At 40.3% G+C, this 275,492-nt stretch overlaps 5 protein-coding genes and 2 long non-coding RNA genes across 18 annotated transcripts; 3 read left to right on the top strand and 4 right to left on the bottom strand.

Annotated features, from left to right (window-relative positions):
• Positions 1 to 32,760: 32,760 nt before the first annotated feature.
• LRRC8C (leucine rich repeat containing 8 VRAC subunit C) lies at positions 32,761 to 56,216 on the bottom strand. Of its 2 annotated transcripts, XM_074876456.1 has the most exons (4): positions 56,119 to 56,214; positions 52,579 to 52,789; positions 41,064 to 41,205; positions 32,761 to 38,908 (listed from the first exon to the last, which is right to left on the bottom strand). In XM_074876456.1, the coding sequence occupies exons 3-4, from the start codon at positions 41,199 to 41,201 to the stop codon at positions 36,638 to 36,640; spliced, it is 2,409 nt and encodes an 802-aa protein (XP_074732557.1). In that variant the 5' UTR covers positions 41,202 to 41,205; positions 52,579 to 52,789; positions 56,119 to 56,214; the 3' UTR covers positions 32,761 to 36,637. The 2 variants fall into 2 exon arrangements, with proteins under 2 accessions (XP_074732557.1, XP_074732556.1); XM_074876455.1 differs by lacking the exon at positions 52,579 to 52,789 and having other exon boundaries at positions 56,119 to 56,216.
• Positions 56,217 to 73,859: 17,643 nt separating this feature from the next.
• LRRC8B (leucine rich repeat containing 8 VRAC subunit B) lies at positions 73,860 to 98,109 on the bottom strand. Of its 2 annotated transcripts, XM_074876453.1 has the most exons (6): positions 97,962 to 98,108; positions 88,484 to 88,603; positions 82,276 to 82,327; positions 80,824 to 80,923; positions 77,975 to 80,136; positions 73,860 to 76,959 (listed from the first exon to the last, which is right to left on the bottom strand). In XM_074876453.1, the coding sequence occupies exons 5-6, from the start codon at positions 80,108 to 80,110 to the stop codon at positions 76,687 to 76,689; spliced, it is 2,409 nt and encodes an 802-aa protein (XP_074732554.1). In that variant the 5' UTR covers positions 80,111 to 80,136; positions 80,824 to 80,923; positions 82,276 to 82,327; positions 88,484 to 88,603; positions 97,962 to 98,108; the 3' UTR covers positions 73,860 to 76,686. The 2 variants fall into 2 exon arrangements, with proteins under 2 accessions (XP_074732554.1, XP_074732555.1); XM_074876454.1 differs by lacking the exon at positions 88,484 to 88,603 and having other exon boundaries at positions 97,962 to 98,109.
• A 473-nt stretch (positions 98,110 to 98,582) lies between these two features.
• Positions 98,583 to 107,604, bottom strand: LOC141946833 (uncharacterized). The gene is made up of 2 exons (XR_012629946.1): positions 107,569 to 107,604; positions 98,583 to 98,958 (listed from the first exon to the last, which is right to left on the bottom strand). It is a non-coding gene; the product is annotated as an uncharacterized LOC141946833 (long non-coding RNA).
• Positions 107,605 to 110,317: 2,713 nt separating this feature from the next.
• KYAT3 (kynurenine aminotransferase 3) lies at positions 110,318 to 136,351 on the top strand. Of its 7 annotated transcripts, none has more exons than XM_074876450.1 (15): positions 110,318 to 110,672; positions 113,161 to 113,205; positions 115,154 to 115,272; positions 118,445 to 118,503; positions 119,744 to 119,888; positions 122,943 to 123,092; positions 123,843 to 123,929; positions 125,322 to 125,444; positions 125,531 to 125,651; positions 129,584 to 129,660; positions 130,550 to 130,639; positions 131,276 to 131,462; positions 132,470 to 132,543; positions 132,990 to 133,073; positions 134,474 to 136,351. In XM_074876450.1, the coding sequence occupies exons 3-15, from the start codon at positions 115,174 to 115,176 to the stop codon at positions 134,534 to 134,536; spliced, it is 1,359 nt and encodes a 452-aa protein (XP_074732551.1). In that variant the 5' UTR covers positions 110,318 to 110,672; positions 113,161 to 113,205; positions 115,154 to 115,173; the 3' UTR covers positions 134,537 to 136,351. The 7 variants fall into 7 exon arrangements, with proteins under 7 accessions (XP_074732551.1, XP_074732547.1, XP_074732548.1 ...); XM_074876446.1 differs by having other exon boundaries at positions 110,321 to 110,672; positions 132,987 to 133,073; XM_074876447.1 differs by lacking the exon at positions 113,161 to 113,205 and having other exon boundaries at positions 110,321 to 110,672; positions 132,987 to 133,073.
• A 3,901-nt stretch (positions 136,352 to 140,252) lies between these two features.
• On the top strand, positions 140,253 to 163,951 carry GTF2B (general transcription factor IIB). The gene is made up of 7 exons (XM_074876445.1): positions 140,253 to 140,312; positions 142,852 to 142,958; positions 153,043 to 153,176; positions 160,556 to 160,702; positions 160,839 to 160,968; positions 161,584 to 161,865; positions 163,446 to 163,951. The coding sequence occupies exons 1-7, from the start codon at positions 140,296 to 140,298 to the stop codon at positions 163,577 to 163,579; spliced, it is 951 nt and encodes a 316-aa protein (XP_074732546.1). The 5' UTR covers positions 140,253 to 140,295; the 3' UTR covers positions 163,580 to 163,951.
• Positions 163,952 to 165,121: 1,170 nt separating this feature from the next.
• Positions 165,122 to 223,204, bottom strand: PKN2 (protein kinase N2). Of its 4 annotated transcripts, XR_012629858.1 has the most exons (23): positions 222,850 to 223,204; positions 198,485 to 198,785; positions 190,247 to 190,398; positions 185,545 to 185,662; positions 183,808 to 183,953; positions 183,506 to 183,719; positions 180,044 to 180,229; positions 179,652 to 179,761; positions 177,681 to 177,824; positions 177,465 to 177,540; positions 176,963 to 177,137; positions 176,560 to 176,689; positions 175,970 to 176,106; positions 175,808 to 175,883; positions 175,629 to 175,720; positions 174,417 to 174,593; positions 173,781 to 173,843; positions 173,602 to 173,678; positions 172,013 to 172,155; positions 170,599 to 170,706; positions 169,079 to 169,159; positions 168,437 to 168,998; positions 165,122 to 166,513 (listed from the first exon to the last, which is right to left on the bottom strand). XR_012629858.1 is itself a non-coding variant. In XM_074876442.1 (22 exons), the coding sequence occupies exons 1-22, from the start codon at positions 222,895 to 222,897 to the stop codon at positions 168,795 to 168,797; spliced, it is 2,958 nt and encodes a 985-aa protein (XP_074732543.1). In that variant the 5' UTR covers positions 222,898 to 223,204; the 3' UTR covers positions 166,573 to 168,794. The 4 variants fall into 4 exon arrangements, 3 of the variants coding, with proteins under 3 accessions (XP_074732543.1, XP_074732545.1, XP_074732544.1); XM_074876442.1 differs by lacking the exon at positions 165,122 to 166,513 and having other exon boundaries at positions 166,573 to 168,998; XM_074876443.1 differs by lacking the exons at positions 165,122 to 166,513; positions 168,437 to 168,998 and having other exon boundaries at positions 169,100 to 169,198.
• A 424-nt stretch (positions 223,205 to 223,628) lies between these two features.
• LOC141946830 (uncharacterized) lies at positions 223,629 to 262,430 on the top strand. The gene is made up of 3 exons (XR_012629944.1): positions 223,629 to 223,796; positions 260,851 to 260,927; positions 262,399 to 262,430. It is a non-coding gene; the product is annotated as an uncharacterized LOC141946830 (long non-coding RNA).
• The last annotated feature ends 13,062 nt before the right edge of the window (positions 262,431 to 275,492 follow it).

Below are 275,492 nucleotides of genomic sequence, written 5' to 3'. Positions count from 1 at the left end.
AGAGGAGCAGCCATGATGGTGTGCATGGTAAGCAGCGTGTGTTGTCACACTTCACCTCAGCAAAGTTTTTCCAGTGATGGCAGGGACAACATAACAACTTATCCTGGCTGCTTCTGATTACACAGAAGCTCTAGTTTTCATGAGTCTTCACTTTTCATCCAGTGGATATACCAACAGATGGCCAATCTGTTTCATGCTGTAGTTACCAATAAAGGACTATAAATTCACAAAACACACAGCAGCATCTGAGATGGAAGGGAGGCATGGCAGGAAGGCAGGAAGCTGTGCTGCTTGCAAACACCATTGTCTGCCTTCACACTGGCTGCTCACCTGAGCAGGGCTTTAATTTGACAGAATCAGGAATAAGGCTGTGCGTTGTATGGTCAACCGGAGATAGAGCCTGTACCAGTCAAATGTAGTGCCTGGTAACATGGCATCTTCATACTCAGATCCCAGCTCAGCAGCACGCCAGGCACCACCATTGGGGTGTTGAGTACATTCAGACCTTTAGAGCCAGAGGGCTGGGAGGGGGGGTTAGTCTGTGACTGAATTAGTCCATTTCATCTACTTAGCTCTGCCTGTTTTCTTAATTTGGCACTTCTCTACTTCTATGATCTCTACCTCTTCTGTTCACCCTGGTTTTCACAAATACTAAATGCTAAACATGGAGACTGAATAGGAAATTAAAATCCTGTCATAACCAGAATTAGCAGGGTAAGACCAAAAGAAGCTTTCAGCTGTCATGGCTTGTCCAGCCCAGCTTGCTGGAACGATTTCCCTGCCTCGCCCTGGGACATTTCAGGCTGTTATTTCTTTCTTCAAATCATGCCTGAAAACCCTTCTTCTCTCTTCAGATCTCGATTGGTTTTCTCAGTGAAACGGCTGTGATTCTGTGTGCAAATGGCGTGACACAAAACCTAAGTGCCCTACCTGGATATAGGAAAATGGCGGTCTTTAAAGAAATAGCAAGCCAGTTATCTTCAGAGTGCTTAGCTCTACCAGTACTAGCACTTAACCTGTACTTCCCCAATCCCACAGTTACAATAGTTAGAACTTGTTGATTTTGTTATTCCTTTAGAAAAAGTTTTCTTAAAATAGCCTAGCCACAAGGGCATAATGAGGTGCACAGCTGGGCAGAACTTTCTGAGCAGCCAGAGGAAAAAGAAAGAACATATGTGGGACCAAAATGCTCAGAGCCTGATCCCTAGTCATTCAAATGGCTGAAGATTAAGGACTCACCCAGCTGGACCACTAAAAAAAAAAAAAAAGTTGAGGAAGACCAGGCAAAAACAGCAGGAAAAAAGGGGAAAGGGAATAATATATAATTTATTTCTTACATGCTGCATCTTCTCTCTTTCTGTTTTCCCAGAGCAAAGAAACCACCAGTTATTCTGCAGAGGAGAGTAGAGAAAGCTTATTTAAAAATGAGGATCCTTAATCAGGGACCTAGAAGGACTTGGAGCTCTTTTCCCACCTCCACAATTGCGACCCGGCTGCTGTGTTTGTGTCCAGGAGCCTACAGAACCCAGGCTTGCCAACACAGCACTAAGAGAAGCTGATTTTGCTTGAAATGCCTAGATTAATCTTTTCACTTTAAGTGCAGCAGCTTCTGCTAGTTACATGTACATATTATAGATCAAACAAAATCAATCACTCCATTCTAGAGACTCTACCCAAGGGAAAACAGCAACAACATGATATAACTCCACCTCTGAAATCCTCTTCCCAATACTTTATCAAACACAATGATAATAAACCAAAGTATCCCAGTCCCTAAAGCTTCTATGATTAGACATTCACTGTCAGTTTAGCATCACACTATCCACTCTACTTTAACATGACACACCTTAAAGATCCCAAGTATTCATGTGATTCCTATTCACAGCCTCCATGGCTGTCGGCACAGTCATTTAAAACCTGCTTCATCTCCTGCTCCAAACACATATACAAGGGAAGAGTATTGCACATATGTGCAGTGGCAGGAAAGCAGGTTACTGTAAGTTCCAAATCATTCTGTCTTCTCTGTGTTTACCTTGAATGTAAATTAATTGGAGAAAGCACTGGCGATACTTTTATGTATTACACAGCAGCGAATTCATTGCCAACACTGTATAGCTACCACAAAACAACTAAATATATACCTCCCCCAGCCCAAACACCTCAAATTTATTTTATCACCATACAGAAAAAGGTAGCGGGAGAAGGGAGGTCTGATCACGCCTTAACCCAGAATAACATTTTGCTTTGTCAGGTTAATTATATGTTCTGACATCAGAAACTGAAATTAGCAGGTGGTTTTCCCTTGGGTTGCCCAGAGACTGTAGAATGAATCACGCCTGCTCTTGTGCTGCACCCGGAACCATGGGGAACGAGGGATGGAAAGACTGGGATATTTGTTTTCCTGCTCAGATCTCTGTGGCTAGAGTCATATCCACACTCTGGCTTTGTCGGCGCTGTGATGTGGCTGGTTGGTATTGCTGTCATCCCACGTGTAGCAGAAATGGCCATCATCTTCCAATGGATGCATTTACACAGCCACAAAGGCATATTCACCACTTTGCTTTGATCCTGGTGTGAATTCATGGCACTAGAGTTTCTCAAAATGTTACTGAAACTTTCTGAAATTAATTTGACTTGAGAACACTGCTCAACACTGAGCATTCTCCTCAGAGAAAAAAAAAAAAAAATGTAGCCAGACCTTTTTAACATTTAAATACACAGAAAACACCCCCCGACTAACTAAGATACCCTCCTCCCTCTTAGAGCTATTTAGCACCAGACACCCTGATGTTAGCCTAAGTCTTAAATCTTACAAGAGAAAGAGCACCCAGACAGTTCTTTGGCTTGCCTCTTTCGTGTCTTTTTATACCTAAAGTTCTTCTGGCATTTCGTTTCCATGGTGGTTGGCTTTTCAACCACTTCTTCCTCTTTCAGGCCCCTTTTTTCTTCATCCCTTTATGCTGTTTAAAAGCTCCCTACCTGGTGCTGCAGAGCTGCCTGCAGTTACCTCTGCCAACCCCCTGCCCGCCTCACTCCTTCCCCGGGGCTGCTCCTGACAGGCTGCGTCTGCTCCTCTTCGTCTCCCAGAGCTCCCTCTGCTGTTCGATGCAGCTGCACTTCGGACACGGCTGTAAACCAGCCGAAACCCCAAAGCATTGCTTTGGAGGGCTAATGCAACTCATGAAGGAGCAAGGCTGCCCTGGGGTGGTGGGGAGCAGCCAGGACATGGCCTGGCAGGATTGGCCTCCTCCTGCCAGCTGTGTCCTCTGCCAGGGCGCCTCTTGAAGGCAAAAGGAGCAGCATCCTTGCTCAGCATCCCGCAGGGATGGCCTTTCTGTTGGGAGCGTCAGTGCTTTAGGAAACACTGCTTCTAGGGACAGAAAAATTGGCCTTTCTGCTCTGTCTCCAGCTGTTTAGCATAGGACATTAACATAACGCTGCAGAGTAGCTTCACACCCATAGCGCTGGCTAATTACAGGAGATAGAACAGGAGAGGAAGGGAAAATTCTGCCAAAAATTACTGAGGAGTGAAGAATAAGGCCTCAGCCTGTGAAAAACATGCTATTTCTGTCTGCTGTAAGCAGACTGGCCCGGTGCTATGACAGCCTCATTGGAAGGGAACTACGCACTGTAAATGCCTGGAGGGATGTGCCAGCTGCAGCAGGCCAGGCTGAGCCAGGGCACTGGAGATTTAAGCCCCCAGCCCTGCGGTGCATGGACATAAGGGAGGGGAGGGAGGGATGCTCGCTCTCCCATCGCCCCCTCCGGAGGCTGTGCACCGTGGAGCTGCCTCCTCATCATGCAGCACACATGCACCTTGCTGCTGACAAGATGCTCAGCAGCTCTTGTTCTGCTGGGCTTTGGGATGCCTAGGATCAAGGAGAAAGACCACAAGAAATCCCTTTCTCAGCAGTGAGAGGGCCCAGCCTCAAAATGTGCCAGTAACTTGTGCCGGTTTCTGCAGGGGCAGTATCCTGCAGCCCTGGTACCCAGGGATGGTGCATGGCTCTGCTCCCACTCTGGGGAGCGTGACATGGAAACATGCCAAGCTGTCCCCTGCTAACGCTGCCATGATTGCACACTTGTTGCATTCGCCTGCGTACGTTGCCATAGGAACTGCAGCCCCAGCATCTGCTGCCTGCTGCTCCCCACCATGCTGCCTCTGCGCCCAGGCTGGCTCGGCCCACCTCTGCTCCTCTGCCTGCCTGCTCTGCTGGCCTGATCATGCCTCCCCCTCACTCATGAACTCCCTGCCTCGTCCTCTTTTTTTCACTGCTGTAGCAGCTAATTATTGCATTAGTTATAATTTGCCTATTCATTTGTCTCTCCCCCTCCCTCCCACCTTGGAACATTTCCATTTCTCCATCCTTTCCGCCTTCACACTAGCTCTGCTCTCTGACTCCCATCCTCTCTTCTCTTGCACTTCTCAGCCACACAAAACCTTGTTTCACTGCTGTACCCTTTCCTTCCTCTTCACCTCCCTACTAGGCACATATTCTGTGCTCTTCCTAGCGTCTCTTGCTCTATCCTCTCTCCCAGTCCTTCTCCAGTTTCCTTCCTCTTAGACCCCCTGCCCGGCACCTCAGACTGCTCCTTCACACAGACCTTCTCTTTCTTCTACCCCTGTGCAGGGCACTTACAGCTTCTCCAAGGTCTGCACCAGGCTTGCTCCTCTCCTGCGTTCTTCCTGGCTCTATACAGTCAACAGCATTTCTCATTCTCTGCTCTTGTCTATCCAAATACCCCAGAAACTGCATCTCCCTCCACCTCCTAATAGCTTGTACTTCTAGCCTTACTCCATCCTTTACCTCTCTGAATCCTCACTTTCCTCCAGGCTCCTTCATCAAGCCATCCAAGACAAGCACATTATAGTCTCTCACTGTCCCCATATCCCATCCTGACCCATCTTTCTTCTTCCTTGTGCTCTGAATGGGGAATTCCAGCCAGCACCATAGCCAACGACACCATCAGCCTAACCACCCTGATCTATACCTTTATTCCAGTGCATGCACCATCATGTTTCACAGCCTCTCCCTCCTCCATCCCCATCCCCTTGGCTGTCTTGCTGCTTTTGATACCATTGACTGCAAATTCCCTTTGAAGTCATATTCCCTTCTCTCTCTTGGAATCACTTTTCCTCTCAGCCACCTTCTCCCTTTCCATACAGCACACTGGACCAGGACACCAGTGTCCTCCTTCCATCCCCACCCCAGGCACACTACTCATTCTTCCTTGATACCATCTGTGCTTCTCCTTTTCCTTCACCGTCTCCAGCACCTCTGCTCTCTCCTTCCTCCCATGTGAAGGACACAAATGTGTCCCAGGGCACCTTCTAAAGACCATCTCCTCTGCCTAGAGGGTTTCAGCTAGAACCTACAGCTGTGCGAGCCCCCACTCTTGTGGGTGTCTCTCCATCTTGCATCTCAGCCAACCTCTACCCTCAGAGAAACTGAGTGCTGCTACCACCACCTTCACTGATCCCCTTGCTTTTCCTTGCAAGTCCCTTGCATTTCCACACTCTGTTTTTCCTACTGGGAACATCACTCTGTCTTGCTAGATTTATTCTGCTTCCATTTCTCCAGCCTTGTCTCACCACCTCAAAACCACTGGTGGTCATGAAGTTGTTACATTTGGACTGTTACTGCAGGACATGCAGAAGGTGTGCTATGTGAGAGCATGTAAGGATGCTGTAAAGTTAGACAAGAAATTTTCCACTTGTATTATATTTTCATATATACTTCAGACCATCTGTGGAAAGCTGTCAAATGACTAGTTGGAAACATATTATAAAATCTTGTTATTTTACTTAAAACACTAATTTAGCAGGCTCAGATCTGAGAACTCAGCAAAATGTTAACAGTTTTCTTGTGCTTCTCAATTTTGCTCATCTTTTTACAACAAGAAGGTCTCATAGCTTATTGTGACCTGAAACCTTCCTGCACCCCCTGCAACTTTTGAGCCCACATTTGCCTGCTAGCTTGGCATGTGCTATGCATTGCTGCAGTCCCTGGCTTACATGTGCTTGTTAATAGAGCCCACAGTAACTTGCATGTGTGTTCTTGAGTCAGCAAAAGTATGACAGCACTTCATTATTTCATAGCGACACCACCAGACCCCAAGATCAGCACATTACCACATCTTTTTTAAGTTTGTTTGCAGTGTTCTTTTAGGTGCTTTTTGCACACCGTGTTGTCCAACAGGACAATATACTATATATTTGCACTCCGAATTTCCACCTCTGTATTACCACTGTCCATGTGAACAGCATCCTGGATACATTTGAAATTAGCTTTGTGACCATCTCTTTCCTGGCTCCCAGTATTTGAGAAAGCTTCTGGTATCTGTCTAGATTCCAAATGCCATTTTGTGGTGATGCTGGCCTGGAGGAGACTGACAGCTCTATATCCATGCGCATTCCTATAGCAAATTTATCTCCTTTAGTTTCAAATCTCTGGGAAAAAATCTCTCTCTTTCTGTGATGTTACTCTCAACTCCATTTTTTTCTTAGATTTTCCCTATATAGAACAGCTTGTCTTACCTGTGCTTACTGCAGAATTTCTTCTTCACATCTGAATATCTGTTGTAGAGCCCATCTTAAATTCTTCTTAGGTACCCTTTCTAGTGTGTTTGCGCCTTTGTCCTTGTGTTATCAACAAGTTCTTCTCTCTTTCCTCTTCAAAAACAGCCATGCAGACCTTTTCTGTATGTGCTCCTCTGCAAAACAAATTCAAGTTAGTGCGAGAGAGTAAGAGACAAGTACCCACACCTCCAAATTACGTCACCCTGTGCGTGGTGCTTCTGTGACATGAGATCTGCTGGTGCTCACATACATTGTCCTCCTGATCTGCAGTTGCTTCCATTGTAAACCCATTTGCTTGGATGACTAATCAGTAAATCTGAATATACATAGAACAACAACAAAATGTTACTAAATCTACAGTAAATCCACTGAAGACAGTCTGACTTTTCCAATTTACGCCTGCTCACCATGCAGTGTTCTGGAGGTTTCCTGCGCTGGCAGTGGTCCATCACAGTAGTTCCCAGAGATGCAACCTTCACACACGCTGAGTCGCAACACATTAGTTGTAGTGGGAGGAGCTGGCTCCAGCAGGCAACATTTCCCACTCGGAGCTTGTTTGCAGAACCAGAAATTAATCTCCCAGGGTTTAACACAGTCCCACAGCTTCATCCCCAACCCCAGGGAATCCACATTTTTCTCTTCTTTTATAACTAGGTTTCCTTTCACACATAGACAGGGTCTCCTTTGATATGAAAGGATCTGACACGATAAGAAGCAGTAGCTACACAGAACAATCACAGCTTCTGTCTGAACTAGGGTGTTTCTGGGGCAAGAGGGAAGAGCCAAAACACACCAAAGGAAGAACTCCAGGAAGGATTGGGATTGGGCAGTTGCTCTCTTGGGCTGAAGTTGTACTCCAAGACTAGTCAGATGGGAACGGCTGTCCCTTTTTGGAAATCTGGATGACATGATGGGATTTGGAATAGAAAACAAGGAATGATTTGGGGAGCTGCTGTGACTAGTACCCTGCCCTACCTGAGCCCAAAAGCCTTTCAGCTTTAGGGGCTGGAGTTTGCTGAGGAAGGCTGATTCCAGATAGAATTGGAGCATGCATCAGGAAGCAGATAGGTCCTTATAAGCACAGGTCTTATCCCTGCAATTTTCCCATGAAATTTTCCATCATAAGCCCAATATTTTCATGTGCACTGGCCAGCCCTTTGCGGTAACATCAGACATCAGGCAAATGTTTCCTTCTATTGTCTTTGCGTCTCCCAAAGGACCTTTGGCTTGAGTGTCTTTGCCAACAAATAGGAAGCAGCAAAAGCAGTTGACAGATCAAGATCAGTGATGATGGTAGAAACAAGCTGTCCATGATGCTGGTTGCTGTTTATTCTTCTGAACAAAGTACAACCAGTTTGCCCAGGGCTGCATGAACAGGAAGGAAGACATGATCTCTACTATCCCTGGCTAAGCATGCAAGGATCTGGGATGAAGTCCTTCAGAAACTGGGGCTGGGGGGAAGCTGTAGATCTCTTAAATTCAGCCCTGTTGCACTCTTTTTGTATTATCTATTCCCATGTGGAGTTCCTAAATCTGGGTGAGCAGAATTGTGTCTCAGAAATACTGGGTGGTTTGCTGGGCTTGAGGAGGGGAAAGAATAAGGTGAGTCCTACAGCACTGGCACCAGAACTATGGGAGACACAAGGAAGAGAGGGTGCTCTCCTCCACTTTCCATTTGCCTTCACACAGGGGGTGGTCTGTGCTCTCAACTCCTCCTTTGGGGCTTGGAGAGAACAGGAGGAGCAGAAGCAGAGGGGAGATGGTCTTTCCACTCAACTCAATAAGCAGAGCCATAAAGTACCAGAAAATCCCCAAATCATGCCAATGCAAGAGCCTTAGGGGCTTTTTTTCCCCAGAGTGGGATCATTTGGAAAAGAGCTGGAAGTCACCATACACATAAACAAGCTCCTTGTGTTCTCAGAAGCAAGTCCATGGCCAGATTATAGTTTGCAGTTTGTTGCTGGAGTGCAGTGAGTGTCCCAGTGGAGTGGTACCTGGAGCTCTGGGATGCCAACCTGCCAGACCTCACCTGGTTTGGACACCACAGCTGTGTCTTTGCTTGATGTGGTGCAAACATTTTTAGAACTACTCCAAGATGGTGTCAGTAGTATGTGGAAAAGGCAGAGTGGATTAGATGCACACATTCGCTGGATCTCCTCTTTGCTCTTTCAAGATTTTTTCCCCAGTCCATTCACTTCAGTTTTACGGATGTATTCTTCCTGTTCTGATCAAGTGTGTAAAGGCTTGAAAAATGGTGGTGCGTGACTTCGAAAACCATGAATGCAGCCAATGGAGAGGACTGAGCTCTCCCATCAGGACAGGCAGGTTTGTGTGTTGACACTCACAGACCAAAGCCTATGAATTTGTTTTCTGTATTTAGGAATTTTAGGGTAAGATGAAGCATTTTACTGCACCTTTAATAAATCAGTACCTGGCACAACTTTACAAAGGTCATGGGCCAACGGCCAGAAGGACCATGGAAAACCTCTCTTCTGCTGGAATAGCACCTGGAGAAGAAGCAGGATATTAAGTCAACAGCAAGACTTCCAGGATCTCTGTGGAAGTGGAGCAGACCTTGAGTTGCTTTGAAATGTCCCATGACATTTAGTTTATGAACTGCACTTGCAGAAGATCTACCTTTAAGAAACACAGCATTACTTTTGTTACTAACCTGGAAAACCCCATGCTTTGCAAGAATGGCTCCTTTTATGTCAAAAAAGCAGGGAGACTCTTACTTTGCTCAGTGGGCAGCTGTAGGCAGAAAAAACACAGAAAACTGCATGGGTACATGATCAGTGTGCAGGGTTGACCCAGGCTGAATACCAGGTGCCCACCAAAGCTGCTCTATCACTCCCCTCCTCAGCTGGACAGGAGAAAGAAAATATCATAAAAAGGTTCGTGGATCAAGATAAGGACCGGGAGATCACTCAGCAATTACTGTCACAGGCAAAACAGATTCAATTTGGGGAAAAATTTATTGCCAATCAAATCAAAGTAGGGTAATGAGAAAATAAAAACAAATCTTAAAACACCTTCCCCCACCCCTCCCTTCTTCCCAAGCTCAGCTTTGCTCCCAATTTCTCTACCTCCTCCCCAGCAGCAGTGCAGGTGGATGGGGAATGGGGGTTGTGGTCAGTTCATCACACATTGTCTCTGCTGCTCCTTCCTTCTCAGGGGGAGGACTCCTCACACTGTTCCCTTGCTCCATCATGGAGCCCCTCCCATGGGAGACAGTTCTCCACAAAATTCTCCAACGTGAGTCCTTCCTGTGGGCTGCAGTTCTTCAGGAACTGCTCCAGCATGGGTCCCCCACGAGGTCACAAGTCCTGCCAGCAAACCTGCTCCAGCATGGGCTCCTCTCTCCATGGGGCCACAGGTCCTGCCAGGAGCCTGCCCCAGCACGGGCTTCCCACAGGGTCAAAACCTCCTTCGGGTGCATCCACCTGCTCCAGCATGGGCTCCTCCCCGGGCTGCAGGTGGAGAACTGCTCCTCCATGAACCTCCATGGGTGCAGGACACAGCTGCCTCACCGTGGGCTGCAGGGGAATCTCTGCTCTGGCACCTGAAGCACCTCCTCCCTCTCCTTCTGCACTGACCTTGGGGTCTGTAGAGTTGTTTCTCTCACAAATTCTCACTCGTCTCTCCAGCTAAAAATTGTTGTTGTGCAGCAACTTTTTCCCCTTCTTAAATATATTATCACAAAGTTGCTACCACCATTGCTGATGGGCTCAGCCTTGGCCAGCAGCAGGTCTGTTGGAGCCGGCTGGCATTGGCTCTGTCAGACATAGGGGAAGCTTCTAGCAGCTTCTCACAGAAGCCACCCCTGTAGCCACCCTGCTACCAAAACCTTGCTATGCAAACCCAATACATTTCACCCCTCGCCTCTGTGAATTATCATTAAAATGAACATTCATCACAGTATCTTCACAAACTTCACTCACATCAACAAAAAAGAATTCCCCACACCAAAATCAAAATCACATCATCACAGCACCAAAGTGGACAATTTACACACAATCCACCTCTCGTTCCTTCACAATTACAACAACCTAAATTCCCCACCATTATTCCACTCTCTAACATTGTTCAGTCCATGTTTTTCTGTTATCTCTCCCAATTACTATCCTTATCTCAAATTCCTCATGCCCCATGTTGGGGGCCAAAAATGACTGTGGTGGGTTGACTTTGGCTGGATGCCAGGTGCCCACCAAGCTGCTCTATTAGTCCCCTCCTCAGCAGGATGGGGAGGGGCAGAAGAAAATAAGATGGAAAAAACTCATGGGTCAAGATAAAAGCAGTTTAATAAAAGCAAAAGCAAAGGCTGTGCACGGAAGCGAAGGAAAACAAAAGATTTATTTTCTACTTCCAGGTGATGTCCAGCCACTTCCCAGGAAGTAGGGATTCAGTATGCATAGAGATTGCTCTGGAAGACCAAATGTCATAATAAGGAATGCCCCTCCCCTTTCTTAGCTCTTATTGGTGAGCAGATGTCATATGGTATGGAAGACCCCTTTGGTCAGTTTGGGTCAGCTGTCCTGGCTATGTCCAATCTTGCCCACCCCCAGCCTACTGGTGAGGGATGAATGTTGGAGAGACAGCCTTGATGCTGTGAGCGCTGCTCAGCGGTAGCCAAAACACTGGTGTGTTACCAACATCTTTCTAGCTACCAATACAAAGCACAGCACTATGAGGGCTCCTATGGGGGAAATTAACTCCATCTCAGCCAGACCCAATACATCCAGATAGATCACATGGGGAGCACTGAAGGGAAATGTAGGCCTCTCTTTCTTCCCATCATTGTGTTTGGAATATGTTTCCAATTGCACTAGTCACAAAGCAATCAAAGAAACTTGTCTACAGTGGCAAATTGAAGATGTCCTATCAGGCCACATTATAATGAGCTACACGCTATTGAATCCTTAGCTACATCAGAAAAACCAACATCCACATGGCTTCAGGACACAGTGCAGTCGATTTCCATATGCCTTGACAGAAAAGAGAGAACAGATCTGGAAAGCAAATGAAATCTGTCTTTGGGAGATGCCCGCTAACATGTTCTTTCCCACCCTTCCATCCCTACCCAGCGTCCCACCCTTCCTTGCAGGAGGTGGGGAAGGAGGGAGGCTCCCCCCCTGCAGCGTTCAGCACTGGGAGGCAGTGAGCTCATCCAGCCAGGGGCCCTCAGCCCTTCCCAGGCTCCCCAGCAAGCTCCAGGCCGTGCACCCCCTCCTCTCCATCCACTGCCTCTGCTAGCGGGCTGTTCCCAGGGTGCAAGACTAAGCAAGTGCTCGTTTTGTTGAGTGTGTCACATTTAGTATTTCCAGTCTTGTTCTACTCACCTGACACCGTCTGCTGGTTTTAACAGCCCTGCAAAGGAAAACAAAAGCAAAATTATCAAACAACCCAGTCATGGCCGCATAGTAATATAACAGCTGGGGTTGGCCACTGTCAGGGGGAGCAGGGACCCTGAACTGGCACAGGACCTGCCGTGCGTGGTGGGGGCCCTGGTTATAACTAACTTACTGTTTCCCTTTGTTCTTCCAGATAACAGCCTTTCTGTTGTGCTCCAAAATGGATCAGAGATGACTGCAGCCTTTGACTGGTATCTTCCAGTAATTGTTATAAAATGACTGCTTTATTCTAGCCCTAAGAAAACATTCTTTTTGCATGAGGCCACTCTTGCAGCACAACTGGAATAAGTAAAATTGCAAAGGAGAAATATTTACTTTATCTATTACTGCAAAGATACTTTAAAGATGATCAGGCTTTGGAAGTAAACACTTCTCAAGCTACAACTGTTCTCTGATCTGGGTCAGGGCTCCACGCAAATCATCCAAATGATGCATAGCTGTCCACTGACCCTGTGTGGGAAGGTATTTCTGCAGTCATCTGACCCTTCAATTAATGAGTCAGATTCTCAGGCCAGCAAAACTCCCACTGAAACGAAGGAATTAGGTTCGCAATCCAGCCTAAATCCTACCAACATTTGCTGGGTCGAGCGAAATAAACCGTCCCCGGTGGCTGGCAAACGGAGGAAAAATAACCCGGGTGCCTGTAGCGCAGCGGGGCGGCACCGCCCGGCCCCGACAGCAGGTGCCGCTGCGGGCCGCGGCTGGGCCCCGGCGGGGCTCGGGCTGGGCGGCGCCGGCTGGGCCCGGCTGGGCGGCCCCGGCCCGCCTCGCCCCGCCGCGGCGGGAGAGGGGTTGTGGGGGGACGCCTCGACGGGCCCCAGGCCGGGCCGGGGTGGGCGCTGAGCGGGCTGCCCGGAGCCGGGGTGCCGGGAGGCCACGGCCACCCGCTCCCGCGTGGGGGTGTCCCCCACGGCAGCGGTGGCCGAAGGCGGGGTGCGGAGCCGCCCATCGGTAGGGACACCGCGGCGCTGTGCGAGGTGAACGTCCCGGGGGAAGGGCCAGTGCTGCCCCCACACTCGGCCAAGTCCCCCCCCGCGTATTTGCAAAACTCGCCGCGGCCGGAGCCTGCGCTGCTGCAGAGGCCCCCCGCGGCTGCCCTGGCGTGAGTAACGGCGTCAGAGCACACCAAGGGGCTGTGCTCTAACCTGGTGGCAGGGCAGCACCTAGGAAACCCGAGTTTAGGCCTTGTCTGGGGGCTAGTCCCGGCTGTTGCCGCAGGTACCAGTCAGAGTGCAGCCCCCTTTCATCGCGGGCAGGCAAGGCTTTAGACCTTTGGAGATCACCTTGGCACTGCACTTCCAGGACCATCATTGTCACTCTAAGGATCCGTGATAATGCTCTGGAAAAAGGCAATATTTTCCTGTTTCCATTACCGGTAAGAGAGGCAGCCACAGGAGACAATCTGCTTTGTTGTTAAAATTGGGTCTGGTTTATACCCACACCATGATGCACTTCAGAGTGACATCAGGTTTTTAACTTATGTTTTCTTTCTGATTGACCTTTGTGGTCAGGAAAGCATGACACACCTGGATATTTAAAGAGACTGGCAGGTAGAGGAGGGAGAAGGAAAGGCACGGGAAAAAACCCAAAGCTGCATGGAGTTAATGGCTTATCCTAAAATTAAGGATGAAGGAAGTTGCAAGGACTTAGCTCATGGAATTCCTTCCCTCCACTGGACCTATCCCATTTAGACCCCAGTCCTCACTCACCTGGGGGGCTGGATAACCAGTGGGAGCAAAGAAGAGACACCATGTCCTACTCTTACCTGCCAGTTCGTGCTGGACAGCTGAATCCACAAACAGATGAAATCCTTTCTCCTATGAACACACTTTTCTTGTTGATCGTTTTCCTTCCAGCTCTTTCCTTTCAAGGAGAGGGAGGAGATGCTCTCTTAGTGTCACAGCAAGCTATGCAGTGCTCAGACCCAGCATCATCAGCCCTCTGCTCTTGTTTCACTGCTGTGGTAGCTGTGGCTTTAGCATGGACAATGCCAGCAGCCTCAACTAGCAAAACGCTTGAGATTTTGGAGATCATTTGCAACTTCTTGGTATGCCACTGAGGCCTGGATGGAAGGGCCCATGGGAATGCAGGAAGGGCTGACAGTATGGCTGCAAATAAGCAGGGCACAATTTGCCTACCCACCACTTTAGACACCCGAAGGTTTCTGAGACTGCACAGAGCTGCCAGACACAGGACAGGGCCTCAGGAGACTGGTCCATGCAGGAGCAGCAGCTGGAGAGCAGAGAGGGCACCTAAGGATGTACTGGAGACCTGCAGTCCTAGAGATGAGAGTGGAAAACAAGAGATGGTTAATTCAGAGAGCCAGCAGGAAGGAGAGTAAAAAAGCGAGCAAGTGCTGTGATTCTCTCCTAGTGAGCTACAGCTCCTAGATCCTCTCTTCTCTCTTTAGGATCTCCATACTGATGCCTTCCAAAGCGACAGGTGAAAACTGGGTGTTACTCCATGCTATCAAAGGCAAGTTTGCTGTGACTGAACCGAGCAGCATTGCACCCTCTGGTGCTGCATGAGGTATCTGAGAGACAGCACTCACCTGCTTAGCCAGAGCATTACATGATGAAGTGCTATCTACCTGCAGCTTCCTACTATGGTGGTTTATTAATAGCATTCTCCGCTGCTGGCCAGGTCTCCCCAAGTGCATTACTCTGCCTGTGCCAGTCACCCACCTCAGCTATGTCTGTCTCATGATGACAGCTGGTGGATCACTCAGTATTTCTGGACATCTTCCTTGGGGTTGCACAAGGCTCCAGCTTCAGTATCTCCAGGTGCTCTCTATAAAGGGAACAGCACAACACTAGACACACATAACCAGGAGACCTTCCCCCAGCACTGCCACCTGCTACTCTGGCACCCAGCCTGGGGAAATGAACCCCAGATCCCCCCAAACTCCTATCAGCTTGTCAGCTGTGCATAGGCAGGTGTGGAAGGAACCACGCTGAGCAGGGATGGGGCAGGAAGGTGACCACCATGCACAGTGGGTGCCAGGCAGGCTGCAGTGGTTTGAAAGCACAGCCTGCCCTGGGCAGAGGACCTGGTAACAGGAGTTACCTCCCTGCAAGAAATGGGGGTGGTACAAAGAAGGCAGCTTGCAGGTTAACACACCAAGGGGCCAGTGGCAACACAGCTACATCAAAGGGCACATCCTGCTAGCAGGAGAGGCAAGAAATCTGTCCTTAAGGTACTGCTTCAAACCAGCTGATTCTGTACTTGATGTGTATTGCTTCCAGATAATATTAACTGGGTTTAACTTGCTCTTTACATCCATGAAGACAAGCTAAACTGCTGGAAATTTCCTTAGTCAATCCAAGTGCAGGGTTTACACCAGTCAACTGTAGAGATCTGAAGGTGTGCTGCAGCGTGAGCCTCTCCTGTGGACCTTCCAGTCATTCAGTTGCTTTGTCTCAAGGCCTTTCTGGATGTCATGAACATACACACTCTCCAGAGCAGGAAGGTTTTTTGTTTGTAGAGTTCTATTCAGATTTCTGTGTGTTGCTGCTAGAAATCCATACATCTCCCCTGTATTAATGGCTTCATCTCACTCTACTTCCTTTTTAGCAGCAATGAAAATCAATAGAAGATGCCCATATGATATGATTACATGTAATAATGATATATAATTCCTGAATGACCTAGTTGCCACTTACTGAAGCTGCACAGCCTTAGTAATGTAGGAAGAGTGTCCAAAGAGTTAGGGGACAATTGCTTTGTCCCTTGTATTTCCAGGGCAGTGTAACTGTCTCCGCCTGCCTTGGCCATGTGTTGAGGTTTGCCTCCTGGATCTGCTCTTTTATATTGTCCAGCTGAGAAACTTTCTGCTGGTTCAAGTAGATTCCTTTCCCAGTGCTTTGGAAAGCCTCTGCTGTTGTCCAGCTTGACCTCAAAGTTGTTTTCTCAGACAATGCCATCTTTTTCTCCTTCCAGAAAGCTTTGCTGCTGGGTGAAGGACTTCCAGTTTCTCATCAGGCTCTGATCGGAGTTGCTACTGTTTTTTCTTTGCTGACTGCTCAATTAGACTCCAAGTCTTCCTGCAATTCAGTGATCTGAGAATCCAGGTCACCATTTCCGTCAGAGCTGCTTCCTCCTCCACCTTCGCTGAGCTGCTCGCAGCTCTTCTTCCTTCCTGGGCAGACCTCCGTGCTCCTTGGGCTGTGCCTGCAGATGTGGTACCTCCCTCCTGCTCTGTACACCCTGTCTCCAGCTCCCGTCATGGTTTTCCTCCCTGAATTACAGACAACAGTCATGCTCTGAGGTTCAGTCATACAATTCCTGCCAGAAATTTTTCTTTGCTTCCCGCAGTTCATGAGACAATAGTCCATGTTTCCCTGGCTCTCCAGGTCACTGGGGCCAGGGGCTGCCTGGGAGGTGGGAGCCATGGGGGCTCCCTGGGGCGGCAGGGCAGGACCCAGCAAGCAGAACCTGTCCCACTATCCCAGCCAGGGAGCAGGGCAGGCCAGGAGGCACCGGGGGCAGCCCCAGCCCCAGGCACCTTCTTGGGGATGGGGCTGGGCCAGGACATCAGCCCGCACATGGGCTATCACTGCGACCATAAGTGGAGGCTTTGTAGCCCAGTGGGACCACCCCCCATCCTGCATCCTCCACCATGGCAGGAGATCTTCAGGAACCTCGACACCCTTCCTGGGTCCCTAAAGTAACAACAGTTGCTGACAAGCTCTGTCTACCTATGGATGGGAAAACCATCCAACACATCTAATTCATTCACGCACATTCTACACAACAGACCAAGACTTTACATCCTCCCTCCTGATGACTGTGATACCTTGCTGTCCCACTGCCCTCCCCAAGACCTGCGCCCCTGCCTGTGGCCCAGCAGCTCCATTTTGGGGAGCCCCCAGGTCTGGCATGACCCTGCTGCAGGTGGGAGTGCGTCCAGGCTTGTCCCCCACCAGTCCCAGCTCGCTGACCTGGAGCAAGGGTGGACAGAGCCTACTGCTGCCACCAGCCCTGCCCGCTGCCAACCTGGCTGTACACTGCCAGTGTCATGGCACCCACAGCCCTGCTTGCCCCACTGCCTGTGGCTCCCCAGCTGCTCGCAAGGCCCACATCTTTCAGCCCCATAGGCCTCCCCCACTCCACAGCTGTGACAGCCCATCCTGGCGCATCCTTTCTCCAGCTACAGGCAGGAAGTAGCCCGGGTGTGTGACAGGGGAGGGCTGCCTGCTACCAGACCGGCAGCTTTTGGGTGCTTTGCCGGACCCCAACACACCATTCCTCAGGGTCAGGTGCCCCCCACCCCACAACAGCTTCAAGTATTTCCACCAGTCCTCCTTTTGGTGGTGCCCATGGGAGAGCCTTGAAAGCCACTGCTGCTGCAAGCACAGCAGCAGTGTCCCATCATAGCATCTGCACTGCACTGGGGCAGCTGCTGGCTCTTACAGACGAGCCTTCACATTTTTAACCTCCACACATTTCCAAGGGAAGGAAGAACCTTACTTCTTGCAATTCATCTATTGACTGCTGTGTGATAAAAGCTGATTCCTAGAGGAGTCTGCTCTACTCGCCTATCCACGTTGACAATCCCATTAATAATTACTCAGCCTGTCAGTCAGGTTTGTGGGGTTTTTTTACCTACAGGATGTTTCTGTGTCTTTCTTACTTTTCTGTGTTTTTAACGTGATAGCACACACAGGGTGTGCTGTGAACAAGCAAAACTACATGTTCAAACTTCGATAGAAACCACTGACAGGCTCTATATTTTATGATTCAAAGGTATTTATAATTCAGCAGGAGGCTTTCAAAGTGCATATATATGTACATACATTCTCCTTTTTCTTTGATTTAATATTTTGCTTGCTTTTCAGAGGAAGTAGCTGCTCATCACACACCTGAACCATCATAATTTTTAAAGAACTGGAAACCTTGAAATATTTGCATTTCTGTTTCCTTTTTTCCTACTTGCCTGTTTTTCAAGTTACATTCCAAGGAGTCTGTTTTAAATTCCTTTTTGTATTCTTTAAAGAGTCCTGGACATCTCTCTCTTGCTCCTGCTGCGTTATCTGTATCCCCTTATTGATGCCTGGAGTTGAAGTCTCTCTCTCTCTGGATAGTCCAAAGTCTCTGTAAAACAGGTCTGACCTCTCTTCTTTAATCACATTAAAGGTATTTGACCTTTTTTAACAGATGTAGATAACTATATAGTGCTGATGATCCTAGCAATCCCTTTTTCCTATACTTTGTCTACTAAGTATTTGCAGTAGTGCACCTGAAAAAGAACACTCTCCACTAGACCTCATTTCCTGGCATTTACAGACAATTCCTATTAGCCTCTTTTTTTCCCCCCTCTTACATAAGAGCATGCTTCTGCTTGGTCATTTTCTGCAAGCAAAAGTAAATAAATTTTTTAGTATCCTGGAAAATTTAATTATAAGGACTTCTCTGTGCTTGCTCTCCTTACAGCAGGGCATCTCAACAGGTCTGAAGAAAGTAATTCTCAGAGGCAATGTCCAACAGCAACAGGGCAAAGGAAAAAAAAAACCAAACCCACATTTGACATTCATAAAGCAAAACAAACCCATAAATGGAGCAACTCACTGAAATAACTTGAGCTGGCCCCTGCCACCAAACCTATTTCACTCCTGCCTGCAGGAGTCCAGCCCCCTGAGCCGGGTCATTCCTGATGATCTTTACTTCCCAGTGGTTGCCCAAAGCCCATGATGTCCTGTGACTTCCTCATTCCAAATGCTCCTTCCCAGAGCCCAGGAAGGGGCCAGCCTGTTGCTTTGGAGTTGCACGTTGTCCCTGAGCAGCCCTAAGCCAACCCTGATGATAACAGCACCCAGTCACCACAGGGCTGTGGCAAGGGGGGTCCTGGGCACCCTTCACTGCACCATCAGCAAAACCAGTACACAGGGTGACGAGAAGGGTGAGGATGGCCATGTAGGTCTAAAAATCTCTGCAGCTTCCTTTATTCTGGTTCTCAGTGTGAGACAGAGCAGCTGGTATGGTCTGGGAATGCCTGGGACACTTGGGTCAATAAAGCAGCCCCTGGCTGAGCCCTGGCTGCCTCCATGCTTGCCATCATCCCAAGGCACTCGCCACGAATCTGCAGCAAGAGGAGAGAACTGCAGGGCTGCCCTGGACCACACTTACACCCGGGTATACCCTGTGGGGCTGGTGGCTTTACACCCCAGCTCTGGAGGTCAGCTGATTTTCAGGAGCTGTAATCCTCAAGCCATGGTAGCTTCCATATCAGGACACCTGTTTCAGTAAGTCAGTCAGGAAGGGTTGCTCAGGAAAGAGGCTTCCCCGTGCTCAGCCCTCACTGTCTCGCCTCCCGGCAAGTCTAACACGTAGTACTCGAGGTCATCACACTGAGCCTCATCAGCTGAGCTGGCCAAGTGCCCCGGGAAAAGGGACCAGAAGGAAAACAGGAGAGATTTCATGTTGTGGCCAAGGACATCCACTTACCTCCACAGTGCCTGCAGAGCGCTGGTCCATCGGGGTTTTTTCTAAGAAAAAAATCCAAACACAACACACCAAGAAAAACTTTGCTGTTGCTTTTATAATCAGCAAGATAAAAAGAACAATTCGCAATGGCATTACAGTGCAGGGCTACTGTAAGAATTGCCGATCCAGGACTACTCTTCAGCCAAATTATTTAAAGAATCTCTTTACCTCACACTGCCAGTGCTTTGTACAGTGGTGCTGGGCAGCTTAACCATATCCGATAGCCTGCAGGTACCTGGTGCTTCCATTTTGGCCAAACACAAATCTCAGCTGAGGAGAGCAGCATTTCTCCTGGCTGAAGCACTGTCCCCATTTTGTGCAGAGCTGCAGCACCGGTGTAGCCTTGAGCAGCCTGATAAAGCTGCAGGCTTTCTGTGTGCTGGCAGTTGTCACTGGGGCTATGCCTGGCATCCCCCCTCCCTAGCACCCCTCTGTGGGATGTCCCCAGTCCATCCCCTGGCTTGAGGACAGCCCGGGGCATCCCAGCTGGTAGAACCAGCTACCAGCAAGAGGTCTGTGTAAGCACAGCTCTCTTGGGAAACTGCCCTAAGCATTCAGGTAAGAGATGTCTAGTCTTAAAAAACAGATGTGGCTCCCCAGTGTGAGGGAATATTTATATCACTTGTTTCAAAAAAAAAAAAAAAAAAAAAAGAAGAAAGGCAGTGGGAACCCTCAGCTTCAACACAATGTGCAGTGCCCCCAACACCCTGGTGCTCCAGGGCTGGGGTGGACTCTTACAAATTGTGGGAGGCATCACAGCCACCTCAGATCTTCCAGGGGAAGAGGCTATGGTTTTAATCCTGACATCAACCACCCAAATCTGCAATTAGGCAGAGTGCTCTTTTGGAACTCTCTCTATATCTGTAGTAAGGCTGCTCAAAGTATGTAATTACTTGGACCCAACTGTCCCACGGGAGCCAAGCAGAGGATGGCCGTGGCAAGCTCCTCACAGCTGCTGATATCCCTGCTCCACAGCACAGGCAGGTTGGTCCTGGGGAGTGCAGGCACCTGGGATGCAGCCCCAGGTGCTCCCAGAGATCGGGAACATTGCTGGCACCATGGCCTGGGTCCTGGTGGCAACTCCCATGCTACCATGAATGAATTCGATGTGCTTTGCCATTGCATTGCTGAGTATTGCAACCACTGTGTCTTCCTGCCAGTGCCTTACTCTGCTCTGAATCTATCTACATCCTTGAGATGAGCAAGGAAAATGCCACTTGACTGTCAGATATTTTTCTCCCGACTTCTTTCCAGTTTCTTGGATCCTCTCTCTGTTTTCAGACTCACATGTGCTGAAATAATTTGCAGTCATGTCTAGGTTTTGCATTGCCACTATCTCCATTAGTTCATGGATTTCTTCTCCCATGGAGTTCCTGCAGCTGCTGCTGTCTTGCCAGTTAATTTCTCATATATTTCCTTTCAAATCTGAATTGAATTAGTGAGCATACGTAATGAGGCACAGTAGGAAGAAAAAAGGCAGATAAAAGCTGACACAGACCAGATGCCTCTTTCAGCCACCGCAACACCAATAGAGAGTGTGGGTAAATGTTAGGTGAATGAGAGAAACCAGGACATAGATAAACAACTTGCCAGGATTTGATCATCAGCTTCTTACACAGGGGTTTTGAAAATGCCCTGCCCTCAGGGCATCAACATTTCTCTGAGCTTCCCAAGTATTATGCAGTTCAAGGAAGACATTGAGAAGGAGCTCATTTGCATTAGAAAAGCGTTGAGTAGTGTGGGAACTAATGGTTGAGGGAAGACCAACAGAAAAGACCATACTAAGGGAGCACAACACATGAACAACAACAACAAAACAACCAAAAAACCTCACACACGCAATCAGTCTCCCTTCACCTCCTCAGTAGGATACTCTGCCCATCTTTGAGGCTGCTCATTCTCAGTTATATGCACCTTCATTAATGAGTGTCTATCAGTGCTGCAACACACACACACACAAAGCATTCAGTGCTCAGGAAGCATTAACTCTCCCCATCAACAGCACCACAAGCTTATAACTGTATCCTCCATTTTCTGCTCTAGCTTCCCATAGAAAATCAAATGAAGATTAAAGCTCTTATATTCAAGGCAGCCAGTGGCAGGGACTCAGGAGCTGCAGGGAGCAATGCAAGGCTGTGGCAAGGAGCCTGTGACTGGGAGGTGGGACCCACAGATGGAGGAAGAGAGTGTCCAGCAGCAGGGATATGGGACACCCTACTCCAGAGCAGGATAGAGATGCAGAGCTCATCCTGAGGCCACAGCTACTTTCTCCACAAAAACACTCACCAGGCACAAAGGGTTCCATTTGCATGGGCCACACTGTGCCATGCAGGACAGAGAGCTGGTACCCAGCTGTAGTGAAGCCATTTGAGCACAGCACTGATCCTAGGCCAATGCCCTACACCTGCCACTTTGACTTCCTGATTTAACCTGCACCAACACAGCTGGTCCTACAATTCGCTACAGTGCAGAGTAAGCAATACCATGGCCATCAGCACTATTGGTGCAAAGTCCCTTGTTCTTTATAAGCCTTATTGTAGAGCGTATGGGAAGGAATTTCTGTGCACAACTCATGTGTGTGGTAGAAACACAGCTCTTCAAATTCTTCTCATCTTCTTTCTTGCTTCTAAGACTTGAAGTCCTGCATACATTTCAAATATATGTAAATATGCAAATAAATAAATGCATGTCTTTTTCTCCCAGGTCCCATTTTCCCTGAGCTATGTGCTGCAGCAAGCACTTGGGTGGGCACATCTCCCTTAGTGCTGCCCTTGTGCTGCCTGGAGGGGGACCTGGGGCTGCCGAAGGACAAGCTATCCCACTGTCTGCCCACTGCCTGCAAACCAAGCCCCTGTCCTTTGGGTCTTGTACTGCCAGGCCACTAGCCTGACTGGATATCTCAGATACCTTCAACTGCATTTTTAAATTATTATGAAGCCCTTGGACAATAAATGTCAAGAGGAACATACCAGCCCTCATTCTCTGCATCCAGCCTTGTTCAAAGACACTATGAAATGGTTCATAGGTTTCTGTGAATGTAGATGTTCATCGAAAATGTCTCCTTCCCCAAACAGGGTTTCAGTTTATTTCAGGGCTTCCTCACAGAAATTCCCCCCAGTGAATATCTCTGCTGGCAACAGCTCAGCTGACTGAAGTGGAAGAGGATTTGCACTTTTTAAAGACCTCTCCCTTTCCTTACTTCTTTGAATCTTTGTTAAAGTGATATGAAATTATCTTGGAAGAACTAGGGGTATTGCCTTTTAATGACAAGAAATAAGGCATGAAAGATTTGTTCACAGAGTTTTTGTTTGTCTGTTTATTTTTCAACTCCCCAAATTTCCAGTCTTCCTTAATCCTCTCCCAGGGTGAGTGGAGCCTACAGTTAAAGGCTTGTTGAAGAAGTGAAAACACAAAATTTTTTAACATAAGTGGTTTTATCACTTCTGTTTGCCAGATATTTTATTAAGTGTTAGGAAAATAAGCAAATTAAACCTCCCACTGGTTTTGTTATAAATAGATCAGGCACTTGAAGCCTCCAGTTATTTGCAATTTGTTTCATGAAAAATAAACTGCCTTTCAATTCTGATGTTCTTCCTGCATAGTAAAGCAGGAGGAAGGTACAACCCTTTAGTCCTGATTTGTAGTTTGCTTTTTAGATCCACCTTCTTCCTTCTACGTGAGTCACTTCTGGCAGCTGATAGAGATTTCTTCCTCTCTGTGCATGAGGGGGGAGAGTTGCATGAGATGTCTCCAGCATCTTTTGGAGGAGAAGCTGTTCCCCTGGCCAACCCCTCCTCCGGCACTCACCTCCTCCAGCAGCCACCTGTGTCCCTTGTCCCTCTGCATCATTTCATCACTGTGCTATCCCTGGCCTCATCTGAGCTGAGTTTCCTACAAGCACTGTGTCCTGTGGGCTTTGCATGAGTTTTTCCTTTTTAGCTCAACAGTGGAGGAAAGATGATGCTGTCAATCCCCTTTGCCCGCAGGCTCTCTCATAGTCCCAGAGGGAGGTAAAAGGAAGCGATTGTTTATTAACAGAGGATCCAAATGCGAGAGAGCTACAGAAGGCAAATGAGAGTGAGGCATTCACCGAATGAGCCATGATAATCCTGCCTAAAAAACTGGTTCTGCAGGAAAAAGAAGCCAAAAGCGGGAAAAAGAACCATGTGGGCAAGCACTGAGAAACAGTCAGAGAAATACAGTATTTCCTTATCTGACCTGATAGTTGCTCATTTTTATGTTATTAGCCTGTGAATTCAGCACACCCATTAAGGTGATGTGATTTGGGGGTGCTTTTATGGCATAGTTTTTTAGGTACTCCGATTTGGTGAGCATTTGAGCTACTGCTTACGTACCCTGCTTATACAAGAATTTCCTAGCTAGCTGAGGTACTTCCTTTGCTTTTTAACAACATCAGAAATATCCCTTTCCCCATTCCCTGGGGGAAATACCTTGACCAGTTGAGGAGGTAGCGAGATGAGTGTGTCCTGGGAGGGTCCTGGTGAGCCCCCCCTCTACACCCCTCTGGCTTCGCCTGTGAACACAACCAAGCCCGGAGGTGGGTGGCAGAAGACACTAGGCATTGAAGGAGCCAGAAATAAAGTTAGGGAGAGGAAGTTCAAAAATAGCCGAGCTTTTCCTGTAAGTCTGGGTTATTTATTTAATTCGTTGTTGTTGTTTTTGGTTTAGGGACTTTTTTTTCCCCTCAATGATAGGACAACAAGAAAAGGGAGAAGCTTTGGGAAACAGGCAAGGGAATAAAAAAACCTTTTAAAGCAAGCAGAGGCAAAAAAGAGAAGGATTTAAGAGGAATTATATCAAGAATAAGAGCGTCCCCTAGATACTTAAAAGATTTTAGTTGTGAAGAAAGAACAGAAACTGAGAACAGCAGGAAAAACCTCCTTCCTCTTCTACCCAGGCTTTCAGCACTGCCATTTGCAGCTGGGTGCCTGTGCCCTCCCTGGCACACACCCCGGGGCTGGGGTTGCTGTGCTCCCCGCAGCCAGGCAGGGACACCCTAAGGGGTGAGAGTCTGGGCTCCCTGCCCCCAGAAAACCACACAGCCCTGCCACCTCAGAACCCGTTCAACGCCCTGCTCTGATTTCTGTGACCCCACTGGCTGCTGCCCTCCCACCCCATGGGACCTGGCCACAAACCCACAGCTCTGTGGGCCAGTGCAGAGCTGGGCACAGCGAGTCCAGGGCATGGACACAGCCAGCATTTCAACAGCAGTAACTGAGGGAAGAGGAGGTGAAGCCAAAATCGAGTAAACTGAGCTGGTGAGTTGCTGACACAAGGTACATCTACGCTGCCAAGGGCTCCTGCAGTGCTGTGTCACCTATGGGCTTTACTCAGCCTCTGCCAGCCCCTTTGCAGCCTGGCTGCTTGGGAACTTCACTCAGCTGCAAAACCTCCGGAGGGACTTGACAGGTGAGCCCAGCCCCTGCCCAGCCCCTGCCCAGCCTGGGGAGCTGGGGGGAGCCTGTCTCACGTCACTAAGATAGTGTGGACACATCTGGGGATGTGTGCTGGTGGTAATGTATAAAGCAGTAGAGAAGGACCAGAGGTTATCTTTACACCAGGGATGGAACTACATTTCCTACCATGGCATGTCAGATCAATTACTATCTTGTGTATATGCAGCTGTCACCTGGATCAAATCAGGATCTGTTACACATGGAAAGTGGAAAGACCCCCTTACCAACAATGCATATGCCCCTGCATTACTGCACATGGAGTTGTAAGAGAGATTTTCAGGGAAGTCTGCTGACACGCAAAGCTATAACAGGTTATTTTATCAGTGGATTTTACCTGAGGATCTTGGAGTATTTTACATCACCTCTTGTCAGTTTGGCAAACTACTTTAAATGCTCCCCCATGCCAAAGGTGGGGATGGAGATGGCAGAGAGTCACAGGGTGGCTGTTTGCAGGGCAGTGAGTGAGATGCTGGGTACCAGGCTCTGACTTCCCTGTGTAGCTCGAGTCCTGGCAGGGGATGTCCTAGGGAGCCCTCCCGGTACAGGTCTCCCACGTGTGGGACCAGACACACCTCCCCTCCCAGGCCAATGGCCAGCATCATGCTCGGTGTGTGCCCAGTGAATTAATCAGAAAGGAAAGGAGAGAGGATTCTCCAACCCTGCCCCCAGCATCTTTAGTGAATTCTGTTTTTTTCACCCCAGAAGGGGACATAATCCGGAGAGGGACCATGACCTGTCCCCTGCTCAGCAGCACTGCTCAGCATGCTCCTCACCTCAGCCCCTGCCCTTTACCCTTATAAGATGTTGCTTGGTGTGTCCCTGGTTTCCCCCAACCTCCATAATATCTGCTGCCCATCAGTGACACTGTGGAAGAGGCCCACACCCTGAGGTCTCACCTCTCTTTTCCACAGCCATAAAAAGGAAAGCAGAATGTTTAAAATTGAATGCTTTGAAGTTTTGCAGAATAAACAAACTTCTTCATGTGGACTGCAATAGGGAAAAAATTCACAGAATCTCCATAAGGTGTAATAAATCTGGCATCTATTGCCTTATCTGTGCACCCATGGCAAATAATACATTAAAGACATGAAAACAAAGTGCTCAGGGACATCATGTTATTAAAAAACAGGGAATCAGTCTTGCTATCTTGGAAGACAACCAAAGCGTCCAAGGCACATGTAATAATGGGATCAAAACCCAGTGAGAGAGCTCCAAGACTAGTAGAAGCACAACATTAATGGAATTCACTTTAAAAGCTCCTAAAACTGGAAACATTTCTTATATAATGAGAGATGGTTTAATGCAGGATGTCCTTGGAGGCCTGAAGCAACTGTAAACATGTACTTACAGAGTGTTATGAGCCTTCTACAGTGTAGAGAAAAAGGGTGTGAAAAATGGAAATATGCTTGGGGTGGAGGCAGATTTGGGCCATTTGTTTGTACTCTGAATTCCTTGCTGGCTTTGTTTCTAAATCATCATTATCACAGATCCCCAACAGCTGAGTGATCGCCAATGGAAAAATGTCAAGGCAGGCAATGTGTAAGGAAAATACGCTCATACATTAGGCAGATCTCTCGGGCATAACTTCTTCTAAACAAGTACTGGATGAAATTACAGCTCAAATGGATGGATTTCAATGCAGTTTCCAGTCACTTTTTAAAACTTTCTTGGAAAGCTGGTTAAATGAGATTTAGATAAGCCTAAGGCTCGACTGTGCTGTTGTCAAGGGAGAACACACACTTTATTAACAATTGACTTGGGGGGACATTGCTCACTTTTGTTTGGATAGTTTCTCAGTCCATAACAAAATCCTGGCTACAATTTTTCAACTGGCCTGTGCTGTATAGACGGTTACACCCAACTGCTGGGATCAAGCACCCTTGAACACCTAGAAGAAGCCGTATCCAATTCTAAGTCATTTAGGTAGGGATCTTCCCACCTCTTTTTGGCTGCTTGGGATTGAGCATCACATCGTTGTTACTCTTCACCTTCCACCTTCAGCCAAAGGAGGCAGAAAGGAGCTGAAGGAAGAGGAAGCAGCCTGTGCCACATGAGGGCTCTGAGGCAGAGGGACCTAACTGTACCACTGAACATCCTATCCCTGGAGCCTACCAATTAGTTCAGTTGGCAATTATTCTTCATGCTCTAATCCCTGTTTAAAATATCCTGAGCCAAAGACTAAGACTGTCAGGGTTGGTTCCTGGCAGGACTGAGCACACCTGAAGCGGTGGAGCGGAGAGCTATCAGTGACACTGGGAGCACATCAGCTGTCCTCCCCTGTCCTCTGCCACAGGGCCCTTTATCCTGGTGTTTTAAGGCTTTTTGCCCTCTGGTGAGATGATGCATGGAGATCCTTGTTGCCCTGTGATCCAGCCTTGGGGTGTCAGGAGCACAAGGGGAAGACCGGCTTTGGGAAACTCACCACTTCAGTCATCCACTGGCTCTCTAAAGGAACCTGATTTTTTTCTGAAATAAATAAATCAATAAATAAATAAAATCAAGAAACACTTTGCAAGACCTGGGACACAGAAACAAACAGGTCTGAAATCTGCAAGTTTTGGGCAGCCACATTTTTCACATTTAGGTGTAACTTCCCTCAGAGAGCATGACTTAGCCGCCTCCTGTGCCCTTATGAATGAGGATTCTTGAAGCCTACTGAATGGGAATCAGAGCTGCAAAGTTGGAAAAAAAAAAAAAAGTTTAAGTAAACACAGGCTTTTTCCTTTTTTTTTTTTTTTTGATGAAAGGTCCAAGTGTCCTAGTGGCAAGTCTGATGCTGGGGGGCAGTAGTGGGAGCCCCGTACTGCAGTCTGGCCATTGGTATGGGTGCTGTAGTCACCCCGTCTCACCACCTTGCCCAGGGTGGGTGGTGCCTGCTTGGCCATGGGTGGCTGTGGGCCTTCCAGGACACCTGGGGCAGAGAGTCCCTGTTGCTGGCTCTCAGCGAGAGCTGAAAAGCAGCAGAAAAGGTGGCTTGTGCCAGTGGTGGCTGCTCCCTGCATCGCCATGGCAACACATCTGCTTCCTCCATTTCCCTGCTCCCTGCCAAGGGAGAGCTCCAGCCCTGCCGGCGTCAATATGAGCCCAGAAGAAGTCCAAGTTCCAACAAAACACCTTTTCACTGGTCCCTTGCTTCCCAGACCTCAGCCCTCTCTTCCATGACTGCAGAAACCTTTACTGTCCCACAGAGTTTGCCTTGCTGCTGCTGCCCTGTTCATGAAAAAGCCACATAACCCCCAAGCACTCAGGTGCCCTTGCAGTATCGGGGACAAGCAGCACTCTTCCCTGCACAGGTATCATCACACCCCACAGGATACAGCAGCCCCCTGCCTCATCACCTTACTTTTTCCCAGTCTTGCAAGCTTATATTTGCTCCCTTCAGAGGCTTGATGAGCTCTGAGTTTTCCTTTCAGGCCCTTTTCACAGGTTTCCCATGAAAGGTCTTTTGCTTTGGGAGTTTTATGGCAAAACTCCACTGATGAGTAGATGCAAGCTCAAGCTCCTATTGATGCACCAGTTGCTCACTCACCAAGTTCCAGCCTCACTTCCCTAAAGAAAACACCCATAAATCCTTGGGTGTTCGCAGGAGAGTGTGGATTATGGTGCTAAGAAAGGGGTCCCACACCTCTGGAGGAGTTGTGAACAGCTCAGCTCCTGCAGCAGAGCTGGACCATTGATCCCCAAGGTGCCTGGATGCTGGCTCTGGCTGGGCCAAGCCCCTTGTGCAGTGGTTTCTGACGTTGGGCACAATCAGCAGTGTGGAAGCAGATCCTCTCCACTTTCACAACTTCTGCAGAAATAACTGCTGGCGAAGGCAAAATGTGTGCTCGGCAGTTCCTCCAGCAGTTTATCAGGGCATCCATGCCAAGCTCCTGGGAAGGGCTGCTTGGGCAGGAGGAGCCGGCACAGCCTGCTCAGCCAATCCAGCCCTGGCCCGACAGGTTGTTCTTCCACTGGGCAAGTTCCAGGCTTTGCAAAGCCTTTTCCACCATCTAAGAAAGTTACTTTTCTCTTCTATCCAACCAATTCATGCCCCTAATAAGCTGTCAAGTTTGAAAAAAATGCCCAAGTCCTTGGCTTCATAGAAGCTTTTCAGCTCATTGAAGCAAGGGGGGAAAATTCCCCCAGGGTTAGGCTGTGTTTTTAAGGGGCATTGTAGCCACCAGCTGGGAGCACAGCTGTAATGGTATTTATTTACCATGTCTTACTCTGCTCAGAGTCCACATATGGGTTCTGATGTGCTGGTGGCGACAGTAAGAAGGGTCAGTGTTCCCAAAATGCCACAGGTTGCACACTGAGACCTTGCAGTGAGGATGTAGCAATGGTTTTCTTATATTTAAAGAAAATAATAAATTCTGTCCCTTTGAGCCTGGCAGTTACCTACTCAGCAGACCCAGAGCAGAGATGCTGCAGTCAAGTGGGCAAAGAAACTGCCTCATGGGTAGCATCACCTTCAAAACACAGGTGAGAGGTGCAGCTCTGTCCCTCTCACTCCTGCACTGCAGAGCATCACGTGCCTCGGAAGAGGGACATACAGGGGTAAATGAGGTTGCAGATCACTTCAGCTTCCTAAAGTTACTCTTTGCTGATGGGATTATTTCGTTTTGTGGTTTAGTTTGCAACTTGTTCTGGATTTATAAAAATCTCATTTAGCTTGTTCCTAAGGGTAACCTTGCGACTGTACTGAAGTTCTGTGCTTCTTTAACTACTTTCTTCTCTCTGCTTACAGCAAGGAAACAGGATGCCACAGCTTTGCCAAAATATTTTACTAAATAAATAGAACTGCAGGCAGTCTCCACAAGCCAGTCTAACAGTGCCTCATGACCCCAGCTGGCAAGAGACAAGGGTTACATTTAAATTCAATTTTAATTCAGCAAAACATCAACACTTATTTACCACAGTCCATAAAATTCATGTGACAAAATACCTCCGACAGACAGCTTCGTAGCCCTCTTACTCTAGCCATGTGAAAGCACAACAAATCAAGTCAGCACATGTTCTGCAGTATCACAGCAGACTGGCAGCAACACAGGCACTAGCAAGTGACTCCTTGCCGAAATCTCTGAGTGCTCTGGGGCTCTCAGTGCATCTGGCAGTCCTAAATTCATTTGCCACCTTCTCTCTTGTTCCTGGGGGACCTTCCAGTTGTCTGAAGTAGCTAAGGATCCACCTTTAGTATAACCTATACATTGCAGCTTTGTAAAGGGACATGGTCACACATGTCTCATTTGGCCCGTTGACATTGGTTTTGAAGGAAGCACCATCTTGCCATTACTGTTTTCAACACCCATGCTACTGCCACCTTGCCACATCAAGGATGCTGCTGGATGTGCTACCCAGACCCCACAGTTTAGGTGCAACTTCATAAGCCTTGGCAGCAGAGGAGAGGATGGGCTGATAAAACCATGCTTGATAGCAGAATGGTTCAAGCTTGCCTGCAATATAGGTGTTTTACTTCACACCCTGGGATTGCACACCTTGCCAGTGCTGCCCATGGTAGTACTGGGGAATCTGGCCCTGGCCAAAAGCCATTAAACCCCACTGGCCATGATGGTTGCACTCCTTGAGGTGATTGTATTTGTTTTCTCATTGGAAGCAAAACCTCTGGGCACACTTAGTCCCTCCCTGGCCTGGGACAGGTGGAGGAAGCCCTGCTCAGAGGCCCAGCTCCATTTCGGGCCTGGTCACCTGCAGACAGCCCACATGTAAGGACACAGCATGGCCCTGCCAACCACCACAAGCAGCCTCAGTTTACTTGTCAGAGCCAAAGCTGTCAGTCACAGCCCAGTCACAACACGGCCTATTTCCTATCGAGACAGCAATAAAAACACAACTTCTCTGCCAGTACAACCTCCTTCAGACGTGTGCCTGGAGCTAGAGGACTGGAGTGAGGTCCTCATGCTGGTCTGGTCTTCCTTATGTGGAACCTCTAGGGCCACTGCCATCCATCTCACGTCTGCCAAACCTCACATCCCCCTGCGGCACGCCAGCCCTCTCTGATGACAGTGGGGACGATGCACGTCCAGCCCAGATTTCTCCGTCAGGTCCTCTGCACCCAGCGCTACAGACAAGAGCATGATGAAGGGCAGGACATGTGATGGGAAACTGGGAGCTGAGCCTGAGGTGTGCAAGCGCCCATGGGTGGAGGTGGATCTGCAGAGACCTGCCATGCCGAGCCGCCCCGCCGGCGGGACACTGCCTGCCCGGCCCTGCCCTGGCTCTGCCCCAGTGCGGAGGAGGCCGAGGTGCTCGTCCTTGCCCTCCCTGCAGACCTGCTCCTGCCTCCACGCTCCTGCAGCAGCCCCGGCCTTCACCCGTGGGCCACTGGTCCCATGCACCCACTGCTCACGGGGACAGAGGCGGCAGTGTGAAAGACCTGCACCCTTGGCATGAGGGGTATTCCTGAGGCAGTCACAGAAAAAAAAAAGAGAGAAACAGAAACTGCTTCTTCTTCATCTGAATCTTCAGGGCTTCATGTACACTCCAAAGCAGAAGAGAGGACAGACATGCAGTTTTCTTACCACTGCCCACACTATTGAATGCAGTATATGAAGACATACAAGCAAACCATCATGGTTATTGGGAATTCCCAGTAGCTATTTGGTGTGAAGTGAAGGACAAACTGGCCCTAGTGTTGCTGCTTGCTGGCGAGCAGATGACATAGCCACTGGTAGGATTGTGCCCTGGGAGCCCCCCAGGCTGTGGGGTGGGGGTTTCTCAGGGCAGAGTTTATGCTCCGGTTAACTCCTGCTCCCCAGGAAAACAGAAGAGGTTTGTTGGGGCTCAGCTAACTTGGGCCGTGAACTTCTCCTGCCACCAGCACACTTAATAAAGAGGGTGACATCTGCTCCAGCAGCGTGATCTCATTGCCCCAGGGATCCCCGCATTGGTTTCGCCTGTTGTTCCCATCCCGCTGGGTGCGGCCTCGAGATGGTATCTCCTGTGGGGCTGGTGGGAAGGAGCAGGGCAGCGAGGAGCAGACCAGCTCTCCCAGCCCTCCGCATCTTTGCAGGGAACAGCCCAGAGCTTAAAAGCAGGCACCGTCAGCAAGGCTTCCTCTACTCCTCCGCAAGGCCTGCCATGCCCCAGGGGCAGTGTGTCCCCAGTGCCAGATCCCTGACAGGGCTTATCGAGAGGCAAAGCTGATTCGGGCTGCTGTGCTTGTCACTCCCCTCCTCTCCCTGGGACCACAAGAACCAGAGAGGAGCATTTCTTGCTCCATCTTGGCAGGCCAACATTGTCTTGGTATAAAAAAACCAAAACTGAAACACGTCATTGCTTCCAACTTAAAGATACAGAGAAAGGAGGAAAATGTCCCATGCCAAACACAGGCAGCATGAGCCCATCGCCTTTGGTCAGGAGATTTATAGGGAGTTACGTCAGATGCAAGGGCGAACAGCATCATTTCCCTTAGCAGTGCAGGCACGCGACCGGGGGAGGCAGGAGCCCTCACGGCCCTGGCTGCCGGCTGCGCGGGGCCAGTGCAGGAGCCTGGGCTGGCAGCGCCCCGGCATCCCCCACGAGCCCTGGCAGAGCACAGGGATCGGAGTGGGGGAGATGCTCCTGCAGGGACGGTTCCTCTGCCGGCTGGCCATTGAGCTGGCTGACAGGGTGAAGGGATGGAAGGAGGTGCACAGGAAGCGAGACCATGTAGCTATAAATCCTGTCAAGTCTAATGATGTTTTTTCAAGCATATTTTCCTGACTTCCCTCCCAAGGGATCAAACCCAAAAGATGGTTATGTTTGATCTTTAGGTAACCCAGAAACAAAATGTTTTCCAAACAAATAATTACATTGCAGTCTGACAATGTTCATTCTTACAAAAGAGCATTTTATTTCCATTTTTTCTGGGTGTACTATATTGCAACGTAACACTACGCAGGTCTATTATCATATTAAGATTCTTGCTACAGAATTAAGAAGTTTGTCCATTTGGTCAAATTTCAAAGTTTTTCCTTGGCATTCTTACAGGACTCGTCAACACTTAAGCACATGAATTATTGGCAGTGCCAGAGATGTGGTATGAGACTTGGAGCAGGCGCTTTCCAACCAGAATTTGCAAAAGTTGTTGGGTGGGCTAGATGCAAGAGGTCAGCACAAAAACCCATCCTAATTGTGACAAAGGGGGAGATGCACATCTCCAGATTTTGATCCCAAAGTAGATTTGCTTTTCAGGCTTAATGTACTATTAAGGTTGTCTTCTTATTTTTGCTGCACTCTTTGTCATCTCTGCTTCTGTTACCAAGGAAGATTTGTATTATTTTTGAGCAGTAATGTAAAATGCCTTGCTTATATTCTGGAATTGTCATACTTGTTAGGCACCTGATTAATCTAAGTAGTTACATAAACTCTTTGTATATATACAAACCAGGCCTAAAGTATTATCCACAAAATGTCCATCCATTCTAAGTCAAATACTATAGGTCACAGAAAAGTCTAGTATGCATTGCATGTGAATATACATATGAGCAGTACATGAATCACTGAGTAAATATGGCACTTTTACATATTTTCCTGGATGTTGTACAGAATTAGGAAACAATCTTCTCTTAGCTGACGCATTTCTAAAATACTGTAATATGGTTTTGGAAAATACACCCCACAGACTACACAGTAAGAAGTTTAGAAAAGTCAACAGTGCAGCTACCTGAGTTTGTTTCATTAAGATTAAGCAATTAACAGTAATGTGATGTTTTATCATTCACTGAGAGCCTGAGGGTTGTCTACCCACAAAAGCCATGCCGCCTAACCCTGCTATAGATAAAACAGCACAGCTCTCCAAGCACATGGCTTGGCAAGATGGTGAACTGACCTAGCAGCTCAGCAGCTCCAAAGTGACTTGTCCCACCTTCTCCTTGCCCAGACTCTGGCTGCAGAATCCTGTTTCCTTGTTACTCCCACCCTAGTGTTCATCCTATCCTTTGGAGAGCTGATGCAGCAGAAAATGAGTCCCTTTTTTTAACTGGCTTAGTTTTCTGCTGGCTTAAAAAGGTTGATTTGTCCTGTGGAGGGATCAGACCAGCACCAGACCAGTAAAGGTACAAGAGAAGCAGCTGGAACGTGTCGGCAGGAATAGGGAGCATGGGAGGAGGAGGGAACTGCCCCGTTTTGGTGGCAGTGAGCTGTTGACTAAGCTGTCTCAGCAGACCAAACCCTTGGAGAAGATACAGTTATTAGCGTGAAAGTGCTTAGACTGGTATAGTTTATTCCTATCAATGTAATAAAGATATGCCAGCACAAGGCACTTTATACTCATGTAACTGTGTCCACATGAGGGGTTGCACTGGTATAAGTACAATCCGTAACAAACAAAACCCCCACATCCCCTTAAGTGATGTATTTACAAAAATGGCATAGAACAAGTCTCCAACCTTCAGTTATGAGGTGTGCATAACTTCTGTTCAGAAAACAGCCACAAACTACACATGAAACAACATTAGACACAAAATAAATTAGGGATGTAAAATGCTACATCTAGGAATATAAAGATTCTTTTAAAAAACTTTAAATGTAATCCCATATTTCAAATCTAAGTAAGAGAACTATACAGCTCCACCAATTACTTGGACACTTTAAACAGTTTACATTCATCAGGGACAACAGCACTTTGGTTTACATAATTAGGTTAATATAAGAAATGAAACATTCCTCTCCCTCACATTACATCAAAGTGAAACACATTTAGAATATATATACTGCCAAGCTGTTCCAATAAGTGCATTCCATACACGAGTAAGAGTAGCTCTCACAATAGCTACATCAGTTATAGGTCTTTAATAGAACTAAATCAAACCCCTTTAAAAAAGCTTGCTTTGATTCCTTCATGCCTGACCCATTTTTGATTAATCACATGGATCTTCTCCAGAACATAGCCAAGCGCAAAAAATAAGTCTGACTTGGTACTGTGGCAAGCCCACATACCAGATTGCATAGCACACCCTGGATTAATGAGGAAATTCTCATCTTAGTTTGTCTCCCCACCTTCATAAGTCAGACTCTTAAAACAACAGTATGCTTTTGTACCAAGCTCAAGAACTCAGATTAACTGTAGCTCCAGACAAGCAACATTTAAGAGCAACCAACCTGACAATCATCAAACAATTATTTTACATAATTTTAAACAGTCAGCAACTCAACCTCTGCAATTTATGAACAGCGTTGCCTCCTAGAGAGAGAAATACTTATTCCTAGATATTCTAGCGAAGCATTTATCCAGTGCCTGCATCTGACTCAAATATGTGTTGTTGGGTAGGATGATCTCCTCGCAGCAAAATATTTTACTATCATATGGTTATTTTTGATTAGCTTAAATTAGCTTTTGAGCAGCACATGAGTTATCATATACCTGCCAAACTTGCCTAAAAGAAAGCAAATGGCTGGATTAAATAAACAACTGAACATGTCTTCAGAGTATAAAGGTCCCAACTTGATGCATAATCATTACAGATTGTTACACTATTTTAAAAAGCAGACTTCCAACTGTACGATTTCTGATTTAATTACTAGCTGGGAGATGAAAACATAGCCTTCATCACCGTACTCTGGTACGTTGAGACTTTTGAGAAGTTAATATATTCATTTAATCTCATTTTTGCAAATCTGCAAATGTTCGTGTACTGAGCTTGGTTATATGATACCCAAGCTCAATTAAGGAGCATATTTGATGCTATTTCCTTGTCAGAAGCTTTACAAACTAAACATGATTGCACTTTTTCTGGGTCCCATTTCTGCAAGGTGCCAAGCATCCCAGTGGGGAAGTGAACTGACTGGGGCAGAGAGCACTTCTTCCCTTGCAGGAAGGGGTGTTTAGTGGAGGATGGGGATTTTTCAAGATAGTGTTTCATCTCACTGGGTTGACGTTTCCAACACAGTGAGTTCATTGCACCCCTTCCATTCAAGTTAGCAGGAAATGGGCAGCCACATCCCTTTGCACTGTTTGGAAAATCTTCACCATGAGTCACTTTGATCCTGACTCCTCTGTGAACTGACCCTACACTTCCTGCACTAGAGAGGAAATGGCAGTCAGTGCCTCTTGCCTGGCATGGACAGCTAGACTGAACTTGCCAGAAGGCCCTGAAGGAGTTCTGCATGCTTCCTTAGACCCGTTAAAATACATAAAGAACCTTTTCTACTTGCTTTGACCATCTGAGAAAACCATGTCATAAATAAAAAAGGATGGTCAACCCAGATCTGATCTTGTTAGATATTGAATGCCTTCTACTGCCACTGAAGAAAAGAGGAAACAAGGCATTCAACACTTGCAGCACCACCTGTTGAAGACCATGTCCTAAGGGATTAACAATAACCAGGAAGACAATATAATCATCTATTACAAATATGCAACCCAAAGCATACAGCTTAAACACAGTTCCCCTGTTGGAATTAGGCAAAGGGAAAAAGAAAAAAATCAGCAGATAAAACCATTTACTTTCACCAGTAAAAATTAAGTTACAGACACCCTTGTCCACAGGGCAAAACAAACTTAAAAAATATCTTAAAACAGTGAAAAAATACGAGAAAATTTTATTTAAAAATATATGTACTCCTTACTCCAAATTTGTTTGTACAGAAAGGATTTGTTTGAAAAAGAAAAAAATAATCACAAATCAAATGCATATTCGGAGTATGCACTTTCTACAGCATATTTGGTAGAAGCGTTATTTCTGTAAAACTGAGTGAGAAGTTAGTTATTCAGCTTTCATTTGTTCCCTGACATCAGAAGGCAACGTTTCAAACAAGGTGTCCTCTACAGTGAAGCCAGTCCGCTTCAGAGCTCTACATTCACCGAGCTCAGGTGGAAGGATTTCAAAGTGATTGCCTTTAATATCCAAGTAGGAGAGGAATACCAAATTACCAATTTTAGGTGAAAGGACTGACAAGTTATTTTTCCCAATTTTCAGAGTCTTGAGCTTTTTGCAAAAGTATAGTTCATCTGGCACGCTCTCCACTTTGTTGCAAGTAATGGAAAAGTATTGTAAACTCTGGAGAACTCCTATTTCAGGTGGGATAAAGCGAATGTCATTGTAAGACAAATCCAAATATCTGATTTTGTTGCATAGGAATAGGTGGGATGGAAGAACCTCTATTTTGTTATGGCTGAAGGAAAGCCGCTCGAGACTAGTGAGTTTCTTTATATGCTCTGGGATGTACGTTATACTGTTGTACCATAGCTTTAGGATTGTCAGTTTTCGCAGGTGTTGAAAACTTACTATTTCTTCAATGGATTTGAGGTTGTTTTCCTTTAGATCCAATTCCTGAAGACTGAGAAGGCTGAAGACTGCATGAGGTATGCGCTCCAAATCACAATGAACCAATTCCAGCTGTGTCAGGTTGACCATCTTCTTCAGGTTGTTGAGCATCACTAACTTAGTGCCATCATTATGGATGCACAATTTTTGCAGGTGACTTGAAACATCGACTGCAGATTGTGGGATTTTGGACAAATTACTTTTTATGTAAAGAACTTTAAGGCTTTTAAGTTCCCGAAAAGACTCCAGTGTAATGTTTTTGGAAATATCATGACTGAGGGAGCCAATTAAATAGAGCTCTTCCAAATTTCTGAGGCCATACATCCAGTGTGGAAGTTCTCTGATGTCATCAAACTTGACACTCAAGATCTTGAGATTCTCCTTCAGAAACGCCAAGGCGGCGCTGTGGATCTTCACAGAGCACTGGTGCAATGAGAGCTCCTGGAGATTGTCCAACTGTGCAATGGTTGCTGGTATCATTACGTTATTAATTATTTCAAGTTTTAATGACTGCAGCTCAGTAATTTCAAAAACTGTGTCTGGTAACCCAGAGAGCATGAAAAGCTGTAGCTCCAGATGGCTATGGGAGTTCGTCTGTAGCCTCTGTCGCAGTTTATCTGCAGTCCACTCATTGTTTAGGTTCAGCTGTTTCAGCTTATTTTCACTGACTTCAGACAGGAAGACAGCAAACCGCTTGGAATAGAGAGGATCATACTGATCAATCATATGAAGCATAAAAGCAAAGTCATTCTTGACATCTGGAATATCATCAATTCCTGTCTCTTGCCGAACATATTCAAAAGAATATTCTTTCAGTGAACGGTAGAACAACCAGTATAGTGTATAAAGGCATGTGAGGCCATAGATGCTTACAAAGCACAGGTAGCAGTAAGAAAGTTTAGAGAACAGATGTGCCATCGTGTGATTACAGCAAAAATTCTTATATCCTGTCATGTCTTCAATATCAACGTTACAGACAACTGTAAAATTAACTTCTGAGACAAGTGCTGTGTTGTAAGCAATAATAATAAGGAATTTAATTACCTTAAGTACAGTCTGGCGAACGTACATGACATAGAGTATATCACCCTCCTCAACATGCAATCTAAATTTCTTCACCTTTTCAAACAGTGCTTTGGCCTGTTCACCTTCTTTCTTATCTAATGCCCCAGGTGTTCCCTTATCCACAACTAACTTCTCAGGGATTGATTTTAAAGACTGTGTCTTGACCAAAGTGCCTTCAGTGCTTGGCTGGATAGTATTAGACTTGTTTATGTTGTTCTTCCTGTTATCTTTCTCTTCAGAGTCTTCCCCTGACACTTCGGATAAGGCTCTTGTTGTCCAGGGAGAATCAAAACACTTCCCAAGTATTGAAATGAAGTGTTCAATTTTGGAGCTTGATCCAGGGAATTTGAACCAAAAGTTGCTACACAGCATGAAGACCAGTGTGTGTATAAGGACAAGGTATGGGAAATACTTGGCATACCAGTGCAGAGCACGTTCATAGCACACCTGATTTATAAAGCTGTATTGCTGAAGGTCCAAATCAGTCTTCAGTCCTTTCATTTCAACTGTAGCTGGAGGGGTAGATGGCTTGGGTGGAGGAAGGGGGGTTGTATCTGGGATTGTGTTAAACACATTTGAACTATTAGATTGGTTCTGGCAAGGCTGTACACGCTTTGGAAGGCATATTATCTTGTCTTGCATGACCTGAAACACACAAAAAGATATCTTTTAAACTGATGTACAAACAATGGAGGCAGTACCAATGGGTAGCTGCCCTTGGAGTTCCTCCAGCTGCCAGGCATTCCTCCCCACAACCTGGCACTTGGCCCCACAGGCTGTGCTATTATTATTATTATTCCCAACAAGACACTTGTTCTATATGCCAAGAACTAGGTCACCCCGTTTGATCTATGGTTAGCTTTCCATAATTTGAGTAAGAGGAAAAGTGTGGGTAATGCTTCCAGAAAAGACCAGGGATCTCCTGCATTGCTCTCCCCAGAGACAGACTCTTCTTGTCAGGTGTATTCACCTTGGCTAGACGATGTTCAGAGATAGCTAAGGGTTGAAAGCAGCATAACTGCATTGATGTGGATGTACGTTTACACTGTGATGTCTTATCACACTGAAAATGGCTGACAAAGGCCTAACGTGGGCATATCTATGCCAGGACATTATTAATCTTCAGTCTTAATAAAGACAGATAGGAATAATACAGAATGGATGGCATTTATGTGCATGTGCACAGGGACATAGTTTTTATTCAGTTTCTCATACATATGCGTAGAGTCCTTATACCATACACCTGGGGGAAAGAACTAGCTCTGTCTTTCTGTCCTTGAGTCTGTCTATAATGCAAAAAAAAGCAACTTTCTTAATTTGGGCTGACCATCCATGTTGACAAACTGAGGTCAGAGCACCTTTAGGGACCAATCACCTTTGGTTTAACTTGGGATAGCAGTTTGAGTTCGGAGCAAGGCTCCCTATAGGTCTGAATTTAAAATGCTAATCCATGTGATAAACCAAGGAGCTCTTATTATTTGCCCTGAACAACTAACTGCAATTAGCTCAAACTAAGAATGTGTCTGTAGTGTAGATGTATTCTTTGACATCATGGTTGTTGAAAGCACTAAATATAGGGTCTACAACAAGAACTACCAAAATCAGATCCTCCTTGATGATCCACCCTGGTGCAGGGAGATGCTGACATGAGACCACATGTGTTTTGAAAATATCAGTGCCATAACTGTTGACACGTCAAAAACTCCTGCAGTTAATCTTTGTCTGTTCTGATATACACTCTTACTTACACCCTGGATTCATGCCTCTGGTAATAAGTTGGAATTAAAAAAAGTCATCTATTTTTTGCAGTGTTTCCACATATTGTCTTCCAGTGTGCTTCATCCAATCAAGCAGGTAAAAATAACAGATGTTCTACTTCGTGTGCTTAAGCAAACACTTAGTTACTAATGAAAAATTCAACTCTATATGAAGATATTTTTAAACATGGACATAATTTCTTTTCAACTAAAAATACTTGAAAACAGAGAATACAGGCAAAACTACAGTTGATTTCATGTGAAAATCGGGGCACAGTATGTGAAAATCTTGGGCCATGTGAGTGAGCAAATTCCCCTGAAATATGAGCTCTGTCAATGTGTCTCTTTAGCTACATTTCTAAGTCATGCCAAGAAACATGAGATCCATGTTTGAACTAGTACTTTAACTTTCTATTTTTGTGGAGTCCATCCCAAACAGTACTTCCCATTTCCTTTCAGATTTTGGCTCTTTAGCAAAATGTAACTTACAGTGATTGACAGTAATGTCAATTGTTTATGTGTAAGCATCCTCAGAGATGTTTTGGAATGGAAGAGGCATAATATCAGTTGTGGGTGGTGTTAATAAAATAAGCACATTCATTTCAAATCTGTTTGAAGCATAATGACAGAAAGAATATTAACATTTGCCAAAGAAAACCATAAATTACAAAATTACATTTTTCAAACTTTTAAACAGAAAAATAGTAACAAATAACTTAAGTTGAAGTTTTGTTATGCCAAACTGTGGTGAAAACAGGCATTCAGGCACAAGCCAAACCAACAGCTCTTATCTTAGCTGGCACTGCCCCATCGACTCTAGCGCAACTCTGCTGATTTACAGCTGCTCTAAGTCTGGTCTGTGTTATTTGATGTTGCTACCTAAACAGTTATAATCCTGGCACCAGAAAATTTTTGCTTGGTTCATGGTGAACCCAAGAGATAAAACAAGACATGACACCATCCTTCCAAGGACCTTCCTCATTTGTGGTGTTTTTTCAGCACCCCTGAGAGCACCTGCCTCCCTTCTGTCCCATTTGATTTACCTGTAATGTGCACCCAAACACACCAATCATCAGCATGGCGACGGAAAGATAGTCCGTGAACACATCCCACCATGGCTTCAGCACCCTGAATGCCGGCTGCTGCTCCGAAAACTGGCGAAACTCAGTCACGGGAATCATCGTCCTGCAAAAGAGCAAGGCCAGCGCTCAGTCTCCTGCAGCACATATCCATCCGTCTGTGCGAGCAAGTACTTCTGTGAGGTTTGAAAAAAACTGCTCTGGAAATGAAACTCCCAGAATGTAGCATAAAAGTTCCCAGCTACCACCCAAGCAGTCTCTCTGGCACCCCACCACACAAAAGGGATGCTCATGCTGCCCCCCTGCAGCTCCTGTGAGGAAGGGAAAGCAGGACCAGGGTCCTGTCAATGCAGGCAGGCAAATCCCTCTCTGCACTGACTCCAGCCGTATCTGATGGGTCAACAAGGCCTTCTGAATCCCTGAAAATCACCCCGTTCTGTAGGTAGAGACATTCGGCTTTATACACATTAGCCTTGATCTCAAAGGTCTGGGCTAAAATGCTTGTCCTGCGCTCATATTTCACAGGCTCTTTTAGCTATCATGTTTGACTCACTTCCATTTTGTTCACAGTGGTTTCAGGGATGCTTTGGAATATTTGTGTGCATACTCACTGCAGTTTTAAATCTACTGTGTCTTGAGTGGAACTTGCTAAAGTGCTTTACCTAACCAAAACTACAGGCAGATCAAGGGCTTTATCTTCACCTCAGATTGTCTAGGCTTACATCATCACTTCCTCTGAAAAATCAGTCAACACATGAGCATGTACAGGCAAAGCAACTGATTTTAAAGCCTACAGCATATTGTGTAACTGAAACCCTGGGATCAAACCAGTATTGAAACTCCCCAGTAAGTTACGATGGAAAGATAAATTCACATGGGAATGTAACAAAAATACTCCCAAGAGCAATTGGGAGGCAAATTCATCCTTTAACTAATGTCATAAATGCTCACCACAGTCACTTTATATCACAGTAATATTGGAAGGGCTTATAATCCTGATTCAGCTGCGCACTGGGACCCATTAGTGTGGGTTTGGTGCCATCCAGCTGTGCACAGGCTTAGCGATAAGCACACACTTGCAAACACACTGCCCAGGGACTTAAGGGATTCCATTTATTCAGAGCTGGGGATCCAGCCGGGAAGGATTCAGGCCCTAACAGCTGCAATTCATCGCAAGCATACAGCCATCCCACAAATTTATAACTGACTCCCACTACAGTGGCCACACTCGCATGGAAAGATGCTCACTTTGACATCTTCTCAGGGACTGCTGTGCCTCTGCTTGCCCAGCTGATCCTCAGGAGGTACTGCAGTCCCCAAAGGCACAAGGTGATGTCTGTAAATGAACCTGGGTTAGTAGCTAGGCTAGCGTTTTGCAGCTTTCTGAGTGAGTAGCATAAAACTTAACCCTTGTTCCCTGCTACCCTGTCCTCTTGCAACCCTTCCGTGTTGCTTTAAGCACTACTTGACCAGGCAGGAGAATCTTTCTCCCAGCCCTCTCTCTTGTCTTTCTAAAAGCTGTCTCCAGGATGCACACTACAATGCCAGATGAAATGGCACACACCTCTCACATGGCTGGTGATCCCCAAGAGGAAGGCAGGCTGCCCTCTGCAGCACTTGCAAATTAATAGACCATCAGTGAAAACGATGGCAATGCAAGCCTGACTTCACACAGCCGGGTTGGAGGCTCAGCAGTGACCATGCCAACAGGCCTGAATTGCTGCAGTGGTGGCGAAGGAATGCAGCATCCATTATCAAATTGCAGGCAGCCAGGAGCCACAATTCTGATTTTTGTGTGCCTGTCTTGCAAATGCTCAGAAGACGTGTCAGGGAAGATACACCTCTACAGCAGAGAAAAGATCAGGTAATTGCTGGGACAAACCTTTGTTGCCTTTCACTTTTCTTTTAGGAATACTGGTGGAAAAAATGGATCTCATAAATTAGAGGTGCCCCATGTAGCTTTAAGTACATGCCCAGCACTCCTTCGGGTGAACCCGGGGAGAGGAAACCCTCCACTGGCAGCTCCCAGTGGCGCCTGAGCTGAAGAATATCACGCACTGATCTCTCTTTCATATGCACGTGCATTTCACCGCCATAGGTAAGGAATTACCCTCATCTTTTTTATTGCTACATAAAATGTAGGTGACTGGCAGTAGCTGCTGGTAAGCTTAAAAAAGTAATTTTTCTATCAAGCATTGAAAAACACAGAAAATTCTTAAAGGAATACACTAATACAAATGTTAGCTAATTGGTTGCCATGCAACAGTCCTGCTCAAAGCTTTGTAACACATACACTGCTGTCGCCTCAGGTTTTGAGGCCAGTTAGCTGACTGGAATGCTATCAGTACACCCAAGAATACATATCAACAGATTGCTTTAAAATCATGATATTTTCTTCTCCCCCTCCCCCCGCTTTAATAATGGCTTATGAGTGCTTTTTCACACTCTGATGCCACAACCTCTAGAGGTCCTTTTTGTAAGGTTTTTCCAAAAGTATAGATGATTTGAGAGTCAGGTAAGCCAGAATCATGTTTCCTACAGTGGAGACTCTTGAGAAAACATGAGTGCTCACATGCACCAAAACATGTGGAGACCCAATTCTCACCGGTTATACGTCTAAGCAATGCTGTGGATCTGAGCCATGGCATTATGAAAGTTGGCAGTACTGAAACAGGGGCAGCGCCTGACAGCAGATGGGATGGGAAACTATCTTGCAAATTACTGTGCGGGGACAGCTTTCAAGACCAGAAATTAATTTGGCAGTTGCATTCGATAGGTTTCATTCTGTATTTTAGGGGTCTTTGTTGTGTTATATATTTGCTTTATTTCTTCTAAGTGATGTGTGGGGAATTTAGATGAAGGCAGACAGTTTCTGGCACCACCAATACATGCTGCTCTGATCCCTTGTTCCCTTTAGAGGCTGCTGTTTGCATAGTGTGACTCCTCATTAGTAGAGTGCACATACTGTTACTCTGGTTAATGGGCCAAGCAGAGGGAGACCTGCATACAGAAAGCCTATCTGAGCCATGCTAGAAAAGCCATCTCTCAGAAGGGAAGGTTGCAGTCCAACACCAGACATCAAAATCTGTCTGCCACTTATGGGTTTTTTTAATTGTTAAAAAAGGAAAACAAATGTTAGTGAATGATGGCAATAGTACTGCCCATAATAATGGTAAATAAACCAACAATAAATAATGACAGACAATATTTTTTAACTTCAGGAAAAGACAATCACAAGAAGTTTTAAATGGAGATTGTACATGAAGAAGTGGGATAACCGTTTTCTAACATCCTCTGGAGAAACCCTACTGCTTCTCACTGTGTTGCACTAGCAATAAAGAGAAAATGCTAGAAAGAAGTGCAGAGAAACTTAGGCTTACCCGCACTGCTGGTATCTGCACGCAGAACAGAATGACAGGAAACTGCTTTTTATTTGTTTCCCTCTTCCCTCTAGCTTCTTTTCCATTCTGGCCTATCCAGTGACTGAAAGGACATCTATTAGCAGTGGCTCTGAGGCCTCAAAAAAGACACAGCAGGTTCACGTGGCTCAGAGCAATCCTGAAAAGCCCCTCCTGGCCATGGCCAGAGTCCGGCTCTTCCCCATTGCTACACCCAAAGCCGCACTGCTGCCAGACTCATTTATAACCACGCACAAACCAGGTCTGTACAAAATAAACTGATTCAGTCAATTATGAATTTAAACAAATAAGAACAGGGATGCTAAAAAGTCACACTGCAGCCCAAATCACAGCAATCTCTGGGACAGCACACTGCCTACTGTAGATTCTTATCTCTTCTTATAACAAGGAGATAGAAGAAAAGGAGTTCAACATTTCAGCTGGTGAAAACTAAGACAGCGTTACTAATTTCAGGTCACTCACATTCAAAATGCTATTTAATGGCACAATACATCGTAGCTGAAATGTGGAGTCTGACTTATGTTAAATACTATTCTAACTTTCTTTAGGAAATACTGAATTCTAAATATTGGATAATTTTTTCAATTATAATTTTTTCTCTCTTGCATTTCTAATAATCCTTATTTTCTAGAGAAAAGAAAACAATATATGAGATAAATCATCTGGTATTCAGCTACCAGAAGGAAATAAAAGAGGAACTTGGATTAAAAAAACCATACTGGCTGTTAAGCAGTGCTGCAGAAAAGAGTTGAGGGTTTGCCAGATTAAATAAAAACCAAAAAACTACACCCCCACAAATAAAAACAAAAACTTACTAAAACTAAGGGGAGAGAAATTAGTAGGGTTTTCTGTCATTATTTTAAAATTTCTAGGAAGTATAGAAAACTTGATGAGTGAAAATGAATATGTGATAATAAGATGAAATACTGGAATCCAGGTACAAGGAAGAAAAACTAACTACAGGAATCAGCTAATGTATGGGAGATTAGGAGTGAGACACAACGACTTAATGTGACCTAAAAGAGCTAAGGAGAATAAATAGATCCAAGTCAGAGAGGAAAGTATTGGAAACAAATTAGACTTAATAAATCAAGAGATTGAATCAAAGGATGATTGTGAAATGGCCACACCATGGAGCAAACCAGCTTCTCAGCAACTGGCCTTCATCAGAGGGAATAAAGGAAAGCAGTGGGGACAGTTCGGAAGTAATGACGGCTCTTGCCAGTGCAGCTAAAGAGAAAAACGAGTATGTTTTACAAATCAGGCAATCCACATGACCGTGTACTGCAGAATATAAAGGAACTTAATTAATTAACTTCCTGTCCACTGGCGGCTCAGAAGATGCTCAGGCGGGCAGCCCGGGGGGTTTCTGGGCAGGGACCGCCTTTGCAGCACTGATGCCCCGGGGGCTGAGCGGCAGAACCTCTGCCACCAGCTCTGTGTCAGCAGGGCTCCTGTGTGAACAGGCACAGATGCTGACGAGCACAGTTTCCAGCTGTAGCTGCAGCTACCCTACCTCCACCAGCAACAGCACCCCAATGGACCAGCCCTCCCCAGCCATGGCACAGTGTTCCCAGGCTGGCACTGCCCACTGCCAGGGCTCTTCTGGTGCTATCTGTCACAGCACAGCCAGCAAAGCCCCAGGAGCAAGCCCCGACCTCAGCTGAATGCTTCGCAAGTAGGCACTGTGAGCTGCTCCCCGCGGCTTCGTGTCCACTGAACTTCTGTGACCTGCCTTGCAGCAGCGCACGAGGGACCCCAGTCAGAGACGGGGCCCACCATGCCAGATGGGCAGATGCTTGGGGACATAAAAGCTTGTACACTCGACCTGTCTGAGATGTGTGTGATATAGCCCCTCATCAAGCTGTATTCATCTTGCACCTTGAGAGATGCTTTATAAAGAAAAAGCATATTAATACTCAGAGAAGTGCCCCTCTGGTATAACCCCAAACAAAACTGCTTTTGGCTTCTAGCAGCTGCCAGGTCCCACGCTCCAGTTATTGCTAGGTGATGGTTGCTATTTTTAAGCAGATTCTCACAGAGTACTTCATTCATTTTATGGAGTGTAACTGTGTGGCTTGACACCAGCCCTCAGCAGAACCAGAGGGTATGCTGCTGGAGAGTGCTCTGTTACCGATGAAAACTGCCATGCCGCTCCCACTCTGCCCCACCTCAGCTTTCAAGGCACAGATCATACAGACACTGCAATTAAAAAAAGCACATTGAGTGAAACAGAAAGAAATAACTGGGAGGCCCTGCCCTTATCTCACCTGTTGGCAGGTCCACTAGCGCGCATTCCTGACTGAGGCAGACCCCCAGCAGCTCCCACCACTGCCCCCCTCTGTGTAAGATGGCCACCAGGCTGCCTGCACCATGCTGTTGGGAAAGCTGCCAACTGGTCTGTGCCCTTCCACAGGCAATGCTCGATGTTACCCGTTGACATCAGCCAGCCTGTGCCCCCGCTATGCCCTCCTTGCTCAGCAAAGCCCAAAGGCCTGTCCCCACGCTTTGCTGACCCTCATGCAACAGAGAAGCGGCGTCACTGATGCTTCATGTGCTGTAGGCGGGAGACCAGGACTTGCCAGAGCTGTGTTTGCCGAGCTACAGGTGTTACTCACCAGAAGTCAAGCTCTCTGTTATTTTATTCTTCCAGTAGTGGTTACTCAATCATCTTGTCATGCATTGAAGCAACTGCTGTCATCCACCGCTTGTTTTAGGGGAACTACCACAGCTGCAGAGCAGAATCAGGCCCCCTGGGTGCCAGACAGGCAATTAACATCCAGAATTTATTGGTTTGGTAGTGGCAGGGTATGAAAAACACACCAGAGGGAAAAAGGAGGAGGAATGTAGCAGGAAGGGAGGGACAATGTTGCAGAAATAGTGACGTTTACAACTAGGAACCATAAAATGTTGGTGAGGTTTCTTAAACTGACTAAAAAAGATGTTTAAACGATTAGCCAGCTGACATTTATCCACATTTCCCTGACATCTCATCAACCTTCCTCAGATGCAGGATCAGCACCACCACCTCCTGACAGAGGCACAGTGTCCAAGCAAGTCCCAGATGCTATGGACATGGCCCTGACCCCCTCCCCAAGGGAAGGAGCCTTCCCCTTGGTGTGGGGGACCTTGGGCTGGTGGCCGCAGGGCCACAACCGCAGCCCAGCTGAGTACGCTGGGAAGGGTCAAGGTTGAGATGTCCTCAAGGGACAATTCAGACTGGGACTGCCTGGTCTTTCACATCAGAGATCTACTGAAAGGAGAAAGTACTGGGCAAGGCAAAACCCGCCTTCCTGGCTGTTTTAAACATACTGCATGTGGTAGGATAAATTATGAAATGCCTTTTGGGAATAGTGCTGCAAGTAGGTCTCTGGGTTGGTTCCCATACATGATTTATTGCATATTCATCTTCATTAAAGGAACAGAGCACAGCACATATTTAACACACAACGAGCTTGTGACCTGATAGCAGGGACTCAGCAGAGCCCAAGTGCTGCAGGCCACGTGTGCATGGGCTGCACTCCAGTGGGTTTTGCTTTACACAGGACATGGCACTGCTCACCCTGAACACCACAGCCTGCTGCTCTTGGTTGTAAACATTTGTTACACTGCATAAATACCACAAAGTTGCTTTTCAGGTGGTTCCCTGCTGTCTGCCCTTGGACACCTTGGGCCAGGAGCTGAAGTTCAGCTAAAGTGTTCCTCAGCAAAGGGCCTGAGGCTGCACTGAAAAGCAGAATTTTGCATCCTTATTTTGCCTGACTGAGAACTGCACACCGAGGCAGTTAAATATGCAGAGATAAGGGAGTTTTGCAGTCAGGTTCATGGTGTTATTAAAATACCCAATTTAAACAAAATCACTGGCCTGTGCAGAGCCCCAAGGACTTAGGGCCACAGTCTCCTCTAGCCGGGACCGATAGGCACAGCCTGGCATGAAAATGGCTTGGTACTACCATCATCAGTCATATTTTCTGTTGATTATAACTTTGTCAAACTTGTATTTTTGGGTGGGATTGGGTCCCAAAATGACCGTAAGGAAAAACCTGTCTAATTTAAAACAAAATTTAAATTATGATCTAGCCAGGAATTGTTCAAACCATTGCTAGAAACAAGCAATGTTAGGGGAACAACATTGAACTATGCATACTACAAAACTTATGTTCTTCTTATTTTAAACATTCTAGATCCCCCATGCCCCAAAACTTGGCCTGTGTATCAGGGATGCAGTTTTTACTGAAGTGTGAACAGCTGCCCACAGCTGGCTAATTTAGAAACCTTTGGAAACTGTGGGTTTGCATGTGTCCTTTGATCTCAGCAGCTGAACATTTCATCTCCAGCACGTGTCTAGGAGCCCCTCACAGCTCCTGGCACTGCCCATGCTGGCACCACAGATCACAGATAACAAACTTGCTTCACTTCATCACCTAACCAGGAGAGGACTAAAAGTGAACCCAGGGACAAGGCACCAAGTCTGGAAAAGTGAGATTAGACTAAGGGGGAAATAAGATGATAAGGGCTAGAATTAGAAGCTCCTAATTCCCGAGAGGTTGGTGTTCCATCCTTATCTGTGTATTCTCTCACACATTGTACACACAGTGAAATCATGTCTGAACTACCCTGACATTCAGTTTTGTTAATTATCTTGCTCTGTGTTTCACTGACCAAAACCGCCAGCATTTTGGTAAGTGTAGGTGCTTGGTCAGTTCCTATGCAACATACAATAATACCTCCGCTACTAACTTCTCCCTGTATTTGAGGCATTTCAGGAGACCAGTTTCCCTGCTAAGCTTACAGACATTGGTGTTTCCTGTAATATAAAATTTAATAAATAAATAAATCTGTTGAGAATTTTTAGTTGGAAAAACTACTTTGAATGCTGGCTGTTTGGGAGTATAGCAAAAAAGTATCACATGTTGCCACTTTTTGAAACATGACAGGTTACTTTTTGCTCCATTGACTGTAGGGGAGATTTTCATAGGAAGAAATGCCATCATTCTGAAGTAAGAAATACAAACAAATGATGCTGTTGCTTAAACATAAATCCCACGCTAAAGAACTGGAAGGCCATTGAAAACAAACCATTTGCATCCAAACAGTTACTTTTAAAAGTCCATGTGTTTACTGTATTTTCAAACAAATTCATGTTCTTGGGGCTGAGGCTGGCGAGGAAATGTGGCCGGGAGGGACAACAGAGCATGAGTCAGGAGTCCCCAGTGGGACCTGGCCACGGGCTCCCTGTGCTCCTGCTTTGGGCATGCCACATCGACCCACCACGCTGCTGCTTCTCCAGCTGCAAAACAGAAAGGTAATTCTTTGCTACCTTTGGTGAGAAATATGAATGAATAGTACTACAAAATCATAACATACTGCTTTTTCCAGTTCTCTGCAATGGTAGAGTCTAAACTGATAGCATGTCAAAACCTTCCTGCAAAGCCACTGGAGTTAATTTGATTTCACACTCCACATTACCAAAATTACGTGTCACAGTTGGTACTGGTTTGCAATCTTGGGAGCAGAAAAAACACAATCAGCCCACAGAAGACATTACTCCAGCACCAACAATTTGGTGGTCCTACAAGACCCGTGCAGTTTTCACAGGGGCTACCCCAGCATTGATGCGGATGCAGGCTGGCCATGACTGGGCTGTCCCCTGCGTGACAGCCATTCAGCGTAGAAACGGGGTTTCATTTCCAGATGTGCTGACCGGAGAAGGCTAGGCTGTGCCACCTGAACTCCCGCACAGTCACAACCCAAGTACTAGAAAACTGCCCTCCATTATGCCAACTGCCACAACCGAGCTTCCCCAGTGCCCCAGCTCTGCAGGTACGTGACTGTGGCCAAGACTCTAGTAAATCACTGGGGATTTAGTTGCTCAAGAAAATTGAAAAGGGTGGAACTTCCATAAACTTGCTGAACACCTAGACCTTTTTCATTCTTTTCCCTCTGAGTTACTGAGGCCCGCACTGGAAGCATCCAGCGTACATTTAGGTTTCAGCTGCCTCTCTGCCTAACAGCCAGGAGGGAGCGTGGCAGATTCAGAGGCAGCAGTGAATCCCCTGCTCTGCTGCCGGGACTGTCAGTACCATCCACTGTGGCAGCAGAAGCTCAAAGGCCTGAATCCAGAATTTAGAGGAGATATAAGGGACGTAAAGAGGACACATGAAGGATGCAAACAGGAAGTAACTTTAGTAAACTGCATTTCAAAATATATGCTGCAATTTCCACCTACACATACAGTAAGTACTGCTTTGGCGATGGATCCCAGACAATAACCTTGTTGTTTGTTTCGACTGAGTCATAGTACTTTTTCATGTATTACACACCAAAAAGACTTCCTATTGTCAGCAGCTCTTTGACTTTGACTTGGTTGAACTGGAGACAAAAAAAATGTTCAGGGCCAGATTCTGCCAGATAAAGTCTCAGTGAAATCAACAGGAGTTCTTTCTGTACCAAGCACATAGGCCTGTGTGGAGATTTGGCTTTGCTGAGCTATTTGTTCAAATCTAAAGAGAAGTACACTCTACACATTTCCATGTCAAAGACTACTTCAAAGGCAATACTGACCATTTCTCAGCTCTGGGAGTAACATTCTTAGTTTATCAGGGCTATCACTCAAGCTGCCAGCCCTCTTTCCAGAGCTGCAAAATGTTCTTAATGCGAGTGAAAACCTCTAACAGCAAAGCAAAGCAAAGCACTGAGCAAGAAACTATCTAGTAAGTGGTATTTTAGTACTCCTGAAATATGTCTAAATAATTGAGAAAAGTAAACTCACATCAAGTTTTAATCAAAGTTATAGCAGGTTTTCCACAATCACTTATTTAACATACTCAGATATGAAGACAGAAACAATGCTGTAGAATGTCATAGGACAGACAATATTACACAAACCAGTGCCATTCATTGTCAAAGGAACAGTCAGGGGCCTCAGGCTAATACAAGTGCTCATAATAAAAAATGTTCAGCTGATATAATTAAAAATTAATTCCTAATTGGGACAGGAACCACAAAGAGTCCATTCTGAGTCTTAAGCAGCTCAACCATCTGAAAAGTTAGTTAAAAAGTTTTTATGCAGTGATTGAGCCAAAAACATTAAAGAAATGCCTGTTTTCACAATTTGTGAAAGGATCTTTTCTGCTCCCACTTGCATGCTACACAAGAGAGCTTTCTAAACTTTGCGATAGTCTCATAAAACATGGATCTCAAAATGCCTGGATAAACATACAGGTATTCTGAAACACAGCTGATGAATTTTCTTCCCCCAGACCATCCTTTGTGACAAAAATACCCAGCAATAAAAATAAAGCTCATAGTCTCATCCATACTCCTGAAAGGATAAGAAAGACTAACAGAGATTCAAGCACATAAAATAGATGTGATCTATACATACTCGAAGATAAACACGAACAGCTGCAGAATCAGAATTGCTATTCACATGACTTTTAAATATCATAAACTTCAGAGATGTGGAAAACCAGAACTATCTGCCTAAATTCTCTATTGGACTTCTTCAGCGCAGTGTCCATCCCATGGCCCACCAAAGCTGGATTAGCTCTAAACTTGTTCCACCAAAAATTCTGTTCCTGCATCAAACAAAAAGAAAAGGTGTTTCCATCAAGCCTAAACTTTGTGAGATCAAAGCAGTTGCTGGGTGGGGGTGGTCTGACCACACTATAGCAGGTGTGCAGGTCTTTGAAATTATGTTGTCATGGGTAAATGATGGCAAGAGCAAATACTCTTTTTAATCACATTATACTTAACAAAGGACTTTTCCAATAGTATTGTCTGTGAACACCCATCTTGCTCTGTAAGCTTGCATGAAAACTACCTACCCCTGAGAGAGCTCATCAAGGACTCGCATCAACTGGAAAAGGAGATCTCTAACAGCGCTCGCTGAGAACACCAAACCTGCTTTCTGACAGCAACCTCCACTTCTGAGCTGTTGCATTCTGCTAAATCACACGTATATCAGGATCTTCCACCACTGCACACACAGGGCAGGGCTTGACCTGTGCTCTACTTCACCATATGCTCCAGAGCAAGCAATTAATCCAAGCTCTCACCTTGGTTTCCGTGATGAGTAAATAAAATTGGAGATGTTCTAAGCACTTCAGCAGTCTTATTGCTATCTTGTTGAATTTTGGATTCCCATCAATACAAAATCAGTATGTCCTATTGCCACTGAAGGGAGACGTGAGCTAGCGTCTCCATTTTCAGCAGATCATAGTTGAGCCCAGGATTTTAAGTTGGTATAAAAGGCTGGATGCTGCTCATCTGAAAGTCAATGGAAAAGTTTAAGTTTACTCTGACAGAAAGAGAAATGGATTTTTTAATGCTACTCTACAGGACCAAGTGTTTTCACCTATGCTGGTTCAAATTCAGTGGAACTTTGTACACTTGCCGTGACAGCGGCATTAGCAACTTTCCATGGAGAACGGTGCCATTCTGTGCTTCAGGGGAGGCCTTTGTTTTACTTTTAAAACCAAGAAAAAACATGCACTGTATCTTAATGCAGAATTCTCCCAAACAAATGGAAAATGTGCAAAGCACATACACAGCACTATCCTACCTTTTAAGAATCTGACCTGATCAAACACTAGATTGTTTATCAGTGCTCTATGGGAGATAGAAACAGACCGGACACAACCTCCATACTGGGACAAATGCCAAAAAAAATCATCCTGGTCCAAGCCTACGACTCTCTGGATGATACAGTTGTAAAGTTTATGGTGTGTCTGATTAGCTGCGTGTGTCAGGCACTAAAATGTAAAATGAATACAGTGCAGGAAAGCTGATCCAGGGTCTGTCAGGTTTAAAGACAGGTCTAAGACGCTTTGCCTGCCTGGGGATGGGAAGACAGTGATGCCTCTCTTGTGTTATGAGTGAAAGCAATGGAGCAAATGGCATAGTCACACACGCCCAAGAAGGTGAATCAAACCTAGTATCTTCCTAGAAGGGAAAGAGATCTTCGAAACACAAACCCCAACAAAAGTCATTGCACTATAGCTTGAAATTGCATCAGAGTTTTGTCGCACAAGATTCCTGGGCAAACAGCTAAAGGATGAAGAAGAGAGTAAAGTTTCCAGTATGTTGAGCATGTGAAATCCAACACTTGTTAACATTCTTCTGTCAAATCATTCTGGAAGGAGAATGGCTTCTTTGCTTTACTAAGTAAGGTTTTAAGAGAAGCGTTTTGGGGTTCTCTTTTTGTTTTTTCTGAGGTAAATTGTTTCACTTTCAGGGTTTTCTTTAATATATAGCCCCTCCCCTGCCCTTCACAGCTCTGTGACAATGCAGAGAGTATATTTTCACTAAATTTTCTCAAAGAGGGAAAAATCCTGTAAAATTAAACTCTAGCTCCTGTTATTGTGAATTGTTTGGACAATAATTGAAATTTTTTTTTTACTTCCCGCAGCATTCAAAAAGGCTTGGGCTGGGAAGTGCCTTTCTGGTGGTGAATACCGGCCACTTCAACCAGTTGCAACAGAGGTCAATGGACAATCAGGGGAACTGCTCCTCCCAGCACTCTGACCCAATTCATTATGTTGGGTCTTACTGTGTCCTCACTCTGGTGCTAAGGCCACCTGAATATTGTTTAACCCTCTCTATTGCCCAGCCCGGATGCTGCCCCCCTCCCAGTCAGAGCCCCTTATTGTGGGCCTCAAAAGACAGATACTGAGGTGGGATGCGGCTGCCTCAGGAAATCAACTTGAACTGGTACAGGAACTGATTGCAAGATAGCACCAAGCTCTGAGCCAAAGAACTTGTGTGAAGAATTCAGCAGTTTCTGATTTTGTTCTTCACTGACAACCAGTACTGGCTTTTCTCAACACCGGGCATACAAAGTAGCTAGATTTTTAGGCTTTCCATCAGAAAGTTTCTTTCTAAAACTGCTTACAAGAGTAAACAATAACAAAAACCTCACAGAAAGTTATATTACAGTAAAACCTCCGGTGGGGCCTGTTAGTATTGAGACTGGAAGAAAACAGCATCACGGCTGCCACACATTTAGCAAATTCAGAATGCAACTGGAAAAGGAAATGATTCAGAAACCACAGGTGCTCAGCACCAGGCTGCTGTGCCTCGCTGGCAGCCCCTGGGCACAGGCACTTGCGAGACAGCGGGAATCCAAGGCCAGGTTAAAATTAAGGATCAGCTCGGAACAGTGCTCAGCCCAACTCTTGGTGCTGATCTGCACCACCACAGGGGCAAACAGGCATTTCCAGGAGAGTGAGCCCAGGGGAGTGAGTGCTACCCTCCTGACTGCTTGCATAGTGCCAAAAAGAAAAGTAAAAGCAGGTCTAATACAGCGGGGGGAGGGGAAATCTGCTACTTGGTTGAATTAGGAAGGGAGATATTTTTGGTTTATTATTTATTTCCAGCGTTGCCATCTTTTTCTCCACTATCTTGCAAAGCACCTTTCTGCCTGTCCAGTTTTTTACAGCATCATTAAGTCTACAGTGCTCTATGGGAGCAAACATGTACATGTGTGTCTTCAAACAGTGCAGTTCATAATACTGAGTCTTTCCTCACAGGAAGTACTTATTCCAAAAGTAAAAAATTTTTAAAAGGCAAGCCATAACTCACATACTTAACTGTGCAATAGAATTCCTGACTTTTAAACATTTTCATCCTAATCGAATTCTAGTACAATACATTCAGCAGTCTTTCATAAGCCTCTCATTTTGCTTGGTCAACTCTTTCCAGTGAACTGGACAAACTGCATTTCGTGAATAATGAACAAAACCGCCCATCACACTGCGACAAGGCAGAGCTGGTTTTAAACAGATTTCAAATCAGGATTGGGGTTTTTTGGTTTGGTTTGGGTTTTTTTAAATCTCTTCGAAAACAGAGCCATCAATGCCTCCGGCGGGGCTGCGCTCCCCCCGCGACCCGGCGGTAGGGAACCGCCAGGACCCGCTGGGGCCGGAGGCGCCGCGCAGCCCCGCGGAGGCTCCGCGCTCCCCGCACCCTCTCTGCCCGCCGGCGGGCGCGGTGGGAGCGCGGCTGAACCGCCGCCTCCCCGTCATGCGGGTCGGTTTGGGGTCCTTTTTTTCGGGGAAAACACCGCCAAGGGCTTCCCTCGAGCCGCCCGTCTCCACGGTGACTGCGGTGACTGTTCCGCCTCCCCCCGCTCCCCGCCGACCTCGCTCCCGGGAAGCCCCGCTTGGCTCCGGGCCGCCGCCCCGCGGGGCACCCTCGGGGCCGCCCGAGCGCCGCGGCCCGGCACCGGGGAGGGCGGGGGGGGGGGGGGGGCGCCCAGCGCGGCAGGGGATGGGGTGAGGTGGGATGGGGCGGGGGGGGGACTCCCGCAGCCGCTTCCCGCGCCCCTCCGCGGGGGAGCAGACGGCGGCGATCCCGGATAAAGTTTGGCTCCCCCGGCGCTGCCCAGGGACGGGGGCGGCACCGCCGATGCCGCCAGCGGGCCGGGCCGGGCCGGGCCGGGCCGGGTCTCTCCCCTCCGCGGGGGCGCGGCGCCGGGCCCCGCGGCGGCTCCGTCCCCGCGCGGCCCCCCCGGAGCCCCCTCCCCGCGGTGATGCCCCGACCGCGGCGCGGGCAGCGGCGGGCCCGGGGAGGGGCGGCCCGGGCGCGGCAGCACCTACCTGGTGCGCGTCCGGGCGGGGGTCGCGGGGTCACGGGCGGCGGCGGCCGGGCGGGAGCGCGATCATGCCGCGGTGCTGTGCGGGGCTGAGCGCGGCGGGCAGGGCCGGGCCGGGCCGGGCCGCGCTGGGCGGGGCGGGGCGGGGCCGCCTGCAGCCGCGCTCCGCCCGCCGTCGCTCCGCCCAGCCGCCGCCGCGGGGCCACGTCTCCGGTCTGACGCAGGCGGCGGCGGCCGGGGGGGCGCCGGTGGGGCCGGGGCGGGCAGCCCCCGCTGGCGGCGGCGCTCCGGGCGGGCGAGAGAGACAGCCGCGCTTCGCCCGCCCCCGCTCCCCCGCCCGGCAGGCCGCTAACGGTAACCGGCAGCCGCGGCCCGCGGGGGGGCCGTCAGGCAGAACTGCGAGGCGGGGGCCGCCTGAACAACGGCGGCATCAGCGCCAGTCGGTGCGGCGGGCAGCGATCGGGGCGGAGGGGAGCCGCGAGTGGCTGTCCCCGCGCCGCGGCGGGGGGCTGACCGCAGAAACTGCCACGGAGAGACCTCGACCTCGGCGCGCAGCGCCCTGGAAAGGCTGTAAAGAGACCAGGCTGGAAAGCGCCTGGGAGTGCATTAACAATAGAAAAGCCTCTCAAAGAGTGACAATTGGAAACACAAACTTCTGGCCCAGCAGTTCAAAAAGCGCAGACTGAAAACTGCTGCTGAAAGAAACCACACATTTGAAGGGACTTTTCGTCCAACACTTCCAAGAAAGATTTCAATCTCTGGCAGAACGAAGAGATGGGACAAATTCTGCATCAGAGGGAGATACTTGCCCTCTGGGGACTTGCCCCTAACCTTAGGGATAGTGTGTGTATCCCCTTGGGGACAGTAGAGATACATACACAAAGAAACACAAATATATAAGCCCACTGGGGGGGGGGGGGGAGTTAATGGAAACAGATACAACATAAGGCATCACAGCTGTTTTACTGCAAAAACATTCTGGATTGGGATGTGGACTGAGGGATAGCTGTGGGTAATCGGTGTACTTTCTGACCCATCAGCTTCAGGGACTGCTGAGGGCAGACTCAGGTTCCTCATTTGGCACCCACTGATGTGGTTTATAGCTGTGGGAGTTCAGCTCATCGTTTGACTGAAGTGTTGGCTTAAGTGCTTCACTCTGCAGAGCTGCTTTCTTCAGCTGAAGCCTCAAGGCTTTCTGAGGCACCTCAAGAAATGAGGGCCTGAATCTGGCAGGAGCTGGAAGAGGTTGCTGGCATAGCTCCTTCACAGGCCTTCAGAGCCGCCAGCCTAAAAGATTTCAGCAATATTGCACCATTACGTAATTTTAAGCGTTAGCCCCATGCTTTGTGGGATATGGCTGAGGAATAAAACAGGACAAATGAGCAAGGTTTCCATATGGACAAAAGCACTGGGTTTCTTTTCTGAACTAAAGAAACACTTATGGTGACTGCTGCATTCATTTTCTTTTTATTGGTTTCTTTCCATTACTCTTAACTCCTGGCAGCAGCTTAGAGAATCCCTCCCTGTCCTGGATGGTTTCTTCTTTCAAACATTTGCAGGCAGTTGTTCTGTTCACCCTTTCGTCATCACTTAGCTCATTTAATCTTTTCTCATAAGCCAGTCCCTCCCGTTACCTAATCATGGTGCTGCTTTTCCCTGAACTCCCAGTTGCTCGTTTATTTTACGGTGACACAGTGGCCAGTAATCCTGCCATTGTTAACGTTTCCTGTTGTGGACTTTTGGGTTATTTTTGTTCAGAGTTGCTGCAGTACTTGGAGGACTGAGCTAAGCTTCCCCTGTGAAGAATAATTACAGGCAAGGTCAGCGATACTGCAATAGAAAACATGGTCCATGGATAGTTATAGCTGATGGGTTTGGGGATGGAGGCTTAATGCGGTTCTGGCATGTGAACTTCTGGTGGAAGAAGACCCAAAAATTCACGTCTGATATTAAACACACAATTGGGGCTCCAGATACCTTTGCTCCACTGGAAAGATTTTGCTGCCTGCAGAAAACTGTAATTTATTTGTGAATTCCTGCATTATTTTCTTTAAGACCATTTAGGCAGGTGAAATCTGAAGCAATTTGGGGGTATTTATTTTACTAAAAGTATTGTTTCTACCAAAATGATATGCAACAGAAACAGGATTCAACCATCTGTATGACTGCAAGTTTTTCACATCCTCTGATTTCAGGTTGCCTTTTTGCTTTTCATTGACTCCAGAGGAATGTGGGACGGGTCACCCAAGAAACACCATTACTTGCAAAGCGTGCATTTGCCTTTACTGTTGACTGTGCTATTCTGTCATTCATAATTCCAAATTCCAGAAGTGTTGCTGTCACTACTGAGTGCTACCTTGCAGTACTCACACTACAACAGAACCAAGAGCAATGCTGGTTTGCACCTGAGTTAAAACTACCACAGACCAGCCTCCAAACACAGTTGGATGTAGGGACAGGTCTCACTGTCAGTGCTTACGTGACAGTTATCCTCCGTTCATGTACCCATGGGCCAATTCCTGAGTGTGATCCAGGTTCAGGATGCCCAATCCTGAACTACTTGCTGAGCACCAGCATAGCACCTGCCAGGATACACCCCCCACCTTCTACTGATTCCTGCTCAGGGTTTTTGCTTGTTTCTTTTTCTCTCCAATCCCTTGATAATTTGAGGAAGCATCCTGAAAAAACTCAAAGCCATCCCATACCCAAAAGTCTGGAGTCCCAAGAGCAACCCTGAAGCTGAAGGCATGGTGCTGTGCAAAGCTTGACAGACCACATCCCCTCTCAGCTTTAGGAGAGATCAGTGCAAGAAAACAGGGGTTTGAGTGCAAGGGCTTTGTCTATACTTGGAAACACACCCACAATGAGAATGCTTTTCATCAGTCATCTCTCTAACAACTGTTGAAAACTGCATAATCTGCTAACACAGAAAAGCTAAATTGCTTTCAGACAAAGTACTGAAAAACTGCTTCTATGACTTGATTCAGCTCAAATCCAAAACGCGTGATTTGACAGTTCTAGCGCTTCTTAGCTGCTTGAAGTTTCTGTCAAAGTTTATCTTTTCCCTTAGTTTGCTTTTCCCTAGTTTTACATTTTAACCCCTTTCCCCCCAGATTAGTGTTTTTGAAATATGAATTTTAAGTGCACCAGATGTGTAAATAATTGCAGCACACTGGAAATACAAACTTTCAAAATAAATTGCATGGATGCTATGGGCCGACTCTGGGCAGGAGACTTAAAGCTTCAGAGAAAGGTGAAGAATATGCTATCATTTCTTAAGCCTGCAGCATTTTCTATGTACTAAAACCTGCTTTAATCAGAAGGAAAACACTGAAAGGATGTTTAATCTTGTGAGCTCTTTTGTTGTTTCTAAGTAAAGAGGAGCCACATTCATCACTGGTATGATTACAATGAAAGGAGTTCATTTACATCAGGGAAGAATTTGGCCCAACTAGTTCTCTGTAGAGAAGCTATTGACAGCTGTCCCCACTTACCTCATATTGTTGAGAAAATGGAGAGCTAATGACATGCCAAAAGAAATAGAACTAAGTCCCATTTTCTGACCTTTGGCTGAACCAGAGCTCCTGGATTTGAATGATGCTTTACCTCTGTTACACTTCTGATCATCATCAGGTTTTCTTCAGTAATCCATCTGAAAACATCTTCCTAACTGGGGAGCTACACAGCTACACTTGGCATGGCTATCACAGCTCTGAGCCACTGAGCCGTGTGCTTCACGGCATACAGCATTTTATCTAATTTTAGATGTGATGCAATGAGTGGGGGTAGCTCACATGAGGCAGAAGGGATGGAGCCCAGCAGCCAGAGCTCAGAACAAGCACTTTGTAATTACTAAATGCTACTTTCAGAATAACAGGGGCTTTTATTACTACCAACGCACCTTCAGGGGTGTGATTGAATAAATAAGTGGTAGCAAGGACCAACACTTCTCGGGGAGGACAAGAGCCAATCACCAGGCTTGCCATCCTTAGGGGGTAGCTGAGGCTGCCCCACCCAAGTCCTGCCTCCCAGCCTTCTCCCTCAACTCTTTGCCCCCTCTGACGTTCTCTAGTGAAATGCTGCAGCTGGTCTGACACGCATACATGCTTTTTTCTACATGGGCACCATCTCATGCCCTCATTCAAGCACTCACAGAGAGATGGCTTAATTCAAGTGTTTGGTGTTCTCTCATACCTGGTTTTTGCAACAGCTTTCTGCCCCTCATACGAGCCAGACTGTGATATGCTCACAGAGTCAGTCTGTTTGTAACCAAATTTATGCGCAGAACCTATAAATTAGTACAAAGCAGCTCTACTTCTAGGGAAATCTCTACCTGCTAGAGCAGTGACCTATCTTGACCGGTACCTTGGCTCTGATGCTGTATTGGACCGAGTCACTAGTTACATGGCACGTTCCCCCAGCTGACATCCTGCTAAGAGATAACAGACTGTCCGTGGTGGTCCACTTTGCGTCATGCTTTGAGCTTGGATGTTTCAAGGAGGATTCAAGTATTTCACTGTCATTAGACCTCGGCTTGGAATGTTGTTCTCTAGTTCCCTTCTGCCATGAATTACCCACCACTGAATTACCCACCTTTTTGTCCACTGACTTTAAGCAGTTGTTTGTAGATCTTTTACTGCTAGCAAACCTGCATTAATAAATCATAATTTAAAAACACAAAGAGCACATTCTTAATGAAAATATCCTTTTACACATCTAAATGATAAAGCAAATGTTTGAGAAAGAGGTCCCTAAATTTTTTATGGTATTTTAAGACAGTCATCTCAAAAAGAAATGTTTGTTAATCATCTGGAATTTTTAATTTCCTATTTTGCATGGGAACCTGAGTAATCAGACATATGGTATGCTTGTTAGCTGGGAAAGGGTCAGGATTAGAATAGCTTCTTGAAATTAGAAAGCACTAAAATATAACAGCAGTCTTGGCTGCCTAAACTTAAAATAAACAACGTTTTGTGTTAATTGCTGGAACAGATCAACACATCTAAACAGAACCACACTTCTAAATGACTCTCTGAAATATGGTGCCTGGCAGGAGGGAGGCAGTTTTAGGGGACTGGGGATGAGCTAGTCAGGAATTTACCTGCAAAGGGGTTTATCTGATACACATAGCTGGTAAGGAGCAAAAGGTGTTGTTTGGTGGCTTCTGTATGAGGTCAGTAGCTTTAAGAGTCATGGGATTCCTAACACAGAAGAGTCCAGTCAGATAAAAGTAATCATATTTTTGGATTTATAGTGCTAAGCATCACTGAGCTATTCAGCAGTAAAAGTATATTCTGGTGTAAGTTTTCATGCCCAGTGTGGCAGTGCAGTTCATAGGCCATACTGCTGCCATCAGTGGAGGTACAACAGAATGATAATCTCCACATCGTCATTCTAGTTTGGTACCAGTGTGATTCTTTAAATCACTAGTGGAATGGCAGAAGACCACTCCCAACATTTTCCCACATCATTAGACTAGGCCCACAAGAGGATGAATGGATACACATTTTGCTGTTTATACACAACACGAGTCCAGGCCAACACTACTTCCGACAGAGGCAGTCGGCATACGTCCTGCACTGTGCTTCACGCTTATTCATCAGCCGACAGTCGCTTATGTGGAATGCATCTGACCCCGCTGCAATTATGCCTGCTATGTTCAGACTTGCTCCCATTTCAACACATGCAGTTAAAAGGGGTTTTTTCCTCCATTGTTTTTCAATCATATATTTGAGCCTTGGACTTCACTAGGAATAGATTTGAATCCAACTATTGAAAATAAAAGAACACCACCAAAAAACTTAGGGATAGTTTATGATTTCAACTCTGGCTACTTCATCTGCTTCATCAGGGGAACAACCAAAGGACAGTGTACTTCACTGCTCCAGGACTCCTCTGGCACAAAGGCCGTGGTGGGCATAGCCTCTGAAGCCAGTAACCTCACAGGAGAGCAAGCAGTGTTTGTGAAGACTGTTCAGAACAGCCTTTTGTGGTGAGAGGGCATAAACAACAGCAATCTGTGGCCTACACTAATTGCAAGTCCAACTATTCAGACATCATACACACAGCGTGCACCTGACACTTTCATTTTTACTTTCTGCTTTCCTATGTTGTCAACAGTTGGCTCTCCGCTGGGATTATACCCAATTCAGCCAGGCCAGTGACTCCACATGTAAAAGTCTCTTTGTTGTTACTTCTAGAAGTGCTTTGATATCCTCCAAACTCTGGCTGTGAGCCATTCACACAGTTGAAAGATCATAGTCCAAGGGCTTCGTTCTTCCCTCTCTCAGCTGTAGGTGTTTCTGGTGGATATGATTTGCAGAGTTGTCCAAGCAGTCCAGGCTGAATTGCCAGAAGTTGCTATCTATATGAACAACTACCACACTAAAGTATTTAGAATTAAGGCTGTGTGTATTTGCATATACATACACATATGCTTACATACTAAAACAAGCCTGCATGCACCCAAGATGAGACAAGATTGTTTACTACCGCACAAATGTAAAGGGATGAAACATCCATGCAAGCTGTTTTGGTCTAGCTGTTGGTTGGACTGTATATGGTGCAATGACTCTTTGTTCAGCAAAAGGCTAAAGATTATACACTTACACTTGAGACCTTTAAGACTCAGACTATGGAATAGACAACCTCCCCTTTAAGATGGCTAATAATAATTTAAGAGACTGAACTGTGCATTTTTCTATGCTTGGCTTCATGTGTTGTATTGCATTTTTAGAGCACTGTATATGACAAACCTTCCAGGAATCCCAAACACAAATGGAAGTTCCACTGAATCACTTGAAGCAGCTGAAGAACACCATCAGTGAGGCCACACAACTGTGTGGAATGTGATGAATTTCCAGGAATAGGATTGTTTCCCGGAGATTATTGTGTAAAATACAAGTATAAAGAGGGAACAAAGGTAATGCTGACAGTCTGCACCACTAGGTTATTTTAGTTTGTGAAAAGAAGAATGAAGAAAACAGACATGTTAGAAGACCTTTGTTAGGCTAACAGGAAGCCTGTATGTCAAGAGCAAACCCTGAAACAAAGCAGTACAGAATTCTCAGCATAAAATATAACATCTCCATGATTTTATCATATGAAACCATATATACTTTTAGCTTGAATGCAATGCTAATGGAGAGGCTAAGAGCTCTATGTCCCTGCTTCCGTCTAGCAATAACATTGGAATGACTAGCTAAAAAGATGATAATTACATAGAAACAGGTGAACTGGGCAGTTCTGAGGGGAAAGGAGAGCAGTGCATTTTGGGGTTCAAAGCAATAGGAAACCTGTCCATTCAGGTTAAGAAACCAGTTCTGCTGACTAGAACCTGCTCTGAAGCAGTGGTTAAGAACAGTTTCAAAGGGAAGTGCCACACAGCATGTGCAAAAGTGTGGCCTCTGGTTATAATGAAAGCAGTCCACCCAGTAGAGCCTTCTGCTCTCTTCTTTCAGGGAACCTCTGCTCCAACAGGCAGGAGGAAATCTTACTTTTAAATAAGTTGACTCTTAGAGGTGCAAAATCTAGTATAGTTTCAACCCTGGAAGTGTTTGCTTCCCAGATTGATCAAGCACAGCTCAGGTCCTGACACTGCCTATTAGTGAGTAAAGACAGCAACTTCTAATAAGACATCAGGTGTCAAACCCAGATGACACCATGGTTGCTGTTCAGTATTTGTATTCCAATTTCAGGTAGTCTTTCCACCATATACAAAGATTCTTGGATGGAACATAAAAAACAGGTATAGTATTTCATAAAACAGGTTTTCAAATGATCTCATATTTCTGTTACTCATTTATTTTTGGTCCAGCAGAGAGGCAGAAATATGAAAACCCTACATATGCGTCCAAGGATGCAAGTAGACAGTTTATCAAGGTTTAAAGAACAATGATATTATAGTTACTTTCTGCATCTACTTATTGCAAAGAACAGCCTGTGTCCATACAGCTAAATTCCCTTATTGCCACCAACAGGGCTACATCCGGACTGCCAGCTGGAAGCAGTCGCTGGCCTGTGCCACCCAGAGTATTGCTGGGAAGGGTGCTGACTTGCCCAGAGCTGTGCCATAGACTATACCACAATTTGCAGTATGAATCGAGAGCATGCTGGTGCTTGGGCCTCTGCCCCAGGCCTGTTTAGCTTACCCATGTGGACATTGTCTGCACAGCTGCAGAAACGTTTGCACACACAGGGAGGGAAGGAGGGAGGAGAGGGCAGCAGAGCCATCTCCTCAGCAGTACCATCAGTTCATGCCAGCTCACACTATTCATGGAATTTCTGCTTAGCCCTGACAACAGCACTGTATGCCAGATAGATAGTCCCCCTCCAGACTTACATTGGGAACACATACAGCAGTCTACCAAAAGGAGATATGCCAGCTCTGCACAGAAAAAAGGAACAGAACTTTTTCATCCTGCACCTATATTTTGCTATTACCTCCACAGCATCTTTAGTCTCTGCATCACAGTATGACTCGCCCACACAAGGCACCACTGTGCAGAGATCCTGAGCTAGTCCAGATGAGGTGGGAGAGCTGCCTGGCGCAGCCCCTGGGCCTAGCTTACAGCCCAGCAGCAGTCAAGCTGCATTAGCTAAAAAGGAGACAGCAATGCACAGCAGCCCAGCCAGAAAGGAGGGCAGCCTGCATTCCCTCTCCTGGCAAGTCTCTTGACAGCAAGTGAAAAGACAACTCCTACGGGGCGGGGGGGGGGGGGGGGGGGGGGGAGGAAGAGTTTTAAACGTACTGTTTCTGTTCTTTTTCCTTCCAGTCTAACAAATAAAAATATATTACTGGCTCAGGTTGTATACATTTCAAATGAACACTATGTTTTTATGAAAAAATAGGAAATTATGAGCAACTTGTCAACAGAAGCAACAATGAAAATCCTGACTAGTTAAAGCCTTGATAATTACACCCAGGATCACCCAAGGCAATCTTAATCTGTGCCTTCGGATAGATCCATCTTCCCTTCCTCTACCTCATCCTCAGTGCTTCTCTTAGACCTAGCAGATAAAGTTATAAGCTAAAAGATTTGGTATATATAGATGCACACTTGAAACTCTGATCCATGCTCTCCCTAAAAGTGTTGTTTTCTTCACCTCTTTCAAAGTTCATTAAATGGAGAGTGGATGACTTAGCCCAGAGGATAATGCATTCGTAGTAACAAATATAGTTTCTGCAGATTTCTTAGGATGAAGACTATTTACGTCATATTCCCACAGGAAATTAGGTAAGGAATAAATATTAAAGTAATGATGCAGTCTGTCATCCCTCTAATAAATACTGAATGTGTGGGTTGATTTCAAACAAATTTAACAGAAGAATAGATGTCTCAGATAAACCGAGTTCCTTCAAGTTGCATGAAAACGGGCAACTGGCTACCTAGGGGAAGAAGATCTTGAAAATGTTCCAGCCAAGAGAAAGCCTGCAAGATTAAGTCAGCACACCAGAAAATCTGCAAGAGGGAGGTCACTTTTAAATACCCCAACTATGAGTAAATCTTCAGGGACACTGATCTGTAGGCCAGGCATCGTTCCTTCAGCTGCTTATGAAATGATGCAGTGTTAGGCGCTTCCTTCCTGGTTTCAGTTTTCTTCACTTCCATCCAGTTATGGAACAGTTTGTTAGAGATTTCAGATACACTGTAGGGTTGTCCAAGTAAAAAGCATCTCCAAGTAGGAGATAACACTTCTGCATCTGGAAAATCCTAGGGATCCCCAAGAGTTATGATGCTGATGAAGTGCATGTTGTGCTGAAAGGAATCCCTGGCTACACACACATTAGCTGGAAGACCCACAACTCTGACACAGCAATGGCTCCAATAAAGTTTTCTTTATTGCTCTACCGTGTTGGCTTTGCCACTGTTCCCCAAGGCACTTGCCATAAGCAACCTCATGCACAGAAAGGCAAAGGCCTTCAGATTTATTTTTTTCTTGCTCCTGGTACCTTTAAAAAGCCCCTACTGTGAGAAAGAGTATACTAACTCTCCTCTTACATCTGTCCTCCTAACCTTGGACTGTGGCAAGATCGGTAACATACCATCATGAACATTTAAAGCATTTAGAGAAATGAACTGCTACAAGCAATAGACAGTCCTTTAATTGCGTGGTAGTTAGTGCTCTATTAGGAGATGATGATGTTGACCTCTAGTGACTAGTCTGGGGATACCTGGTGGCATGATCACAGAGAAACATTTCTGTGAACAGCTAGCCAAAAATGTCACTGAAGCTGGCACACAGGAACAGTCACCCTCCTCATGGAGGTGAGTAATTACACATCCCTTTCATGGAACAGAAACCCTCATCTGAAACAAAGCCCCCAGAAAGGCTGCTATATAGCCTCAATTATGTACGCAGGGAGATTTAAATAGAGGATGATTGTACATAGATGCCTTGAGCTGTACAGTGGCTGCAACCTCAAGAGAGAAAATGCATCCAGACTCAGTGAAAGGACTGGACAAAGCAGCCCACAGAGGCAGGGATCGTGGTATAACCCCAGGAGAAAACCAGAGGGTGAGGAGTCAGTTAGGAAAGAACCTGAGCTGGAAGCAATGAATCAAATCAATTTCTCAAAACACAGAAATGAAGGAAGAGGAAACAATTGTGATTCATTGTAAAAAGCAAAATAGCAGAGCAACACCCCAACCCACTGTCTTTCTTAGCTGGCATAAACCATTAGACACAATGTTTTGCCAGATTATTGGTAATGGAAAATATTGTTAGACATTTAAATACTGGCAATCAGCAAGTTATACTTTTGATTTTTAAATCTCATCCATTCTACATAATCAAACTATTTATTCAATTACGTTTGAAAATCATGTAAAGTATGTTATGCTGCACATTCACAGAATACACCAGAAGACAATACACAGTGCCTTAGGAATTTACTCAGATCTTATCCACAGTTTCAAAATAACAAGTGTTTTATTTCCCCACTTACTCAAAAGAAATGAAGAAAAAAACCCTCTTCCTAGCAGAGCCTCTCAAGACACATGAAGAAAACAACAGATATTCAGGACAAGATTAAAGAAGAGAAACGACTTGACAATTGGAAAGAAAAGTACATTCCAAACTAGTGACACAGCCTAAGTGATGTAGTGACTATACTGCCCCATGTAGAGAGAGGTACCAGCAAAAGGGAAATTAGGTGAGCAGAGCATGCTCCCAGGTAACTATTCTAACATGGATTTGAAGTGGGGAGAAAATAAACATAATTTTTAGTCCCTCCAGAACTAAGTAATGGTATCTGTTTCTCAATAGAAAAGGACTTTTCCTATTTGTTAAGAATTTTCCCATTTAATACAGCTTTTCTAATAGAGCTTAACATCCATTGTAATATCACTGTTTACTTCTCAGCTTGGACTGATTAGCATCAAAACTGGGCAAAGACACCATGGCAGCAAAAAAAACCCCTGAAAATGCACATTTTGCCACGCAAATACATAAATTAAGGAAGTGGCTTAGTTTTTTTCTGTTTAGATAGTGCGTTTGCTTTGCACACAGTGGCTAACTGGCAGCGTGAAGATGAACTGGTACTGCTGTCCCCCATAAGAGTTCCATTCGTGGTTTCCAGGGCTTTGCTCCGTACTGTAGTGACTGGAAATCGAGGTGTGTTTACAGTCAAACCTCAGAGAGCTGAAATTGTGATTTTTATTTAATTCATTAAAATATTTTTAAACCCATCTTTTCAAATAAATTGTCCATACCTGAAATCATGTAACAGTACCCATTTAGTCATGCAATAACGCCGGCAGGGGGAGATGAAGAGTAAAATACGCCTGAAGGTGCATGAAGCATGGATAGAAGAGAAATTTTACAGTATGAATGCCTTACACAGGGGTCTTGGAGCATGGGAAAGCAGAAATAAACTGTCATTTAAATAGGAGATTTAAAAAATAAAACAAATTCAACCCAAAATACTAAGGATCAAGAGCACAAGGTAAATACTCTCTACAAATGCTTGGATTAGTTTTCTGGATACAGCTGATTATTTCTGAACACTTACCTAGTAGTTTAATTTTTGAATCTTTAATAATCATACACACATACCTTATACATTTGTGTAACTGTTCGCAAATGACTGCAATCCTTTTGTTAGTGTTCCTCAGCATATATTCTCTCTCTCAACTGGAGATGTTCTCAGAACATGTATTGTTTTGGGAAGGAAAGGCAAAGACATTACTTGGCATATCCAAATGTGTCAGGTCCCTAGCTGCACAGGATGCATTTCCCATGCTTCACTGGCAATCTGATTCAATATCAGTATGTTCAGCTTACACTAAAAGAGAGCTCTGATTTTTTAGCATATTACTTTGACTAATAATTAAGGTAAATGCTACTCCCATCCCACTGACCTATGGACTTACACAACTATCAAAGAAGCCACTGGCTTAACCTTGTGAAGATGGCAGAAATACAGCTGTTGGCTAAATGCATGCTAAGGATGCAAACAGAAATGCTGACATTTGGAGAGACTCAGACCTAAAACCAAAGCTTTCCCTTCCAAATGGTACTTTTTTTTCCTAATACTCTTTTTACCAGCCTAGTTCCTTCAACATATAGCAGGGACAGCCTCTAGGGAATTACTGAGTTTGCCTCCTAATCTGTGTGTTTCTTATCCATGTTCTACACTTGGATATGGCCACTATTTATGTCACATTTCTATCTATGAAGAATCAAAACTGGCAAAGCCACTGAAATAATCAGCCCTGTTGTGTCCCTCCCAGCTCTTTTTCTCATGCCAGCACAAGCATGAATTCTCCTACATACCAGGCTGTAATTTTATCAACAGCTGGACTCTAAGGGGTAGGCAGCAGCCACAGTGATTTAGCATCTCCCTGCCCTCAATACAGAAAACCAAAGGAATGTTTACCTAGATATAAGGAAGGTAACTTTCACTGTCATCCAGCAGCTGTAGGGGACTCCTTTGCCCTATGCAATTATTACTATGATTAAAACTCACTTAAGGTAGGCTGTTAATGAGAAAAGACAGAGATGAAATCCACTGGCACACAGGCCACCCTTAAAGAAACTTCTGAAAAATGCAAGAAAGATTGCAACTTAATGGAGTTCAAAGCCTTATTAACCATACTAGACTTCTGCAGCATGGCTCTGTTATTTTCCTTTAAAAAAACCCAAAGAGCAGCTTTCTTCAGGGAAGAAAAATCCCTAAACCTTGACTTGTCCTCTGCTCCAGTTGTTTTCTTGAGTCTGCAAGGTCCTGGAGCAATAGACCAAGGGAAGCAAGTGACAGAGATCTGAACTGATTAAACCTGAAGTCTTAAAAGACAGCTTGTCATGCACTATTTGCTACTTCACTGCTGACTCAAGAACATTCAGCTCATGTGCATATTCCACTTTCCCATCTGCCCACTACTTCTGCTTCTCACTGACAGTTGCACATTGCCAGCACAAACATCTCTGATATATTAAGAACTAAGTGCAGGGCAGCATAAAACACACAGAGCTTTTCATCAAAGTATCAGAAGTACTACTCTATTGACTATTAATCTTTATTTGTAAGCTTAACTTATTAAAAGCCTCCATTTTAACATAATAAATAATGTGACTATGTACTGTAGCCTACTGCCACTAAAAACTTTATGTAGAATTTCAGACTCCTTTGCTATGGAATATGAGGCTTTGTTTATACTCTTGGTGGATCTGTATAAATCTATGGCAATGAAAACCAATCCCTCTTTATAAACTGATAGCATTATTAAATCCAGAAAAACAGGCAGCTATAGCTAAAAGCAAGACTCAGTAAATTTAAAACCTGTACCTAAAGTTTATTATTTTTCTCTCAACCAATGCAAGAAAGAATATGTTATCAGTTAAGACCATCCAATGGATTTATTTCTCAAGCTAGCAAAACCACACACACTTGGCATAAAAACAGTTTTAAATCAAATAAGATTCATATGTCCTTGCCTTTGACATTGTTGCTTGTTTCTAACCATTTTTTAAAACAGAAAAGTGTTATCCATTTCCTTTTCATGCATGTGTTATAATTTATATCCACAGAACAGAAAGAAAACAAATCATTGTTTTACAAGCTCCTTTTACCAAGACATCTTTAAGAATAAAAAGGGTTATTTGGAATGGTATGAATATCCTGAACTCCCACTGGCTTTGGGTGGGAGTCAAGCACATTCACTAAGCAGTTACTCAAAAACTCAGCACCTTACAGAATCAGTCCATGCACAGCCCTCAAATTACTTCATGTGTTTTCTAAAATGAGACAGACTACTTTGAAGAAAAACTAGCAGTATCTCTCATCAGCCAGATTGAGGAACTAATTCAGGAGTGAAAAAGGCTTGCTCTACAACAGTTGGACTAACTCCTGACCTAGTTTTTTTCCTCTCTTCAGTTTTCCATCTCCACTACAGGAGTAGCTCTGTTGCTTTTACATAGCTGCTTAACCTTTGTCTACCTCACAAAAAGTGATGCCAACTTTGGGTTACCTTAACAACCCAGACTAAAATTCTCTCTGCTGGAGAACCTGAATCATCCCTAAGTAGCAGAAAACTCTCAAAGCAGCACAGAAACCACTATCACTGCTCCATAACCAGAGCACTAACCTAGATAAAACATAGGTAATCTGAGGAAAGCTGACAGTGTTAGGGATTAATGAGCCCACATAGTCACCCAATTATCATGGGTTACACATCTTGAAAGCCTGATTTGTTTCCCTCCTACTTCTTATTTTTCAGGCAACCATTGCAGCAAAGTGTATTTGTTACCCAATAAGATCAGTTCAAGACATGCTATTTATGAACTCTTGAAGGTTTTTTAAATCTTTCTATTCTTACACTTTTCACTTCATTAATACCTTATTTTACATAAACATATTTAGCATATTGCTGTATTCTAGACCTGTTTAATACCAGATCTGGATTCAATACCTACATATGTGCATATATGTAGCTATATATTATAGTCCATGTAAAGAAGTCATGACCATTTGGTTGTAATAATGTACTATGAAAAAAAAGAAGAGGCAACCGAGGATAATTACTTTGCAAGCAAATGTAAAGTAGAACCCTAAGCAATCATCATAAGGGGAAGTACTGATCTCTGTCCTGTTCTTCTACTGACTCTGGCACTTGACAGACTGTACCAAAACAAATTCAGCTTGTTAAAACAGCAGAAAACTAGTACAAGCAGTGTTTTGCCAGGCTTTTGCACTGAATCAGCTCAGCATAAGGTCCATCAAAAGCCAAAACAATGGTGCACTCAGACCACAGGGCCAAAGCACAGGGACCAGAGGATTGGGACCTCCCCTATGCTGATATGTAAGGGTTAGACACCCATAGCTATAATGAGCAACTTCACTCGAAAAAAAACCACCAAAGTGTTTCATGCACAATTTCATGCAGTTTTGCTACTGAGCAAGGCTGATTTAAAATAACCAGTCAATTCACTATTTACTTGCAGGTTAACTATGTTTTCAATGAAGAGTAGTGAGCTATGTTCCTCCTTTTTCCCTTACTATCCATATACTAAGCCTTAACTCTGACTTAAGAGATTTCCAAATTGCATTGCCAGTGAGACTGCAGTGACTGGCATTTCTACATACCTCTCATTAGTTTTCATCCTTGCACACTTTTCAAATACTAATCACATCAGTTGCTTTGCAATGTCTTTTGACAAGAGTATTGGTTCTGCAATACATAGATATGCAATTATAAGGGAGAGGAAAGAAAATAAGCTTTGTTCAGAGTTTTATAAGTTTTATAAATAGTAGCAGTAGACTTAATCGCATTTTTATAAGAAGAAAAAAGCAATAGCAAGTAATAAATTTACCCATTTAACAGCATGCCCACAAGCACTACAGACTAATACCTCACTGTGTTAAGCACCATGCTGTCATAACTGTCTACTGGCAAGTAATGCTTCCCAATAGCTTCACAGGGCTAAGTCATAATAATGAGGTCTCAGACATCTCCCCTGTTACTTTGAGCAATTATCCCTTTCCCCTCTCTCTGCAGGTAGACCAATTTTCATCCTCTCTTCTTGACTGCTCCAAGTGTTAAATGCATATGGCATTCATCTCCATACCACCTGAAAGTCTTTTAGCCAGCTCCTGCCAAGCAGAGAGCACACTTGTACAAAATAATAAAATATGAATTGTAAGTTATTAATAGTTGGACAAAGATAGAACAGATATTCACATAAATGGAAGAACATAAGGAAGCAACAAGAAAAGATGTAACAGTTCATTTAGTAAACACTCTAGACTGAGTTAATGCCTAAACCCTTTCAGATGCCAGTCCAGCCCCAGAGCGGGTTGCTAGTGCCCTGTCACCTACATGTCCTAGCAATGGAGCACTGGGTAAACTCTTTATGTAATGCCAGGATGGTGACTTCTCCAGACACAGTAATTCTTGAGACATTGCTGTATCCCACAAGCATATAGGACTGTAGTATCACTGCTTGCTTCTTCCTATCAATTAACTACAATTTCTCCTCTGTTGCCACAGCCTACATTAGTTGTCAACTCTATCATGACAGCAAATAAACTGCACGGTCTCTGCATTCTCTCTGGGAAATGCATTACCCTGCTTGTACATTTGAGGGACTCACCTACCTAACAAGGCCAAATAAAGCATGAGAGCGTTATCAACTCTTGATCTCCAGAAATACTCAAAGTTCTGTAAAATCCTTGATATAAACAATCCATAGGATGACATGCACTGCCTCCTGCTTTCAGGATTTGCAGCCATGTATTTGCTAGTAGAATTCTTCAGTTGCTCCTACACTGTTCTCTATAATCCCAGCATTTATTGGGGTGGAAAGGGAAGATGGAACAAGTCACTTATCAGAAGTGATTACAGAGTGAACTTCAGGTCACATTCTTGAAGGTGGAAAGTCTACATACCAAGGAAGTTTGTTAGCATGATGCAAATCTACTGGTTAAAAAAATAAATCATTAGAACTACATAAATTGACATGAAAATAAAATATATGTATCTGTACAAGCATGGAACAACAGCTTTAAGAAGAATTATCTCCCTTATTTTACTAACACTACCACCTCAAAACAGGTAAATCGCAAGTCATTTTTTATTAGTTATTTCATTTCATTTCCGGGAAGAAAGAGTCATAGTTCTGTAAAACTTGCAAGGAAGGTTCCTATTTTGAAAGATAAGCAGCTAGCACTTGCATATATAACATTACCTGCATGTATGCTTTTTTTTTTAATCCCCTTCTTTTCAAAACAAGGAGCCAAACCCAAGTTCCTACAGAAAGCCACCAGGTATCATCTTGCATTTCAAGAGAAATGAGATCTTTGAGCTAACACAATGTGCAATACTTTAAATGCATTCATGATTTACTACAAGCAGCATGATTTTTGGCAGTGTAGCTGCATGACAGCTGTATGTGCCAAGCTGGGAAGAGAATCATTGCCTTCTTGCTCTCCCAGTGCAATTCCAGGCTGCATTTGATATTTACCCAGCTCACAAAAATTAAAGCGAGAGACTTGGAAAAGGTTCTGTAACGACAATTAAGATGGAAGCTTCATTCTAATCAACACAGGAGCTTGTCTCCTAGCCCAGAACATGAGAACTGCTTTGATAAGGAGCATAGTGTTCTTTTCCAGCTGCTGTTATCTTCACACTTTCCTGTGGAAGATATACTTGCTAACACATTGGTATAGATAGCTGGAAGCAGACTTCTCAGCTTTGCATTAAATGCAACATCTCATAGGGAAAAAATAAAGAACAGTTCATAGAATTGTAATGCAAAAAAAATTTAATTTTTCAAAAAATGTTCACGATACGGAAGGTCACAATACAAAGTTCTTAAACACAATACAACACTGAAACAAGTTGAAAAGCCTTTTTTTGATTGGAAGTGATTAATACAAAGACTAGATGCGAACAATGCTTATTGTACAAAGTTTATGACAGTGGATTAATTTATTGATTCCCTCAAAATGCCCTCATTTAGAAGAAATATTGAATATTAAGATCATGGCTGAAATGAATTCAAGAAATTCAGAGTTACATTTGTCTCCACCCTTGATTCTAAGCACTAGAATTGGGTTTCATGATACAAAATGGATAACAAAGGCACACTGTGGTTTGAAAGCAAGGCTAGAGATTCTAACCTTTAAACTTTCTGGCTTTTATCTGGGTGTTTTATAAACTGTCAAACATGCAGCAAAGAAAATCCAACCCTCTTGAGGGGGTGCAGACTGAAAAAATATTCATCTGTGAAAAATGTAACCCATTTAACCTATAAAACAGTATTTATATTCTTATGCATTTCCTAGTGTTTCCTCAAATCCTTTGACATTACACATTTTAGAAATGAATTACCTTTCTCCAAGTTACTTCTGTTATTTCACTCTGAAAGAACTAGTATAAAATGCACATTTAAGATGATTTTTCACCTCCATCAGTTTCATTGATTATGCAAAAGGACAGATGCACTGCTAAGATGTTGAAGTTACTGGCCAAAACATTTATTTGCTTATTTAACTTTTTCAACACAGCTTTCCAATTTAGAAAAAAGCTTTAAAGAAAATGCTTGCTTAATCTTTTAAAAATTACTAGACTGCAAGTCTTGTGTGTCAAATTCTGCCATGAAGTGTTCTTCAATGTTAAGTTAAAGTCCGGACATACCTATTGCAATTATTAACAAAACTCTCGCCACAGGGGTCCAAATCAATGTACTCTGATTTAATCACATATACCAAAACTAGATCGGTTTGTGAACCATGTCAATTCCTATGGAACTGTTATACTACTCAAAATTAGTTGAAAGTAGAGTTTGGAAGAGCTATATATGGACATTACAAAAGACTGTTCCAGCAGCGCTGGTCTGCACCTAAACACAACTAATCAGTTTATGCTAAACATTTATAGAACTACATAAAAAGTAATAGTTTTATCACATTTTGGTTCCCTGAGAAGAAAAGTGCTCCAACTACAAAGGTCTTTGGAATGCCATCAGTACAGTGGTTAAACATCCACCTCTTGCACTGCTGCTGCAGAGACAGCTTCTACTTCCATGTTGATTAGACTTGGTTTTGGCATTTTCATTCAAAATAAACCTTAATCTCCACAAAAGTGGCACTAGAATGGGAGCAAGAGATGACTAAAAGTTGTATAGTATAAAACTGGTTTATCTGTGATGATTTGTTATTACAAACTGGAATGCATAGTTAGCACACTCGAACACAAAGTCATTAAGAGCACAGTTTACCTCATCTATTTAACCCATAATTGAGATTGGCTTTGAAAACTTTAATATAATACAAAAAGTTTTCAAATAAGTTTTTGGAAAGCATGCTCTTTTTTCCCCCAGGGGCGTAATTGATGTTTTTAGTGAACATGATAAACATCATGAGAGTTAAGACTTCAAATACAATAAAACAGCACACAGCAGAAGAATGAAGTCAGGAACCATTTTATTTCCATCCAGTTTTGCAAGTATTAAGGATGGCATAAGAACTCATTCCACCACTATAATTTATGAAGTTATTACATCCCTAGACGAGGCAAAGCTTGTAATGCTTCCTGTTTTTCCCTCCCAAGTGCTTATAAGCTGTGTGATTATTTGGTTTAACTGTGTCTTTCTGTCCCTATCTAATACAAACCCCCTTCACCCTCTCCCCAGCCACCAAAATACAGTAACTGGGTGTGGAGAAGCAGCACTGAGGCAGTCAGTAATGAGAAGTTATAAAAATGTTAAACAGCGACATAACTACACTAACACCTAGGATGCTCACAACATATAGACGACAACTTTGCAACTATAGCACATTCCGTTTGCCATCATTATCTATGAAGATCAGTACTGTAAGATTCGTTGTCTAGTACATGCACACAACAGTTACTCCAGATTCTTCTGATCTCTCCTAATTTCTAGGCAATAATTCATTTTGTATTTACTTTTTTTAAAGACAAAATACTGAAACTGGTTTCAGGTATTACTGTCCAACTTGTTTTAATAGCAAGATTCAAACAGCATCTTCCACAATTATAGAATTAATGCTCAGTACTTGTCAACAGGTTTAAATATTAAGGTACGTTGAAAAATTACTTTCAGTATACCCCATGCAACTGAACTGCTCAAATAGTTTAAACTCTTAATTTATCATATTCTAAGTTAGTGAAGCATTCATATCTAGAAACTAATTCCAGGCAGTTCTTAAACCTCATATGGCAGGAGATGAAACTGTTTAAAATTATCACTATCAACAAAAAAAATTCCCATAGGAAAAAAAGTATATACACTCACTATAGCCAGGCAATCAACTTCTCCATTTCAATACTACCATAAACATTTAATTGAATTATTTCAACCAGTGGAGCCCAACCAACAATTCGTATTTCAGATTTTTCAAATGTATGATTACCCATCAAAAGCTGATTTTTTGTTCAAATCTAAATATTTCTTTTCCAATATAATCAACTCAGTTCAACACATTTAAATTTAAGACTGATTTGTAAACTGTTATTCCTCCTTCATTTCTCTCCACCTATACAGATCTTTAAAGAGATATTAAGCAAAAGGCTTGTAGAATGCAATGATGCAGAGTTTCATTTTAAACTTAGCACTTATCTGAACATGTCTGCAAACGCTCTCTTACACAAGATGGAAGTGTTTTTAACAACCTTTCTTCTACAATTAGACTATTCCGCTTTAAGAACTGACATTCTTCCAGCTCAGCAGGAAGTGATTCAAGATAGTTTCCAATGAGCTCTAACTGAACAAGATTCAGTAGCTGGCCCACACAAGGGGACAAATTCATCAGACTGTTATTTCCCAGAAGAAGAAATTGCAGCTTTTTGCACTGAAATAATCCATCAGGCAGCATTTCAATCTAGAAAGAGGAAAGAAAAGAACAAAAATACTGTACATTAGAAGTTGTTAGCCTACATGCAGCTGCATGTTTTGACATTTCTTTTAGGGTAAAAAAACCCTTAGTTTACAGAAGGATAAGGAAAGGGAAGATTGTAATGCTTCTATCATTATGCAATAAAGTGCTTGAGAAAACTACAATGGTTTTATATACGTGTTTTGTTATGAAGATGCTTGGCTACTGGCAGAAGTCAAGACATAAGCATGGCAAGGGGAGCATAGACATGCGCGCATGCACAGAAGTGTGTACAAATGTGTGCACGTGCAGGTGGCAAGGGAGATAAATAGGCTACTATCTCCTAAGAATCACTTAATGAAGAACACACACAGATTGTAGAGAGACATTAGCAGCTCCTGTGTTATGAAACCTGTAACAAGCAGTTATCTGTGCAGTATAGTAACTGAGTTTTGGTTCACACTGACATATAACATCCAAAACCAACCTCACCAGTGAAAACAATTATAAAGCTCAGAAGAAGTTGTATGTCACAAATGCAGACGCCACACTAATGAGCCAGACAGTTTAGCACTGCTGATGAGGTTACCAGCTATAACTATTTCCCTCCACCCAGGTAGACAGCTGAGCTGCTCATCAACTAGCGGTTGATTCACTACAGCTTTCAGTTTGACATTTTAAGGTAAAAATTTAACGTTGTTCACTTCCATTAAAATACTACATAGGATAGACAGCTGCAAGGAAAGGGAAGATACATTTCTGCAGCCATCCTAACCTATACTGTCTCTGGATCAGAGCCCTTAAGCTGCTACAGACCAGGATAGTACTCAGTATTATGCAAGCTTTGATGACACCAAAGTTTTAGTAATTAAACAACTTAAACACCCCTTTTTTCACCTTTACTGGGTTTACTTTAATCATGAACACCACAAAAGCATGTTGAACTAGAGGCTGTTCCAGAAGAAAGGGTAGGTTAAGTCAATATTTGATTATTTAAATAATAATTCAAAGTTTTACTTACATGGTTTTTTGTCAAAGCCAAGTACTGCAGATTGGTCAGATAACCGATTTCTTCAGGGATGGAGGTTAACTTATTATAGCTAAGATCCAAATAGTGTAATTTTTTACAAAGAAATAGCTGCAATGGAACATTTTTAATATTATTATAATTTAGATACAATTGTTCCAGGTTTGATAATGCACCAATCTGCACTGGGACATATGAAATACTGTTGTGCCACAATTTTAAGCAAGAAAGGTTCTTAAGATGTTGAAAACTAATTATTTCTTCCACTGTTCTGAGATTATTTTCTTTTAAGTCAATTTCATGCAAATTGTTTAAGGTAAAAATGGAATGGGGAATGCGCTCTAAATCACAGCAGATTAATTCCAAGGTTCTCAGGTTTACTAGCTTCTTCAGGTTATTTAGTACTATCAGTTTATTTCCCTCATTGTTGATAGACAAGTGTTGTAAGGAAGGCAAAAGATCTGTAACCACCTGAGGTATACGGGAAAGGTTGTTTTTTAAGTGAATTGATCTCAGATTTTTTAGCCCCTGAAAGCTTTCGTTGTATATGGAGCTGTGATGATCTAGCATGAAATATCCTGTTAAGCACAATTCTTGTAGGTTTTTTAGATGAAAGACCCAAAATGGAATTCTTCCCATCTCACTAGATTTCAGGCGCAATGTTTTCAGATTTTCTTCTAAAAAGCTGACTGCTGGATAATCCATAGTTAGTGATGAATGGTAAACATTGAGTTCTTTGAGATTGACTAGCTGGGTCACAGCTGAAGGAAGTTTGGCTTCAGGAATAAGCTCCAGGCTTAGGACTTCTATCTCTGTCAGTTCAAAGACACTGTCTGGAAGACCATTTAACATGAAAAGGTGAAGTTCAATCTTGTCTTGGGAATTTCTTACTAGTTTATTTTTCAGTTTTTCCACTGACCATTCATTGTTAAGATTTATCTGTTTCAGTTTGTTTTCACTCAAATCAGACAGGAATATTGAGAATCGTTGGGAATAAAGAGGATCATACTGATCTGCCAAGTGGAGAATAAATGCAAAGTCATTCTTTACATCAGGTATATCACTGTAATTACTTTTCTCTCTCAACTTCTCAAAAGAATATTGCTTAAGTGAACTTCTTAACATCCACCACAAACTGTAAGTACAAGTTAAGCCATAGAAGATCACTAAAACAACATAAAATGAAGCCAAAACTTTAAAAATTTCTGCTAGCGAATAAACACACTGGTACCTTTTGTAGCCTGTAAAGGCTTGAACATTAACTACACAATCAATTTCAAGTGTAATAAATGATAAATAGTAAGGGACATAAATTATTATTATTACAAATACAATGACTTTCACTATAATCTGTTTCATATACACTGTATATATGACATCCTTCTCTTCAACATGTACTCTGAATTTCTTCACTTTTTCAAATATAGCTTTAGCTTGTTCCCCTTCTTTTTTGTCAAGAACACTTGAGGAATTTTCTCTTCCAGTTGTTTCCAAACCAGGTTGTGAATATGGCAGGGACTGTCTGCTGGCCCCTATGTCTACTGAACTCCCAGGTGATGTAATCACTGCTTTTGATTTGGCTATTGGCAACTTCCTCACAGACTGCTCGGCAACTGTTTCTGAGAGGGCACGCGTTGTCCATGGAGAATCAAAACACTTCTGAAGAATGGCTACAAAGTGCTCAAGCCTGGAACTTGTGCTGGGATAGTAAAGCCAGAAATTACTGCAAGCTGCAAAAATAAAGGTATGCAGAAGCACTAGGTATGGAAAAAATTTGGCAAACCAGTGTAGCTGTCTCTCGTAACATACTGCATCGATATAGGAATACTGCTGCCGATGGAGATCGTTCTGGATTTTAAGCGGGATGATTATCTGTGCTGTAGAGCTAGCCGACATGTTAAGGTTGGCTTTAACTAAATCCCAAGGCACGGCACAATGATTGTCAAATTCTAGCTTGCAAGGAAGACAACACAATACTCTGGTTTGAGTAAGCTGGAGAGCCCCAGCGAGCACGGCAACTAGCAGCATTATCATGGTGAGGTAATACCAGAAGACATCCCACCATGGTTTTAGTATGTGGTAGGATGACTGGGCATCTGCTAAGTATTTGAGTTCTGTTAGCGTGATCATGACTTTCACCTGTGAGAGAACAGCAGCTGGTAGAAGAAAAAAGAAAAGACATCCTTAGAGAATTGTTAAAGACAATTTATCTCACCATTAAACACTTGAAGCTTATTACTGGTTTCAGTTTTAAATACGTGTAACATTTGGCCTAGCATCCAGAGCATAGCAAAAGGATCCAAGAACTCCTGGGACCTAACCTTAGCTGTCATCTTATTTAATTATTTTAAGGAAAGTTACTTGGAATGCAAAAATTTAAATGAAGAGTGAAACTAGCATCAGAGGTCAGGAGAAAGTGTATTTTGACCAAACATTTGGTTACTATTCTAGTAGAAGCAACAAGCAGGTACAAGTTAAAGAAGTGTCTGATGTATTACTAGCAGTCCTTCACCACTGTCTTAAACTTCCATAGCAGAAGTGATTTCTCATTTATGAAGAATTCAAAAAAAAGCAATATATTAACATGATGGCTCTTGTAATTTAAAATTTTCTACTAGATTAAATCATTCCACCCAATTAAAGAATACACAAAAAAAAAAATCTCAAGAACAGCTTTGCATTACATATTCTTGCATAATTTCTCATCTTCTCCTATCAAGAGAATTAAGCATACTGACAGAATGAAAGTGAAGCTAACAGAACTTGTTATTGTCCAATATTGTCATATATATATAAAAATGGCACAATTAACCCCCAGCAGCATAGGTTTGATTCATACTTACTTTACCAATTAAAGAGAATAAAATACACAGCACTGCTCAGTCAGGAGGTCTACACCTTTTAAAATTCCTTGGACATGCCATCTTTACATTTGTCTTCATTCTGGATGGAGAGAACATTAAATATACTTTATTTTTAATGGCTTCACCTAAACAAAGAGCACACATTTCATCTTTCTTTAGAACTGCTGCCTTATTTCAGACATCAAAATCCATCAAGCTCTGCATTGCTACAGCTACATGAAATGGAAGAGAACATACTCAGACACGATCACGTAGAATATGAAGTCAAAGTTTTGCACAGTCACATCAACAAAAAAAACAGGAAACCACTTAGAGCTAGCCCTATTTCAACTGGGAAGTAATATTTTTTTTTTCCAAATAACTGTGTGAAAACAATATGCAACATGCAATACTTCAAGTAGTAGAATTCAGTCATAATTTTGATATACCAAGGTTTGGCAGAAAGGCACGTTTCTCAGAAACAGTGGCCCATATTTCACATCCTGAAACAAATTAATAAACTATCCAGCATCAATAGCAATACCAAAGACACTGCCAGCTTTGGAGAAAACTTACTATAAATTGTTAGGCAGTACAGATATGAAGCAATGGGGATGTTCTGTATTTTTCTTAATCATAGAATCATTTAGGTTGGAAAAGACCTTTAAGATAGAGTCCAACCATTAACCTAGCACTGCCCAGTCTACCACTAAACTGTGTCCCTAAGCACCACATCTACACATCTTTTAAATACCTCCAGGGATGGTGACTCCACCACTTCCCTGGGCAGCCTGTTCCAGTGCTTGACAACACTTTCAGTGAAGAAATTCTTCCTAATATCCAATCTAAACCTCCCCTGGCACAACTTGAGGCCCTTTCCTCTTGTCCTGTCACTTGTTACCAGGGAAAAGAGACTGACACCCACTTCAGTACAACCTCCTTTCAGGTAGCTGTAGAGAGGGATAAGGTGTCCCCTGAGCCTCCTTTTCTCCAGGCTAAAGAATCCCTCAGCTGCTCCTCCTAAGACTCATGCTGTAGACCTTCACCAGCTTCGTTGCCCTTGTTTGGACATACTCCAGCACCTCAATGTCTTTCTTGTAGTGAGGGGCCCAAAACTGAACACAGTATTCGAGGTGTGGCCTCACCAGTGCCGAGTACAGGGGAATAATCACTTCCCTAGTCCTGCCAGCCACACTATTTCTGATACAAGCTAACATGCTACTGGCCTTCTTGGCCACCTGGGCACACTGCTGGCTTATTCATACTATATTGGTATGGACATTCCAATTTCAAGCAGAGCTGACAAGCTGTTATAAAAAGACAAACAACAGCTGAACTAAGGCAGAACCTAATTCTTAATCCACATTCACATATGAATGGAGAAGAATGGCTGAAAATAATTTTGCCCTTCTTGATTGACAAGGCTACTTTTAATAGAACATAGAAACTTACCAGGCCCACTCAAGGGAAAGCAGTTGAAGGACAGGATGGTTACAATACACTCCTGAAGAGAAAAATAAATAGTCATCAGATCATTAAATACTTGGAATCTAATAACTGAGTATTTGAACAGCCACTCATTACTCCTTCCACAGCAGTTTTAAAGATCCAACATTTAATGAGCAAGAGATCTAATTAGATCTACAAGATCTAGTTAGAATAATTTAAGATGCCCCCCCCAATTATTTATTTGGCCACCATCTGAAAGATGCTTTTCCTAAAGTAATGGCCCCTGTCACTTTCCCCCTTTTAAGCTCTAAAAGTCATTTAAACTCAGCAACTTTTGTATTTACATAAAGTTACTAGTCCTGCAGTTGAGATGCTCTAACGATAGGTAAGAGCAATTTCTTCAATCACTCCAGCTCAACTTGCAAAAAACATACCTGTAAATACCTTTAAAATTAGTTATTTTGGTATAATTCTTCAGGGTTTGACTATAAATTTGTAGGTGTAAAAGCACAAAAAGGTACTAAACCCATCCCAACCAAGGCTTTCATTCTACAAAGAATATCTGGATCACATCTCAATGCAAGCTAAACATGCTTGATTTGAATGTAGACAGAAAAATCAAAAGTATTTTTTTTATTTCCAGGCTAGAATTAAAACCAGTCAGTTCTTCTCACTTGAACTTTGTTACAAAAATGAAAGACTTGGGACCACTGTTAAAGTTGTAAAGAACACACTAAGAGATAAACACATTGAGTGATTCAGAATAAGAGCAAAAGGTATAAATAGCATATTTTTAACAAAGGAAAACATTTGAAAAGTCAAAATGATAGCTGAGAGTTTAAAATAGCATGAAAGGTCTAATTCGCACAAGGATGGAAACAATTATTTTCCTGACAAACACGTAAATCTTGTCAGGGACTTGGGCAGATACTAACATTTTAAGAAGATGTTTTATATAACCATGTTTATTACAGAAAGTTACAAGTAACAGTTTAATAATGCACATGCATACTTTGCACTTTTATACAAAGAGCACCACTCTCCTGGCAACAGATCTATTTTGGGAAATAAGCAAGGCTCTTGTTGAATATAAGGGACAGAATTCAAAGTACAATAAAACAGTTAGCACTGTTCGATAAAGTATTTTCTCTAAAAGTTATGGAAAGAAAAACAGAGAATGGAACTTAAGTCAATTCTATTAAAAACATTGGTATACTTGAGAATATGCATAGCCCAATACACCTTCTTCAAGCAGTGTCATAACACTCAAACAAAAAGTGGTTTGTTTTTATACAGATTGACATCTCAAAGCGAGACTGACCCACGTAATTTTGTAAGGTCTGTTTCTATAAAATGCTTTCTTTGTCACCTCCCTGCCTTGAACTGGCAAGTTGTTAGTCCCTATCACATATCCCAGAAAAAAGGCTACATTCTTGCTGCGGTTTTAGAGCCCTTTCTAGCAGGAAGCAAGTGTCAACATTAACTATTTAAATACTTTAACTCTGGTCTTGTTAATGACTACTTTTTGAAACCTTCCAATAAAGCATGCATATTCATTACAATTCTATGTATATGAAATAAAGGTTCCCATCAGAGAAGTACACAGTATATATGTGTAATATAAATGTGAATTATTAATTATAATTTTGCTAAAGACAGTTTTCTTTCAAATCCTATCTATATGCCAAGAGTGACTAATCAAATGGAATAATGCTGAACTGTAATGGGTTTGCTGAATCTCATCTCCAACAGCTTTCAACCCATATCAAAGCCATAAAAGCTTTTCAAAGTGACCTAATTTAATTGGCAATCTTTCTTAGAAGATGAGAGACAGAAGTTTAGCCCCAGGATAAGTGATGACTTCGGAGAGTTACCCCAGACCGGTATTGGGACACTGGCCAGAAAAAGTAAAAATGATCACTAATATCTAGGCAATTTTTAGTTACTTCAAGACTTAGAAGTCTGATAACAGAAACATATCCAGAATATGAAAGGCTAACTTTTGAAAAGTGTTATCTATAAGAACTAGCCATCCCTCCTCGCTCTCCCCTGCTGCCAAAAGGTTACTTAACATTGCATTACTCTGTCATCTGGTCACCGCTTACATAATTTTAGGCACATTTAGTTAGGGACAGCTCTGCAGCAAGGTAAGTGCCTTGCTTGTCCTCCCCAAAGGATAATGAACTACAAAAAAACAATACTGGCAGAAGGCTTTGTTTTATTTTCAAGGCTATGCTGTTCTTCTTGATTAAGTATTCAACTGATGTTTCTGACATGCTAAGTTAATGAAAATAGATTTATATAGCTAAAGCATATCTTGACAGGTATTCCAGTGGCCCCTCTATCTTGCTTTTTTCCCTCTCCCCCTCAGACAAACACAGCCATCAAGGAGCCAATCTCCTTAGACTCATGCTGTTATTCCAACAGCATGATGTGCTTTCTCAACTGAGATAAATTTACTTAGAATGTCAGCATCTCCTTATCTGTTTTATCAATTTTCTATCAAAAGTGATTCCTGAACTACAGTACCAACTTAGCTTCTAGTTAGTTTAAGTGTATCACTTTCTTCCAAAGTTTTGGATTGCATAAACATGCAATCAATTTTGCTTAATAGGCAATTTTGAGACTCTCCTATGGGATTGCTAGTACCCGCTTATGGTCTCACATGCACAGCCTGAACCTCCACTTGCAAATAAACCCTCATGAATATTCCCAAAGGAAAAAAGTAAACTTTACCTACACACACACTCATCACCCAAAACACATCTTTCCTGGCTAAAACTCCCCGTTCTATTGGCATGCTACCATTTCCTTTTTCAAGTGTTCCCTAAACAACAAAAAGCCAGGTACTGCAAGAGTTCTGGGGCAGATCTGACTTCATAGAGAATGATGCTGTCATACATACACTTAGCAGATGCATTCAGATGACTGCCTCTCCCTTTAAGCTTCCTATCGACAAGTAACAGACTACTCAATTCAAGCACTACATTTGATATATGGTCTTTCAGGATCTGTACTTTGACCACTTGTGTGCACATGCAGATTCAGTTGTAGGATCTTTCTGATGCAGACTGTATTTTTGGATCTTTATTCCACAGAATGCAGAACAACATATAAACAAGATTAGAGAAAGCTTCTTTCCAGTTCCTTCTGAAGAAGGTCACAGGTGATAATTAAACATCTATAAGTGATTATCCTTTTGTATTTAAAATAAACCCTAAGACATTTCCACATGCTACAAAAATCAGCATATTCCTCAAGCACAGGATGTTCAAGACTACACTAATATTGCTACAAGTTTTCCATATCAACCTTTCAGACAAAGACCATAATGATAACTACCATCTCAACCATCCGTGCCTGGATTAACCAGAGGCCTTGCCTTTCTTAAACACTCCTGCCCTCAAGACAGTAGCACTGAACATAAGATGTGGAACAGCGACAGCAAAGTCTTACGCTGTTTAAGAGTCCTTGCTCTCTGGAGAAGGCTGCTTACACAAGACTATGTAGCCCAATAATTTCTGGGAAAAAAAAAATCTGTAAACATATTTTTAGTTTAGAATTTAATAAGTTAGGTTGCACTTGCATTTTACTTTACATGGGTTACTCTGTTATTGCTTTGGAGCTATCTGCATAGCACATAAGCTGGTAAAAACTCTTGCAAAATTAAGTAACTACTACCATACCTTCAGCAAGCTGAGAAAAATAGAGTACAACATAGCAAGAGTATTTTAAACAGTTTCCTCAACTACCCAAATTCTTGAACATTTCTAGGTTCAACACAAAAGGCCTTAGAGTAGGTGAAAAAAAATAATCTTAAAGGCAGCTTCACTTAAACTTAGAATACTCACCTTTATTCTATTACTTCCTTTCTCTGGCACACTTAATGCAGAGAAATACTTTATCTTGCAGTCTAATCTAAATTGAAAATAAGCTTTACTCCAATTTGATTTGCTTTACAAACACAAGACTTACTCTTGAAATCTGAGTGTGCAGGATTAGGTATTCTACATTATGCATTTCCAACCTATGCCTGAAGCACTTCAGAAAAGACCATTGTCTTCCTTGAGCCATATTAAGTTAACTTCTCATTAAATGCCATCATATGCAAGTATTAAGCCTTTTCTCTATTCAGGGAAGGCTAGTAAAGAATTAAACTCTGGTAGTAAAATATGTCACTGGTCAAACACTCACTAAGGAGATGGATCATCTTCAAACATTCTAGTTGCACAGGTAATTAAAATTACATATTGTGAGCCACATGATAAACAATCACATCAGCAATGTCTGCCCAAGTGCATGAAGTTACTTGAGTCTAATTCTCAATAATGGATGGGAGGGAGAAATCAAGTCAACTATTTTGAGGGTTAGACTCTGTAATGAAGTTGTGTTACAAGATATGTATTTAAAAGGTATGTTAAATGTGCTTTTTATTTCATACTAGTCTAGCCTGGAGAGAAATTTTAAATACAAATTCATATTCAGACATACATACTAAAAGCAATTTCTCCAGCCCTCTGCTCAAGTTAAGTTCAAGGTGCTAAGGACTGTGTTCTAGATAAAATAGGTTACAACCTATGCTCCCAGGAAGGCCTGTACTAGCAAGAAAAATATTCAGTTTAAACCCAAGTTTAAGACCAAATAGACAGTAGGTGAGACAATCAGTTTACACAAAAAACACCGCACAACAAAATTAAGAAAAACTGATACGTAGGTACAAACGTAGATTTCTGAACAAGTATGTTTCAGAGTTAAAACAGGCAAGCAATCTAATGGTGAAAAAAACAAAGTAAAACAAAAGGTAGACCAGCTTTGTTTTGCACATAACTGCATCAATGGGACTGATCTCTGAAAGCAAGCTGTCTACATTCTGAGCAAATATCACTTCATTCATAGTCATGGTGCTTTCTGAGATCCTTACCAAATCAAGCAGAATCTAGACTGAATCAAATCTCAACATTTCTAGTAAGCAATAATTGGTACAGCTTTAGTGTCCCAGCACTGTTTTCAAACTCAGATATGCTTTATTTTTTTTTAGATATAAACTAGGTTATATCAAGTGATGATAGAAGTATGACAGAGGAAGGACTTTAACTACACAGACAAATATCATAGTGCTGTCATCTGCTCTTTCCTTGAAGACACATTAAGATAAACCTGCATCCAAGCTGTAGTAGGTTTGTCAGACCATGGATTTATTTTCAGCTTGTGTTCTCATCCCTCTAATTCTTTTTATCTACAAATATATTAACTTAAACTTAAGAGATATATTAGCACCTTAAATACTGATTACAATAAATATCAAAACAAGCACCTGTTTGGAGGAGAGTGCTTTGTATTCGTTATACAAAGAATCCAAAGAGTAAATTCACTTAGAGATGTATTTTGTTTCATCCTAATATTTAACTAAGAATTTAACTTATTTGTTTTTTCACTGGAAACTCTAGCACTCTTTCTAGAAAGCAGATTTTTTTATTTGCTTCATGAACTTATATTTCTTCAAACAGTTGTACATTTCACATATTCCACTTTAAAAAGGAAATTATAGATAGAAAAGGACTGCCAAAACTCCACACTGGTATTATGCACTAAAAGATAGTTCTGCTATCACAAGTCTGCTTAGCAATTCCTAAAGAAGCATAGCAAAACCTATTAACAGATAAAAAAATTGGAAAGAGTTCCATAAGGCTTTTAAAAAAGAAGAGTATAACAAACTGTAGCAGTTCTGATTGGAAGACCATGGCGCACTGAGGTGTTCATGAACCACTCTGGCTAGGTAACAGGCCCAGGCCTGTGCTGTGCAGATCCCTTGGCCACAGGATAAATTTAGCAAGCTCATAACAGAGGAGTCTGCAGGCAGCTCCCACTTGGTATCAATGATTACACCACCTGCATGTCCTTGTCTTTATCAAGAAGTGCAGCAAAAAGTTTTCCTGTGAACACTTTTCCTGGTTAACAGTAGAAATGATGCACAGAATTGTTTTCTTGTAAGAAAATTCTGTAATAGCTTGAATGATCAAAATGAGGTTAAACCTTTCTATAGGCAGGGTCTGCACAGTATGCTGCCCAAGGATTGAAGGCTCATTTGATGCTGCACCACTTGTTTTCCCAGCTTCTAAAGGGATGTAAGAGTATCTATACTATTTTCTTTTTTTATAGTGTCAAATGCAATAAAAAGCATTTTAAATGATACTGTAGAGAGTCTGAGTACCTTTCTTACTGAGATCATCATGGAGCAGCACCTCTTGGTGCAAAGCACAAACCATACAGATTGTCTTCCAGAAGGTCACTTCTGAAATTCTCGTGAAGTAAAAACAGGGGCCCCAAAAAACTGAAACGAAGAACAAGTCCCAAATATCTGTTACATGGCACCATACAGTCTGATCACTTCGCATTCATTTGCAACACAAAAAGGTTAGTATTTAAAATGAAGCACTATCTTCTGCCAGCTTCCTTCCCCCCCCCCTTTTTTTTTCCCCATAATGCTTTTAGGAAAATAAAACACTCAGTAGTGAATAAAAAGTAGGAGAGTAAATAAAAGTATAGATACTTCTAAAGTATCTATAAACTTCTAAAAGCCCAAAGATTTGTATTTTTAAGTTGGTGTTACATAGCCCATAATGAAGTATACAATCTAATGCAACAGAAAGTCAGTTCACGTTAAGTCTCAAAAAAGGAGACACAGGTACACAAGCAGAATCAGCATCCAACCACTATAAGAGACTTTCTTTACAACTAAATTTGAAGCCAAGCATGTTCAAATCATGTACCGGTTATCATCTTGTAGACAAACCTACCTTTTTTTATGATATGTTAACGGACTTGAGAAATAGGATTGCGAGAGCACTGTGCTTATGCTATCACAGACCCCACAAACATACAATCATGAACTTCATATATATTTAAAGAAATAAACAAGTCCAGTTACAAATCCATTAGTTTTTTCCTTTCAAAAAATCTGGCACTCAAGTTATAGAAGTAAAAATTAAACAAAGCTTGCCAGAAGTAGGTCCATTTCTTTGATAAAGTAAATTGTTTTCTAAACAAACCAAGTGTAAGAGATTGAATCTAGGTTACAAAAAGAAAACAACTTTGAGTGACTCCATACTATATTAGCTAAGACAAAGCTAGTAAATTCACAAAAATTACAAGCAATTCACAGAAAATACTGATATATTTCAGGCCACAGGCCTACTGAACAAAGAAAAGGTAGACTAGATAAAAATAAGATTTAACACTTACATGGACTACAGCTATAGGAACATGTAAAAAAATGTTCAAAGTGCAAACAACAGGCTTTTTGCTCTAACTTTTGAGTTATTTATTGGAAGCAACTAAAAGAGGGAAAACTACCTGGACTAATCCTTTGTAGGAGGACTGTGCCACCACTGATGTAGCCCTAAGAGCAGCAAAAACTGTCCTCCACTAACAGCCAAGAAAATACTTGTAGAAGACAGGGGCACCATCCCTGTACAAACCTAATCTGGATGCCTAAAGAGCATTATCATCCCATTTAGAAATTTAGAAAAAGCCAACAAAACCAGAATCAGAACTGTGAGATTAATAATGCTCAGAGGAATGGTGACTCTTAAGAAAGTAGACTAAAGGAAGTGGGCTTTCAAGAAAAAGAAGAATGAGAATATACTGGGGGTGGAGAGGAGGTGATAGAACAGCATGGGAAATGCATCTGCCTTCTCAGGACATAAGTACATAATCCATCCGTGCTCAGTTAATGCTTATTTAAACCAGTGTGGGAGGAATCATAGAATCATTCAGGTTGGAAAAGACCTTTTGGATCATCGAGTCCAACCATCAGCCCTACTCTACAAAGTTCTCCCCTACACCATATCCCCCAGCATCTCATCTAAACGACCCTTAAACACATCCAGGGATGGTGACTCCACCACCTCCCTGGGCAGCCTATTCCACTTGACTCCACCACCTCCCTGGGCAGCCTATTCCACTGTCTAACCACTCTTTCTGTGAAAAATTTTTTCCTAATGTCCAGTCTAAACCTCCCCTGCTGGAGTTTAAAACCATTCCCCCTTGTTCTGTCACTAATCACCTGTGAGAAGAGGAGGAGACAACTCTCTCCAGAGAGGACTGCAGGCATACCATGCTGACAAACATTCCAGCCCAAAGGTATCATGGAAGTTATCAGTAAAGTGGCACATATTACACTCTTAAATGATACCTAAAAGAACAGGCATCCTTTGCTGTTCCCCCATCCCCCAACTGGGTTTTAAAATCAGTACAGCAACACTGAGGACAGAAATAGTATACCAATACTACAAACAGTCCTTACTTCCAAGTTCCAAAGAAATCTTAGAGCAAGTTTGGAGCATTTAGTATGAAAAGTCTCCCTGGTTCTTCACCTATTCTCTTGTAAGCAAGGAATATTACACCAAAAGCAGTCTCAAAAGGTCTAGGCTGCAATTGATATCTGTGGCATGCTGTACCTTTTATAGCTCTCCCAGAAACCATCTTACACAACAGTACATCAAGTCCTTCATCCCAGTACTAACATAGCTAACAGAGTCAGACACCTTCCAACTGCACAAAATTAGATTTTCAAGCTCATTTAACGCCTCTCTATTCTCATAACCACATTCTTGGTCTTTCTCATGCTAAGAAATATGAATACATAACCATAAGACAATGGTATCAGCAGTATCCCTCCAGCATTCTAAAGGAAGCCTCAATGGTATCTGTTTAATTCTGCATACCAAGATAAGTACTACAATAGAAAATTAATTTTTATCCATTTAGTTTCCAGAAGTCAGACAGATACTCACAATGTCCATTCATTGTGCTGGTATGCTCAGGACATCAGAAAGCAAAGCAGAGAAAGATAACACTGGAGAATATTCACAACTTAAATACTACAAGGTTTCTCCACTAGCAGGCTCTTTAATAGAGTATATTAAACAGTATGGTTTATCTTCAGTCTTCAAAGAGCAGTAAAAGTACAAGACAGCCAGCAGCGTAAAACAGTTATGATTATTTAACAAAAGACCCTCTTTCATTGGGAAAAGGAAGAGAATTGCTCATACATGCTCTTCCATTTTCAGTGTACTTTTCAATGAAGTCATAAACGGCCAGAGACCCTTGAAATAGCCAAGACAACTCCTGTAACCTCACTGGAAACAAGTCTGAAATAGGAAAACATTCTCAGAAGGAGGAGCCTTGGAGTATGTTCACATATTAATTAATTTCTCTAGTACCACCAGGAGTACTGCTGTCACAGCAGAACAAAGCGGACTACAAATCCTACTTAAGAAGTCAGGTAGCATTTGGGTCAGTTTTGTAGTCCACAGGATATCATGCTGCTATAACTTGGCTATCAACATAATTCATTATATGGTAACATAATATCATATGTACTGATGTATTAACTAAAGCATGTTCATATTCTGATTTGATTCTTTGAGATAAAGGTCCTATAAGGAATTCAATAGCACTGCATTTAGACAAAGATGGAAGGGGCCAACATTCTTCATACCATAGAAAGTCCTGCTAGTTTTGCAGAGAGCAGAGTACTGAAATCCAATAGGTTTAGATACTCAGAACCTTCATTCTAACACTGCTTGCCAATACAATAACCATACCCAACCCAGTTAATAGGGATGTTTACCTCTAACAGCTGAATAGCTCTATGCAAGTCATTTTATTTCTCTCTACCTCAAATTCCTCAACTGTAGAATCATGGTAATGTTTCTCCTATTCTTCATAAAGCATTTAAATTAGGACTGTTATACAGTAATAACACTGAACTTCTTACTAGATAATCATAGAGGCTATTCTAAATGGTACTACAGGTTCTGTTAGGTTCCAAGAGCCAGAAGCACACATGTTATTTATGTTCCTAATAGTGATCAGACTATTATCACTTTTGCCTAAGCTCAGAAATATGAATTTGTATTTATATTCCTTATTCTAGCTTGAATTGTTTTGATGTTTCTAAAATATGAACTATCTAGTACAATAGGTTAAAATTCCAACATTCAGCCTAAAAAGGAAACTGATGTTTTTTCAATATTTATAGACTGCCAAGACCAAACTGTTCTATCAGGATAACAGATGTTAAGAACCAACAAAAACATCAAGCAAGATCACAAATCAAAAATATATGCCAAATATATTCTGTCTCTGCAAGGTATTTATTACCATGCACCAATATAGCTACAAGATCTAAGAACAGTCAAAAACCAGTGTTTTGGTTTTAAGTTTTGCTGATGCTGCCTAAGTTTAATGGAGAGCTTTCCAGAAAGGAATATTACTACTTCCACAGACAAGAATTCAACTGCATCTAGGAAAATATAATTATCAGGGCAGTAACAGAAACACATCTGATTTTACTCTATTAGTTCTAACATTGGAAAGCTGATTCAGATTTTCAGCAATGGCTCATCTCTTCTCAGAAGCAGCAGCTTTTCACCTTGTTTAACATGAAAGACAGTTACTCTTGAAAGCGAGTCTGACACGTTGAAGCACTTGATTCTAGATGTTCAGTCTAAACATCCAAAAATCAAATAATGAGAATAGATCAGTTTCCAATCTGATTCAAACTCAGGCACTCTTTTCATATGCACTCTCCTGAAACCCATCTTGTCATCTTTTTAAAGAATCACCCCACCCCAAAGCAAAAAAAGAAAAACTTGTGAAACGCTGCAGTCAAATACAAACTCACCTGGAACAGAATAAGTTTTACTAATCCTCTGGCAGGGACCATGCAGTCTGCACAATGGCCTCAATCTCTTAAGTATCTTCCTGTTCATATTACTCTACATTACGTATTTATTAACTGGACAAAGCAATGAGCTACATCATCTTTTCTTTTAATAAAACGAAGGGACTGAAGTACAAATTTCGCCTTGCATACCCTGTGTAATAGCATATGTACAAATTACATACCAAAGCCTAAACACAACTTTACAGTTTGAGAACTGCACATATGCATGGGATCACGAGAGCTGAAAGTGGTGTTATGCTTATCAGAAGCATCTCCTAGAACAATGTTAAGTTTCAGAACCATATACAAGTGATCAGCCTCAAATGCTACAGTAAACCTACAGTAATCCCACTTTGTTTCCTGAAGAAACACAGTTAGCTTAGCAGTTATGTTGATGCTTTATACTTCCATCAAGCCCAAGTATGCTGTGCAAGAGTCTTCTATGGCATAAAATTTCTTTTTTGAGCAGGCTGTCTGAGGTCTAACTGGCAAGTTTCTTCAGATAGTAGTAGTACTACAAGAAAAACACTTTTTGGTATGAAGCCAAGCTTAAGAACTTCAAAAACAAGAGTCAAGGTTTTATCATCACCTGAATCAATTAAGAACTTTGAAGTAAAAAACCTCTATCCCCATATTTGTAAGAAGCTGAATAATAGTTTGAAGCAAAGCAGACACTACTTTTAACAACTCCAGTTCAGTAAGGCGCTTGATTATTGACATACCCCGTCTCACTTCAATTAAGCAATGTTTTGGTGCTTTCCTGACTTTGAGTCAGTGTCATTGCAAAGTTAGTATTTAAACAACGTTAATGTTTAATAAAAACACTTACTTAAAACACAGTTTTCCTGCACTGCAAAGGCACTGGCAAAGTAATAATAATTTTCACACTTCCACTGGCATGGGTTGGAAGTAATAGTGTATCTTGTTAATAATTAAAACATAACTTAGAAACAGACAGTTTTTAGTTAAAATTTCCAAATGCCCTCCCTCTTCAAATATTTTGGATTACACAACAAATGCGTATCAAGATTTTGGTTTCATTCCAATGGAAAAATTAGTTTAAAGGATAAATACTTTAGCATTAGAGTCTAAGTTTGCAGTTCTTAAATTCCAGACCTTTACATTTGTATGCAGATAAACTTTAGCTACCAGAAAATATTTGAATAAATATTTGACAACCTGAACTAATCATAGAATACCAATATTTTCCCCTGACAACTAAGGCAATACTGTCTGGGAAATCAGGGGTTACATTTCCTGGGGTTTTAAGTAAGAACTTCAAAATCAGTGTCACTTTAATTAAGCCTAAGTAAACTACATGACCATAGTTTTGTAGCTCCTACACCACAACACAGAAACTTTGTTTCTATATTAAACTAAAACCACAATTCAAAATAGTATCTCCTAAAGAAATAAAGTGTTTATGACAATGTCGTAAACCCACTAACAATTAGCAGCAACAAAACTAGATTGTGTTACTACCATATTTATGGGTATCACTGGATCCCTTACTGGCATTTTTAATTCCTTCAATTCCTCACAATCAACTAAATTTTCAATTTCAGTACAAGAAATTGCATTCCAGTTTACAGTATCAGAACATATTGAGAAGCTGAGCACTTCTGATGGAAATGCACTCACATAATTTAACTCAAGGTGTGTGAAGACGCTATTTTGAAACAGAATGGCAGCAATGAAAATTAAATTGAAGATATTCCATTATGAGTTTTCTCCACAATTCCCTTTGAAGGCCCTAGAATCCTCTCGGGTGTATGTCAGAGGAGGGTGCACCAGGACTATACCCCAAACCACATTCGCAACAGCTTTCGAGAGCTGCATCATCTGCCTTTTTTCCAATGTACTATACTGCTAGAAAATACAGCCTTTTCGTATCAGTAAGTTTAAAACAAGTAACTGGGGAAACTATTTCTAAGTATTATAAAACTTTAGTTCAATATTGAACTACAATTTGATTTCAACTAGCTAGAAATTAATTCCAGAACTAGTTTGTAGCACACTAACTCTTGGGGAAAAGTTACTTAAGTGTAACTACAATAAACTGAAGCCCACTTGCCAAGTCCAGTAAAACTCTAATTGGAATGTGTACACAAGATAGTTCATACAAATCAGCGGTTTAGTTATTAATAACTTAAGACCACATGACTCATAACAAGCTTTCCGACATTAATGAGGCTGACTGCCCACATGGTAGTGTTAGGGTTAATAAAATGCAGGCCACAGCCTCTCAGCTACATTTACTAGCTACCACAAAGCACAGTCACAAGTCTGATGTGTGGCTCTGAACTCACTCCATACAGGATACAAACATGTATGAGACAAGGCATACCACAGCTTGTCATCAGTTAAGAATAATAAACCATACTATTTATTAGTTAATTATTAGCAAATTAATAATAGATATATGTTGCTAAACTAACATATAATCTATACCACTTAAACATTAAAATGACAGCATATTTAAATATTAGATTAATTCCACCTTACATTCCTCACCCTTCTACATTGTTACCCATGGTATCTGAACCAAATATCTTCATAACCACAGCACAGACTTCTACCTTATCTTTAAAAAGAGTAACTGCAAGAGCAGCTGGCACTATAACATTATTTGTAAGACAACAGCTGAGCAGCTGTTACAAGGATGCCTACAGAAAGGATAAATACAGCCCACAGGTCAGTGCACAGAACACAGACAGCTGTGTGAAACATTTAGATAGGCAACATAGACACCAGCATAAACCACACCTTATCCCCTTAGTCACATAAAACACCCATTTCTAATCCTAGCTGAGCAAAGCTTTATGGCTTTAACAGTAGGTATTGTAAGCTGAAGTAGTATTACTAGTGCCACAGTCTCTTTCGCTACCTGTAGCATGTCAGGCACAGTAGAAGCTAAAGGAACACAAGATCTTCCTCTCCACAAATCCATTATAAAAATACTTCTCTGGCAGTGACATATCGCTCTACAAAGTTTATTTTACAATAATGGAATACTGGTGGATGTTCCTTTAGCATTGTTGGTCGCTCTCTAAAATTTACTCAACATGCTTTCATCAATTTCAAAAAGCAGCTGTACTGGTATCTTGGAAGAAACAAAAGGCAATTTTATTTTTCTCCCCATGAGAATTGTATTTTCCTGGAAAAGGAAAAAAAAAAAATAGACCAGCAACTCTTTTCTCTCAAGAGTGCGAGGGAACAAGCATATTAATACTGCAAATTTATAAAAGTTTCATGAAACCTACTGAAGTTGAAACTCATTTACATTACACTAATGCAAAATTCAGTAGAATGTAAAAATATATGCTAATATAAACTCTGTGATAAACATTTTGTTATCTAGCTACAACAAAATGTTTTAAACATGGGAAAACCCTTAAGAAAACTTGTGCCCTATCCTAACTGTTGGTTCTCTACTACAGTCATTCTCCTTTCTGCTCTCACTTTGGGTCCCTTGTCCTGTTCAGCACTGCAGACACAGAAGAAAAGAAGTACTTAGGGTAACTCTTCTATTCCCCCCACAGTCAGCCAAGTTACACAGGGTAAGTAAAGCACAAACAATATACTTAGACGATACATAACAAATTCTATGAGTGACATACTATAAAACTTCAATTCATAAGCCTTGTGGGCTCCCCTCCCCCCCCCCTTGAAAGTTTAAGAACTCAAACAAGGTAGATCAATAAGCCCTGATCTGTTGCCCTCTGCTAGGGACATACATAAGGAAGAATGTGGAGACACCAGGAAATAATTGATGTTTTACCTTACCATTTTAGCAAACAGACAAGGAAAGCTGGGAGTCTGCAGAATATGTAACTTAGATACTCAAAACTGCAAGTGGCCACATAACTCCTAACTTATTCTAGCATTACCTTAAAGGTATTGTTTTAAAAGACCACACTAGGTGCCAATTCAAACACAGTTTACCTGATCAGCATAATTAATTACAATCTTCATATAAAATTAAGCTTTAGGGAAGTTCACTTTAATCTCTCCTACAGAACTGGTTAATTGCAGAATTCACCGCAGACAAATTCTTAGTTGAAGCCAGGAAGCTGCCTCAATTTCACCACAGAACGCAGCAGCACAAAGTAACCCTTATGTCACTAAAACAACTCAGCTCGGGCGCAAGTAGAAGCTACCGTGCAAGAACCCCCTTGCTGCAAGATCACAGTCTTGCTGGGGATGGGAAATGCACTGGCAAGACAGAGGAAAGGAAGAGAACAACAAAGAAGAGGACGCTCCTCGTTCCACACGCAGTACTTTCAGGCCTCAGCGCTGAGTTTAAGTCCCTTTTGGGGGAGTGGGGACTTGGCACCCGCCGGCCGTTTGCCCGAGGGCAGGTGCCGCCGCCACACCTGGGGCCGAGGGGTGGCAGCTGCCGCCCGGCCGCGCCGAGCCCGGGGGACAGGAAGGGAGCCCCAGGCGACCTGTGGCGCCCCGGGTCACTTGAGGACACGTGTAAGTGCCGGTTACGCAAATCAGAAAACGGTTTTCCTCCGAGCCCCACCCACACGGGAGCGGGGCGGCCGCCAGGCCCCGGGGCAGGTACCGACTCGCTCCGGCACCCCGCGCCCGGTCCCTCCCCCCGCCCCGGCCGGCCTGCGGGGAGGCGGACAGGTGAGCGGCCCCACCAAGGGAAGGGGTTGCCGCCGCACAGGCTCACCGGACCGCCCGGCAGGCAGGCGGGCAGCGCCGGGCGCCCCGCGGGCCGGCAACCCCCTCCGCTCCTGCGGGCGGAGCGGACACACCGGCCCCTCAGGGAGGCGGGAGAAGTGAGGGCGGCCTCTCGGCGGCGGAGAGGGCCAGCCGCGCGCTGCCCTCGGGAAAGCCCCGCTCCGTCCTGCCCCCGCCGGCTCCCCCGTCTTCTGCCCGCCCCTCCCTCCCTCCCGTGCCGGGGGAGCAGGGCACCTGTCAGCAGTGACCACCCCGCGCTTACCTGGCCGCTCGCGCCGCCTCCCCTCCCGCCGCCACCGACCGGCCCGCGCGCGCGCTGCCGCGCAACGGCGTGGTATGGCGTACCGCCCGCGCGCCCCGTCCGCGAGGCAGCCGGCAGCGCGGCGCGAGGCACCGGCTCCAACCGGCACTTCTCGGATCCGGCCCCGCCCCCGCCCCGCGGCCGTTGTCACGTTACCGGCCGCGCCAGCCAATGGGGCGCGGCCGGCGGAACCGCTGACAGGCCGCGGGGCGGGGGCGGGGGCGGGGGCTGCGGCGGACAAAAGCGCCCCGCCGCGCCTGGCCCCCTCCTCTGCTCTGCTCTGCTCTGCTCTGCCCTGCCCTGCCCTGCCCTGCCCTGCCCGCCCCTCGGCGCTCACCTGCGGAGCCACCTGACGGCCCCTCCTGGGCCGCCGCCGGGGGCAGGGGGCGGTCCTGGCACCGCGGCTGGGCCCGCAGCGGGGAACCCCGTCAGGCTGAGAGCCCCCCGGCGTCCGCCGGCAGCCGCCGCCCCCTCGGTGCCGGCATTTAAACAAATGGAGCAGTTCGAAGCGGGAGGAGGTGGAAGAAGTGAGAAAGCAATTATCGCCGGCGCTTGAAAAATAAAAATGAGAGGAGGTGACGCTTGCGAAGAGGCAGTTTAATCTGACAGAGAGCGAGCGGTTTTGTGCGCACCGGAGGCCTCGGCTGAGTCCGGGCGCTGGGCCGGGGGAAGGGGTGCGGGTCCCGGTCCCGGAGACGGCCCCGGGGGCGGCGGCGCGGGCAGCGGGGGAGGATGAACAACCACCCCCCCCCGCCAACCCCCCCGAGTGCTCGCCCAGGCGAGGGGAGCCCGGCGGGGGTAGCAGAGCACAGAGGCGCTACCGCTGGATCTGGGCTGCAGCAGCGGTCCTCCCGTTACCGCGGGCAGGTACACCCAGCGCACAGCCCCCTTTTTGCAGGGGGCAGGCAAAAGTCCGCACGGCGAGACCCTTCTGTGACTCTCCAGTTCCAGTGAAAACCTGGTAAGAGAATAAAAAAGTTCACAAACATACACAATGTTTTAATAAAAAAATCAATCGTGGATTCATTTGACTTTCCTACTTCACTTCCTCTTTCTCCCGCGGACGGTGCAGCTCCCTCCTCCGAACGTCTGAGGAGGCTGCTTCTGGGGGGGAAATGCACGAAAGCCTGAAAGAAAATTTTGATTCCTACCTAGATTTCTGCAAATAACTGGGACAAATGAGCTGTGTTGGCCCCCTCTCAGTCATACAAAGAGCTCGATCTACTCAAGTAATTTCCCTGCCATATTTTCATTATTAGCAACTCCATTGCAAGAATCTGTTCAAAATTCTGTTTACAATATAATTTTACTCCTTGCACTTGCTCTGCTGAAGTAATGTTTATTGTTTGTCTAGTCATCAGTTTCATTGGAAAAGGGTCTATTTTCAAAACATTGTTTTTCTCCATAAAATACCAAAATCCTTTTCTTCACAGGTGTACAAAACCCCCCTTCATTTAAACATCACAGACACTAAGTTTTGCAAAGATTACAATTTACAAATTGTATTTAGTGCACATTTAGCTATTATGATTAACTTCAACTTAAAAGAGCCATTAAAATATACATAAAAGTATGTGCTTGTTTTGAAACACAAGCATTGCAGTTGAGCCAAAAGTGAAACTAATTACAAGTAAAAGTGAAATTTGCTTTTAAATCCAAACACATAGAAATACTAATACAAACATGTATGTTGTAAAAAAAAAAAAAAAAAAAAAAAAAAAGCACACTTGTTTCACTAGTTCAGAGTCATATTGGTAGCCTAGCAGAGAATGTATTTGGTTTGTATTTGTTTTTAGGCTGATAGATTCTACTTAAGGTGCTGTACTTTGATAGTATTCTAACCTCAGAGAAGCTGCTATTGTCATCCCAAAGATGACAACAGCGTGGCACTGTCTGCAATTACTGCTCCAGGAGTCGTTGGTAAGGTCTGGTGAACAGCAGAGAGCAGGCCAGCAACCTTCCCAGGAGATGGGTTCCCTTTTGTCTCATCACCTGTCACCTCCTTAGCTGGCTGTATCTGGATTTCCATCATCAGGACAAATCTTCTGCTCTATTAGGGTTTCCCTGAGGAATGATTTGATCCATTTTACCTTATTGGAACTATTTCCCCTTTCTGTGAGCAAAATAAATAAAAGTACATCTTATTCTATAATCTTTCTACTCACTCAAAAATGAAAAGTCTGTCTCCAGGATCTGCCATATTTTCTTTTTGTCAGCAATAAGCTAGGATGACAAATTAATGTTTAATTAAATTATAAAACCAAGGACTATTTGTTCTAAATTGTAAAACCAAGAACTATTTGTGATAAAAATGAAAGGAAAAGTATTGAATTAAGTCAGAACACTGAAGTTTATTGTCGTAAGGTTCATAATTGCTTGAGCAAAAGATTGCAACACAGCTTTCTAGGTTTTTACTCTGCTACTGAGCAGCTCCTGGGGAGGCACAAGGGTAGCACTCGACTCATCAGTCACACCCCACAAATCTCCAAGCAATGATATCTGAGCAAAGGGAATATTTTGTTAACCGCCTACTCAAAAACAACGCTGTTTTTAGCTGTGCAGCTCCTGACTGTATACCTAGCAGATCAAGCTCTTTGGGGTTATCTTAGTGCAATTATTTTAGGATTAATTTCTTCCAATCTTTTTCAAGCAACATTATCTGGAAAATGTTCTTCAAGCTCTGACACCCCTTCTAATTGTTTGTCACAGCCATTTATAAGATACTGAAAAACAACAGCTTGACAATCCAGGGAAAGTTGAGTTTCATTTCACACATCATGCCATCTTCTGATCTTTTTTAACTTGATATTTAGATGTTACAAAATCAGCTCTGAATCTCAGAAGATATAACAGTTTCAAATGTTATGCTCAGTGTGACTAATGAGCGTCATGAGCATCTACTTCAATCCCTTCACTTGTATGATTTTGAGAAATCTCATGTGGTAAGGAATGGAAAGCTATATAGCAGAGTCCTGTATATTTAAGAGGGTAATATTTATAGTCAAAATTTTACTTTAAAATATTTCCTATTGAACATTCTTTTTAAAATCAGAGAGATGATATTGTCTTTTACCCTCCAGTAGTGCTTGGACTTGCAGGAGCAACATCATCTTGATTGGCAATTGTGCTGGCAGCAGTTATCTGAAGCTGAGCCAGTTCTTTGAATAAAGCACCCTATGACAACTTGCCTTGTGATCACCAAGTGCATTGCTGACCGCCTGTTTCTCAAGATCCCATTTTTTGATATGAGCTTTATAGTTAGCTGAAGCCTGAACCAGCAGATCACAACTCTTTAACCTCTAAAATGCTATATTACCATTTATTCTCCTAAAGAGAATAAAAACCATGTAAGCTTCATAGCTCCCCATATAATTTAATTTCAGTCCCTGGCACATCCTGATTATTATCACACTTGCTCTTTCCGGCATTTGCTAAAGGTTGTCTCCTTCTGAGAATTTACAAATCATGTGTTACACTCCAGATCATTGATTTCCTGGTGCAATAATGTGGCTTGCAGTTAACAAAAAAGGTTCTCACTGCAGGGGTGGGTATTTTAGAACAACGCTTCCCTCTGCTGGATCTGTGGGCAGCCACAGCTCTGCCTGCGCTGGAGGGACCTGCCCAAATCCTCTGCCTCTACCTCAGGCAATACCCCTGCTCCTTCCAGACAGCTTTGAACAGTAAGAAACTAGCAAAGGTCTTCTTAATTTATCAAATTAATCTGATAATCATACAAGTTTAATCCACTGTCAACTGGACAGGAATATCCATTTAGTTTCTGCTCAAGAGAGGAGTCTCTCCAAGCTGTAGATATTGCTCAGATTGGGAGTCTTAGGGTCTGCCATTTCATATTCACACCAAAACCTGACACTTTATCTCTTGGGTTGTACTACAGTAGTTCAGAGTAGGATAGGCATCCTTGGCTGCATGTACTTCTGTGAAAAAGCATCAGGATCACAGAGTATCCCAAGAACACCACCATACATAGGCCATCCTGCAAAACACAGGACATTTCAGAAGACAGCATGTTCTTTGTCTTTCTCTGTTCTGTGCTGCTACCTATTCTCTGTGTTTACCTGTGAGGAAGTGAGTGCAGACAAAGTGAAAGCAGCACATTAATATCATTTTTTTTTTGGCCCATTAGAGTGCAGGCAGCCTAAAAACCCCAGAAATGTTCAGGATATAGGGTTGCTAGCACGAACCTCAGCTTGCAGCAATGGATATATATAGATCTATTGTCTGCAAAGACCTTCTCTACGCAGCCTATACTGATTTTAATTGACAACTCTTAAGTGTCAATTGGACCCTCATGCAGATAAAATTAAGTCAATCTTTAAAAATACCTTTTACCCAGACCAACAGGCATGTCTTTGTAGAGTATGTATATAGGGCACCACAGAAAAAAGATTATTTTTTTAAGACGGAAACACTGGCTACGTTTTTTGTGATTCTAATGGAAACCAAGAGTAGTGCTACAGTGAATTTTAATTGTGTGCTACACTTCCTATCTGGCCATCTGTTCCGAACTGCTATCAATAACCAGAGTATGACATTTTACAGGGGGGTTTGATGGAAACTACCATATTCAAATAGAACTGTCTTGCATTCAAGTCATACAGTTGGAATACTGTCCACAACTGAGGGAGGGGGAGTGTTAAGAGGAAGGGGAGAGAGAATTGCAGAGATAAATGAGGATCACTGTGCTTAATTCTTGCGCTCCACAAGGACAGGAACTGGTCCCAGTGCAGTCCTACATGTGCTCCTAACTCACTTGTACCAACAGGACTGAAAAACATAATCAAGCATTTTGCTGAACAAAGATTCCGTTCACATACTCAGCTGAATGAAGGCTTTTGGTGGACTTCAAAACACAGGAAAATGATGAATAAGCTAAAGATGGGGGAAGGGGAGTAGGAAATACAGATACAGTCCTGAAACAATATTCCCAGTCAGAGAAATTTACTTTGAAAAGGGAGACAGAGATGTTCCACAGAAAAACTGTCAAAAGATTGGATCAAAGGTAGAACAGGTAACAGTTCTGAAAGGCATACTGAGGTTAACCGGAATAAGCCTTCATTAGAAGACAGGAAACAGGTGATTACACAGTAGGTGGTTCCTGATTTGTGTTCAGAACAAAGCCTGTGCTAAGCACACTGAAGGTCTAGTTAGAAAAGATGATATTAGAAATATTTCTCATAAAAAAAAATGTTTTCAAAGAGTTTGAAGAAGAAATAAAAGGCTTGAATAAAGAAACCAGAACGTCAGGATCAAGGAGGCATCCTGTGTAACAGAAATAGAGAAGGAAATAAAAAAAAAAATACAGCATAAGGTGGCATAAGCAATGCTTTTCTAAGCAGGATGTTTTCCAGTCGTCACCTGTTTTTTAAATGCTGAAGAATAAGGATTACTCTCTGCTTCGTTTAGATGGTATTGCATTCTTGCCTCCTAGTGATCCTTGCATCTTATTTTTATTGACTAATTGTGAAGTCTTTGTCTGAGACTTTCCAAGAAAACTTCTAAGGTGGACTCTAAGTAGACAGAACAACTAAAGATGAGTATTTGAGCTTTCAACACAGAATAAATGTTTGTTGGTTCTTGTAGCCCTACAGGCATTAAGAGCTCACACATGACACTTAATACTGCATTACTAATAATTGATGCGTGTCTGCTAGAATGCTACTAACAAAAAAGAAATATTAGTGCTTTGGGTGCCATTCGCTCCTGTTGTTTACAAATGCTGTGACTTCACTGTACAGTTCTAGTATTGCAACTGCAGGTCATAAAAATGCAATTGAGAATCCAGCACTTGAAACTCTACATCACATAATTTTCTGCAGAAAACACAGGAGATACACTTCAGTGTATCCTTCCACAGATCCTGGTTTCTCACAAGTGTCCTAAGTCTTTCTTTTATTTATGCTATCTTAATTTTCTGCATTTCACTCACCTTGCACAGAGGTGAAAGAATTTTACACCTAGTAAATATTTCATTAATGCCAGCTTCTGTCTGCTCAGCACTCTTGCAAAGTCTTGCATTTCTAGTCAATTCAGCACAAGGAGACATCTTTATGTTTGCTATGGAGGTTAACACACTAGAAATCAGAAGTCCTCCAGCAGGAAACTACTTATCATGTTGTTTTATGTAATCACTGTTGCTTTACTTGTTAGGCCGTGGACATGCAGACCTGATTTCAACAGAGACAGCTCAAGAGGGTCACCCCCTTCAAATAACCTCCTGTTGCTGATTATAGCCCCCAGCTAATTTTTCACCAGAAGTTGCTGCTCCCTCAAAACCGCAGTCTGGTTTATGTGTGATGTTGCTCCCCAGTTTGGTGCTACCAAAATTAACCTGGTTATAGGGTTTCTTTATTCTGCATCATTTTGAAAGACCCAATTTGGGATCAGTATAAGCTCTTTCCCATTTAATTTGCCCTTACAATAAAGCAGGATCTGCCCTGCACCTTGCAGACCCAGATCCTCAGGGAAGTTACTAGATCAAAAGACCTGAGGCAATTTATTTGTCTTTCAGCACACTTTCATTCTGGACCTTTTTTTCTCACTCTCTTCAGTCTTCTTTCCTAACATGTAGTTTGAGGTTGGCCAGTGATTTATCTGAAAAATGTATTTCCAATATGCCTCCAGAAGGTGAAAACATCAGTTCAGTACTATTTGTAGCCCCTGACAGCAAAAATGTTACAGAATTGCTTTCTGGTAGCTTGAGGAATCCATAATAAAACATGCTGCTGCTACATCTCAAGCAGAAATTTGCCTTCTGTTTTCTAGAGAACATGGGAAAAATAAGACAAAAAGGTCTGTTATACCAAAGTATCTCTACCCAAATTTAAATACAAAGAAGGCTCCTCTGGAATCTGTCTGAAAATACTTCCACTGTCATACTATTTTCATTGTTAATGGCTTGATTCCACAGTGGAAAAAAGCCAATTTTGTCCACAAACCTTCACAACATAAAAATATATAATTTTATAAAGAAGTCAAAGATACAGACACAGTTTAAACTCAGCCTTAGCAGTAGGAACAATATCCACTTAAAGGAATATTTATTTGTTTATGGATACTGCTAAGAAATGCTGGAGTTACCCACCACCTGCTTCACTCTACAGCTGCATTCAATTTTCTTTGAGATATACAAAATGTATGAGGTCATTTAAAATTTGAGTGCTGTCAGCACCTGCTAAGATTAGATCTTTAGAGGCAATAAAGCCAGTATAATCTGAACTCCAGGAAAAACTAACTGGCTATGATGCCTTTTTTAAAATAGGTCCAAGCATATACAGTAGCTACTATCTGGTAAGTAAATTGTTACAGTGCAGCCTACCAAGCAAAGAAAAGACAAAGTCATTATTTTTGAATGAGAATCAAAGTAAATAATAAATGCATACAGCAGAGCCTGATATGAGGTGTTCCTTGGCACATATTTGGGATGTTTAATCATAAAAAAATGTAGTTAGACACGAGTCATACAGCTCACCCCAAATGACTGAAAAGTCTTATGCATTTGTTTAATACTGCATACTGTGAGTAATATAGGAAATTCTCACTGTTGTATTTCCAGCTTCCTAGACTACCCTGATGCATTCCAGTGTTAGTCACGCAGTGTGGGAGCAGTCAGATAGTGACATCCTCTTCCCCAATTCAGATGCTAGCTGGACTCAGCCTTTAGGAATAAAGTTAGGCCCGCGAGATATTTGGGCTGTATTTCTTCATCTGTATTATCATACATTATATTTATGATGGCACGCTGATTTTTTTTAATATCTCTTTAATAAATATTTGCAAAAGACAAGATTCATACTATTTTTCTTGAACAGGGCTTACAGCCACAACATGGCAGACTGTGAAGTGGCAGCATGATGATGAGCTGGGGGTAAGGGTGGTACCTCCCACCCGAGAGACTCCAAATTGGCTAAGAGGTGTGTGGGTGTCCTGCCTAGCCTAGCACACAGGTGTGAGGACTGGATGCTGAACTGCTGCCGACATCAGCATGTCTTCCCACACTTTTGCTTGAAAAGAAGACTGTTAGCACAGCATAGTTGTGCAGTTCTCAGGAAGAAAAGGAACAGAAGAAGATACTAGGAAGAGGAATTGTGAGCAAAGATATTCTCCCATCTGCTGGCTAGTTGCTTTTGTGACCAGAAAAACAGGCTTTGATCCATTTCTTGTTAGTAAACAAGATTGTGTCAAAGACTTCTATGTCCCATTAGTAATTTAATATTTTTTCCTCTTGACAAAAAAATCCTTGGGGCCCTAAATTCATATAAAAAGGAAATTACAACACATATATGTCATTTTGAACTGCCATGTGTAAGGCTTTAGTTTTATAACTTGCATAATTCCACTTTGGAAAGTGCTGGCTCTGTCCTAAGGGAAAGCTGATCTAAATTTGATATTTTTCATCTCTACTTTGATTTGACTAAGACACAGGTTCATTAGAGTCTTACCAACTACAGGTAGGGTAGAAAACTCCAATGGACAAAACAGAGCTGAAGTCAGCTGATTTTCTATGGACTGTTAATAGTGTGATTTGTGCATCCAAGTTCTGCCAAATAATTTTCTCCTCTTCAACGGAGCTGCCTCTCACTAATCTGTTTTGAAGTGTAGAAATTCCTACCATTCCTACTTCAAAAATAAGATGGAGCTGGGTTATATGAAAATAAATTAGCCTAAAAATGCACTAATCCTTGAATGAGAACGCATTAAGCAGTTAGGCCAGCCATGCAAAACTTTTATCAAAAATTCAGGATGCATTACTGTGCACTTACAAAATGAGCGAGATGCTTCTAAACTGAAAGTATGAGATACTTGGGGTGCTTAAAAAAAGACAGAAAAGTTTAATGCAGGTGCTGAGAAAATTGCTTGTTTTAAATAAGGAAATAAATATTACTTCTAAGTATAAAAGATAAATTTGAAAAAGCAAATACATCACCATACCTAAATTTATTACTTTAGCTGAGTTCTGGGATTCAGGACTGATTTAATTGTATGAAAACCATTGAATCCCAAATTCAGAAGGCTTGACTTAATGTATTTAATCATTCAGCTCAGATGTCAGTGTTCCTGTTTTCCCTGCTGTGCCAGAACTTGGAAAATCCTTTTAAGTTAGCAATCTTTGAAAGAGAAGTTTTGTCCCTTCACACTGCTGAAAGTGTGGCAAGGCTGAACTGAGTGCTCAGTCAGTTTCTCTAACACTGGTGAGACATGCCTCCTTCAAGACCTTCTGACTGATATACAGAGTGAGCCTTTCCTGCTTAAAGCACAAAATGCTATTAAAGAAATTAAATCATCAGCTTTGGGGGACAACTCAAAAAATGCTACTGTGTATTAAGTTTTAGTAAGTTGTAGTAGCCAAAGTAAGTCACACTTCACAATATTTTTTCTTTCTGCAGGGCAGGGGCTGTTTATCTTCTTTAATATCTCTTTTTCTCTTCTTACATTAATACATACTCATACAATAATACATATTTATGCTCTTGCCTAAGCTCTTACTTCACAATAAACAAATCAGCCACTAGGCAGTCATCAACCCTCTCTCCCAAAAACAATTCCATACTTTCCCTGAGCTGACTTATCTTTCTTCCAAGGCCTACTTCTCCTCCAAGCCTTGCTGCTTCTCCAGGCCAGTGCAGAGCAGAGCTGGTGCTTCTCCAAGCCAACACCTGAGCAGAGCTCTCCACCTTCACCGAGCTCCCCAAACAGAGCTCTCCAGTTAATGTCGATTTGGCTGTTAAGTATTGAATCTCCCACAGCTGTGCAGGGCTGACAGGCCAATGCCAACTTGCCTCTTAATCATTTACCAGTAACACATGATTTGACTCTTAACATACTGAATCTCCCACAGCTGCACAGAGTTGACACTCTCACACTACTGAGCATAGGTAGCAACTAGAATTTTCATAGTGGTCCATCACTAAGCAGACTTTGATTGTTGTGTAAGTTGGACCTCTTATATGTTTTTCATATTACTTCAGTTGAAATTTAGACCAAAACTGTTGCATGGGATGCTACAGAACTGTAACTAAAAGAGCAGACAATATTGCCTTTACCGTGTTAGTTAAACTGCGGTGGATCCTATTAACTCATATGCTTGTAAGATTCTGCTTTACCAACAGGAGTCACATAATCAGGTTATCTTGCAAGAGATTAAATATCTGAGCCAGCTGGAGCAGACGAGACTTTAAAAATTACTTTATTTTTCACTATCTCAGCTGATCTGGTAAACACTGAGCATCACTTAAGAGGGTAAGGACTCAGTGCTTGTTTCATCACCCAATAGTGAATCAGCAGCACCTTAACAGCATCCCTTCGGCTATCTGTGGACCTAGAGTATTGGTGTCATGCAGAAGCCCAGAAAATATAGCATTGTCCGGGTTTGCCCGTGCTGTCCGTTTTGTACACGCTTTTCTGTGAAAAAATGGGGCACCAATGTGACGAACGGCCAATGGAAGGCTAAGGTTTATTTTTTTTTTTTTTTTTCTCTTTTTGAACCGCCTCGTGACGTGGCAAGGTTTGGGGTCTGCTGCCCTCCAGTGGATGCTTGGAAAGGTCTTCACTGCTAGCAGGAGCACTGCATTTGAGACTATGAGAATTCTCAAAAATCATGACAGAAAAAAGGAATAAAGTAAGTTCTTTGCGCACCTTATTTAGGATCAAAAATAACAGTTGGGACTAATTTCTTAATTTTGCTATTTTGCTCTGGCTTTGTCAGAGTATTACTATATCCAAGTAGAGTTGTTCTAGTTCCTTCTATGAAACTGGTTCTCTTCAATCAGCTCTGGCTGGCAGCCAAACACCACACAGCTGCTCACCCACCCTCTCCACCCAGGGGATGGGGAAGAGAATTGGAGGGGTAAAGGTAAGAAGACTTGTAGCTTGAGATAAAAACAATTTAATAATTGAAATAAAGTTAAAATAATAATGGTATTAATAGAATATACAAACAAGTGATGCACAACATGATTGCTCACCACCTGCTGACTGATGCCCAGTCCATTCCCAGATAGCGATCCCAGAGGGGAGAAAATCCTGAAACTGCAATGCTGGAAAAGCATGAGCTTCTCAGCCCACCCCAATCTATATACTGAACACAATGTTATATGATATGGAATATTTCATTGGCCAGTTTGGGTCTGTTGCTCTGGCTCTGCTCCCTCACAGCTTCTCGTGTACCCACGCAGTAGCAGGACATGTGAAGTTGAAAAGTCCTCGATTTCTTAGCAACAACTGAAAGCATCAGTGTATTATCAACATTCTTCTCATACCAAATCCCATACTGAATCCAAAACACAGCTCTATTGTAGCTACTAGGAAGAAAAATTAGCTCCATTCCAGCTGAAACCAGGACAATTTTATATGAAGACTTGCTATATAAAGTGTTTTCTTCTTGGCTTGTACAATTCTTTTAAAAATATTTATCTGTATTACTAGACATTTTAGAACAAGAAATACATTTGATACGTAATGTCATGCCAGGCCCCTGTAAGAAACTGATTTGTGAGGTTCTTTCAGCTCTGCAGGTGTCTTAAAGTTCTGTACAGTGATGCTGACATTAAGGCAAATCCAATTTGTAAAGATTTGAAAAAGCAACAAAAATAAATTGCGAAGACATTTCAAATATATATATATTTCTGAGTAGTCAAATTTAATGATAAGGTGCTGATTAAAGGGAACTTTTTCATTTACAAATGAAGTGTCTGTCTTGGTTGTGAAAGGGAACCTTAGAAATGCAAATCCTGTGACTTTGTGGAATACTTTAAGAAATCTGGAAAACCCCATTATTTTCCTGATATGGGGTTAAGTATGAGATTATTTTTAATGATTTTGACACTTTACTCCTTCCAGAAAGACAGCCCAAAGAAGGTAATTAATTAGCCCAGTTCACTCCAACTGAGCAGCAATTTTTATGTTGCTCAGGAGACGCTACATCTATGTGTGTATAGCCTTACATCAAGAAGTATCTGAGTATGAAGCGATCAGAAAAATCGTAATTCAAATTCTGGCAAAGAATCCACCAGAACTTGGAAATGGGAAACACTTCTAAAACGTTCAGCCAAGTCGCTCTGCCTCACTCTGTGAGCAGACCTCCCTCCTAGCAGCAGCCTTTCGCCCCCACGGCCTACTCAGCCGCCGGCCTCAGCGCAACCGCCGCCGTTGGGCGCTGGCGGGTCACCTGCCCCTCGGGAGTGAGGCCCGGCAGCCCGCGGCAGCGCCTGCCGCCTTCCCGCCGCATATTCCCGGCCGCACCCACCAGTCCCCCCACCCCGCTCCTCACTGCCTCGGCGGGTCCGGGGCACCTGCGAGGAGGCGCCCGCCGGAAGCCTGCCTGCACACCCCGCTCCGGGCGCGGGGCGGGACTTCCCCTATCTCGGGCCATGCAGCTTTACGCTCTCTTAGGCCGCTCACGGCCCACACGGGGTCCTGCCCCAGGCGGGCGGTGAGGGAAAGGCCCTTTTTGCCCCCCGGGGCCGCCATTTCCCTCAGGGCCCTCCCGTCCCTTCCCCTGAGACGCCCCGAGGGAGCGCCCGCGGGCGGCGGGGAGACGGGCGCCCCGGCCCCCTCCGGGCGGTGGGTCCGGCGGACGCCTAGCTCCGCCCCGGTGGCTCCGCGCCTGCTTTCGCGGGCGGGAGCGCGGCGGCCGGTGGAGGCGGCGCTGGGGCGGTGAGTTGTGGTGGCGCGGGTCGAGACGCCGCTTCAGGGCCGCCCTCTGCCGAGGGCTGGCGGGGGCAGCACCCCGGGGCGGGCTGGGCCTCGCTGGCCCACGGCCTGAGCTGGGGGGCGGGTGGCCGCGGTCGTTGGCCCTCAGAGCGGCCGGGAGCCGGTGCCGTGGGCCCGGTGAACGCGGAGCGGCCGGCCGCCTCCTCGCTGCTGAATGCGGGGCCTGTCGGTGGTGGAGGGGGGTTTGCTAGTGCCCGGCAGCGCCGGCCTTTCAGACGTGGTGCTGCACCCGCGGAGTGCTTCAGGTTGAAAATCCGCGTGGGTAGAGGACGTCGGTGAAATACACTGCAATAGGAAGTGGCTGAATGGCAGAGCTGCTCTATGAGGGGAAACAAGTAAAAAGAAAAAAACCCCACAACCTCATCCTTTTCCTCATTCCAGATCATAAAATTTATTTCTCCACACTCAGTTTTCTCCGTTCCATGTAGATTACGGAAAAAGAAATGACAGAATGTTGACTACTATGACAAATCCTTCACATACAGCAGTTTTGAAGTTCAGTGCCCTCAATAAGGATACCCAACATCCCCGAGTACAGCAATTTTAGCAACAGTTCGTTTGGCTTGACATGTCATTTATTACTTTTAGATGGTAGAAAAAAAGGTTTTGGAGAGGCCTCAGTAAGATGGTACCCTTTCTCTAAAGCTTTCATCCACTAGACATATGAAGAGACAGTCTTTCAAAGGCTTCACAAAGTTTGGCTGAGATGTAACATTTTCCAGGTTTGCATATCCAACAAACATTAAACACAGCACAAATATAACAGGGACTGTATTTACATCATTGTGGTGGCTGATGGGCTTGCAGTGTTTCTAGTAATGTTCGTTGCCAAGAATGCACAGTAAAATGAGACTACTTGTTACATGGAAAAAATACAGCATCTTAAGGGATCTGACCATAAGTCTTTCAAACTCAAAGGCATTGTTTTTATAGAGGTGGTATAACTGAAGCTCAAAAATGAAGGGACAGCAGCATCTGGCCTTTAGTTTCAAACAGAAAAAAATAAATTCATTACAAACATACAATTTTTCATAAAATGCCCCAGTGGTACAGCAGCATCTGAGGTCAGGGTACTCTATGACCAGGAGGCTGGGCAGCTGTGGGGGGAGCAGAAGAGCCTGCAACTCAGAGGTTGTATCTGTGCTGGAGTGGTTCTGAAGCACAGCATGAGCTAAATGATTGTTAGCACACAGATGTGTTCATAGAGTTCACATGACAAAGTCTAACTATATCTTCCAGTCTGGTTTAAATCACCAAATCTGAGTGTAAATCAGATTAGCAACCAGAATGTGTCTTCCTCCCAGCCCCACTAAAAAACTTTTGCTGTGTTGACCTTTCTGGTAGCTATCCTTGTTTCTTACTCCCCTAAAAAGAATAGGAAGCTGCAGGAGTAGTCATTTGTTAACCTTTTTTCCAGAACATCTTCATTTTCCTGTTTTCTCTATGAGTATGCAAGCCTGAATTCCAGGAGGACTGACTACGAGTTAAAGCATGAGTGCTTCAGAGAACTGAAAATTTAGAATGGGATGAAAAGTATTCCTAACTGTTAATTTCTGAGTTTAACAGACATGACTCTTGGCCAAGAAGCCGGTGCCTGGCTCCAAGATTGAAAAAAGGGACATTAATAAGACTAAGAAAGAAAAAAATAATACCTTTTCATTCCCCCACAAAGACCAGTGCATTTTCTGTGTTTGAAGAACCTTACAAATTTTTGAGAGAGTTGAAACAGGCTTTGCAGTACCTCTGTAGCTGCCTAGCACTGTGTAACTTTCCTGAGCTGGAAGAAACTTTCTATCTTGATAAAAAAACTTTACCTTAGGACATTATAAAACATTTCACAGATGTCTTATACATACTTGGCCATTGCCAAAAACCAGAGGTAATAATTGTGTACTTATCCTAAAAGTAACAGAAAATAATTCTCTTGAGTCTATGATATGTATTAATATGTCATATACAAGTATAGTGGGAATTTGTGTGTTTGGGAAAAACACACAAATTTGTGTGTTTAAAAAAAAAAAGCTTGCTTTTTTTGAGATCAGTGTGGTAGGGTATCTGTCTATATTAAGAAGGCCTTTGCCTTTACTTCCTAGAGTAGCTTAAATGGAAGTATTCAGTGTTGCAGAAGAGAGAAGAGGTATTTTTAGAAAGAAAAAAAAGTCATAAAAGTATTTTATAGGAGGCTTTCCCATTTAGTGGCCAGGAGTGTTGTTTCTGAGTGCTCTTGAGTCTGAACAAATGCTGTTCAGCATTCTCTGGAAGAGTGTCACAAAGATTGAAATGTAGTGGGACAAATGTTACATGCTAGTGCTTTGACTTTCCTTACTGAGGCTGTTCAATAAAGTATTGTTTCCATTATGTTCCTCATAAAGTTTTCACAATTTCTACATTTCTGTGGTGTTAAAGAGTGGATATCATTTTTTCACTTCAGCAATTTCAGGTACTCGCAGATATCGACCACGCCACAGTGATACAGGTCTACTGCTCCTCATGCTATGTTGTGGTTTTGTATGATTTGCCTTGTGGCAGATAATGGTTTGCCAAATACCACACTGTCTTTCAGTGCAGCATAGCACTAATGCTAGAAATATTTACAACTGTTAATAATTTTTCTTATAAAAGTTGCGCGTTAGTTTTTGCATGTAAGGTTTGCAAGTTTTTTACTTTATTTTGCTACTCTTCAATACAAAATGAAACAGGCAAAGATATGCATGTTTGCCCCTCTGTGCTAACTACTGCAAGTGTTTGCAGTGTGCTGCAAGAGTAATCCTGTCTCTGGTCTGACTCCGAGAGAATAGTGCTGTTGTTATAGTCACATTTTAAGATAGTATCAGTATGTTACATAAGTAGTTTTTGTAAGTAAAAACAAGGAGAGAAATAGAGGCCTTCACAGTCTACGTGATTTCATGTAGCTCTTATCAAAGATTATGTCAAATATGCTAAGTGCTGTTATCAAAAGTAACTTAAAATGTATTTAGAGGTCTTTTTAAACAGATACATTTCTTTTGTGTCTTTTTTAATCTGCTGACTAGTGTCAAAGATTAATTGCTGCTTACTTTTGCTAGTCCTCAGGCCTGCAGAATTGAGGAAATTGACAGTGTTTCTTTTTGTAAAGGAAACATCGATGAGTTGTATACTTGCAGATTGCTAAATGCAATGGAATTACATGGGCATTATTGAGGGTCTCACTGAGTTAGCTATAACTCAGCACTGTGTGAGAAAGACCCTAATTTCAGAACTGAGACTGACTTTGTAGCATTGGAATAAGAGAAAGGTGAAATCAACACACTTTTAAAACTTAACTCATTCAATGAGGCATCCTTAAAAGGGAGCATTGGTTAACCTTTTCTACTAGTTTACATTGAAAGTGTCAAGAACACATTCTTGTTGGACTAAATCCATTTTTCTTAATGAAAAAATCATATTTTACTTTGATTTTTAATTACCTTCTCTACTTCTACCTGCAAGGCTTGCATGGTATTGTTTTAACAGGCAATAGCATTCCTTTGTTTCTAATACAAATAATAAATTGTTCTCTTTTGTTTTTGTTTTCTTTCCCCTTTCAGGTTGCAAAGTCTGGGGGGAAGTAGGGGTTATCTGTTCTTTAATGAGTAAACTATGGAAAACAAAGTTAATAATTATACTGCTGTGGCTAGTGTATCTGACATAGGTCTATGGGTTACATGTTTTTCTCTTACACATTCCAGTCATTTTGAGAATGTCATCCAGTATATATGTTTAAAAATACTTTCTGGAAGTAGTTGTCTGAAGTACGGTTCTTCTTTTTTATAGTTATTGATTAACAGGGCACATTTTCTCTAGTCAGCGAATGATCTGTTGCTCCATACAGAACGTCGTTTCTAGCTATCTGTTTTCTGCCATGGTAGATATTTGATGTTTGCCAAGTCACTGTGGCAGAACTTAGTATAATTATATAAAGTGCGTAGGCCTGCTTCTCCAGTGTGACTGGTAATCTTAATTATCCTAGTTTCAGAATACCTGATTTGAAACAATTGAAAAAGGGCACCAGTTTCACAGCTGTGTGACTTTTTAAAAATTGGGCTCTTTTTCTATTATGTCTAATTGTAATAGCAATTTTTATTACACAAACACATTTTCACAACAATTCTAAGAGAGACTTTGAACCTTGAATTGCATTTAGTCTTAGCTGTCATTCAAGGAAAAAAAGATCAGTGCTGTCAAATAGAGGAAACCTTCCTTCTCGATGATATTCAGAAACATTTTGCAGCACTGTTAGTTAAAAAGTTTCATCCTCTATGCTTACAGATGTGAAAAGGTAATAATTTACTAGAACTTATTTCAATGAAACAAAATCACTGAAGGGAAGAGAAAGGGATCTTATCTTTTAAAATTGCTTAGTGATGTGTAGAAACTCATTCCTGGAATCTGTAAGTTTTTTTCAGGTCACATTTATTATGCAGGCATGCTTTTTGCTTCACGAAGCTTCTGTTGCCTTGGTATTAGAACATACCAACTACGAACAGATTTGCTTTCCAGATCCATCAAACTTTCAGCCTCTGCAGTAAGTATTCTTTCAACTTCATAGATAAAACTATTTCATGCCATATTTTAGAGAGGCACTAATTTTGCAATGTTGCCAATATATATGCATGAGCTGCGTTTTTTTTTATTTCTTGTTACATTGATCCAAACATTTAATATCAAGAATAAAGCAAGATATTTGAATCAGTCAAATATTTAACCACACTAGCATAACAGAATTTGGCAATTATTGCTTTGTGTAGCCTTTCCAGTCTTTAAAGTCACATCTAGCACGTATCAGGCCAGAAGGATTGTCCAGTTGTTAGGGCACTAGAGCCTGAGATGCAGGTTCAGTCTCAGCTTTATCACAGACTTTTGGTAAGATAATTTCTTTGTATCTCAGTTTTCTTTTAATGAAATGAAAGTAGTGGTGCTTCTTGATGCTGCAAAACCAAAGAGTATATAAAGTGCCTGAAACAGAATTTTATACAGAATTTTCTCAATTTCCCAGTTTAACTGCTTATAAGATTGTGTAACTTCATTTTAAGTCTTCCAGTTTTGCTGAGAGAAAACAGAGCTTTGCAACATGGTAGGTAGTTAGAGGTCACACTCTGCATTGCATATATAACACTGGAATGTAAATTGTGTTCCCAGGTCAGAACAGTTCATCTAGTCAGCAACTTGGGTCAACCAAGGCACATGTCAGATCCTTCAAAACAGATGTTCAAACCATTATACTGGACAGTTGTAGCATATTTTGCCCATATGAGAAGTTTCTTTTAGCATGTGAGCCACTTTGAGGGTCAGCTTTTGCTTGAGTCAGTTTTTCATATGCTGTAAGTATTTGTATTCTATTTAATGGAGTCAGATGATCTCACTAAAAGTGCTGAAATCTAATCCTGGTTTTTTTTGCATTTTCTTAAGATCTTGGCTTCAGTTGTAGCTTTTGACATTGAATTCCACAATTTAATTGTGCATCATGTAAAAGTATTTGCTTCTATCATTGTTAAATATATTGCCATTCAATTTAATCAGAAGTTTCTTTGTATTAGGAAGAAAGATAAATATGAGCAGCACCTGTTTCTGTCAGGTGCTTTCCCTGATAGAAAGTGTTAGGGAATGCAGGAGGTCAGAGTTAGATGAGGACATACCTCTCCTGCTTAACACTGATCTTAAACTCATGGAAATCCTAGCCCTACACCTAGAAATGGCTTGAAGATTATCAAGTGATGATATAACTAGGCTAAAAGAAAAGAGTCTTAAGAATTCTTATGACCTTCTTGAAGAAAGAATGCTTCTTAAGGTATCATTTTAAAATGTCAGCTGATTGGTTGGCTGTCTCAAAGTAATGAGGTAGACCTGAACCTCACTGTAAGCTGAATCTGAAGACTAATCCAGGTCCAGCTATTCTCTTTTAAAACTAATTTCAAGGCACAAGGAAAAATAAATAGGAAGACTTGAATCATTAAATATTTAAGCTTAAAATAGTACGAGCACTGTAAGGTGAAGTTTTATTTTACTTGTCAATAAATTTTTAGCTAGGGAAAATTATGTAATGCAGTTAAGATTTACATTATAAATTATAAAAGTCCTGTAGCTGATAAAGCGTTTCAGTTTTAGCAAATTGAAACAATTTCAGGAAGAGCTGGTCAATGGAACAAATTTACCTATGGCAGCATACAGAATTCTCATTATTAACTGGAAAGATTCAAGGTGAGACTTCTTGTTCCTTGTAGTACGAGAAGTATGCTAGTATGTGAAAAAAGATGTGTGTGGGGGGCTCAGTCTAAGTAGTATCTCTGTTATTGTATTTATATAGTACAGCAAACATGAATGATATTTACTAAGACGTACACTTAAATTGGATTAATCTAAACTGTATGTAGGTTTTTAAATAGATATAGTACAGATTACCTAGTCGGTACTCCCTCTTAACTCCCTCTTGTTCTGTGTCAAGAAGTACCACTTCACCTGTCTAGTTATCTTAATGGTTTTCTTCCTTAGGACAAATAAAAGGTGTCCTGTGCTTGATTCCTCTTGTGTTTGTGTTTCATAGATGAGGTCAGAATCAGATCTGTAGAGAAGACATATGAGCAGAGAAGTAGCTGTTTAATTTTATAGCTTCCTATTCTTCAAATCACTCTGTATATGGTAGCTTCATTACTGTAAACAGCTTGAGTGCAAACATGCCTGCATAATATTTCTCCTATGAGTTATTCCCATTGATTCAAAGTTGAAACTTGGAGTTTAATGGTAATGTAGACATGTTCTTTTCAGAGTATGGTAGCTAGACAATGGTTTTTGAATCTGTCAGACAATAACAATAGTTAGCAGTGGTAAAAGTCACTAAAATCAATAGTCTGACTTAAGGAAACAGAGTGGCTGAAGTACTGACGAACTATGTAATTCCAATGTAATTTTTTCCAGTATCAAGCTGGTTTACAAAGATAGAAATGGGCTTGCACTTTTTTTGTTTGCACATAGAAATAAATCCGGTTTTGGGTTTTTTTTTTCCCCCCCCAACTTTCTTTTCTCTTTTTAGCTTAAAACCACCACAACTATCAATAAGTTTTTCTCTGCCTGTATAGAGAGTACTCATTGAAAGTCTATTCTAAAGCAGTTTTCCAAGACCTTAATTGAAGGTCTGAATATACAGCAAAAACATGTTCTAATGTGGTTTTGCTGTGCTGTAAGTAAATACTTTAAAGTTTTAAAAGTCTGAATGAAATAGGAAATGTCTTTTCTATTTTCCTCTTACCCATCAATTTAACAAATAAAATTACATCAAAAATGCACTCTTTCCAAACTGGTTTGAGCAGGAACTGAGCTAGAAATAACACAGTCTTTAAGTTGTTAGTGTATCATAGAAAAGAAAAAGAATGTATGTACCCTATTTTTTCTTTTTAGGTCATCTTTTAAAGCTATTGAGCTAAATTATGCCTCTGCTCCATCCTTGCTGAAAGTTCAGTGGCTTTAGATAATGGTGAATGAGAATTTAGGACATTTTTGTATATTTTCTTGTTAGTCTGAATTCAAGCTATTATAGAAGCTTTAATGAAAGAACATGTCTATAATTTTGTGTAACTACTGAATTCAGCTGGCAATGGTATATTTGAGAAAGCACGAAGGAGGGTTTGTCATGCAGAATCCAACAATATAGTACTTTGTCTTTCTTAACAAAAACCTTCTGTCTGTGTATTTGGATCTTGCAGACAATGACCTTCAGACACAAAAACACAAGACGAATTGAAGGCCTTGATAGCAATGTGTGGTAAGTACAAGGAAAATATCTGCAAATTTCAGAAAATGTCTTTGGCTTGATATATTTTCTTTCCAGATTGATAGTTATTGCCAATAAGAAGGTACATAGCAATTTCTGTCTTTGCTGAAATCTATTTGGCACCTGCTGAGAAGCAGTGAATCAAATTCTGTTAAAGGTGTGAATTAATTCTTATTCTTGAGCTTTAAATGTTAGGTTTGGGGCTTGTCTTTGTCTAGTAAACCATGTAAGACAAGTATAACTCTTGGGCATGGTAGTATAGCTGACTTTCAAATTTAAATGTTATTTTTGTTGAATAATGTATTTCAGTTACACTTGATTTGTGTTTACCAGATCAGTCAGATTTCTTTTTAAAGCCATTATACTTGTCTTTATAATTTAGCTCATTATTTTTAATATACTTCTTTCTAGGTATTAAATTGGTCTTAAAGCAATATTATCAGTGGTAAATATGGGATTTTTTTGGTTGGTAAAAACACTATTTTGGGCTTGAATTAGTTTTATGTATATATGTGTGTATATATATGCACAAGGTGTTTTGGTCATCCAGCCTCAAACTCATTTTTAGCAATTTGTATTAATTTTTGACAGAACTGTGATGCTATGTGGGGTTTTTTTGTTTGATGGTTTGTTTTGGGGTTTGTTTTTTAATCTTGTTAACATTTGGATAGGGAGGAAAGGGTAAAGTGCAAAGCTTACCTGTGAAGGGAGAAAAAAAGGTTGTTCAAGAATCCTAACGTTTGTATCTGGCAGGCTACTAGGAACAGTTAATGAACAGCCTGAAACAGCTGTCTGTTGCCTAAAATTACAAAAAAAAATATAGCACTCTGAGGTGACTGGATAGTTTAAATGACACCTTCACTTGACAGAATCTAGCCTTTAAATCATTCAGTGTGCCTGTTCTAATTAGGTCTACTTCATTTTGCAAAGAGAGTAGTGTTCCATTTCTGCCCATATCCAGAGTTACTGTGTGTACATCTGAGCACAGTTCTGCTGGCAGAAAAGTTATTCTGTGGGTGCAGAAAGTCAGCCTGTTACTGGGTTCCCTCTGACTCCTGTGGTTACTTACCATTATCTCAGCCTCACCTCTCCATGTGAGCGCTCTACTTAAACCTGTTTCCGCTGCTATGAATTTGGCAAAGTAAAATACTCTTTTTTGCCTTTTAATGCTAATGAAGGAAAAGATAATTTTATCTGGTATGTTAACTTTATGGTGTTTTTTTCCCTTTAGGGTTGAATTTACAAAGGTGGCAGCAGATCCCTCAATTGTTAATCTTGGTCAAGGCCTTCCTGATATATCCCCTCCCGACTACGTTAAAGAAGAGCTGGCAAAGGCAGCAGCAGTTGACAGACTGAACCAGTACACACGAGGCTTTGTAAGTACTGTGGAACTTGAGGACCCAAGTTCAGTGGAGAACATGCCACAGGGGGAAAAAAATTGACTTTGCTTTCAATTGGTTTTATCTGTAGGTCATACTGTTATGTCCCAAAATAAGTTGATATGTAGCCTTATCTGTTACTAGTGATCATCCTCTGTGTAGGCTTCTTCAAGGCAGACTCCTTTAGCAAGAGCAAAATGGTAGAGCACATCTGGGATAGATTATCTTTGAAGACTCAAGTCATAGTTTAAAGAGTGTAAATTATGTATGTACCTCTGATTTTGGTCAGTGTAAACGTGAACCAGACATGATAATGGTAAAATGAGAAAGAAATACTTGACACCACTTGAGACAGTGCTTCTAGGATCAAGAAAAGATTCACCCATAACATTTAGCAGATTTCAGTGGAGATTATGATTTTTTGCCCCTAGAAGATAGTCACTACCCATTCTGTAAGTTGGCTTGTAGAGTTTGTCCTGAGTTGGGTGTGAGTGTGTGGCATTTACCATTGCCCAAGGCAGGATATTCAAGTGGAGTATTACTGTTTTAGTATGACCACTTCCTTGTTTGGTTTGTCTTTCTTTTATTTTGTGGTAAAGATAAACCATATTGCCCAACCGAGAATCATGTGTCAGGATTGCTACAAGACCCCAAGGAGTCTATCTAATATTTTTTTAGATGACCACATTAGGCAATAGTGATAGAAAAGCATTGTATAGACAGACTGGTAGGCCAGCAATTGTGTTGGTAGTTGTGACATCATTGTGTATACATTCCAACATAACTTTTTGCCTATTCTCTGAGAACCTGTGTGCATTAGAACTATCGGGGAACAGCAGTGGGCTGCAGCTCCCTAAAGGACAAGCTATCGCAGCAAGCAGGGTGGAGGCCTCAGCAGCCTGGACCCAGTCCCACAGTACCTGAGCAAGGCAGGCCCAGACATGGTGGCTGAGGGCAGCCCACATCCCCAGGCAAGTTCGTGGGCGTGAGCTGGGCCTGAAGTCAAGCCAGGAAGTCAGTGGATAGGTCAGGCCTGGCAGTGCTAACCACAGTTAGACATAACCCAGTGATCACTGGGCAGGTCCAGGGTGACACAGCAGGTCTAAGGTCAAGCCATAAAATCAATCTACAGGTAGGGGCCACGTTCAATAGGGTCTATGGCCAGGTTCAGGCATGGCTGTAACTGAATTATAGACCAGCAACCCTACTACATAGTACTTAAATGGAGCCCCTGGACCAGAGGCAGAGCTCCGGGTAGAGGCCCCAGGTGAGGCTGGTCAGGGCCATTAAGGCCTATTAGGGCACTCAGGGCCCTGACAAGAACAGAAAGAGAAAAAAAAAAAAAAGTCCCCAATGACTGTAGTCTCATTCCATCCCTCTTTGGGTCATTTTCTTTAATCACTTTTAGCTGTGTGCAAAGACTCTGCAAGTATGAGATTATATATGTATAAATACATAAAAACCTCTCTCAATAATATATATTAACTTGAAAGTATAAAGCAATTATTTTGTCAGACACACACAAAAGATGGCTAGGATTTAGTGAAGTTCTTAGCTAAGCATTAGCATGTTCATCACCCATGATAAGGTACCTGAAAAGTCTTTGCTCGCCAGTCAGATGAGGTTTTGGAGGAGCCTTGGCACAGGGGGAAAGGTTACGGAGAGAATGGGCTACAGTCTACCTTCTGGCAGATACTCACACTCACAGACTGATTCTCTAAAACAATTTGCAAATCCAGCATAAATATAATTTTTGCAATGCATGCAATTATTCAGTATTTACTTCTGTCACTTTGTTCTTTATTTCCAAATAGTTTGATAATTCCCATGATAGTTATGAATGTTTGCAGATATATTCTACTATAGGTAGTAACTAAAGAGGAATTTTTACCAATATTCCCATCTTCAGCCTTCGCACTTCCTCTACAAACTTCTGCACTTCTAAGGTTTTTGAGCACAAGTACTTGTGGTAGCAAATATGGGAGGGACGAGTCTGACTGATGCACCTCCATCTAATAATTGAGACGTCGTCTCGGCTGTCTGCGGTGCTTGGGCTTCTCACTGACTGTAGGGCTATGGCCTCTAGAGTGGCCTAACGTGACTTGGGTGGTGCAGCATTCCTGGGTAGCTGACGCACTCATGGCAAGAAATGGCTGTCATTTGAATCAACAATGACTTGTAAGCCTTAATTTACGTTAATGTTTTTGTTTAGAAGGGTTCATTATTTTTATGCCTTGTGCGTAGAGGTACAATGTTTGATATTTTAGAGAAGGATTTTTGTTACATAGTTGCGTTTCTCAAGGAGCTGTTCTCTATTTCTACCAAGTATCCAAAGCGAAAAAAGATTTTTACAGCAGGAAACATGTAGTCTACCCAAGTAAACAGAATTGTGCCTTCTTATTTCCATATTGTATATGATTTTTGTTGCATGTTTGTTTTCATGTTCTTTGTACATTTTGAGAAGAGTACATTAACCACCATGTCCCTGTAGGGGACACAAATGGTGAATGATGCTCTGAGATTTGAGATATGACTATATGAATCATCATTCTGGTCACAAGTGCTGTTTATCAGAAGTATATAAACAGAATAAAAGGATTACCCTTGCACCAAATAATTTTTAGTTGAAAGATAAGGAAGGAAACAGAAGGAGCTTCAGACAGAAATATGGGCGGGTGGGAAAGAGACTCTAAAGGAAGTGAGGATGAATTGCTATCAGAGTATTCCTTTCTCCCTGTCTCTTGTGCTTGCTCTCCTATAAGCTACCTGGAGCTATTCTGAGATGTGGTAATGAGATAGAAATTAAAAAAGCATCAGATACACAAAAATAATTTCCAAGTAGATACGAATAAATTGAAACTGCTTTTCTTCCCTAACGTGCAAAAACTTTAAACCATGCTACCTGTCAACAGCCATTAACACTGAGGGCTCATCTTGTATTTTTCTATTTCAAAATGTATTATATTGATATATGTGGAAAAAAACCCCAAACATAGGCATTGTAGGTTGTCAGGAACACACCAATCAGTTGCATTTGTTTGCTTTGAACAGGGACATCCGTCGCTGGTGAAAGCCTTGTCTCAAGTGTATGAGAGAGTTTGTGGAAGAAAGATTGATCCTTTCACAGATATCCTGGTGACGGTGGGAGCTTATGGGTCTCTCTTTAGTACAATACAGGCATTAATTGAAGAGGGAGATGAAGTAAGATTTTATTTGAAATATTCAAATACTGAAATATTTGGGGGGATATCTGTGTCTGTAGTAGACAAGAACTTTTTGTGTTGTCATGCATTTTGCTTTCAGTGTTTTGTTGGTTTTGCTTGTATAATGTATTCTCATCTGTATCTTTTCTTCCTTTTCTGTTGCTCCGATATTCACTTCTCTCTTTTTGTAACAATTCTCTGCTATTAGCCTTTGGATTTGGTTTTTGTGATTATTTTTTTTTTTTTTTTTCCCTGTTGTCTAGCCTCTATGCAATTTTTCTTGAATTTGTCCTTTTTTTCTACCTGAAAATTTTCTTCTGATAAAATTTGAGGACTTAAGTTGTTCTTCTGAGATTTCTAGATACTTGGAAATCCTGAAATTTCATGGACAGAATTAGGGTAGCTGTACTGTGGTTCAACAATTTGCTGTTGCTATCTCCCATCTTTGTATCTTTGCCTTGCACTTTCAAATCTGTGTGCAGGACCCAAACATTCTAATATTATATCTTAATAGTTGTAATGTGTAACTGTAGAAGAACAGCCAGTGTGTGTTGTCAAAAATGAGTAGTGCTTATCATACTGAGGGCATTGTTATATGATGCTCTAAAAAGAAGAATATTCTGCAATGTTAGATCAGGATGGAGTGCCAGAAATATTATCAAGTTATACCACCAAAGTAAATCTGGAAATATGATGGTATCTTGCACGGTAAATTCTCTGCTTCTGATACTGATGATTGTAATTTCAGGTAATAATAATAGAGCCATTTTATGACTGTTATGAACCAATGGTAAAGATGGCGGGTGCAAAGCCTGTTTTTATCCCACTGAGATATGTGAGTAGCTTTTAAAAAATTATTTATCTCATAAAATTTCTCATCCATTCTCAATACAGTTTGAACACCTTCTAGGCAATGCTCTTCTGTACAGTTTTTCATAGTATCCAATTATATAAAAATGAGATAGATTGCTATAGTATAAGTCTAAGATAATGATAATCCAGAGCAGATAGAATATTTTATTAGTGTTGGAGAAGGTCGGACAGTGTTTCTCATTTACTTTCATTTGTGCGTTCTGAAAGATGATCAAAATTTCTTTTTTGGATGTTATCGGAGAATGTTTTCAGTGCAAGTAAGGGAATGAGAATCACATATCAGTGCAATTTCTGTATCTGCTGGTTTTCAAAAGATTTGGTTTCTGATCCCTTCAGCAACTCCTACAATGACAGAATACATTTTCTTTTCCTAAAACTGATTACTAAATAAGGAGATATCAGGCAGTAGACATATTTGCTATACATATGAGAATTACTGTTTCCTTTATTGGGAAAAAAGAATAATTTTGTTATGGGGTAATTTTCAGATTGGTACTGCTGGCATTGTGCTGGCAGCTTGCAAGGATTGTTCTGGATGCAATTGATCCTGTTACCGTTGTCTTGGGTGGCTGGCAGCCTTGCATGGGGAGGGCTGAGGGGCTCTTTAGGCAGGACTGTTGCACGAACATCATGAAATCAGAAAAACAGAGTGACAAAACCTCCAGGACTGCAGTGGGAGTAGGTGAGACTGTTCCTCTGGGTGCCCTTCTTCTAGGGATGTTTTCAGTGATGGATTTCTTCAAGTATTTTCTATTTCATACCCTTGTTTTTGGTCTGTCACTCTCCCCATAATGTGCAGGTGTCAGAAAGTTAGTGTGGCCATGCCCTTTGTTCTTTGTAGCAACTGGCCCAAACTTCTGTTGTCGGTGTGTAATAACCACAGCAATTCCAGAGCCTCAGTGGTGCAGATTTTTAACTGTTTGACCATTTTCATATTAACAAGGAGGAGGAAAAGAACTTGAATCTCTCCAGTGGTGATCAATCTTTCCAGCCATGCATGCACACACTTGTTGTAGTGCCTGAGAAGCCATAAACTCTCCTGTCATGTGATTGGGCTTCCTGCATTACACAGTTATAATCAGCATGTGTGTAACCAGATCCTGGAAACCAGTTCCTGGGGAGGCTTTAAGATAGACAGTGGCCAGGAAAGGACAGCCACTGTCATAATAATTTAACTTGCTCTTAGCCTCCCTGCCTGTTCCTAGAAGTGCCTTCTCCCAGGAGAGCAGGACAGATTGGATAGGTTGTCAAGTATGGTTATGAAAGTGTCTGAGGGTGATATGTTGTACATCTCTGTTTAGGCTGTAATATGTTGTATTCAAGTAATGCATAAATTTGTTGTGTTGATTTTTAGAAAAAAGATGGAAACTCTGCATCTAGTGCTGATTGGGTCTTAGATCCTGTTGAACTTGCAAATAAATTTAATTCCAAAACAAAAGCAATTATTCTGAATACCCCGCACAACCCTATAGGCAAGGTAAGAGTCCTGCTTTAACACTACTGTAATTTCAGAGTATGCCTTAAATACTATGATTAATGCATTGTCCCTTACTTGTATCCCAGGTATTTACCAGAGAAGAGCTCCAAGTAATATCTGATCTCTGTATTAAACATGATACCCTGTGCATCAGTGATGAGGTGTATGAATGGCTGGTGTATAAAGGAAATAAACACATTAAAATAGGTACTGATTTTTTGTGGCATCTTAGAAGCAGTTGTGAAATGATGTTGTAAACATGCCTCTCAGAGATAACGGTTGCTGGAAGGAGCTCAGATGTCAAGATTTGACTATTTTACAATGTTTAGACTCTAAGGAGGAGAGCCCCTCCCTCTTATGAAAAATATTTTAAAGAGTAATTTCCAAATAGAGTTGCCAAAATCTCTTAAGTGACTTTGGAGTAGATATCCATAGAAAACAGTGGGACTGATGCTCATAGATCAGTTATGTTCACCTGAATATCCCGTCCTTATTCAGTTACTTTGTTGGCCATGACAAGTATAACTGCTGTTCATGTATGTATATGGGACTGTGCTTTAATGAAGAACTAATAGAAGAAACATGGATTAAAACTTCCTTCTCAAAGCATTGTAGAGATAATCAATGAAGGAAATGCATAATGAGGAACACAGTTAATTTTGCTCCACTACTTATAAAAAGAAAACAAAAAAGTGTAAAGGTTGGTGTGGAGATAGTGCATGAACACTGTCCCTCCAAAGTGCAGAGACAGTGTTAAATAATGGGTGTTGAATTCAGTGAAGTCACTGCATGCGCAGTGAGAAAGCATGCTCAAGTCTTCAGGCAGTATTGCTACAGGGGTAAAGCACCATTACAAGAACAAACCAGAAAACCAAATGGGATGTTATGTCCCTGTCCCTCTTGTTTTACTACTTCATCCAAGTTGGAATCACTCCCACTGTCTTAGAACAAGTGAATCTAATGCAGGTTACTGAACTCCTTCCCCAATCCTATAATGCTACAGCTAAGCATTTATGTAAAAGTTTCTAGTATGGTGGTCTTGATTTGGATCTGCTGATGTATTTGAGCTGGATAAAGTCCAAAACTTCCTCCTTACATGTACAGATGTTTTGTTTCTGATGCATGTTCATCTCTCATGAACTATCTGTTGTCATAATGACTTCTTTATGACTTATTGTCGTAATGAATGTACATTTCAGTTGTGTGCAATTGAGATTAAACAGTGAAATCAAGAGACATAAATACACAGACATGAAAAAGCCTATTTTTTTTTCCTGGTTTTACCAGGAAAATAAAGAATAACTTTGCTTCTATGCTTCAATTCCATATATGTAGAGTGGCAATAAAAGAAACTTTCCGTTAGTGGGGGCTACATCATAGTAAAAACTGAATCTTATAAATAATAAAAAGGAAACTATATCTAAATGACCTTGCAATACTTACTAGCTCAGCTACACAGTTGCTGATCATACAGGTGCAGTACATTGGTTGTATTGGCCACGCATAGGCTATGAGTCTGTTTTGAAAGCGGCCTAATTTCATGGCTGTTGTGGTGCCTTGATAGTGACACCTTCTCGGAGACCTTCAGACATAGAAGACATAGAAGAAGGGGAACATTTTGGATACATTCATGTGATAGTAATCTGAGTTAGTGCATCTTAACAAGTTACCACAGTAACTGATCATGTGTGGTTTATCGTGTCCCAATTGCAAAGTAAAATGAGTTAAATTAATGCCGCCTTCATGGCTTAGCAGGTGGTTCATGCAAATAGCCATCCTCAGAATGAAAATCTCTGTGGGTGGTGTAAGGTAATCCACTGTCCTTTGCAATGGCAGCAGGTCCAAACACTCACGTTGTCAGTTACATTTTGTCTTAGTGGACAGGTGGTGAATTCTTAAGACACAGTAACTATTGTTTGTTAGTATCAGTATTGTCATTTTAATGCCTCAAACCAAAATATTTCCAGCTGAACAAAAAGCATTCTCTAGTCTAGCCTAAAATGTAAAAATACTGTGTAATGATAATGCAAGTTAAAGCTTGGGCAGTTAGCTAGGTTTAGGCATATATTCTCTAACAGATCCCATGATATCACCTTTAGTGTTAAAATGACTATAAAACCTTCAGGGTAACACTATAAGCAATGACATTATTTCAGTAAAAGAAACCAGCTCTGCTCTTTTTAACTTAAGTTTCTTAGATTACTTAAGTATACAAAAGATAATACAAGAAGAAAAAAAGAATGTTATTTTACTATTTAAAACTTCTTGTGTTTCCATATTAACCTCTACATATTCCATCAAATGCAATGATACTTTTTGAGAGATGCAAAATGGATATTGCATCAATTTACAGGGTCTGATGGTGGTTCCTTGAAACAATTTAACAGGGGTTTCTAGCCACAGATCATAAAACTAGTACAGTTTTTGTGCTGTCACTGAAGCAGTTTTCTGTAGTGTAGAGCACTTCATCATGTTTCTCATCATTATCTGGCTTCCTTAAAACCGTGGACCTCCTCCAAGTAACGATTAGGGTTGCACTGGCAGATTTAGAGATTGCATCTCATAACTGAGAATTCTGAATGAGCCTCTCAACAAGCTGAGTGCCATCCCAGGTAAGAGGCTTATTATATGTGTTAGTTTGCACTTCATTAGTTTTTAAATTGTAGTCAGACTTGGTTATGGTGTCATATAATGATGTTGCCATATGGCACAGTGGATTTTCCCTATTTAAAACTTCCTGCTTGTAAAAGCAGTGGAGCTGCTTCTTCCCCTGTGCCCTTTTGCTGCTGCTATTGTTTGAAATGCTGTTACATTCCATCTCCAAGGTCGAATTCCTATGACTATGTGGCAAAACAGTCTCTCTAGAGGCCATTAGCTTTGAAATTCAATTCTTTTTGCAGTCTGTGAGAGCTAGTTTGGTTGCCTTTAGGAAGTGATCTATACTCTTGACCTAGCTAGCTACAAGATGCATCTGTTCAGCTGCCTTTTTGTTTTCAAGGTCACAGCAGTTGAGTGAATATGGGTGGGCTAATAGGAATACGAGTTTCTTTTCTTGCCAAGTGTGCTCAAAAAAATATAATACATGTTTTCAAGTAACTGCAGAGACTTATACCATATCTAATGCAGATAACTGCTGCAAAAACTTCCTTATGAAATTCAGTGGTTTTATTTGGAAAAATCTTTGTTTGATTTCCCTAGAGAGGGGATTTAACAATTGACAGATTCATTGGTAGTGGTTCTCGTGTACAAATGAGGTAGAGCCGGATGTTGTTGACCACTGCAATTGCAGTAGTGGTATCACCTTGTCTTACTTTGTGTCTCAGACTTAAGTGTGTCTTAATTTATCTGTTTATGTTGAAAAGGCATTAAGTTAAAGAGTCTAAATAGAGCTCCCCTGAAGCAGTGTACAGAAAAAAATTTGCAAACTATAGGAAGAGACCTTTGCTCTGTCTCTCCTTGGAAAGGAAACAAAGAATTTTGGTTTCCTACCAGATACAGAGACAGGCCTCCATGCATCCCTTAATCCCTGGAGACATCCTTAGCTAGCTGCTATTGTCAGTCAGTCCCAGGCCTGTTCAAGATATAACAAAACATCATTTATTTACTCACTCTGCTAGTTTTCTGATTCTTATGGTGTTTGGGCCTGGGTTAGAAGTCTTAGTAATTCTTTCCTTTTTCTGATGTCTCAGATGGCCAGTGACACTGAACCAGACAATTCTATTAAAATGGCTTGCAGTGCCTCAGTTAATGTTGTATATGGTGCTATTATCAGGCATGAGAAATAATGCTGTCTTGAGATGAATGGGTAGCCACTTCTTAGATTGTATCTTTCTTATGAATAATTATGCATTTTAGCTGAGGATAGCTAACATGTAGTTTTCACAAACTATGCCTCTCATTTTCTGCCTCTTCGTTCTCCTTTTATTAATCCTTACGTTCTTTTCATGCCAAAAAGCATTGGCCCATATATCCCTTCTCATTTGTTACAATTGTTATGATTTTAGAATATTCTCGTTGCTTGCTTAATATGCTGCAATGATATATCAACATATAGCTTTGAACTAGGGGCAGTACAATTGTTCTAACTGCATGGAATATGTGAGCGCACCTGTACTCAATTAATTTTATTTTATATACAGCTACGTTGCCAGGTATGTGGGAAAGAACAGTAACTATAGGAAGTGCTGGAAAAACATATAGTGTAACTGGCTGGAAGGTAAGAAGAATCAATATAAAAGAGTACAGTTATTTATATAACAATGCATTTATTATACTGAAAAAGTCTCTGTTTTTAGGACCTGTCTTCTGGCAAATCTCAGTGTCTCCGAAACATGAAAATAGCATTCAGTTCAAGCAATTACCTGTCTTGAACACCCATGTTTTAATTATCTTCTTGCTCTTGATTAATAAGCTCATGTGAGAAAACAATACTAAAAAAATAAACACAGTTTGATTTGTTTGAAACCAGTCAAGATTTTGGAGAAAATATGGATATTATCGTACTTTAACTTTCCAGTTTTGTGGTGATATTTTCAGATTGTGATAATGGTATGTTTTGGAATGGCTTATATTTCTGTAAAATATTTAATGACAATATTTTGCTTGGCTTTAAAATACCTGTCAGAAAGTAAACAAAAATATTTAACCATTTGTCAATGAAATTCTTTCTTCTTCATCACCTGTGTTCAAACTGAACCATGACACATACGATTCAGTAGTGAGCTTTTGTTTTATGCTCAAACCACCTTTGACACAGAAACTTATGAGATGGATAGATTCTAAAACAGTTAGAAATAACATTCCTAATAAATGCTTAGTTTGATTTCTAAACTTGGTTATATGAAGAGTTAAAAGTTTGCTCAGTACCCTATGAGAGATAGGGATAAGTGAAACTATAACTGTCTCAAATCTAGACTTTTTTTAATGGCATCATTCAGCAAACTTTGTGTAAACCAGCTCTTTTCTTAATTCTTTATCAATTCACTAGAAATTCTCTACCAATTCTTAAAATAGAAAACTTGAGACATTGGCTAATTTTAATTCTTTGGTAATTTTTAGTAACACTGCTGCTGTAAGTATAACATATGCATGCTTTCTTCCCTTAGCTTGGTTGGTCTATTGGCCCCCAGAACCTGATTAAGCATTTGCAAGTTGTTCACCAAAATACACTGTACACTTGCCCAACTCCATTACAGGTAGGTATAGATGGAGCAGAGGAAGTTATTTTCTGGTGTAGGAGAACTGTAGGCCTCACTGTAATAAAACAATAATCACAACAATGAATTTTTAGTTGTCAAAATATATATTCTGGGGTGCAAGAAGAGGAGACAGGTTTGATCAGCTCACCGGGTATTTAAAAAAAACCCAAAAATCAGTCTTGCAGATTCTTTCTTCTTTCATCTACAAACTGCTGTTTCTTGTATAAAATATGGCAATCTTAGTGGTTTCTAGCAAATACAAATAAAGGTTGCTGCAATAAGGTCTTGTTTTACTGAGCATTATCTCTGTCTACTAGTTTATAATATTTATGATACGTTATTATCAATAACTTAAACTTAGCTTCAATTCAGATTGTAAACAGTTGTGTCAAGGACTGTGACTTCTGTATATGATTAGTGCCTAGCAAATGATTGGATGCTTTGGTTGTTGTCACAGCACAAAGTAACAAACAGATTACACACTTGGACGTACCTTGTGTAATTTGTGTATGCTGATTTGCTTAATAAAGGCCAGAATCGAAGAAAAATCCATGTGATTTCAGTAGGAAGTGTGTGAGTGTCTGTGAGTTTACTGAGTGTCCGTGAGTACTTTGAACATGATTATGTTTCCAGGAGGCTTTGGCACAAGCATTTTGGATAGACTATAAACGCATGGATGACCCAGACTGCTATTTTTACTCGCTGTCTCGAGAGCTGGAAAGCAAGCGTAATCGGATGGCTCAGCTACTTCAAGAAGCTGGACTGAAGCCTGTCATTCCAGATGGAGGATACTTTATGATTGTTGATGTTTCTACATTAAGTTAGTATAAAGTTTATTTAAAAGGGTGTGGAAAGCAAATATTATAGTTAATCTGAAAATGCAACTTCCATTTTAAAAGATATTCTCGTTTCATGTTTGCATAACGTTGTCAGAAGTACTAATTGGGGCTGAAATTTTCTGTTTGACCTTAGCCTGGGAGGTAGATCTTATAAGCTTCAGCAAAGCCTTTGTTTGTGATCCTAACTACGGTCCGTGTTTTACAAAGCTTTGGCAAGGTTTTAGGGAGGATAAAGGAGGTGAATAAAATTTTCTATTTTCAAAAGGTCTATGATTATGAAAAAGTTTGAGAACCAAGCACCTGGCTTAATATCCTGAGTTTATACATTTGTACTTTCCCCTTTCTATTTTGTTTGTTTGGTTTTTTTTAATCTGAAGTCATATCCTGAAGGCTCTTTGAGGCATTCTGATTTCTAAACACTGTAAAAAGCTACAAAGATTTACCAAACCTTTTGGAAATTCAGGTTGTGGTAACTTTGGAGGAAGAATTCCCATGTGGGAATATTTTGTAGTTCCACATTTTTCACTAACTGGTCCTAATGGCACTTGTCATTCACATAGAAATGTTTAAACACAGCTGGACCTCACAGTGCTACTGTGTTTCAGAAAGTTTTAGATACCACAGTTTCAGAGATGAGAAAACTGCAGTTGCAGTGATTATTGCTGTCCATGCAGTAAATGCACTCTTTAGTACCCTCCACAGTCCTGATCCCTTAATAACCCAGACTTGAGGACTCGGGAGTACTGCATGGCTTTCTTTCAAGCTACATTTGCTTTGAATGGAAAGAAAGTGCTTAGGTCAGAATGGAAAGTTTCAATCTGTTGTCCTATTTTAGTTGTTACAGTATAATGTTTTAATTATATTTTAAAATAAAGGTGTACACATTTATTCTTAAATATTAACTATAATAAAGTGCTGTTAATGAATGCCTTCCCAATGGAGTCTAGGAAATCCTACAACATGTTTGGTTTAAATTTATTTTTTTTAGATGTGGATCTCTCTGATGTAGATGAGAAACAACCATATGATTATAAATTTGTCAAATGGATGATAACATCTAAGGTAAGGTGGCTTAGTCATACTCCATTTTTAGAAATGCTTTTCTGTTGAAATCAAGAGCAGTGCAACCATACTTATTAAATAATGTAGTAGAGATATTCCGTTAAAAATATTATTGGTGTTTGTAGTAACTGCTGATAATGATGTGGCTAAAATACTGCTAAATATGCTGAGAAGGTATCCTGTAGATTTGTGTTAGGGCCCAGCACTTTTCTTTCAGGATGCTTAAATGCTAGCTGTTCAGAAGTACCTTTGAAATGTTTTACCTAAGAAAAGTAATTTGAATTTAGTTAAGCCTAGCTAGGGCATACAAAACCAAATCTTGTCTTTCTCTCACATGTTGGGAGGGAGAGTTCTAGAAATGGAATAGTAAAATCATCATGCTTAAAACAGATTTTTTTTTTATACATATATAAAGTAAATAATATTTCTGTTTTATGTTTCAGAAGCTGTCAGCAATTCCTCTTTCAGCATTCTGTGGTCCTGAGACAAAAAGGCAGTTTGAAAAATACATACGTTTTTGCTTCATTAAGGTAAATTTGTGTCCTGGGTAGACTTAAGACTCCTAAAAACCAATGCAGTATGGAAGTCTGCAAGAGAATGATACATTTTGCCCAGGTTCTCCTGAGTTGGATGGTTCTAGGAAACAGAAAGTTAGCTTGATGTAAAATTCAGCATGAAGTAACTTTAACCATCCTTTTGCTGAGGGACTTTAAACCATAACTGTGGGTGGCATGGCTAAGAAGAGCAACTGGCAGAAAACAACTGGGTGGGTAGGCCTTTTTAGCTTATTCTATTGATTTTTGAAAACATCCTTGACCAGTGGTGACAGTGAAAATGAATGACACAGGTATGCTATCAATTAAGGTGACTTCTATAATCCAGAGCAGAGAATAATTGTATAGCAGGGTGGTATACCCCATGCCCATACAGTTTCCAACAGCAAAACCAGTGAAGAGGTCACCTTCAAGTTTAGCCCACTTACCTGAAAATATGTAGGGTTTCACTCAAGTTCCAAACTACAAAAGAAAACAAAGACACAGGAAGTTACCTTATCTGTTTTTTTGTGAATTGACTGTCTGCCATTTTGTGAGCACCTCCTTTTCGTATATTCTTCCTCCTGTTGAATCTGTTCTTGAAAAGACTGAAAGACTTTGAGGACAGGTACATGGGCTTTGATAAGCCCGCAGCCCTAAGATGTTTCCCGATTGTTCTGTAATGGAGTCAGCATAATAGAACATGTGCAACTCCTTAACTGTTGAGTATAAAGATAGGAGCCTTAGCTTGAACCGGTAATGAAGGGGAGTTTCTGCTTGTGTTCCTTAGCTCTTTTGATGAGATGTAAAGACTGTGATATAAACTGAGCCAGTAACAACCAGGATGAAACTTGCTGGTTGTACATGTGGCTTGCCCAGGATAAACAGCACTTATGTCAAGTTAAAGACTACTTGTGTGACTCACCAGGTTGTAGCCAAGCCACACAACTGGACAGTGGATAGATTACCCATATTTAGAGGGATTATGTTTAAGTAGTCCACAGCATAACTTTGTTACATGGAGATTTAAAAATCCCAACTGTACACATAAAGATTAGGAAACTGCTTGCACTTCTCCAATATAGAGCTGCCAAGTACTTCATGGCATAAATGCCAGGCATTTGTATAAGAAATATTGCTTTCATTAAATTTGATAGTATGAAAGCTGAGAAAATATGTTATCTTTTAAATATACCTAATATTTGCAAGGAATCAGCATTGAATTTTTTGTGTAGTCTAGATTTGTAGCTATAACTGTTCATGAAAAACTGCCAGCAGATATTTACAGGGTGCAAGTGAAACTGCAAAATATTGATTTGGGATGATATAATCATGACTGCTACTCTCTTTTCAAGAACTCCATACTTGCAGTAATAGTGATATGCCTTGTTTTGCAGAAGGACAGCACACTAGATGCAGCTGAAGTGATCCTGAAGAACTGGAATAAACAGACAGCCTGATTTTCTTATTAACTTTCCATCCAGTATAATTATCTAATAGTAGGTTTTTTAACTGCAAATTTAAGAACAAATTACTTAATACAGTACAGAATTAATGTGATATGGTAAATAACTTTGTGCTGCCACCTGCTGAGGTTAAAACAGTGATTTACTGAAATATGTGTAATGCTACTCAGAGGTTATTTTCAGTCTTTTCAAAATAATTTACTTTTTTCCTAAAAAAGATCTATTGGATTCACTTGTTTTACTGAAAGACAAGATTTGTAGGACTCTCTGTAAAATAAATAGATGATATAGGTATTTTAAAACTTACAAGAAAGACGTGGGAGGAAGTTTTTGGTATGAGATAGTATAAGAACTAGGGGCGAGACTTAAACATCGTGGTTTATGAAACCCAATAGCCTGCAGTGGAGGAAAATTAAGATATGCCTTATATTAGATAATTGCAGTGAATTTCTACATACATACCTGCCTACCATGTCCATGCACAAATTGCATCAGTTTAAATAAATGATTGAATGAAATCAGTACAGTGTTTATACTATAGGCAAGATTGAAAAGTGCTAAGTTTCATAATTACTATTTTATTTTCCCACAATAGTCATGTGTGCTGTTCTGAAAGTATTCAGTCCTTAATAAAATTATAACAGTGGCATCTAGAATAGGAATTCTATTTGATCACATCTACCTATTTATTTATTTATTACATGGATGAATCTACAAAGCAAAATAGAAGACTTTACTTTAGAGGGTCCTTCACAATCAGATGTACTGTGACATAATTAATCCTGTCATCCTTTTTCTTACCATGTTCACAACTTTGGTAACTTCACACCAAACTTATTTCAAACTCGTTAGACCTAGGGGCACCACAGAGATGGGCCTAATACTGTGCTACAGAGCTCAACTAACTTTGTTTCAAGCTCAGTTGATAAAGGGCTGTTTCAAAAGAGATCAGTATGGAAAATTCCTTTCTAGTTGCTTCCTATATCAGTTTTCTCTGAGATCTTTTCATCTGTGGGTGGGTTTCCCACTATCAGAAGCTATCCAGGTAGGTAACCTTTTAAGGCTGTGTGTTATGTTCTCCATGTTGTTTCTGTATTCTTCTCACAGGCCTTATAGTGGAAAGCCTGAACAAATTCAGTAACTAGTTTTGCAGGTGTTTTACTCATTCTGTGATCACACAGCTGGAATCTTAACTGAATTCCATCAGACTGGCCATGGCCAGGGCCTAAAAAAAAGCATAGAAACTAGACTCTGAGAACAGCTGCTAGGCTTTTTCATTAGTACTTGGTCATGGGCTTTTGGGAGTCTAGTAGCTGGGACTTCCATAGTCTTTGTAGCTGTCTTGCACTGCTATTCCCCGCATCTTGCCAGAAGATGGTTGCCTGGTATTTTTAAGGTGGTGTGCAGTCTTTGTGTAGAGAAATCAATTTAGTAATTAAAATGACTTACCTGAAATTTCAGCATGAATTTCATGTGGGAATTCCTACATTAAATTCCAAGAGGAACTATTTTTTAAAGATACTAAATTTCTGTGAAATCTACACTCTATTTTACAAGGAGTTTAAAATCTGTTTATGTAAGTTGCACTCAGGAGCTGTGCTGTTTCAGGAGCTAAGAGGGAAAGGAAAATGTAAAGTAGTCTGCTGCTTTAATTGAAAAGTGAATTTTATAAAATTAAGCAAATTTTTCTAGCATAAATACATGGTAAAAACATAGGTTTCTATGAAATGTTTGTGTGTTTTATATGAATCAAAATTTTCTAATTTCTTAAGCCTCTGAAATGATACAAAATAAAATATTTGAATTTTGGTTTCTTGTCCTTGGAACAGGTCCTTCTTAATGCAATTAAACCTTGCGCAAGTAATATTATTTTCATCAGTGTTATATATAAAAGGTTTTTAAAGATCATTGCATCATGCTTCTCTGGGAGATAACAGCTACAGAGTACAATTCTCTAAGTATTTTTTTTAAAACCCTCTTTCTACAGTCTAAGATTTCCCTGAGATAGCTGGGTTGTTAGCCGGTGAGCACATACATAATTGGGTTATGGGATCTCACAACAGTAATAAGGTATTAAGGGTTCTTCTATCCACCTCTCTTTACAATGTTTTCATGCTCTGTTTTTTTTTTTTTTTTAAAAAAAAGCACCTCGGTGCTTCCGAAAGACTTGATGTAACACGCTTATATTGCTCTCATTGGTAAATGGGACACCCTGTGTGAAATCAGTCTAGAGTGTGCATGAAAGAAAAATGATATGCAGGGCTGAAGAGGAAGTTAAGAAAACTACAGCAAAATATTTTTTCCATCGTTATGTTTGACTCTTTCAAATATCTCATTAGTATGCTAATAACTCACCCACTAAAGCACCAAATTTGATCTGGGACACACAGGTGGCCAATGTTTAAAGGTAGCTCTGCATTTTGTATCGGTGCAGAGCCTTACTCGTGTGTACTGGTTTTGGCTGGGATAGAGTTAATTTTCTTCATAGTAGCTAGTATGGAGCTATGGTTTGGGTTTGTGCTGGAAACAGTGTTGATAACACACATGTTTTTGTGACTGCTGAGCAGTGCTTACAGTGTCAGGGCCTTTTCTGCCCCTCAGACTGCTCAGACAGCGAGTAGGTTGGAGGTGAACAAAAAGTTGGGAGGGGACACAGCTGGGACAGCTGACCCCCACTGAGCAGAGGGATGTTCCATACTGTGTGATATCATGCTCAGCAATAAAACGGGGGGAGGTTGAAAGGGGGGCCGTTGGTCAGGGACTGGCTGAGCAGTGGGCGGCTGGTGGCGAGCAATTGTTTTTATTTGCATCACTTGTCTCTCTTGGGTTTTATTTTCATCTCTCTTTTGATATTTTTTTTTTTTCCTTACAACTTTAAAAGTTATTATTTCTTCTTTAATTATTAAACTGTTTTTATTTCAACCCACAAGTTTCTTTCTCACTTTTACCCTTCCAATTCACCCCCCATCCCACTGGGGTGGTGGTGGGGAAGTGAGTGAGCGGCTGTGTGGTGCTTAGTTGCCGTCTGGGGTTAAACCACGACCCTCACATTATAGGACCCTTTGTATTAGACTTGAGTAGTTTAAATTTATTTTTTTCCTATTTTGTCCAGGTGCTGCAGTGTGATAATCTTTTTATTTCATCAAATGTCTGAACACATAAGATGCAGCACAGAGATGAATAAACATACCAAGCATAATTCAGCTGCCCTGGCTATTTACTGTTTCCTTCATTTGCTCCTTTAAGGCATTTGACTGACATCTGCTATTTTAACAAAATGACTGTTGGCTAAATCAACAAACCATTACAAAGGACCTTTAGACATACAAGTAAGAACCACTGACTTGTTTTCATTAATGTACTATTCATTGTGTTTGCAAAGGCATCTGAATATCCCCTTGCATTATTGTTGAAATGATGCTGGTAACATTAGCAATGTAAGAATTGCAATTTAATTACAGATTTTTATTACTGACTAGCTAGCATGAAATACTTCGGGTGAAATTTTAAGAAACGCCAGAATGACCAGTTAAGTAAGTTTTAAAATAGGATTACTGTTGTAACTACACAGAAAGAACAGATACAGCTGGGGACAGCAAGGTGAACTTTCTGCAAGTTGTTAAAATGATCTGTTGTTGACAGAGACTGCTAATAGTGGTATTCCCATCTGCCACATCAACCACTTTTCTGCCGCTTGTGGACAAAGCGCTTGAAAAATTGCGGCAGACAGGGAATAAAGAAATGCTGAGATAGGATCTATCATATTTTTTGCAACATTTCTGAAAATGATTGTCTTTCTGTGGTGGAAATTAAACTCTTTCAATTCTAGTTAATGAGAATAGGGTCAGGAGGGACCCACTATTGACAGTGATTGCCAGCAGAAGATCTCTTTCATAAAACAGATTATATGAGAAACCAGGACAAACCTGGAAAGCTTGATGGGACTGATAGTGCTGATGGGGCACATCTGTTGCAGACACTGCTACATACACATTTCACTTAATATCGCATGCTGTATTCACAGTGACAGTTACAGTGATTTTTTTTTTTTTGGTTACTGTTTCAGCTTTTGAGCTATTTGTGAAAAAGGGCATTGCAAAAGGAAAAAGAGAAGCTTTAAGTTTATATCTTGGCATCTGTATCTTCTAATAGTTCAGCTTTCTTTTATTCCAAAAGGTGTATATATATTTTAAATCTGAGGAATGTGTTGGCAAGTTCAAACTAGCTCGTTTTCAACCAGCGCTCAGCATTTCAGTCAGCAGAAGAGTGTTTAGAAGTTGTGTGATGAATGAATTTGGCTCAATATTAGCAAGTATTAAGAGAACTTTTCAAGCCCCATGAATTTCCTTCTTTGAACTAGCAAATTGAAAAATATTCTTGTTATATAGTGGAGACATGGTCTTAAGTGGTGTGAACAGTCCTTTGTATCTGATTAATAGATAGCCAATTTACAACTGTTCAGAGACGTCAATACTGATCCCTTTAAAGCACTGAAATAATGGTACTTTCCAAAATCTGTAGACCCTCCTGTCCTATTCATCCCTCTCTTTATCAGTGAGGAGAGGCTCAAAACAAAGGAATAGTTTTTTTCCCCCACTGTTTGACAGCGTGGGCTTGAAAACCTGTGGTTGCTCAATATACAGACTAATTTTGCATATGGATAATTTCTTGAGGAATTAGTCTGGACTGGAGTCAGTGCTGGAGGGCTTTGGTTTTGCACAGTTCTTGTGGGTTTCTCCTTCTCCGTGGCCTGATGTTTGGTGCCCAGGCGGGTGTGAGGGGGAGAGGCAGAAGGGGAGCGGATCCCGCCGGGCAGGGTGACCAGCGGGCGTGTCTGTGTGTGGCTGCTCGAGTCAGGCTGAGCGTCTGTGCGTGGCCCCTTTGCCAGGGGCTTCCCTGAGTCACACCTGCGGGTCCTGCAGGAGCGCCAGGTTTTTCTCATGGTCGAATCAGCCGAGGGGCAAATCAGAACAGCTGTAGCAGATGATGCCAGTGAGGGGGGGGGAACTAAACTTGTCTTTTCCTCCCTTTTCTGGAAATTGGTCTCTGCTTGGTCTCAGTTCCAGAGCCAAGAACACGCTGTGCCCCAGACACTTCTGTGCAAACTCCGGCAGTTTTGCTTCGGCTCGTTTCCTGCGGTATTCCACCGAGCTGCTGGGGTGAGCCCAGACAGGGCTGGCCCGGAGCACGCCGGCGGGGAGCCCTGCTGTGGCGGCGCGGGGCAGCACGGCGAGAGCCGCCCGGCGGGGTGTCCGCAGGGGGTCTGGCGGCAGCAGTGGCCGTGCTGCTCCCGCTCCTGCCTGCGCCTCGGGCCGCGCTCGCCCGAGGGGGGCGGCCCCAGCCCAGCCTCCCACGGTGCTGGCGGTTGAAGTGCCAGGGGCTTTCCGAGGCCACAGCCCCGGAGTAACCGGCACCCTTCGATTTATTAGGGCGGGATTTTGGTCCTTAAATAGACCCCGGTGCCAGGGGGCCCCGGCCACAGGCTGCCCCCCCCTTGCTCACCCCTCCCTCGGGTGGCCGAGGCCTGCCCGTAAGCAAGCCGGGCCCTCGGCCTCCCGCGGCACGGGGGGGAGCAACGGGACACACGCGCGGCCGTGGCGGAAGGGCAGGCCCTGCCGCTGCGCCTCTGTTTGTCCCCTCTCCGCGACCCGTAGCGAGCGCTCGGCGGGCCCCGCCCACCGCTGCCGCTATATAAGCGGAGCGTCGCGGCGCCGCCTGACTTCCCACGAGCGCTGCGGCAGGAGGGCGGCAAGATGGCGTCCACGAGCCGGTACGGGAGGCCGGCCTGGGCGCTCGGAGGGGCCCGTGCGGAGGAGGTGGATGCGGGAGGGGCTCCGCCATCGCTCCCTGTCCGCGGCACAGGAGGGAAAATGGCCGCGTTGCCCCTGCTGCCACCCGGGGAGGAGCCAGTGTCCCCGGCGCAGCCGGCCCCTCTCCGGTTTCCCGTGTCTTAGGGCCGCCTGTGTGCGGCTCCCGGGGTGGCAGGAGGCCGGGGAGGGCCGCGGGGGGCCGGGCCTCTCTAGGCTTCTCCGTGTGCGCCGGGCCGGGCGGCCCCCGGGCGAGCGGCCTCCGAGGGGCCGCTGGAGGTCGGGAGCGGCGGGGGGTTGAGCTCGCCGCCTCGCTTCTTCGTGTCGCTGTTAATCGGTGGCGCTCCGAGAGGAAGTGAGCGTTTTAGGGGATTTCGTGGCGATTTGTGACTTGATTCCGTTTTCCTGTCGGGCCGAGCTCCCGCCTCGGCAGAGCTTTGTCGTGGTGCCGCCGAGCGCGGCTCTGGCGGAGGGAGGGCCGTGCTCGGTGCGGGGTGTCGCGGTGCCGTAGGGCCGTCGGGCGGGTGCCGGGCGCTTTCTTCCCGGGCCCGTGGGCGGGTCCCGCCCGGGCGCGCAGCCCCCGGTGCCGCTCAGCCCGGCGCCGGGCAGCGTAGGGCCGGCCGCCGCTCCCGCTCAGCGCCGCCTCGCAGCCGAGGTGGCGGCTCCCTGGCTGGGCTCCAGGTTATCGGGGCCTGAAAACAAGCTTTTAGGTTCCCACCCTAAATCCGAACTGGCGCTAGGCAGTGGCCAAACGGGTCTCGGGCTCTGAATTAGTCTTTTTTTCCTTGGAGACGTGTGGAGGTTTTCTTTCAAGTCGGGAATGAAGGCAGGCCCATGGAGCGGACAGTGGAGTGACTCTAGTGCTCCTGCTAAACCTGTCCTAGAATCTGGGGAGTGCTTCTTAGTAGTCTTGTTGCAACTCGGGAACTATTTGCTGGGATGGCCCTTACACACGTGCCGTGCATTTTCCTTCAGTGTAGTTGGCTTAGCATAGGAGTACTGCCTATATGTCTAGATAAATGAGTTAAAATTGAGATAGGAAGGCTTATTTTTTACAATGTTTTGTGAAGATAAAGTCTGAAACAAAACACCTAGTATTCTTTCAGGTTTCTGGATTTTATTTTTTTTCCTTTTGCTTAGTGTGTTGCTACCCTTTTGCGTAATGCCAAATGTCAGATGACTGTACGTGCTTTGTCAACAGTTTTGTCTTGTCATATGAAACTACTGGCTGGGAATAGTGAAAAGAAAAGTAGTTTAAAGAGCTTTTATGTAGTGTTTTGAACATAATTTACATCTGACAGTCTTGTGTGTACATGTTCTTTCTGGAGGCTTTAATATTAATAGAGATGTTGATTTTCAATTTTGGCTTTAAGTCTTAGATATTTTTCTGAGCAGTCATTGGATTAAAATGTTTGGGATTGGTTTTTTTTTTTGTTCTTTTGACTCATCAGAAATAACTAAAAAGTAAAATTAAGATGGGATGTATAGATTAGGCTGAAATAATGGACTAGTGTGAAAGGGTGAAACTTGGATTAATTTAACTTTTAATAGGATGTTTTCTACAATTGAAAGGATTAGAAGTTATTTTTTGGCACAATCGGATTGAGGTTGGTGAGTACTCGTAACAGTTTTTTTGCGATCAACTTCTGTACCATCTACTTTTTAGCTAAAACAAATGGCTTTGTTGAATATATGGACCCCAATTATAAATTTTTATTACTCCACTTCTGAAATGATCAGTTACTGAACGGTCACTAGTAGCTTGAATGAGGTGTTTACTTTTAAGACGTTTGGTTAGAAGCAATTGATTATTACTCTAGTCAGTAACTAAAAGCAGTTGTATTAAATAGTGCTAGTGCTTTATAGGAAGTTTTTTATATCTGCTGTAGCCCTTGAAGAGGTGCATGGGTGTGAAAGAGATAGATCCCTGTTATCAGAAGCAGTTGTCACATAATCTCCTTCATGAGCTGATTGTTTTTTGTTAGGATCTCACAATTAATTAGTTGCTTAATTTAAAATGGGACTTTTTCTTTGAATACATGAAAATAATAAAACAGTGGTAGAATCAGCTGTTTTCTAGAAACGTGTGTATGCACTCATTTGTGAATTAAGGATCTGGTAAATAATATTGATCTGATTAGAATGAGTGAGAAAAAAATGCTTATTTGGAATGAAGTAATTGCCACTAACTTCCCGGGGAACTTCATTTACTGATAGGCTGCGACTTAGACTACACTTAAGTCTGTTATTTAGATTTTTTTTTTTAATGTTTTAATTTGAAGTGGTTTCGGTACAAGATACATCACAAAAAATTTGGCATTTAAGGTGAACTGAAGTCTTGATTGTCACAGCATTTAAATAAAAGGTGAACTCGAGGTTAATATTCTATCACTCAAATCACTGTAAATTCTGTATTATTAAAGTGTTCTTTTCAGCAAGGAACTTTTGGATATGCAGCCTGTTTGATTTAAAGTAATTAATACTTGTAACTTTTCTCCTTAGTTTGGATGTACTTCCAAGAGTGACTTGCCCAAATCATCCAGATTCCATTTTAGTAGAGGATTACAGAGCTGGTGATATGATTTGTTCTGAGTGTGGGCTAGTAGTAGGTAAGTAACTATCCATATTTTTATGAATTACCATATAACTTAAACTCTATATGTAGATTTGTTTTCCCACAAAACTGGTGTATAATAATTCAAGTATTAAAAGGTTTTGATTTGATGCCTAAATGTTTTCTTTTCTGTTGGCTAAAAGGTTTTGAATAGTCTGTCTTCTGGTAACTTCTTACATTATTAAAAGAATCAAACGCTCTTTAAAGATTGAAAATTCAAAATATGGTCTAATATTGAATTAGAATATTGTGCTGTCTAGTCCAGTGTTCTGTCTTTAATCATGACTCTTGTTTCAGTTGGGAAAGTGTAAGAAATGTAATAAAAGCTCTTTGTCAAGTAACTTGCTAACAAAAAAAAAAATCTCAAGTTTCCCATTAGAGGTTATCTTCTGTCCTGAAGGATTTCTCTTTGTATCCTTGCCAGCACCTGTTTTTATTAATTACTTGTCCTAAGGCTTTTAATACTATCCAAAGTAAATACCCAGTTTTTCCTCTGGAATTTTGCTGAGCTCTTTTACTCTGTTCATGTGGCAGCAACTTCCACAGGCTAAACTTTATTTTTAAGTATAATGGAATACTTAGTATGAAAGGCCTTTTAGGCATTGTCTTTGTTGAAATGAGAGAGAGGAAGAGAGAAACATGTTGTCATAGAACATGCTCCTTATTCATTTTTGTGTATCTTCTCTAGGATGAGCATCTTATTGTGCATCTTACTGTCTTTATTCTTTTTACATGGGAAGATTTTTATGCTTGTGTTATGATCATTCTTTAATTTCTGTTTCTCATTTCTGTTAAGTTTTTGTAGACATATGTCCTGGTTTTCTTCCTAGTAGCTGGTACAGTGCTGTGGTTTGGATTTAGTGTGAGAACAATGTTGATAACACACTGATGTTTTAGTTGTTGCTAAGTAGCACTTATCCCAAGTTAAGGATTTTTCAGTTTCCCATGCTCTGCCAGCAAGCAGGTGCACAAGAAGCTGGGAGGGAGCACGGCCAGGACAGCTGACCTGAACTAGCCAAAGGGTTATTCCATACCATAGGGCACCATGCTCAGTATATGAACTGGGGGGAGTTGGCTGGGAGGGGCGGATCGCTGCTCGGGCATCGGTCAGCGGGTGGCGAGCAATTGCATTGTGCATCGCTTGTCTTTTCTTGGGTTTTATTTCTCTCTATCTTTTTGTTATATTCATTTTCATTACTATTATTATTGTTACCATTTTATTTCATTTCTGTTATTAAACTGTTCTTATCTCAACCTGTGAGTTTCACCTTTTTTGTGCTGATTCTTTTCCCCATCCCACTGGGAGAGGGGGAGGAGTGAGCAAGCGGCTGCATGGTGCTTAGTTGCTGGCTGGGGTTAAACTGTGACAACATGCCATGACCAAAAGAAAATCCTCTGTTTTGAGGGTGCATGTTCAAGTGATTCATTCTGTGATGTTAAATATTTCAGATGGTTTTATATCCCTCTCTTCTAGACTGTGGTGATTTTGTTTTGGCTCTTGTCTTGCGCTGAATTAAAAATTTTTGTACTGCTGTTAGAATAAAGCAAATGGTTTAATAAGTTACAGCAAAAGTAGTACTCATTTAGCCAGGTGACTAAAATACGTGTCTTTTGTTTCTACAAACAGCAAACTTCCACAAAGCTTATTAAAAGAAATGTTAAAATATTGAAATTTGAGTACCTGTTTCCTTTAAGACTATTAAACCATTTAAAAGGCTGGGGGGAGGATTGTTACTTGCTTTGTTAAAAGAAGGGCCGGTTTAAATTGCATAAATTCTGATAAAGATAAACGAATCGTAATAAATTTGCTGATTAAAAATTCAAATGTCCACAGCAATATTTTCTACTGAAATAATGGCAACAGGCTTATAAGTTATTGCTTAAAAATAGTTTTGTCTATGTTCAGCTCTTTGTGTGGCTGCCGTAGAAGTTGAACCAAAGTTTAGAAAAGCCCACCTTGATCAGTTCATAACTTTTTAAGATAATTATGGCTTTAGAAGAAGAGGGAAAGGTTTTGTTTGGTATGTGTCATTTTTAAGAATACACTCCCTAATCTGGGAGTTTATCAGAAATCTCACTTCATGTACTTTCTGTTACCTAGTTACAATATATTCTTGCTTTAGAGATTTACTCTCTGGTCTCTTCTGAACCAATAGTGTCTCAATAAGATTGAAATTTGAAGTTAAATCCAGTATGCTGCTTTCTCTTTGCACAGTATTTTTCACTTGTTTCAAGTAAACTGTGCTGTTTTGCTGTGCAGTATTGAAACAATTTAAATCTTCTGATGTCAGTATGACTGAAGCTGGTGACTTCTATTATTGCTTCAAAATACAGCTTTAGTCTACTAAACACTCTGATCTGCCTTTTCACTGTTATCTTTCCTGGGTTGGCTTGTGTTCCATCTTTTCATGATAACTGTTTCCAACTTGTTAACTTTTCCTCCTTGCTAATTGCCTTTTGCATGAAAGGCAGTCAGAGACCTAAATTGAAATTATCCATGGAATTCTGATACTAATCTGGATTGACATGCATCTGAAACTTTACAAGCCTATGTCCAAGTTTATCTGCTGTCATAAGTCTTGTGTTTTATTATACATATTTTTCTCAAATCATTCTAAGATAAGTGGTACAGTAAGTGTTTGTGTGCTGGCTTGAGGATTCATGAACAGAGTTTTTAGGGTTTGGAGAAGTAGTTAGTTCTGAGTTCATTGAAAACATTGACTATATCTCATTCTTCAGACAGACTTGGTGGAGGGAGAAGCATTTTGTTCAAGAACACAAGGCTAGTAAATCCTTTTTTTTGACAGGTAAATATTTTGCTTGCTACCTTCTAGGCAGTAAAAAAGGCTGGAAGTCAGCTGATATGCCAGAAGGGGCTGAAGAAAGCAAAATCGTAGTGGAATACACAGCACTGAATTTTCTTGATGTAGCAAGGTGGTGAGCTGAATTTCAGAGGGGGATAAGAATGAGTCTAGTGGCATGTACAGCTGTGTAGCATCTCAGGTAGGAATACCTTTCTAATCAAAGACTTTCCTTAAACTCCTGTATAGTTTCATTAAATGTTATCTTAGTGTGCAGGAGTTGGAGCAGTGAGAAGTTTGTTTTCAGTATTTAGTAAGTGATTTTCTCTAACTGGTTAGCTCTGTCTGTTTCAGTAGGCAGATATGGCTTAGAGAAGAACATGTTCTTGTATGGAGTCTTTTGGGTAGCCTTAAATAAAAAAGCAGAGGTCTGTCTTCAGTTAGTGAGAATCCTTGGACGTGTATCAACTTGTTAAAGCTTTGAATCAGATGATGACCTATATTCAGATGTTTATTCCATGTTCTGCATCTACCTGAGTGTTCAGTTAAAGAATTTTTTTGAAAAATGTTCAATAGCTTGTGGTCAGCAGTAAGGCTGTTACAAAATTCTGTCAGACTATTCGGTTGGGTAATGCTTCTGAACAGTTTAAGATCTAAATAGTGCATCTTAAATTCAGCTTTGATCTATGAAGAACAGGTAAGTTTTAACTACACCGCAGATATTTTTTTCTCTACAATGCAAGAAACATGTAGGAAGGGGTTTCATGATTGCCTCTCTGCTGGCCAGTCCATTACTCAGGATGTCTGTCATTAGGGATAAGATTGATTGCATCTGTACATAGATGCTTGTTTTCTGAAAACCAAAGAAACCTTTTTTTTTTCCCAGCTGTTGGTAGTATCCTGTAAGTGGAGAAGGTGCTTAAGTACTGACTTGGATCCAGTAGAGGGCAGTTATGCAGTTATGTCTATTCTAGTATCTTTATACCTTCAAATGTTGAAAAATCTTTTCATATTTGGGTGTATGTTTATGGTTACTTCTTTCTGTGAGTATTATCAACATTTAAAACTAAAATGTGAAATCTCAATTTAAAGTATTGCTTAAATAGGCAAAAATCTTTAGATACGGATGTGTATTGGCACCTTATATCTGATTACTGCTTCTGTGCTTGGTGTCCAGAGCACTAGAAAGTGTCTGATGAGTTAGTCCTTGCAAACAAAACTCTTTGCATCCACGGGAAAGCTAATTATAAAGGATGCTAATAATTAAAGAAATTCTGAATAGTTGATGCTTGCATGAGCATTCACTGATGCTTGATTTGCACAGGGAGTTTGTAATATGAAGTGATTTGCTAGCCTTTTTCAGTCAGCATTTCAAATAGTCTGTGTTGTAAGTCTAACCCATTTCAGCTTGTCCTGATTTTGGCTGGGATAAAACTATTTTTTTTTTTTTCTTCCTTCCTTCTTAGTAGCTAAAATAGTGCTGTGTTTTGGATTTAGTATAGGATTTGATATGAGAAGAATGTTGATAATACACTGATGTTTTTAGTTGTTGCTAAGAAACGTGTGTCCTGCTAGTGCACAGGTACACAAGAAACTGGGAGGGAGCAGAGCCAGAGCAACAGACCCAAATTGGCCAATGGAATATTCCATGTCGTATAACATTATGCTCAATATATTGATAAGGGTCGATTGGGAAGCTCGCTCTGGCTTCTGGGATTGTGGTTTCAGGATTCTCTCTTCTCTGGGATCGCTGTCTGGGAATGGGCTGGGCATTGGTTGGCGGGTGGTGAGCAATCATTGTGCATTACTCATTTATATTTTCTATTATTACTATGATTATTATAATTATTTTAATTTTATTTAATTTCAATTATTAGATTGTTTTTATCTCAGCCTGTGTCCTTAACCTTACCCCTCCAACAATATCCCCCATTCCCTGGGGGTGGAGGAGGGTGAGTGAGCAGCTGCGTGGTGTTTGGCTGTTGGCCAGGTTTAAACCACCACACGGCTTTAAAGACGAGGGTGATGGTTCTAGCTGTTTCAGCAGTAATGCTTGTAACAGTGGAAACTTAGACTTTAGATGTCAAAGTTGACATCTTTTGTCAGGCTTTGTAATAAGCACTGCTCTTAACATGAGATTTCTTGGAGGGTGGAGGAGATTTTCTAGTTAGTGGGTTCTAGGCTGGGAGCCAGAGGTGTTTGAGAGCCACTATGAAGAATGCTTCCATTAGTTGAAGTACTAAATTTATTTAGTGGAATAACTAACATTTTTGAATCATCCTGTTCAGGGAATATTTTTTTTTTTACTTGCTTCCTTATCAGATTGGCAAAGTGATTTAGGGCAAATAAGAGCTAGAAATGATCCGAACTCCTGATGGAAGAAGAGTCCAAAGCCTCTTATTTTTGTGATGTAGTGTAGATCAGACACATTTTTCATCGAGATTCTGTTGTTTGAAGCATCCTTCGCAAGTACTTGAGCTGTTTGTTTTTTAAAGACCGCAAGTCCTGGAGAGGTCTAACTTCAACCAGACTTGTTCACCAGATTGTTTAACATTTCTGCTCATTTGTTTCCTCCAAAATTATTACAAGCCGATGGTTTAAGAAGCTTGGAAATACTTTTATATTTGTAATCATTTTGATATGCAGGAGCTGCTAAGCCTTTGTTCTTGTAACAGTCATTTGCCTGCAGTGCTATACTGTCTGTTTCAATCCATAGTTGCCTGCTGGTACTGGTATGATACTGTTGATGTCTGGAAACTAGTCAAAGTCTTCTGTGGATTTTGTTTGTTCATTTTTATTTGGTTAACATCTCAAAGCCTGCTCTGGTTCTGTTGTTTAAGCTGAGCCTTGTGAATAGGCTCGTGTTGCTGTTGGTGATGCATTTGTGGTGTTGACAATTTATTGAAAACAAGATAGCTTCTTGCAAATAATATTGCTATCTTACCAAAGGCTGGAAATTTTGTAGAAAAAGCTGTAACTGTAAAATTGTGTTTTGTTTTTTCTTTTTTCCCCCCAAGAGTTTATTTTTTGATAACATTTAATATATCTGGTCTTAAATAGAAGTTCTAAAGCTGAAAACTGAAAAAAAAGTTGAGTTTATATTTTAGAAGCTATAAAGTTGAGTACTACTGTATGGGGCAATGCATAAGGTAATGAATAGAATGTGGAGGAGTAGATACCTGGAGTAATGTGTCTAACTCTGGGCTCCTCGGTACCAGAAAGATAGAGACTTGGTGGAACAAGCCCAGCAGAAGGCTGCAAAAGTGATTTAGGGACTGGAGCATCTTCCATACGAGGAGAAGCTGAGAGCTAAGACTGTTAGCCTGGAAGAGAGAAGGCTCTGTTCAACCTGGCTTTGTGCAGTTACATGTCCCCATGATTCTCCTCAGCTTGTGTTCTACTACCTAGCTTTTTCATTGTAGTTTGTCTCAGCACCTCATTACTCTGGTTAATAAGGAGTTGACTGAAATTAATTGTAATTCTATATATTTTTTTAAAGAATTTGGCGTTGTAAAATGCTTTTAGTTAAAAGTATAATATATTTGCTCACTAGATGGCAGCAGATTCCTTAACTGTGAGAAAAACATTCTGTAGAAACAATAGGTATTTTGGTACTTCAAATAAACTTTACCATATTTATGTTAAGATTTAAAATATTAGTTAACAATACAGAGAACTTCGTGCAATGTACAGCTAACGTTAGAGCTCCTCTGAAAAAGACTTAAGAACGTACCTTCTCAGAACTGTTTCAAGACTGGATAACATTACTTGAGGCTTGAATTTCATCCTATTTCTTGTTTTGATTAAACATCTTCAATTTGAAGCTATATTGTCTTCATATAACAGATAATACAAAATGTGAAAAGAGTATAAAGTACACATGTATTATGAGTTAATTGCAATTGGAGTGCAACATTAAAATAGCTGGTATTATTTCTCTATAAATAAATATGTAAGTGCAAATTCAGGTCTTATTGAATGAAAATATTTTCCTTTGAGAAATCACTTTCTATTCTTGGGGAGGAGTAAACATACATAATTGGTGATGTGTAGATGTTTTAAGCTAACTTTTAAAAGCTGTTCAAAGTTTTTGATACTGACCCGAGTTTACTCTTGCATTTCCGTAGCGCATGCTCTTTGCATTTGGCAGTTGTGAAGAAAAGTAACCTTGGTTTGAGGTTTTCCGTTCTGAATAACAGTTCTGCATTTTACTAAATGAGCTTTTCAGATGGTAGGTAACCTGAGTCAGTGAAGTTTGCAGTGTGTATTTCCACTAGAGCCTATGTATTAGTCTATTAGACTGTATTTTAAAGAGTAACTGAATACTGGAAGAATGGTAAATGAAATGGGGCAATGAAGAAAAACTTGTATGGTCAGAAAGATGCTTCAGGATATCGGTCTGGAGATGGGTTCCACAAAGATTTGGTCCTGTAAACTGCATTTTTCGTATGTACTTCAGAGGAGGAAGCTGAGGAGGTGAACTTGTCTGTTTGATGAAAATTAAATAAAGGAGTGTCTAATGTAACCATATCTAGTGAAGCTTATTTTTGTTCAAAAGGATTTCATCAAAAGGAAGTAATGAAGGGAATATGCAGCCACTCCCATATTCATCGCAGCTTGATACCATTGCCAAAACCAATATAATAATGATGTGAGAAAGCAGAGACAATTTTATAAGGCACTTATTGGGAGCTTTTTTTTTACTCTGGTGTTTGACTGTCAGCCTTATTTTCCAGGTGCTTCAGGAAAGCAAATCAGTAGTGTATGACCCAGCAAATTCAGTTTAGGACTTGAAATGTTAACTCAGGACCAGTCTTCAAGACTGATTCCATACACTGCTTTTTGTAAGACTGACTTTGGTATTTTAAGGTTTTGTTTTGATCACTTAGGGTGGGGCTTATTTGCATCTGTACTAACATTACAGTTCCAGAGTAGTTTTTATGTTTTAAAGAGTTGAAAATAATAAATGCCCCACTTTTATGTGTCGAATGGGATATATTTTCCATCTATGGAAACCTCTTGGCCTATTTGTTCCATTTTTGTTAATATTTCTAGCTTGTCACACTTCTATAGAAGCCTTTTGAAAGGTGGACTGTACTTGCTAGGACCTGTGTGTATTTTAAGACAGAGTATACAGAAAAACTTGTTTTCTGCAATAGCAGATCTCTTGGCAAAGTAAAAATGCTTGCATACTGCGTCTTAATTGCACAAATACTTTATATTCAGTGATTTGTTCTACTTAATCTTTTCTCACTCTGAAATAGTAGTCTCAATCCTCTGTTTGTAAGACGTTTGCCAAAGCAGGCAGTGATATAACACTTTTTTGTTAGAGCAGGAATGGTTCATAACTCACAAGAGGCAGATCCCTGAGTGAGTCATTTAGGTCATTCCCACTTGTGTGGAAAAAATATTACATCATTGCCCTGTACTCAGTGTTCTATTTATACCATGCCAGAATTTTAAGTACATTTTGCTTTTTTTAGATGCTGTAAACAGTATTGGGGGGTTGTCTTAAAGTTACTGCTAGGCCATAGAAGGAGCATTACTGAATCAAGTATTTACAGAGAGTCCAGGAGCTAGAGGAGCACTCTGTCTGCTAATTTAAGCTTGCAAGAAGGGGAGACCTTTGTAGCAGAAAGAATAGATTTGTGCCTTCTTTTACTCTGCTATATACTTAGCCTTCTTGGTTTCGATGATTTTTTTTTTTTCTTTCTCCCCCTCTTGGTTTTCATTAGAGCAGTAAATAAAGGTGGAGCACAGCTGTGAGCATGTCTGGCAAATATTGATGAGAACACCTCTAACCTGAATTTATTCTTGTTGGTTGTGGTCATTTCTTATGGTTCGTTCACAGCTTTCAAGTTCGAGTATATTCCTTGGATAATATTAAAAATCCCTCATTCAGAATACATCTTCCTCCCCACACTGCCCCAAGTAATTGTGCAGTTGCACCACTCAGTCCATTGCTCCTGTATTTTCTCCAGTTTCGTATCTTGTATTACCATTGTTCGTGGAGTGCTTTTTGTTTGTCTGCTTATGTTTTCACTGGGTTAAACCAGCCTCTGTGGTTTCATACTAAGGCTTCCATACCGGAAATTTTTCTTGCAGCCAATGCTACTTATGTTTTGCAGACATTTCTTTCACAACACACTTAAACACTGATAAAGGTAGTGAATTTTTCCTCAGGTTCAACAAAACAGGGTGACAATTATATTGAAGTTTCTTCTGATATCTTACAGAGCTGTAATCTGCTTTGCTGCAAAACACTAAGAAAAGTGTTCTTTTTGTACTCTTCTGTATGTGTATTCTTAAAAATAGTATTACTCTGGAGACACCTTTCAGATGCAGCTTTTACCAGACCTGTGAATAGAATGAACTGTACTGCTGACAGCAGGGGGGGGGTGTATTTGGGGTTTTTTTGTTTGTTGTGGGTTTTTCCCCCCTAAGATTGTACCGTTGTGATTACTGTAGGGCGTTTGCCTGCATCAGAATGTTGGTTAGAGTTATTTCTCAATCTGAAAAGTTGCTGTAGAAGAGGTTTAGATGAACATGAGATGAATAGAGGACTACAAGGAAAGTTGTTTGATTCAGAGAATGTGGGTTTAGTGCTTTTTCTGCTTTCTCTGAATCTGTATTTAAACTCTTCCAGATATAACAAGGTAGGTAGAGTTTAAGAAGAAATAGTTGTGTGTATATGTATTGTGTGTTGATACTGTCAAGCATCATAAATGGAGTTGAGGGTCAGATGTCCCTTCAAGAACAAGAATTGAGCTGCAAAATGTCATGGTGGGTTGGTGGGTGACATATTTCAGAGTACCAAGGATTGGAGCTCATGCATAGAAGTGATTTACTACACCTTAATGAGATTGTGTATGATAGATAATTCACATGTGCACTTTGAACACATGGCAAATGTGAGAGAACTTTCTAAGTTACAATAATTTACTAATTTGTCTAAGCGATGAGAACAGCTGTAGACAACCGCGACCTCCAGCTTGAAATCAAGGTCTTGATTCCTTTTGAACATTGAAGATCCCATGATACTCTTTAAGGATAATTGTAACTCTGTGTTCTGGATGTATTTCTCTAGTTGCATTTTTTTCAATTGCCTTCAAGTTAACTTGTGAATCCTAAACATTTGATACATTGTCTTGCAAGTTACTGTTCTGTTTGGGAATGCCAACAGACTGCCGCTTTATAATCCTTAGATGTGTAACTTGCTGTTTCATGAAAATATCAAAACGTTACATTAATGCAGACTGTTGCTTTCTGTGAACTCAGGTGACCGGGTCATAGACGTAGGGTCAGAGTGGAGAACTTTCAGCAATGACAAAGCTACAAAAGATCCATCTCGAGTTGGGGATACCCAGAATCCTTTGTTGAGTGATGGCGACTTGAGTACAATGATTGGCAAGGTAACACTTAAAATGCTAAATTTTACTAAGTTTGAGTGTTTTTATGTCAAGTACATGTTTGTATGTCTGTAGGGAAACTATGCAGAGAGTATTTACAAAGAGATTTTGTCTAAACTGAACTCTTACATTTCAATGATGTGTAAAATGTGGCTTTTTCCTGGGGTAGCAGGAAAGGGCTGACCTTCAACAAAAGTAGAGTTTGTAGTGCTGTGGGGTTACTTGCCACTCTTTGGTATGCTGCTATAAATAGAAAAGCTGATGTTGCAGTCTTTAAAGAAACACTTTGATTTAGCATGCGTATTTGAGATGATTCTGCAATAACAGATACTTAGTTTTGAGGTCTCAATAGCTAGTACTGCCCAACTTGAACTGTCAGTTATTGTAAGGAAATCTATATCGGATTCGTATTGGAGACTTGGAGATCTACATGCATGTTGTACATGTTTTTCCAGTTAATGTTAAAGCACTAAATGTAGAATTCTTTCATGGTGTGAATGCTCCGGAAGAAAGTATTGAATGCATATCTGAGTTGAAATTTAGTGGTACAGCCATATTCTGCTTTTTCCCATGAGAGAGCAAGCAAGATTAATTGCATAAATGCACTCCCTTTAATGAAGTAGTGACCCAGGTAAGTTTTAATTGTTGTACTTTGTGTTACCTTTTTTTTACTGCAAGATCTAAACTGATTCTTGTGGATTTCTTGGATGCTTCGTGAAGGGTGGTCCAGTTGCTGATAAATAACTATTAAAACATGTTTTGTTGCTTTGTGTGTTGTGGTACATGCACACCAGGATTTCTCTGAAGTTTTTCTTCCAGTAATGTTGCTAGCATGAACAAGTCGACATACCTAAATATGTATGGGTGTGTATAGGGGAGTGTGCACCATACCAAGAATTGTTCAAAGAGATGAAGTTGACTAGTGAATACTGATATGGACAGCTAATCTTTCACTATTGGTGAAAAAGAAACCTTCTGTTCAAAGGATTGTCCAAGTAGACGCTTGTGTTTTGGATAACTCCAAGTGCTGCTGCCCACCAGTTTTTCGGATGCTGTATGGTAGCTTTTGGAATTCATTCAGGCAAACAAATTTCTACACTGCTCCATCAAAATGTTGGCATTGCTAAGTAGCTCCATGAAACAGTGCTGTAGAAGGCAATGGAGTTTTAATCTCACCTGTATACATCCAGAAAGATTGTAGTTCTCAGGGCTTGGATTTCTGTTGCTGATTTAGTTGGCTGTGATAAAGATCAGAAATAACCTTTATAGACAAATGGAGAAATGGACTGTTTGCTCCAGGTTCACACTGTTGTCTCCTTTTGGGACTGTACATACAAGGTTTGTTTCTGGGAGCTCAGTTTGATTCAGTAGGTAGGATGACCCTGAGCTCTTCTAGAACCTGCATGTTGGAAAAGGCAAAAGGTATTTCAGCTGAAGGTAGAATATGTGTCCAGGTGAACAGGGACTTTTGCTGTTAACCCTCTTCTTTCTGGAGGTTCTGAGCCTCATTTAGAATAAGAGGGGTAGCAACCTCAGTGAGAGAATTAAAGACTTAGAGAAACATCTGTGAAAGGTTTGTTTTTCAATGAAAACTAAAAATTTTCAGAGATGGACATTCATCTAATGAAACAATTTTGCTGTTAACCAGCACATCCTAGAATAGGCATGACCAAACTTGCTGTAGCAAAGAGTGCTGTTCAGTGAAGGCAAGATGCAGGAATGTCAGTGTGGCATGATTTAACCTGAGAACTCTGAGTAAAAATGTCCAAGTACTGGAACCGCCAGGATCATATTGGAGAGTGTAGAGGGGGCTACTGTGGATGTTTTATTTGCATGGGGAGGAATCACAAAAGAGATACATTATTTTCTACAGGAAGTAGGGAATCTCTTTGACAAACCAGGATGTGTTCTGTACAAGAGTTCCTCTGTTTGTCTTGCCCGTGAGCAGGGGCTCTGGGATGTCAGCTCATTGATGTGAACTCTGTATCAGGAGCTGCATTTTTCCTCAAGTCATTTGAAAGGAAGAGAATGGCTTATACCAGAAGATGCTGAAGAAATTTCCTATTGGTGCAGAAAAGGCATGAATTTTGCAGCAAGAATAACTAAACCAAGGATTTAGTACATTTCTCAAGCAGTCTTCTGAAGTCCCTGCCAGCAGTAGGCTGAGATGAGGATTCACCTAGATATGCACACTGGTTGAACAAGGATGAAATTGGTGTAGTCATGAAGATAAGTAGTATCCAACAGAGTGCAGAGTGGCCTTCATGAATTCCAGAGAATGAAGCAGGGTAAGGTAGTGTTATCTCAGTTAACAACAATTTTTAGAATGGCCTGAAGTGGACCCCAGATTTGTGTGCCAGAGGTTGCTTTAGCCTTTTGCGTGGGACAGAGAACAGAGAGGTATTCCTTTCTGCTTGAGGTAGAGCTGCAGATAATAGAATCTTTAAAACAAACACACCACACCACCACCTCCATCCCCCCCTGCCCCCCCCCCCCCCCCCCCCCCCCCCCAAAAGTCCGAATGACAACCTGTGTCATGGAAAATCCAAAAGAGAAGGACATTGCTAATTGTCATGGCGCATCATATTAGAGATTTATTGTGAACTCCTGGGGAATGTAGGTGGAAATGGAGTCTGACCCACTTGTCAGTTACAACAATAAAGTTCTGGTGACTTGCTGTTGCCTTGAAATGGTAAAGGAAGGGGGCCAGTTCTGTTTCACAGAATTGTTTGTCACTCTTTCCTTTTTGAAACCAGGAGGTGCTGCTTTGGGACTCCTTTCTGCTGGGGGGTATGTCATCTGTATCTGCTAGCAGCAAAAAAGAGGCCGCTTTGCCCATGCAAAGGGATTAGTTCCTAATTGGTTTTAGTACTTAAGGGACCCATCTGTCTGAGGCAGCAACAGCCTGCTTTGGAAGAAAGATTAATTTGTCTGTGCAGAGGAGAATGAATAGCATAGCTGGCTGCGGTGGAAGTGGTTTGCATTCTTCAGGCAGATCTTTAGGATACTGGCACAACTATATCTCTCTGAAAGTAAATACTGTGTGCTGGAGTTGATCTGATGACAATGCAGATCAATTGGAGATGTGAGAAGTCTGGCATTAGTTGTGACTTCATTACCAGAATATTATAGTTATTTCTAAAATTCTCATGTAAAATTCAAGAAAAATAACTAAACAAGCAGCTTCTAGATCTGCCTTCATATAATGAACTCTTGTCTGTGAATCTAAAAGAAAACTTAAGTTTTGCTACCTGTCTTGTGGAAAAGTTGTCTTCTGTCACCCTTTGTAGTTAATCTATTCCTTTTTGTAGTGACTGCAACTTCAAGAGAATTTAAGTTGGTCAAACAAGAAAATAATGCAGTCTTTTAGTATAGAATTCCTATCCTTTGATCAGATGCCTCTGAAAGGAAGCTGGCTCTTGTCAGACTGCCTGGCCTGCATCCAGAAGTACTATATTGATAAGCAGTGTCTAGATACCAAGGGCTGATGATTGAAAAAGAAGAAAGGATCCATCAGACTATAGTGAGCTAGTTATAGTGAGCAAGCAGACTGCTGGATTTGGGGGCATTGCTTGGTACTGTGGATAACCTCAAGTCAATGATGCAAATGATGTTGGTGATACTTTTACTTCCTGCTATTAAAGGGGCTATACTGGGGTACAAAGTTGTTGTCTGCCAGCACTGTAAACCTAACCTCCACTGAGCCCTTTCAGAGATTACCAGTGTTTACTGGACTGTTTTCTCACTCTAGTTATCTTTGAGACTGTTTACAGGATTGTATCCTTGAGTTTTCTGCTCTGTTTGAAAGCTAAACAGGTAGAACTCCTGACTTTGACAGGTACTTTCTTGCTGGGGTGGTAAAGATACGAGTAGATGTCTCATAAAGGCTACAACAGTAAAACACGCAATTCTTAAAATCTATTTGATTTCGGTTAAAACTGTATGACTTCTGTTTTTTCCATGAAGGGGGAAAGGAACTCCTAACATGGTTGTCAAGGGCAGAAGCAGTAAAGCATTGTCCGTCAATTGAAGGCTCCAGAAGGAAAGTAGATGGTGCATTTAAATAGCAAATGCAGGGAGAATTGCTGTGGTTTAAGCGGTTGAAATGGAAGAGTATTTTCCAACCCTTTTATAGTTATGAGCTTGTATTGGGTTTGCGTAGCAAGGTTTTGGTAGCAGGGGGGGTGATGGGTGGCTTCTGTGAGAAGCTGCTAGAAGCTTCCCCTATGTCTGACAGAGCCCATGCCAGCCGGCTCCAAGATGGATCTGCTGCTGGCCGAGGCCAAGACCATCACTGACAGTGGTAGTGCCTCTGGGATAACATATTTAAGAAGATAAAAAAAGCCAACTGTGCAACAGTAATTGCAGCCAGAGGGAGGAGTGGGAATATGTGAGAGGAACAACTCTGCAGACCCCAAGGTCAGTGCAGAAGCAGAGGGAGGAGGTGCTTCAGGTGCCAGAGCAGAGATTCCCCTGCAGCCCATGGTGAGGCAGCTGTGCCCTGAACCCATGGAGGTTCATGGAGGAGCAGTTCTCCACCTGCAGCCCGGGGAGGAGCCCATGCTGGAGCAGGTGGATGCACCCGAAGGAGGTTGTGACCCTGTGGGAAGCCCGTGCTGGGGCAGGCTCCTGGCAGGACCTGTGGCCCCGTGGAGAGAGGAGCCCATGCTGGAGCAGGTTTGCTGGCAGGACTTGTGACCTCGTGGGGGACCCATGCTGGAGCAGTTCCTGAAGAACTGCAGCCCACAGGAAGGACTCATGTTGGAGAAGTTGGTGGAGGATGGTCTCCCATGGGAGGGGCCCCATAATGGAGCAAGGGAAGAGTGTGAGGAGTCCTCCCCCTGAGGAGGAAGGAACAGCAGAGACAATGTGTGATGAACTGACCACATGACCCATGAGCTGTTCGAGTGCTCATATTGATGGAGTACTTGCCTATAGCTGCATTGGTAGTTTCAATATACATAAGCAAATGTTCAAAGGAAAAGGTAACCATAAGTACTGGCAAGAAAGTAAAAAAATGAGAGGTTAAGGAGAACCATTAAAAAAAAAATCTTTTAGGTGCTGTATAGTGGAACAGGGAAAATCCCTGTGGTGAAGGGGAATGCTTGATGGCCACAGGACAGAGCAGAGTTTCCTGGTGAAGGACTATCTGGCATGAAGCCTGAGAAGACAAGGACCAGGGACTTGCTGTCACGGTTGATAGGCCTTTGTCTGTGGTCACTCTTCTGGCATCTACAAGGTTCTGAGCACATGCAGTTGCTGTAAGTGTTTGTGCATAGTGTTAGTCTAGGAGGCCATGATGCCCATGAATGTTGTAATGTGTTGCAAGGAACAGGGGTATGAGTGATGGCTGGGAAGGAGCCTTTTGACTGAGACTTGTGTATATTTTGGGCCAAGGGAAGTTGTTCTGGCATAATTTCTGAAAGGAAGGACTAATGTTGCAGATATGTTTGTAGTGCTCTTTGTGGCCTGAAGTTTTATGTACTTGATTCTTGCTCTTTGCTTACCTTTAAACCTTATTGGGAACCTTTGGACAGTTGGAGGTATTCATCTAGTCAAGGAAGCAGGATTGTCTTTGGAGCAGCCCTGCACTATGTTGCTGTCAAGATCATTTCTGGGTGGTTCTTTAATCTGAAAGGATTTTTGAAGGAGTAGAAAAAAAAACCAAGAATGATCTTGCAATCTAGCATCTGTCATAAAGCCTATTCAAGGGGCTAGATAAGCTTGCAGGAGAGGGTTCTATGCTGGATTCCTCGCTCTCCGCAGCAGTATCGAAAGTGTGTGTGCTCCACAGATACAGGTCTCAACACTAGAGGTATCCACTGAGCTTGTTGGAAATGGGGTGTAACTGGAGTCCTTGGGTGTAGGGAAGTGAAACAGTGTAAGTGAATGGTCAAGAGTGAGTGCTATTAGTGTCAGCCAGAGAACATGTATTAAATGCAGATGTGCACCTGGGAGAGATTATAGAATTAGAAATAGAAGGGGAATTGCCAAGAACATATATTGGGAAAGAGGAAACAAGCTCTGACTCCTCCTGGGCAGCTCAGAGGAATAAGGTGGTGCCAGGATATGGTCTGCCCTTTGTTTGCTGTGTCCTGTCCCCACTTTGTACCACATGGGCATCCTGATACATTGCTGAGTCCTCAATTTGAGAACTCTATGTGCAAGTGCTGGATGTGAATAGCCAGATTAGCAGTCAGTCATAGATCAAGATCTGCTTTATGCTTAATGTTTTTGGCAAAATAGTAGTCTGTGTCTGCAGCAGCCACAGTATCAGTTTGTTTAAATGACCAAATCTGTCTGCAATGGAAGTTGGATGCACCTGCCCTGCTAAATTGTTTGAAGGTGCCAGCAAGGATTAAGGGCTTGCTGATTCAGGGAATCCAGGTTTCTACTCATGATGTGGAATTGTTGTGAAGAAGCGTTTGCTGCTTGAAAGAACTCATGGCCCCACACACTGTGACAGCAAACACATAAGTAGACGATATAAATTACAGACATTGCTCTTCTGAACTTACAGGCCATGTTGTTGTCATCAGCTATTACTAATCTGACGTGGCATTATTTGTTAAAGACATGTTTCAGACTGATGGCTAATTGAAGACCCAAAACATTTTAGGCCCTCTTAGCTGGGCAAAATTGATTGCATATGTAATAGAAGTATGCAATTTGCACTATCAGTTGTAAGGTACAAAAAAAATGCACGTTAGAAGCTTGTTTTGAAGTTGCCAGGTTGAGTTAGTGGCTCTTCTTCTAATACCTCAGGCTTTTCTTTTAGGAGGTCTGTGGTTTTCCTGTGAAGACAGAATATATGGATATTTACATTTTGCCACAATTAAGGCTTGCACCTGCTAGCAGGCACAGTATCAAATTGGTTTTGAATAGGTCATTGGTTTGGATGTTCTCTTTGATGCCTTCATTTTCATATTTGAGTTATCAGTGTAACAACTGGTCTCCAGTTGGCCATAAAATTTTGTTTTTCTGACTCGCCAGTCTGCCACAGTGCAGATGTAGCCCAGATGACATATGGGTTTCATAAAATCTAATCTTGGACCTCCGCATTGGTGACAGGAGCACTGAGATGCACACATTGGCTACATGTTATTAATTTTATTCTTTAAACTACTGTTACATTAGAAAGAAAAATCTCTGCGTAATCTGTGGTCCTTGGAAATCAGATCACGATTTGAGACTTGTGCAAAGTATAGAACCCGATGTTTGGAACAGCGCTCGATTGTATGATTTACTTCAGTGATGTTTATTTGTACAACTGTTTGAACTGAACGCCTTGAATTAAGATGTATAAAGCTGAAAGATGTTTGCTTTTGAAATGAGGAGAAACTTGTTTGTGTTTTATTGACAATAAAAATTTTTCTTTTCAGGGCACAGGTGCAGCAAGTTTTGATGAATTTGGGAATTCAAAGTACCAAAATCGCAGAACTATGAGCAGCTCTGATCGTGCAATGATGAATGCTTTTAAAGAAATTACGAACATGGCAGACAGAATCAACCTCCCTAGAAATATAGTTGTAAGTTCATGTCTCCCTTCCTTAAATTGTTCTGGCATTGACTTAGTTAGCATAATATAATGAGCACATGAATTTTTGATATTGCTGCTAATTAAATGGCCTAGAGTTAATTAAATTTAGTCTTCTTGCTTTGAAGGATCGAACAAATAATTTATTCAAGCAAGTGTACGAGCAAAAGAGCCTGAAGGGAAGGAGTAATGATGCTATTGCTTCTGCTTGTCTCTACATAGCCTGTAGGCAAGAGGGTGTTCCAAGAACATTTAAAGGTAAGTTTTCAGTGATACAGATTCAGTTTTGCTATGAAGTAAAGGTCTAGTTACTGTCACTGTAGGAGGTTGGCTTTGTCATCCCTGGACTTTGCTGGATCGGTTGTTCTCAGCTACAGCTCACATTTCAGGGGGAGGATAGGAGGGAATCTGGAAATTTGTTATATTCCTGAAGTGAGTAGGCTTTCAGGCATGGGATTTTTTTGTCATAATCCACTGAAAAGAATTTAGCATTTGAAACTCATTCTGAGTGTTGGTGAAACTTAGAAGGTAGTGCTTTGATCAGAGGATGATGAAGACTGTTGTAACTGAATTTGAACCAACAGTTCTGCAGTAAATATGTGCAACTTTTCCCTGACACGGGTACAACTTTTTTTGGCATTGAGTACCAAATTTCCTTTACTAAGCAAGCTGTATTAATTATCTCCTTATAAAAAATGTGCGCTGACTGAAGCGATTTGGAAGTTTCACAAATGTGCAAAGCTTATTCAGTGATGGTGGCCTTCATGACATTAGCCTTCTTTATGGGTCTTAATATTTTGAGAATCAAATTTGATTATTTTGGGGGAGCAAATGCTGTCAAGCCTGAAGTTTTAATTTTTACTCTTTGTTTAGAAATATGTGCAGTGTCCAGGATTTCAAAGAAGGAAATAGGCCGGTGTTTTAAACTTATTTTGAAAGCACTTGAAACCAGTGTTGATCTGATTACAACTGGAGACTTCATGTCAAGATTCTGTTCTAATCTGGGTCTTCCCAAACAAGTACAGATGGCAGCAACACATATTGCCCGTAAAGCTGTGGAGTTAGATTTGGTTCCTGGGAGAAGCCCTATCTCTGTAGCAGCTGCAGCTATTTACATGGCATCACAAGCTTCTGCTGAGAAAAGGACACAAAAAGGTAAAACTTCATTCTTTCTTTTCTTTTTTCCTCCATCTTTTGCTGCTTGAAAGAGAATTCAGTGTTATTGTAAAACTTGGATGAGGTCTGTGCGAGTAGTGGTAAGCTGCCATTCTAATTGCATATGGCAAGGACCAAACCAGGATCTCCACTCTCCAAAATGAAAACTGAGTAACTGACTGTGCTCAGTGTAAACTGTGTTTACTTCCTTCTGGCACTAGGAGTTGGATTCTTGAATGCAATAGACTAGCGCATTCAAATGAGCATAATTTTAACTTTATCCATGCTAGTATTTGCATTTGTGTGTTCTGCTACTCTAAAATACTCCAAATGCAAACTTGGGCCAGTTGCAGGTAGCGTTACAGCTTTAGATCACAGAGTCTTTAATCGTTCTAGTGTTCACCTAAGTTAGAACACATTCCTTGACTGCTTGTGAGCCTGTGATAAAGATTGAAAGCGGTGGGACAGCAGGCTTGGCCACAGATCACCTTTGGCATTACTCTCTTCTGGCAGGGTAGCCCTTAAGAAGCCAGCAAAGAGTTCAGGGCTGTTCTTGAGCTTCAGAGCAGCATGGAGCAGGCTCTGGGGCTCAAGAGAGTCAGGCCTATGTGGGGATAGTGCCTGGGGAAGGAAGGGAGCTAAGGCTGGGGTGGTTAGCACTTGGTGTGACAAAAGGATCTGAGTGCTGGGAGCTGGCTGTGGAAGCTCTCTTGATGTGTCTAGTCCAGATCAGAAATACTAAAAGTCTAACAATTTCTTAGTGGTGAGCTGCTCTTAGGTAAAGAATAACCGTTATTTGTCAGGTGGCAGTGCTCTGTTCTACATTAATCACTGCTTATTCTGTCCCTGGAGCTTTCATCATGTTGGCAGTTTCCTGGGCATGTGAGTGATCTAGAGCCCAAGCAGTACGGTGCCTTCATCCTTGCTTGCCTTGAGCTATTGGATTATGTCTCTTAAGAGTGATTGTTAAAACAAAATACAGCTGCCTGCCATGGATACAGACATGACTCCATACTCCTTCAGTGCCCTCAGACAATGCTGAAGGCTTTCATGCAGTTCAGGGTTTAAATTCCATAAATTTTAAGTTTCTGCGCATCTCAAACAAGTGTTTCCTTTGCTTGTTAAACAGTGCTCTGTGCATCTGGCTATTTTCTCTGTGCATTTTAAGGTGAATGTATTTCATGTTTAGCTGAAGGTATTGCTTTTTGTCTATGCCTGAGTTTGCTGTTTTTGCTTATATTTAATTAAAGCATAAAAATGAAGATCCTGATGTTGATGATGATTTATTAGAATATTGCTGGGCACATGTAGAGTTTGCAGTAGATGTTTCTAATGACTTTTGTGCTCTTGGCCCTCTGCCAATTTGAAACTGATATTATTTCAAGATTGATGGCATGTGAGAAGACAGACTTATGTATGCAAAATATTAGTCACCATGGTTAAAACCACTTTTACCATGCTTTTGGGAGAGTTATGAATTAAGCGAAGTTTATAGCACTACCTGATAAATTATGCTTGCTGGTTTCTTCAATGCAAATGGCAAAAGTAAAAACTAATCACTTATCTGCATTTTGTCTTAGAAATTGGTGATATTGCTGGTGTGGCTGATGTTACGATTAGACAATCATACAGGCTGATCTATCCTCGAGCTCCAGATCTCTTCCCAGCAGACTTCAAGTTTGATACACCAGTAGACAAACTACCACAGCTGTGAAATTGCAGAGGGTTACTTTTAATTTCTCTTAAAAAAAAAAAAAACCCAACCCAACAGCAACAAACTTTTGATTTTTGCCTATAATAAAGGATGTACAAAGTGTTAATATTGAGTCTTCATGTTGTGGAACTGGAGGATATGGAGATGGAGCGTAACTGCTGGAACACAGCACACATTCCAAGGGTAAACAAGCTCATTGTGTGGCATTTTGTATGTATATATTAGTGGAAGTAAATATTTAATGACTCTTGCAACAAACCTAATTTCATATTGTTGTACTTATTTAGATTTCTTTTGTAGGGATCTAGTAAGATGTATTTTGGAAAATTTAAAATATTATGTAATTCCCAAATAAACTGTTTTCCAAAAACACTTACCATCTTGTGGCTATGACTGCAACTTGACATGCACATACTGTTCCACATGCTGAGAACTGGAATGCAGTCCATAGGATGGTAGAGTTAGCTTCACACTTATGGGCTGGGTCACAAGGCTGCTTAAATACTCACTTTCTTGACCATTTTTAATCTCTAGTGTGGCTTTAGTATTTGTAGTAAACTGTACAGTGGAATGTGGATGACTTAACCCAGGATGCAAGCAGTTGCTGAAAAGCAGTTTGACCATTTGCACAACTGCTGCTGAAGATTTCCAAATTTGTTGTGAAAGGATTAGTCACATCCTTGGCACAGTCTCCCTGATTTTCACTGATGTGTCTCTGCTTTGCTTCTGGGAATTTGACATAATGACAAAGCAGCTAAAGAGAAACATAAGGACTTCTACTTTAGTTGAATTTCTACAACTTGATGCTCGGTATTGTACAAAGGAAGGTAAAAAATGTTTCTGGTAAAAGTTCCTGTTAAATGTTCTGACCTGAGTCCAGCCTGCAGTCTGGCTGGCTTGTGGTTATGTTCTGAATGAGCACTTGCTTGTCTGAAATGATGCACCAGGTGTGGAGGAGCAAAGGCCAGAAGTTATTCAGCCCTCCCCAAATGAACAGCTTTGAAAACTAGTTTCCTCCTGACAGTGTCCCTTTGTGTGCAAAGCAACAAATGTGCTTAACTGAGAGTCTTCTGGTTCCTGAGTTAATTTTGTATCACAGGTGCAAATTCATTTTAATTAGCAAAATGAACAGCTGAGGGGTCAGCTTGCTACACATCTGGTCTGAAGCCATCCTGAGGGCAGGCTGTCTGTCCAATGCTAATAGCACTAATTGTCAGTAGCCCTCACTCTTCTCTTGCTTGTTTAGTTTTAATCCTCTTCTGCCAGTTGAGACTACTGAAAGGTGGCAGCTCAATATTTTTTTTTCTGTAAACAAATAACAAAGGCTGTACAGTTCTCTTACACCACTGAAGCTGTTGGCTGTAGATGTTAAAAGTGGTGTTCTGGGTAGTTTGGAGGGCTTGTATTCTAATGTCTAATATATTTCCTTAAACTTTGCTGCAACACTTTCTATTACTTAGGCTTTCCCTGTCTTGCTCTGAGCTCTCTACCTCCTCTGTGGGAGAAAGTGTGATGCTTTGAATAGGCAGGGCCTGACCCTTAATGTAGTTACAGTTTGGAAATGCAGAGGTAAAAGTTCTTTTGCTGTGAATGTACTTTCCAGCATCGATCCGTATGTTAAATCTACTACATGCGGGTTAAAAATGGCTGAAACTTATGTTTACAATAATGCTGCTCTCTTAAATGCTTTCAGGCATTATGTATGAGCACTTGACATGTGAGTGGTGGTTGTGGTTGAAATTGTTACATACAGCAAAGCTGGGCTAACATTTCACTACCTCTGTGCAAAGCTCTGGAGGGCAGCAGCAGCAGGAGGCAGGGACATACTATCCTGGCTTGAACCTGCCTCTTCCTGCGATTCCACAAGCAGTTCCGGTACCTCCCCTGGTGCCAAGAGGGTAGTAACTGCGCAGCCCCAAGAGACAGAACCAGGACTATCCTTGAAGGGTTTGTATATTCTAAAAACCAGTTACTACTGGTCCCAGTAGACGATGGTTAATGTGAAGCATTTCAGGAAAAAAAATAGCATAACTCTGAATTCATTTTTAGGCAGTTACAACCCCTTTAGCAAGCTACTTTGATGAAGCTAAGGAATTTGGCTTCTCTTACAGAAGCCTGTCATTCAGAAATGAGCAGTCCCTGTTCCTGGCTGGAGCGCTGCTTGGCACTGGGTGTGTGGGGCACCAGCAGTTCTTGGGCTTGCAGGGCGAGCTGGGGAGCTGGAGAGGAGGAGGCTGCAGCTCTGCAGCCTGTTTTAGCTAATTACCTTCTTGTGTTTACTTAGCTAAGTGGTAGCAAGGGCTGTATGACAAGCAGAGCTTAAGAGTGCAAGCAGTATCTACAGGCACTTCCCATGCGAATTCAGCTGTAGGTTAGAGTAGGTCTTTGAACCTGTCTGTGTCCTCTCCTAGAGCCAGCCCTTTCTGGAATAATTGAAGTTAAGTGGCTCTTAGGCACTGGCCTCAGGTGAAATTTCAGTTTGTTCCTAAGAGTAAAGATTTATTTCCTAAATGCACTCAGTAAAGAAAGCTTCATTCTCTGCTTCAATAACAAGCTCCTTGTGGGTTGGGTATAGGTTTTTGTTTGCTTCCGGAGCTTTCCTATATGGTGGGGGGGGGGGAGAGACTACAATAAAGAAATAGGCAGGAGGGGGGGGAGTGTTGTCTCCCCCTGCCCTGGACGGAAGGCTGTGAAGGGAGAATGCTGATCCAAGGTGGCTGGGCTGCAATAGAGACATGGTCTTCTCCAGCTCCCTGCAGAAGGACTGCTCACTCAAGCAAGAGGAGGCAACTTTCAGCTTCAGAAAGAAGGTGTGCTCAGAGGTAATCACTTACTTTGTTTTTTTTAAAAATGAATGGAAGTACACTGAGCTACCACTAAGAGACTGGGGTTCTGTAAGTCCCCTCCTGATTGCAAGTTCTTTTCTGATGTTACCTGTGGAGAAAACATGACAAGTCACTTCAAGAAACAGCAAAATCATGTTTGGGACACAATTTACAAATTACTCTATTTAAAACTTTAATTTGTGATATTAATGACTGCAAAACACTTAAAATGACATTTGTTAAAGGCACATTTCATTTTAATGCATAGTGTACCATTCTAAAATATCCTAATTTCCTTACAAAGTGCTTGAGCAGCCACATACAGATAAAGTATAGCAAAATATATTTACAATCTAGGGTTTAAAATCTTAATCTGCCTAAAAATATTTAAAAAACTACAGAGATAAAATTAGTGCTTTCTTTCAGCTTAACTGGGTGAACATACCCTGCCCTCTAATTTTTTTTTTTTAGTGATTTACTTAGATTAAAAAAAAAGATTTCTGTACAAGATGTAGTTACAAAAAGGTATTTTTGAGGATACTTTCATAAGTATTAAGCACCCTGTTAGATGCTCATATATATATTTGGGAACCAAAAAGGGTGAGCTGACTGTACCTCAAAAGTATTGGTTTCAGCTAGATAGAGGAACATAATTTGTTTCTTATTAATTAGAATCTGGAGACAAGTAATGCTGAGAAGTTGACTCACTCTGCCAAACATGATTTGTAGCGCTGGTGAAGATGCCTGCCTTGTTCCTGTGGGGGCTGGGGGGATGCCTGACTTAGACCATCTTTTTTTTTTTTCTCCCTAAGCCTCTCCCCTGCCTCACCCTGCAGGTCTGTCCAGCATCATGATTTTAAACAACCACCTTAGCACTGCACACTCAAGTGGTAATGCATTTCTTTGAACGAATAAAATTACAAGTTTTGAATTCATTGGAGTGCTGATTCTCCCTGTCTTAGCCCATGAACAGCAAACTCCTGGCTAGGATGAACCGGTTGAGATCACCGATGCAATCAGCTCTGAATGGGGCTAGAGCCAAGGACCATGTGGGAAACTTATTTTCCAAGAATTAATGTTTGCCCACAGAACACCAGATGCCAAAAATAGGTCTTGGTTTACAAGTATGCACAGTGTCCGGTCTAAATTATTTTTCAACTTTTGAGGTACAGCTTTTAGTGTTAAGGGGTTTATAAAATATACACTGATTTTATAAAAAATATTTATACATTCTGTTATAACATATTGCTTTTACCCTCAGTAACTGCCAATCTATGTTTGGGAGTTCAGTGGCCTATATATATACGAATATTTTTTTTCACTCGAGTTTTATGTTGTTCACTTGGCCACTGTGCAAAATTAATGAAGTGGTATAATTAAATTACTTGCCTGGACATAATACATTACAACTTCCAAATATACATGTTCACAGCATGTATACATTGAAAATCCTTATGTTTTCTAAAAGTGATATGATATTGTACAGCAGATACAGGATGATCTAGGTGGTTAGATACAGACTGGTTAACTTATCTGTCCACTCGGTGAGTGGGAAAGGCATGAGTTTGAGTAGAGAAGTGGATGGGCTTGGGAAATGCATATGCTTTGCTCTTTGTGGTTAGACTGAGCAACACCTTTGTTACATTCTTCATATCAACCAGGGTTTTAAGCCATGCTTAAGAAGCTTGAAGGCAAAACTGTTTGGCAAGTGGCTTTGGTAAACTTTCTGGATTTTTCTGGATTTTTCTTTGTAATGGAAGCACTTACGCTGTTGTTATCTCAAAGGCAAGGCATTTAACATTTTTCCTAATAAATACCATAGAAAATTTACAAAACAAGGCATATCTGTTCTCAATACCATTATTTTAAGAACACAAGATAAAGGTGTACACAGAAATGTGTAGTTTTATAGACTGCACAAGATATTTAACTGAAATAATTTGCCTTCTCCAGCTAGAACCATGTTCTGTGTGAGTGTCATCAGTATCCCAAACTTCTATTTCAATGTGGCTGAGTAGAGATAAGTGATTACCTAGCTCAAAGTCTGCTTTTCCCACTTAAGGCAGACACTTAAAGTGATGTTATCTGCTGTAAGAGAGTGAGAGAGACAGTACAGCTCCACGTGTGCCCATGTGTGGGAGGCTGAGTACAGCCTGGGTTCACCAACTCAGCTTAAGAACTCCATAGACCTGCTTTCCAGTGCTCAGATAAAAAAACAATATACAAAGAGGCCACTCTTCACAAGAGTGTTAAAACAGTACTTAAAAGGATCTTCATGTGATTTAAAAAAAGAAGCTACAGGTGGCACAGAGAGCAATTGAAGGGTTGGTATTCTTCTGAGAGAGGCATTCTTGTGAGCCAGTCAGCTGGGGTTTCACAGTGTGTAGAAGTTAACACCAGTCAGCTATGTAATCAAAATCTCTGAACATTTCCTGCTCTTCTTCAGAAAGTATCCTTGGTTCCCGAGGTGGAGTGAGGATAGGTGCTTCAGAGGTAAATTCATCATCAAAATTACTAACATCTTCTCGTCCTCTAATGGTGGGTACAAAAGGAGGCTTCACTTTCTTGGCCAGTAAAGCATTCCAATCTATTAGCTGTAAAATAAACCAACTGCTGTTTAGTTTCCTGTCTCTACTCCTTAGTGTCCTTAGAAATAGTATTAGTTTATACTCACCCTGAAGAAGTGATGCTTTTTCACATCCTCAGCATCCTTCTCTCCAGCTCCAAGACGTCGCTCTGGATTTCTTCGTAGCAGCTGACAAAACATGCAAGATTTCAGTGCAAAAATTCAGGGCTGGGGGGAGGAAGGAGGGAGGAGGAGTGCTGCTGTATAAGAACCAACACCAAGATTAGATGGACAGTGGAATTCAGGCTGCCTGACCTATAGAAAAGTCTTGGTCCTCAAAGAAAGGGAAAGAAATTTAGATGTACATAACTCGAGATAGTGGTGCTCCAGAGGTACCTGAACCTGTTTGTTAGCACAGTTCCACCAGCAGCCAAGCTCTGGACGGAGGGAAAGCAGACTCATCTGCCCCACTGCAGGTCTGTGGCACCAAGTGTCAGTACCTGAGGTGATCGGTGGGGCGAGTGTTCAGCACTGAGATCTGAAAAAGGTGCTTTGTGCTGGAGAGGATACAGGATTTACATAAGCTTGTATTTCTAGCTTGGCTCAGAAGAGAGACTACACTGCTGTCTCTTGTGCCCAGCAATTTCACAGCAGTTGGTTTACCAGGAGAGGGTTGAATGCTGCTCCACGCACCCAGCAAATACAAGGTTTTCTAGTTAACACCAAAGTTAGATGGCACCCACCTGTGAATCACTCTGCTGTGAGCAGTGCCCTGGTGCAGGCAGAGTGCTCAGCATCAGGGTGGGTTGATCTATTCATCATGCAGCCATCAAATACTGTATTCTTCCTTCTTTCTCTACTCTCTCCCTGGGAGTATCAATCATTTTAAGCTATAGAATATTGATGCTGTTACTTATTATTTATGTCAGAGTAGTTACTGTGACATGCTGCAGCATGTTGCTGAATCGGGTGCTAGACTGATACTTTATGTCAGGCGTTTAAGTGGAGAGGCTGCTTCCAAAGGCTGTGAATCACCTCCAGTAGACGCCCTTCTACCAACTGGGATACGCTTCTAACTTAGACAGGTTCAAGCATCTTTAGATAAGTAAATGCATTACACTAAGGAATAGCACTAATAAGTCATGAACAAAACCAGCTGTTCTTTGCCAAGAATGAGACTGCAGATGCCATGTGTATGGTGTTCCCTGCCCCAGTTGGAATGAAACCAAAAAGATTTAGAAGTCTTTGAATTAAAATATTCATGTGACAATGTTAATCTACCAAATTGGTCAATGCAGCAGTGTTCTGCTAGGAAGAGAGCTGAACTTCTCTAGTTAGATACAACTAGGAAACATAGTTCAGGGAGAAAATAGAGCCTCTAGTGTTTTACTTTTTAAAAAGAAAAGCTCTCTCCTGAAAAAAAGTGGAATGTCACTGACAATTTTCATTTAAGGTGATAGGCAGCATAGCACAGCATAAATGAAGCAAGTAAAAATTTAATTGTAGAAAAAAAAATTCCAAGCGTAGGTTCTTTAATTACTCTTGTGAAGAACAAAATACTTTCTTTCCTTAATGTTGGAGAGGAAACAGGGTAAGAGGAGAATACTGTAATACTCTTATGTTCTTACCCGTCTCATTATAGAGATGGCTTCTGTAGACAGAAATCGTGGATATCTTACTTCATCATTTACAATACTGTCAAACACCTCTTCTTCATCATCTCCAGGGAAGGGAGACTATAATGAAAGTAATAAAAAAATTACTATTAAACAGGCTTAAAAATCTCTTATAATTGAAAATAACATATATTCAGCTGACAGTTTGGAATTAGACACCCTGAAATGAAGTCTTCCTTCTCCCTGAAACAGATACTGTAGTTTTCCATAAGGAAGATGGAAAAATAAGGCAAGTTGGTATTATGCCCTTACTTCTTAGTGAAGGGCTATGCTTTAAAAACGTGCTTTTAGAAGTAGAAACTCCTAAAACTGGGATCTGCTTTGAACTCTGACACAAGATATACAGGGAATGTGGAAAAGATGTTTCAGCTTAGCTTTGGGACAGCTGCCATTCACAAGTAACATGGTCAGGAGTCACGTGTTTCTGTAGTATCTTTAGCATGTTACAGCTCAAGAGTTTCCAAGCTGTTTTGAAGTGGCCTGACAGATGTAGGCAACACCATACAAGCTTTTTGTCCCTTTTTACCTGAGAGGAAGTTGAATGATCATCTTTTTTGAAAAAGAACAAAATTATGAGTAAATCTGTAGTTTTTCTCCGATTTTTAGCATGTAAGCCATCACTGTGCTACTTGGGAGAAACCTTAACAAAATGGACCAGAAGGTAAAGCAATATTTGCAATAGTAAATAACTATTCAATAGTAATTTCTTTATACCAGCTCATTTACATGGAACTGGGGCATTCTATTTCAGTGCTTGTGTAATTCAAATGGTAAAGTTGGCATAATCTTTCACTACTATCCAGTTTTATGCATTAAAGTTCACCTCCATTCAAGTTATGGCAGTTAAGGAGTTTATTTTCTCCCCAGAAGCATTTGAAAGCAGAAGACTGCTATAGCTGTACACGTCTAAATTTGATGCTAACAGATGTGTGCTGGAAACTGAGCTCCCCAAAACCAGATGTGCTGTGTTCGTGCTTAGAGACACTGATATTAATGTGCCATTACTGTAATTTGATTTAAGGCATAATGATGTAATTAAAAATAAACCAAAAATGTATAGGTTAAATCTTGGACCAGCTACAACTCATTCACTTCCACAATTGCTGATAATTCAAGCTCATGACATGACTCATCAACTCCTAGCAGCTAGTATCAGGTAAGTAGCTGCTCAGCACTTAATACTCATTTTTCTTAATGAAGCACATTAAGATGCTCACTGTAAAACTAGGTATGCCTATACATACTGTATTGATACCACTGTGACAGGTAGGGCATATTAAAATGTTGACAGGCTGGTATCTTGAGTTTTGTAACCTTGTTAACATATATTAATTTTATGACTCCATTGTATCTTACTAGAACTTACCTCACCCACTAGCATCTCATAGATAAGTACACCAAGACCCCACCAGTCTACAGCTCTTGTATAAGAAGTTTCTGTCAGCACCTCTGGAGCAAGAAATTCCGGTGTGCCACAGAATGTGCTTGTTCTGTCTCCAAATCCCATTCCTGAAAAGTTACAGTTAATGAAAAGCAAGCAGTATTTTCTGCCACTTTACACTTTACTCCAGTGAGTAAAACCTCTCTAGAGCAACTTCAGCCAATACTGTAGTTCCAGGGCCTGTCCTGAGGGCTCAGGCCAATGAGGTGAAACATTCCCCCATTCCTCCCTCCCACACCCTTGTTCCATATGTGCTTCAGTCTTATGTTTTTCTATCCCTAACTATATGCAATGAGCAAAATTAAGCTTCCAGTTACACCTTTGTCACCCAGTTATCTTTGCTTGAAAACATACAAACAATGTTATGGTGTATTTCCACTAGCTAGTAGAAGAAAATGTGGTACACCAGTCAAACGTGCCTACTATGGATACTGTATGTATTTTCCCACTAGAGAAGCAAAGTAAAACATGGAGTGTAGTGAAACAACTTCGAGCAAAATAAGCCCTGTATATTTTCAAGAGGGGCACAGTTGGGGACATCAGCCCCACAAGGACTGATGTGACACTACAGATAGAGGTGCTGCAGAGAAACCAAAGAAAACCATTTATTGTAGTAGCCAGTGAACCAAAGAGCTTTCCTTGTCCTCATTGCCTTTTGTCATTTATGGAACTTGTTTGTAAGTCACAGGACTTGCCCTAGGATATTGAGGACAACAGTAATGTTTGAACACCTACCAAGTTTACTAAATTCCCTCTTTGGCTATCTAAAAGGAAAAGATATGGAGGACAGGCTATACAAATTGGAGAAAGAAATGGACCTTTCCAGATCTTTTCCCCACAATGAGGTTTAAGAAAGACACTGCAATTTCTGTTGCTACCTCTATTTCATGGCTTATTTGGAAGGTAGTTGCCAGTAGTGGAATGTTTTAAGTAACTTTCTAGCATCTAAGCTTCCCTTTTGGGATAAATTTCTCTATTTTAGCCATAGTATACTTTTCATATCATTTCCATATACTTAGAGTTGTGACTCTATCATAGATAATGAATTTGTAAAAAAGCGAGATGTGGATTATAATGGTATTTGATTTCATTGTAGTGTCAACATGTTTAGAATGAAGAAAAATGCCTAATGCTCTTTCTGCTACCTTGTAAAATGCAGCAGTATGCCTTATGAATAAGCAAAGATGTTTCACAAATATTATTTTAATTAATTCAATAAATATAAATTAATAAATAGACTTATGATGAAGTAAGAACCAGAATAGGTGATGTTCACAACTGAAAAAAAAAAAAAAATTAAAAAAACAGGGCTCTGCTCAGATGCTCCTGATATTTCCCTACTAAGGAACTTCCTCCTAACTCCCCATTTGTACAATCAGAAATGTACTTTTTCCTTCAAATGATACGGGGTAAGTATACACTATACACATTTGGCAGACCAAAAGTCTCAAGGAACAATCAAGAGTAAGATGGACTATGGAATTCCCCTAGAAATAAAATTTAAAGGCCATTACCTTCTTTGCAAAGACCGAAGTCAGCGATTTTCACAAAGCCTTCTGTGTCCAGCAATAAGTTATCCAGCTTCAAATCTCTAAATGAACATTTGAGAACAAGATTGCATCACTGATGTTTCTTCAGTACTATTCAGAACAGCTGAAATTAATCTGTTGGAAATGGGTCAATGACTACTTACCTATATACTATTTTGTGTTCATGCAAATACTGAAGTCCGAGAACCACACATGCAGCATAGAATCTGTTGAAAAAGATTAAGTTAAAATTTCAATGGTTTTTAGTCTTGCTTTTCAGAATGTCAAATCCATTATTATTGATCTTTTTTATTAACCATCCTCTGAAGATTACTGATTGTTTTTTTCAGGTACAGATTAGCTTTATACAAGGTCAGAGTTTTAAAGCCAGGTGGCAAAAATGCTTAAACTTGCAGCTTTCGAGCTGTAGTATGTTTGCTTGGCCTGGAGGATAAATTTTCTGTAGTGTCCACTGCTGTGGCATTGAAGGATTTCTAATTTGGCTTACTCTTTAGCCTTGTCTGCTATTTTAATTTTTCATTTAGTTTTTTTTTTTTTTTTTAAAATATTATAAACATTAAATATTTATATGCAATTTTTAAATTGAGTGTAGATTCAGGCACATTAAACCTGCACGTGTCTTTTTCTAACAAAACCAGTTAGAATCTCTGACCCTTTTAAAAACTTCCATATTTACTGAAGTGACATAATGGAGAGGCATGTGGTGATAAAGATCTTAGCTCTTATCCACTGAAAAAAATGCCCTTCGCTTAATGCCACAAAAAGAGATGGATACTCACACTGCTCTTGGTTCAGAAAAGACATCAGTATGAATGTGCATCATCAGATCCCCACCAGCAGCATATTCCATTACAAAGCAAACGTGGTCTTTGGTTTGGAAACAAGCAAAAAGGTTCACCAAGAAGGGATGTCTTACGCTATTCACAGTTTCAAATATTCGCTTTTCACACATCAAGCTGAAAACAGAAAATCAGTAAAAATTTAAAGCTGAATCCTGAACCACAATTTTTCAACTTTCAAAAACTATTGGTAATTTATACCTAACGTTTTTTCCTCAGGATAACATAAGATCATTTTTTGTGTCAAGAGAGATGTTTTAATACTTGCACACACATGAAGTCGATGCCAGGATTTCCACGAAGTTACATTTCGCTTTCACAAACGAAAAAGGAAACCTAGCAGTCCATGAAAGTTGTACCCTGCCAATTTTCATTCCAAATACTCAGACTTACATTAAATGTGCATTGATATCATGTGACATTAGCTTCAATCCATTTTAATTTTAATCGTATACAATACATAAAGCGGAAAAACAGTAACAATATTATAGACATCTATCTGTAGTAATTCCAGATTATTTCTCCTTAAGACAACTGGTCAATTTGTAGCTTATTAATACAGTTATCTTTCTTCTGGCAAGTCAAATCAATATCATCACTATTAAACAGTTGTAAAAGCACCTTCTTGCACTAAAACTAGGTAGTTTTGTAACTGCCACTTCACTTCCAAGCAAAGAAAAATACGAGTTTTGGGGCTCAGATTAAAAAAACAACAGTGGAGTATACATAGGGCTTAAGGGAAAACATGATGGACAAAGTACGACAGTATGTCACAGGTTGAGATATACCACCATAGGTGTTTCTGCCAGTAAAGAAAACATTATCACTGTCCTCCTGAAATGTGATGGAAGTCTGCAGAACAAGTAATTAGAATAAATAATTGCAAGAGAACCTAAATGAAAAACAGGATCAGCTTCAAGTCAGAGCTGTAGTACAGGCATGGTAAGAGAGGCACTAAAATGAATCTGTATTCCTGGGCTACACTGCTCCTTCCTTGCCCCGGAAGGAAGACCACACATCTGCAGTTAGCAGGGAGATGACAACTGGTTTTGCTCTTTCACTGAATTTAACTACTGTTTGATAGAGCTTACAGTTGTGTTGCATGCAGGAAGAAAACACGATTTATAGAATCGATATATTTTACAAACTGACCTGTCTACTTCATCACGAGCAACAATATCTCCTTTCTTTAAGGCTTTAATAGCAAACATCTCGTTTGTGTTTTTGTACTCTGCCAACAGCACCTAAAACAGAAGATAAGCGATTCATTTAAGAGCTATATCTAGTTTTTGATACAGCCTTGACATTTGATACAGCCTTTTGACATTTACCTTTCCAAAATGTCCTCTGCCCAGTACAGCACAACATCTGAAATCCTTCAGACTGAATTGAAATCTTTGTTGTGATCTGTGTAAATAAAAAAAGTCAAAATTCTAGTCTGTTAACTTTAAGATATATTATTCAGATCAAGAGCAAAACTACTGCATTTTTACCTTCTATCTTCAGGCTCTCGGGTGTTGGTGTATTTTATGTCTGAATGGGGAACATCAGGCTGACAGATTATTTCAGGCTGGAGTTTTGGGACAATACTATTTCTGCCATTTTCAAAATCAAAAGTTGTTACTTCATCCTGTGAAGAAAAAGAAGTCTGAAAATTTAGAACTGATTGTGAAGATAGACGAATGCAGAAATTTTACTATAAGCATATGAAATTCTTCATGTAAGAATTATCTAAGCTAAAATGGTATACTTTATGATGATACAGATAAGCAAGTTTTTAACAGACTGATGAAACCTACTGCTCCAGTCATTCTGCTTTGTCAATAAAACCATTTTTTCCTGAATACTGTAATGATTTTGGGCTTTTGTTTTTTTCTGTGGTGGAACCAATGACACAGAGTTAAACACACCAACCATGGAAACAGTTTGCCACCAAGAATAATTGCAGTGTTCTGTCAAGACAATTCTGTATATGTAAGTTAAGGGAGCATATGTTGAAATAGAAGGAAAGAAATCCATCATAAAGATGCCAATATTACAACCCTGTTAAACTGTATAGCCCAAAATTCTTAAAGTTACTTGCCTGAGATGGCACATCAGAAGCCTTTATCTCAGAGGAAGATTCACATATTTCCCCAAGGGAAGATGCACGGGGTGGAGCAGGTGGAGGCTCAGGCTCAAGTTCAAAGTCCAATTTGGCTACAGGAGAGTCACTGGCAAGAAAATAAATGACTCCTCAGTGTATAGCAGAGACTGTTTTAATAGTATGAAAACCAACTTAAAACTGCACATTATGTAGACTTCTCCTAAAGCAAATCTTGTCTGTGTAGATCTGTCTATAAAATGGATGTCCGAAATTAAAACACTGAAAGGTCTGTTTATTCTGCAAGACTGTAGATTTGACATACACTACACACATGAGGGTATAAGCATCTCACTGTTACTCTTGCTCTTAAAAGTACTTCAGAATTGTAGGTATCACCTACCTGGCTGGCAGTGTTAGTTCAGGAATGTGTGCATCAATCACTGGCCCAGTAGCAGGCACTGGTGCTTGAGGGCTGAAGGTGCCAGAGTGATTTACTGTAGGAATAGCTCTTCTTACCAGCCTTCCCCAAGTGGCAATATTAATATTCATTTGAGGAGCTCTGAGAAATGTTTTGCCTGTGGATATTGTGAAAAAAGACAATAAAGTGTAAGTAATTTCCTTACTTATTACCAAAAGCTATAATTAAAAAAAATTTTCATATTAATCAGTTTATAATTTATGAAGAACAAACTGAATTTGTCATATTCCTTAGCTATTTCTAATTATTCACTATTAAATGCTAATGCATAATAAGGAATTCTAAAACAAAACATTTCTAAATGCAATACCAAATCCTTCATTATCAACAGCTTTATTCACAGGCAAATATAAGGTCTGTGTATAAAAAAATATTACAGATCTGTACAATTTTTAATCTTTACATGTTTATATTAAACAATCACCTTGCTGTTTTGAAAAAATTTTCTTCTGCCTCTGGAGTTTTGGTCTTCTTTCAATAACTGGATTAAAAAACGTAACCTGCAGTTCAAATAATGTGTGTTATAATTCAAGTTTCAGAACAAAATGCATTCTTAAAAGTTTCAGGAAAAAACTTTTTAAACTATTTTGCAATATAATACTTGCAAGTATGCTCAAGTACTTCAAAGAAACACTCTTACCTCTGCAAACAGAGTGCCCTGGGGTTCAAGATAGAGACACATGCCATGCCGTTGGTTATCCAGGAAATCTTCCAACCTCAGAAACTTTACTGCACACAAAGATCTCCAGTCACGCCAATAAACTGAGATTTCTAATTCACGTGACTAAGACAGGAAATGTACACACAGGAAATTACTTATTAGTAATTGTTCTGCAAGAGTTACCTCTGTACAATCACAAGATCTAGCAACTCAAGGATCCAGATGCAGAGCTGTTGCTTTAAAGGAGTGCCAGGGCTAACTAGCCATACTAAGCAAGCTCTCACTAGGATGATCATAGCATGTCAGTTCAGATGTGATTGCCAGTGTCCAAATAAAAGTATAAGTGTAACAAATTCCCCTAAGAGTAGGAGAAAGTCACAGTCACCAGACTTCTTGAGTCAGTCTAACAACAGTGCTAGTTCAAGATATTTTAGCTCAAGCTCTGACAAAAAATTTTTATCTGTGTTTAGAAAGCTCAACTTTACTAGTTTTCCATGTTGTCTGCAAATATCAATTGCATTTCATGGCTGCATAGTGACATTGTAGTATCAGCATACGCATCATGATGCGAGACTTTATACAGTATCTCTAGAAATACTGACAGTCTTTGTAACATGGTAATGAAGGGGGACAAAAAACTTTAAACTAACAAGAACTACTACTATATCTTGCCAGTAGGATTTATATGTTCTTATAGGGTATCTTACATGCTTGTTACAAAAGCTTGTCACAAAATGTGAAGAGTCCTGCAATACAAAGTAACAGCAGCATGTATGTTACCAAGTTCAGTTAGCATAGTTTAATTCCATCATGATGCATCAATTTACTGTCTTTATATGATAGCTGTAGGTTTTAAGAAACAAAAGTTAAGAAGAAGCAACAGACAAAAAAAAATAATGGGGTTTGGAATGTGCATTTCAAATACAGAAGGATGCATGGTCATGGCCAGCAGAAGCAAGGTCCTTTTCTGGCACCAAAAAGCATCAAATACTTTGTTCTTAAATAGTGAACATGACACATACTAGGCCAGTAGGAGCAGCTACTGAACTTTGACTAGTTCTAGCCTTAATCCGAGAATAATCAAGGCTTCAGGACTCCACAGCTGCTAGTTTTGTCCTGCACTACTAACCAGAACCTGAATTTCTCTACTGGCAGGTCTAAAACTGCTTCCTTCCTAGATGGAAGGAATCTGGTTTGGGGCTTGGAGGGGTGGGGCTCAGTGAGGAGAGAGCAAAACCGGGAAGATGGCTTCCCCTCCACAATTTGTTTTAAATATATACTGGAGATGACATTTAGGCTCCTCAAATATTGTTTAATTTTAAATCTATTTTAAACACTGATAGAAAAAAAAAACACCTCCTTGTACCTTACAATACTATGACTATCAGGTATCTAAAAAACAAATTCTTGATTAAACCTATATGACATAAATTATCTTTAAAAGGTGTGGGAAAGAAACATCAAGTATAATTTAGATAGTTGTGTTCTGCAAATAACATTTAAAGGTCTAGGAATGAAATATTAGTGAATTTATTTATTATCCCTGAAGAATTGATCAGCTTCACATGAGAACACTTTTACAGAAGCACTGTAAAAATTCTATGACATAGCTTTACCAAAATACCAAACTGTATCTGATATTATAATTTACTGATAAATAATGAGAAGTTGACGATCCTCATAAAAATTTAAGAACCATTTATCACAGGCTAAAAAGATGCTGTTAGATCTTGGATAAAAATATTATGTCAGTTTATAGGCCAGAAAAGGTAAAATTTCGAGAATGGCAGCCCAGCATAACAGCCTAACCCCAGGGAGCTCATTCTGTAAAGGATGGGAATACTTACACATATGAAAGTTGAACATAATCACAACAACAGAAAAAAAAAATAAAATAAAGCAACATGAAATTAATCTAAAGCTCTCAATGAAGTAAAACCACATTTTTACCCTGTCTAGTTCCAGTGTAAATTTCTGATCCCATGACTGATTGGAAATAGGTTTCCAGCTAGTTTGACCAACCACAGTGTTATCCAGCTTCAGTACAGCACAGACTTCATCTGTAAGTAAAGTACACAAACTCAGCTTAAATCTTTAAGAGGATTTTCCACAAACAAAAACTCCAGTTAGTTTCCCTTAAAAATGTAATCTCAAATTTAATTGGTTCTTATGGGGCATAATAGTGTGGTTGTGGGTTTTTTTTTTATTTTAAAAAAACTTGACAGATGAAGAAACAGGTAAGTTTAAAGCTTCAAATCAATTTAGTATTTTAAATTACAGAACATGGCATGCACATTAAAATGTAAACAAAAGATATGCATAAAAATAAGAGTATACTGAACTGGACAAGTCATCAGTTTTCAGAAGGTTTCTACTACTGCCACTTTTACTTTTACTGGTTCTGCTCATGAAAGATGATCTGGCTTCATTTGGACTCCAACCAGGTAGCGTAATCGATGTGGCTTTTGATCGACCGGGGACATTTTCCAAAATATCTTGGCAGCCCATTAGCCTAACTTCCAGAGTACCTAGAACAAGATAGACAACGATTTATGAAAGATTTCTGTTCTTAAGAAAACAAAGTGAATGACTAATGATTGATTTATGGCAATAGCTCACATTCTGACCCCCGCAGGGTATAACAGAAATACAAGATGAAATCAAAAGACAGATCTAAGACAGACAAATACACTGAAAATAAGTATTAAAAGTCAAATATGGGGACTCAACCTTCTAGAAGGAGCAACAGTTCACCAAATTAACAGAAAATAAGTTTTTGTTCCGTGTTTCAGAAGTATCTTTGTTTTCTTCACTTGAGAACCAAACTGACTTGGTTTCAAGTTGTAAGCAATTTCATTTTTTAAGATAACAAATTTTAAGTTTTTTATTAAAATGATGGAAGTTGCAGATGGGACAATAACCTTTTTTCACAAGTTTTATATAACCAATTAATATTGGATACATCACTTTGGTAATTGAACACACTGACTACGGAGACTACAAATTTGATACATTCAGAAATCATATTTGCCTGCTGCATGCTAAATTCAAATCTGAGTTAGTACTTAATTTAAAATCATTGAATTGCTCCATCTTGACTGAATTTGGATTTATAAGAGCTGAGACAAGAAGCTACTCCTCAAAATCTTCTATATCTTTAACCAAATGAAGCATAGAGGCCACTGTTCTAATTTAAGAGAGTTTCCTCCAGCAGCACAGAAACATCTGAATACCACAGATGGTTACAACAACAGTAGGCTTACCTCATCCTGTACAAGATAGCATCTGTAAAACTGTGACATCACTGACACTAACAAAATTAACTATTAGAAGTTCACAGAAGTGGTAAAATTAGCCAGTTCATAATCATACTGTCATATAGAAATGCAGCTCCTAAATGCAGTGTTCTTTTGACAGCAGTACTTAACTATGAAACTTAAAAGTACTCTTTTGTAACAGAAACTTAAGTCAGACTTGACCTAAAAATGGTCTGGCAGCATTATAGCCCACAGAACAGACACCAAGAAACCAGTCTGAGAAGAAATCCTGTCCTGTAGGGAACTAACAGCCATAGGTGACAGCTAAGCATTAGGCTATGAAGACAAAGAGATGCTATTGGCTCCCGAAAAAGGTTAAAAGGTAAAAGAATACTTCATTCCCAAACTCGGGGGTGGGTGGGGGGGGGTGTGTGTGTGTGTGTGGGGGGGTGGGGGTGTGTGTGTGTGTGTGTGGTGTGAGGAAGAAATTAATCAGCAGAATGACGCTAATCTTGTATAAGAACTGGATGTGTATCAAAGTTCTGTTGATGCACTCAAAGTATGACAGTAGCTCTGATCTATTTTTCACAAAGTGTTAGAGGCAAAACACAAAGACAGCGTTCATTTAAATCTAGTTCAATACAGAAGCTCTTTATGTAGCCAATATGAAAGTGAAACTATTAAGAACTTCACAAGCATGTAGCTCTGTTTTGATAATTCCTATTAGAAACTGTTCATATGTATCAGTAAATCATGTTTAAGAGGAATTATTTGTCACTATAATGTATCTGACCCATGATTATGTATTACAGGAAAAGAATAAAAAACCAAGCTGTATTAAAACCAAGGCATGATACTTCCTGCCCATGGTCACCGATCATTTGAGATTTCATATGACTAAATAAAGTTGCCCTCACCACTCTGCAACTTTACAAGGACCCTCGGCTGAGGTCCTAATGCTTTTTACCCTTTGCTACTTGTCTCACTGAAGCAAAATGGAAGACAAGTAGACTCGCTCCATTTTATTATCATCACAGCTCAGCAGAACAGTTCCTCTTTTTGTTTTAAAATATAACTACACAGTACTTCAAAACTAAATTCTGATTGCAGTTACACATATATAATTACAGCAACATTTGAATTACAGGTTGTTTTTGTAATAAACTCACTCTGTTAATAGTTGGTTTAATAGTTACATGTAAAATGTTTTAGGAAACAACACCAACCCCAAACCTATCTGTATTAGTAATTCTTATACGACCACTTATTACATAAATTTAGTAAAGCAACATAGAATCACAGAATGGTTTGGGTTGGAAGGGACCTTAAAGCCCATCTAGTTCCATTCTCCCTGCCATGGTCAGGGACACCTTCCACTAGACCAGGTTGCTCAAAGCCCCATCTAGCCTGGCCTTGAACACTGCCAGGGAGGGGGCAGCCACAGCTTCTCTGGGCAACCTGTGCCAGTGTCTCACCACCCTCACAGTAAAGAATTTCTTCCTTAGATCTAATCTAGATCTACCCTCCTTCAGTTTAAAACTGTTATCCCTTGTCCTATCACTACAGTGCCTAATAAAGAGCCCCTCCCCACCTTTCCTGCAGGCCCCCTTTTAAGCACTGGGAGGCCACTCTAAGGTCTCCCTGGAGCCTTCTCTTCTCCAGGCTTCCCCAACTCTCTCAGCCTGTCCTCATAAGGGAGGTGCTCCAGCCCCCTGATCATCTTCGTGGCATACCCCCAAGTAGTCAAAAGTATTTGCTTTTCTTTAAGAACACTGGGAGGCAAATGTTCAAGAGCTTTGTTAAAGTATGGCTCATCTCTTGAAACAGTTTAGTTCCAAATGAAGGACAGTAATTCCAGCTGAACCCAACATAGTAGTAGTTCCTAAGTCTTGCATTTATATATAAATGCACTGTTCCCTCACTGTTGGCTAAGTCTCAAAAAAAAAAAAAAAAAAAAAAATCTCCAGGTTTAATTGCAAGGAAAATAATTCACACCAATAAATAGAGGCTTCAACAGTTCCATGCTTGTTTGTTAGGATCTCCCTCTTTGGTTTAGAAATATAATGCATGTTCTGGTAGCATAAATCTCACCTTCTAGGAAGCCAGTGTGGTCCAGTGGGTAAAATAGGGACTGGGAGAAAAGCTGAGTGCCTATCTCCAGGTCTGCCACAGACTTGTTGTATGACACAGGCAAGTCACTTAACCCTTCTGCACCTCAGTTTCCCCATCTGTAAAATGGGGATAATGATACCCACCTTTTAAAGTGCTTGATAATCTAAAGATGAAAGGCGTTAGGTAAACGTTAGTAATATTGTTCCACAGTGACTTAACTGAAGGCCAGAGCTTCACCTTTTCAATAGGATTACAAAAAGTCAATAAAAGAAACTTGATCTGCATTTTTTTGGTGCACAGACACTTGGAAATTCTAAATGCCTTTGTTTAGGAAAAGAACGACAGTGAAATATGTCCAGAAAGAAATAAACTTGGCACTAAAGACTTATTTTAAACCGTTTAATAAAATTAAAAAAAAAGCTCTATAAATCATACCTGTTAAAGCTGCTGGTTTGGACAGTGTACTATACTGGTTCTGAGTAGATATTACACTTTGACGAGGACTTAATGTGGGTGAAGAGACCAATGAAAGCTCCTCTATAATAATACTGCTTTTGGGATGGTTTTTAGGAAGTTCATTCAATCTCTGTTCCAGTGAATACTTCAAGAGGTCCAACTTCTGGCTTGATTCATTAAATCTTGCTTGCGCCTTTTTAAAATTAAAAAAAATAAATAATTTTTTTTTCTTGAAAGAGCATTTAAAATAAAGTATCAGAAATTGTAATGACATAAATTACTTCTGAAAGTGCCTTTCTGTCGGTAACTTTCCCAGATCCAAGTAATTTCATCACATTTTTTGCACCTTCTGCTACAGCATACTCTATCCTAAAATGATGCCGTAATTCTTCCATTCGGAGTTCAAGAGGGCTTATCACAGGTTTTGCTGCAAAGAGATATAAACAAACAACCTTCATTGAAGACGATGCTGATGTTTAATTTCTTTAATATTAACCCTTCCCCCATATAAACAGAGGGGAGAAAAAAAGAAAAAAAAGAAAAGTGAGAGATGCAGATTTGGTAGTCCAAAGAAAAGCTTGAAGTATGTCATAAAAGAAACAGTGAAATTTTAGGCATCTGCATTTGAAGGAAGAAATAGCTGATCAGGGCCTCAATCCAATAAACAGGTCCTACTCCTTGATGAGCTATAATTGCTGTAGGAAAAAGAACATGTCTTCAGAGGGCTTCAGGGACAAAAGCCAAATGTCCCAAACATCATTTAGCTGGCAAGAAGGAGGTTTTGAGACTTCCACATTTCTGAACCATGCTCTGATTTATCTTTCAAACTACTCTGTAGCTAAGTAGATCCCTGATCGGTTTCTGATAATTCTCCTGCTTCACATGAAATCCCAGGGACTCTGGCTTTTGCCAGCACAGAGAATGTAAGAGGTCCCATACACTGCCTTCCCCAAAAGGGTTGGGTTAACCGTTCTGATGTCCGCTTCTTGCAGTGTTTAGATTTCCTAAGCAGAATTAGGAAGTTTCCTGGATATATTCCTTCCTGTTTAAAGCTCTAAGAGTAGTAGGAACACAAAAAGCATTTGAAAGCCCTTTCTAGCTTGAATACCTTTCTTTTTCTTTTAAACAAATGATATACATAATCCATGTGTTAAAAAAGTGCCAGAAGTGTCGTAAGTGTAAAAACAAAGAAAACCAACCCCCACCCCACACAAAACAACACACACACGCACAGAGGTTTTTCATTATCTAGGATATATCCAGGCCCTGATTATGAGCATTGTCATACAACTTCAATATTCAGAAATGAATATGAATAAAGTTCAAGACTTAGAGATGTACCGATATGCCCACAATTTTATAGTACATTCATGCTATTGTAGCTCAGGAGTAATTTTTAAATTTAAAGATTTTCAAAGAAATGCAAGTTTAAAACTACTTCTGAAATGCAGCACAAGTATTTCAAGTCAGGTCATTTAAAATCACTGATTCTTTTGTCATTTTAAAAATAGTCGTTTACTACCCAATCTAGCCTAGATACCCATAAAGACAGCAAAACTTCACCTCCATCTGTGCTCCCATTAGTCATAATAAGGTCAATCTATTTAAGTATGACAGCGGGCTTTGTACCTGCTTTGAATTTTTTTTTTTAGGATAGTGAAAAGATTACACGCTTTAAAGAAAATAACTAGTTTAACTAGTTATTGTTAAGACAAAAGAAAGCATGCATGAAGGGAGAATGAAGACCACAAAGCAAAAATGAATTGCATAAGATATAAAAAGGATGATGAAGAGAGATTATATTTCTCTTCATTAAGCTTAAGGTATTTTGCTTGAAGTTAGATGTATCTGGCATCCTATCACACACAATGGTATGCCTAGTCTCTGATTACTTTTGGTTCATGCAAGCTTTGTCTAACATTTCTATTGGAAATTTATGATAACTCTGTGTGCATATGGGTACATATCTACATGGCATTCCGACATTAATGATTCATATTTCCTTTCTACTCCATCACCATTATCAAAAGCCAATTCATTCGTCTGGACTGCCTGAAGAATCTGCATCCTTATAACTTCTATTTTTGTCTTGCTGTCCTGGAGCATCTGCTGAGCTGTGGCAAGTAGTTTTCGATCCTATTAAAACAAACAAACAAACAAAAAGTTAAAGTCGTAAACATTTCATGAAACAAAACACATTGAAATCTTCAAAACCCACATGCTTTCAGAACAAGAACTAAATTTATGTAGTTCATTTGGTATAGCAGACCAATTCAACTAACCACAAAAGGATACTAGTGGAAATAAGTTAGGACAGGGGCATATTCTGGTTGATTAAAGGCTGTAAGGCATGGAAACTGTATCTGTTTAAAGCTGAATAAAGGAGGCATGATCTAGCAATATTACATGTGTAGATTAATGTTTTGTAAGCTGATGCTAAAGAAAGGACAAGATATTAAGTGCAAAATACCTCCACCCTATGTAGAATGACTCGAGTTTATTGTATGATGAGAACTCTAATAGACAAATTTTCTAGACTAAATCCATATAAAAATTATTGTACATTATACATTTGAGTTCATTTTATACCTTGAAATTAGAAATATGAAGTTAGCTTACATAGCACATTATAAGTCCACACTATGTTCTTCTGAGCAAATCAAAGCTAAATATTTTCTTGCGTAGATGGATACATAATATACAAGGGTTACTTCATTAGCTATTTCATCAGCAACTTAAAGTACAGTACTTTTAATCTAAATAAACTAAGCTAACCAATTTTTGTTTTCAAAAGCAGTAACACAAGAAGCAGTTTAGGAGAGGACATTTCTGAAGATGAATTTTCAGACTAACTGATGATACCATTTCCTTGTCAGGAGCACAGCCAGCCATCCACACATTTCTCAGGTACATCATTTTTTGTCCTCCAGTTACTAGAGAACTGACTTACAATGTACTGACTTAGAATGGATTATCAAATGGTTCTTGGATGTGGAACTGTACATGTGCTTCTATGGCTGCTGCACGGCGCTCTTTACATGTTCTGGGAATTACCAGACAACTTAAAGGTGATCCGACGTGCAGTAAGAACAAAAAAAGGCATATAAGAAAGTTTAAGGCAGTCTATTTGTCCTGTCTGTGCAGTACCAATCAATCACAGTAATTAATAGAAGTCAGTGTAGATGAATATCTCACTTGTTATAGCCCAAAAGGTATTTTGGTTAACTCATTTTGTAGCCACTCTATAACCTCATTAATAAGTTACTTTCCCATAGACATGGTTTATACTTATATTTTTAATTTTATAATGAAGTTATAAATTATTTAAGAAGTTAAAGAAATTCAATTCTTCCCCTTATCACAACCAAGACAAAGAACTGCAGTGTAGCGCAGATACCCTGAGCTAGAAATACTGGCACCATGAAGTATACTGAGAGAAATATCAGTATTCTAAGAAAAATTTACATTCATAGAGCTTCTCTATGACCTTGTGCCTAATGTATTACACAGATATTTTAATGCTGCCCTATGTTCTGCAGAGTAGATACACCAAGAAGTACACATAAAAAGGCTTTGGCTGCATGTGGAGAAATTGTGCCCCCTCTGCACACCATAGTCTCAGAACTCTTGGTTTTAAGTTTTAGTATTAATCAACACGTCAGAGAGATGTCACTAGTTTTCGTATTTTAAGATTCCATGTTAGCTATCCAATTATTTAATGAGTGCACTGAACTTCCTAAATAAATGCCTTCTCAAATACAAATGTCAACTTTTGAAATAACCACTGTCTACAGCAGACTATGATCTAAGAAACAGATTAGAAACAGCCATAGAATCCTGTATTAAACCTTATCCATGCATCATTCTGATGTATAAATACACTGCAAGCGTTTCTTTGTCTGTATCTTCACTTTTATCTTATTTTTGATCTTGCTGCTCTTGATTGTTCCTCATATCCTCTTACCGCAACGGATTTGCTTGCTCAGGGGCAACATCAGCCCTTCAGTGTGTAGAATGGAGGTAATTCAGGATTATAGAGATATCCTTATGCTTTCAAGAGACAGAAAATCCCATCTTCAGAATCAAAATGGATGTGTTATACTCAGCAGCTCTTTTAGTGTTGGAGGCTGAATACAAAGTATTTCAGGGCATCTCCTGAGTATAGAAGAACTGACAGTGCCTGTAAAACTGATCTGCAAAGCTGTTGTGGGATCTTAGAGAATCCACACAAGTCCAAGTAAAGATGATCAGTATCTCAGAAACACTTAAGTCTGAATAGGTTAAGCTGAATGTTACTGAAGCAAGTAGAGTAAGGACAAAGGGAAGACCTTCCCATGAGATGATGGGTTTATTAACAGACTGCTTTTTCATTTTTAAGAAACAAATTATGACCTCCCTCCATTAAATTTAGGTCTGAAAATAATGCAACAAATTTGAAATTATATCACATAGCACACCTGAATAAAGGTCACAAAAGAGTTTAATATGTTTTTAAAGAGGGTCCTGCAACTGCTTTTTAAAGAACTACTGGATTACTGGGGTTGGATTCAAACTGGGCATTTTCTGCCCCTTTTGCCCACCTCAACCAGACACTTGAGTTGTTTTAAGCTCTGCTTTTTATAATGTAATCACCATGATCAAGCCTACAGTTTAAACCCGCCAAATTAACTCAGTAGTGAGTATTAAGAACACGAGAGAATGAATACGCACCATTTCCATCCTGTTTGGTGAAGAAGCTGGCAATGCTTTTTGTGTTTTCCAGCTTGCTCTCCCCAGCCCAGTTACTATATATACACAATCTGGCAGGCTGATTAAAGCATTTACCAATTGCAAATACAAGATTCAATCATCAATTTTAATTACATGCCTCAGTCATAAAGCAAGCCAGAATTTATCCTTTCTACCTAGTCTGATCAAAGCCTGCTAACAGTGTCTAATATTATAGCCTGAGTGTTTAGTTAAGCTTTTCAGGCTGTTATAAGGTTACTTACTGAGGGATTACTAGGAACATAATTCATGTATGTCTTTTGATCCATTTGGGTCAGCTGATTATTATTTTTAAGTGTACCTGATGTTAAGTACATGGCCCCAGAGGATGTAGACTCCAGGGTTTCCAGGAGCTGAGGGACTGTGGTGCATGGACAGCATTCCCAGGCCCTTAGTCATAAGGTGCACTCCACCTGCCCCAGGCTAGCAGGTTACAGGCCACTTTCAGATAAGGCTACCAAAGTACCAGCTGGTTCAACAGAAGTGCTGCTGGGACAGAATAAGCTTGATGGCATCTAGAGTCCATCTAGTCTAAACTCATTTTTCTGGGAATGCACAACATTCTCTGTAATTTCTTCAAGGTACAAGAAAGTCATACAGTAGGCAGATACAAAGTAATCTGCCTCTCCACCAGTCCCTAGCAATAATTCACTCAGAAGCATGAAGCTCCCTTCCAACACTTTCTGGTTAGTATCAATTATAAGGGGTAGCAACACAAGTCACAGATGTCTACTCTTCAAGTCAAACACTTCTTTTTAGTAAGTTCACTGACCTAATGAGGTGTTGGCTCAGTCAGTTAAGAACTTAAAACATTTCAATTTTATTTACTATTGTCTGGACACAGAAACATCTAACCAAGGTACTATATACTGCTTGTTAGATCTACATTTATGTTTCCCCTTAGTTTGGAAATTCATCTCCTTAATGATTTAGTAAAAGTAAATGGAAAGAACAGGTAATGAGTAACTAATGCGTGAAGGGGCAGGTAAGTAGAGGATCCCTCCCCCTCCCTTTTTTCTCATTTGAGAACTATTACTCCCTTATAAAATATGAGCAGGGGGGTGGGGAGGGAAGTTTGTTGGGTTTTGTTTTTGCCTTTTGTTTGTTTGTTTGTTTGCTTCATTTAAAATGTTTGGCTTGTCTTTCAGTTGAGTTAAGGGATTCTTAGAGTATGATGAATTTTATTTCATAGTTCGGACTATGTAATAAGTCAAACTGATTTAAGCAGTTAGCAAACACTTCCCCTCCCGCCTCCTTGGAGAATTTCTGTTGCTATCAAAAGAGAGTGAGCGCAAGCAAGCATATGTTTAAAATTCAGATCTAGAAGTAAGTGTGCCTTTATTTTTAATTTCAGGTTGATGCTATCAGATGTTACCCCTAGAATACCACACTTCTGTAAAAAAAAGTATTTTATGTGTATGTGTACTGATGCAGATTCTAACAACTCTATCAGAATACTACACACATCTTATTAAAACAAATATTTGGTACAAATTTTTTTACTTCCAACTACAACTAGATGGCCAGTTCAGAAGCATATTTGGAAATGCCACCTTCTGTGTAATTATCACGCATTTTACCACTTTAAACTAATAGATTTTTTTTTTTTTTAGCGAAGGTCAGAAAAGCATCAGATACCAGTGTCATACCAAGCTTTGCTGCTAAAGAATCACGGATGATCAAAGATTACTAGATGTACTAAATTTAGTAAGCAGGGTTTCTTAGTTAGGTTGAATTGCAGGTGGACAAATTGATAAAACAATCACTTGAGTTGGTATCAAACCACAACAAAAAATGGTAATTTGGGGCAGATTTGACATAACTGTTTAATCAAAATATACTCCGAACTAAAAATACTGAAATTGGATACTGTTTATACATTATAGGTTCCCACCACAGCAATATGAAAATCCACAGTCATTTCGTGTTCTTTTAAGCATTCCAAAGTCTTACCTTTGAAGAGCCATTTGAGTACATCTGAATCATATTTTCTGCTCCCTGTTTTACCTTCAGTTCTATATCCAATTGCTTCTTTAAGGCCATCAATCTGTTGTTAGTAGAAAAACGAGGATCGCTATTTGGAGTATCAGGAGTCCTAGGACAATCTGTGAATTAAAAGTAAGATGTAACGTGTGCAGAAAAAAAAGAAGAAAAAACCAAACCCCTCCCCCCAACCCACCCTAAAGTCTATTCTATTAAGTTATAGATTAAACAAAGCTGGAACATCATACTTAAGTATTAAGACTGACTCTCCTGTCCAGAGCTACTTTGTAACTGCAAATGCGCCTTAACATGAAAAGCCTCACGAAAGCCTAGTGACTCCTACACATGTCCTAATTCACATGAATCACTTCCAGGAGTGGTAGAACAGGCAGGTTTGCAGCTAGGTCTGTTTTTGTTTCAAAGGAAATTTACTTATTCTGGACTGTCTTGAGTCAATTAAAAATGCAGTTTTCCATTAAGCTTTCTTACACTGCTGATTTTAAATCTAAGTGTTTTAAAAGCAAACTTGGGCAAGAATATTCAATACTAATGAACATAGTCTAAATACAGATATTAAGTAGATCCTCATCAATTCTACAGTGAACACTGCAGAGACAGTTTATGTCAAAATTAAGACTAGATAAAATGAGTGTTTTCCATAGTTGTAAAGCTGAACGATTTTTGCTCTGAGATTATAACAGAATCCTGGGATAACTGGATATACAGGCAGACAGGTTATTGAAAAACTGTGATCTGTGGGAAGGATAAAGCTTTTTTGTTTGACAATATTACTGTGTTTAGATCTCTATCTTGCTGGATTAATTTAATGGAATGCAAGTTAGTTTTATCAATCAAATTATATAGTCAAACTCTAACTTTTCTACCCTCCTCCAGAAAAGTCTATTAATCACTGGTTCACATTTCAGCTTCTGCAACATGAACTGTTAGTGAACTGAAAATAAGTGGCCACTGGACTATTTCCTAGTACTTAACTATTTCCAACATGACTGTCTTTTTAGCTAATTATCTTCTCTAACAGCCCAAAGGCTTCTCTTTCAAACTTTTTGTAAAAGAGGATAAATTATGTCCACTGTAATGTTTTTTTTGTTGTTGATTTCTTCTACCCTAACAATGAGATAATGCCTTCTCTATGGGCAAATGACATCAGTTGGTCTCCTGGAAGATAATATTTACCCGATACCAACAGTACAGTCTTTTTTTCCAATTTTAATTAATTTTATTTGAATTAAAACCAGGATGATGGATCAAGTTCCTGAAGTCCTCAATTATTAGAAAACACAGGCATTGCACCAGTAACTTACAAATTATTAATTATGAAGTGTTATGAGGAGCAGATGTCTTATCTGCCATTACATATTTCTTCTGTAGAAGCTTCTGATAACTAGTTTTAGAGATTTAATACATTTTACTTTGAAGTTTGCTGTGTAATTTCCTCCTAAATTGCAATCTTTGCTGAGGCTACATACAGATTTCACGTAAGGAGAAGTTTTAAGTTCCTCTGCTGCTAATTCACTCTTCACTTCAAGCCATTTCAAGACTTTTACTGCATCCTCACTACTTAAAGGCAGTACAGAAAATACCAGGTTTTTTCTTCTTAAAAAAAGTTAAAAATCTGCATTATTCCTCATCTGTTTTGTTGTTCACCTCTTCAATGTTTTGGCTTGGTTTCTCCGTGAAACTGCACTCGAACTAACTTTACCTTAAATCTGTTATTAATAAAACAAAGATTAACAACATGCTTTCCTCTCACTTATGTCTTCACATTCAACTAACCCTCACCTAATAATCCATTCAAAATTAGAACAAATGTGAAGCTTGAAAGTCACAGTGTCAAGTCTCCTTGTAAAGTAGATTAATTGTATAAATGAATATTTACCAACTTTATATTTATGGTGTAGGCCTCTACCACTTTGAAGATCCCTCTGATAATCCCTGGGAAGACTGTGGGGCTCCTGAAGTCTGTTTTCACAACTTTTAAAGATGCACACAAGCAGTCTTCCTTTGCATTAGAACAACACTCAAGTTGCAAGACAAGGACTAATTAGAGATACCACAGTTCAGGTTGCCCAGGCAGCTGTTATTATCTCCCTTTGCGTGTCTGCACTGTGAAGGTGTAACCACATCACTTACCTGGGTCATCTCAAGAGTTGGTCTGCACTTGTGGACCTAAACTAGTTTAGTTTAAATGGTTCTACTATATGCTTTGTTAGTAACCAGCAACACAGGAAACTTTTCTGCAGTATGGACTAATTACTAGGAAGAAATCATGTTTTGCCTTCAGGCATAATAGCTCCTCACTAAACTCTCAAACATGGAACAATATGGTTTCTTAACAAAGATTTATTTTTTTTTTAAGGAAAAAAAAATTTACCAACAGCTTTTCAGAAATGGCTTCCAAGTGACTCCTCCTCCCCTCTGACTCCATTACAATTCAGTAAGCAGCCTGAGGCAGCTTCTTATAGAAGAATTCAGATTAAAGTTTTACATCAGGCAGACAAACTGGTCCTATTATGGAAAGTGCTGACAATCTTAGCAGTAGCACTACAAGCTACATCTGTATTAGCTGTTTCCCTCCCTCTTTGTAATGTACACTAAGGTTGTAATCACTTCGGTATGGCTAGTTATCTCTGATCTGTTTGTGTAAAGCACTATACAGAGGGGCTCAAATCTCATCTGGAGACATTGGTCATCTTCATAATACAAATAAGTAATAAATTCATCCAGATAATTACAATCAATGGGATTTATGTATATGCTTAAAGTTAAATAAGAGTAAAATATACTTATATCAAATTGATAGGTACTGGGTAAAATAAAGAGATTCTTCAGTTTGCCATGTTTGTTGGTCAATAAGGACAGTCCAAGACTTGCCATTTTGGATGCATTCAAGTCCAACTTCGCACAGGACAACAAGAGTTTTGCTGGGGTATGGATTAATGCCCCTAGGCATTTTCTTCTTGACAATGAATATCAAGTGAAGTAACAGATGTTATTTCAAGTGAACTTGACTTCATTTCAAGTAACTAGCATGTTATTTTTGCTGAACAACTATGAATGTTGTTGCATAGCACTAAGCAGTTTTGTGCGGCTTGTTACCGAACACCCAAGCTGCTGGAAAAGCTGAAGTACTGCTTCTCCAGCACCTGCGATATTTTAAGTCTTATATTTTCATGAAAAAGAATAACTTAACAGTGATAGTTTAACTGATTTATTCTTTTTAAATGTCTGGATTGCATCAGGACAGTGGCAGTTTTCAGTCCAAAACATTTATCTTAACCATGATCTTTGCTCTTCTGAAAACCTTTTCAGTTTGAGTCTTTAAACAGTGCTCACCAGCAAAAACTTCCTGCTTTTAAATTGCCTTTTACCAGCACTCCCATTTAAATTATATTTATTAGAGTAGTGACAACTCTACTATTCTGAGATTGATGCTCATTCCTCTGGGGACTCCTCCCCAGATGCTAGGCAGGCTATTTCTTCAATAAGCTCAGTGTGAAATCCAGGATCCCATGTAACTTTCTGAATTTGGGTTCCCAGATGGTACTGCAGCATGCTGCTAAGCTACTCAATTAGCAGCAAGTGCCCTTTGGTAAATAGTTAATTTTAATCTTATTTGAGGATATTTAATTGCAGTTAGCCTCATCAGTGTCATACCCAACAGAAATACCTGTGATGCGTGTTTAGGCATTGCTAGAGGGGGGAAGAAAGATGCATCATTAGGCTTTTTTCAGGGAGTTAGATGGTTGTATCAGCACTTGAACTAAGCCATCAGTAAGTCCAAGGCAGCAGTGTACATTCTGCACTCAGCATCTAGCACTGACTTTCTGGAAACTTTTCAAGTTCCATTGAATTTCAATTCAGTATTGGCTAATTTTAACTACTAAACTAGCGACAGGAGATTGTTTCAAATTGCTTCAATAATGTTATTCTATGTTAAAGTTCCCCAAAGTTACCATGAAATTCCTATGGATATGAGCCTGGTAGGTGGAGTCTGCTGTCTAAAAAGTCACTACCTCTACCAGTTTGGTTGCTACCTCTACCAGTTTCCAGTAATTGGTCTTCTATGGACACTTTGGTGTCTAACAGATTAACCTAGTCATTTTTAGGGACAAAGAAATCCCCCAAACAGTCTCTCTCATTCCCCTGTTAGCTAGTCATATTCTTAAACAAAATATTTTATTTTTTTTGTGACTCCTACAGCCAAATTTGATATAAAGTGGAGAGCTTAGAAGTTACTGAGGAGAATGGAAGAAGAGGCATGAACTTGACTTTTTGATTTCATGTTCTCCATGTTTTATCCAGTCTTGAGGATTCCCTCAAAGGTTTTCCTATTGTCTCGCCTCCCTATCCACTTTTAATGCAGCTCTATGGAACAGATTAATTTATCAATTTATATATATCCCATGTATCAACTATACGCCTAATTAAATCAGTGACTTGCTATAGGTAAGCTACTTCCATCTTATACCTCGCTGAGTCATATAAAAAAACCCCACAAGCTCTACTGCTACTTTTTAGACACACACAAAGAATATCAATCTGTATAGAAGTATGTTTTCAAGATACAAAATTTCTTCATCTCTAAGACTGAAGTAATCATCCCCATGTTACACATTAAAGTAAAATTCTCAGATTTTCAGCAGTAATGGTCACTAGGTTTGTCCTACTCATTTTGTATTGCTGCATTCTGCTTCACTTTTAAGTGCTGACCTACAAATTTTAAAACTCTGCATCCTAGTATGACTAATACATGGCACGATAAGGGCAGACCTGGGTACAAAGTCCCACTTCTAAAACAAATCTAGATTCACCAGCAACCCCATAATGTAAAGTAAACCTATGTTTACTAAAAGTTGTTTCTGAATCATACATCCACTGCCAAATCTACCCTCAGTCAGTAATATAGCTTTTTGGCAAACTACACTTTTTGGTTAAGGTTTAATACCAATTCTTCAAATAGTTGAGAAAATAATTTCCTGTGGCATTAGGACACAGAAAACTTTCACCTCTAGGTAAACTACCATCAAAACATCTTAACTTGCTTGAAATGGGATGTTATTAAACCACATTTTTCTGCAGTAGATTCATTAACACTACACTTAATGGTTTTAACATGTATTGATTATACTGTGCTGATTACAAAGAAGTTACACTACAAGTTAGTGGTTTGTCAAAAAAGTAATGTAAGTTACTGCTTGATACCATAAGCAACAGTAAGAGTCACAACAGCTTGCATGTCATTTTTCAGCTCTGAATCCGGAGCACTTTACAAATACATGTTCACACCCACTTTTCAGATACAGGAACAAGGAAAGATTAAATGACTTTTCCAAGTTACCACAATGACCTGTCAATCAGTCAACAGAAACAGTCCAAAAAATTTTCAGGGATCAGGCCTGACAGGTCAAAGGGATCATCAGCTTGTGGGCAATGATTCTCTCAGTGTTACTTCTCAATGTATCTCAGTCCTGACTTCGCTACTTAGAACCTGCAAATACCTACACAATATACTCTAGAAGACAAGGAAAACATAGGGCCACCCCTGAAAAATATTAAAGTACATAAAGAGAACATTGACCTTGACTCCCACAGCTCTTGAACACTCTTTACCTTATTTTCAGCATTCATGCTCTGTACAGTCTAAAAATTTCCAATATATTTCCTTCTCCCTTTTAAATCATTTGTCACTACTGACCAGAAAAATGTCAAACATGAGCTAAAGTGAAAAGTTGTAACTTAAAATAAAGCTAATCTCTGGAAACAATGCACTTCTTTGGGAAGCTTCCATATTCATCAGTAAACAGTTATTAAACTCGCTGTTGCTAACAAGTAAAATCAAGAATTGCCAAACTGAGATACCTGTGACCTCTCCATGGAGGTATCTTCCGTCAGATGGCAGTCATCTTTATGGCTATGTGTCTATGTATTTGCTGAACATATATATATATATATATAGAGATACATACACACACAGTTGGTGTGTTTTATATTACTAACCTTATTTTGCAAAGGTCAAGCTCACTAATACCTTAAATTAAACCTAAGACTTCAGTATTAAAAATCAGAGTATCTCCTAGATGACTTGCACCCATTAGTCTTAAGACAGACAGAATGCTTACTGATAGCGCTCCCCCTCCATGAATTAGTGACCATGAATGAGGAAGGAGACAGGCAAATAAATTACAAGGCAAACAGTATGAAAAATTCAAGCATTTCAATCTGAGGATGAGTGCTTGTAGATCTTTGATCTAAAAAGCAGTATTAAAAGAATTTAAAAGACTACTTTTTTTTTCAGAAGGTTATGCAATATAGTCTATTAAAATGGATCTTACACTACACAGAGAATATAAAGATCTTAACAGAATTAGTAAGTTTTTTCTTGCATATTTCAATACTTAAGTAAGACTCAAAGCTATCTACCCATAACACTTTGAATGGAATGAAAGTTAAAAACATAGTATTAAGGTTAGCATGCATCAAAAGCAGGTAGAAGCACTTAAGTTTATCAACCTTGATCTTTTATCCCTTGAGCCTTTTATGTAGTCTCTGATATTTGAACACAAGGCAAAATAAGCCTGGCTGCTAACAGTTATTCTTAAAGCAATGGGCACTGCTGGCCTTTTCAGAAGTGTACTAAGGATCTGAACAACATTATTTAGATCTTTGTACCCAAACCATCTCTTTAGAACTAGTAAATGCTTTCTTAGGGTCTACTGCATTTCCTGAATCATGCACAAGGACAATATTGCTCATTAACTCATTGTGATAGTTTTAAAATGTTACACTGGAAGGGGGCATTCCAACAAGAGCATTCTGTGCTCATCTACTTTTCAAGTTCTACTACTAGATGAACTTCACAAAATTTATGTCCATACAGATTTTCATATTCGGTCTATACAAAGTTTGTATACACTTTTCTTTCTCTTCCACTCTTCCCATTCCTTTAAAAGCCACACTATGTCAACACTGAAGTGGATTTTCATAAATGTTAGCCAATATGAAACAGAATGCTTCATGCCTACTAAAACCCCAATGGGTATCTATGAAGCATGCATTATTGTATTCATTCCCATTCCATGCTGCAGCAACTACTTTGCCTCACTAGTTCCAGCTGTCTATCCCTCTGTCCCTTGTATCTCATGAAGGTCAAAGGCAAAAAAATGCAGAGAATACAGAGAATACTGTGCAGGCCACCACGGACACAGCAACACTTTTGCAGCACGTCACAGGGTCAGATAGTATGAATTGCTGACATCACCTGCCAGTATTTTCCTAAATTCTCACTGTAACCAAGCTTTCTTCACAAGGATGATGCAGTCTTTTATTCTACTGCCCAAGCTTCTTAAGGCTTGGCATTCACTTCGCAAACACCTTCGATGGCTTGTGCACGTTTATTAGCTTTTTGCCAAGTTAATAAACTTGTTAATAAGTTGTTTTGCCAAGAGTCTGTGCAATGTGAAATCTGTTTATTTCACAAAATTCCGTCTTAAAATACAGGCCTGGTATTTTTAAAAAATACATTCAAAATTAGTACTGACTCACTGCCGTGCCACAGAAAATACTAATTAAAACCATAAATTACGACCATTCTGTGATTCTGTGAAAACAATTTCAAATTGTCTTTAAAATGGTAGCTTCATTGTGGAAAAGCCTGAAGACTTAACAAATCGTTGCCACAGTAAGAAATGTTTGATAAGTTAGTCAGATAAATAGCATAACAGAAAAACAGTTTATAAAAGTTAAAGTTTAAAAAAAACAAACAACCCCCTAAACTTTTAAGTATAAATGTAATTTTTTTCCCCATTGAATAAAAATTATGCCTACAGTGTAACTTGGAGAAAGTCACTGGGTGGGCTACTGAAATTTGCTTCTATACAGTGGAAAAACTATTAGGAAACCCTATAGTGATTGAGAAAATATTTTAATACAGTAATAACTGAAAGTGAAGAACTGGTACATGTTAGGTTAATCTTTAGAGCATCTTCAAACAGTCTGTGCTCCCCAGAAAACTATTTAAAACTCAAAGGGACTGGACACTTATTTGTGAATCAAAACAAATAGGCATACATAAGTAACAAACTCACCACCTATGGATTTGCTCATTCCCAGAGCAATTTTTTCAAGTGAAATGGGATACACCTTATCTAAGCTAAGAAGAAAACCAGATTTCACAATAACGTATGGTACCTGCAACATCTTCTGGATCCGTTACAACAATGTGTGCATTTAACTCCTGTAACTTATGATGCAAGTCTTCTAACTTCTTATTTGATTTTTTCAAAATGTTGTCCACATATGCCAAGTTCTTTTTATCCGTTGTGACCTTCCTGAGGTTCTCTGCTCCCTCCTTGATTTTAAGTTCCTTCCTTATTTCCCGCTTGATTTGGTCCTTTATTTCATCCAGCTTCTGCTGTACCATTGTATCTGAAAAGTCCAATTTTTGGCCCGTGCTCACATTCTCAGAGGCTACAAGACTTTTGGCATCCCCCTAGAAAGAAAAACAGCAATATAACTACCAGGAAACAGTGTTTCTTGACAACGCATGCTGCACACTTAAAATGACTAGGCTTTAGGCCTCTGTATATTAAGCACTCACTTTGTAAGACCATTTACTAACCATGGGTCTACAGGCATGTTGCCCTAAAGCAACAAATCTCACAAGACATTACACGTTAACCAGAGTTACATTTTACAACAGATTTATTTTAAATTTAGTGACATCTTTACTATGCCTATTTTTAACACCAAAAGATTTAAATACTTCTGGATTTGTCATGGCTGCCTGCCTGGCAGTTATATGCCTCAGAGCTAATGACTCACATTTGTAATTTTCTAGATTTAATTGTGTGTTTTAATAGACCAAATGGATACAGGAAATAAGACTAACTTCTAACAATTATTATCTATGATGAATTTTTGTACATTCGTTAGGATAGATTCCTTTTAAAGACTGTAAAAAATAGTTAAAAAAACCTTGGTGATGTTTGCAAATGTTTGAAGGAATACTGGCATCTTTATAAAGATTTGTCAAGATGTTACTGGAAAATAGATTTGGTAGATTTTTTTAAAAAAAATCCCTTAAGTAAAGCCTTTCACATGAAAAAATAACCTTCCTTTCTTGTGCAGGCAAGCTAGGCTGAAATAAAAAAAAAAAAAAAGAGAAAGAAAAATGTTGAAATGTTGCAGTGATGAATAGGAGTTGATGTAGTAAGGGAGCAGGAGATGTAAAGCCTTCAGACCACCAGTACCTATGACATAATACTTGTGCCTAGCATATGTTTACATATCAAGAAGTAAGAGTACAAAGGACATGTTATGGAACCTACATCAATAAAGTACAAATACTGTTAACTACATATGTAATAACACTTCCTGTGTGTCTTATACAGGGACCCTGTACAATGAGTAGACACTAGGTCCTACCCAAGAAGTCTTAGCTAGAGCGAGTGAAGATCAAAGAAGGGCCTTCCTGTACTTAGAATCTGATCCAGTCATAATTCAGGATGTATTTAGTAAATGTGTGGCTTGATCTGTACGTAACTACCCAAAAGACCAAAATTTCAGTAAATTTTCTTAAACACAATGAAGAAATTGCCTAGACTTCTGAAATATTTGGGTGGACAGTAAGGTATTTGAAGGGATGATCCAGAATTTGAAAGTTTTGGGTGTAAAATTAGTTGTCATCACTATTTGCTGTTGGAAACACCAACAATACAGCAGAGGAAACAGTAGAAGAAAACATTCAGGAAGAAGTTCAAGTAGTACAGCACTGGGCTAATAAACTGTAAGAATATCCCAGAACATATGATCTCTAGATATAGTTCACAATGACTTGTATGTTTTTGAAACAATCTGGGGAAATTAGAATCATGAAGGTTACACCTGGGCCATACAAGTCAATAGATAATGCTGGTCACAGTATTTAAATCTGTACACATTACAATGATACTGCCTTCCATAAGCAAGATCCAATCTACTAGTCCTCAACTATAATTTTACAAGTTTACTAAATCATCTTTAAACCCCTCATATTAAAACATTTCTACCCAGTTAACAATATTCTTAAATATTAAAAGCAGTCAGAATCACCATCTTGCCACAGAATTTGTCTATCAGCAAAAAAAACAACAAATAAGCAATTTAAAAATTGCAGAGTAAGGAATGAAAGGGGGAAAAAATTTTTGCAAATTTATACTTAAAGGGCACTTGTGATTCCTGTAAGTACACTTCTGTTAGTGCAGATTAAAATAATATGTAGAGAGGCTATTAATAGTAGTACTGGGAAATACATGATATTGTTTCCATATATAGGCGTATAAAAAGAATCAGCTTTTTAAAAAAAAATAATCAATAGTGATGAGCAGCTAGTACAAAGGTTCATACCCATAATGAAGGAAACCAACCACCAAGTGTTGAGTGTTTCATTTTGAGGAACAACTGAAACTGAAAATAAATTCATATAGCAACTGTATAGCAAACTATTTAAGTACCTCCAGATTAGATTCAGATCTTTGATTTCCCTCTAACACAAAAATTTATGATGTAAAAAAAAGCTTCAAGATTAGTATACTATTTAGCCTTTAAAAACAGAGATCAAAACAGTGCTTGTAAATAAAAAAGTGTGTATTTTTAAACCATAAGCCTTTGCATCTGTTCTGCAAGCTTCCTAGCAATAATCTCATCATCTACCTCCTTCAAAGCATATTACACTTTTCAGTTTACAGAAGACAAAGAGTAAATGTAAAAAAACAACCCCAAACCAAAAGAAAACCTTTATTCTGTATTCCAATAGCACCTGAAGTATGCTAAAATTATGCCAAGAATGTACACTTCTCAAACAGAACAATGTAATTAACATATAAATAATTCAGAAATATTCTTGACTAGGGTTTCCCAAAGAGACTTCAGTTAATTGTTTATCTATTGAACAATAACGTATTTTGTTACAGGGGAGGTTTATATCCCTCTACAGGCCCTACATCCCACCTGGTAAAGGGATGTTATGCTCTTCCATAAACAGGTTTTTGGAGCCCTTGTTCCAGATATAGAGTCTCTAACAAGTCTTCAATTAAATTAAATCTCCATGATCATTAGTAATTTGCATTCCAAATTTCCAGTAATTAAGTTAAAGTTCTGCTCAGCTTGAGCAGTCTCAGCAGCATCTTTGTCCCTGGACTTAAGGGTTTCAGGATACAGTCTTCTTCAATCTGCTTCTGACACAGCTAAGAGTTCAACAGTGTGGATGCTAATACTGAAAGCTGGTTGCATTGCCTGTGCATTTAAGCATTCATCTTTAAAAGCCCCCAAAAGCCACAGATGATGTTCCCGTCTCTCTTGTCATCTGAGTTAATTATACTTTTGAACTAAAAGTATCCTGTCACCTAGACATGTCACCTGGTACAAAGGCCACTGTGAAATAACCAGTCTTCCAAGGACGCAACTGTGCACTCGGTGACCCCGAAGGCCGCTGTGAAGGCAGAGCAAGAGCGTGTTCTGCAATCAAAGATGCTCTGCTCCTGTGCTGACATGTTTTGCTGCTGGGATGCAACAAAGGTTTGAGACAGATCCTCATGCTGTAGATATGAGCAGCCTCAGCAAAGTTCCATTTTAAAATGGAGATAATGTCAAGATGGCCACAACTGGGCAGAATGTCTAATAGTTGAGTAAGAGAAGTGAAGTAAGATTTTTTTCTTCAAGAAAAGCACCTCCCAAAATGCCAAACTCAAACACTACTTTTAAACTGAGAAGTGAGTTAAAACACAGGATATTCCAGCTTTATTTGATGACAACCTATTACAAGTCTCTACTTAGAGATGAATATTCTTTCAAAAAATTATTTTTCCCATTTGGATAAACTCCCTCCCTGGTTGAGCCTCACATCCATTAGGATGTAGGTGTTCTGTCCCCTCAACCTGAAAATTAAGTGTTTTAAAAGAAACAACAGTTAGAGGCAGGGGCCAGGTCCTTTCCTTTGCACTGCTCAAGCAGGCAAAGACAGAAGAAATCATTCACGTTCTCTATGCCAAGAAACCATCAATGGATTTTGCACAGCCACTTCCTTTGGTCTCCCTCCTAGAATCATTTAACATAAAGTATCTTAAGAGTGGAAATGCTCTGAAGCAGATAATGACTAAACCAGTCTGGCTGGCAAAATGGAGAACAGGCCTCACTGCTTTAAAACCTAAGACAAAAGAATGGGCAGCCAGTTATTGATTCTCAGTTTCTTTTTTAATTCTGGTAGTGCTTTGACTGCTGGTTAAAAGAGAGAAGCCAATCTTTGTTGGGTGGTCCCAGGACTGGACCACTCCGCATAGCACCCTTCTTGCCCCTGCGCCACAGCAGTCTGCTGCTGACCTAGTTCTTTGCCCCAGCAGCAGCAAAGGGCAGCAGGCACCCGGTGCTGCTGCTAACAACCTGCTCTGGGCTGTACGGAAAGCAATTAGAGGCAGTGGTGCATACTTCTTTACAATGGGAAAATACATGTTTATGAGCCAGACTGGAGATTTCTGAAACATTTCAGCATGTAATGAAACTGAAGCTATGTTTACAACAATAAACTATCAAAGACCACAAATTAGATACTACTGCTTAAGAAAAAAAAAAAAGAAAAAGGAAAAGGAATCCACATATATAGCTTTCCTACTGCAATGGCCTAATGACTCAACCTCACTTTGATTGCTGGCTCAAAGACTATCTATTTACATAGATGAATTCAAGATGCCACCCTTCAATTTCTGTACTCCTGGGAAATGTTTTAAGTATAGCTGCTGAAAATAATGGGTAGTGGTCTGAGCATGTCTTTTAATAATGCACAGAGTTTATTCTGGCTGATGTGGTGAAAGACAGTAGTGATGTTTATGAAAGCCCATGGGGGCCCTGCACTTTTTCCTCAGGTCAATTCTGAACCAAATAATTGGTGAAGCAGGTACCTTGCCAAACTGCACTTACCACCCAAACTCCCATTTAAGAATAAAATGTCTAAATTGCTGAACGATGGAAATGCTACTGCTGAATAGAAGAGAGTACCATGAATCTGAACATATCAGAGAAGCTGCTTAAGTTGTGTAAACTGAATGATTTTCAATTCAAAATGAGATTCTCAAATTGCCATCTCTTAGAATAAAAAGATAATGCTAAAATCCTGGGCATTGATAACTCCCAAAGACTTGCTCCTAAAAGCACAGTACAGCTGCACTGCCTTATACCATGTATTCACCATCGAGAATACTGAATAGGGCAAGAACTCAGCTCCTGGTAGGAATTGTTATAGAAGGGAAGTGGAGCCTTAAACTACAGCACGCTTAACAGCTGATGAGTACTCATGCACAATATTATTTACACTTCACATTAACTTGCTACTAGCACACACTCAACCTGCCTTTTGGAGAGAGAAAAAAAAAGACCATGTCAAAACTCACAGTAAAACTATGTATATTTTTTCCTAAAACTATTACCATTCATTTTTAAATGCTCCTGAATTTTAGCAGCCATTTCAATAGGTGATAATAGACAATTAAACAGTAAGAAAACCTGTTTGGCCATTTAATATAAGCATACTCATTTCAAATATAAAAATAGGATTTTCATCTTATGTATGATTAAAAAGTTACCCTAATCCAGAAAGACTAAATGTTTATTAATTTTTCATTTCATTTTGAAGAGCTGGAAGTACAGATTTGGAACTATTAGGTCTCTTAGTATAATTTTCTGAATAGTCTTTTAGAAACAAAAAAAGGTTAAAAAAAAAAGTTGTTTTTCTGAGCTAACTGCCAAGGTCCCTGAAGCTCTCTATAGTAATTCCTGAAACTACAGTAGCCTTTGATTTTAAGAACAATGTTAATCAATTGCAAACTTCCCTTCCCCCCTGAAGTCATTCATAAAACCAGATGTGACGGCTTGTCTGGATTACTGGAACTACATGGACTATTTCCTCCTGCCCAGAAGCAAATGTGATTGTGGTCAAGATCTCAGCACTCACCCAATGTCAAGAACAAAAAAAACCCTTGCAGGCTTAATAGATTTTGGCATTAGTTTGCTGTGCTAACATGTCGCAAATCAGGATTTAAATTTAATCTAAGTCACAGCTCTCTGCTTTGTAACAAGAGGCTGTTTAAGGCACAAATGTCCATAGTGCATGGCATTATACATGGATGATTTCAAGTAGGATACTGATTAAATGGGGTTCAATTCCTGTGTGCAAACAGTGAGTGCCTGGCTGCATCTATAAGAGATGGAACAGATACAAAAGAAAGTATTCCTTAAAATAGGGATGTCCAACCTACATTTCTCAATCACGTGGTTCCCTTTGCCCCTCTCTCCCAGTTTCAGCTGTGGCCCTGATGAACACTTCAGGAGGAATATTTGCTTTTAATCATGCAAAAGCTGCTGGGCCACAGCACTCAGTCCTACAGCACCTGTATGAAAAGCTGTGTGGCCTGCCTCAGCCAGAACGTTGCACCTAAACAGGTAATAAAATTCCCTGGGGATTTCTTGCTAACATGTAGGCTTCTAGCCGCAAATAATCCCTGATTGCCAGCATTTACTAACGTAAAGAGCACACTCCTGAAAAGGTGCTCCAACAGCAGCATGGACTCGCTCACAGATCTGGAAGTTGTGTCCGTGCAGCTCTGTCAACATCGATTATAGAAAGGGGCATAAGAAAGAGAGAGATTTCCTCACCATGGAAGGAAAGGCAAACATTTTAAGAAATGCTGCTTTCAGCTGCTTCTCATTGTAGCAGCTCCTGATGGTTTTATGCTAGGAGAAGGACCTGTAAGGAAGCTTGCAAAGAAATATGACGTTAAAAGAAAAACCTCACAATCACCTTTCTCATGGTCATGAGAACTTGACGGAGACTGGGGCAGAGCACAAGCAATGAGCACCTGACTCCAAGATCACCAGATGGCTACAGTATCCAAAAAGCACAACTAGATATTCTGGCAACAGGCATGGTACAGACACTTCAGCAGTTTCCAAACTTTTATCTGTAACTTCAAGTTCTTACTCCCAGCCAAAAAATTCCAATGGAGCCCAGCACAGTGGAAACAAACCTTACCCTCTTTCAGATGTGCGAAAGAAACAGCACAAATCTCCATTATGATGAATGGGGCCTGCTGTCACAATTTTATTTACATGTGTCCAGGAACAAGATCAGCACATGAAATTATGCCTATAACAAGGCCAGTCCTCCACTCTCTGAGAGCTTGGTGTCTTAATTTAGCTTGTCATTTTTAAGTGCATGTGAAGTACCAATGATTACCAGTGGTGCTACAGTAACTGAGTTAGTATAACATGATAAAGAAACAGAATACATACACAGAAGAAAACTGCATTTTACTTAATGAATATGGTCTCAAGCAGTCCACACACAGTAGCAGAAGCTCTATTAAATGCCAAAATATAAATGAGTTCTTTCAAGGTACAGGGAAAAAGGGCAAAAGATTTTATGAACTGTTAATACCATACTGCATGCTGGAAGCATCTCTGATAACGATGCATCATAGAAGTGTGCCAAGACAACTGAAGTAATTCCCCCTAAAATGCAGCCTCACCCAAATACATGCAGTAGAAGCAGTGAAATGATAATTTCTCATCTAATTCATGCAATATTATCATAGCATGTATTCATAATGTGATAAATATATACACTCCTGTCTAAAAGATGAGGAAATGGTGGATTAAATGACAGTTCAATAAATGAAAGAGAAGCAAGTTCAAAGCAGCACAACATATTTTAAGAAAAGAGGTCCCTTACTCACAGCCTCTGAACTGGAGCTGTACATTTAATGTACTGGACTAGGCAGCAATAATGGATATGCATGTGTGTCATATCTCCTACTGCCAACACAGGAATTCCATGCACAATCTTGTTTTGTATTTTCCAGATCTGATCTGGAAAATTTAGTCTTCTTTTGAGGCATACTTTGGGGAAAAATTCTTAAAGTCCCATTACATAAATAAAACTATGAAGAATTGTAAATAGCAGAGAAATTACTATTTTTGTGTGTTTGACAGTTTGAGACTGCTTTGAAAAAACCTTAAATTTTAAAATTGATAGCAAAAATAGGCACTGAAAGATTTACGTTTTGGGGTGGTTTTGTTTCTTTGTTATTTTAAACACTTTCAAATAAACATGGAGTTAGTCTTCTTCATGGGAACATCTGTAACTTTCTGTACCATGTAAATATATAAACAGTTTCATCCTAATGGCCTAGAATTATTTCTTGAATATATACTTCAGTATGTACTTTTAAAATAAAGTGTATATTTTAATATTCTTGCCAAATACTACGCATGGGTATGCATGGTATCTGTTTCTTTTAGAAATTAATACTAATTTGAATTACTGCTAGAGACTAAACCAAGGGCTTTTTGAGAGAAATTCTTATCACTAGACTTGTCCCAGTTTGACTTGACTGATTTCTCTGTAGTTACATTAGGCTCATGTTTGGTGCAAGCAGTTGTTTTACTGCTCTGAAATGCTTGAAGTCCAACATAACTTACTGAAGAAACAGAATTATTTAAGACAAAGCTAAGGTCACGCAAATGTTGTGTGGAGAATTTGCCTCTAAGTACTAGTAGTATAGAAACTAGTAATCTGTCCACAAGAGATAAACATGATAAACACTCTCCCCCTTCCCCAAATAAAACATAACTAGTAAGGTATCTGTTGAAGTGTGTGTTAAAGCAAACATCTAAAATAAAGCAGTTGTTCTGCTACAGAAAGTTAGTACAATTTTGTTTTATGTCACCCCAATATAAATACTTCTTTTTTTTTTTTTCATATAAAATATTTATGTAATTTTGTCTAACATTCAGAGTGGAATAATATTACACATATATCTTAAGATGTTGGAAAAAATAATACTGCTATATTATCCAAGCTACAGGATACGATGTTTAATTTGGTAGAAGAGATTTTCAAAAGGTAAAAAGGTCAAGTCAACAGACATGAGTCACAATCATACCTTAGGACTTTGATAACTCCTCCTCAAACACAATGCACACTGTACAAAGGTGATAAGTTTGTTGGGCATGTATCCAAAAAATATACTTACCTTAATGTAAAGTTAACATTGCAACTATACATTTTCAACAGCCATAATGTTAAAATGAAGATAAAAATGTGTGGTTAAATTTCTGCTTGTGAAGAAGTTTTAATCACTATGCAGAAATATAAAAATAAAACCCCAAGGAACCCAAACTGCAGTTATTAATACTTAACGACAAAAAGGTCCACTCCCATTTGTAAGGTGGTTTACTTCTGTTATAAAAATGAATTAGATAATAGCTATTATTACTTAATTAAGAGGTATTAATATCTATCTCAGATAATGCAATGGATTGACCATTCTGCTCATCCACAAATTACAGTATCAGCTATTGCCAGATCTGTAGGTGGTGGTACTTAAAGCGTTACACATTCTAACTAAACTACAGAAGAAGAATGCTAAAATGCCTTAATACAAAAACAAGTCAGTACAATTTGGGACTTCTCTGTTCTTTCAGTGCAGGTTAAAAATCTTAAATCATTGAAATGATGTAAAAGAAATCCTCAGCTAGTAAACAGGGATTTCTATAAGTGTCAGGACACTGTTAAAGAACAATACACTAATTCTTTACTCTGAAAAGCACAACAAAGTGCTCCATATATGAGAATCTCCATTTCTGGGATGGATAATTATGATTTGAAAAAAAAAAAAAAAAAAAAAAAAAAAAATCAATCTCTCTGGTTCTGGCAATTCCAGCTTTCAGCACAGACAACTGATATGTTAGTCCATTTAACTTTACTATATTTTACAGGAGCTATTTTTAGCCATTGCAAAACTAATGGAAGAGTTGAGAGTCTACATTCCACTCTAATTAAGACATCATCTTTAGCAGCCAACTATTTTGTACATTATAAATGCAGCAATACATATCAGAGATAATACTAACATCTGTTTTATGAGGCAACAGGCCAAGTGGCTACATACTAGATCTTGGTGAAGGAACCAAATTTTTTTTGCTTTCTAGGACTGTGCAACAGTGCCTTCACCACAGCTTGGTGGCTGAATCTGTTAATACAGAAAACGGATGTATGTTTGTATTATATACCAGGGAACTATGTCTTTATGCTCTAGGATTGAGAACTCTTTCGCAGTAGTTGTGGGCTATTATATCTGAAGTTACTTAAGTTCACACCCTACAATCCAACCAGCTGGGAATGCTGTTCCTGTTTTCATCTCCAGCAGTAAAAGAAAGATGGAAAAGTTCCTTAAATCCTCTCCTCATCTTTACAGGTGGTCAGTAGAAAAGATCACTTTTCACTATCGGGGATAAGTGTTGCCACACCTAAAATTCCACTTGCAGAGATGCAGGCATCTCATTCCATGCCTTTCCAGTAAAAGTTTATGGATGAACACAGAGTTATTTATAGAAGCATTACTTCACATCCCCATTCGTCTGAGGCTTTTAGGGAGCATCACTAATATATGCTACGATACATCTGAATAGTGCTTTTGGCAACCCTTCTTTCTCTGACCCGTAGAACATGGTAGGAAATTTCTCACTGGCTTTTAATGTCCATTTTCTATTTAAGAATTCCCTAGGTATTAGAGAAGTCATGAAGAAACAGAAGCCTGTCCTAACCTACAACACAAGCAAAAATAAAACTTCCTGACTTAACTCTTTATATGCAACAGCAATGAAAAAGAGGCAGGTGATTTCCCTTACTGATTATGCGGACTACAAAAAATTCTTAATGCATGTACATTTCAAAATACAAATCTGCTTAAAGTTTTGTTTATAAAAACTTTCTACATTTTCTTAAGTTTTTAGGAGCTCTGATCCCCCACTGACCCACAGTACAGTAATCCAAATCTACCTTCTTATGACCCAAAATGAACCTCTGACATTTAGATGAAGTTGACAGTGAGAAGTGTTGAATGAAGTCTAGGATTTTAGCTGAAGGATTTCTTAATGCTCATTTAAGTTTTACTCTTTATGTTCAGTCTCAGTACCACCTCCCAAGTAAGCTGTTTTCTGTTTTGCATATATACTTGTGTAGGACTCTCTTCCATCTAGCTCTGGTTACTGGCACAGTTTCATTATCAGCTAAATTGAAAATGGGAAGCATCAGTTTCCAAATAACCAACGCACCAATGAGACCTGTAACGTAACAGAAATAAAGCAGCATAAAACAGCTTTTCAATGCATCATGTATAGGTGTGCCTATAAAAGTAAATCTTAAAGGATATGCTATAAACCCAAGTTTACATAAGAATGGCAAAAAGTTCTCACCTTACAACTATGTTAAACTAAGGGAATGGTATTTTGCTTTTTATACTGCTGAGTACTCAGAAAGCCCACAATGAGGCATACTTGTTAGGGATTTCAATGCCCTTCCTTTCTCAGAGTGGGTAAGATTACACATGCATTCTATGAGTTTTCCAGCACCAATCATGTGAATGGAATCTTGAACGTGGTATTAACCTCTGTTTATCCCAAATCAATCCATTTTTTAAGTGTTAAAAGCCTCACCCTATTTTACAGGGCATATATACACAGCAGTTTTCACATACACACACTTACAATTTTAAAAAACATTCTAGAAATTATTTGTTGCCAATATTCCAGTGTAACTGATTTTGATATTCTCAGAACTTTCAAGACATTCTTCTTCAAGGCTAAAAGTTTTCCACATCATTCCAGTTCAGAAACATTTTAGTTAGCAGGCTGAGAAGAACCTTTTGTTAGTAATCAAAACTGTAGCATGAAAATTATGTTAAACAGAAGTAGAATATTCTGCTTTATTAATAACCAAGAGCTAGAAAAAATACTCTAGATATGACATTCAGCAAAACCTTCATGAAGAAGTCCTTTAAGCTAAAGAAAGAAATTACTGCAGTCAGAAGCTATTTATGGTTGAAGTTTAACCTGTTGCATTCCCAAGAGTATCTACTATGTGTTCCTCTATAATGACCTATCTAATCTAAAGCATGTCATCTTTAGGAGGCAAAAATATACAAACTTAACTTTTGACTGAAAAATACCAGCAGGCAAACTTCTACTTGATCAAAGAGACTAGCATATTCTGACAGAAACTTAAATTTTAGGAGGTCATGGCTATTTCCTAGATGTATTTGAAAAGGGGGATGGTGTGGGTGTGTTTTTTAAGGTTCTCTCAAGTATTCTATTAAAGATGTCAAGAGTCACAGGAGAAAAATAAAAGTCAGTCTCTATAATAGAAAAAGAAATTAAACTACACAAAATTACAGTCTCAATCTGTCTACACCGTCTTCCAAAATAAGATACTATAGTTAACTCAGGCTAGAATCCTCTCAACTGTACACTGACTTCTCTAAGCATTACTGGTTTCTTTTTCACACCCTTCCTACTGTTTTACCTAGCCAGAATGCAATGAACTGGCATTATTATAAACATTCTGGGGTACAGTCAATGCTTCTGCCTAGACACAGGTTCTCCCCATTTTCTGAAGATGTCAGAACAACAGCCAGCCCTTCCCTTCTCCGTTTGCTAACTCTGAGGGAGGAAGTGGCATCTCTGATCATTCCCAGTCATTGCTGCTGTAATTCAGATTTGCAGGAATTCCCAGTAGACATACTTGACTATGTACTAAGCTTCAAGTATATTCATTGCAATAAAGAAACACTTAAATAGTTCAGAACAGTAGACAGCTCATTTTGTAACAGTGGAAAAATTAATACAAGTAATTAGAAACCTCAGACATTTTCAACATATATGGTTAGTAAAGTCCAAGACAAAAATTAGTGAAGGAAATCTGCAGAAAATATTATATGCTAGATGGAAATCAAGAAGAAAATAGTTCAACTGCATAGTTTAGAAAATGCATGTGAATAAATTCAGAATACGGATGCCTGTAGGTAAGTTTTAAAAATCTGTTTTCTTGAAGTACTATATAAACCTTAAATTAATTCAAGTAAATGCAACAGATGGGAAGTCAGATAAATGCTACAGAAATGAAATGTTACTTTTGAGTCCATAAAACACTATTGTATATTATAGAAATGAACGAGTTACAAAAATGGGAGACCACTTGTATCTCCCTTGCCTTTCTTCCATACCCAAGGTCATCTGGTTCAAGATTCAAATTGGAGTTAAAGAAACCAATTCCCACGTGCATGGCAGCTGCTGCCCTGACTGTGTCACTGAGTTATTCCCATCAAAAAGAAACACTTCAAAAAATAACACTTTAATATTATGCTGGATGCTAACATGGAAAACAGACAATGATACTGAATACTACTCTACAGCAGACTGATGTTCCTTTTCCTCCTGCAGGTAAACTTCTAAGGGCTTTGTTGGTTTTTTTTAAAAGTCTGCTAGAATTAGTTCCATTAAAGCTTGAGAATGTATTCACTAATTCTCTTATACAGAATCCTGATACAGGTGAACCCCAGTTTCTAAAGCATTTAAATTAACAGTTGTAAAAAGTTTCTGCATTTTGCACTATGTTACAACAAAAGACAGAATTCAAGAAAGGAGCTTGACCCCCAAAACAAAAATTAGCTGCTGCTGAATGCCATGCACCTTGCCATAGCTACTAATTTTATTTGAAAATGCACATACAAAATGAAAAGGAAAAAAGTCAGATTTAGATATTACTTTGTGAAGTGGCCTGTGTGATGAGGTTCAAATTTGAATCAACTTGATAAAGATGAATAGTTAAAACTGATTAAATTTTTCTCCAACAGACAAATATTTAGTTTGACTCACGACTAAATGATATGAATAAAGAAGTAGAGAACAACAATTAAAAAACCTCTGAAATAAATTATTTTGTTCTAATGTTAAAGCACTATCTGTTTTAGATTTCAAAACGTCATGTTTCCATCTCTTCAGGAGATGAGAGACCAAAGACACAAATCCTAGCAACTTGAAGAAAAATCATTAAATAATGGGTTAAGTTTCAAGATCAAAATTTAAATAATCTTCCCAAGGATCTCTAATTATACAGATATTATAATTTGCAAATGATAACTTTTAACATCTAGTCATTCTCAGCCTAAAACACCAGCTTCATATGAGCTTATAAATAAACAACAAACAAATTCAAATATTGAAGAAAACATGCTTCCATTAAAGGAGATTGCAGAGTCCTAAATGGGCAGCAGTTCAAGAATGCTACACTAGTAGTCAGGCATGTACGATTTACAGTACTTTTACTTTTCTACTGCTGCCTCTAAGTTTAGAACATGTCCTACAAAAAGGCCTTGCTGATTTTAAAATGTTGTGTAGCTCTGTAGTATGCTTATTTTGGTACTTTTCAACACAAGTCTTTGAAACCCTGCCTTCAGTCTGACTGTCTTCTATAATCTTTTGCTAGAATCTAATTTACTGTATTCTGGCTCCCCACCCCATTATGCAAACGTAGTTCCCCATGTGCTCCGGATAGGTTGTCAGCAGCATACATGCTTACAACTTCAGAGGTTAATAATGTACTTTTGTCTTTTAGTTTTAAGAAAAGCTGACACTTCTTTGTCATCATTTGTCTTATAATTTTAGCCTACGCAACTTGAGAATTAGGGAAGAAATAATCTAGTCATGTCATATGCAGATCTGTCTATAGAGAGAACATCCTCTTAAAACACACTCCACTTAATTGTTTTGCAAAGTCTTCCCGAATAAATAAACACATGAAGTAGAAAAGCAGTGGATGGTTTTACATATTATGCTTGTAAAAAGCAACAGGCCACACAGTAAATTTGCATTCCTCCTAAATTCTCAACAATAATTTTAGAGGCTTCTGGACTTATGTTACTTAAAAATTGAAGTGATAAGATAATATGCATCACAATGATAAAAGAGCAAATTCAATCTTATATCTAATAACCTAAGTGATGTAAACAGTTTAAGTCTTAAAAAAATCTATCATAAAAGGGGTTATGTTCCTCTTCCTGGGGAAGAGAAATAAGAATGGTATGCAGAACAGAACTAAGCAAGTTTTTCCCATTTATCTAAGGACTGGCATAAAGTTTCATGCCCACATTACATAAATAAGCCAGTTGTTAGCAGAGAGCTTTGGAACATCTGGAATCACCAAAACCACTCTCCTTGTTTATTCTAAAGATAATCCTTCCCCCCAACAGCACTTTTTTTTTTTTTTTTTAAAAAAGTCCCAGATTCTAGTGGCATAGCTGTTATGAAGGTAACACACTCAGAATTTGCCAATCTGTACAAGGAGGAGAAAGAATTGATAATTCTGAAAAGGAATTCAACACCATGAGAACTTTGAAAACATGTAATCACTTTGTAACGTCATATTCTTTATTTACTTTCAGGCCTTTATTCCCCCCAAATTTGGCTAGATCTCTGAAGCACACACTACTTGTACACAGTAGTTCAAAGTCCTCTAAGTGGTACTTTAATTGATGCTCATGGGACCATTAAGGTGCATTTGGTTATTGCAAACGTTCAACTCACCATTTGGAGTTTTTCCTACTAAATGTTCAAATGGCTTGCAGTTACTGAACTGTTCAATAACTGACAAACGTATTCATACCAAACTGTAATACCTCACACTCTTCATTATCTTTATGGACAGTAATTTACAGTATTATTTGCACAGTAAGTCTTTACTCCAAAATTTGATCCCATCTGTTTCAATTGTAAACTTTTCTTTTACTTAAGTTAGAGAAATAACAAAAAGACTCAAGATTTTTCAAAACTACTCCTTGCCTTGAGTGTGTAAAAGGTTTAACAGCAACTTCTGAAATTTAGCAAATAAAATTGTGGTCATATCCCCACATTCTCCTAGTGTACTGCTACAAAACCTTAACACTATTCTCAACCTTCGACATCAAACTAAATGAAACTAAATCTTCCATCCATGCATTTTCAGACAAACACGTTTTTACTGTCACATGCAGCATATTGTAAGACCTTCCACCTGAAGAATGCAAAGCTAGAAAAGCATTGCCATAGACAGTGCATGGACTGTTAGTTATCTATACATTCATCTGCAGCAGAACTGGACTCTTCACAATCCCTAGCTCAAGCCACATACACGAGAGTAAATCTCAGCCTGTAATCTTATAAATATTTTACTGCATAAACCAGCATTGCAAGCAAAAAAACCCCATGCCCTAAAGAACCAGCAGTCCTATCCTCCCTTAACAGTTTGTTCCTGCCCCAGACCATTTGCTGTTATACGCCAGTACAAACCTTTACGTGGCCACACAGTGAACTGGACTGTGAATCTGATCTGGCTGAAAACTGATTTAGGGCAGAAAAAAAAAAAACAACCACCAAAACAAAACTAACAACAAAATCTGTTCACCGTATAGCTGTCTGTGCAAACCTAAAGCAACACAACATGGCACACGCTCCTTTTCAGCAGCAGTACCAGATGACAAAGTCCGACACTTTCTTTGAACGGCCTCAAGTCTGTACGGGCAAAGCTTCCAGTTCCAGCACACGGTGTGGCCTATTAACCAACTTGAACTTTTCCATCCTACATTTACATCACAGACCTGTCTTGTGTCATAGTGATCTGCAACAAAAAACCAAACTGAATATACCTTTTGACAGTTTTCAAAAATACATATGTTAAAGTTCCTAAGTTCATAAGCAAACTATAGCATCAGTGATAGACTAAACCATATCATTAATATTATTTCCTGTTTAATTAGCCAGTTTGTGTTTGGAACGTTAAAAAAAAAAAAGGACTTTTTTTCTGCTTCTTTTAATCATCAACTCTCAATTTATCCTCAACAGTTACATGAAGTTTATATATGAAAAAATTTATATATATGCATACAGATAGATAGAAAAATAATTTCAGAACAGCTATGCACAATTACTTGCAAATACTATTTCTAAATCAGGTAAATAACAATTACACTTACTATTAGCTCTTATTGCTTTTAATAACCTATTTATTTCAATAATCTAATAAACATGAGTACACAGAAGGATGTTACATATGTACTTATGAAGTTCACATACATGTATTTTTAAATTTCATAAAGATCACTATCATGTACAATTTCATTAACTGCTTTGAGTATTAACTTTTACAAGGTAACAAAAAAGATCTATCAGCCCTTATATTCCAAGAGTTGAGCAATATTCTCTGGGTTTAAGACCCAGCACTAATTCAGAAAACTACTACTGCTGTAGTAATCCACATGAGAAGTTCTCCTTTCCAACCTGATCTGCTTGCAAGTGTTTCTATTACACTAACAGACAGAGCCTCACATTATTCATGTGATTTATCTCAGAACTTTGATACAATCTATTAGCACCTTGGTATTGCAGACTTAATTATGCCTTCTCCTGGCTATAGATCTGCTGCCTATTGTACTTTGTGACCCTCTAATAACAACTGTGGAAAGTTAGTGGAAAGCTGTCCCCCTGGTTCTTCTCAATAGAAATAGCACTCGTTCTGCTACTTTCATTTTCAGGTTAACATCATCTTGTGTTTAATGGAAAGTTAAAATATATGAGCCCTGCTACCATGTTGCAGGATAGCGGATGTTTGAAAAACCTCAGCAGAAAAAACAGTTTGCTTCTGCACTGGACTACCATACATAACACTACAGATACAAAACAAATATGATAGGCTTTTGATTCAAGCTCTCTGATCTGTATTTATTTAGAGAACAAGTCAAAAATTCTCTGTCATTTAAAAACCAATACATCTCCAGTGAAGAAAATAAGGCTTAAAAAAAAAAAAAAATCCACAGGAATTGTAGACAGAAGCAGCTAACTAATTTAGTCATGTCCACATTAAGGTTTTTACCAACATAAGCCAGTTTCCTTGATTTGCATAATGGGACAGAGCAAACCCTCCCTGGGTCCTGCAATATATCAACCTTTATGGCACAAAAAGAAAACAGGAAAAATCTGCATATATTAACCGCTCCTAGCCGGTCCTTCCCCATCGACCATTTCTTATTTGGTACCTGATAGCTATGTATATACATCTATAATAAAGTAACAGAGACCTTCAGTATAGATGCAGCTGTCCTAGCAAAATACACTTCTGCTAACATTCCTGTTTTTTCCCTGGTTGCCCAGCAGAAGTGACAAATTACACTGATGAGAGCATAGTTTTGCCATCAAGGTGCATCCACTCCAGAAGTGCTCTGTACAACGCTGTCGCAGCAAACAGGAACTACAACAAAGTGGGCATAATGTTGATACCCTGTATAAGAAACTGCATCTATACCTAATATCAAGAAAAATAGAAGGTGTGGCCTACTCTTAAAAAACAATCAGATCACCACTACCCACAGTTGGTGGTCCCACAACAGCCATAGAAACTGATTACGAGAACTCTCTCAACTCACTCTGTTTGTAAAGTTAAATGTGTTAGCCTGAATAGCTTGATTTCAGCCTCTTCTATTACCCACAGTACAACAGCAGAATTCCCAGCAAAGCTGGTCCATTTAGCTGAACATAAACCTGCAACTGCACACCACTATCCTGTTCATATTAGTGTCTGCTCATGGCAGAACTCAGCCATATCCTCCTCAACAGCTGCCAGAAGTTGCACCAGCAATGTTAATGGATGCCACAAAACTGCATTAGTTTGACACACAGTCACAGAATTCCTGAAGGTTCAGGAAAGCACCTCACAAAGCTTCATGAGAAAACCCACAGAGCAGAACTTTGCTCCACAGGATGCATGCCCAGACTACCATGCAAGTAGTCCAATTCACTGGTGAGCTGTCAAACAGTAAATAATCACTAACTGTAAAATGACAGTAACAAAAATGGCATGGACTTGTGTCAGTGTGACATAATTATATTGCTGCAGTTCAAATAAACAAACTAATCAGATATAATGTTTCTGTAAGGACAGGCCCAAAGCATTTTGTTAACAGCACTACTAGTTTCTGTTTCAATGTAGTACTTCTGAATTATATCTCAAAGTAACAGAAGTCATGGATCAGATCCTACAACATAAATATCACTTCTTTAAAAACAAAACACCCACCCCACCCCCCCAACACCAGCAAAGAAGCTATTTTGCTTGTGCCAGGAATTGCAGATCGAGCATTAATAATTAAAGCTTCAAAGTACCATACAAAGGCCTTGCCCATGCTACAGAGCAATAGCTCATGAGATGTTTCATCTCAGTCTATTCCTGAACCCATTCACTTACTGGATCCACGTAGAGAAAACAAACAAACAAAAAGCCTATCATCAACCAATTTGTATCAGTCGTACAAGTGATTTCTAGAAAAAGCAAAACCAAAAAGCAGACTGAGAGCCTCACACTGCATATAACACACCATGAGGCTTTGTTACCCTGAATCTAAGTAGGGGCCATGTAATGTCTTAGTCTCTAATTCAGCAAAGCACTGAGACATTGACGAAGAGATTCTTAATCCCATCATTAAGCCCTTAAACCACTGTTTCCCAATGTAAAGGACGTGTTTATCTAGTTATACTACTACAGATTCTAGGCTACATTGTAATGAATGAGCATTCACAATGTATAAAACTGTTCCAGCAGACCTATTACACATAAGGTAACTAAATATACTTTTCGACTAGCCATCACTAATAATTTATCTTGAGTTAGAATAACAGATCTGGGTCTTAGAAAGACATCTGCTCTGATAAAGAAAATTCAGTCAAATGTATACAAGTCTACATCATCTACAAGTTCCTATTTAACAGGCAGACTGACAGAATTCAGAAGATGGAAAAAACCCCAAACCAAAACAAAACCAAAACCCCCACCCATGCACCTACCTAAAGGTATTTTAAGGACTGTTTATGTTCCACTGAGAACAGGATGTATATTTTACTAATACAAGTTTTGAACAGAGTACTGTTTAAAGAGTAATATATATCCACAAATGGAAAAAAACTGAAGTGCTTCCCTAAATTCACCAGTTCTGGAAGTGTTTGTAGGGACCTGAGAAGTCCCAAGCAGCTGTACACACATTTTCATGTCTGCAGTAGACTAGTTCAGGATATTTTCACTTGAGTAATTCAAAATTATTTGAGGCTGATCTGTCCTAGCTGAACAGTATTTGAAGGCAGTCTTACTGCTGAGTGTTGAGCCTAATTACAATGTCTGTTCAAAACAGATTAATTAGGTTACTTGTACCTTTTTAAGGTGTCCTTAGGCACCTGACCACAGCTAATAATAAATACTCAGTACTTTTTATCTCTAAAAAAAAGCAAGCATCATTACCTCTATTCTAAAGATGAGGAAATTGAGACATGAGTAAGCAAAGTCATCTGCCTAATGTCACCTAGATGAGATCAGAGCAGCCAGGAATGAAATGCAGGTCTTCAGAGTCCCATCTAGTAGTTTAACTCAACATGGAGAGGTACAAGTGCCTAATTTGATATACATTTATACACAAAACATAGTTGTGTAATCTAAGTCTCGACTGTCCAATTTATATCACTCAGACTAACAGTGAACATTTTGAATTATATTAATTTTATGAATATTGTTGTCCCAGATATGAATTGGAAAACTAAAACAAATTAAAAACTATACCGGATCTGCCATCGTGTAAGCATAATTTACACATATTTCAGTTGTGGTACTGTTCATCACTACTTAAAAAAAAAAGTTGCCAATGGCCTTTAAACACAATTCTGTCATGAAATTTATGTTTTGAGATCCCTGAGTATAGCATCTTAGGAAGTTAGACGACTAGGGCTTCCATTAAAACAAATATCCATTAAAAAAATCCCTTTATTCTGACCAATACAGAAATAAAGACATTTTTGCCAATGTTTTGTAATTTTAGAAATACTTATTATGGCTGAGTTTAAAAAAAATTAATTCCAAGCAGAGCCTTTAACACTTCCATTTGAAGCAAATGAGGGTTTGTTACATGCTTATTTACTTTAGGGCGTAGCCCAAGTTCTCTATCTTGACCAAGCAATTTCATTTTAGCAAATAAACCCATGTAATATACTATTTTTTTCTGGCATTAAAAAGGTATTGTTTTGGAAGCACATTTGTGAGTGAACCAAAAGTTTTCTTAAAATAAAAACCTGTAACATTAACAAGGAAAAAATCTACAGTTTAAAACATTTACATCACTGTCTAGAAAAGAAGTGATACGGAACACCTAGAAGTACAAAAGTGCAATCACTTTGCATATTCAATAGGTTCATTTAAATACTCTAAGTAATAATTTGTTACTCCAGCCATACCAACTTACTATGCTGTGATCTATCATCACTGTCAAGAAAGCACACATCTTTGGAAATACACAGTACCTCACAAAAAAATATTTTTTTTAATAATGATTAAAACAAAAAAGACCTTTTTTCTTATAAAACTATGAAGTTTTTATTTCGTGGATGCCTTATTTAACAGCCTACAGCATCATAAATTAAAGTTTAATTTTATGAGGAAACAGAGTTGCCACTTCCACCAGGAAGCAAATAGTTAAAGGCTGTGCAATTAAACTGAGGCAAGCACTAGAGAAGCTAGTTTACCTACTGGACAAAGTTCTAAAAGGATGCAAACCCAGAAAAGGACAGCAGAATTTTGGAAGGGAAGGCAACATCAGCAATACTGGTTCTTATCCAAGCTCCTTCCCCCATCTACAAAAGAACCTGTACTGGAGATAAAATCAGGTAAAAAGGTAAGCTAGCTTTATGTAATCTTTCAAAGTCTGGTAATCAGGTAATTTTGCTGGTGAGGCTACTAAACAGAACAAACTAAAAAGAGGATTTGTTTACTGCCAAGTTTATTTTGTACTATGCATTTGCTAACCACTGGGGAATAAGTGTTGCATTTTTCACTTTAAACAAATTTATGTGAAAACTTGCTTAGAAGCAATATATACTTTCCACATCCTATTAACTGTTTGTGAAATGTTTAAAGTAAGATATAGAAGAATGGAGAAAACATTTTGCAGAAAAAGCAGGATGGATGGTCTAGTGGATATTTGCTAGCAGAGGTTTTTAAGAAACTGCTCTATCAAATATGGAGTCATTTTTTTAACACATGAAACCGTCACTGTGAAAAGTGTGATCTAAGGCCTATTCGAGGCCTGTTTAATTAAACCCAGTACACTTTGAAACAAGTACATATACCACATCTATGTTTTACCACTTTCTTCTTAGCAGTTAGTTATTTTGCCCTTATGTTTTTCATATTTTCTCAGAACCCACTTCACATCCTGTTAGTAGTTGTGAAAGTTTGCCAATCTTTATATCAGGAGACTTCAATTGATTCATGACTACTGATCCACTTTTATTAGCTTCATCCAAACCTAACAGCTAACTACTTACAGCACAACAGAGCACAAATGGCTATCATAACCAAGTGCAGAACATACAATATCAGTAAACAAGGTGTTATATTGATCACCGACCGATACTCACTTCAGATTCCATATCAGGATCAAGCTTGGGATTAACACTGGGTTTAGATTGTTTTCAGAAGGTTTTCACGAGTATCAGCAAAACATCTAAACCACACATCGTTCAGATCTAGATCCACCCAACTACGCGATGCTTTCAACCTTTACTGTAGCCATGCATTCTACAACTTCCTCATCTTTCTGCGCAAGATTGCAATATGCAAGTAAAAGCCCATTTTACATATAAGCACTTTTTAAGTTAGAGCTCTTTAGATTGAGGAAGTTTCCTCCTGAAGAAACATGAGTGAAATGGCGTATCTCACACTTCACTGTAGTTCCCTTTACTTTGGGAACATGCCACTAAACCAGCTTTTACGCACAGGTATATGAAGAGTAATTTGTTTTGAAGAACTCCAAAGAAAAATTACACATTCCACAGTTAATATACGCCACTGCAAACAAAACACCACCATTACAGTAGTTTTTCCTAATATGGAAGTTCCTCTTAAAAATACCTAAAAGTTAGCTGTTTATGAAGCTTAAACCCTACTGGGATTTCCACATTAAGTTTGTAACCTTTCTGTCTTGCCCGAAGAACTGTATTTACTGATCCAAAAGTTAATGGAAGAGATAGCATAACTAAAGGATCTAATCCATCCTGGTTTGTTTTTTGGGCTTTTTTAGTAACTTTTTAAAATTAGCATCACTGTCAGTCTCATCTTCCAAGAAAAAAACCCAAAAGCAACCAATCCTTCTCACCCCCAACAAAGAGTCCCCCCAAACAAAAACACCACTCATTTCTTTTTAAATTAATCTGAACCCCACTCTCAGTACTTCTACAGAAATTTTGCTTCCATTTAGCTTACCTGTAATACTACCATAGTTACTTATTCACACAGCTCACCACTTCAAACAGGTTTACCAGCTTATATATCATTGTATCAAGTTTGTATTAACATAGCGATTCTTCCTAGACACTTATGAGCCACTGATTAAAGTTCAGAATTTTACATGGATTCTTAGCCTTCAGCCATCTCATGCGCTGCAATATTAAGTAGACTGCTACATCTCTTTTCCTTCGTTACTTGAGTGAGCACATCGCTAACATTTAAAATTACAGGAGAATTTAACAGTGTTTAGGAAACAAAATTTCTCCTTTTTCAAGCATGCCATTCTAATTTCTATTCGAGCATCAAATTCAATGCTTTCCATTTATGGACTTCTTGCTTTGGCTAATTGTCCAACTAATAAATTCAGAGACACATTCTTTGCCTGGTTAACCATAGCAACTTGCATAGATTTAGTGGTGTATATTAAAAAAAAATAATTTAAAAAGCAAGCTTTCTTCTGGACAAGGAAGCGGAAGAGCTAGCAAGTTGAGCTGACGTTTAAAGATAAGAGCACAAAAGTGAAGCTCCCGAACTTGCATCCAACCCTGCAGCTGACACACAGAAGAGTAACAGTTGCACAGGCAACGGAAAGTGGTCAAACTACAGGGATAGAAACAACCAACCCTTGAGTCTTCAGGCCCTTTTACACTGTTGGGGGTAGTATTTTTTTTTTTTTTTTTTCAGTGACAAGAACCCTTGCCCTATGACACATAACGTTTGGTCGCACCATTTTCTCCTCTTCACAAGCTCTGAGTCCAAGGCCTACGTAAAGGAAGCCGCTCCAACTCCTGCGCGGTGCAATGGAGAGGGCAAAAGCTCTTTGCTTGACCCTGACGCGGGGGGGGGGGGGGGAGGCGGGGGCTACTGGGAGCCCCTCCGGCCGGGCCCTGACGAGCGCCGTGCCCAGGGCGGGGGACGAGAGCTACCGGCCGCCGCTTCGGCGGGAGGGCGCAGCTTCCGCGCTGGCGGAGGGCGCTCCCCAGCCAGCGGGGCCGCGGCCGGGGCGGGGGGCGCGGCCCGGGGCAGGCCCTGCCGGAGGGACGCGGCCGCTCGGCGCGGGGAAAGAGGGAGCCGACAGCAGACAAAAGCGGGTCGCGGCCGGCAGTGGGGTGGGGCCGTGACCGGGCGGCGGCGCCTCCGCTCCCGGGGGAGAGCAGCGGGAAGAGGCCTGGGGTGAGCACGGGCTTCCGCCGCCTCCCCGGCCCGGCCGCAGGGTGGGGTGGGCGCCCCGCGCCGAGCGGCGGGCAGGGGGCGGCGGGGCGCGGCGGCGGCTCCTCCATCCTCCCCGCGAAGGAGCGGAGCGGGGCTCGGCGGCGCCCGGAGGGCCGCCGCCGCCGCTTACCTGGAGCTCGGTGAAGAGGATCTCCCTCTCGGCCGCATTGGACGCCATTGCGCTGGGGTTTGAAGTCCGCACCTGGACGCTGCTGCTGCTGCCGCCGCCGCCGGCGGGGAGGGGAGCGAGGGAGGCGGGTCCGGGGCCGGGACTAAGGGCGCATCGGGGGCGGGGGGAGCGCTCCGTGCTCGGGCAGGCAGGGGGACGCGGGAGGGGCCGGCACCGCCGCCCCCCCTTCTCTCATGGGGGTCGCGCCGGGCGCTGGGGCGCGGTGCGGTGCGGTCCTCGCCGGGCCGCGGTGCGCTCCCCCGCCCAGGCGCGGCGCTCGGCCCTGGCAGCGCTCGGCCGCCGCGGCTGCTGCTCCTGCGGCCGCCGGGGATGTCGCACCATTTGGCTGTCACCCTGTCGCAAAAGCGTCGCTGCTTTGCGGCTCCCGGGGCACGTGACAGCGTGTGTGCTGGTGGGGGAGGAAGCGCGGGCTCCCCTGAGGCGCCCGGCAGCCCGCCCCCGCCCCCCCGCGGGCACAGCGGCGCGAGGCGCGGAGCGCGGGCTGGGCGGGAGGGTGCGCGCGCGCCTCGCCCCTCAGACCCCTCGCGCCCCCTCAGACCCCTCGCGCCCCCTCAGACCCCTCGCGCCCCCTCAGACCCCTCGCCGCCTCTCTCCCGCCTCGCCTCGCTCCCCTTGGCGGCGCTTCCCCCTTCTGTAAAGCTCCAGTGCTGGAGCCCTGTCCTTTTCTCCTGTGGTGGCGGGGGGAGGGGGCTGTGTGGCACATCCCTGGTGTTGGGGGTTGCTGGGGCTCGGCTCCGCCGGACCTAGGAAACAGGTAGAACCTTCTGGCCGTTTTTTAGCAAAAGCAGCTAGCTCAGGAAGGAGAGGTCATGCTTGTCTCAAGCGCCCGGAGAGAGGGCAGCCACCTGCCGCCCTGGGGACCTGGAGCAGTGGCCCAGGAGGTTGTGGTGAGTGGGGGCTGTTAATACCATTCTTATTAGTTTAAAGGGCTTAAACATCTGTACGTGGGGTGCTTGGTGAGTTCTGGGGGGGTTGGCACTGTTCAGTTAGTCTGCAGAGTAATAAGCTTCTGAGAGCTTCAAAGGCAGTTTGAGGGTCTGGGAGGAAACGGTTTCTCTTCCCTCTGGGCAGCATGTGACACTAGCATTTATTCTGTTTCCTGCCTGTGTCGGTTGTTTTTTTTTCACCTGTCCATAAACATACTTTCAGTTGGCTAGTCTATACGCACATGCATTCTCATTCCACCTTAATATTGGATGTTACATTGGGTTAACTGGAACTCATGCAAAACACTGTGTGGAAGCAATTAAAACTTTTTTAATCTGTGCAGTTCATGTCAAACTCGTATAAGCTGAGGCATTTCTAATAGATTCATCTTCATCCAAGCATCAGCATTTCTTCTGTTTATGCTAGTGCATCTCTGTATGGCTACAGGCCAATAATAGTCTGTTTGCTCTAGAACTGCAAGTTAAATTTTGGAGGGTTGGGTTGGGGATTTTTTTGAGGAAAAAGGGAATGGAAGAAGTAAACATTAAGTTACCACTACTATTCCTAGCAAATTTGTAACATTTTAAGTGTTCTTACACTTCCACTGTTGAGCACCAAACAAACCAGGCAAGTCAAGTACTGTCTGTCATGCAGTACGGAAGAAATTTATGAACATATGCAGACAGTTAATCTCACATAAAATAAGTTTTAAGATAGTTCTACAGTAACAATGCACATCTTTACAGAAATTAGACTTTCTGACTGATTTGTAGCAAAGTAACTGTTGATATGATTCATAATCTTTCACATACACAAATCCACATATAGACTTAGTCCACTTGAAGCCAATGGCTTAATTTCTGTTCTGTGTGGCCAGACAATTACAGGCTGGGAGGAAAAGGGGAAAGTAAAGAGGAGGAAAATTTTACCTGCCAGTTGTATAACAGTCCATATTTTACAAAGAATATCAAAAGTTCATAAATCTGGGGTTAACAGAGTTTTAATGCAATATTTTAATTACTGTCTGCTGCTGCATTGGTACATGACAACAACCAGCAAGGAAAACATCTTACATATCACAAAGGAATCAAAGGAATATAAAACATCAGAGGCTAAACTGTAAATTGTGTTAAATTGTATCAGGAACTGGCTTAGCACTTGGATAAAATTTTTGAAGCATACACCTTCAGTGATGAATGTAAATTCCTCAAATTCAGTTTGGGTTCTTGAGTGATTTTTTTTTTTTTTTTTTTCCCTACTGTGCAATTTTAAAGTACCCAAAGAATGCTAATTTGGCAGAGCACGTAGGTCACTTGTCTGAGCATCAGGTAAACATCTTTATGTCTTCAAGAGCCGCAAGATACATAACTCATACCTTAGGTATAAAGAAGGAGAATTTCAGAAATCATTCATATGATTCAATTGTAAAAAAGGCTCTGTGGGGGTTATTCTTCACGAGACTTCATGGCTCAATTTTTCCCATAGCTAAAGTTTCATGTTGTCCAGTAAAATTTGTGCTAGCACAGCTTTGCTGTCAGTTGTATGAAGTAGTTTTAGTTTAGCAGTCACATGTCCAAAGTCATGAGTTGGCTTTACTTGTGGAGCATGGTGCAGCTTTGGGCACATTGCAGAAGAAGGTGGGGGGGGGCAAAGAAAGACAATAATTTCTCATTCTGAGCATGATAGAATGATGCCAAACTATGTTTAAAATTCATTTGAACTGTTTTTGAGAACAGATATTTAAGGATATATAGAAGTAATCAGAACTGACTGGATGACTGTGACTTAGTGACTTCATATACTTGTCATCGTGTGTGTGGTCCATTACTGCAGCTCACCTACTAGCCTGCTCCCATTGCAAAGGAGTCAGTGTACTAGCATGTATATTTTACAAGATTTGCAGTATGTGGTCAGAGGGAAACACGGATTGTTCCCCAAAGAATATTCATAGATATATGAGTGGGTGTCAACAAAGTTAGTGAAGCTTTGAGATTCTGTCTGAAACAGGCGGCTGACTTAAGTTCATGCTTAGCCTAGCCTGCCTGTTGAGTGTAGCCTAAAACATATTGTTAACCCTGTCAAGACAGAACCTATAATATTTTGTGTTCCCAGTGTTATTTACACAACTTGGAAGGACAAAGTCATAGATTCTTTGATAGAAGTGTAGTGGTACAGGAATCAAAAGAGGAGCTGGTTTGAAAAAACATTAGCTTAACCTAGATCTCTGATACTTAATTATTCTTCTCCAGAGTCTGGAAAACACAAGGCAGTGCTGGACAACTGTAGCTCTGCATTTAAGTACTGTGACAGTGAATTGTTGAGCAAGAGAGAACATTCCGAGTGAGTCCCAAAATAGAAGGCAGTTAAGTACATAAGTCCAAGAACTTAGCATTATATGGAATCCTGAGTTCAGCCCATGCCTTAAAATATCTGAATGCTATTTCTTCAGCCATTATTCTGTTAGCTCATTCCCTACACTCAAATAACATGCTAGAAAAGCAAACTGAAAGAAAGACATGTCAGTACCATTGGCTAATGCCTTTAATTATTTCTTTTCTTCATCTTATGTTATAATAACACAAGTCTTGTCCCAAAGACCTGGAAAAGTAAATAGCTGAGACTTGCAGTGTTTCAGTTGGTGCAAAGCACACCTTGTGAACCCCTGAGCATAGTACAGAACTCTTCAGAAAAATATCCAGGATACTGTAAACAAAATCTAGGGTGTTTTTTTAGAATAGGTCTAACTAGTCCTATGTATTATCTAAGGAAGAGCTTGTCTTCACTTGGTGATGCATATAGAAAGAGAATTGAAGACATGTGAAGAACACCAGATAGGTGTTAATTATTATATTATTATACTTACTACCGGCAAGACTCTACTAGGAAAAAGTAAGCTTTTATTTAAGCTTCTGGTTAATCTTGCTTGTTTAAATTAGTAATGTATTCTAGAGGGACAACAATGTAGAGACGTGCTTGGGTATGGGCTAAATGAAACTCTTGGGAGGGAAGAAATTAGATACCATTCTACATGCACTGCGTTAGTATGTGAGTAGTGGGGGCAGAGCAATACTAGGCCAGTCCACCACCTTTTTAGGCACAGAACAAGCTCTAGGAATTAGTGACCTTTTCGGGGTAAAGATTATTTAATTTTGCAAGTAATATTGATACCTGTTAAGGGAAATCCTTCTCTTGCTCTCTCTCAAAGTAGGAATGCTAAAATTCACAGTTCAAGTCTACTTTAGGGTAGCATTTTCTTTATTTTCCTTGGGAATGAAGAAAATCAGGTAAAAGAAATGTAGTCCCAACATGAGTTTAAAAAACTCCAAACAACACAACAGATTTTTAATAATGTAACCATTTGTTCTCCCTGACTTCCAGACCTAGCAGTGTTACTCTTGCATTCCCATAGTTCTCTTTCTAGGTTGGATCCTCTGAAAACCTTATGAAATTCTGGAGCTATGAGGCATGGGAAAAATGAGATGGGAGAATGTATATGTTTTTGCCTTCTTTGTTTATTTCAGCTTGGAGATGTTGAAAAAAATTGTATATTAATGAAGAAGTACTTTTCATCTTCCCGTTTTGCTTCTCAAATCATTGTGGGAATAGGAGAAAGCTTTGCTTTAAAGAGCTTCCAATACTAAGTCTTGCAATAGATTTAGAAAGCAATGTGTCTAGATCAGGTTAAACTTTGAGATAAAGAAATTAATATAATAATCTTTCTTAGACCAGCAACTTGCTGGTGTTAAGCAAATGCCGAACAGGAGAAGAAAAAAATCAAAGGTGTGGATAATTTTAATGTGTTTAGCTTGAGAATGTTGTTTCCTTTCTTGAAAATTCACTTCCATAGTATTTCTTGGAAGTTAATTACCCACCTTTCACTTAGATTTCTTGAAGAGAATTCCATGTAAGAAAAGGCTCTTGAGAGAGAACATGAGAGCTCTCTGAGAGTCTTGCTGATGTACCACTGATAGTGAGGAGGACGAGATGATGACGTGTCATAAACAGAAAACTAAAATGACTATATAAGTTTATTTAGCTCTTGTGGTACTTGCAAATTTTGCATATTTTTAAACTATCCCTTTATTAGTCTTTTAATTACACAGCTAATCTTACAACTTTTGAGTGGGTTACTGTGAAGTAATCATAACCCTGCTAGCAGTTGCTGCACACTTTCTAGATAAAATTTGTCTTCTGTGTTTACGTACTATTACCCAGGGCAAGATGTAGGCATATCACCCAGCCAAGTAGGCAGATGCTATGAGGAGTGGAGTGCAACAAACCTTATCTTACTATCTGTTTTATTAATTCTGGACCCTGGGAAGACTTGCAGTTAGTGAGAAAAGAGTGCTCCAGGGGGAGGAGGTTCATTCCTGTTACTGCCTCCTATTCTTTTCCCTCCTTCTCTTGCAAGGGAAAATCTGCCTTATGCCAGTTAATGTCAGTGGAACCCCGTGGAGAGGAAGGGCCCTACCTGTGCAGAACCAGCTGTAAGATCAGACCTCATGTCTTTAAAGGAGATCAACTTGGATTATTTGAAGTAATAACAAAATGCTTTATGTCTTTACATTAAGGCTATGATCCTACAAGTGGATATACATGATAGATCTTTACACCTATGCTAAGTCCCAGTGATTCTAATTAAACTTGATTATAGGATCAAGCTTAACATACTTGGTGTTGTTTCTGCAATGAACTCTGCACAGATGGACTCTTGTGCTTCCATTGAATCCACTGAAGTGAATAGGGCCTGGTGCAGCATTGGTAATATCGAGGCCTTATTTTCTAAGAATGTAGTTAAGAGATCAGTAAAAGCAAGGTAACTATACCTTTAGATATTTCCTGGTCTCATTGCTTTATTTCTGTCAATTGCAAGCACACTGATTCAAATGGTGGCTGATCTAAAGTACCTTAGTTCATTACAAAAACAAGGCAAGATGCATTCAAGAGTGATTCAAAATCTGTTATCCTGTTATGAAGAGCACTGACTTTCTGAAGAAATGTACATGGCTGTGACCTAAAGTTGCTATGAATAGACATTAGAAAATTGGGGCTCTGGAGATAATTGAAGGATTTTCACATGCAGCTTTAAGGTGTGTAATTTTCCATGATTCTAGAAAAATCAAATTCCTAAAAAAGGCTTTGCAATATAAAACAAACAAAGAATTTGAGAGTCATGACATAGCCGAAGTCCCGTCTGCATTTGGAGGAAAGGGAAATGTATTGCAAAGGATGAGTCAGACATGGGCATCCCCAGAGAAATCCCTGCTAAGTAGGAGATTGGTGCCTGAAAGGCTGCTGCAGGGATGTCTCTTGCATGCTTCTAAGGTGGGATTTGACCTGCCTTTGGAAAGTCTGTTGCTGCCAGCAATACTAGACTGCAGATTTGCTAGCAGCTCCCTGAGCAGGGTGTGCAAAAGGCAGAAGGTAGTGTCCATTCTCCTCTCTGCATCATGGTACTGACAGACTGGTCTCACCCTATGTTGTGGAAGTAGATGTGTGTGACTCATGAACTTTTTGTTGTCCTCAACCAATTTTAATTTGCTGTTTTGAAATCTACAGTAAAGACTGACAGAAACAGGAACTGAGTCCTTTGCCTGAAAATATGTACAGCTGCAGTGCCCTATCTGGTGATGCAGTGTCCATACATCAAAGTTTTCTTTAGCTCTAATGTTTGTGGACATTATAAACTACACCAAATGATTCTGAAACAGACTTCATCAGACACTCAGTCTTAGATGGTAATGATTTTTGGTCATGATTAACTTGATGGCTGTTTTTTCTCTCCATGTCTTTATCTCCTCTCAGAGACAGTAGCCTGCATATGTAACTCTGTCAGGGATTGAAGTCCTAAGTAGTTATTAACTTGTACTTAGTATGCAATGTCGCTGAATTAAAAGGGCAGATCTATCTTCATCTAATGAACACTTAAAACAAGAGAGTTACCAGGCAGGTTTATAGCTAGCTCTAATTGCATTCCTCTTGCTCTGCTGGGACTGACATCCTCAGGAGAGAAGAGAGCTTAACTTTCAGAGAAAATGACAGTTGCATCAAACAATATCAAGAGACAGACACCTCCAAAAAATGTTAGTGCTGATACCAAGTTGTTGCTGCTTCCCCTTCGCTCTTTCTTCTCTTCGCTCCCTGTCTTCCCCCAGCCCCAATTCTTCTGTTCTCATGGTATGGCAAACAAACTTGCTCTCGGGTAATTCAGTGCAGCTTCACATTGCTTTGATTCGTGTTCTGCTGCTTTTGAACCTTGTGGTTCAGAGATGGCTTGTTACAGTGTATTCCACTTAGTAAACTATTGTTAAACTACAAGTGAGGAAGGAAGAATAGTATCTCTCTTCCCCCCCCCCCTTCTTTTTTTTTTTTCTTCTTTTTTCCTTTCTTTTTATTTTCTATTCCCCCCACCCCCCCTTTGGAGTGGGATGGTCATGATAGGGGTGAGCAGGGAAGTTAATCACACACATTCTGTTTGGGATACCTTTTTAATTAGCTCTAACTGAAACTTTCAGGTATCTTTAGGATCTTCAAAGGCATTTTCTTTTGTGTGAATAAATCTGTTGATGTTCTCATGTTGCCTGAAAAGACACAATGTAGAAAGGCTTAAATGAGATTTCTATACTGGAGACTAGTGGCTAAGTTAATTGTGTAGTGCCTCTTCTGACTGAAAAGTGAAATGATTGAGTATCTGAAAGGCAACAACAATTAAATTCTTGTGCTTCTCTTAATTTGTTTAAATCCATAGATGCCAGTGATTTTTTTCAAAGTGTAATGCATTTTCTAGTTAGCCTGTTTTTATGTTATAGAGCAAACACTGGATGTCTAAAGGACTAAGCTGAACCAATTAAGTAGCTTCAAAGTATCTTGAAATGCATTCACTGAAATCCTACATTGTCAGTATGGCCTCAGATTTGAACCATTTATTATCATCATGTAATGAAATATTCTAGTAGAAATATAAAACACTTTCAAGATGGTTTGCTGCCTGGCAGGTAGTTTGCAGTTAGTGAACTTGTTTCTTCTTTGTAAGAAAAATGAGGCTAGAAGTTACTGAAGAACTTGTGGAAAAATGTTTTGGAGACTTGATCTGTTTTCTGTATCTATGCTGTCAAGGAGCGTTCAGCCAGAGGCAAACACTGAGGTGGAGTTAATGGAAGAGAAGGCTGAAGTGTACTGGGTAGATATTTGAAAGGTGATCACCTGGGTTTTCTTTAAATTCCTTTACCTCTTTGGTTGCTACAATGTTGACATGTTAGGTTTAATGAAGTCAGCTTTTACACAAGTGTTAGCAATGACTCTTAAGTAGTGGAATGCCTTATTCAGTGTGCTCTCATTCTTTTCCTCTAGTTCTTTGCTTTCTTCTGTCTGTTCCCTACACACACTCCACCCCCACACCCCTTACTGGAAGAGGTGCAGTGATGGAGCAAAGCGTGAAAATGAAGTGTAATAATCTAAAAATAAAATAATAAGGTTTACCCTCCTCCTGTCCTATATTCTTTCTCTCCATCCTGAGATCTATCTAGTAGGGCAGTCTTGAACTGCAGTGTCCTTAAAGACTATTTGATTGCGGTAGGAGAGTTTAGCTTAATTGGACCTGAGCTGAATGTGGTCATAATGATGATGGGGACATATCACTGATATGTCCTCAGTATCTTTGGAACCGTGGCTGAATTCTGTAGGACAGAAGTGCATAATTACCTTAAGAGTTGCATAAGCAGCCCAGTGTTTGGGTTTTTTTATTAATCATGATAGCTAATAGTATCAAATATTAGAAGAAAGCACCACATTTAGACATTAAAAGCATGTCTTTTCACCATGGACCTAAACACAACAGTAAATCCAGTTGTTATTTACACCTGCTATGCAGGTAGAAGTTGATTTAACATTAGAAAAGTGCAATAATAGGCAGGGTAATAAAGTTGTATACTGTATTATGAGGCATGCAGCCTTTAGATACAGTAGACAGTAACTTGTTTTCATAATGTTCAGATTATCAAATCATACTTCAAAAATAGGAATATTTCATAAGTATAATACAACAGAAGTAATTTTAAAAGAAAAAGGTGAAGCTGAGGTCAGTTGGGGGTTGCCATTCGTGGGCTGTCCTTAACTCTATTGCTTCCTCTTTTCCCAGCAAATCCAGTATTTAAGAAGGATTTTAAGACCCATGTAATCACTGAGGATTTACTTCCTTTGGTGCCTCAGAGCTGCGTCTAGCAACAACACTGTTGTTTGTTTTTTAAACATATGCTTCACCTGTACAAGGTATAGATGGATGTTACCAGGAAGTATTTTGGATAGCAACAACTGTAAATTCTTGCTTGAAATTAATATTTCAAATTTAGGTAGTCATAGGTGCAACTTTTGCTCTTACACTGACAAAAGGCTTAGGTACAACTGGTGTAAATTGGGACTCAGGCTAATGAGGTTAAGTCTTTTCTCATGTGCCAGTACAAAATCTTCTTAATTCTCAGGTTTTATATTAAAATATAGAAAAATTCTAAATATATAATAGTTAGGCTAAGGTTGAGCATAGGCTTAAACCTTCTAGTTTGGAATCATCTTTGCTGACAAAAAGTTCTGGTGTCTGGTGAATAGAGAACATAATACTCTGATAAACTGCTTAGTATTTCTTAATGCTTAATGTTTCTGAAGATTTTGTGGTGTAGATTGGTGGATAAATGAAATCAGTATTTTAACTGAGGTGCTTTAGAATTTCAGTTTACCCCACACTGTTTCCAGTCTTTGCTGTAATACAGGTAAAGTATAGAAACATTTGTGTTTATTCATATGCAACTTCCTTCTTACTTGCATAATCTGCAAGGACACAGTATTTATAAGTGTCCTTAGCATAAAAAGGAAAAAAAAAATGTAAATTTGGTAATGGAGAAGGTGCATTAGTTAAAGATCTGAAACTTCAAGAGGGTTTTCTATATAAAGAGGTTTTAATATTAAATTGCTCCATCTAGTGGCAAACTGCTAAAACTGCTATTTTTTCTTTCGTGATTATTATTCTTTAGTAATGATTATTCCTTTCAAGAATTTAAGACTGAATTATTCTTTTCCATGGGAAGTCCTCTGCCAAGGGAACTCGACATGTGACAAAGTACAAACCTTGATTTCCTTCCAGTTATTTCAGAGCATTTTTGCTGTTTACTTAACTGGAAGCAAGCCTTGCGTGCCCAAGTGGCAGAACTGCTTTTGAGAACTTGGTCTTAGTGTCTTAATACCTTTGGTTCGAGTTCTCCTTGGGGCTGAGAGGGAAAATGGAGAAGCTGGATTGCGTAAATAATTAATACAATAAAGATGAAGTCTCTGATTCTTTGGCAAGAGTTAAAATACACAGTGAATCATGTATTGAGTACAGCATGATGAGATGCATCTTGCATTCTAGCATGAGATAAATTTCTATTGCAGATTGTTTCATTCACACCTTAACTGGCACTAATACTGTATTTTTTGTAATAATAATGAACTAATTGAATGATTTGTTAATGTCCATATACTTTGTAAGCAATTAGAATTCTTATGCCAATCAAGGTGAAAACCCCTGTGTTTCCCAGTCATGAAAACAGGGAGAAAATTCAAAAGGAAAAAGTTCAAGGAAAGGTTTAATCCGCCTGCTTCCTTTGCACACCTTGAAAAAGACACACTGACAAAAAAGAAGGGAGATCTTGAGGAGGCTTGCATATTTCTCTCTGCCCGCTGCTGCGATGCCTTATGCAGCTGGCTTTAAGGGGAACTCAGGCGCTTAAGAATGCAAGATCATAGAACAATGAATCAATTTCAGGGTGGTTGCATGCTGTTGTTTTTCTGAGTGGAGTCCAAAACTGTGCAGGCAGCAGCTGAAGTCCTGCAGAAACCCAAAAATATTTAAAAACTAAAAGCAAGAAAAAATAAAAGAACTAAAATAGTTTTAAAACAAATTTTAAGTATTAGGTTAAAAAACCAAGACGGCTGTTCCTGAGAATGTAACAGATGCACTGGACTTGCTGACTCCCTGTCCTTGACTTTTGTCATTCATTTTTCAGTTTTGGCTAATCTGTTATAAATAATTTATACACCTTTAATTTCCTGGTAGATTAATTGTCACTTCTTCTCAGTCCATATCTGAATACTCCTTTTATATTAAGAAACTGCTCTATGACACCAGAAGAGTTGCATTTTATTCCAAGACTGTTGTTATTATTATTCAATTGAATAATGGAACACAAACCTTGTCGTGCACTTTTCCAGACTTCCTCTCCCCAGTTAGGTTGGTCACTTAAAATTGCAGATCACTGTTCCTATCTTCCTTTCCCAGGCAAATGAACCCATTAAATATCACAATTGCATAACTTCCCGACGTGCTAACTAAAGTTTCCTTGCACTATGCATTTTAACCTCAGCTGTTACACTTTTGGCTTAACTTGCAGTGTTTGAAATACGAGGTAACACATCCTAATAATAGTGCATGAACAAATAATTAACATTGCTCTGAATTGGAATGGTGCTTTTCATCTTCTGTGGTTCTTACATAGCTAAGGCCTTCTCAAGCAATAAAGCCAGTGTACCCCATCTCTGTCTTTTTCTAATGCCTGATGGATTTTGGGCTATTCTTTCTGAAGAGTGTGGTTTCTGCAGATAATATTTTTAAATTATTATTAATTATAATAGTTTTTTAATTATTTAGACTGCCAACTTTTTAAGTGTATACTATGGTACTGAACACTCCAGAGTTTTGAGATTGCTTTATCCTAAAACAGTAGAAACTTCCTTTGGATGAATTAAAAATACATATATATGGAATCTTTGTGCTCTTTCTTGTTTCCTGAGACAGATACATTGTCAGAGTATGCATTATGATGATTTGTACTGGTGTGATTTTGCTCTTCTCTATAGTTGCTTTGTTGTGCTTTTGTACTGATTTTGATCTTGAAAAATGTCTAAACTGTTGTACTCCTCATCCCATCCAGAATGCCTTATTTTTCCGATGAAACATATTTGTTTCGAGTGTAAGCCAAACAACAGTAGTCTCAGGAAACAGTCTCTCAAAGTGTGCATTGAGGGAATGGATATTTAATGTATACTCTTCTATTTTTTTCAAAATGTACTCATCAGAACCTTGCTGTTACCTACAGGCAGTGTAAATAAATATTTGGTATGGACCACTTTCTCTTTATTCTTCATCCTCAATCTTGTAATGCATCCTTGGTTTCTGGCAGAAAATGCCTTTTTAAAAATGTTATGACTGTATACAGAAGTGGTGGGATTTTTATTGTTTTGCAAGTTACCGAGAGTACCTATCTGCTGATCCACAGACATCTGAGCCTTTTCTCTGAATGGCTGCCATAGGACAGTTCATGACTTGCAGAGTGGTTGGGGCTTTTTAGCTTTATTCTGCACTTGAAGAGCTTGCTTTTCTCCCAGATTTCTAAAGGTTTTGGTTTCATGCACCTTCTTAATGAGACCAAGGCCATTAAGTTTTGATGCTGTCAATCTGTCCTGTGGCATTTTGGATGTTAAATTCTTTACCCTATCAGATTGCTTATTTCATAAGCTTAATGCTGGATTGTGTGACTTAATTGGGCAAATAACTATGATTCTAACTACTTCATCAGAAAGTGATTCCAGATCTCCAAGCATGGCTAACCTCTAAAGGTATTCATTTTGGACTGGAGTAAAATCTAATCTTACTGAGCATTCGAGCTTTCTTCATCACATAGATGCTATCTCCCCAAAAGAAACAAATGCAAACATTTTGGGGATTCTTTTGTTTTCAGTGTATTCTTACCACAGATACATTTTTCTAGTTCAGTCAGGTTTAACTCCCTCCCAAACCTTACTTCATGTATTTCTTATTGAGTATGATTTTCCAACTCCTGTGGTGTTTCCATAGTTGGCCTCCTCTAAGCTAACTGAAAATGACTGATTTTCAGATCCACCTCTAATCAGAAATAAACAATGTCCTTTTCACTGGTGTGTACTGTGAACAAAGAAAACCAGTATGTGACTTCTTGTCTTATACATATTTCCATACTGACAGATAAAAAACATTCTACTCAGTTGTTCTACTCAGGGTTTTTTTGTTTTGTTTTTTAACCTCTGATACCATATGGTCTTCAGGAATAATTTCAGTCCCAATATTGTAGCTAATCTGAAATGATTTTCATTACATCTCTTCTGTGACTGCAGAACAGATCATGGACTATTTTGGTCCTCCTTTCCAGATTTACAGCTACCAAAGCAGAAGTCCACACTGAAAGACATATTTCCAGTCCAGCAAGCTTTCCATGTCCACATTCATGTTTCCATGAAATTATGAATCAAAGCTTTAGAAGCAGAATATCTGGATCAGAAGAAATCATTCTTATTCTGAAACAGGTGGAATCACATGGTATTACATTAACATACTTGTGAATCCACGTGTAGAAGTCCTGAATTTCTCTGCTCTATTGTAAAGAAAAGCAATAAAAAAGACTGCTCAAGTACAGAGCAGAAAAGTGGCAGTTTACTTGGCTTTTGCCAAGACTTCTCACACTTCCTGTGTTTATTGCTAATGTGAGCTTCCCACTGTTTCATTAAACAGGCTGTTGCAGCATCCGATTTTCTTTAGCAGATTTCTATCACAGCAGTTATTGTCAGACTTGACAGACTGGCAGCTGGAGATATGAACCAGGCATAGTAGGAAAAAATTTAGGTGTTTAAGGACTCTTATCTTTTTCAATTGCTTCTCTCTTCTTTTTTTTTTTTTTTTTTTTTGTTTTGTTTTGTTCTCTAAACTGAATTTTGTTCCATTATTCTCCCAAAGTAGAAATGTGGGCTTTAAGTTTTCTCTCCTCTCCCATGAGTAGGAGGTGGGTTACAATATGCAAGCTGATCTGGAATAAAAAAGAACAAGGGATTGCAATGTAGGCAAACATCTACTAGAAGTAGCATATTTCAGTCTATTTTCCAGGTTTAACATTAGATTTGTGGGTTAGTGTAGAACTGGACATTTTGGATGGCTCCTTGTGGACTGTAGCGGTGTGTTTGAGTACTAATATGCATGAGGGAATTAAGCTTCATAGGAAATGTAGCAATATTTGGGGTTTTTAATTTTTTTCCTCTGAAACTTCTGCTGCTTGTTGAAGTCTGAATTTTTTTCTGTGGAAGCTCTTTCAAAGAGGAAATTTGTGAGCTAAGCATGCACTAAGCATGAAGGTCATGGAAGTGTGTCTGGTTTGGAGAAGTATTATCTGGAAGCATTAACATCTGAATTAAGTCAAGTGAATATGCTGTAGAAACTATCCAAATTTCTGGAAAAAAAGTACCGGCCAACTTGCATGAAAAGAATTTGCTGTTTATGTTTGAACAAGTATGCGTGTGTGCTAGAGAGGGGGAGAAGATGGTGCTTAAAAAAATAAAGGTTTGTCATCAACCTTGTCAGTTGAAGCTCCAACAGAACAAATGGATGTGTTTCTGAAGCACACAGATCCTATTTAATAACACTTTTCTGGAAAAAGTCTATATATGGTGCCCGCAACATTCAAGAGATGGTATTTAACCTCTGATTAAAGCACCAGCAGATCTGTTAAATTTTGATTCTAAGAAACCAAAAAATGGCTCTCTTCCTGACTTGTGTTAAGTCTCTGTGGTCACTTGGATTGTTATTTATCATCACATTGTTCTTCTCCAAGTGGATCAGTTCAATCAGTCATATCATTTTTCTTGGTTTCACTCTTTGATTGAATAGCTAATTAAATATTAAAGGGGATGTAGCAGAGATTGCATACTTGTGTAATTTCTGTTTCTTTTAATTCAGAAAGTTCAGTAGGGAATCTCTGGTTTTCAGAGGCTTTGCCAAGAACATGAAGGCAAAGGAGACTGAACTGCAGCACACAGATGGTGACTGTGGTTTTGCCAGTGCAGAATCCTCTGTATGAATTGAATAAATCCAGTTTATTGGACTGAGTGTATGCAGATTATCTGAACAGCATATGTATAGTAATTCTAACGTTTTTTGAGGCCTGTCTCTATGTATATATGCTTTAAAGGGGATACTATCATATGGCATTCTTGTGTGATTGGCCAATTATTTGGTTATTTTATCCATTAAGTCTTCTTTTAAGGTAGGGTTGCAGATAACTTTTCTGCTTGTTCTGAGATTCCCAGATGTCTAAAGGCTGTAGAATGTTGTAAGCCAAAGCATAGGATCCTGTAAAAAAGAACTTCAATCACAATGCATCTTTTGATGCTTAGCATTAGTGAATTACTATCCCACAGAAAGTCAGTTTTGCCCTAGAAAATAGCCTGACTGCTTATCAACTTCAGAAAGTTTAGCAGCAGCTCATTAGCATCTCATAAGTAAAAGGTTTGCGTTTCTAGAAAGTTCATTTGTAGAAGATGACTGAAATAACAGGAGTGGTGGCTTTCTGTTTCACCTTGTGGACAGCGATTCAGAAGATAAGACTTTTCTCCTTATAGTGAGTTCTCTGAAGACAACTAATTTAAATTCAAAAATGCCAAACTTTTTTTGGATCAATTAGCAACTTTGCCCTGAGCATGTTAATAACTCTCCAAATGAAGGAATAATCTTCCCATTTCTGCAGGGTAGTCCACCTCATCTAGGGTTTTTTTTTAACCATTACTGTGAAGACACACGTGCCTAAAATACCATCTGCTGTGTATTTTTCATGCCTTTTTGTTCTTAACAAGAGTTCTGACCCCTCAATCCTTCTTCTTGTGTTGATTTGGTGTCATTTTTGTAAGTAGAACAAACTTCCTTAATCAACTCAGCAAAGCAGAAAGATGGATGGAACCTGCTTTCCAAACCTATTTCCAGATATAGTGGAAAGCACTCAGTGGAGGCTTTTGTTAATTTAAACTATTGAGTTGACAGTCTTGGCCACTCTCTTCCCCCGTAGGATGGGGAATACAAGCTTTTTGGCTCCTGCTTTAGCCACACATTGTGTCACTGAAGACTGAATGGGTAGATGCAAGGATAAAGGAGATAGCTGAATTACTATGCTCATTTCATCTTCTTTTTAACTATTGAGATTTCAGAAATGGTGCCGATTAGAATAAATTGCAACTGCAGTTTTGGCATTCATATGAATTAAATTTCACAAGTGAATTGAATTCTATATAATGACTTTCTTACAATGGTTCTAATTCTGCTGGTTTTACTTGCGCAGAAGTCCTATTGAAGTCCCCATAAGAACTCTAGGATCAGCATTTAGTATTTGCCTCAGTTCAGTAATTGTTTTCTTTTATGCGACTTTTTAGAGCGCTCTGACAAGCAAGGAATGAACAGCTTATCTTATCAAGATTTATAGTCAATAGCTTCTGTAGTCTTGTGAAGAAGACATCTGCTGTGCACATAGCAAGGTTAAAGTGATTGCGCATCAAGTAAATACAAACTTCAGCTAGTATTTCATCCTGAAAACCAGTCTGAACAATACTTAGATAACTTCACGTAATGGAAGCCCTTTCATAATCTTGACCCGTATACAATTTTGTCAAATCCAAGGTCAGATAGAATTTAAAAAATAAGCTTTATTTGAACTTCTGTAACCATGATTTCACATTTGTAAGCATGCTCTTTAATAAAAAAAATACTACTATTGTTTGGTGTTTTTTTAAAAAAATTTATATAAGTCTCAGAGTTTGATCAGTTGTAATAGAAAAGAAAATATTATCTATTTGTTTAGGAAATGTCTTCTAAACCATTACAGCTGCAGACAAAAGGAGTTCATTTCAAATTGATTAATGTGCTGTAAGTATCTGGAATTGCTTGGTCCAGTCACTTTGTTGCTTTCTCATCTCTCTGAAAAATCAAATGAAGCATCTCTGAAGATTCCTGATTGATGCTGTCAGCTTTGTACTGATATTACAGTGCATTTCAGGAAATGTTCAAAGTGGGGCAATAATTTTCAATCTATTTTCAAGTATGCTGCAGTAAAGTTTTTCTATCAGATTATACAAAAGCCATTTCCCAAAGAACTATGCATTTTTGTGTGTTGTGCATTTGTGGGTGGGAGCTTTTACATATGGATCTTTATAAATATGCATGAGAAAATGATGTATTGGTGATATTGCCTACTTCTGTTGTACCATGCCAAAGTGCTTTTTTTTTTTTTTTTTTTTCCATAACCCATACTGCCTATTTCTCTTATATACAAGCGCTGATTAATTTATTTTCTTGGAAGCCATGTGTAACTTGGTTTCATTTCATAATGTATGTACAAATTTTCCAAATCTTGCTACAGAATGGTTCAGGATCAAATCCGGTAATTCATTAGTAAGAATGTTAAAGTACAGGAAACTGGAACAAAGAAGATTATTTTCCTCCTAAAAAGGGAACTTGGACAAGATAGTATTGTTAATTCCTATATTTGTTTTTCTCAGCTTGCAAAAAAAAGCAGGAATTACCTTAAATTATCAATTCTGCAACATCATGTGTAGATATGATTTGGCCAAGAGAAGTTCATGCACTTAAGCTGCATGAAACTATATAAAAATCTTACTGCTGATTTGGTTACTTAGAATTCAGTGAACAAATAACTGTTAGTCAACAACATAAAAATACAGCAAGAGGAGCATAGCCTTTTGTATCCGTAGGCTGTACATGCAAACTCTGCAGGAGATCTTGGGCTGTAATAGAGGTGGAAATATGGCAGAACTCTCAAATTCTTGCAGGAACCCCCTCCAGTCCATAGCAGAATGGCTGGCTGCTCTCCATGCTGTCACTGGCTGCTGGCCAGCACCAGTACTCTGTGACCCCTTCTGACACAGCTCATAGGGCATGAAGGATGAGTTAATGATGATTCAGGCAGCATTAATGAATCAAATTTTAAACGTGGATTCTCACCCACAGTGGTGTTGGAGAAGAAACCAGGGAAGAGAAACCTTCTCTTAAATTTAGATTTCATGTAGGTGAATAGAAGGTACCTTTTTCCTCCTATTGCCCCCATAAACAGCATTGTTAGTGTCTTTTCTTGCTACAGCAGAAAAAAAGAAATAACTGAATTTATTAGCATATTATATTGCCATGTTTTGTATAGAATATCTTGTATGTAAACTCTGAAAGCTGCCTGAAATATAATTATCAGCGCTCTTCTGTCTTATTTTTAATCTAAACCACAATGGAATATCCTGGTTCAGGAAAAAAGAACACATTTAAGCCTGTACTTAATTTCCATTGGCTCTAATGAGGTTAAAATATACTTGTAAATTCTAATTAGAAAGTAGGAAAGATTATTTCAAAATATTCTGAAAAATGGAATGCTGACCCCTTAAAAATTAATTGAACATGTTTTATAAAAAGTATTCTGCTGTCTTTTGAGAGCAAAACAATTCTGTCTTGAAAATCTGGAAGTGGAGCACAAACACGATGAAACTAGTCTCAGGATCATTGTGAAAATTCATTACATAAGGTCCCCTAATGATAATGATTTACCAAAATTATTTATTTTAAGTAGCTGAAGCAGTAACACAAGTGAATATTCTTTTGCAGTATGAGATTGCTAAATTGTGCTCCATTCAGTCTCTATTTGCTTGCTTATTGCTGCAGTGAAATAGGCAAAGCAGTTGCATAATCAAGTCTTTATTGTATCGGTGTAATTTGCATGTTTTCTTTATTGTTTGAGAACCATCACAAATTGTTATGAAATGAATAACACTTATTTTCATGCTGGATGGATGATTGAAACTGCTGAGTGAATTTTTCCATGATATTTTGGGGTTTGTGTGATAAGGAAGTGTCCAAAGACACTCTAGGTTTGTCTGTTATGTGGCAAAGTATATTTTCCTCTATTTTAAACTTCAGTGTATGCAGCCTTATTCTTTTTTGCTGAGGTGATTTTGTGCCACAAAAGCTATCAGTAGGTCTGTGTCCTGAACACCTTCCTTCCCATGAGCATTACTTGCACAAAGTTATCATTACTTGTACGAGCAGTGCAATTGTTTTCAACTTGACTACATTTACAGGGATGTACTCTCTGTAAACTTGGCCCAGTGAGGCCTGCTACAGCTCCATTGATGTAAAAGGAAAAACCGTTCATTTAATTCACTTAAAGTTGAACTAGGCTTACAGTGAGCACTGATGAAGCTCCAGCATGCTGTTTGGAAACGTATTCTTCAAAAAGAAAGGCAAAATCAATAAAAATAAATGTGTTTTGTTTTGGTTGTTTTTTTTTTTTTTTTTTTTAAATTTAGATATGGGGGGAATGGTGGTGATTGCCTAATAAGGTTGCTACTGGCAAGAAGAGCTCTGTTCTTAGTCTGATCCTATTCTGAGGCTCGATTATCAAGGGCTGTTCCACTGCCTTGTGCTAATCACAGGCCAGTTTGTGGCTCTGTGTTTTGTAGTACAGTGCCCCACAAGTTCCTCCTTTCAAGTACTGCACTCCTGTTCTCTGTGTGTGGCTAGATGTTTTAACCCAAGTTAACAGTTCATAAAGTGTTCCAAAAAAATTCCGCCTCCAGTTTCAGGTGCTATTTTCTTAGGGATTGCAACAAAAGACAGTAATTTTCAGTGTTCCGGTGCCTGCAATTCTTCATTCAGTCTTCATTTACAGAATGCTACAGAGTTTGGCTAAGGCATTTTTTTTCATGTAATGCTGTGTGGCACTGTTTTTTTTTTTTCAGTTCCTTTTTCTAGGATGGGGAGAATTCACTCAGTCTGTCTTTTTTTCTTTTTTAATTAGCCCTGGAAATGTTTTGCATGGCATTTTAGCACTTCTTCCCCATTCTATTTTTGTTGTGCAAAGTGACATGCTGGGTCTGTGCTTGTATTTTTTAGTGTTTGCCTTTGGTTGGCACTGTGTCAATGCAAAGCTTTAAAAATGATAAAATACTGACTTTGGGAGAGGGGAAAGGCTGAAAGATTTGCCATATATTTCTTAATTTGAAAATGATAACAGTAGACTTATATACAGTTTATATTAGCACCTCTATTGGCACTGAACAACCTTCTCCCAGGAAGTACATCTTCCAGACTTCCTGAGTAGATGAAATACTTCCCTTCAGAAAGTATAACAATTGCTGCCTGTAGAGTCAGCGACCTTTGCCACCTCCTTGTCCTTCTTGAAATGTCCTGTGCTTCTGGCCCTTTAATTTGATGTGAAGAATTCCTGCACTCGGGCAGCAAGGAGACAGATTATGGCAGGGGCTAGTCAGTATTATGAGAAACATGTAATGAGCCATACAGCCTGCAGAATTCTGGAAAGGATAAAGGGGAGACACTTAAAAACAGTTTTCTCAAAGTAGTCTCATTAGCCTGTGAACCAGGGTTAAGAGATAAGAGAATTCTTGATCATAGACTGGAGCCTGCTTCTTGTGTTTATTGGAAGCTTGTTTTTCTAAAGGTTATAGTGTGTTTTCAAGAAGTCTGATAGCTAAGCTGTAGTAACCTGTCCTGTCTTGATTTTCTATCATTACTGCTTGTAGACTATGAACTAAATCCCAAATGATAGTTCCATAAGACAGTAACTGGAAATATCTGAAGGTAACCAGAATTTATAGCAAGTTTTGATTCTGGAATCCTTGTATAAGTATTCCTCTGAAATCAAATTGTTTTCACCCCAGGTAGTGCAACCAGAACTGGGTACGGAAGCCCATCCTTCTCAAAAGCTTTTCTCTCATGACTGTTTTAAGATTAAATAGAAAGTTGTTAGGGACATAGCTCCTGGGTAACAATTACACTTACCCTATTGGATGCATATTTTAGAACTAATTCTTCATAATTTTTATCACTATATAAGGATAGGGAATATAATTTTGTGGAATTCCTTAAATAATTGGAAAAGTCTTTTGTTCTGGAAAAGAGGAAGTGTGTGGGTATGCAGGGGTGGGAGGGAGAGGGAAGGGTGCACAATAGTTCCTACCATAGTACAAACTATGCAGGAACAGAGCTATCAGCAAAGTGGAAAATAGGAATCAGCTCTGTTTCTAAGGAAAACAGCTCCCAGGAGGAAGCAAAAGTCCATATGTAATACCATAACTGCTGATGTGCTGTTCAGCTTTGCTTCCCACAGCACAATGAAAGTTCAGTGTATTTTGTTTCTTAAAGTGGCACCCATGAAATTATGGAAATTCTCATATATAAAATTTAATACAGGGCATCTACTACTATAATGAGTCACCTGCTGCAATGTGTATTTTCCCATGTTCTTCATCTGCAGAGGGGGAGGTGGCAGCAAAAGAAATCTCTTACAATATGGACTGAAGGGGTATCGTAGCGTTCTCTTAACCAGACCCCTGGCCCTAACACAGAGTCAGCTAAGCCTATGATGTGGCAGACAGAGAATTATCAGTATTGAAGAGTTTACAGTTTCCGTAGGCAAATTTCAGTGTTTAACTACCCTTACCTCAGTGCCTAGCTACCCTTATCTAACCCATGCTTATAGACCTGTATTTGTCTTGTTTGTTGATTGCCCAGGTTATACACGCTTAGAAAGGGTCTAGCACTTTGAACTCTGGGTCCCTTATTTCAGCCAGTTAAAAGGTGCTGATGCACTCATCTTGCCTACATTGGAGAGGCAGGAATAAATGTTCTGTTCTTAGAGAGCCTGGTGGGTGGACATGTGATGCAATTGCCTCTGACTTCCTTCCACCCAGGAAACTTAAGCAGCAAGGTGGAGGTGCTGGTGCCCTGGAGCCACATGTAACACGTGGTCAGGGAAGCCAAGATTTAACTGATGTGAAGATTTTGCCCCCAGAAGTACCCCAAATGTAATATCTCAAATTAAAATAGTTGCATTGGTAAATATTTAAGGTTATAGTCATGCTTCTGCTGTCTCTTGTAACAGTTAGGAAGGCTGAGGTAACATGAGGTACATGATTGCTGTTGGTTTTATGCCAGTAGAAGTTTTGTGTACATGAAGTTATACTGGCAAAATTGTTGCTGCTGTAACCAGTTCTGTGGATTATGGCTTCGTTGTATTGGTATAATGCACATCACTGTCACATTCACCATAAGGGAACTTTGTGGGTATCCCTGTATTCGAGTGCTTATAGTTATGGCTATAGCATGAACAAACGGCAGGCGTATTTCTGTATGAGATACTAATACTTATTTACTTGTGTTGCTATAACTTCACAGGGAAGTTGGAGACCCTTGAATACAGAGTAACGGAGAAATTTAAAGTCAGCACAGAATATTAGGGTTTTTCTCTTTATAGTTCTCATCAGGAGGCTTCTTTCATGTCTGCTGTTAACAGGTTAACGTCAAAAGTGCAGCCATGTAAAAAATGTTAGTTGAACGCCCCCTAGCCGAAACGATTTTCAGAACATGGCTAAGACAAAGGTTTCCAGGGGATTCCAGTATACAGCTGGGGGGAGTCCCACGTTCAGAGTTCCTCCTTTGTTGGTTTCAACTCAGCCAAGCCGTTACTCTAAGGATGGATCCATTTGCATATCTGTATACCTATGGATAGATTTATGTTCATATACTGGTCCTTTTAGAAAAGTATCTTGCATTAAGGAAGCAATCTTCATTTTCTGTTCCTTTTAATTAGGTTGGTACAACATTTGGAAATATGAGACTGTGTGTACAGTTAGCTTGCAAAACTCATCTGAAAACTAGATTACAAAGCCATAAATGCATTCATATTTCAGAGCCAAATTAAGCAATCCTACAAGTGCAAGTGTAATTGAGCTCTGTGCTTTCTCTGATGTCAAATATTGCACAGGCACTTCTCAAAGCAAGAGAACTCTGCCTTTTCTATTAGTACAACTTACTGATCCTTGAATAAGCCACTAGCATTGGTTTTATCTTCATCAAATTGGACATTTTGATATTGGGAAAGAAAAGAAGGAAAACCTCTTTCTATGTAGTTAAGACTTTGTTCTATTATATACACACAATGGCATTGATTCTGCCCGTTCCTTGATCAGACTGCTTCAAGTAGACCTGTCCACAGGAATTTCTCAGAGTTTGCTAACCCTGTATGCATTCAGCAAAAGTTTTGTTGTATCTGACTAGTGAATGGTTTGTATTGTCCATGCTCGCTCTCTCTCTCTCTCCATAAGCCTCATTTTAATTTCATGTTAGAAAGAAATACATGGTCAGTCTAAAAAAGCCAGAGCTATACAAAGTTAAGCATGTCAGGTGATTGCTACTGAGTTTTGGACAGGCTCTGCTGTGAGAATTTCTATGCCCATTGAAAAATTGACACTTAGCTAGAAAGCAGGTGATAGGATTGTTCAAATGGCCACACAGCCCTTCCTTTGCAATGCTGACATCACTGCTTACATGTTATAGAACAGGGTGTTCAAGGATGAAGTAGTATTATTACACTTAGATTAGCCTGGTAGTTGCAAAAATCAGGCTACTGAAGATTAGAGACTATCTATCCTGACATTATCAAATGAGTTTTTGTTGTTTTAGTGCTTTCTGTGCATGTCAGAGTGCATGAAGAGGTGGACTGCCACCACAAACTGTCTGTATATTCATTGTGGTTTGACTGCTGGCTGAGCTCAAACACCATGCAGCCATTTGCTCACCCTCCCTCTGCATGGGGGAACAGGGAAGAAAATTGGAGGAATAAAGGGAGACTTGCAGATTGAGGTAAAAAACAGTTTAGTAATTGTAATAAAATAATAACAATAATAGAAAGTACAAATGGGTAATGCACAATGTGGCTGCTCCCCACCTGCTGACTGATACCCAGCCTGTTCCTGGCTAGTGATCCTGAAAGAACCAAGATCCCACCATCGCAATCCCGGAAGCGAGAGGGAACCTGCCTCCTTCCTGGCCGCCCCTCCTTTATATACTGAGCATGACATCACACGATATGGAATATTGCATTGGCTATATGCTCTGGCTGTGCCCCCTCCCAGCTTAAGAAAAATTAACTCTATCCCAGATGAAACCAGGACAGTCTCCACCCCTTATTCCATACCATTTATGTTATGCTTGGGTTCCCAATACATTCTAAGTAATCACCATCCCTTTCCCTAGTCTCAGAAGTATATACACAGATATCATTCTCTTAGTCTATGGGCCATCCCTCCAGAATGTGTAATGAGTTCATTTAGTCCATAACTTCTGGTTCCATTTGTCATGACAATCTTTTAAGGCAGGAGGGATGAGGCAGAGTTGGCTCAGTCAGTGGAGCAGGTGACTCTGGTTGCGGCAGGAGGATGGTGTGTAGTCTCTGCTACAATTGGAGTTTATAGTGATGTGTCTGGCGCGATCTATGCTCATAGTCTGTGGGCCAAAGATGTCAATCTCGAGGATGTTGCTGGGCACCAATTGCTGAAATCAGTCCTGACTCTACCAAAGTTCATCTTTTTTTATTAATGTGATGCCATTCATATAATATGTATCAACCGTAGCGATGACGCTATGCAATAACAGGGGTATTTGACAGTTAACATCATACAGTTCAATTCATCAGCTATTTTCACCTAAAATCAAATCCCCTTGAGGCACACATTGGACTTCCCTGCCCTTCTGTATTACCCACCAAGTGCACCCAGATCCTTGGGCAAAAGTAATTCCATGCATGGGTTTACCTTTACCCAGTGCAGGAATAACCCAGACTGTCTTCCCCATCATATTTTAATGCACACTACAGGGACTTTATCCCCATCTACAGTACATAGAAGGTTTGACTGAGCAGGGCCAAAGTGATTGGCAGATCCTCTAGTATTGACTAACCAGGTGGCTTTTGCTAAATGCATGTCCTGATGTTTGAAAGTTCCAGCACCTATTGCTCTCAGTGTAGTTTTTAGCCATTGTACTGCTCAATTTTCTCAAAGGCTGATGCATGACAGGGGATGTGATATACCCACTCAATGCTGTGTTCTTTGCACCAAGTGTCTATGAGATTATTTCTGATATTAGTCTCATTATCTGATTCAGTTCTTTTTGGGGTGCTATGCTGCCACAAGACTTGCTTCTCAAGGCCTAGAATAGTGTTCTGGGCTGTGGCATGGGGCACGGCATGGTTCCAACCATTCGGTGGCTGCTTTCACCATTGTGAGCACATAACATTTGCTGTGCCGAGTTTGTAGGAGCATAATATAATCAATCTGCCAGGCCTCTCTGTATTTATATTTTAACCATTGTCCTCCATACCAAAGGGATTTTAACCATTTGGCTTGCTTGATTGCAACATGTTTCACATTCATGGATAACTTGTGCAATAGTGTCCATGGTTGTCCACCCCTCGGTCACGAGCCTATCTATATGTTGCATCCATTCCCTGATGGCCTGAGGAGTCATGGGCCCAGCAAGCCATAAATTTTTCACCCTTATGTTGCCAGTCCAAATCCACTCGAGGCACCTTAATCTTAGCAGCTTGATCCACCTGTTGATTGTTTTGATGTTCTTCAGTGGCTCGGCTCTTGGGTACATGAGCATCTACATGACATACATCTACTTGACCATTCACAACCAGGTTCTCTACCCGGGCAGCAATATCTTGCCATAATTCAGATGGGTTTGCCTCTACACTGCCAAATGCTCTGTTTCCACTGCTGTAACCACCTGCACAGCGCATTTGCCACCATCCATGAGTCACTATAAAGGTAGAGCACTGGCCACTTTTCTCACTCAGTGATATCTAAGGCCAGCTGGATGGCTTTCACCTCTGCAAAATGACTCGATTCACCTTCTCCTTCAGCAGCTTCTGCAACCTGTTGTGTCAGGCTCCACACAGTCACCTTCCACCTTTGATGTTTCTCTACAATGCGACAGGACCCCTTGGTAAACAAGGCATATTGCTTCTCGTTATCTGGTAGTTTATTATATGGTGGGGACTCTTCAGCACGTGTAACCTCTTCCTCTGGCACCATTCCACAATGTTTGCCTTCAGGCCAATTTTTGATCACTTCCAGTATTCCTGGGCAGCTGGGGATCCCTGTTCAAGCCCATTGTGTGAGTAATGCAATCCATTTACTCCATGTGGCATCAGTTGAATGGTGTGTAGAGGGGACCCTCCCTTTGAACATCCAGCCCAGCACCGGCAGTCGGGGTGCCAGGAGGAGCTGTGCCAACCACTTCCAAAGCAGCTCGAACCCCTTCATATGCTGCCAAGATCTCTTTTTCAGTTGGAGTATAACGGGCTTCAGATCCTCTATATCCCCGACTCCAAAACCCTGGGGGTCAACCCTGAGTCTCCCCTGGTGCTCTCTGCCGACTCCAGGTAGGGCCATTCTCCCTGGCTGTGATGTAGAGCGCATTTTTAACATCTTGTCCTGTCCGAACCGGCCCAAGGGCTACTGTATGAACTATTTCCTCTTTAATTTGTTCAAAGGCTTGTTGTTGCTCAGGACCCCATATAAAATCATTCTTTTTCCAGGTCGCTTGATAGAGAATCTGACTGTAATTTGGAATATACATTCCTCATAAACCCACAATGCCTAAGAAAGCTTGCATTTCCCTTTTATTGGTCAGTTGGTACATAGCTGTTATTTTATTAATCACATCCATTGAAATCTGATGACGTCCATCTTGCCATTTTTTTCCTAAAAAATGAATCTCCCATGCAGGTCCCTTGACCTTACCCCGCCAGCAGGAGTAATTGATAATACACTATATAAAATGCTGTCTTCAAGTTCATAAGAAGCATAACAAGTATATTCAGTATGCCTCAAATGCTGAGCAACAACAGTTGTGAGAGAAAAAAAAAATGACAAAGGTTCAGCACTTCCACCCCCTCCAGTTAGCACTGAGCAAAACCTTGTCTCCCTTGTATTTCAAAAAGCAAAACATAAACTTTTAAGCATTTTGTAAAACAACATAATTTTGGCATCCTGTAAAATATATAAAACCAGAAAAACAGCACAACCCTTATGTTTTCCTTTGTGGATCACTGTTATGTTCAGAGAAGACTCTGCCTGAGATCACTTTATCATGGCTACAACCACAGCCGGCAGACTAGACCAGAAGTTGATGGACTGTCTTTTAAGGCCCGTGGCCTTTTTTGTACCTTTAGAGGATCCAAGGCTAGGAGACACACATTGTAGAGTACCTGAAAAAACAAGATAGTAGCTCATTTCCAACCACAGCTACCTAACATTTTAATGATTTAAAGGTGTATTTGCAATAAGTAAAGACCTTTTTTTACAAATATCAATGAGACCAAAATGTCCTGTAAAATTTGAAACTTTTGCACAGTTCTTCACGAAATGTCATCAGAATATGGTCTATTGATAAGACTACAATGACAAGGTATAGCAATCATCCTAAAAAATTCCCTCCACTTTCTCACAGCATTTTTTTTCTGTATTTATTCTTTATTGTAATTTGAAAAGAGAGAAAATTGCATTTCTTTCTCCTCTGTCTCCATTTCTTTCACTGATTGGGAATCACACTGAAAGTTAAGACTGCTAAATAGTAAGGAGTAAGTACCTTTATGAGGTCTTCTACTTTTTGCTTCATACTGTAAAGCAGTCATCTAAGGCATGCTGCATACGAAAATCACCGACTACACTGGTATTTGTACTTTTTGCATAAATGAAGAAGTGTTGGCTGCAGATGTGATATATTCAGCTAAGAAGCTTATTTGCTGCTAAAACACTTTAGAGGATAATTAGTCTTGAAAAATCAAGAAAAATATTTTAGTTAGACATTAGCTTACCTCTGTTCGTCTTGCAAGTCTTGGTTATACCAAACTACAATGATTATTATCAGACCTTAAAGAATTACCTACCTACACTAAAATTAAACAAAGATGACACAAACTGTGAATTGCTTTATTAATATTTCTGAACCATTATTAACCAATACCACTACCACCTACTCATTAGTTACTGAGTCCCAAATTTGATACAGTTGCTGTTTTCTGTCAAAGTAGCAAACCATAATAAAAGAGCAGAGGAAATTAAAGTTTGAGCTATGTTAGTTCAGCATATGTTGCAATCTTTTTAGATCATTCTGCCATATTACTTCCATGTTTACCTAAATAGATAACTATAATTGTGAAAGCTCGGAGAAAGAAGTGGATCCTATACATAGATATCTAAAGTCATACCAGAGTTTGAGGAATGCATAGCATTGAGTCAGGATTTTGGCTTGTCCTTGCAATTGGCACTTTTACAACAAAGACCTGCCTTTGGATCCCGATTCTTCAAAAAATCTAGTTCTAGACCCTTCTGTAAGAAAATATCAGTATGATGTCCTTCTATTACAGGAACTACAGAATGCTCCTATTACAAACAGATGGGTTATCTAATACTCATTAGTGCCTCAACCATGACATTCTGTTGCTGTTAGAGTGTAATCTATCAGGAGGAAGAACTATTTGTTGCCTGTCCAGTGCTGTAGTAATTCATTCTCTATAGATCCTCATTAGAATGGAAAATTACAGCTGTGAAAGTTACAGCATCCTTCCAGGTTCCTCTCTTCTCTCCTATCTGTAGGGATGTCGTAGTTTCAAGAAGCAGAAGCACAGTTTTCCCTTATTTCAAAATAAATGTTCTGTGGTTGTAGGTGAAGGACGTGAGCATTGGAAGAAAAGCATCACATGGCTGGTAACTTAGTCGTTACATTTTTAACCATGGTGGAAGTTTTTTGCTCTATACAGCCATGCTTAATGCTGTGCTGCTTGCTAATTTTAAGAAATAAGTTCTCTAAGCTCTACACTTTACTATCTTGCTTTACTGTGCACACGTGCATATATAAAAATATACCTGACCTCAGGAAGGATCTAAACAGTTTAATTAATATTCACTAACAACTCAGAGCCATGTTGATAAAAGTACTCTTTGTTCATTTGTGCTTTTGGGTGGGTTTTTTTGTTTTTGTTTTTAAATACTTACATGATTGATACAGGCGAAAGAACCAAGGCCAAGAATCAGTTACTGTTAGAAGTGTTGGCATGTGATTTTATGAAAGGTCATGGGAATTAGGGCATTTCTTTCCTTCCTCAGACTATTTAGTGAAAAGGGAAAGAAAAATCAGAAAAATTAGAACATCTTGAAAAATTGAAAGTCAAAACTCATAGGATTTCATATTATTTTCCTTCAGAGAGCAAGAAAATTCATCCTGACTTTTTACCACTGACATATTATGCCATGAATCCACGGCTATTAAAATTTAGTGAACTCAACTCTGCATATGTCAACAGTGGTTGCCTGGCAGTAGAAGCAAGGTTAAATGTTAACCATAGTCCTCTGTGCTACAGTATGTCTGTCCTCTAATGGAACCACTTGCTTAGTCTCAAGTGTGGGCTGAAGAAGAAAGGATGTGTGGGGAGAATAGGTGTCACAGAACACAGAATTACATGGGAGTTTTGTGTGTAAAAGGTGGCTGCTCTTTGGCTATTTTCCTGTAATCAAACTTTAACACAGTGGTAACCACAGAATTGTATTTCTGTGGTGCATGTCTTGGCTCTCCCTCTTGCTGTAGTGTTCTAATGGGAAATACAGATCACACAAAGAAGTTTCCATAGATTTGAAGAAAGTTCCCTTGCTTGACCAAGGAGTGTGAATGGTTGATAACATGCCAATGTTAGGCCAGACCTATGCAGGCCAAATTTAATCTGTATGTGCAACATCACTAAAGCTGATGGAGGTGGTCCTATTTGCATAGAGCATGCAGAAGTTTGAGACTTCACTGCTCTTGGCTGTCATTCTGCTCCTTGCACTGGTTACCACCCCTGAGGCAAAGCTAGCACAAGATATGTGAGTTTGTATCTTTGCTTATATACATTTCAACCTGATGGATTAATGCAAACTCAGCTTCATTGTTCATGTAAATTAAGATGTCAGGTTTGGAGTGACTAGAGAGAGGTGTGGATTTTTACCTTTTTGCTGTCCCTGCTTAAGGGGATAACCTTTTGCGGAGATAGGTAACTGTTAAGGGCAGCAACACTGATCTGCACTAACTTGCCAGACCTTCTCTATCTGAGCTCTAAGTTTGAATTTTGCTCTTTCAATATTAATGGATCTTCTACACATCTCAAAACCACAAGAGCAAATAATACTTTTGCAGTATTCTTAAGCAACAGTTTTTTAGGAAGCTCCTGGCTCTTAATGATTACTGGGATACCTGACCTTGGATTTATATCTAAAACATTAGAAAGCTGACCGTCTCTAATTGCCACTTTAAGTGATACTCAGATCATCATGTCTTGTGTATTTAGCGAGTCTAGGTTTTCGGAGGCTTCTTGAGATTTGACCTTGTGTAAATGCTCTTTAAATTACGCAGAATCATTTCACAAACCTAATTAGCATGTGATAAAATCACTTCAACTCACCTCAATTGACAATAGTCCACTAAAGTAACCCATGTAGATTTATTTGTCTGTTGTTACATATTTACTGACTGTCATTTATATATGAAGAAAACTTCAAGAAGAGAATTGCCCTAAACAGAAATTATAAACCAGTGTATCATATTTGCAGTATATAGCAATATTTGTCTTGACCAGCAAATTATCATGTGTCTCTTCTGAGTAAAAGTAAGCCGTGATCTGGAGGGAGAAAGAGAAAAAAAAGAAATCTGTGCTATGCTACTAGGAGATGCCATTTAATCAGCTAGACCAGTTAATAACTCTTGCTGCCTTTTTTATTTGTCAAGGGCTCAATATTTTTTCAATATGAGGTCTGCTTCAGTATGCTTTAAATGGCAGTTTATAATTAATGGTACTTGAGTGTGTCTCTTATTTCCAAAATTCATACAACATTCTTGGTTACAATTTATACATGATTTTAAAGTATAATTAACATTCAGCTTTACAAGATATATGCAAACAGATATGCAAATTTGGAAATAAATATGCAAACATATAAAATGTTGTTGAATTAAGTAGTCCTTAACATTTTTAATGAAATCAATATTTTATTCATATTTTGCACACAATTTTGAGTACTTAGTGATTTGGTAGTTCTCAGACTTTTGTGGACCATGTCGACAGATTGATTCTCCTATGGCTCATCTTGTCTTCCAGTCTCCTGAACCTCATACTTTCCTTATGGAAAACAGGAGCTAATCCAAACCCCTCTAAATTATTGGGATTCTTTTCAGTTATGCTATGTGGTTATTTGAGATAGTAAACTTGGCATGTTAGTGAAACAGTTTAAAATAATCTTTATAAAAGCTTCATATTGAATCACATTAAAGGTCTGTATAGCCCAGTATACAATTTCTAACAGTAGCACCCCCCCCCCAAAAAAAAGTCAACTAGAGAAAAATAGGAAAATATACATCAAATATATCACCTAGATTTTTTTTTTTCTAGCCTATAGCCTCTTGTGAGTCAAGAAATGCTTGTGGCCATTTCTATTGCAGTTAGTTACCATCCATGAAATTCTTTTATATATATATGTGTATATATATATAAAACCTATATATATTCTGACCCTGACCATGTTGGTGGTTCACCAGTTTACTGGTGTCCTTCTAGTTGCAGAGATCCCAAACCCAAATACAGAATTATAGATGTGGTGTAACAAGTGATGAGTCTCTATTCCCTTCCCTCAATCTGCTGATTATGCTGATAATACAGTCCAGGATGATGTGGGCTGTCTTCACTGCCAGACACACTACTAGCTCCACCTGCCCCAGCTCCAGGGAGAGGACCCTGGCAATCCCTGCAGCCCCAGACCTTGAGAACTGCATCCTCCCTCAGGAGCTCACCTCAGTTAAGACCTCTGATGTGCTAGGGGTGGTTGCTCCAGCCGGTGCTGTTGTCCATATGGAAACCAGTCCATTCCTTCCTACCATGTCACGGTGATGGCTTTTGAGTATTCTGTCTTCCCCCGTCCTCTCCACTACCCCATAACATGTGACTCAGTGGCCTGGTATTTTCTTGTTCTGGATGCAGGAAGCTATTTTCACTGCCACATGGTGCTAGTAGCCCTCACTTGTATAATCTTTTCAGCAAATTTGCTATATGATTCCTGTCCCTGAATGCTTGCTATTCTTCAGCTTTGGCTGGCCACAAACTTGATCCCTACCAAGGAAATGTTATCTCAAAAGGACATGTAGTTAAGATACCCGGAAAGTAAAGGTTTAAAGATGTATGGAATTTTGTATTTAACTGATAAGAGAGAAAACCCTCAGGGATCCTGAGAGAAAATCAGGGTTCTGGCTGTAGTTGCTAGTAAATAACTAGGTATTAGTACTGGGAGACTGATAGGTGCTTCACTGTTATAACAGATCTATATATGTCATGATAATGTAGCAATAGATTGAACTAGGAGGTCAAAAACTACTCGTACTTCAAACTACACCCTTTATAGTGTAATTATGTAATGCATGCTGAGGAGAGGCACAGGGAACAGTTGAAGGGTTTGGTGTTATAAAGGTCAAAGGCTGAAGTAGCAGGCAGTGTGTAGAGGCAGGCTTCCATTTGGTCTTCATTGCCATCCAAAGCATGCTTTAAGTTTGCACATTTTTGAACTACTGAAAAAAATATTACAGAATTTCTGCAACTGCAGAAATGCTGAAACTAGCAGTTTCTTCAGACACTTAGCTAGCAAAGCCCTCTCCATGTAGATTCTGGTGTTAGACAGGATGGCTTGGGCAAGTGTTGACTTAAACTGAAGGAATTTGAATACCCAAGCATACAAATATAGAGTGGATGAGTTTGGCAAAAAAAATTGCATTCAAGTCATAATGTACCATAGAAGGCAGGAGGCATACCCTATTCAACTTCCAGTTGCAGAACTTGAACCAACATTAAGCTTTACAACACTTCAAGTACTATGGATCCCACAAGATGACTGTCAGCTGAAGAGTAAATGTGGTTTCCTATCCTTGGTTTGCCAGATTACTAATCAAGATCACATGTCTAGGCTTTAAGTCATGTAGGGTACTACATAAACTTCTTACACACATAAAGAACCATGCTGAAGTCTATGTTGTTGATTATTTAAGACTTACTCATTTTAATAAAGTTTGTAGGATTGGTCCCTTACATTTTTTCAATAAAACCTAGAATGTTTCATTTAGTTTACATCAGTGCACAAGTAATCAAAACCGTAATTATATCTCTAAAGAAACATCACTTAAAAATAGACATATGAATGCTGTTTTGATCATTGCAAACTGCTATTTGTGGTGCAGTGTTTTGGTTATGAGATGTAGAAAAATTTATCTGCCCTTGCAGGTGCATACTCAAAATACTATTTCAGGGCAAGTAGTGCTATAGTATTTTTCTGAAACATATTTATTTATTTATTACTACAGGTATAGTGAGTGAAAACTATACAGCTGCTTTCCTGTACATCTGTGGTAGTTTCAACATTTTTTAGTATATAATTGACTGAAACAAGTAAGACCCAATGTATTTAGCAAAACAGTGTTCAGAGTATGCAACACCCTCTGCCTTCATACCAAATAACCTTGATCTTTAAAAGACTATACGTGCGCAGTTGCTCAATTCCATATGCTTTTTATTCTCCCAGCATATTTCAGGGTTGATTTCTTGCAACATTTTGTTTCTGTGGGCTGGATTTCATTTCAGCTGATTGCCCAATCCCCTCTTCATTCTATTGTAATTGGTTTTTGAATTGTCTCAAATTCTCCAATGGATTTATGACAATCTGAAAATTAACAATGGCCCCTTAATTGCACAGGGCTATGTGATTCACAAAGTCCTTACTTGACTGATCTGTCTTTCCCCCTCACTTCCAGCCAGGCAATCCTGTGTGCTTTTTAAACCAGTGTAGAGGCAGTAAAATGTGTATACATTGAAACTTTTTCTTCCTGGCACTCCATCACTTGGAAAGCAATCTGAGGCTTTTCCATAGGATGATGTATTGGCAGTAACTTATAAAACCCCAAAAATATGGAAACATGTTTTTTGATTATGCTATAAATTGGGATTATTTCCTTCAGGCAGGCGGAAGGACATGCCAGCTGGACTTTATATTTTGGCTGTTAAAAAGCTTTAGGAGCCAAAATTATAATTAGCTCACTCATATTGAAATATGTTCTCCCTAGCTGTATTATTTTTTGCCAGAGCCTGATACAATTCCTGAAAGATGCAGTTCCCCTCAGCACAGGAAATATGCATCATATTGTTGGCATTAACCAACCACCTGTGCAGTGGCTGCTGGAGTGCTTGCACAAGGAGTCAATGAGGCAGTACATCTGCCACCTGGCATGTTACAGGTATGTGTCTGTGCTGCAGGGCAGAGCTGGCTGTAGAGGGCACGGACTGGCTCTTTGAGGCTCAGGACACTGAGTGCAGGGATCTGCACTTTAGGCAGGTGGGGCATGAATTACTCAGAATTGCAGGAGATGCTTCTAAACACCAAATTTGAAGAAAGGCAGGGCTAGTTCATCAACAAACCATCACTGCAAGAAAGTTGCTTGTATTTCAGCAGCACCTAATTTTATGTGTTGTAAAGTGGTACCTAAAGATCCAGTTGAGATCCAGGTGCCACCTATAGGAAGTGACTATTGCACACTGTAATTAAGTGGAGAGAGGGAAGGACTGGTAGGCACAGCTGAAAGAAGCTTCATCAAGGTACTTTGACAGGAAACATGGACAGGATGCAAAAATCTGCCAAACATCCTGAGTGCTTATTGGGGCAACTAAAATCTCACTAGGCTAGTTGAGTGGGCCAGTGAGAGTAAAGCTAGCCTGGGAATGTTTTCACTCACATTCCTCTGTCACTCTTCTGATTTTGGCATAGATATACCCACTGTGAGAACTGATCCATACCTTCTGTATCTGACCGGAGTTGAGAATAGGAATGAAGGATACTGAGGCAGAGAGTCATGTAGCGACCCCTTCAGATTTCATAACAAGTCAGACACAGCACGGCAAACAGAATCCAGATTCTCCTGTTTCACAGTTCAGTGCCATCCAATGGTTCATTTTAACTTGAGTTAAAAATGTACCTAACTTTTTTCCCTGCACTGTTTGGACTCTGTATTTGCAAGCTGGATGTTTCATCATATTAGAGGTGGTAGAATGCTTTCACTGAATAGTTCTCAGATTCTGTGTTTGGATGATTCCTTGTATTTGTTTTTTCTGTCTGTGTTGTGGCTGCTCACCAGTTAATGGGGCAGTTTCTCACAATGCACCCATTATCGACTTTTATTTTGGATATTCATTTGATTACTATGATGATTACATACTTGAATATTTTGGATCCTTTTTGTTTTCTTTTGTTTTGTATAAAAGACTCTTTTCTGACTCTCTGTTTTACTACTTTCTAACCAAAGGCATATAAAACTTTTTTTAGGAACATCATTTAGTTTGGGAGAGAGACTGAGAGAAGATTCTAGCATTGGGGAAAAATGAAGAGGGAATATTCAGGGCACAAGATGGTATGTCCATCTGAGCGCTGAGCACCATTCGCAACTGTGGGTTTGTTTAGCCAGCTCTTCCCGATGAAGGGCCCAGGCAAAGGCAGCCGCCCCTGTCGCCTTGGCATCGGCAGGTACATATTCACATCACGGCAGGGGGCTCCAGAGCCGCAGAGAGATTGCACTGAACAGCAGCCAGTCACTCCGCAGAACTGAAAGGCATTTTAAAGAGTACTAAATAGATTCATTTTATTTATTATTTCAATGTAAACCCCTATAATATGTCAGGGAAATGATTAACTCATTATATGCACAGCCTCTTTTCAGTTTGAACGCCCTAACTGGTTTTGAAACTGATTCTTTGCAGACATAAGAAACACATGGAGAATAACATTCTTGCAACCAGAAATCAGTGTGCTTATTTTGGTAGGCAAAAAGGAGAAATTCAAAGCTAGAGTAGAAGAAAGATCTAAAAACTAATGGACCACTTACCTTTTCAAGTTTCAAGGCAAGCTGTTAATGTTACTCTATGAGGCTGATAGTAATCCAGCAAGTTTTTTTCCTGGATGTAAGACCTGATGCAAGTTTCACTCCTTAAAATGCTCTTTGTTTTTCATCTGTTGAAAGATTAGAAAAAAAAATGCTTATAATGCTTGAGTTGAAAACTTTTATACTAATATTAGTAGTATTCAAAGGGGCAGTTTAATGCAGATTTGACTTCTTAAGTAAGAGACTGCACCTTAGTTTTGCTTGGACCCCTGAATTCATGCTAATATTAGTTACCATCTCTAACTCTGCTTTCTTCACATAAGAATGACTACTCTAGGGTATGCTACTACCAGACCATACCGAATCACTAAATGTTTAGAACAAAATGTTTAGAACTCCAGAAAGTAAGCATAAAGTTGTACTACTTGAAAATGACTAGTTTCCATGGTGAAAATTTAGAAGGATTGTAATACGGTTTGTAACATCTAGAAAATGTTTTATTTTGATGGACCATTTTCTGTGTTTTGAAATCAGTGAAACATAAATGATGGGAAGGTGGTAACAAATATGAACAGGGTAAAAACTTGAAAAAAGGGGAATACTCAGGCTTTCATGCTTCATGTTCTGGAAAATACTAGTAGCTGAACTGTAAAATCTTAATTTTCCTGTAAGTTATACAGTTATGTACTTGCAAAGGCAGTATTTTATCTTTCTCTTTAAAGCTGGATGTGTATTATGAAATCAGTTGGTTTCCTCACTTTTTATTGGCTTATCTCATAATTTAGTTAAATTTTTTTTTGGAACTAGCTTTTCATTAAAATACATGATACCACAGTAATTCTCTTAGTTGTTTATATTTTGATAGGACTGCATGTTGCCAAAGTAATTCTGATTATGCTTTCAAAAATCTCCAGTAAGCAAAATGCGTTGGTAGCAAATATCTCTTTTTTTGTTTTTTCTTTCTTCATGGGTTGGGAAGAAGGAAATACATATGAGGAAAGGAAAAAAGTTTGTGTGTGCTTCAGACCTGATTCTAGCACCTTTGTTTAGTATAATACTACTGAGAAGCACTGTTTTGCTATGTCCCTAGTGATTTACTACAGAACAGCAAATGTAAACAAAGATCAGTAATCCCATCAATTTAAGTGCAATGCTAGATACTTGTCTTGTTTGATTCTTACCTCTTGTTTTTATATATGGAAGCCAAGGTGTACAAAGGAAATTGATACTTTGCTAAGGCTATTTGATCTGAAGTGAGTCTTGCTGTGAAATAAGTTTTGTGTTTTGAAATTTGTCTGCTTTGCTGTTTTTGCCTAGAGAAGCTGTAGTCCCAAGGCCACTCTGCCAGCTGAGGATAACTCTACTGTAGCAGTTAACAAATGTTTTCAATGCACGGACTTATTTCTTGACAATATTCTCTTAATTACCTACTGTGGACCCAGGGGCTCCATGGGCTTCAAAGTAAAAAGCACATACTACTCTAACATTTCAGCCAGATCATCTGCAAACTCTGGCTGATGGTGACTATGTCATAGGAGCCAATAGGAAGTCTGTTACGCTTCCCTCAAATGTGGGTGGTTAACCATTAGCAGTTACCTAAGATAGCATTATATCTATTTCTACAGTGAAAAAGAAGCTAGAACTTTGTTTATGTGGGAGAAAGTAAGGTAAGAGTGAAAACTGTGACACAATAAGGGTAAAAATTCATGCCTGTACAGAAGTTCTCTGTATCATTTGATGGCTTTAATACAGAGAAGTGGCTGTGCAGAATAACAAACTATAATTCCTCTGAATTTACCATTGAATAAAGATTCCTCAAAACCAAAAAAATAAGACCCATGAATAAATGAATAAGCAATGAGCTGTCAGCTGAAAAGAAGCAATGAAAAACTAGAGAGAGAGAGAAAAATGAAAGAGGATTAGGTGCCAAAAACAAGGTGCCAAAAAAATCAGGGTCTGTCAGATTGGTACAAGCAATGATCCCTGGTTCCTCATTAGTTCCATATACAGTGCATGTTGCCAGAGTCCTTTGGTCCTACATTAACTTACAAAGTATTTTGATAAACAATTTATTCTTTCCACAAGAAGTGCCAGTGGAGACAGGTAAGAAAGGAACCCATGTATAGGAGCAGTCATGTAATAAAGGCACAAAATGCAAACAGGGGTTCTAAAAGTTTACTGAAATATGGATCTCATCTAATTCAGTGATCAGACCAACAGTCATTATTCTTCTTAGGTCTTCTATAGATCACCGAAGAACATAATTTTCTAAATTCAGCAATTATTTGTATGTGATTCAGATATTATAGAAACACTAAAGGTACTTCATTGTTTTTATACAGTGCAAGTGATATAGAGAAGAAGCCATGCAATTATCCAGCTCTACTTACACCATTAGGGAGTTCTTTCTGGATCACAGGTAAGTCAAGATAAATATTTTGGCTTTTGGTTTATGGGTACAGAGCCTGTGGTCAGCAGTTGGTATTTGGCATGCAGCTGCCTACTTTATCCATTTTTATGCACTAACTAATTTCCTTGATGTAGGGATTTGGGGACGGGGAAATAATTTCATAAATTATAAGCAAAATCTGTTTCATCTACTTCATTCTGGATAGCCATTGCATAAAAACTGTCAAAAACATATTGCTCCAGGTTCATCCCTGCTGCAGTTCCATTGATTATAGTGGAGTTAAATCAAAGATGAATCTGTCTGCTCAATTTAAATCTAATGATTGGTTAGAAAGTCAGGGGGAGAGCCCTGTCTAAATCCAGTGCTGTTTTATCCTTGTGTCAGCATTTAATTCCATTTGCATATAAGCCTATTTCCCTTCTCTAAATTTAATTTGTTAGAGCTTGGCCCTCAGCAACAACAGCAACAACAAAGTAATTGCATGCAGTACTGGGCAATGGTGCCAATACAGCATGTGCTATAAAAATGTCTCACACAAATTTATAAAATGTAGTCATTAGTGACATTCTGCCTGGTAACAGCAGTATCTGGATATCTGAAAAAAAAAAGCGTTGAGCTACCTCATGGACATGTGACATCTAATAATACACATATAAAGAAGCGTTTTTTTAATATCAGCTATTAATTGTGGCCATTTCACCAAAGGAAATGAGATATTCATGTCTTACATGACCAATAGGAGTCATCCTAGATTTTCACTGAGATGAGATAAAACTGGCTGAGGCTTAGTTCTTAAGCTACCCTAGATATCATCTGTCACTTTGCGTAAGGTACTTGTGCTGCCTGACTTAGCAGGCTTGTTTTAAACTGGGCAGGAGTGGTTGGCATTGTCACAATATACCTTGTTTGTTTAGCTGCCACACTCCACTGCAGTACTATTTACTATGTTCTCATATCACCTAGCCTCAAAACGCTCAGCCCAGTCTTCATTTAGACCTTTCACCTGGCCATTTTAGGATGAAAAGATTTTTCTTGGTGGACTTGACCTGATCGACGGTCATTCCAACTCAGTTGTTCTTCCAAAGGTAGTGCTACCTGCCTCAAGTTTATAGGATCCTTTATTCTCATTTTATTCATAGGATCTCTTTATTCTCATTTGTGGAAAGAAGACACTGATGCCAAGATACTGGCCTGGGGGCACTGTGCAATATTGTGCAGCTAACAGAGCCTGGAAGAGAAGCCAGAGTTTCTGAATTAGAGCCACATGCTCTGTGCCTAAGGCCATACTATACATACAATATATAGCTTATGAAGAGTGGAAAATAAACACACATCTTCTCACTTTCTGATCTCTATGTTTAGATAAATCTGGTTATTTCCTAACATCAGATCTTTTTGATATGTATTGTTCCTCCTATGGATAGGAAAGCCCACTATTACCCTTGTTACTTACTCCCATTACCTCTTGATGCACTTGCAGCCTATCCTCAGTAGGATTAGAAGGCACTCAGGACCTTTCAGGAGGCACTTACCACTATACAGGATTAGGGTAAGCCTGCCTTTGATGTTTTTGTGATCACACCCATCTGTCATAACTGAACATGAAGAATTAGACTTTATTTTTATTTAATGTTCTAGTTATGTTTAAAAGGTCAAACATAAAAATATATTATTTTTTCTCAATTTGCCTGCTTTTCTTTAAAAAAACAGTGAGGATATGTTGCTTTTTTAATACATACACTAATGCTTGAAAAGTTAAAAAACCCCACAGTTTTTATCAGAATCAGCAAATAGATGTGGTTTCACCTGATTTTAAGTTTTAACAAGTGTACTCCATTTCACACTCCTTCCTCTCCTTCTATCCATATATTCATTACAAATGTCAGATAAGGCTAATCCTTCATGTGACATTACTGCAGATGGTTACATAGGGACTTAAACCAGATGCTGATTGTCTGGATAATCTGGATAAAAGCTGATAACCTAAACCAAATCCATTTTGTGTATTACTCATGCTAACAGTTAAGGTATGTATAAAATCTTTATTTCCCTTTAACACTTTACATAACTCTCTTGCTTTCCTCTTTTTATACTTTCAAGGTTTTTATTTTGGAGATGGTTCTTCTACATCTCCCACTGTCCTTCTACCTCAGGTAAATCCTGCATGTATGTAAACAAGATTTGGGGAAGGGAGAGACACTTTCTACATAAGAATAAATACTAAGTTTATCTTCTGTTTTAAAATTCCCGTTGGGTTGAAAATTGGCACTCTTCAACAGGCATACCTGAAAAGTAACTTTAATTTCTTTCATATGAATAGGTTTAATGGAAGTAACAGCAGGAAAAAAATAACTCCATGTTGTACTTTCAAAGAGTTTTGAAGTTGAGTGGTTAGGATGAGAGCTGATAGGAGTGGCCTTCTGGTGAGTGGCCTAGACCCCTGACCAGACTTCAGTGTTTGGAACCCATTTTTCTCTCTCTAGAAGTATCCTATCATAAATGGGATTTACTCTGAATATTATGTATACCTTTATTCAGAAGATTTTCATTTAGTAATAGTGTTTGTATGCTGAATTGGGGGATTCACAAAGACTAGTTAGTCTATGAAGAACTCTATGTGTGTATTAAGCAACCAATTATTTACATGAGAAATTCTGTGACATAAACATGCTTAACTACAGAAATGTAGACAACACTCAGAATATGTGCCGTATTATGTTATATTTATTCCACTGGTACATACATATTCCCATTAAACAGAAGGATTCCAAGATATAATAGACTTAACTGAAGAATGCACTGGCTGTTTAAATCTGATATGGGAGACTGCAAGTTTAAACTAACCAAAGTACTGAAGTGTGGTTCTGACAGGGGCAAAAATACGATGACAGTTAGAGTCTGGGATCTCAGCTAGAAATGCTTGTAGAAGGACTCTATACCACTCCCCTTCACTTTCTTCTTCACCCCCCAGGGCTTCTGTGCTTGTGTTTGAGATGAAGTAGGAATGTTAATTTTTGTTTTATTCCTGGGTGGAGGACTCCTGCAGAGGAAAAGGGAGAGAGGAAAGAAATATGCGTTGTTGCACCTGGTATCTGGATCCTTCCTTGCCTACCTATTACTACCACTGAATGCTGCCTATAACTGGAGGACTTGGAGAGGAAGATACTAGCTTATTGTTTGCCATTTAATATAATGATGTTTTGGGCTCTTTTAGCTCTATTATTCTTTTTTAATTAACAGGTTGTACTTCTAAGCGGGTCACCAGTCTTGAAGTTTAGAAAAATAAGTTTACCAAGAACCTGAGCTATGCAACTATTGTGTAGATTTTCATCTCCTGCCTAGCACACTTGAGATTTAGATTAGGGTATGCAACTTGAGCAGGTTTCCATAAAATAATTGAGCTAGGGTCCAATCTGATCTCCCTCTAATCCAATGAGCTATGAGGGCAGTGGTCTGAAGCACAGTACCTGGCAGAAAGTTTCAGTGGTTCTCTTCTTACTTGTTTTGCCCATAGTGGGTACTAGAGGAGCAGGTAAAGAAGTCAAGGCCCCTGGTCAGCCTAAGCATGTAGAGTACTGAGGTTTGAATACCAGGATTTAATACAACCTTCTGTTACTAGTCAAAGCTCTCAGGTGGACAACCCTCATAGTCTGTACCAGCATATCCAGTAGTCAGTAAAGTGTACCTCTCTCAGAGTCCTTACCGTGCCACCAATTCTATAGACCACACTGTTGACTTAAATTAAGCTAGGTCTGCTGAAATCAACAGAATCCTTACATCAGTAAAAAACCTCGATCCTTCCCTTTATGTATAGAATGATATAGCAGTGAAGTATACTGCTCACTGTGGGTCAAATAATTCTCTGCAAATTGCTGAAAATGTTTAGAAGAGTAGTCTGTCATTTTATCTTAGAGCATACTGCAGGGATACCTGGCGCAAACCTTTTGCAAGGAGATGAGTAAAGACATATTGTCCAGATATTTTCTGCCATTAATATACACACTGTGATCAGATACCATCATAATTGTTGTTCATTATGGGATCATAAACCTTTATAGTGGAAGAGAGGGTAAATACTTTGGTCTGAAAGGTTAGCCAAAGGAAGACAAATTATTGCAACAGATGCGTAAAGGTGAAAGAGGTGAGTAATTACATGAAATGTTGTGAGCAAGGAACCAAACTCTTAGAATTATGTGTTTTGAGGCAAATGAGGTCTTGGTAGGATGATACACATTACACTAAATATTATGATTAATAGTGATAATGTTATTTTAATGTTTGTTGTTATCAAAGATTGGAAGCAATAACTGGATCTAAGTGATAGCAACATTTGACTAACCTTTGACAATTACTTTTTTAAATGTAAATTTTTAGACTGTGATTTTAAATGGTAGCAGTTGCTTGATAATTTATTTTAGAGGCTTACAAAAAAATATGAAAATAGAGTAACATTCTGTTATTGACCATATAGATGTGGCTGACAGACATATGCATGGGACAGATATTTTGCTGCCATGTGTTCCGTGTTAGAGGCAATGTCCAGTTCAGCGGAGCTATTTCTTTGCATGTTGTAGGGTTGGAAATGCCATTTCAGCACTAAAAGTCTGATTCATCAAGTCTGAAACGTCACTTCCAGAAATGCTGCTTAGTGGAGTGTGTATGTATGGAAATGATGTCCTAGTATAGAGAGGGTCCTGGGTTATGGGTATTTTATGATCCACATATCTCTAATTCATCTTTTGCTTTTGAGACATAACACATGTTCTAGCTGCACTGATATGGGTTCTTGCTTATTACAGTTAATGGATTATTCATCCTCTTTGTCCTTGACATAATCCTAAATATGTGCATAAAACTCAGATCATGTTGCCCATAAAAACCAATCAGCCCAGAGTTCTTCTGCAAGGTGTTGAACATTCACCCAGAGCAGATGGCAAAGATAATGTTTAATAAAGAGTTAGAGGATTAGTTGGAACAGAAATAAGCTAAGAGAAAGGGATAATTTCATTTCATATGAAACTCCATGACATTTCATGCACCCAAGGACTGATTAAAATTATGCCAAAAGCTGCTCTTTTTGGCCAGTTTGTCCTAATACTGACCCTGCTTATGTTGTCAGCTGCTGTATCTGCATGTGTTATTTTACCACTTTGTGAATAACTCAAAAGAAAGCTCTTGTGATTCTCCTGTGGCTGGCAAAAGTAATTCTTAATTAAATAAGAACAGGAGAGGTGATAGGACTCTGCTAAATGTGTTGAATATATTTAAGCAACTGATATCTCAACCGAGGTTTAGACGAAAGGTTTTATAGGTCATTTTAAACATAAATTAATTTTAAATGGTAGTTTTCATAGTGTGTGGAGTTAAGCTTTGGATTACCTTGAATATTTAGATGCTGAATGAAAAACAGAGCAGGGGTAGTCTATAAATAATTTTTAGTCTTGTTTTAGGAAAATTTATTTTTGCCATCAGAAAGGTAGTGGAATAACAAAACCTACAGATTTTGCATATTGCATAACATTTGTAATGATGACCTAACTATCCTTTAATAAGGCTTAATCAAAGAAATTGAATAAAGCAAATCAGACAGAAGCAAATATTTTACAGTTAAGGTATTCTGGGCCCATGGTTGTTCTCTGGTATAACTTTTACATTTTATAGATCAGAAGCTCTGACAAAGCATGTCAGGTATGGGTGCTGCAGAAGCAACATAAGTCGAATCTACTGGTAAACTCAGTGTCCTTTGTTCTGAACACAAAATTTAAACCCTTTGAAGCTGTTCTCATAAATAAACACGTGCTTAGGAGATGACATTTTAGAATGGTTGGTGGGAGACAGAAGACAAGGATTTCTTTCAACAGTTATGGTACAAGAGTAGAACAGGATCAAAATCCAAACTGTTACCTTTCTTTACTGAGACTCAGTGGTCACTGAAGCATAAAACCAGATGTAAGCATCTCTGGACCCATTCCAGCTGAAGCTTGAAGCTCTAATCAGTCTTTAGTGGTAGAGCACTGTTAGCTGTTTCTGTAATGCAGGAAGTCAAAAGTATTCTAGAATCAACATAATTGCTTTTGCACTGAAGCGGGCCAAAGCCGAAACCTTTGAAAGCCTCTTGAAGTTTGGTGGCTTGGATAATATCACTACCTGTTAGTTCCAGAATTCAGCTGAAATCTTCTCAAAACATGCTCCACACTTTCTAGCTATCTCCTGCTCTTAAGACAGTGTTTGGCTGTCTTAAATAAAGGCCCTAAAGCTTTTTCTTCTGCTGCTGATTTTTCCTACCTTAACTTGCACTCCTGTTGTTTCTCCGGTTGGTTACTTTTGAAGATGTTTCACAGGGCACTTCAAACAGCACAGTCGATTTAAAATAGTCTGGATTAACATAAAAATAGCAAGACACTGTTAAGAATGAACTGGAAATTAATGACACCTTAATTTCACTGAGAATAATTGCACTTATTACAAAAAAGCAAGTTTAGCTGACTCTTGTATTTGAAAACTGATTGTTGTCAAATAGTTTACTATAAAACTGTCTAGTAAAATTATTTCCAAATTTCCTTAGGTTTGCTAAATATTTGTCCATACTTCATTGCAGCCGTCTTTTGAAACCACAGTGGCAAGAATAAAGCTCAACAAGAAGTCTGTCAGCTGATACACAGTATCAAAATCAGATAATGCAGCTCAGCAAGAAGAGAGGGTCATATCGCACAGCTGAGATAGACATAGATAAGTCTAAAGCAAGTTATGGCTTTATCTCAGCTTAACCTTGAACTAGATGCCCTTTCCAAACCCCTTCACCCCCCCTCCCCACCCCGGAATGTGCACTACAGCTACGCAGTAACAAGCAACTAGAATTAACAAGATTGGAGATGGGAGGAAAGAGGCCTTAGAAAACATGGCATTAAATTTGTCGTTAAGGATATTTTTCATTCAAAACATGTTTTTTGAAATGTACAGATAGAAATAAATATATTGACTAGCTGAATTTTGAAATGGAACAGGAGATTCAGGTATAAAAGGACTTTTTCTAGTTAGGACTTAATGTTAGTTGAATAATGATTGCACTGAAATGTATTGCAAATCAGAAAATTAATTTTTTAAGCTCTTTTTCATGTTTTTCCATTTAAATAATATTCCCACCACCATAAACCCAAAAATTATGATAATTGAGGAGTGGGTAGGCGTTTTAATTCTTTCCCAGCTTGTGAATGATTAACATACAAGTAAATTCTCCTGGCACTCAGAATGTTGTTCACCTTGTAAGTCCCTTCAGTTACTCACTTTGCAGCCTGCCAGTTAGCATGCTTACATCACCCTCAGATAATTGCTTTTCTTTTTTCTATCTGCATTTTTCGGGTGTTGGCAGGGGAATGTCAGAAAACAAGCTTTGTTTTGATTTCTTCTCCTTTGTTTTTCTCAACTAGGGCTTTTTCAAAAGTTTTCAGAAATCAAATGTGGGCTGGTTCTTTTTTGTTCCTATTTTATCTGTATGGGTTTCCTAACTTGCATCCTCCAGCTCTAATCTCTCCTTTAATGGTGTCTCTGTGCTGCTTTTCTCACAAAGTGAACACTTTCTTCATTTTTGCATCTGAGTTACTCAGTTATACTTCATTAAGAGATTTCTGATTTTGATAGCTTTGGAATAAGTGAGATCCTACCACTAAGCGTACTGCATTTTGGATGCATTTCTTCTGTGCGTAGTTATTGCTCTTGACTTGGATTAATAGAAAATCTTTTTTTCTGCAAGGTTCTTACATTCGAATGCATCATTTCTTCTTTTGTTTTTAGATGCTTGTCCAAAGGAAGATTAAAGTTATGCTTGAATATCATGAGACACTGATTTTTTTAAACAGAAAACCCACAAATTATTGATTGGCCCAATGTAAGTCTCTCTGGAACATACCCTTGTGAAGACAATAACTGTGATGATGTGTGCTTTTCTGTAGCAATAGTTTTATTGGCAAATGTAATGTTTATGCTTCCTAGTTACATCAATGGGTTCTAATAAACAGATATCATGCAGCTACAGCAAACTATCTAATAATATTTCACATACTGCTTTTCCCAATAGGAAAGACATGCCAGTAGCAGAAATATTTGTCACTGCTTTTCATTACAAATACTCTTATTTTTTACCTCATTTTAGGCTAGGGGAACTCCAGAATAATACACTATACCACACATGTCCAAAAATTAAAGTACAGCTAAATTTTCTCTCCCTCTCTAACTTCTGATGTCCCTGCTGAAGATTTACTTTAACTATCTTCCAGGATCTGATGGAAGTTCATACCAGAGACAGATCTCAGCCTGTAGCTGCAGTTCTATATCCAAAAGAATATCCACAATGACTCAGTTCCTGCTGCTAGATTATTGCTGCACCTGTGACTTCTTAAATTAGCCACAGCTGGACTAGCTGGGACCTACTGGCTGCCAGTGGAGAGTGGCAGACTGCTTCAGGAACACTCACAGCTTCTTCATCACATGCTGTTGAACTGAACAACAGCGCTCAGGCAAGAGAAGTGTAGTGGCAAACTCAGGTCCTCTTTCCTCTTGTAGGAAATAACCCTTACTCAGTTTTAGCTGAGTCAAAGCCATTCTGTAACACCCACTTTTCAGATAACCACCTAAATTTCTGCATACTATGGAAAAATAATAGGCAAACTCCCTTCTTAATTTGGAAGAAGACCTCACAGTCACCTGGAGGTAAACTATAATTTTTCATTACTTGTGGCTTCTACTTTCTCCAGATTAGGCAAAAAAAATCCTGGTGCAGAAGAGGAACTGGAAAAATCCCACTATAAAAAGAGATTTGGAAGGACTGTGGTTTTTTCCACCCAGTAAATCATGGATTCTTTAAAAAAAAAAAAGTAACAGAAGGAGTCACCCTTCTGCTAAGCTCTTCCTTAGTTATCCTCTTCTGGAAAACCATATAAAAGAGGAATGAATTATATGCTTTAAGGATGCCCTTTATTAGCATAATTAGAGAAGCAATTCTGCCTTCCTGCTTTCTTCTGAGACAGCACCTATCACCTTGTTTGGCTTGCCCGTGCAAGTCACACTGTCTGAGCTGGCTGCCACTTTGAGCAGTGAGAATGTGGAGAAGCTGGAAAGATTGGATCACTTCATTTTCTAGTAACATCCTGCCTTTCAACCTCCTTTCTTAAAGAAAATATACAAATTGCTCCAGGTTTCCAGTGAAGAGTGACAAGATACAAAATATATTCCTATTCCCCAGAGGTTAAATTAGTGAGTAGGAAGTGTTGTCTGATGCCCTACTTGTTTGTAATCACCAATTAAGGAAAATGAAATAAAACCTCCTGTTTTGTTTTGAACAACTCTGTCCCCTTATGAATGTGGGCAGATGTTTACATATGCAAATCAAACCTATATTTCCAATACAAATAAAAGCAAATATAACACTTTTAATCTTTAGCAGGTAAGTATTTATTGTGGGCCCAGATTTATTTGCTTTCCTCAGCTGTGCTCTTGTTGATATAATAGAGATGTTTGTGACACTAAGTGTGGTGGATTTGATTTGCTTCAGGTTGACATTTCATGGCACTAAGAGTGAAAAATTACATCCTCAACAAAGCCTTCCTTGGTGGAGCTCTTGGAGACAACAATAAGACCTTCTCATGCTAAACAGAGCCTCTATGATGGCTGAGTCATTGCTTCATGGTTCTCTCTGAGTCTTTGTCACTTACCCTGTTTCCATCAGATGCTAAAAGTGTGATGAAAGAGTAAAAAATGCAAAGGACAACCACAAATGCTACATATTTGTTTTGTGTATATTTCAGTGGCATTATTTAAACAGGTCAGCTTACTTGGAAATCAAATTAAAAAGTGATTTGAATGGAGGATGGCAGGAATACGTATATCTATCATTGCTAATCTGGACTATGTAAAATATAAATTTCTAATTGTGAGGCATGGTGGAAGTTTGTAGAGATTGTCTTGTGAATCAGTAAAAATGAAGCCTTGGATTCACGAGATTGAGAGCCTTGGATTACACATCAAAGTAAGTGGGGGCAAACCAAGAGTTAATTTGTGGCAAGGTTGCTTAAGATCAAGAGTGCAGTCTGTCTTTTAACAGAATAGTGTTTTTGTTACTGAGGCACAATTTGGTGATACCAACACACGGCAATGCCATGCAGAAGGAAGATAAATTTAGATTGAACGATTTCTCAGTTAAACAGGGACCAACAGGGAGTTTATAATAAAACAATTTACACTCAGTTTGGAATATGACAATGGCAATTTCTCTTGTGCTGAAAACAAACCATTACGGATGTATGTTTGTGACCCAGCAGGAAGTTTTCTAATACAGACTCTTTCCACATCTATTCAGTAGCAGATGTAATTTGTCCAACTTGTCTAGCAGTATATAATATCATGTATTATTACTACTGTCACATTTTCCTATGATGCTAAAATTCTGGTGAAAAATTTAGATTCCTTTGGAATCCCCCAGAAGTGACATATGTCCTTCAGCCTTGAAGTTTACCTCTTAATGAATTAGAGGCTTAAATTCACTCATCTGTTTTTAGATTTCATTAAAAATATTTGTGGTGTAATCTCTGATTCTAAAAAAATGTATCAGGTAACATTTTGACATGTATGATACCAATTTTTCATTCACATACTGTAATGTAAATCAGGAGGGGTTCCTTTGTCAGTGCAGTAAATCAGGGTGAAAGAACTGACTTCCTTTTTACAGGAAATTTTAGTTGCATTTAAAATGCCTGATACTAGAAGTATTGATATTACTTGTGTTTTATTTTAGCTGTGTCAGCAGGAGGAAAGGATGTCAGTATTCCTAATCTAAAGCCTGAGGTCCCAAGTTTCTGTCTTCTTCAGTATGGATCCAACAAAATCCCGTATAAGACTGGTACAGTCAGTATAGTGTGAGGACAGAGAACTGCTTCTTAAACCACCTGAACTCTCAGGTGATGTTCAGGACCACTTCTGGTCAGATGAAATTATCATTGCTTCCTATCTTCAGGCAGAGACATTTCTAAGACTTCCTTGCTGAATAAGATGATACTAACACAGCTGATTCTGTGCTAGAGAAAGAGCTGGTATCTATAAGTACAGGATCTTGAAGAATTGCTCATCTAAAGAAAGCTTTGGTTCTTCAGTATAGGTGTGCACCATTGCTTTTATGGGAGAAAGGATAGCAGAAATTAATTGGAAAGTATTGATAATTGCACTGAAATTTCTGTGCAGGCCCAATGGGAACACATTCTTAGATTCTCTTAGTGGAAGTTTTATACAGACTTTAAAAATATTTTCCCCTTTAGAAGAACAGAGCCCAATTTCTTCAGTTCTTTCCTTCCTATTTTGTTTTTACTTCAGAGGAAATATTCAAGGAAAAGGAAGTGCTGGTTCCACTTCTATAATGGCAGTAGGCTCCTCTGGTTCATCATGGGAAACTGTTTTTGTAGTGGTGGAGATATATCTAGGACCAGATTAGTAGTTCTGTGCTTCTTCATTTTATTTTGTGATTAACTTTCCACAGGTGTAGCTGAGGGAGGAGAAAGTCTAAAACAATAAAAGGCAAGGATCTGTAATTAGATGATACTGTCCATGGGAGGAAGAATAGGACACAGCCAGAAAGCTTGGAATACCATCATTCAGCTGTGAAGCTGAATGATTGCCAAACACATAAGTAAATGACAATTTTCTTTATAATTTTAAAATCTTTAAATATCTGTTTGATCATTAGATATTGCTAAATAAGTGAATTAAAACATAATTTGCATATATATAAAAATGTAAAACTTTAACTTATCCAATTGAAATTTAAGTATATATAGAGAAGTATTTGCAGATGCAAGCCATGCAAATCATCAGGCTAAAACAAAGGTTGCTTAGATCAGTCCAATTATTAACATCTGATACAATCTTTCTGCACCCAGACTGCCCCTGGCTAGGCAGAAATGAAGAAGACTGTATTAGGGTCTCCAGAAAAGAAGTTCTTCACCTGTCTTTGGATCCAGTGTAACTGAAATGCCTGTGCTTATGCTCTTCTGGGCATATGAAACCATGCTTACTCTGCAGTATGTATTAGGTTATTTTGTTGTGTAGGAGAAAGGGTAATGAGAAAACTACCAACTTTCACAACTGTCTGAGTCAGTAGACTTGGCAAGAAGGGAACATGTTTCTTCCTTGCATAGTGATCTGTGAGGTCCTGGGGATCACTGCAGCTCTGTGTCACCGTGTCTGTGGGAGTTTCAAGGGCATTGAGGGGGCAGATGAAAACTCAGGTTTTTAATGTCACAAATGAACTTGCAGTTCTATGAGTAAGATTTAACAAGGGAGATACTTTCTGTCACATGACACTGCCTTGGAATCTATTTAGAAACACCTTCTAGCCATCCATAACTGAAGAAATTTTTTAAATTTCTATGTTACATATTTACACCTCCTAATGTGAGAGAGAATTTCACTGAATGTAGGAGACTTTGAACCCTTCGTGGCACTTCTGTTTGTCAGAGACAATTCTGTTGCATCTGAAGACTTGTTCATTAGGAGGGTACAATTCATCATTAAACAAAGACTGACCAAGCTGGCTAGCAGTAAAAGGAGTCCAGTGGGTATAGTGGCCTTTTCCACTATCAGAGTCAAGCAAAATCGTCTAGTATAACTGATTCAGGCTTGCAGATTTGTGTAATTTTGTCAGACACTGGCTATCACATAATAAGAGTAAGATGCTTTGAACAGATTGCATTGCTGGAGAAATCAGACACCTTTCCTTGCAGGCTCAAACTTTCAAAATATTCCACCCTTCAATTGTAAAATCCCAGGCTTCTAGAAACAAATTACTAAATACCTCTCCTAGTAGGTTGTCATAGTAGGTAATTTTTTTTCTTTGTGTATGAGTCACTGTAGAGCAGTATTTTGCCTGTACTCCAAGCTGGTAGGTGACAATGGGCTGATCTGGTGGTGAGCTCATATCATACTCAAATATAGCAACATCTTGATGATATTATGATGATTACCACTTTGCAATTGGTATGTCTTAACTCAGCACAGGAACATAACATTCCTAATGAGATATAGCAATAATTTGCCTGTCACAAAATTATCTTTTCCCTCCTTAGTGACAGTGTGTTACCATTACAAACATAAGTCCCCATCAACTAAAGCACTAATGAATACAGGTCTAGAATTATCATATTAGATATTTATGCCATTTGATAAAGTGCAGAACTTGATCTGGATCAAAACTATTCACACAGTGCATAAATCCTGGAGTTAGTTAAGGCAGTGAGGATATCTGTTCTCTTTTTTGCCTGGCCCACAGGAGCATTGAACTATTCAGGAAATAGCTGGGGCAGATGAAGAGGAAGACTAGAAGAGTTAGGCATTGCAGTCTTACATTAAGTTTTCATAAGCAATTCCTCTTGGAAACTCTGAGCCATTGTTCATGTAAGGCTCAGTTTAGGCTCTGAGCCCACAAATTTATGTGGGATTAATTTTAAGCATGTGATTGTATGGACTTCAGTAGGGCTACTTAAGCCTGAAGTTAGGCACATGTGTAAGCATTTTCAAAATCAGAACTGTAGGAGAGATTCCCATTTATTTTGATGGGAGTTTTGCCTGAATGCAGATTGAGCCCATGTGTCACACAAGCCATTCTTTGACACTCCAGTTGGACTGTCACAAATAGGGAGAAGTTAATTCAGTGAGATAAATGTCTATTGCAAGTTGTTCTGTACTCATCAGAGGAAAGCTGTTTTCTTACTGCTGAATTCCCTTAGTGTTGTAGGTTTAAGTTTACTTCATAATACATGTAGTAGCTGATATATAGTTTAGTGTCAATATTATCTGAACACTGTACTGTTGCTTTTGTATTATTTCGCTTACTATGAGTGTGATTGAAGAGATGGTACAAATCTTCAAAATACACATTTTATGGGCAGTGATATGCATCGCTTTGTGAAGTGTTTTATAAACATTGTATCATTTTAAAAAGCACTGTATTTCTTCGCTATGTTGTGAGTTTTGGTCATTTTCTTACAAAATCAATGAGTATGACTTTGAATACTTGAATAGGGTAAAGCTATTGACTATTCAGATGTTTAGAATTGTGGCTGAATCATGCACATAGCTAGTGGTCAAAATCTAATGACATTATGTAGCTCAAACCCCCAAAAATTTGAGGACAGTTTTTAATAAATATTTTAAGATTAAGATTACCATTTTAACATGATGTCACACCTCCTGCATATTGGTTTGCAGGATCTAATTGAGACCTGGGCTTCAGAGGGTTGTATTACTTTGTAGTAATGCTGTGCTTATTGACATGAACTTAGATCCTGCAGTCTCTGTTTGAATAAAACTGTTTTTTGAAGTGAAAGAGAATCTTAAGGTGCAAAATTTGATATATTTTGTGAATGATGCATGAGAGTGTGTGAACATTCTTCAGCAGTGCAATGTCTTCACACAGGTAGAGGTCAGGGATTGAGGTAGATACAGGACTTGTGACACACTGGAGCCAATGCACTGGAGTTCCAGTGTGGACTTAAACTACAGGACTGGGTATGATTTCACTGGTAACATCTTCCC

The sequence above is a fragment of the Strix uralensis genome, chromosome 8, assembly GCF_047716275.1.
Source record: "Strix uralensis isolate ZFMK-TIS-50842 chromosome 8, bStrUra1, whole genome shotgun sequence".
Classification (NCBI taxonomy): domain Eukaryota; kingdom Metazoa; phylum Chordata; class Aves; order Strigiformes; family Strigidae; genus Strix; species Strix uralensis.
The sequence above is the reverse complement of the archived record's forward strand: the minus strand, read 5'-3'. Positions and strand labels throughout refer to the sequence as shown.

What these genes read in the sequence shown, in the direction of transcription:
- KYAT3 (XM_074876447.1), top strand. Translation starts at nt 115,174, where the DNA reads ATGCTTTTTGCTTCACGAAGCTTCTGTTGCCTTGGTATTAGAACATAC. An exon ending in TAATTGAAGAGGGAGATGAA is followed by an intron (nt 123,093 to 123,842) that starts GTAAGATTTTAT and finishes TTGTAATTTCAG; the next exon opens with GTAATAATAATAGAGCCATT. An exon ending in CGCACAACCCTATAGGCAAG is followed by an intron (nt 125,445 to 125,530) that starts GTAAGAGTCCTG and finishes CTTGTATCCCAG; the next exon opens with GTATTTACCAGAGAAGAGCT.
- GTF2B (XM_074876445.1), top strand. An exon ending in TGAGTACAATGATTGGCAAG is followed by an intron (nt 153,177 to 160,555) that starts GTAACACTTAAA and finishes TTTTCTTTTCAG; the next exon opens with GGCACAGGTGCAGCAAGTTT. An exon ending in TGAGAAAAGGACACAAAAAG is followed by an intron (nt 161,866 to 163,445) that starts GTAAAACTTCAT and finishes ATTTTGTCTTAG; the next exon opens with AAATTGGTGATATTGCTGGT.
- LRRC8C (XM_074876455.1), bottom strand. Translation starts at nt 41,201, where the DNA reads ATGATTCCCGTGACTGAGTTTCGCCAGTTTTCGGAGCAGCAGCCGGCA. An exon ending in TGTTTGGGTGCACATTACAG is followed by an intron (nt 38,909 to 41,063) that starts GTAAATCAAATG and finishes TGTGTGTTTCAG; the next exon opens with GTCATGCAAGACAAGATAAT.
- PKN2 (XM_074876442.1), bottom strand. Translation starts at nt 222,897, where the DNA reads ATGGCGTCCAATGCGGCCGAGAGGGAGATCCTCTTCACCGAGCTCCAG. An exon ending in GAAAACTGATGACTTGTCCA is followed by an intron (nt 179,762 to 180,043) that starts GTTCAGTATACT and finishes CTTTACTTACAG; the next exon opens with ATGAAGTCTGTGCTGTACTG. An exon ending in AATTTTTTCAAAACAGCAAG is followed by an intron (nt 177,138 to 177,464) that starts GTGATTGTTTAA and finishes CAATATCCACAG; the next exon opens with GCAAAACATTTCTCAGAGCT.
- LRRC8B (XM_074876454.1), bottom strand. Translation starts at nt 80,110, where the DNA reads ATGATCACGCTAACAGAACTCAAATACTTAGCAGATGCCCAGTCATCC. An exon ending in TGGCTTTGACAAAAAACCAT is followed by an intron (nt 76,960 to 77,974) that starts GTAAGTAAAACT and finishes TCCTCTTTCTAG; the next exon opens with ATTGAAATGCTGCCTGATGG.